Source organism: Eretmochelys imbricata, chromosome 2, assembly GCF_965152235.1.
Source record: "Eretmochelys imbricata isolate rEreImb1 chromosome 2, rEreImb1.hap1, whole genome shotgun sequence".
In the NCBI taxonomy this organism is placed as follows: domain Eukaryota; kingdom Metazoa; phylum Chordata; order Testudines; family Cheloniidae; genus Eretmochelys; species Eretmochelys imbricata.
This window is the reverse complement of record NC_135573.1, coordinates 248,056,300-248,307,846: the sequence shown is the minus strand read 5'-3', so window position 1 is coordinate 248,307,846 and position 251,547 is coordinate 248,056,300. Positions and strand designations below refer to the sequence as shown.

The 251,547-nt window shown below is 40.6% G+C and overlaps 2 protein-coding genes across 11 annotated transcripts; one reads left to right on the top strand and one right to left on the bottom strand.

Moving 5' to 3' along the window:
• Positions 1-29,914: 29,914 nt before the first annotated feature.
• ESYT2 (extended synaptotagmin 2) lies at positions 29,915-158,441 on the bottom strand. 5 transcript variants are annotated; one of them, XM_077808359.1, is made up of 24 exons: positions 157,980-158,441; positions 119,028-119,069; positions 118,137-118,271; positions 109,285-109,361; positions 100,175-100,247; positions 98,650-98,739; positions 75,024-75,079; positions 67,858-67,978; positions 66,871-67,047; positions 65,947-66,029; positions 64,057-64,105; positions 63,152-63,241; positions 59,631-59,726; positions 56,498-56,599; positions 52,120-52,182; positions 49,456-49,530; positions 43,862-43,948; positions 42,848-42,997; positions 41,282-41,670; positions 40,363-40,461; positions 37,339-37,470; positions 34,391-34,496; positions 33,292-33,341; positions 29,915-33,208 (listed from the first exon to the last, which is right to left on the bottom strand). In XM_077808359.1, exons 1-24 carry the CDS (start codon positions 158,325-158,327, stop codon positions 33,163-33,165), a joined length of 2,736 nt encoding a protein of 911 aa, XP_077664485.1. In that variant the 5' UTR covers positions 158,328-158,441; the 3' UTR covers positions 29,915-33,162. The 5 variants fall into 5 exon arrangements, 4 of the variants coding, with proteins under 4 accessions (XP_077664485.1, XP_077664482.1, XP_077664484.1 ...); XM_077808356.1 differs by lacking the exons at positions 52,120-52,182; positions 56,498-56,599; XM_077808358.1 differs by lacking the exons at positions 52,120-52,182; positions 56,498-56,599; positions 157,980-158,441 and adding an exon at positions 149,228-149,419.
• A 23,265-nt stretch (positions 158,442-181,706) lies between these two features.
• DYNC2I1 (dynein 2 intermediate chain 1) lies at positions 181,707-233,906 on the top strand. Of its 6 annotated transcripts, none has more exons than XM_077808350.1 (25): positions 181,707-181,935; positions 194,462-194,515; positions 195,728-196,175; positions 196,945-197,012; positions 197,752-198,084; positions 200,400-200,461; positions 202,346-202,406; positions 206,070-206,135; positions 207,258-207,302; positions 208,735-208,939; positions 210,849-210,951; positions 213,144-213,273; positions 214,158-214,269; positions 214,590-214,684; positions 215,001-215,130; positions 216,135-216,307; positions 216,801-216,963; positions 222,850-222,963; positions 223,928-223,989; positions 226,386-226,437; positions 227,933-227,993; positions 228,381-228,480; positions 228,744-228,875; positions 231,933-232,156; positions 233,262-233,906. In XM_077808350.1, exons 1-25 carry the CDS (start codon positions 181,921-181,923, stop codon positions 233,431-233,433), a joined length of 3,180 nt encoding a protein of 1,059 aa, XP_077664476.1. In that variant the 5' UTR covers positions 181,707-181,920; the 3' UTR covers positions 233,434-233,906. The 6 variants fall into 6 exon arrangements, with proteins under 6 accessions (XP_077664476.1, XP_077664475.1, XP_077664477.1 ...); XM_077808349.1 differs by having other exon boundaries at positions 181,709-181,935; positions 200,397-200,461; XM_077808351.1 differs by lacking the exon at positions 206,070-206,135 and having other exon boundaries at positions 181,710-181,935; positions 200,397-200,461.
• Positions 233,907-251,547: the final 17,641 nt, after the last annotated feature.

Sequence of the window (251,547 nt, the reverse complement as noted above, 5' to 3'; positions counted from 1 at the left end):
TGGCGGAGTTTGCGCTTCAGCAAGGCCGCTTGGAGGCGAGCAATGTCCCTTTGGACTCAAGCAGCTCCCCGCGTTCCCCCACGCACTTTCCATCTCCGCCCCGCAGCGGGTCATGGGCACACACACCCAGGCACAGATTTCACGGCCTGACCTCGGCTCCCCATGATGTCAGGAAGCCGCCTCTGAGGCAGAGGATCCCAGCGTTCAGGCTGTTGCCGCCCAACGGCGAACTATTAAACAGTCGCTCAGCCCCAGCCCAAATCAGCTGGCAGGGCCAGCCGCTGCTGTCTGATCGCAGCATAGATGTTCCCTAAGAGTCCATCTCCTGCTGCATGTCAATAGGATGCATGCAGGAAATGCTGTGGCCTATGGGGCTCCAGCCGCAGAGCTGTGACAGCGGCAGTTTCATATCACTTGCTGAATGGGACAGGTCAATGCCCTTACACATTGGGGTTCTGTAATCTGTACAGGGGGCAGGCCTCAAAAATCACAAGATTGGCTTCAAAATCAGGAGAATTTTTTTTTACATAACAATTTTGGGGTTCTTTTAATTTACCTTGGGTTTCAGAGCCTGCTGACAGCCGAGGAGCGCTTGCATCATGGCTTTAAGCTTTTTCTTCTGCAACCACAAGGCCTTACGTTTTAAGAACAGCAGCTGCTGAGCTGTCTGGGAGTTGAGGCTTTAAGTGAAATGTCAAATATCATGAGACAAAAACATGAGAGTTGGCACTGCCTGGAGTCTTTACACGTTTGTCCTTTGCTTCTTGAAACAGAGGGGCTTCCTTACTATACATCCTCTCCAGCTGAAAATAGAGCGGCAAGTGCTGGGGGTTGCCCCTGCCTCTGGAATTAATTTATAACCTAAACCACAAAGAGGCAGTGGAGAACATGGTTTTGAATTCTCTGGAGAAGAATGTTGCTGCAGCCATCACTGATGTGCAGCCACCTCTGTAAAGGATACAGAATACAGTCCCTTGAAAGGCCATACCACAGTGATTTGCAAGTTAATATATAAGACAATGGGACAGGAGGTTTTGATTCTATTCCTGGTCTTGCCACTTGCCTAGGCAAGTCCCATTTCTCTGTGTCTCAGGCTGTTCTACACTATAAAGTTAGGTGAATGTCATCATCGGCAATCCCTCAATTCAAGGATGATCTCTACCACAGATTTACATATGGGTCCTGAGATGACTCAGGGGTCCAATCCTGGAATCACAGATCTGCCTGCAGTAGGTAGAGACATTTCCTGGTGGGTCAGCTGCCTGCTCAGAGAAAGTTCTTTTTCCTTCCTTCTCCCTCTCATTTCAGCTTTGAGGGCAAGACGCTTCTCCTCGAAGCGAGCTACTGTCTGATGGAGATGTGGCACCATTGTGGTCAATTGGTTGCTTGCTCTTGCCAGCTTGTGATGTCAATATCAGTTGTCTTGAGATACACTTTCAGTGTGTCTTTGTAGCGTTTCCTCTGACCACCATAGGATATTTGACCATGGGTGAGCTGAGAGTAGAGGACTGGTTTTCGAAGGTGAGAGTGTGGCTTCCACACAATGTCCGGCCCAGCTAAGTTGGTGCATGAGGATGATTGCTTCAATGCTGGTGACATTGGCTTCAGTGTCCTGGATGCTGGCATTAGTACAGTGATCTTTCCATTTGATGCAAAGTACCTTCCAGAGACTTCCTTGGTGGTACCTCTCCAGACTCTTGAGGTTCTGTCAATAGGTCACCCAGGTTTCGCATTCATAAAGGAGTGTAGGAATAACAGTTGCCTTCTAGACCTGCATCTTGGTATCCTGCTGTTGGTCATGGTCTGTGAAAATGCGTCAGAGCAATTTCCCAAAGGATGCACTTGCACACTGGGTCCTGTGCTGGATCTCACCGTTGATTTTTGCATTTTGAGAAAGGTGGCTACCCGGATAACAGAAGTGCTCGCTCGACTGTCTCCAAAGTCTGTCTCTTGATGGTGATTTGTGGTGAGTCATGTGCAAGACCTAAAGCAGGCTGATGGAGCACTTTAGTCTTTTCAATATTGGGAAGACATAGGTGAATGTAAACTGCCTTGAGTCGACCTAGTTGTGCATGTGTTTACACTTAAATTTGTCTCCCACTGATGTAAGTGCCCCATTATGCTGACATAGTAACACCAGCTCCCTGAGCAGCGTTGAGTCATGATCGATGTACAGAGGTTGACATAGCACAAGCTTAGACACTGCATTTACCTGTGTTGATCCTAACAGTCCTTCAGCAGCTGTCCCACACCACCTGACACTGACTGCTTTGTTCACAATTGTTAACTCCAATGCCCACGGGTCATGTAGACTGGAAGCCCCCTCCTTTAACACCCCTTCAAATTTTTAAATGCCTTTTCTTGGTTGTCCAGCTTGGTGAGCACACCTATCTGCTCTCAGTTGTAGTGCACAACTGACCAGCTGACTGTGTGGACTACACACTCCAGATGTGCTCCTGCCTGAAAGTAGACAGGAGATATTGGATCACCTGGGACTTGGGGGAGAAAAGGCTATACAGCCACAGCTCTGAACCAGCCATAGAAACCTTGACATCTATGGGAAGATTGCTCAGTGGATGCAGGAGAAGGGGTGCAAAGAGGTGTTACCCGGGATTCTTTCAACCCAAAGCTTTTGGTAACTTTGACTCTGTGCGAGGTGGTGTCAGGAAATAAATCAGGGGAGACACGGCTGTCCGACCGATAGATGGCTGGCACAAACAGGACAACACAAGAGTGCTTTCACTTAAAGATAAACTTTACTTAGTCTCAAGCACTTATACACACGTCCGCAAGAGGTTAGTAAAACACCCCCAACCCTTGATAACTACCAAAGATGAGTGTGGCTCTCAAGTGGCACAGCGGCAGCCCGTTGCCGCTGGGAAACACAAGATGCATCCAGAGAGAGAGAGAGTCCAGTCCTGAAGAGTCCCCCTACCTCAAACTTTTCCCCCTTATTTATACATGAGTAATAGAATGACATGTCCCTTAAAGCAAACTTGTTAAGTAAGCTGTTTCAATTGTCAAGCGAGAGGTTCCTTCTGATTATCGATTAACCAGTTGTGGGTTTTTCCAGAGTTTGTAGCCTTGAGGCCCCAATAGACATTCCTGGGGCACATCCTGCTCTTCTAAGATGCATGTATCAGCAACTTCAACACAATTCTTATCAGGAAGGACGTGGGGTCAAGCTGCCTTTCTGTGGCACCCAACCCCCCTGCCCCTCCCCTCCTGCCTTGGTTAAGCAAAGCCTGCTGACTTGGCTAATTTACAGCCTGCTGACTTGGCTGCTTTTAGCAATAAGCCATAGTGGTTTCAGGCACTTTACTGGTTTGCCAAAGTCTCCCCGTACAGAGGGACCAAGAGCAGTGCCACATGTCAGTCAAGGAACTGTGGCATGCATACAAGAAGGCTGTCAAGGTTCCTCCCCCACTCTGAACTCTAGGGTACAGATGTGGGGACCTGCATGAAAACCTCCTAAGCTTACTTTTACCAGCTTAGGTTAAAACTTCCCCAAGGTATAAATTAATTTTATCCTTTGTCCTTAGAATAACCACTGCCACCACCAAACTCTAACTGGGTTTACTGGGAAATGTAGTTTAGACATGTCTTTCCCCCCAAAATCCTCCCAACCCTTGCACCCCACTTCCTGGGAAAGGTTTGGTAAAAATCCTCACCAATTTCCATAGGTGACCACAGACCCAAACCCTTGGATCTGAGAACAATGAAAAAGCATTCAGTTTTCTTACAAGAAGACTTTTAATAGAAATAGAAGTAGATAGAAGTAAAGAAATCCCCTCTGTAAAATCAGGATGGTAGATACCTTACAGGGTAATTAGATTCAAAACATAGAGAATCCCTCTAGGCAAAACCTTAAGTTACAGAAAAGAAACACAGACAGAAGTAGTCATTCTATTCAGCATAATTCTTTTCTCAGCCATTTAAAGAAATCATAATCTAACGCATACCTAGCTAGATTACTTACTAAAAGTTCTAAGACTCCATTCCTGTTCTATCCCGGCAAAGCAGCATACCAACAGACACAGACCCTTTGTTTCTCTCCCTCCTCCCAGCTTTTGAAAGTATCTTGTCTCCTCATTGGTCATTTTGGTCAGGTGCCAGCGAGGTTACCTTTAGCTTCTTAACCCTTTACAGGTGAGAGGATTTTTCCTCTGGCCAGGAGGGATTTTAAAGGGGTTTACCCTTCCCTTTACATTTATGACAAAGGCCAACAACTGATCTGGTGTCAAGCTGAAGACCTACTGCTTTTGCAAAGAGCTGCATGCCATATTTGGCAGAGATCCGACCACGATCCCACACACCACTGTGGATACCTCTGAGGAACCCCAGTTATGCCCCTGCTGTGAACAGTGAGGGGGAGGAAGTGGAGGAGGATTATGGAGGATGGGTAACAGGGGGTCCAGCTGTGCAGCAAATTAAGACCTGTTTTTAACTCCATCACAGTCCAGTCCATCCCTGCAGTCAAGTACGGGGGGAAGGAAGTCAGGTAAGTGTGTAAATAAATTTCCCATTACAGCGATGGCACTCTCAATTTAGAAGGACACAGCTATTGACTTTTCACTAATTTACTCTTAGTGGAAGTGGTACAACAAAGATCTGTGCTTTTCATTCCCCTTTAGAGTTAGATTTGGGGGGCAATAGCATGTGGAGTAGTTTATTTATGTGCATAGGGATGCATAGGGATCCCTTGAATCCTCCTGAGAGATCTTAATGAAACTTCCATGAAGGTACACTGCAATCCTCTCCTGAAGATTTCTAGGAATGGCAGCCTTATTTCTTCATGGTATTTCAGTCATGGTAGGACACTTTCCCACACCCATCGGCGATAACTTTGGCAGGTACCAATGCCAAAAAGAGGCTAAGCGCACACAGGCCTGAGAGACTTTGGGACACCAGCAGCAGTTGTGCTCTCTCTGTCTTTATTACCCTCACGAATGAGATATCAGCTAAAACCACCACCACTTGTGGAAAATGGTTCCAGTCTTCAGTGCCAGTGCCCTATATTCAGTTTTATGCAACTCCCCTCTCGTTTCCCCCACCACAGAGGGTCATACTCATCCTGGCTTGAGCTGATAGTTGAACCGGGCACAAGCACTCCAAAGCAGAAGTGTCAATAAGCGTTTCTTGTTTAACACTTTAGGGGAGCAAGGAAAGGGGGAAGGGGAGTTCTGAATCTTAAGTTTCACTTTCTATTCCTACTATATTGACAATGGTGTTTTATTGCAGCCTTGAGGTATTCCCACTCTACACCAGCAGAATGACTGATCCAGATAAGGAGGAGGAAAAAGCAGAAGTGGGAGGACATGTTTTGCGAAATCCTGCAAGTCAGTGCTGTATCAAATCTTGAACATAGGGCCTGGAGGTTGAATATTACAGATTGTATGGAGAATGAAAGAGGAGGCAGGAAAAAGGCGCAGGAAAAGCAGAGGGAGTGGCACCAGGATATAATGGAGCTTCTCCGTCAGCAAATTCAAAGGCTGCAGACTCTTGTGGATCTCCAGGCTCAACAATCCTGGGCTCAAGTCCCATTGCAGTCTGTGGAGAACTGCAGCATAGCATTTCCATACACCCATCCCGCCTCAGCATGCCACGTGACCTCAGGGTCCACACGCTTACCCCTACCACTCCACACTGTGGGAAAGCGTGGACAATCACAGTTTCACATACACTGACCTGTAAGAGCCACGGTTGGTATATGTGTAGCTACAATGGACATCAGTGTTCCTTCCTCTTACTTATTTATTAAGGTTCATAAAAAAAAATAAGTAAAAATGTATTTACGTTTAAATTCTTCAGATGGGGGAGGGGCTGTTTTCATAAGTGAATAAAACTCTTGGGTTTTAAAAGTTATTCATCTTTGTTAATTTACAGCACATGGTGTATAATGCCTGCTGGCAGTGAAAATAGTGGTCTTGTACAGTCACAACCCATAGGATCAGTGCCAAACAACGTAGTTATCAAAAATGTACAGCAAGCACTCTAAGATTAATAAATGCACTCTCAGTAATATATGCACAGCAAGTACCATGCACATCCTAGCAGGCCCCCAAACTGCAGTGTCAGGTTGAACACAGTACCCTACCACACATTACTGGAGCTCGTGAAGTGCTCTTTCAAAGCGTCTCTAAGCCATATAACTGTTCATTGAACTCGCCTGATAGCCCTTGTGTCTGGCTGATCAAACTCAACTGACAGCCCCTCTACCACCACAGCAAGTTTTCCCCCTTTGCTTCACAAATATTATGCAGGACACAACAGGCAGCTATAACCATTGGTATATTTTTCACACTGAATGTGATGTCCCAGTTCTTGAACCCAGGCCTGGCAATTCCCAGGCAACTGCTGCATCCTGGCCTCCATTCAATGTCTGCTAAAATCTGGTGGGCTGAGAAACTAGGACTACAGCCTCAACCAAGGCAGCACCCATGGGAGTCCTGATTGGAGGATTGCCCGGGGGTCCCTGATTGGTCCAACCTTGCTATTTAAGCCAGAAGGAGGCTGTCAAGGTTCCTTCCCCACTCTGAACTCTAGGGTACAAATGTGGGGACCTGCATGAAAACCTCCTAAGCTTACTTTTACCAGCTTAGGTTAAAACTTCCCCAAGGTACAAACTATTTTACCTTTTGCCCTTGGACTTTCGCTGCCACCACCAAACGTCTAACCGGTATTATATTAGGAAAGAGTCCGTTTGGAAACGTCTTCCACCCCCACCCCCCCCCGCCAAATCCTCTCAAATGTTATCCCCTTTCCTGGGGAAGTTTTGATAAAAATCCTCACCAATTTGCAGAGGTGACCACAAACACAAACCGTTGGATCTTAAGAACAATGAAAAAGCATTCAGTTTCTTAAAAGAAGAATTTTAATAGAAGAAAAAGTAAAAAGAATCACCTCTGTAAAATCAGGATGGTAAATACCTTACAGGGTAATTAGATTCAAAACACAGAGAATCCCTCTAGGCAAAACCTTAAGTTACAAAAAGACACAAAAACAGGAATATCCATTCCATTCAGCACAGCTTATTTTCTCAGCCATTTAAAGAAATCAGAATCTAATGCATATCTAGCTAGATTACTTACTAAATTCTAAGACTCCATTCCTGTTCTGTCCCCGGCAAAGGCATCACACAGACAGAGAGAGAGAGAGCTTTGTTTTTCGCTCCCTCGAGCTTTTGAAAGTATCTTGTCTCCTCATTGGTCATTTTGGTCAGGTGCCAGCGAGGTTATCCTACCTTCTTAACCCTTTACAGGTGAAAGGGTTTTTCCTCTGGCCAGGAGGGATTTAAAGGTGTTTACCCTTCCCTTTATATTTATGACAGAGGCACAGAAAGTTGTCTTGAGCAACAAGGTGATTTCCTGTTGTCCCTGCTTCCTGCACCCAACCCTGTTCCTGGCTCCTGCCTTGGTGCCTGTTTCCTCCGTGCTCACTCCTTGCCTCTCCTCCAGTTCCTGCCCTTATCTTGCTTCTACCATTATTTGCCAGTCCTGGCTCCAACCCTGGCCTACAATTTCTGACTCTGACTTGACCCTTGACTCTGGCATTTGGTATCTGACCTCAGCTCCAACCCTCATAATCAATTCCAGACTTTGGTTTGACCCCTGGCTTCAGTAATTGGCAGTTTACTCTGGTGCTAACCCGAGGCTTTGTTCCCAAACCTAGATGCCTGGTCTGCCCACTAGACCTAACTCCTGCTCTGACTACTAGGCCAGATTGCCTGTATCCTGGGTCATGACACTGAGATCCAGTCTGATGAGTAAACTAAGCCAATGCCCTTTCATTCTACCAAAATCACATTCAACTGTCATTCTGCATCTGATGAGCCTGTAGTTGAATCTTTCCTTGTTGCTGTTGAGGTGGTCAGTGTACAGATTCATGAGCCGGGGATTGAGGGGAACGCTGGATCCCCCAGAATCACTGTTGGCATTTCAACATCAACAGTGGTAATCCATGGGTCAGGAAAGAAAGTCCCTGCTTATAACTCTCTGAACAGTCCTGCCTTCTTAAAGATGTAAGCATCAGGCATCTTCCTTGACCAGCCAACACTGATGTCAGTGAAGCATCCCCAGCAATCAGAAAAACATGGAAAGGGAGCCCTTTCTATTGAGGTACTCTGTGGAAAGGTAGTTTAGGGCCAAAGTAGGGTTGCGAGTGTTGTCTATTGCTGCACTACTGTTTGGGAACCCCATAGTTGCAGTGCCATCCACTATGTCCTGCACATTGGCAAGAGTCAAAGTCATGTGTATCTGCAGATGATTAATGGCCCTGCACACTTCCATGGTGGGGGCTGTTGTCATGGATTTTTCCACTCCAAAATGGCTTTCCACTGACTGGTAGCAATCCAGCATTAGAAGTTTTCACCTTGTGATCATCACTCACTTCACCACTGTCAGTGCAGCTCTCAGTTTGGTGTCCCTGCATTGGATGGCTGGGACAAGCTTTACACACAGATCTAGGAGTGTGGCCGTGTGAATACAAAAGTTCTGCAGTCACTGCTTGTCGTCCCAAACCTGCATTATGAGGTAATCCCACCACTCAATGCTCATTTCTTGGACCCAGAAACAGTACTGCTCCACTATCTGCAGCTGCTCCATGAACGCCACCAATAAGGTTGATTTGGTTCTCACTATGTCCCACAGCAAACTGACCACCAGGAAATCATTATGTTCCCTGTGGTTTTTCTTGTTGTTCTGCAGATACTGCACCCTGTGCTTGCAACACTCATGACAATAATGCAGAGCTGTGCAGGCTCCATGCTTCTGTCAGAGATGGAGGAGAGTGACAAGTCCCACATGGATTTGTGGGGAAATTGAAAATAGGCACAAAAATTGTGGACTAGAGATGGTGTTATGGGATGGAGAACATTGGATTATGGGAAGTTGACTCCTTGCTCCTAGTCACCCATGTATGATTTGTTTTTGCCCCACCATGCATTGCCAAAACTATCCAAAAAACAATGAGCTGAACATTGGCGGGTTTCACCTGGGGATACTTACTCATGGTCCATTGAACTGTGTATTGACACAAGCACTCCTGGTGAATATGTGCAGTACCAACTCAAGGAGACAAGTGTGCACATGCACAAGCAATACACTAACTGTGGTGGCTTTATGCCAATTAAATTGCGATGACACCGTGGCAAGCCTTGTAGCATAGACATGGCCTCAGTCTCCTCACTTGCAAAATGGTCACAGGTGCTTAGTGAGACTTAGTTCATTTATGTTCATAATGTAGCTTGAGATTCATGGACAGAAGGCACTACAAAAGTCCCACTGTTATTAAGCTGATACTATTCATACATGCACCTTGTCTGTAGTTAGGATGAATGTTCCCTATGTGGTAGCAAAAACAATTACTATTTACTCACAAAGCTCTCCTCAGTCCAATGTATTACAGTGGCAAACTTTTCCCTCCCAAAGGGGCCTTGTTTTTAGGCTTCTAGTGTTGGCAGCTATGGAATTAATTGTAACCAAGGTGAACAGCAGGTACACTGCACACTCTTCATCCAAAAGTGGAAGAATGGACCAGACCTTGCAAGAAGGGAGCACCTTAGAATTTATAGGAAACTGTGTGGGCCAAATACAGTTTGTTTGAAAAAAAAAATACTTTATGACTTTCAGACTACAGTAGGTGGAAATATCTACTTTTTATTTATTATTTTTATATGCAATCCAGTATCAGTGAGCAAGAGATTCTGGACCCTAGTTCTTTAAAGTAAGTTTTCAATTTCTATAGTATCCTCTTCATCATTTCTTTGAGCTCCTCCCAAAGCTAATAGTAATTAATACGTCTTTCCAAGGCTTGCTCTATAATTTTGTTCTTGTATCACCAGCAGTGCTATATTTGTTCAATTTTTCTTTTACCTATGTTGATAGCATTACTTAAGAGTGACTTGCTTGATTTAAATTATTTCCAATTTATTGTAGGAGGGCCACATGTGGCTGCTTGATCATACCAACAACAATTTTAAACTAACAGCTGTAGGAAAGTTACTAAATATGATTGAGATTTTCTGGACTTCAGCTTTTTCACTAAGGCCTGACTCAGAATAAATTTAATGAGGAATAGTGTGTAAAAATGCTTTCTTTTTAAAGCCAGGGCATTGTCTTATTCTGTAACATTGTTTTGACTGTAGTATCTTTTTATATCTCTCTGTTCTATAGTATCAAAGGGGTAGCAGTGTTAGTCTGTATCCACAAAAACAACAAGGAGTCTGGTGGCACCTTAAAGACTAACAGATTTATGCATCTAAAGAAGTGGGGTTTTTTACTCATGAAAGCTTCTGCTCAAATAAATCTGTTAGTCTTTAAAGTGCTATCGGACTCCTCATTGTTTCTGTTTTATAGACTTTTTTTTGTTTATGTTAAAAACTCAACTGGAAACATTTTCTCCCATACCTATATGCCAATTTATAGTTGCATAGAGTTTAAGCCAGAAGGAACCATTCAGTCATCTGATCTGAATTCTTGTATGTCAAAGGCCATTACATTTAACTCAGATATCCCTATACTGAGCTCAGTAACTTTAGTTGGAATAGACCAGGGGTCTCAAACACATGGCCTGCGGGGTTCTTTTGTGCGGCCCGCCAAGCTCCCCGTGCCCCCCTACCCACCTCCAGGCCAGGGGTGGGCAAACTACAGCCTGTGTGTCGGATCCAGCCTGTGGGATTGCCCCCCTTGGCACCGCGAGTCCCACGCCGCTCCCTGAAGCAGCCGGAACCATGTCCCTGTGAACCCTGGGGGTGGGGGGAGGGCAGAGGGCTCCGTGCATTGCTCTCACTTCCAGGGCCCACCCCCCGCAGCTCCCATTGGCCAGGAATAGGGAACCGTGGCCAATGGGAGCTTTGGGGGAGGTACCTAGAGGAGCAGCAAGAGCAGCACATGGAGTCCTCCCCTCCCCATCCCAGGGACATGTTTCCAGCTGCTTCCTGGAGCGGAGCGGGGCCAGGGCAGGCAGAGAGCCTGCCCTGGCCCCGATGCATGCCACTGCCACCCTGGAGCCGCTCTAGGTAGTTGGCACCAGGCCGGAGCCCGCACCCTGAACCCCTCCTGCACCCTGCACTTCCCTCCTTCCCCTTTGTTTTGTAGATATTTCCAGCAGTCATTCTGGGTGGGGATTCAGTGAAGAATGAACTTAGATTAAATCACTCCCCAGTCTTAAATAGGATTTGCATATGGCAGGAATCTTTTGTTTCCCAGTTTGACCCCAACCCCCTCCTAGTGGAAAAATACCAGCAGGCCAAGATGGTGTCCAGTACCAGGTGACATGACCATATGACCCTGTAGTGTCAAAGCAGCATCCCAGGAAGCTTCTCAGGAAGGTGGGAAATTAGCATCTTCAAAGTCCAATTGTCCTTCCTAATGGCCCATCCAGGCCGTTTGCCTACTGTCTGGTGGGTGTTCCCCTTGTGAAAACACAGTTATAATTGTTACATAGTCAATATTCCTAACTTCAGATACAGAAATTATATATGTATACAAATTGGATAATCACATTCAGTAAATCATAACCTTTCCAATGATACCTCACATGACCCATCTTGCATAAAATACATCTTAATTATGCCATATTCATCTAATAAGCATATCTCTATGAAGAATTTCAGAGTAACAGCCATGTTAGTCTGTATTCGCAAAAAGAAAAGGAGTACTTGTGGCACCTTAGAGACTAACCAATTTATTTGAGCATAAGCTTTTGTGAGCTACAGCTTATGCTCAGATAAATTGGTTAGTCTCTAAGGTGCCACAAGTACTCCTTTTCTTTCTATGAAGAATATGGGGCATAGTGTCACACCCTGCAATATCAGGGAATTGATTAGATGAGATATATCCAGATGGTCCTCGCAGGTGATTCATACCCCATGGTGCAGAGGAAGATGAAAATTCTTCCAGGTTCCTGGCAATCTGACGTGGGGAAAAATCCACTCCCGATGCCAAATGTGATCAGTTAACCATGAGCATGTGAACAGGACACACCAATCAGGTATCTAAAAAAAGAGGATTCTCTGTAGCACCTCAGATGATGCTCTCCATCTATTGCCCCATCTCCAGCTGTGGCTAGTCCCTGATGCTTCAGAAGAAGGTAAAAAGAAAACCCCGAATACATCTTGGCAATTGTGCATTATGGAAAATAATTCCTTCCTGACCCCTGCAGGTGACCGATTTGAAGTCCTGAAGCATGAGATGTGATTATAGTTATTGTCTTACTGCAGACCTGAAAGTATTGTGAACATGCTGAGGGCCATTCAGGCAGTGTTGTTCTTCCCATGGTCCATGAAAGAAAGGGATGAACAGGGTGACTCACAAAGTCAAAGATTCCAAGGTCAAAAGACACCACCATGAAATATCCAGCCCAGCCGCATTCTCCTCCCCACACACACTGTAGAATTTCTCCCAGAAGTTGAATTAGAGCATATCTTTCAGAAAGGTATCTAAGCTCATCTTAAAGACTCCAAGTCTATTCAAGTCATTGGCCCAGAAAAAGAGACTCCGAATGATTTGACAGTCCAGTGGTTAGAGTACTTATCTAGGCAGAGAGACCCAAGTTCAAGTCCCTGCTCCAATGACTATTTATTTATATAAAGTGGAACAGCTTCAATAGGAGAGACTGAGAATAACCTACACCAGAATAGTCTATGGCCATGGGGTAGGGCACTAACATAAGAATGGCCATACTGGGTCAAACCCATGGTCCATCTAGCCCAGTATCCTGTCTTCCAACAGTGGCCAATGCCAGATGCTTCAGAGGGAATGAACAGAACAGGCAGTCGAGTGACCCATCCCATCATCCACTCCCAGCTTCTCACAAACAGAGGCAAGGGACACTCAGCGAGCATGGGCTTGCACTAATAGCTATTGGTGAACCTATCCTCCATGAACTTATCTAGTTCTTTTTTGAACCCTATTATAGTTTTGTCACAACATCCCCTGGCAATGAGTTCCACAGGTTGACTGTGTGTTGTGTGAAGAAGTACTTCCTTATGTTTGTTTTAAACCTTTTGTCTGTTTGCATTCTCCTGCAATGTGGGAGATGTAAATTCAAATCCCTTCTTCACTTGAGGCAAAGTGGGAAATTGAACCCAGGTCTTCCACCCACATCCCAAGTGGTGCCTTAATCATTGGATTAGAGTTTATAAGAGGATGGCACAACCTCCTCTGCCTGTTTTGTGACTCCAGCCCAAAAAATCAACATCTTTCAATAATGTCAAAATGAGCCATTTCATTTTGACATTGCCAAAAACATTTTGATTTTCTAGTTAGGTTGAAACTATTCAGGAAACTGCACAAATTCACTAATATTTTTGGGTTGACCCAAAACTGCATTTTTTTGGCAAATAAACTGTTAACTAAAAAAATTCAGCCTGCTCTAACTTTGAGATCTGTCAATCAGCCAGTTTAATTCATTTTATAAATTCCCTGCTCATTCCATATGATGCAAGTTTTTCAACAAAAATGTCATGTTGTATTAAGTCAAATGCCCTGGAGAAATCCAAGTATACTATGCCAACTAGTTGCATTTATTAACCAGACTTGTAATCTTGTCAAAAAAAAAAGTCAGCTGGTTTGTCTGACAAGATCTACCTTCCATGAAATCATGCTACTTGGCATTATTTTATTTGTTAATAAAGTCCCAAATTAACCATTACATTATCTTGCCTGAGACTGGTGTCAGGCTAACTTGTTTATTTTTCCCTTTTACCCATTTAAAATATTGGAACTATGTTGGGAGTCCTCTGATCCTTTGGAATTTCCCCAGTTTTCCAAGATTTGTTAAAATCTAACATTAGTGGTTCAGAGAGCTCCTCAGCTAGTTCCTTTAAGACTCTTGGGTGTAAGTTATCTAGATCTATTGATATTTATGTAACCCTTCTGCCCATCAGAGTTGGCAGCAACCAGGGCTAGGTTCAGTATCTAGGGGTTCCGTTCCAATAACGCAATGCAAAACCAGCTCAAGCCCCCACCCAGTGACCTGGGACAAATATATATCACCCTCCCCGGGTGCCTCTAGTAGGCAATACTTCTCCTCTCACAAGCACAGAGTCTGAGTGTAGCAAAAGCCTTTTAATAACAGAGAGAAACAATGTGGCATTATGTTGGGGAAACACCACCAACAGGATTCATAACACAAACCATGAGCAAAAACCCACCGCAAGCAAATTGGGCCATGTCCTTTCCCTTTGGTTCTTGAGTCCAGCAACCCAAAAGTCACCCAAAGTCCCAAAAGTCCAACAACCCAAAAGTCTCTGTCCCTGGTGAGTGCAGCCCCAGAGTTCAAAAGTTTATCTGCAGAGTTTCACCTCCTAGCCTGGGTGGAAATGGGGGGGGGGCGGTTAAGGGGCACCTTACATGGTCCAAAGCCGACTGCCCCACCACTCTGTGGGGCTCCGCTCCACTCTGCTCTGCCAGCCACTCTGCTCCGCTCCACCAGCTGTCCATGAGCTACTCCAGCAGTCCCATGACCTGCTCCGCTCCACCAGCCACTCCACTCTGCTCCACCAGCCATCCCATGAGCAGCTCCAACCATCCCACAATATATCTTCTGCTCCCCCCGCCCACTACTTAACACAGTGACTTCAGCTCTTCATAATTTTAGCTCTTTAGTGATTTCAGCTTGTAGAAGGGGAGCCTCAGTGCTGGTGCACCACTGGCCTAAAGTGAATTCAGCTCAGCAACCTGTAACTAGACTCCTAATGGAATCAAAATTAGCTCTGATATTCCACAGTAAAGAGATGAAGAAGTGCAATTAGCACATAAGGCCCTTACCAGGGGGCCCATACCACCACATATTAATTCCTATCCCCAGCCTCTCTCAATTCACTGGGTTTTGGAACCCATGACCCTTGCCTAGCGAGTGCTGCGAAGTTGATGGCGAGTCCCTCCATCATAACAAAAGGCCAAGTAATGTTCCCTTGTCCTTGATTCACATAATCAGGATAACAACAGTTTATTCTTCCTGCCCCAATAACAGAGAAACTGGGGCTCCTACAGCAGCCAAAGTGACCATCTAGGCGGGGTGGGTGTGCCTATGCAAATGAGATCAGCCCCTGAAGTTCTTTTCCAGAACCTGCCACAACTCACCACCAGATGTCAGGGTAGAGCTCATCCTGACTCTGCTTACATTTAATTTTAGCAGATGTTGCTTCATATCTTCCTTTGTTACAGATGGTAAACTATCTATTCCATCCACATCATATGGTATGGATATATCATCCTGCTTCATTTCAAATGTCTGTTGAACATTTCTGCCTTTTCTGCATCACTATTTATAATTTTACTATCGCATGTAGCAATGGACCTATACCTGACCAATGGCATTTTGTTGTTTTTGTTCCTAATGATTAAAATGCCTTCTTATTGTGCTTAGCCCTATTAACCATTGATATTTCACTTACTTATTCTCCTTCTTTCATTTTTTTAAATGTTGTAACTGTATTCTTAAATTCTATAAAGGATTTCATTTAAATGGAGAACAGAATGGAAAATAAAATTTATTGTATGTTTATGATGTATAATTAATGCTATTCTGTTCCAAAAGTTTCTGAGATCATTTGAAATTAGATACGATGAGTAAAATGCTTTAAAACAAAGATAAAATGTTTAAATTCTTAAATCATTAACAGAATATATGTGTAGACTTGGAAATAATTAATTTGAAAAGAAGATAAGGATATTGCATAGCACCGAATTCACTTGGGCATCAACAGGAGAATAAATTACAAATTACTTGTAATTTAAAAATTAAGATGGTAATGAGATACAAGAATTGATAGGACAGCAAAGGGGATTAGCAGCCTAGAGGCCACTCTTCTTTTCCCACACCACCCAACAGCACCAGTCTTCTCTGTCTGTCAGTATGTACTAGCAACCCTACTTTCAAGCACCATTAGAGTCCAGTGATCTGTCACCAACACTAGCATCTCTCTTTCAGCCAAGCACACATCCACACAGAAAATATCACCAGCTTTTCTCTTCCCAGGACAACTGTCTATCTCACCTTGAACATGCCAGCTGCAAGAGCAACACAGCCCTGTCTCAACCATCTCTCCATCATCCACCTAAAGGCAACCAGTAAGAATAGTTTGACAATCACCCTGAAAAAGCCTGCTTGCACCACTGCCCCATTCCCACCCTTCAGCAGCCAGCCAGAGTTGCCCCCACCCCCGCAAAATAGCCAGGTCAACCAAAAAAACAGGGGTGGGGGTGGAATGTCTGCTGCTATAGAGGGAAGAATGTTCAGGTCAGGGAAGTCTCAGGAACCGTGGATCAGATTTTTAAAGAAGTTAGGTGCTCAGCTGAGTGCACAAAAACATTCAATAGTTTGACTAATTTGTGTGAACACTTATCATGGCTGTAAGAGTAAATAAATCAGCCTGCAAATTTGACTTTTAAATTATTTTGTATATGCTAATGTATATTCCTTTTTCATATATTAAATATTTTTGACATCTTAGACTGAACTCACGGATTTGCTTAACATGTCTCTTTTTGGATTGTACTAGAACTGAATGCGTCATTAATACCTTGATTAGTCTTGTAATTAGTTGTTATATTAGTCCTCTGGCCACTGTTCATTTAACCTGGCAGATATCCATTTAACAAGTTCATTAAAACATAGTTTTGCTTGGAATTTGTATTAGTGTTGCATAGAAACCACAGAGGGACTTTAAAAATATTATTGTAATTAAGAGTTGACACAGAAATAATAACAGACTGAATAATATCAAAAGATGGTTTTGAAGAGACACTCAGGAAAACCAGAGATATGGCATAGGATTTTGTCATTCTTAGAAGAATCACTTTTTGTACAGTAAATTAATACCTAGCCAACCACCGCATTCTCACTTTCTCCAACATTCCCTCTTTCAAGAGCTACCAAATTGTATGCTTCTTTTCTCATGTCTTTTCAAAATAATCAGTACCCTCTGATATTAATCTCACATCTATTTTCCTGTCACATCTAGTTAAGGCAATAGCAAAAAATGGCCCCTCCACACATGGTTGCTAAACAACAGCAAATACAGATTTCCTTTTGTGCTGTCGCTTCATAGAGCATGCCTTTTTTTTCCTGGTTGGTGCCCTGCGTAAGAGATCCCTGTTACAAACATCTGAACCACCGAGCAGTTCAGAATGCCTGATGCAGTTCATTTTAATTATCACAGAATCATAGGACTGGAAGGGACCTCGAGAGGTCATCTAGTCCAGTCCCCAGTACCCATGGCAGGACTAAATATTATCTAGACCATCCCTGGCAGGTATTTGTCTAATCTGCTCTTAAAAATTTCCAATGATGGAGATTCCACAACATCCCTGGACAGTTTATTCCAGTGCTGAACCACCCTGACAGTTAGGAAGTTTTTCCTAATGTCCAACTTAAACCTCCCTTACTGCAACTTAAGCCCATTGCTTCTTGTCCTATCCTCAGCAGTTAAGAAGAACATTTTTTCTCCCGTCTCCTTGTAACAACCTTTTATGTACGATTCAACATCATTATAGTTATAAAAATAAGCAAAATATTCCTTGAATGTCAAGATGCTTATTTTACAGTGTGACAGATTATACCTGTGTTCACACTCTACACACTACTGTAATAATGTTGGTACAAGGTATGCCTCATGAGATATCATTTAAAAACTCATAACTTTCTGATCAATAATGTCATGGCAAAATGCACATAGCAACATTACATGTAAAGTTATGAACATAAACAGAAATCATGACTGAAGTGTGTTTTCCAGATAAGTCTGGGGAGTGGCTAAACCAGTTCCTCAGAGACAAAGGGCAAGCTGACAGCTCAGCCAGATCTCAAACAAAGCTGATGGACCATTACCTGCTAAGAGGCCATTCTCTGGCAAGGAAGGGGCAGTGACAAAAATCTACATCTAAGCAAAGAAATAGTGTGGCGTTTCCTTTCTTCACCACACTGCCTGTTGCCTTGCTCCCAGCTGGAAATGCTTCTCACAGGCGGGGCTATAAAAAGAAGGGGCAGATAGCCCTCTCTCCCTGCCCTCCTCTCTCTCCCTGCCTGTCTCTAACATTGCACCTAAAAAGACAAAGGAAAACAGCTGTTGGACTCTGATGGGGGTGTGGAGTAGGATACTGACCTGAGAGTTTGGTCGGTAATCTGCTGGAGCATGTGGTCAGAAAGTTTGCTTTGCAACTAAGATAATTTCTTAAGTAGTAAATGCTTTATTTTTTCTTGTAACCATTTCTGACTTATGTGTCATTACTTATACTCACTTAAAATCTCTCTCGTTGTAGTGAATAAACTTGTTTTACTGTTTTATTTAGTTGTGTTTAAATTGGAGTGTCTGGGTACTCTATGTAAAATTATGAGCTGGCATATTATTCACTGAAAGGAATAACAGACTTAATAGTGTATGTTTGTACTATTCAGGAGAGGGCTGGGCAGCACATGACACACATTTCTGGGGAAAGAGCTGGGACTGGGAGTGTGTCAGGGTAACCCTACATCATAACTCAGGCTGGCAAGAGCCAAGATCTGACTGCACACACAGATGTGGTTAGGCGTGACTTACATGATGGAGGCTGTGAGCAGTCCAGGTTGGAGGCTACAGCAGCAAGGCATTGCAAAGGGCACCCCAGGTTACAGGGCAGGGGTGACACATTTACTCATTATTCTGGATTATGCCCTACGATGTCACAAACAGCTAGAATCTTTGCTTCTGTCATATTTACAATGTTACATTACAACTTTATTTTCAATAAGTGATTTCTATTGGGATTATGCTACACATATCACTTCACTATCCATAGTTACCCCTATTTCTTTCTATTTGAAATATGAAATACATTGCTACAATTAGAGCATTAGGCACAAACTCTCCTAGTTCTCAGAGGTAGCATTTTAGTATTTTCACTTGTAATATATGTGTATTACATTTTTAATATTTCCAGCATCACACACTGATAAACAAGCTGGGGCATGTTGGGTGAGGTGGAGCCTTGCACCACTCCAGCTTCCCAAAGCTCTCCAATGTGCAGTGGGGAAGTGTGCCAACTGTGCCACCTTATATGAGGGTGCAGCTTGAGCTACCCTCTGCAGCTGGCCAGCTCCATGGGCTGGTGTGGTGGTGCCATGGCATCACTTCCTTGTTTCACTTGCCAAACTTTCTGAGGTGGGTTACAACCCAGTGAATATTAACGAGTGACAACCCTTGAGCTTGAGAGATTCTAAATCCATATACAAGGAAAACTCCCATTTAATACAAAAGGCAGAATTGGACCCTTTATATCCTCAGTGTGCACAATGCAGAAATTGGTCAGACTGGCCTCTCCCCTGAGCAGCCCTCCATATGGAACTTCACTGGTGCCAAAGTATATCTCACAGCCAGGGCCATTCACACTAGGGTACATTTCAGTCATAAAGAACTAATTTAACTTGTTGCTGTTGTTGTTACTGATGGCAACTCTCCTTCCTCACAGGCAGAGTTACAAATCACAGTAATTTTACTCCAGTAACTATAAATGCTTCAAAAACCAAAAAGGGGCTTTGCAAGTTAATGTGAAATTATTACAAATAGCATTTATCATAAAATGAAACAATATTTGCCTGGTTAAATTATTAATTTCATTCTGTTGTAAATATAATCTGTGCAAACTTGTCTCATATTTAAAAAATCTTCATGAGATTTTCTAAGCACTGGGTAGCTTTTAGTGTCACTATAGCTAGAGCAGGCATTTTACAAGCAACATGTAAAGTACTGAATATCTTCCAGGGGCATCATGTAGTGGTGAGGAAACTTGTAACTCTAGCCTGCAAACAATGTTCTTTTTGAACTTGTAAAAGACAACATAAATGCACACCCATATTTAGATTCACTTAAGTTCATATTAAAGATTAACATAATGTGAAATATCTTTTAATGCATTTCTAGTGAAATATTGTAAATAGTGTAGCGTATGCCTTAAATGGTAAAATTAAAATGTACTAGTTGACAAGTCCAGTTGTACAAAGCCATTGTTTGTTTCATTTTGAGTATAGCTTGTTGTACATAACATAAAATTAACTTTAGCCTTTAAAAATCAAGAATCAGCTCAGGTTACAGTGAATCTTCTCTGGAATCACTAAGTAGGGAGAGACCTGACTGGGATGTGAGTCCTACCCACCCTCCCAATTTTTTTATGCTCTAAATGGTGGAGGAAGGAGTAATGTTTATGTAAAAGAAAGTAGATCGTATTGTTATTAGTTTGTTTTGCAAAAGCACCTAGAGGCCTTATTATATTAGATACTGAACAACTATATATGACACAAAGTTCTTTGGAACAGGGACACAATGCACAAATGAGAGGGGAAACAGATGTAGAAAGATGGTTGATACATGTTTCATTATTTATTTTATTTTGTGTTTGGGGAGGGTGGGTTATTTATATGGAAGGAGATGGAACTGTGATAGCTAAGATTTAATTATGCTGAATGAATAGAATTTAAAGCGGGCAACAGAGACAAACTAGCTAGAGAGGTCTGTCTGAATGGACCAATGGTAACACTTGTACATTTAACTATTTTAGTTTAATTGTAGCCTTCCATAATATACCAAATATGTATTTGTCCTCTTCTCTGGTTAATGTTAATTTTCCTGGTCTACAGACTGAACAGTCTTTGGGTCCAAGCGATACCCAGTGAAAACAGGATTAAACAAATGTTTACAGCTAATGCCTCTAGAAAAAACCTAATGTGCTGTTGGGTAAAATAATATATCCACTCTCATTTTTTTCACTTTTTAAAAATTATTCTCCTAATTTGGTTATTGTGTTACACCATGACCATATTTCGGTACTAAAAAGCAATGTGAACTAGGGCCTCATTCTGTAAGTGCTTATTATTAACGATTATTATTATTATTAGTAGTAAATATTTATATTATAGTGTAGCCCAAAGGCCCCCGTTGGAATTGGGGCTCCATTGTACTGGGTACTATACAACCATAGAAAAGAGGCAACATTTGCCTCAGAGTCACTCAGGTGAGTAACTTTCCTCAGGTGAGTATATACTTCTACTGACTGGTCTTAACTTTTTGCACTTTACAACCTTATTTAGCGCACTCAGAGCCTTATGCCTCCATCCCAAAGAGATGTATATTATCAATTCCTTTATAGATGAGGTAACTGAGGTACAAAGGGGCTGACTTGTCCAAAGTCACATAGGAAGTTTCCTTGGAATAGAATCTTCATTTCTGCTGTGGAAGTCTGATGTCTTATCAATCAAATCATAGTACCTCTGAGGCATGTGGCTTTAAATCCCCTGCCTCAGGTAACCCTATCTGGAAAATGATACACATTTTTGTAAAGCACTTTGAGATCTAGAAAGGCAACGCACTAAGGCGGTATAAAGGATTACTATTAACCTAATTATAAATTCTTTCAAGAAACTTGTGTTAGTTGAGCTTCAGAGCAAAGGGGTCAGGGCATGGTGGGTTGGAGAACTTACCACTGTGTTGATTTTCCCTGTCTTGTGCCACATTTAGTTATATCTAGTTATATCCAGTGAATGGTCTAGTTATTACGTAGTTCTTCCTTGAGTGCAGGGGACTGGACTAGATGATGTCTCAAGGTCTCTTCCAGTCCTGCACTTCTATGAGGGAGAGGGAGGGGACGAGGGAGAAAAGACTGCAGGAGGCTCCAAGTTACTCCATGGCCACTTACTACATCAGCCCAGTGCCTGGCCTGGCTACTCAGACTGGCTGCTAGACTGAAGATTTTAACCTTAGTAATTACTAGGTAAACTGTAGAGCAGCGTCTTCTCATTTTCACATAGTACAGCAACACCCAATCAATACTGCTTTCCAGATGTTTCAGTGTCTATTGGTTACATTAGCCATTCAATAAGTCTAACGCAAACAGATATTTATGACCTCGGATATTTCCCAACAGGTCTACAGCACCATCTAGTGGGATTTAAGTGTCATCATTAGAGAAGGGAAAACAATCCACTGGAGAACATTAATCTAACCATTTACCAGAGAATAAAATATTTGAGTCTGCATGGAAGACAAGAAAGTCAAAACAAAAATTATAATACATAATAAATGTATGTAAAGCAAAATATTAAGAAATCATTATTTTGAAAGTCTAGATCCTAAGAGATTTGTGTTTCCACAACCTTTTCTATAATCTTAACGAGGAAAGGGAAATGAAATTCAATGTGACAACTGTTTTCTTAGAACAAAAGTATCTTAAACTGCCATGCAATTATATTCACAAAATTCCTTTAAGCATGTTACAATCCTCATACCTATAAACAAGGTATTTTACATGCTATTTAATTAACAGATTGATCTGTGTAATTTTGCCTATGCTTTGTATGAAAAGCATTAATATAATTGCAGTCCCATCAGATATCCAGGACCATTTTTTCAGAAATGACGTGTATGAATGATAAATTCTTGGGACAAACGTGACATTTCCATTTTGATTGATGCAGTTGGCATAGTTGACATTTATTAACCTGGGTTTTGTGCTGAACTTTATCATGTGGATTATGCTCAGTGATTATCACAGTTACTGTAGCTCACATAGCATTGCATGTATCAATAAGAACCAGAAATAGGGTCTTATTAATTTTAAGTCAGATGACATCCTAATATCTTAACATTAACTAAAAGTCCAGATAGTAGCAGAAAATATGCATGACTCTCCAGGTGTTTAAGCATATCTCTGGTAGCACTTTGCAAGTATGAAATCCACTGCAGAGCTGTAGGAAGGTCCTGCCAAAGGTTAATATGTTAATGAAATGACTAATATTTGTGAAATACTAGGCCAGGTCAAATGGTCAGTCTTTCAAAGTTTTCAGACTGAATAAATGAGTTTGAAATTCTTAATAAAAAATAAAACTGAGATCTAAAATTCACAGTATTCAATTTTTGTTTGTTTACACCAACTTATGTTCCCTTTAATTTTTTTCCCTTTAAATGTTCCCTTTAAATTTGTGAGTAGAACAAATGGTGACTCAAGCTTAAGTTTATTTCAAACCTGTGAACGCAGTCCATCCAACTCCCATTCCTTCCTCTCCTCCCTCATTCAGTCTAACCTGTCATTCACTCCTTCCTTTTCCTTCCTCATTCCATTCTCAACATTCATTATTACTTCCTCTCCACTACTCTCACTCTCCTGCACTCTCCCTTTCACTTTCCCTCCTCTCTTCTCCCACTTCCTCCCCCAGTGCCACACGATCTGTCCTTCCAGTGTGTGCTGTGTGTGTGTGTAGATGGACAAAAGTCAGAAGGGAAAAAAGAAGGAAGGGAGGGAGAGCTCTGGGGGATCTTTTCTCACCCCCCCCATCCTAGATGAGTAGAAGCATTCAAAGGAAGGGAGATCCCTTGACCTTCTTTATCTCCCACCCAGTGCTAGGGCCCTTGCCTCTCTTCTTCTTTCTTGCCCAGCTGATGCCATCAGAAGCAGCAGAGGGAAGGGGGGAAATGAAAAGCCCAAGTAGGAAAGAGAGAATGAAAGACATAGAAGAGGGTGGTGGGAGAGAAAGGAGAGCTGTAGGACAGGATAGTGGAAGGATCTTGACAAATTTATTTACCATTTATTTACATTTCTTCTGCTGATTACATCCCTCTTCTCCCATTCTACTGGAAGAATCAGAATTCAATAAAAGTAGCAAGTAGTATCTCCAGCAAGGAGGCAAGCATATTCAAGAGGTGTCTTGGAGTACCTTGCACTAGAAATCTGTCTCTGTGGAGGCCTTGAGCTGTACTAGATAATAGTTGATGAATGTGTGAGGTTAAGACCATCTGGTGACCTGCAGACTGTGAGGGTTATGGCCTCTGTCCTGCAGTAGGAAATCTTCTGGTGCAGTGTCCTGTTACCAATACTGGTGTTAAGTCATATTCATACTGGTCAATATTCAACATATTCAACTAGCCAGTTGCTTAAGGTGGTCTTAGAGACCACAACTATCTTTGAACCATAGAAGTAAAAAGTCTCAGTTGTGAGGGAAATAGCCTAAATGAGAGCTGGCTTGGTATAAACTAACTTTATCTTACATGGAATTTATTTTAACAAGATCTAAAACAACTCCCTTCAAGCTTAAAAGTTGCTATCAATAAGACATAGGCACAGACACTTAAAAAGTATTTAGGTGTTGATCCACTTCGCATTGCCAAGTGTAACCCCTAGAAGCCCTAATACCCAGAGGAATTTTCAGCCCCCAAGCTAGGTGCCCAGACTCCCCATATGAGACATGGGGAGAGTCAGGTGCCTCAGGAAGGTATTTTCAGAAGCTGGTCCTCTGGGTGGAGAGCTGCCAGGAGTCAATGCTGAGGAGATGAAGGGCTTAGGTGCTCAAGCAGTTTGACCTGGTGAACTTGACTGATGGCCAGCGATCACCCTCTGCTTGGGATCCTCAGGTGTGAACCTTCGCCTGGAATTAGGCACCTAAGCCAGGTCAGCTGCTTAGGTAGCCCACACCCTAGCAGCTGAAACCATCTCTCTCTCTCTGTAACCCCAGAACTAAACTAAACTAAACCACAGCCATTTTGGGTGCATTTAGCCACCATTGATTAAAAGCAGAACACCCGATAGCTAGGAATAATTGTCAGGGTTCTCATAGGCCAGGCCAAATTGCTGTGGTTGCAGCTTTGCTAATCAGAATGAGAGGAGGGGAAAAGAGTTAACAGACCATAAGAATAGAAGAGAGTAAGTGGATAGCGATGTTGGATTTGGGGATCCTTACATATAAATTTATTATGACTAGAAATACTTGGAATGTTTTGTTGAGAAGAGATAATGAGTAATTTGTTGACGCTAGGAGAATCGGTGACCCAGTAGGGGTTAATATGGTAACTCCCTGGGGGTTACTATGAGTTATATGTTTTGTGAGAGCTGGTTATAAAAGATGAAGTAAGAGTAAACACCTTAGAGCAGTCCAAGGGAGCTTTTCTTTGGGCAAGGAGCTGACACCTAAACTCCTCATCAGGGGGAGAGGAGGGCCCCTGGAAGCCTGGCTGGTGATCACTGTTCAAAGGGGAACGGGCCATCTCTGCGCCACTGATTGGACTAGGAGGTCAAAGAAATAAGGTGTCTAAAGCACATCCACCTTATTTGATGTGAACCTACAAAGAATCTTGGGTAACAGAGGAATAATGAAGATGGAAAACAGATATCTAAACTCCTTCCCTCAATCCAGGAAATGCTCAGAGTCAAGGAAGTGCAGGCAAAGTGTGAGGGCCTGAGTGTCCCTGAAGGTGAACCAGGCCATTCTGCAAACATGAGATGAAGGGGAACAATTACTAGTGAAAACTTCTCTTTCCCCTCGGGTTATGGGGTACCAAATAAAGCAATCCTTCTCATGTTTACTTCTTGAGACAAATGACCATAAAGTGGCTCAAGAACATAGGCATCACCATGAATTCTAAGTTGCCCCTGTTGGTTGATGTATGCCATTGCAATTACTGTAGGTTGTTGTGGTGGACCATCATAGGTCACAAGGCTTGTCTGATAGTCGTGACTGTCAGTAAAACAAAGACTGTCCCATGCGCTGCAGAGCTCCCAAAGACCTTGATTGGGATATTGTCTAAAACATGTTTACCATATATTCATATATGGTATATTACCAAGCAAAAGGGAGACTCTGAGCAAACACTTGTCTGTGATCTAATAGACTTCTTACCATTAAGCTATCCCCACATCCTCTAAACAGTGGATGGAGTTCTCTCTTTCCAGGTGGATCTCTACACTTTTTTCTCAGGCTACCAGAATTACTGTAGATAACATGTTCAACATCGAAAGAAAATGTAAGATACTATATATGCCTTTTAGACAGTGTTTCCTTTTACCAATAAGCCCATCACTGGACCTAAGTATGAGCTCACTTACTTCACTTCCAAAGACACGCCTTTTTAAAACAAATATCTCTGCTTTATTATTGAGATGACAGCTTCCATTGATAGAGAGAGCAGAGAATGAAGATGAAAAATATTGCTAAAAATGTTTGTATGTCTTATTTTTAGAAAAGGATTATTTAGCTATCTACAATATTAAAACTAATCATTGACATCTTCATTTAAGAACAGTCCTAAATGAAACTAGAGAACTATTTTCTAATGTGCTGGCTTTGTTTGTGGCTTCTAGTTACCAAGAGTTACATGAACATATTTAAAACACCATATAAAACTTCAAGTACTTGTTTAAAGTTTACTATAGTGCTGCAAACTTCTACAAAACATGATATAAGAAAAATTACATTTAAAATTATACAACTGCAAAACTGTAAACCTCAACAATAGCTCAGTCTCATCTATTTTTATTGTTAGAAAATGTTGCATATCTCCCATTTATCTGAGTGTTTTTATTATTGCTTAATCTACAAAAGACTAATCTCAACAGTTAATCAAGAAACACTGACCTAGGAGAAAATAATTTCTTCAACTTGTGATATTACCACAGTCTTCCCAGCTTGGATCAATAAAAGATAGTTAACCAGTTATAGAAAAAAGAACTGGCACAATAAACTGTAAGGTTATCACTTATCATCACTGTAAAATAGAATGCTAGTGGTTGCTAGGCATTTAGTTTAGATCTTCAACCCATCATAGACTACAGCTGACAGCTTTGATATCCATGATTGATTGATCTACTTGATTGACGTAATTGAATGTGACAGAGTGCTGCATTTTATAATGTCTTAAGTTTTTAAATGGAGCACTGAATTATATACCTTACATTTAGCAACAGTATTTCAACCAACTTAATAACCAGTGTTCACAATAGCATTTGAAAATACAGCCCAACTCTACTGCTCTATTATCTGCAACTCAGTGGTAAAATCCTTTGGAAACCATTTATCTATTATTCCCTTCTTCTCTGGAAGACAATTTTCTGCACAGTAAATGCTAGCTAAGCGCTGAGACTTTGGTAAAAGAAACCTTTTTACTTGTGACAGCCACAAGCAAGTCTCCAGTTGAACTTCAGTGCACCCCCCACTTTCTCTCTCCCTGAGCAACACCACAGCAAAACCTGACATCACATTAGCAATATAATAGAGAAATAATATACATGGCACCAATTCATACAACTGCATTCTCTGCAGAGATTAGGCCAGCTGGATGGGATAGTGCGAATGGTCAGATATCTCTGTCACCTACAGATCACCAAGGATTGCTAATCACCATTTATTTCTACATCTGCATGTCTGACATGGACTGGCATCATCACAGCACAACCATAGGGGAGTATAGATGGATTAGGGCTGAAACAAAGTGATTTTTTTCCATCAGTCTTTACCACAGTGGATGTTGGGTAGATATCTCACCCAGACCTGCTCTTTTCTGGTAATAAAGAGGAGCTACTATCAGAGATCGAGGTGTCAGAAGAAGAGGTACTGGACCAAAAACGATAACTTAAAAAGCAATAAACTACCAGATGCAGATAGTACATCCAAGAATTATGAAGGAGCTAAGGTGTAAAGTGGAGAGCACCTAATCAAAATTGGCAATCTCATTAAATACTGTTTCCAGAGGATTGGAGGAGAGCAAGTGATGTACCTATTCTTGAGAGAGGACCTAGGGGTGATCCAAGTAATTGTAGACCTGTGACTCTTATATCTGTACCCAGCAAATTGTAGAAACAGTAACAAAACACCTGGAAGATCATGATATGATAGGGTCTTACCAGCACAATTTCTGCAAAGGAACATTGTGTCTCATCTCAGAAACCTCAATGAAGTAGTGGATAAGGAGAACCATTTGACAATTTTTTCTTAAGACTTTCAAAATGTCTTTGACAAGGTCCCTCATAAGAGACTACTACAGAAGTTTAATAGTCATGGTGGGAGAAGCAAAGGAGTGTCATGAATCAGAAAACAAAGAGTAGGATTACATGGTCAATATTCATCATGGCAAAAGTTTAACAGTGAGGTGCCTCAACATTCTGTACCAGTGTTATTTAATATTAATAATCTGAAAAGGGGAACGAGTAGTGAAATAGTGAAATTTGCCAATCGCACAATTATTTAGGTTAGTCAAGACCAAAAAACGTCTGTGAGGAACTTCAGAGAAACTTATGTAAGTTAACATTAACACAACATGATGACAAATTATTTTTAATGCTGATAAAAACAAAGTGATGCACACTGGAAAGAAAAGTTTAAACTACCCCTACACCTTACAGGTTCCTAAATTAACTGTCAGTTCAAGAAAGGAACCAGGCAGCATCATAGGCTGCTCAATGAAAACCTCTTTTCAATGTTCAGGTGCAGTCAAAAAAGCAAATAAGATGGCAGGATGCATAAAGAATGAGAGAATAATATGGAAAATACTATAATACCATTACATAAATCAATGGCGTGTCATCTGGAATACTTTGTGCAGTACTGGTCACCCTATCTCAAAAGAGCTATTGCAGAACTAGATGAGATTCAGAGAAGGGTGACAGAAATGATCAAAGGCTTGGGAAAAATCTTGTATTATGAAAGATTGGGATTGTCTGTCTTAGAAAGGAGGCAACTGAGAGGGCACAAGTATGTACAACAGTGAACGGCAGCTTCCGTTTTCCTAATTTCATAATATAAGAACTTGGTGACATTCAGTGAAATTAACTGGGAAATTCAAAAGTGATAAAAGGAAATACTTTTTCACACAACACATAATTAGACCACAGAACTCACTTCCACAGTAAGTTGTTCAAGCCAAGAACTTAGCAAGATTAATAAAAGGGACTGGAGATTTATATGGATGACACTATCATCCTGGGTTATCATAATTAATGATAAAATGTTGTAAGGAATATTAAATCTCATGATTCAGGGCTTAAGCCGTTCTCTAACCATTAGAGATCAAGATAAAACAATGTGTGGGCATGTTATCCTATATTTGCCTACTTTGAGGTTCTTACACCTTCCTCTGAAGCAGCTGGTACTGACCATTATCAGACAGGATACTGGACTAGATGGACCTTGGGTCTATTGCAATATGTCAGCACCAGTGTTCCTAACTATTGGTATTTAAACCTAGCCTAACTGTCCCATGCTAACCTGGTGAGAAATATTGTTATGTTATTGCTGTGATGTCATTCTCAGAGATACTGCTTTTGGAGTTGTACTTCCAGGCAGCAATGTAGCTAGACATTTGTAGACACATTTGTTCATGTGTTGTTGCCTCTCTTCAGTATACTCACAACCTCCCATAGATTACATGTCATCACAAACCATATGGTCTGTAGCACACAATGAGTCAGGGACATCCAACATTGTGTAGTGGGGTGGGGAAGAGGTGGACGCCTTCAAAACAGGATTTAAGGGGGGCTTACGTATTGCATGCACCTGCTATGTGCCCTGTGAACAGTGTATGGCATTTCATTCATAGAGAGGAAATTATACCTCTAAAGTAGGAGTGGCATTAATACATTCATCAAGATGAGAACAGATTCTGGCAGGTTTGCAAAAAAGCCAGGAGAATATTTTTGGTATGTGGTTAAAAAGACATCTTCATCTTGTCCAATCCTTTTTTAAAACCTCTTCTCAGCAGTGTGCGTCTCCACTCACAGCATCTTTCCAGAAAGTGAAGACTAACTGAAACATAAAATGTGTTTGAATTTTGACAACTTCTCTCCTTCAGCAAATAGTTTTGCGAGTCAGCATGAATTGAGGGGACTGAAAATGCAGGATCTAGAACCTACAAACTCCTGCACGCTAATCCCAGTTCTTCACTAACAAACTGCGTGGCTTTGGGCATATCATGTAACCTCTCTCCTTCAATTTTCCAAGTAAAACTGGATACTTCTTACCCCTCTCCATCCCTCCTGGGAGTGCTGTGTTGATTACAGTAGCCAATGTATATACATCACACAACTCTGAAAATGGAAAGCATAGTATTTTCAGGTCTGCAAGATGCTATAGTTAGTCTCCTTGCAAGGGCCTGCAGGAACGGGAACTGCAACACACTGACTTCCATATGAATTGTTTATTGAATAAATACATGCATCATAATGTAGAATTACATGAGCAAAAAAGGCAATCTGTACAAAATAGATCACACTTTGTTCTCATTTCAACTCTCATCAATTGCCCCATCTCTGCTAAAGAAGGATTCCAAACAAAAGATTCATCTCTTTTAATCCAAGTGACACACTGTGATTTGTGTTTGGATTATGCCAGCTCTGAATTTAAGAGTGCAGGTCTTCTTCCCAATGAAGCGCAGCATTTCTAAAAAACGTTTCCATACCATAGAACATAAATGTTGGTAAATACAGCTAACAAAGCTCATTTTTGTTTTAAAACATATTTTAAACACCTTTATATGTTCATATGCTAAGGCACGGGATAAACAAACAAACCACATGGAAAGCTAATGAGCTGACATTCAAACCTTGACTTACTAACGAGACAGGTTTTTTTGGACCAAAAGGAAAAATAAACATCCTCGCTTTTTTCTTTTCCCAAACAAAAGAACAAGCCAGGACTAACAGTTACTATGACACACAGATTTTTTTACGCACTACCTAGGGCAGAAAAAGACTCTCTTACTTGGACCGAATTGTTCTGATCCATTTTTTACGCAACACCAGATTTTCGTAAAGCACCCAGCAGTGAGTACTGAGAACAAACAGGAGCTGTTGGGTGCTCAATTATTTTGAAAATGTGGCCTCTTCATTTTAGGTACCTAAGTGGAGCTGGGCTATCTCGAAAATCTAGGCCCGATGGTGAGTGCTGAACTATTTTGAAAATTGGTACTATAAATTCTACATTTACTTTCTCCTCCATTTTGTGTTACTACCACTTGTCTTGACCACAAACACCGCATTTTCCCCCTACGGACTAAAGAAGGAAAAACATGCAGTTATTTGTGATCCAGCACAAAATCTAACTTCTTCCTCAAGTTAGCATTTAGAGCTGAACCATAGTGGGGCTGAAAATTTAGCCTTTAGATAGGGATTGAACTCCTTGATGTCACTGGTCATGGTGTAAACCACAGCTGTCAACTACATTTACACCAAAAATCCTTCCTCCTAGAAGCTGAACTGAGGCCAAAGGCAATGCCACTGAGCTACAACTCCCTTACTTACATCAGCTCTTACTTTCTGCACCTTCATTTGCATCTACATCAATTCTCTCTCTGTTCCTCCTCCCTACAGTGTAAAGGGATAAATGATTATTCCACAAGAAAAGTTATATTTCGTAATATATTCCATTGTGTGTGTAGATAATGAATGTGTGTACATATTTATACATACCCATTAATATAGAGTGGAACCTTTAGTGAACTTGAACAAGAGGCAGACTTGTTATATGAAGTGGGGAATTCTCCAGTTTTCTTATGGTTATAGGGCTCTCTGTACAGCTCAGTCCTGCAGTCTAAATGCTTTCAAAACTCCCAGTGAGAGTTTTGTCTGCTGACGTTGTTCTGTGAAATAAAATGACCTCACTATAAAAGAGTTCCACTGTATATATAAATATGTGTGTAATAGATAAATTGTGTGAAAACACATACTGATATCAAACTAAAATGGGCTGATGCTTAATTTTGATGGAAACTACAGGCTACGTCTACGATAGGCACTTTGGTATATTTAGTAACGTAGGTATATTCTACATCTAGAATTAAGGTTCTGTCAGTAATTATATTATAAAGCTATTTTTTCAGGAGTTTATTCTGCCTTAAAAATTCTCTCTTGGCTAAGACTCAATTCCAGACTCTTAACTAAATACTACACTTCTGTTGTCTAATTGCATATTTACCCAAGATTATGAGGCTAATGGCTCTGAAAGAGCTGCACTGGTCTCTTGCGTTCATAATGCACATTTTATAACAGTCTGAGAAAGCTTTCAAAAAGGAAAACAAATTGGATACAAAAACAGTCCTCCTGTGATTCATAGCAGGAAGGTTGTAGTGGCTTGTCCTCAACTCTCAATTGTCTACTTTCTTGCTGGTGTGTGTTATCTACATTGTTGTGGGTCCTGGTAGAAGAATACAGCAATGTTTCAAAAGAACCTACCTGGCACATGGTAGCAGTAGGGGTGCATTTTGCCTCATGTACTAGGTACATTAGGCAGCAATGAAGCAATTACGGAAAGAGTGTCAACTCTGGATTTCATGAGTTTTTTTTCCAGTTTGTGCTCCACTTTAATATTATACATATTCTGTATAATAAAAAGACTACTGTGTCTATTTGATGAGCCTGAATTATAAGATGCTTCATATACCTTATTTGTCAGTGTAATGACAATGCAATTGTTAGGACAGTCCACGAGTAGTTATTTATGAGACCTGGTTTCTAATATGGAAGTTGACTGTCCTCACCATTCTTTCAGAAGATCATAGGTACAGTGCTATAAATTATGGGGAATAAATTACACCAATAAGAAATAATAAGTCAATCTTCATAATAAAATATTGTACTGTTTATATGTCTTCATTCCTGCATCAAATGAAACCCCAGATTTATATGCGTAGATTCATGGACCATGACAATCCTTTCTTCATACGTTTCTAGAATTCTCAACTCTAAAACACATTTATTATATTCTCTAGAATGACTTTCCAATAATACATTTCTATATAAATATTAAAATATTAATGTTGTGTATGTTTTCTTTTACTAGCCTTACAGGGCCAGAATCACACTGTTAAATCTTAATAATGTCTTTCAATTAAAAAAAAAAATCCACAAAATTAATCATTTTAAGACCATTTTGCTGCAAGGGCAAAACTAGATTTGTCCAAAGAATTTAACATGCATTTAGAAGAAAATATCTATATCCTTGATCTGTTTTCTTCTGACTTCAAACCAGGATGGAAAAATTATATAAAAAAAATAGTATATATTTACATGGTACAGTGTACCTCGTGATATATAAAACAAGGCAGGAAAACAGCAGAACAGCATCTTTTCACTTTCTAATAGGTACAACTGCCATAAAGTTCAATTTAAACACAAGAGGTTACTCTACCATACCATTGCACATTACAGTAACATCATGAAAAGTAGTTCAGCAAATTAAAATACAAAGTTTAACAATAAGATTGGCTAAATCTACATATCATGTCCAAGTATTATAAAACTATTGGGGTGTGTCTAATAAGTAAATAAATGAAGCTATAAAAATAATATTGATACATCTGTGAGAACAATGCTTTTAAAATATATAAAGGTTAGCAAAAGTATGCTAGGGGGAACTCCTGGTGTCTAATGGTGCCTAGGTTACAACATGTGGCTTTGTACCATCTTCTGTTAAGTCATACCTAAAAAGGGACAGAGCAAAAGGAATTATTATTTAAAGTAGAGTTATGTTATTGAAAACCCACCAAAACGTTACCATACTCACCACTGGGTCCAGCCTTTGGTGAGTTCTTCAGATGCCAGAGGTATCAATAACTGTGAGAGGGATGTTAAATAGACAATCAATGCACTGGGTGCATATTTAAGTCTAAACTTCTCTTTAAATGGTCAGAATTTGACACTGGGCTACACTGAAAGCAATATTGCCAGCAGAGGGCATTTTACACACATGCTGGCATACGTATTTGATACCGGTTGATTTCTAGAGGAGGTTTAAGTTGTTGATTTTGATCTATAAGTAGTTTGGGTCCAGGCCACTTGAAAGATCAACACTCGCTCCTGTGATATCATGGCAGCTCTGAGTGGCTGATGTGCTCATGCTAAAAGCCCCCTAGTTTAAATGGGAGGAAGCTGGCAGCAGACAATTCATTGTGAAAGGTATGAAAGGTCCTCAGGTCTGGAATCCCTTACTCAGTCAATCAGAGCCCAGATCTGGTGACTTCCAGGACTGCAAGTCTTGCCTGTTTTTCCCCAAAACCTTTCCTGGGCATTGTGGAGATTAAATAGGTCTTGCAGGATGGTGACTGGGTTGACAGATTAACTTGTTCAGGGGCACAGAAGGTCTTTGACAGAGGTTCTCTTCATGTCTTTGTACATTTTGTTATTTTAATTACTGTGTGTGAATTTCTTGTGTGTACTTTGAAAAGTTCAGTTCCACACCAAGTAAACGTGCCTTACAATGGCCCTACAATTACTTGCAGGAATAATAATTTAAAGTAAATCAAGTGGCTCAGATCCCATTTTCAGGATCTGCAATTCTGGGAGACCATTTTCTGGAATTTCATCCATGTTCTATTACCCCTTATCTGTCTGTACCATCACTAAGTTAGGCATTTAGAACACTTGTGTACATTTCTGCAGGAGTGTATTATCCTCCCACTTTCTGCCATCTCCTGGTCTGCCATTCTTCCCACCCCTTGTCATTTGTTCCTGTCCTCACTGAGGCTTGAGGTATAGAATGCCACTGATTTTGAAAAACAATAGATCTGAACCAGGCACTCACTCAATCAGGCTTAGGCCCAAGGGTTTTAGTCTTTATAGCTGTGACTTGCTACATGACATTTTTCAGCATGTTTTCAACTTACCTTGCCAAGCAGCCCTTTGTCTTTGGACAAGAAACCACCACTGTTCTTCACTGCTACATCTAGTGTCCTCTTCTGCACGTCAGGTAGAGAAACACTGAAATCAAAGCTAACATGGAAAAAATATTGTTTTAGTGAGGATTTCATGCCTGAAACATGTAATATGCTTTGAACTGTGCTAGTTTTGTTGCTGCTGCTAAACACCACAATTCTCATTGACCCATTTCTAGAGCATTTCTTTTACACCACAAAATAAAAGCATACAACAAATAAGGCATGGACTATAGAGGGAGAAAAAGAAGGAAGAGAGGAGGATAATCCCACTGTCCTGTCCAACATTTCCCTTCAATAAAGTGTTCAAGGCTTAAATCAAATGTTCAGAGCTATAGGGTTTGATCCTGTTCCTAGCACCTAGTGCTAATCAATGGGCTGATGATTGGTTATCTGGGGGAAATAGGAGGAGGAATCCTACTCTCCAGGCTGTAGTGCTGCTTCTCATTTTATAATCAAGATTCAAGGCTGCATCAGACTCCATGGCTCAATGTCCCCATTCTCCAGGGGGAAACAGCTGGTGGGTCTGTACAGCAGCAGAGCCACTGGCCCTCATGCCCTTCTGTCAGAGTCCCTTCCCAATTCTTCCCCACAACAGCACACAAGGAACCAAGCAGACTCTGAAATCCTCCCCACTCACAGAGTGGAATGCATTTTGTTCCTTTACATCTGGGACCTCTGCACTTCTGGAGAGTGAGGGAAGCCTCTCTACCATAATGACTCCAGCTGAGCATTCACATCTATTGTCACCTGACCCACTGCTCTGTAAAGCACTTTGTTTTGTCAAACAAAGAAACTCAAATCTGTCACATGGATGGGGGAGGATGGAGATGTAGTCTTCGGGAAGCCTCCGTGGATTTTAACAACCGTCTTGTTTTTCTTGTCTATTTTTAAAGATCTAAAAACCAGGGCTCTGGTAGCAAAATGGACTGATGCTACTCCAACATTTGACTGACTGAAGGTAGTCCCCTCCTTCCATTATACAAAAGACCAGATGTGCTGGTCTACTGACCTGGCTACAGGTAAACGCCAAGCACCCTAGCATTCCCTGCTACAGTCCCAAATCTTTGTAAGGACTGAGCAAGGGTTACTGTCAGAAGCTCATCCGTGTGGAGGGTGCACTTGGGACTGAGACACTTTGGCCATTCTACAAAGGGAAGATCTTGTTTCCAGACTGGCTTTGTAAGGGAGAAATCTTGCAAGGCAGGCTAGGAAATAATCCTCACAGGAAACATGCCACTTTGAAAGGCCCTCTTCTGCCTCAGTATTGGCATGCTGGCAAATAGGCCTAGTTCCAGGCAGAATGATCACATAGAGGCAGGAAAAAGAGCCACTATTTAAAATCCTCAGCCTATGACTGCCCCATGTTGCTCAGGAGACTGGGAGTAACCTCAGCTTTCTTTTGTATTTTTAGGCTTTGATTTATTATTTTTGTGCCTTGATTTTCTGTTTACAGATTTAATATATACATATGTTCCATCATTTATAATGTTGCTCTTTCTGTGGTGCCAAACGCCACCTGTGGATTACTATTTTTTGCCAGTAAACCTTGGTTTCTACAATACCACAGGTCAAGCTAGTGCAGTGCACATACCCAATATCACACCTTGAATATGAAACGTGTTCTAGAAAACCAAATTCTGATCTTATTCCATAGCTTATTTTCAAAGCTCTGAAATACTGATTTAAACAGCAGAATTCTCTCTGATGTAGCCTAAATCTCTTATCTACATTGCAGATCCGTGCTATGTATTCTTCACGTACAATGTCCATCAATGTCAGTGTGGACTGAAGAGGAAAATTTTGCCCCAAGTCTTCCCTAGTCCCTGAAGCAGAAGCAAATCCATGTATTTTTTTAATTCATGAAACCAATCAACATGGAAAGCAGACTATTTATAATGCAATATATGGAAACAGAGACAACTCTGGCTTTTTAAACCTATCTTATGTTCACAAGAGATATATGTAAGTTTTAAACTTTTAATCATTTTTAACACAAAAACCAATAAAAGTTAACTTGGTTATTTGTTGGTTCTCAAGAGTTAGAACACAGAGTGAAACTGTTGGTTACAATGAAGCTGTATACGAAATTTAATGTTTGAAAGCCTTACAAATTCATATAAAAATCTAATTTCACTCATACCAACATCATATTTACAAAGGGCATGGATGTTGCCCTGATACCTTTGTAAATTGGTCTTGATCTGAATCAGCCTCAAAATACAAACAATACTTTTAGGTCCTACCTACATTAGGCAAATTTTTTCAGAAGTTTCCCACTGCTACTAACACCTGTTTGTCTCTAAAGATATTACGAATGGTGAGAGCCATAATGTAGACACCTCACTAGTTGCTAACACGACTTGAATAAATGTGTTAATTAGAACTTCTCTGAGCAAGATTAGATGACATAGAGCTTAAAATGCCAGACAGCTACCCATCTAGGGCTCTCAATGTTCCTAATATCAGTGGAGTCAAATCAGTTAGCAGCAGTGAGACACGTCTGAAAACTTTCAGCTCTGAAGAAATGTCTTTAGGCTGTGTTTGCACTAGCAAAAGTGGGACTTCTAATTCATCACCAGTGCTAACAACAGTGGAAGCTCTATAACAGATCAAGCTCAAGGATTAAATTATATGGCGATAAAGACAAGTGCCCTGTCTACACTACTGTTTCCACCAATTCCCATTGGTAGAAGAGACTGGTGCCAAATTTTTGTCAGACTAGACAAGGCCTTAATGAACTCAGTGGGAACAGAGAGTAAAACACAAAAACCTGACTAAGAATCTAAGGATGACTCTTTGTTTGAAAATTTCCAGCCTACCTCTAGTTCATGCAATAGAAGTTTAACAGCTTTGCCTATTACATAATGTAAAACTAGTAAACTGAAAATGCAACATACGTTTGATCGAACACTGGGTTTAATGTCTTCTTTGATACATGTGTTTTTCTTCTTCCTGATCTTCTCTTGTCAGGTAATAAATACATTCGGACATACGGGTCAGATCCCTCCTCTGAAAAGGCGATTAAATTTCTGTGATTAAAGAACCCAAAGAGAATCCCCACCCAAAGAGAAAAACAGGTTAGAAAATAGTTAGAGCTTGTTAAATACAACAAGGAGAAATGTGCTTGCTTCCTATTTGGCTGCACTTTTTTAGTCGACTTACACTTTCATCCTTTGTTAAATTAAGAAACTGCTGATGATTGTTTGGCCAAACAGTGACTAAGTGGGGACATGAAGTGAACTACAAGTATTTGAGTCATGTAGACATTGCAGAGGGAGAAGAATTGCTTAGGGAGAACTAAAGGTGGTAGACACCTGGGAAGGATGTGATGAATTGAACAGAACAATACCTGGAAAAAATTCCTAACAATTGAATACTTAACACTGTGGGAAAGTCTTCTAAAATAAGTGGAGAAAGCCCAAGTACCTGCAAGATTTCAAACTAGGTTGGACAAAAAACTAACAAAACATACTCTAGGGAAAAATCCTGCCTTGCAAGCGAGATTGACTACATGGCTTAACAGTAAGGCTAAGATTTTGTCATGCATATTTTTAGTAAGAGTCATGGACAGGTCACAAAAAGAAAAGGAGTATTTGTGGCACCTTGGAGACTAACAGGTCACAGGCAATGAAGAAAAATTCACAGAAGCCCATGACCTGTCCATGACTTTTACTAAAAATATGCGTGACAAAATGGGGAGCTGCAAGGTCACCATACTGCCCACACAGGCCCCGGCTTGGAGCTGCAGGATACCCCCCCCACACACACACCTACTGTGGCCAGAAGCTGTGGGGCACCCATGCTCCCAGTCATTGCAGGTGGTGGCGGGACCCCGCAGCTCCCAGCTTCCGTGGGCTGAAGTCACACAGGTCTCCGGAAGTCACGGATTCCGTGACAAAGTCATAGCCTTACTTAACAGCAATTTTCCACTTCTCTAACTTCTATAAAATTGTCACTGTAATTTAGAAGGTTCAGAGCATTCATTTAATCTCCTATATGTGTATCTGTTATGTTTAATATATGAAAACCTGCTGTGCTTTGAGCACCAAGCCAAGTGGAAATAAGCCTTTTGAAATACATTACGTTCTTTGACAGGTGAGTGTGAAGACAATAGTCAACTTTTTTGAGCTGTTTACTACCAGCATTGCATTTCTGCAGTGTTGGATGTTGTTACACTAGCAATAATTGCTTATTAGTGGGTACTATTAATTGTAATGCAGTAGTTCCCAGCAGCACCAATTGAGATCAGAGCCCTGTTGTGATAGGTGCTATATTAATACCTAGTAAGAGATAGTCCTGTTGTATTAATTTGGATAGATTATGTGGTCTAAAAGTATTACACATGACCCAGTCCAACATTACACAGTATTAAACAAGGTTTGGCATTTGGTATACAGAGACCTCAGCCTGCTTAGTACCATGGCAAACACAGCATTAAAATCCTTTTAGCATTTTATTAGAGAAACAGAAAAAGGAAAAACAGTTAAAGCATTTGAGATACAAAGTATTAAATAAGGTTTTCATTTTAACAACATCCCTTTTTCCCCTTCCCTTTAGCTGAAGAAAACCTCCCTTTAACAGTCTCTTAGATGGTATCGAAGATGGTAATAACTGTTCTTTTGAGGAAAAGAGAAGAAGTTAGTTGAGCAGGGATAGTGCTGTTGTTGCGGCTGTTATTAAAGTCCGATTGTGTTGTCTAAGAAGACAAGACAAACGGAGAAAAAAGAACAGCAAAGATAGAAAATGCAGCTTCTGTCTCTGATGCTGACTTGCACTTGCAATCTCACTGCTGGAAAAACACAGGCACAACAGATGGTCTTGTCAGCTACTCTGAGACCTGCCAAACTTGTACAAGCATCAGGCTGTTTAGGGCATTGCTTTTAGCTGATTCTCTAGTCACAGGCTTTGAGCAGTGTTGCAAAATATGTATTCTTGGGCAGCTAAGCTAGACTCTCATTAGACAGAAGGAAACAAGAGAAAGATAGTAAAGAGACAAAATAAGATAGGAAAGGAAAAGGACACATGGAGGAGGAGAAGAAACAACAAAGTTTCATATCCCAGGTGGTGATTGGGATTTAGCTGAAGGTGGTGGAAGTGGCAATTTCATCTGGGTCCCTCTCTCTGGCCTGGCTTGGTCAGGACATTTCTCAGGATTAAGAAGGTGACCTGTGGCCACAAGAGATGGTGGGGAGCTGTTGAGGCTCACTTCAGTTGAAATTTTTTCTCTTACTTTCTTTAAGAACCCCAAAAGGGAATGAATGCTGGATGGAATAGCCCATCCCCACACTATTTTGTCCACCAATTAGGCCTAGTTTTCAACACATCCATTTTGGTTCACTGATTTCTGGTTCCACAATTCTCTTGTTCAACATGCATGATCTTAACAAATTTGTAGGCCCAATTATCACAACAGTCCCTGCTACATATAGTTTACATTGCAGTATGAACAGATAAGACAGACAGGATGGGAAGGGAAAGGGGGGCACAGAGAGGTGAAGTAACTTGCCCAAGGTCAGAGACCAGATGAGTGCTGGGTACACAGCCCATGCCTTGACTCTCAGTCCATACCCCTATCCGCTAGACAATGCTGCCTCTCCAAATTGCACTGGGGTTTTGAATATCTTCTCACAGAGTGACAGCAGCTCCTACATGTGGCTTTCAGTTCCTGCTGATATAATCTGGATGTCACTGTTGAGAACTATCATCTAATGGCAGTAGTGGCGATTTTGTGACTTAGTCTGTCTACCACTGATGAGTACAACAGTATATGATTTTGGCATTTGCATATCATCATACTCTAACATGTGGCGTTAAAAGAGCTCCAGCCAACCAGACCAGTCTAAGGATGGAAGAAGAGACTGGACATTGGTAGATATGCCAAGCGTCATGCAAAAATATACAGTCTGATATGCTGGCTTTACCTGCAGGAATGCACCACCACAATAAGTTTGTTTCTTTGTGAGCTGTGACGAATTGTCAACTGAATTTGCCCTAATGGAGACTGTCCCAGCGTTGTTCCACTGTGAAAAGAAATAGAACATTACACGCTATATAAATGGCATATAAAAGAACAGATCAGTTGAATTATATATGCAGAGTAGAATAGTGGTTGTGCTTTTCCACACTATCTTTAGTGAGAAGCATGAAGATCCTTTGAGAACTCCAAATACAGAAGAAAAATAAAAGGAAATTTAAACAGCACTGAGGACTATTTGCTGCAATCCTCATTAGTCTAATAGAAACAGTGTGGTTATTAAACATACTAGATTTCACATTAAGTCCTTTAGCAGTCAACCCTGCTTTCACCTACTCAAAGACCAGACTCAACATAACTAACTGACTTTGTTACATTAATATTAGTAGGATCCCATGGAAAAGTGGGCTGCAATTCACTAGTCCATAATGAACTAATATTATATGGGCATTCTTTAAAGTGTGGTTATGGTGTGAAAGATAAATGTAAAAATGGTACCTTCTTATTTGACCTATCTGCTTATTGTAGGTCTTCTCATTTGCATTCTTGCTTACTTTATTGACAAAAATAATGATTTCATTCCTCTTTGCACTGCACAGCCAATATCGCTATGGAGCGTAAGCTGGAATTTATTCTACCTTGTACATTAACAAATTTAACAACTAAATTCTAATTGCAGAATCTTTCTTTCTGGGGAGTTAGGAAGCAGAAAGATCAGAGACTGATTTTCAAACACCAAGCTGACTGCAGTCCTGGCAGTTAGAAAAATCAAAATGAGTAGGCTCTTCCCTTTTGGTAGTGGTACTGACAGTGCTTTACAAGAGCAACTTAAGTGTATTGCAATAAACAAGTATTAAACACTCTACTTTTCAAGTTGTCGCAGTCTCTGACGTAGCTCCTGTGTGGCGATGGGCAGCGATATGTCTGAGGCTATACTTGGAGTTGGTTCTTTGACTGAGAGGTGGCTGGGAGAATAGGTGACGTTGGAGGCAAGGAGACTGGAGGAGCTTCGGTTGAGATCTGTTGGCCACTGGGGACTGGCATTAGGAGGATGACTTTTTTCAGCTATATCAGTCTTTTTATCGCTCTCGGTCACTGGGGAAGCTGGAACAGGTTTGTGTGAATCAGCTGGTGGTGAAACAGGGACCTGAGGCTTAAAAGAAGCTTTTCTTGAGTCTTTGGAAACAGACGGCCTCTTTACTTGAGCTGAGTGTTGATGATCTGGAGACCGCTCTGGCTTTTCAAGAGACAGTACCTAGAGGCAGTAAAAACATTAGTGGTCTGCATGATAATACATATTTATTTCTACCAGACTTTTGGTAAGGTAACACATTTTTGGCATGCTTTTGTGCCTTCATTTACCATTAGTCTAACTTTTATTCATGCTTGCTGTAATGGGAATACTTCCGCACTGCAAAGCACAACACCTGGTTCTCTGTACGGAAATTGCATATTAAAATTAATGAACTATTAAAACTACTCACTATTTTCCTCACTCATCTGGCATTTTCATCCTCATTATTCCTTCCCACAATATGGCGACTGCTGGTGCAAGAATCGTCTATTGTGCAGCTCTTGCCATCTGGAAAGCCTTCAAGTAGCTTTCTGCCTCATCTCTTTTCAAATTTCATCTTACATCAGATTTTTTTTTCCTTTTTGTCCATATCCCTTAATTTCACTCTCTTTAGATGTGCATTTCATGTATTCATCAATGTACAGTATATTTGCTCCAGAATAGTCTAATTTATCCCCAATTTTTTATATTTAACTCTGCAAAGTATTTTGGGGATACAATCTGTGTAAGAGATACTACCCAAAATAAAGTTGGATTTGAATGTATTGCAGCCTACTGTTAGTTATGCAATGTGCGGGGACAGTGCTTCCAATTCATCAGGACTCAAAACAGGGAGATCACCAATGTCCAACACAATGCACATCTACCCAGCTGTCTGCAACTTTATTTTGAAGTCACTTTTCTATGCCATTGACAGGCTGAGGACAACTCAGCACTGGACTAATGTTACAGAATACGCTTTTTGTAATTCTCAGTCTACATCATCAACAACGTTAATCTCCACCCTTCCACAACTGAGAACAGCACACAGTACAATATGTTGTCCTTCCCTTAAAGCCAGAAAATGCAGGCTACATGCTATCTCAACTCAAACATATCCTCGGTAAAAACTAGTGCTGCTATATATAAAGTGTAAAAAAGCTGAAAATGGCTGAGAACTTTAAAAACTGGGCTATTACAGACTGCAAATCCCAGTGATGATTCAACCCAGAGATATGTAAAACAAAAGCAGCTCTCGACATGGTTGTAGTTGTTTCCATCACTTCACACTGACTCAGACATTCTAGGTTTCAGACGGACACACAGAAAGTCCTGGAATCTTATTATATACATGAATTAAAGAAGACCCTTATAATACCCTGAGTGCCATCTTCATGTTTATGGTGCTGTTTGGACCAGAATTGTTAAGCTGGAACCGCTGATGCATAGTTAGATCTTCACTTGCCAGCAGTTGGCTCAGAGGAAGCTTGAAATTTCCCAAAGAACACTGATGTTGTTCATCCTTGACCTAGAGCAATACAGAAGATAACATGCTCAGCTTTATGAAAACACTCAGAAAAAGAAAATAAAGTTATAATTTTAATGACAAGTTTTCATCATGTTCAGATATAGTTTGCCCTTAACCCAGATTTGGTGGGTCCTATATTTATAGGTGTGTCACTGCGGCAGGAAATATCAAAGAACCTTATGTGTTCAATATCCATTCACTCTCATCTTTACCTTCATTAGAAAGAAAACAGTCTAGCCTGAGCACTGATGCAAATAAGACAGAAGACCAATGATAATAGTTGTGTCCAGTTGGGCTGAAGACTAAATTTATAAAGCTAGAGTTTTCTGACAGTCAACTATATCAGACAAAAGTGAACTCAACAGTTAAGGAACAGCATTAACTCAACATTCCTCATCTTCTCTAGATCCCTGCAGCTGTCCACATGAGGCCTCAAAAGCATGAAGGGGTGTAATAGTTGGCCAAAGTAGGGAAGATCTCATGGAGAGAGCAACATGAAGGACCTGGGCATGATAAATAGAATAATATTGCTTCTGTAAATTAGTGTGTTATTGAAAGAGCTGCTTGTTACGACTCAAGCACCCATCACAGGATGATTAATTTAGTACATAAAAATGTGAGACATCACATTTGGTATATAGTTGGCAAGGGGAGTTTAGTTATAATTATTTTTTCTCCCTTTAACAAGCAAGCTCTCACAAAAGGTCATCTTTATGCTAGTTCTTAAATATTGTTAAAGTTTAAATTGTAGCGTTTGTTACAATATCTCCATGATGTCTGGCTCGTTAAGAGCTTGTGAACTATGGCTGCTAATCTGCAATGCTTTAGCAAAAAAGAATAAATGAGGACAAAGAGATACCACACCTCAACTTCAAGGTCCTGCCGTTTGGGATTGTGAATGAAGAAAGTGAAGTGTTCCTCCCATACAGGTTCATTGGTCTTATAGCGAATCTGAAGGGGAAAAAAACCACGTTACATGTGGAGCATTTCTCTCAAACAAAGCTGGTGTTGAAGATGTCCTCTGTTTATACAACAATCATGTTATGAACTTGATCTACCCATAGGGGTGGCAAATGGGGTTAGCTCAAAGCACATATAGTTCAGTATATGTGCATATAGTCTATTTAATAAAACTTATTCTTAGGGCTTCTCTTTTTTGGGGTTTGTTAAATTTTTTAAAATATTTTTGGTTTTTAGGTAGATGTCCAAAAATCGGGGAGGAGGGTGTTGAGGCTTGTATATACTTTGTATATGCCGTACTGAGTTATGTACGAAGTCATGTATAATTATGCATATTATGTAAATGTAGAAACGTTAGAGTAGTACATACTGTAATGACTAATCTCTTTATAATGTTCCTAGTGCACTTTAACGTAGTACTGTTTCAAACAGCATTAAAGTGCACTAGGGAACCTTTAGTGCGCATCAGCAGGGTCTACAAAGACCAATTAATGAGCAACACATTACTGCATTTTAAAAATCACACCCCTGAAGTTTGCATTACTGCTCAGTGTAGACAAGCCCTTATATACAATTAACATTTCTGGTGTTTTTTGACTCAACATTGATTTTTATTTATTTACTTATTATTGGGGATGTTTTATCCATGTATATCACTTAAGACCTAAAATCAGAAGCCCTACTTATTTTGTAAGTTACATGGACTGAGAGTTCCACATTATTTCAATGTACTATATTGTGCAAAGTGTAATTCCAGTTGATGAACCTCCACCCTAGGTGGTGTTGGTCTGTGAACAAAGTAACTTCACCATAAGGTTCCAACTTATCTTCAGACTGGTGATTGTTCTTTCCCAGTCTTCCTCAGTGTCAGTGGGTGCACCAAGACTGGATGACACAACAAAACCGAATATCACTACTTCCAGTGACTGGTGAAAACTGCCATGTGATTTCCAGAAAGCAGCATTTTTTTGGAAAGACTGACATTAAAAAGGGCTGTTATGTGGAGTTCAGGTTAACAATGTACCCGTAATCTGTTTGTTAATATTCTCCTCCAGTTCTGAAATCAGTATCTATATGAACGTTGCATGTACAACATGCTGTCGGTCTTCTGATAAAATTTTCAATAAGATATGTGAACATCGATATAAAAAGGCAACCACCACTGGTAATGTGATCTCCAGTTTGGCCCATTGCATCTTTTGCTTAAAAATAGTCAGTTCGTTGTATTTATCTCACTGCTGTGTTGCTAATATTTGTCATTAATTTATTTGTTTTTATTTAAAGAAATTTTAGCGCTTGGTCAATATTTGCGGAGACTGAAGTCCTATTTATCTATAGAACTAGTTTAGCACATCTTTACAATGCAAGCTTCTATACTTAGTTTTACCAATGTGCTCTAACCCCAACCTGGAGAGAACACTGTTAGTGACAAGAGAAGGTTACTCACCCTGTGCAGTAACTGAAGTTCTTCAAGATGTGTGATCCTGTGCGTGCTCCAGTTCAGGTGTTGGTGCATCCCTGCATCATTGATAGGAGAATTTCAGCAGCAGTGCCCTTCCGGGTATTGTGCTGTCCCCGTCTTTCGGCATCATTGACACCTTATCCAGCACGCATGACCTGACCCCTCACAGTTTCTTCTCTACCACAGAGTCCATAAATTGAACTCCGAAGTAGAAGGGCGGAAGGTGGGCAGTGGAGCACCCACAGGGACACACATCTCCAAGAACCTCAGTTACTGCACAGGGTGAGTAACCTTCTATTCTTTTCTGAGTGCTGTCCCTATGGGTGTTCCACTTCAGAGGACTGTAGAACAGTGCCTCACATTGAATAGAAGGGGCTTCGGAGTTGTCTGCATAATTGAAGAAAGCACTGTTAGACCTAGAAGTGTCACTGAGCCTGTGCTCTGGGCGATTGTGTAGTGTTTTATGAACCTATGTTCAGAGGCCCAGATGGCAGATCTACACATGTCTATGAGTGGTATATTGTTCAAAAAGGCTACTGAGGTTGCTATAGATCTGGTAGAATGAGTTCTGATCCCCGATAGGAGTTGTAAGTTGTTTTGCTGGTAACAGAGGTGAATGCACCCTGAGATCCATTTTGATAGCCTTTCTGGCAGATCCTTTAGAACATTCCATGATGGAAAGGAAAAGCCTTGGAGATTTTCTGAAAGGCTTAGTTCTGTCAAAGTAGAACGCTAGTGCGCGTCTGATGTCTAGACTATGTAGTAGAGTGTTTTCTGCACTCTCGTGAGATTTGGGAAAGAAAGCAGGGAAATGGATTGGATGGTTTATGTGGAAAGAGGATAATATTTTGGATGTGGTCTCAAGGTGACCATGTCCTTATTGAATATGGTATACAGCGGACATGCCACAAGAACCCCATATCTCACAGACATGACAGGCTGATGTAATAGCGACTAAGAATGCTATGTTCATTGATAGGTGTGTCAGTGAACATGTTGGTAAGGGTTCAAATGGAGACCCGCTGAGGCATCATAATATCAGATTCAAGTCCCAAGGTGGTGTGGGAGCGCATACTTCAGTGTAAACATTCTGAATGCCCATAAGGAAGCATTTGGTGATTGGATGTGCAAATAGTGATGCCTTGTCAATCTTATGATGCTGCAAGATGTACTTTGATCGAGCTAATAGATAACCCCGAGGGTTTTAGCTCCACGATATAGACCAGTATCAAGGGGAGAGATGTGGTAATTGTTGTAACATATTTGCCCTGACCCCACCATATGGAAAATCTCTTCCACTTCTGAAGGTAAGTCTTGCATATGGTTGTCCTCCTACTGTTTAGTAACACATGCTTAACCTGTTCCGAGCAGGCTAATTCACCATGATCGAACCATGTAGGAGCCTTGTCTTCAGCTGAAGTCTCTCCAGGTTTTGGTGGTGAACCTGTCCAGTGTCTTGTGAGACGACTGCATCTGAAGTGGTAGAGTGCATGATGCACATACTGCCATCTGCAGCAGGTAAGAGTACCAAGTCTGTCTTGGTCATGTTGGGGCTAAAAGTATGACCTTTGTTTTGTTGGTACATTTTTTGAGTATCACCCTTGATAGACCTATCAGTGGAAATGTGTAAAGAAGTGGTGCTTCCCATTTGAGGAGGAAGACATCCCCTAGCAATCAGGGTCCCAGACAGGCTCTTGAGCAAAATTGTGGGCATTTGAAATTTTGTGATGTCACAAAGAGGTTGATGGATGGGTGGCCCCAAAGTTGAAATATATTTTGGAGAACTACTTTGTTCAGTTCCCATTCATCATCGTGGGAGAATTCTCTGCTCAATATGGCTGCTATAGTGTTCTGACAGCCTGGAAGGTAGGAGGCTGGGATGCTGATATTGTGTTGAATGCACCTATTCCACAGTTTCATGGCCTCGATTCATAGGTACTGGGGGGCCTGCTGCAATGCCTTCTGTAGGTAGCCCAGGGGTCCCAGTGAGGCCATTACATGAGGAATGGCATGGTTGGGCCATCCATGTGTGCCCATACCATGGCTGCATGTCCTGCCTATATTGAGGCCTCAATCTTAGGGTATGTCTATACTACCCGCTGGATCGGCAGGCAGCGATCGATCCAGCGGGGGTTGATTTATCGCATCTAGTCTAGATGAGATAAATCAACCCCAAAGCGCTCTCCCGTCGACTCTGCTATTCCACCAGGGCGAGAGGCGCAGGCGGAGTCGACAGGGCTACGGAGTTGACTGCAGTGAGTAGATCTAAGTACGTCAACTTCAGCTATGTTATTCATGTAGCTGAAGTTGCATAACTTAGATTGTTCCCCTCCCCAATGTAGACCAGGCCTTAGAGGTCCAGAGGTTGGCGTTTGTCGTTTGTGAGGAATGTTGCCAAGAAAAAAACACCCTCTTCCTCATTATCTTCCTCCTCACTGGAGAATGGAGGTGCTATTGGTGATATAGGCTATTCTGGTACTGTGCGCACCAGAGAGCTGTCAGTGCCAAAAAGTGGTGATTCTGGCATGGAGGATACTAACATGTCCTTCTGATGGAGAAGGTGACGCAGTACTGGTGGTTTTGGCGCCGAAGTGGTTGATGCTGGTGGATTCAGCAGTGCAGTTGACAGTGCTGATGGATTTGGCGGCAATTTGGTCAGTGCCGATGGCATCACTATTGTCGCGGTGCTCGAAGCTGATGGGGCAGATGATGGTGGCATAGCCCATGTTGGCAGTTTCGTCTCCTTAAGTGGTGTTGCTGCTGCTGCTACGGAGGATATAGGCTTACTCCTGCCTCTTGTCTCCAGGCCTGGGTACTGGCGATTAGCAGAGACCACAGTGCAGGTGGTGCTGGAGGATCCCGGTGCCTGATAGGTGTTTACCTGTGGTGTGTTCAGTACTGAGGAGAGGGATCTGGCTGGATACTGCTTATTTTTGATAGGCTCCCTCGGAGGAGAAGTTGTTGCTCGTTTCCACATTGATTTTTTAGAGGAGTGAGTCTTCCTCTGAGCAAAAGGTGAGGTCTCCAGGGATCTTTGTCCGGAGAGGGTCTGCTGCCCAGGGTCGGGGGCCAGGCGCAAAGATGACCCCATAAAGAAGAGTTTGAGGCGCATATCCCTGTCCCTCCTAGCTTGAGCCTTCAGTGAGTGCATTTCTGAGGGATATGTGACTCACCCAAGTAGCGGAAGCTGCATAAGTGTTCGTCTGATATGGGCATGGCATCCCGGCATGACAGACAGCGCTTAAAACCTGGTAAACGAGGCATAACTGAAAAAGTGACGGTTTGTTCCAGGTATAGACACTAAAACAGTCTATGAAAAAGAAAACATTTTTTTTAAACTGAAGCAGAAGAGAAGAAAGGAGGAAAGTAACTGACTATTAACTATTTTAACACTAAAACAAGCTAATGTTGTGACACTGCTGGGAGCTCCGTCTCTGCCTGAAGACAGTTGAGAAGGAACTGAGGGATTCAGGTCGTGTGTGCTTGATGAGGTGCCAATGGTGCCACGAGACGGGAACAGTGCATATGTGACCCAGATGGCACTGCTGTTGGAATTCTCTAATCAACAGCGCAGGGATGCACCAACACCTGAAGTGGAGCACCCAGAGGGACATCACTTGAAAAAGAACAGGTAGTTCTGATGATTATTATTTATTTATATTACCACAGCGCTGAGGAGCCCTAGTCATGGACTAGGACTCCACTGCATTAGGTGCTGTACAAACACAGACCAAAAAGGCAATCTCTGCGACAAAGAGATTATAACCTATGTTCATGCTCATTCAGTCTCTGGCCTCTCTCTGAGAATGCCAGTAAGGATGCTAATTAGTGCCAATTGTGGGGGTGGTTTTTGGTTAGTTGGATAACTGGACATTAGACTGAGTCCACCAGCTCATTTCAGATAGATAAGACTTGAAATTGATTTTTGGTTACAACTTGCACTAGGGGCTAAAGGCTTGGTAGTCCACTGCCAAGCACATATAGTTAAGGACCCAAATGTCTCTGAAAGAGCTAAGTGTTGAGGACAGTAGCTTACCTTACTTTCCTGTGCCTTGTGTCCAACTGACAATAAGACAAGAGGGTTGGGGTTGCTGTTTATCTTCTTTCCTGACTGATAAAGAGAAGAAAGTGTAAACTTCATCTTAAGAAAATGCTATTACATTTCCCTCTACTTCAATTTCACTCCAGTATTTAATACCCCTCAGCCTTTGAACCCAATCTGTTTTTTTTAAATATCAAAATTGTATGCACTCTGCCATAAGCATTTTTACTATCCTCAGTATTTAACAGAAAGCATGATCTGCACACATTTACATGGTTGGTGGCTTCTTAGCTGCTTAACATACAGCAACAATACAGACTCACCCATCCATAGTAGACTAGTTTAAGAACAGTGCTACAAGCAAGTTGGGGTTTCAGAGTCCTTCCAACTATTGTTCTCTCGCTACCCTTTGAATGAAACTGTTTGGAAAAGGGCAACCTCCCAACCTTGTAATGAGCATTACAACTGACAGAGTGTCATCAGAACAACAAAATGAACGTTGCGGTTTGCATGCTGATGGAAGATATGGAGAAAGTGCCAACTCAGGAAGCTTACTTTATGTACAATGCTATTGTATAATTAAACTGGATTTAACACCAGGTCATCAACATTTCTCCTTTTTAGGTGGGAAGAATGAAGGTGCACTGTAATGTACCTGATAGGTATTTCTATAGTTTACCAAATACTCTTTATTAGAGAATCAATCAACTCCCATCTCTGAGCCTAGCTCACAGCTGCATAGTATTAGCTCAAACTGTAAAAATAAACATTAATTTAGAATCAAACTATATAAAATAGAAATATTTCTAACCATGTATTTCCATAACACATTTTAGATTGGCCTATCAAATAAAAATTTAAGCCAGAGAGAAAAGTTAGACATAAAAGATAATCATCTCAAGAGATTGTTAATGCAATTTAAGAAAACAGTATACAAGGTTAATTTATTTTAGATTTTACCCAAAAGAGATTAATGAGATTAGACATAAATTAAACAGAAAAGTTAGTTGAACCCTACTTAAAACATGTAAGGTCACAAAAATGTACTTTATGATTGAATCATTACTCTTGTTTTGAACTTAAGTATTAAGAATCAGTTCATGTCTCATATTAATCTTCTACATCTCATACTTCCTATGATATGACATGATTCTTATCAGATACATTTTGCTTATTGTCAGAATTTCCTTTAAAGCACAATGTTAAAGGAGTATTCCTTTCATGGACAAATGCTCAATTTCTGTTTTTAAACTTTAAATATTTAGTCCCACCCAAAATAGTTGGAATGTAAGTGTTCAGGGAATACAATGAAAACAAGATTAAAATCCATCAACATAGTTAAAGAATGCTATCTGCAGACTTAAATAAGGAAGATTTATTTTGATTTTTTTTTTGTTTCACAAAATGTTGCCTAAAAATGTATTTTCTTTGTAGAAAGATGTAAACAACAATAGCGGCATTAGCAAAAATTCTTATAACTAATACTGACTACACAGTGGCTTTACGTAATCATTTTAGTCCTAATGAAATAAATGATATTGTGGGCATGCGTGCGCGCACCACCCTCCCACTTGCCTCCATAATAGATATCTTTGGCAGGTTGAATTTACTGTTCACAGGAATGTCAGCATCTAAACTTGCAAACTGCTATTTCAACAAGTTTTTCCAATTTCCACCTTATATTCATTCTGTTCTCAAATTATTCTCTAAATCTAATCTCTGGACTTTACATGCAATATGTCTGGACATAATATAATCTATGTGTGTTTATGTATTTATGACCCAAAGAATTTTTATAAAAATCAAATCAAGGAAAAGAACATTTTAAACGCATTATTTTTTAAACTTTCTTTCATGTAAGAAACAAATAAAATATAATGCAAGACAAGGATACATTCAGAATGTATTTAAGGTGTATTGACACGACATTAATTCAAAATTGACATGCAACTCCTCAATAGAGAAAATTAGTATTTAAAGTTCTCTATTTTTTAGAGCAGTCACTAAAGCAGAGATTCTTAAAGATTTCAGAAATTAACAATAGAGAGACTGTACTTTTCATATCATGGTGTCAATGAACACAGTTTTTAAGAACTTGTATATATAAGTCTTAAAATGAGGTGGAGCTCAGTTTCTGATACATCTCCTTAAGGCTTTGATTCTCCAATCAGAATACTCATATGCTTACAGTTAAGCAAGTACTTTGTTGGGTTGGGACAAGAGTGCTCAACATCTTGCAGGACTGAGCCCTGAATGGAAACTGACAGCTTCTAGGAAAAACATCCAACTGAAAACGTACCTTAGAAATCCAACAGGACTAAAATATTGTGTTTATTACCTATTTCTGAATGAGTAACCAAGTCTTATTCGGCATGTGGGAGGTGTCAGCTTTGTTGATGAAGTATTACTTTAAATCAGAATTCTAAAGCCAACTGTGCATCATTTAGTTGATTTAGAGCCAAATTCTCACAGACCAAAATACTCTGTTTATGTCTTGACCATGTCATTTACTTCTTGGTGCTAGGAATTAAATATTCTGGCATTAAATGCATTGCTGACAATAGAACTTCCATCCACTTTTGGCAGAGACATGTTGCAGACATTTGTGCGTTTTCAATTAACTTTGTGACCTTAAATGGAAAACTGTATTAGTTTTACCTTTAGGGCTTTCTGAACAGCAGCCTTCTTCAAGCCATCAGGGTTAAAGTTTAATGGATTATTCTTTTAAGTCAGAAGAGAATATATGAAGGGTTAATAAGTTGTGCAATGAAGCGATTACACTAGGTTAATTAATTAATGACATGACACAAATAAAAAAAATTCCCCCCAAAACAATGAAGCAAGAATAACCAAGTAGAAGTTACTTCAAAATAGCTCAATAAAGTCTTTTGTTCTTCTTTCCTCTTCTACTACAAGTAGTCTGCTTTTAAAATACACTCATTTTCTTTCTATCCTTTTATATTCTCCTGTATCATTTCTGTTAATATGCAAAAAGGCACCCAGGTTTACTAAAAGGATTATATGAAGTGCTGCTTTTCCCAAAAGCCCTTTTATACATTGCTCTTTCCTATTATGAGAAAATATGTTTTTTGAAATACCACAACACAGAAGCTGACACAAAGAAAGATAAAATCAAATGGGGATGCGAGAGAGAGTGCTTTTATGGGAAAATAAATATATAATTATTCCAAATATTAATAAGGCTTAGTTCATTGTAAATGTAAGCATTTTCATCTTCTTTTCTCGTTCTTCTTTTTCTTTGCCAATAGACCAATGCAAATATCTTACATGCTACTGGGAATGCAACATATTTTACTAGTTTGAACTGAGGATGTGCAAATCTATCAGCAATAGAAATCTGAGCAGATTTAAGGAATGACAATTCAGCCCTCTGACCATTTTCCACGAACTAAACAAGGTTTCTCATTTTACTTCATTAATAGTCATATTATCCTTGAAGTAATGCAAGCAAACTGTAAAACATAAAGGGAAATTTGCATTGCCACCAACTCAGGAGGGGGTAATTTTAGGAATTAAGTAAAGGGTTTTTAAATAAAGGAAACAAAAGCCTTCCAAGGTTTTGTACCATCCTATTCCTATTTTGTACCTATCCTATTCAAGCACAATATCCCACTGATTGCAATGGGGAGTTCTGCTTAAAAAGCTGAAGCATGTGGCAGCCCAAGAATTAGCACTAGCAGCTTTTCAAACATGCCACACTTAAGACAGGACGCAGTGCTACCAGTAATTTGCCAAGGGAAAATCCGTCTAAAATTCAAATGCACTGCTGACTAAAATTAAGTGTCAGTTCTTTCTGAAAAGAAGAAAAAACAAATTCTTTAATATTCTTGTTGTGAAGTCATTGGCCATATCCTGGCTTAGGAGAGCATGTACTATAGTATTCCTGGCATTGAGTTTAGATGTTTGTGTTTCAGTATGAATAGAAAGGATCAAGGAAATGACCAGAGATCAATAAATCATGATAAAAAGAAAAGAAGAATTGTGGTACTCTATAAAGACAAGATACTATATTCTTACTTAGTGGGATGATATTAAAGAATATCCAACTGTTTATGTGTAGATGTACTTCTCTGAAAATATTATACTTCATAGATCCTCAATTCTGACTTTTGGACACATCTGTTATTTTTAGCAGCTCATGTAACTTGGCTTTCAGTGAAACAGTGAATATTTTCCTCTCCAACACTGTTCTGGGCAACAATGTAACAACTTTCTCATATATAGCTACACTGTAAATTATAAAGAGTGTGTGAGACAGAGAGGACTACTAATTGAGATGCCAACCTTGATCTGAGACTTGTAGGGATGTTTATGAAAAAAAATTAGGGAGGCATTTGGGTGCTTGGACATCTCTCTCCCGCTCCCCTCCCTGCAGAAACTGGGACATCTCTCTCCTCCCTTCCTCTCTCCTCAGAGAAACCAGGACCTCTCTCCCTCCTCTTCCCTCTGGCAAAGGAGAGTGGACAAAGGACCCAGGCTTACCCCTGACCTCCATCCCAAAACAGGGAGAAGGGAGGATTGGCCCTAGGAAAGCTGCAGTCCTGTGCCACCTAGGGCCCGGACCTCCTTCCCAGGTTGGTCCTTCCTCCTCTTCCACCTTCTCTATTACATTCCCTCTCTTTTTAATCACTTCCTCCTCCACTGAAGACTATGCAGTGAGGGTTCATGGCAATCATCAGTGGTGCTTGGGGCACTGGATTCACTGCCCAAGCCACAGGCTGTGTGCTGAGCTCTAATTGACCCTCGTGGACCCTGCTGGCATACTCTAGGTACCTAGAACATGTTAATGTAGTCCAGCAGGGTCCACACAGGGCAGTGAAGAGTGCAATATGCAGCCTGTGGCTTGGGTGGTGAATCCACCCATTCCAAATCACTATGACTTGCCTACTATCAGACCCTCGCTGTGTAGTCTCCCTCACCCTAGCTGGAGGTCAACTAATCCCTTGAAGCATAACGACTAATTACTTCTGTATCTCATAAATCCTTCCTGTGGTCTCAAGTGTGGTTCCAGAAACTTCTGAAGCTCTGAGAGCATCCTTTGGTGATCTATGGAAAATACTGACCTTGGCAACAGTTGTATTGAACTCGGGGTGTGACCTGTACATGACCTGTACAAAATCAAAATCCAAAGGCAGACACATTTGCAACCCAGTACTCTGAGCGAAAAAGGACACTGCCATGTCAATACTAATGAAAATTTTACCCACTAAGTGACTTATAAGCTGAGTCCCATTTTTGTAAGTGTCTTGGGCACCTAAGGCACTTTTGAAAAGGGATTTAGGCTCGTTAGTCACCTAGCTGCTTTTGTAGATTTTATCCAGTGACTAAAAGGGAGATATACCTGGAAGAGATGTCCTATGTGAAGTCACACACTAAAATCTAAAAAGAAGCAACAAAAATAGAAGCTTTCAACCAAAATTTAACATTAATATTTCCTTTACATCTTGTTTTCAGGTAGTAGAATAATTTTTATTGAAGAAAACACCAATTACCTTGAAATTTTAGTACCAAGAAAATATACTATAGTATATGTTTTTATGCTTAGGCCTTTTTATTTGTAAATTTAGATATTTAATTGTATTATAGATTTTATTAGATGAAGTGTAAATATTTATGTACAGTTCATATGATTTGGTATTTGAACCTTAAACAGAAGGATATTAATTGAAAGGACCAGGCAAACAGCTGTCTTTTGGTCCATCACCATTGTGTTTGGCTTAGATCAAATAAGAGACGACCAGCAATACTTTAATCTGCACATCCTCCTAGGCTTATTCAGCTCTCTCTGGCTCAGGAACTCTGAACCTGAATACACACATGGCTTCCAATCTCTAGTTGTTTATAGCAGTGTGTGTATTTAAAGAGTGTGTGTAGTGTAGCTATAGCCGTGTCCATCCCAGAATATTAGAGAGACAAAGTGGGTGAGTGATCTTCTTCAAAAGAAGTTGATCCAATAAAAGATATTACCTCACCCACCTTGTCCGTTTAAAGATTCTGTCAAAATACAAGACTATTCAAATGCAAAGGCAGCCATCAGTTTTCCGTGAACCCTACAGCGTTCAATGCAATCACAAAGTACTTCTGTCTATACTACCACCTATCTCAGTATAAGTTATCTCACTCAGGGGTGTGACTAAGCCACCCCTCTGAAGGACATAAGTTACACTAACCTAAGCGCCGGTGTGGACAGCTCTATGTCAATGGGAGAGCTTCTCCTGCCGACATAGCTGCCGTCGCTTGTTGAGGGTGGATTAATTAAGTCAATGGGAGAGCCCTCTCCTGTTGATTTAGAGTGGCTCCACTAGAGAGCTTACAATGGCACAGCTGCATCGGTGCAGTTGTGCTGCTATAAGCGCTCTAATGTAGCCATAGCCTTAGGAAGTGAGGGTCCCCACTAAATGGGGCCATTGCTGGCTAACAAAGACTATTTGAAATAGAGAAAAGGAATTGGAATTGGCATAACAAAAAACATAATGGTGTGAAATAGAATTTACAATCGTCTTTGGACTTTGGGGAGCACAAAGAGCTACAAAGAACTTTTTATCAAAACCTGAACCAGGTGAGGGGAGATTGCAAGTTCTCATAAATACTGCTATATCTCATTTTAAGACTGTGACAAAGGAGGTTGGCTGTGGATGGTTTATCATCGTTTCATTTCTCTGGTACTAAAAGTCAACATTTCGTCCACAGTATGCTGATACAGTATGTATTTTATTACTCCATGAATCTAACAATCTAAGTAAAAGCTCTTACTAGTTAATAACCTACACATCTTGGATTTCTTATCATAGAACATAATTTACTTACCAGATATGTTATAATAATAAATGAAATTTTAAATGTCTAAAATGCAATAAAAAGGTCGCACAAAAACAAACGCACACTGGTTGAAACCATGCAGCAAAACAAATTGCATGCTCTGTCATTCCACTATAGAGTCAGTGGCTTTAGTAGAACTAATCCACACTCTGGCAAGTAAACAAAATAAACATATATATAACACCAGAGAACTCACAAATAGTGCTCTATAGAGTGAGGTAGTGTTTTCACAAAAGACTAGTCCCGATGCTCTCCTTTCTTTTAAGTATCCACACCCAAAGTTTCCCTCGTAGATACTCTTAGGAAGATGGAAATGGAAGGAGAAAGAGAGTGATGGGATTGTGGCAGAATGAATGCACAAGCAGCTTTACTATATAGGAAAGTTAAGGAAAACAGTCAAAAGATTCCAGAATAACTGCAAGATGTAACATATAAGTAAATGTTTCCCATCATATATTTTTTCATCAAGTAATTCCACTTCTTTAGCACTGCAAGGCAGGTGTTTTCAAAGTTATTTGTGTATTTAAACTATATCAATACATTGTACTCGTACAGTACAGTAACCATGAGAGGATCCCTCAGTGATCTTCAAACATTCTCCTGGCTTACCCTGGATATTCCACATTTATGTTTTAACATGACAAGTCCTACTAAGTACGTGAAGAATGACAAGCCCTCTTCTATGCCATTTCCAGTGTAAGATAGAACACATCTAACATCAGTCTTTGTGGAGTCTGAAAAGTTTAAGATCTTTTCCCTCAAATGCAATGCTTTGTAATTCACAACGGGAAGGCAATACCATTAACAAGCCATCTTTGAATGCAAAGCGACATTTCTTTATAGAGATAGCTATGGCTAGGGATTGAAAAAAATATTGTTAATGGAAAGCCTTCTGACTAAAACTAAATGCCTCTGACTGGGATTACCTACAAAAACATGTGGGTCTGACACCAATGCCTTAGATCTGAAATGTACTACTGATCAAGGATGGTATAAGTAAACTTTCCTTGTTCTGCATCACTAACAGCTGTCAATGCTGAAGAGATTCAGTTTCCAACTAACAATTACACAAAATTATTCCATTGAAAAATATTTGCACATTGAGAAGAGTCGGACGCCTTTCATGTTTTGTCTTGTAAATATTATTTCATACCAGAATTAGGGTGGACACATAGAAGACAATTTGCCACCTTTGGACAATTCCAGAGCAGAAAGACACTCTTGTTCTTTGCCTCTTCCTCATATAAGAAATATTCCTGCTAGAACTTTCAAGATTGTTATTATAGCAGACTAATTTGGCATCTATAACAATCTTTTCAGTCTCTCTTTAATGGAGGTCTTTCCATATCACTAATAATATTTTTCACCCATCTGTGAATTTTTTCAATTTTTGTTGTATCATTTTTGCGATAGGGTATCCAGGACTGAACATAGCACTGTAAAGGAGAGCGTAACATTGATTTATATAATGGCATTTTTAATATATTCAATTCTATTTTCTATTCCACTCCTTATGATCCTAAAATTTTGTTTGCTTTTTTGGCAACACTGCAGAACAAGCTGAGGTTATCGCTGAACTGTTGGCAGCAACACTCAGGTCTTTTTCCTGAGTGGATAGCACTCCTCAAACTGCAATGCAGAAAGGGCAGTCATATGCTCTGGACAGGCAGTATATAGACAGTATCAGCCAGGGCCTATTTTCCTCATTAATGGAGTTAACTAAAGAGAAGGCAATCATGTTTGTACTTGGGACAAAAATTCACATTATTCTAGTACTGAGGAATCAGTGTTCCCTATCAGATTATGCCTTGAGGTTTTACTACCATATAAAGATGAATGCTACAAACTCCTACACTCTGAGCTAAAAATATTGTCTCAAAGAGCAGGCAAATCTCAAATTTATTCTGAGACATAATTTTTTTTAAAGACTCAATTCTAATCTGACCTTTTTGAGGGAAATAAGACTAAATTAGATGAAGCTATTGGATGTTTACAGGAAGCAGGAATATGAAGAAGTCAGAGTCAGAGTTGAGGCAGATTCCCCAACAAGTGCCTGGCTACCTGCTGGGGAAGCTGCACTAGTATGGAGAAGCAGAGCTTTAAGGAAAGGGGAAATAGAGAAGTAACAGATTTTGTTGTGTTTTACAATATTTTCTATACATACACACACTCAAAACTTGGCTCTAATTTGAGTAAAACCCAGTAGTTGAATAATTATTCACAATAGACAGTAGGGTACTATTTCTCAAAGACAAAAGTAGATGGTAGACAAATACTTTCCTAAGTGCTGGAGTACTATACAATAAAATTAAACTATATAGACAGATTCCAGAGACTTCCTGTTGAGTAACGGGTAAATTCTATGTGGATTTATGCCCCATTCATTTCTAATGAAGTAACAAGGTAGCCTCAGGGTGCAAATCCACACATGAAGTTTCCCTTTATAGTTTATACAAACTATCAACACAATTTCCAACCAATTGTTACTTTATAAAAAAATACAACCTATGCCAGAGTATATATGAACTGACTTGTGAAATGATGTTTGAGGAAGATAGAAATGGGGACGACTTGTTCAGCATGTTTAGAGTTATATTTTCCATCTTTCCATTTAAGCCATATTTTAAGTGACACTAATTAAAAAAAAGTATTACTTGTATAAATTTTCACACTTTTATCATACTTCCTTTTCTTGGTTTGAAAACCTTATGGGGTTAATGTTTTAGCCAACATCATAGCTACCAGTTCAACTGGAGGGAAAACCCAATGGTATCCTTCACACTCCAACTTAAGATATCGTTCATTCTGTTCCTGTTATCATTTATAAGTATGAAAACCACTTCAGTAATCTGTGGCCAACTACAAGATAACCAGCCCTTCCTACCCTTGGGCACCTTTATATATACAAGTATAATTGAAACTAATGCTCACAAATTTATTCTTCACTATGGAACAGCTCCTAAGCCCAAACACATATAAGTCGGCTTGAACTCAAGGTAATGGGAGCTGCCCTCTTCTCTTTTATAGGCTGGTCCATACTATTTTCTTTAGAAAAATATTACATAATAAAATATTATGCCAAATCCATCAAAGGAGCATTCTTATACAAATTACCTTGATTAAACAGCAGACTTTATGAAATACAGTTAACTACATTGTACTAATTTCTGAGAGACATGGACCATTACATTGTACACGGGAAAACATGAGCAAGAGTGGAAAACATGGCATGTGGGTTAGTGAAGCAGTGCGGCATACTATTAAGCAAGAAGTGCTAGAAGGAAGTAACAGCCATCTAAGGCGTGGACTACTATCAGAATATGACTTACTGGTAGATTTCTTGCTGAATCCAAATAGAGAATAAGCAATGCAGAAGAAAGCCCATCATTGGCTTGGTCTTTATCAGCTTTAATGCTTGACAGCACCTAAAATTAAAGAATATATACTAAGCATGTTTCTATACATGCAAATAGTAATACATCCCTGATTAATTTTTTTCTTATGCACAAATACATCAAAACACTTGCTTATAAATAATAGTATTCATAATTAGCAAATCAAATAAAAATGTATATAGTGATAAAAGTTGTAATAAACAATATAGCTGATTTATAAGACAAATTACATCAGGTGTAAGATTAAATAGGAGTTCCATCTTCTTGAAGGTCTTCAGATGATTTTATAGTATTGCACACATTACTTATGAACTTCAAGCACTGCTTTTCCCATACGTTTTCTCTGATGTCTAATATAGCTCCTAATTAAATGCAATTAAATAAAACAAATAGCCAGCAATTTTTGCTAAACGTATCCTATTTCTTAATACTCTATATAAGCAATACACTGATAGTGAAACTGTCTCCACCGACAGGAGTTAGGAACTCATTTGTTTCTTACTTCCACATCAGAAGATGCACAAGTTCCTGCTGTTACCTTGGGAGGTAATTTTACATTTTGGCAGGTAGTTCTTTTAGTATGTTGTTAAACACTCAAAAGCTAAATTGAATGGATTTCATGCAGTTATACCAAACTAATTTCCTAGCATAGGCCTGAGTGCAATGTATTGGCAGTATTCCCATGATCATGCCTCTTTTACAGCAAACACAAGACACTTCGTATTAAGGATCCTGAAAAACAGAATTTTTGTGGATTCCCAACTCATGGGGCATGTGACAATGGAGATAAATTTATAGCTTCATTAGTAAAGACTTTAGCCTTGAGTCTAAACCACCTATTGTTCATTGTTAGTAATCATTCGGTACAAACGCCACATTAACTACTTGTTTGCAATGTTGTTGTAGCCATGTTGGTTCCAGGATATTAGAGAAAAAAGGTGGCTGAGATAATATCTTTTTAGACCAACTTCTATTGGTGAAACAGACAAGCTTCTGAGCCTCACAGAAGATGAGCTCTGTGTAGTTCAAAAGCTTGTCTCTTTCACCAACAGAACTTGGTCCAGTAAAAGATATTATCTCACCCACCTTGTCACATTAACTACTTAACTGTCTGTTATCAACCTAGTCCATTAACCTCCTAAATAGAAGAGCAATTCCTCCCTTAACAGAGGAAAGTTGATATGTGTTGATCCAGACAAAATACTATCTTCAGAGAATGCTATTTTTAGATAAATAAACCTATCTTCTCTAAAGATTTTCTATAGATCCCGAAGTCTTTTCTTAATTTTGGGGGGATAAATTCTAAGCCTAAAATGATCTCGATTTTAAACCTGATTTGAGATCAGCTAATCAGCTCTCACTGTCAGTTTCAAGCATAAACACTAAGGAAAGTAGCCGAGAATTCTCAGTGGAGAGCACTACCTATTATTTTTTCCTTCTTTTGGAGGTCCAGCAGAATTTGGTAAGTAGAAAGGTATAGTTTATTAAGATTAATTTTGTTTAGCATTTGGTTGACAATTTAGTATTGTTTTAGCTTTTGTTCCTTATGTAGTTTTATAATTATCATGGTTTTCTGGGGATTAACATTTGGCACAAGGTGAGACTGAACATAGTGGCTGTATGAAGGTTGGTCAATTGTATTTTAAAGCTTTTTGTATTCAATGTGCCTTGCTGCCATGGCAATAGACTCTACAGATAACATTTTCAAAAACACATTTAGACACCCATTTCCCATTGAAAGTCAGTGAAACTGAGGCACCTTTGAATATTTTACTCTGGATTAAATTAATAAACAAACATGAAAGTAAAAAGATGGCAGGAATGGTGAAAGCCAATCATAAGAAAGCTTGTCTACAGACCAAAAGGTAGATAACAGCTAACAGCTCTGCCAACAGGCTGGTCTTCCATAAACAAAAAAGATTTGAACATGATGTTGAAGATTCAAGTTAATGGGCATGATGCTCATCTTTACTTTGCAGTCAGTAGGGACCAAGACAAGTTGTTTACTAGCTAATCATGATTAAACCACAAGGTTGTGGTGAGAATCAATTAACTCAATTCTTTGCAACCATGCTAATAAATGATAACATACTGTAGTAATATGATCCCAACAAAACTCAGCTTAATCTACAGCAGTCTTGTGTCTCCGCAACTCCAGTCCAGGCTGCCTCCTGATAAGAGACTGTCAGTTTTAAGATTTTTTTACGCTGTTTGGAGCCAGAAGTAATGTATTTCCCCAGTGATTTTCTCCTTCTCTAGATGCAGATGTACCATTTCCCCCCTTTCTTTCTCATGTAGTAATAACAGACATTTTTATTTTTCTCTGTGCACCAGCATCAATGCCAAATTTGGCAGGAGTCTGTGAATAGCTTTCAATAATATTGGTTGTAGTAATTCATTCCAGAAAGTAGTCATTGCTCAAACTTTTTTTAAAATTTAATTTAATCTAATTTAATTTTAGTGTGTCACAAAGTTCTGGCTCTTTTCTGGTGACGAATGGTAGATTAAAAAAAGTTACATACAGGACAGTCTTCATCATTTTTTAAGTATTTTAGTAATATCAGTTTATTCGCCTGAATAGATTGTTAGTGTTTCTTTAATAATTACATAGGTAAAAATAGAAAAACAAATAAAAAGTGACTTGTTAACTCTAAGTGTATATGATAATTTATTAAAGTATGCCAATGCAACCACAGATGGTTACATGAAACAGTGCAGGATATACAACACATCTGGAGACTTTGCCTTCAAGCTAGGCTCATTATTAACCAAGCTATGCCCATATGCTATGTAATTTAGGAACCGAGCACCATTAAGCATATTTATTGCATCTGTTAAGAATATTCACTGTGTCTAATATATCAGGATACTGAGCACTCAAAATCCATAAATGTCTTTACATACTATATGCAGGGATACTGGTGCAATCTTTTTATCTGTTTTTAAAGATATGCTCTTTAAAAAAGCTGAATGTTCAGCCTTTAAGGATTATTAGGATCTTTGAAGCTGTTACTATGGGTAGCTCTTTTAAAACTGAATTCCATCAGTGAGAAGTTTCTAACTAGCAATGTGTATTTAAAGATGATCTCATATTTCCACAAAGCTTCAAAATATTTTTAATTCACAAAAAATAGTATAATTGCTACGTAAAAATAAATCCATAAAGAACTAAATTAGTTGCCTGGTGCTACAAGACAACTAAATCTCACAAAGCCATAGTTTTCCTTTAACCATTGTCCCATGATCTTCAGTAATTCTGCTACAATGTCACAGATGCAGCTTGGGTCACAGACAAATCGGACTTGTCTGAAAGGTTCTAAAGCTGTATCTACAGGAGTAACACTACACGTCTCCCCAATCTTATTATATTTAGAGGACTGGCTCATTTAAAATTTTAACACAGAAAGAAAAGGCAGTGAAATTAGGATAAAGGACCTTGCTTCCGACTTTAATACCTTGTCAAGATTCTCAGCCGTTGGCATCAATGTAAGCCATTCCAGTTTTAAGTGCAATTTTCCTTTGGAGACCTCATCCAGAGTGAACCACTGCAAACAAAGCAAATTAAGCAAAATGATAATAAATAGCTAAGAGTTCACCATTTGATGAACAGCTATCATTACAATTGGCTAATTGACTTCTTTTTAATTGTAAACTAGAATAAATCAAGAAGAGCTCTAATCTGCAGAGTCTGAAAGGTGAAAGGATTCAGAGATGTTATGTGCTCCATTACATAAATGACTAAAGATATAACAACACAACTGGTCAGCTCCATAACATAAATTAGCCAGTCATGCAGTCCCAATTTCTTGCAGCACCAAATGCTGTAAATCATTGGGATAATTCTTAAAAAAAAAATTTAAAAGGTGTCTGGGAATTACAAACACAATACAATGTTACAGTAAATCCATAAGACTGCTGCTGTATGGCACAAAATTCCACTCCACGATCAAAACTGTGTAACAGGTGTTACTTTAATTAGTTTGACAGGTCTAATAGTACTTCATCTACGCAAAAGAAACTATTCTACTGAGCTTTTGCTTTTTACAAAGACCAAATCACAAAAAACACATCAATCCTTCTGATGCTTAATCCCTGCTTGCATATGCTGGCATCCCTAGGCATGGTGTGACAAAAGTTGAAGGCCCTCTTCCTGCAACCTTCACTGATCCAAATCTCTCACTCCTTTGACTAATCCCAATGAAGTCTTTAACAACTATAATCCATGGGACAAGACCATGGGACATGCCACTAGAGTTCACTCATGTGTAAGGACTGCAAGACTGATTGCCATGGGGGAAAAAAAGGGGCAAACAAGTGAGTACACAGCAAGAGTTTTCTTATCAAACAGTGATAGACTTACCTCATCTAGGAGGCGTTCCTTCTCAACTTCAGTTAGATCTATCATTAGACTAGAAGAACAAAAACACTTTAGAGGGGAATCACAAAGCCTAGCATAGGACTTGAAAAACCCATTTATCCTGGCAAGTATAATTTTGCAGCAGCATAGGCGCCGATTCTGTGGGTGTTCTAGAACTGGAGCACCCATGGAAAGAAATAGTGGGTGCTCAGCACCACCAGCCACCTGCCGATCAGCTGTTCGGCGGTGTGTGGGAGGCACTTGGGGGAAGGGGAGGAGTGGGGGCAGGAAGAGGCGGAGTGAGGGTGGGGCTTTGGGGGAAGGGGCGTAATGGAGGTGGGGGTGGGTCTTGGAGCAGAGCAGGTGTGGAGCACCCACCGAGAAAAATGAAAGTCATCACCCGTGTGCAGCAGGTTCCTTCTCAAGAGAGGAGCTGGGAGAAAAGTAGCAGAATGGTCAAGCACTACTACTCCTTTAACATGGCAAAGGGAAGTCAGGGAGCCAAGTGGCTGGAACAAGATCAGAGGGGATGACAAGGGAACAGCATGACTGAGCTGCTGCTCTTTTTACAATATGGCGTGGGGAAAGTGAGCCGAGAAGCCTTTGAGCTGCTGCTTCTTTAAAAGTGCCAGGGGAAAGCAAGGAGTGTTGGCCCAGTTGTAGAGAAGGAACTAGAGGGAGGGAGGGTACGGCAAGGAATTCATGTACATTGAAGAGACCAGCAGAGGCAGCACAGAAGCCTTGTAAGAGGTAAGATGGCAGAATTATTTGAAGGAGGAGGGATGGAATCTATTGTGGGACAAAAATGTTTTTTTCATGGGGAGCTGCAGTGGATGAGCATTTTGTTGGGGAAGATGTGGCAGTTCAGGTATTTTTCACACAGTCTATCAGGGTTAGTTCTTGGACAAGTAAAGTGTCAAGGTTTCTTTTCAAACTCTGCTTAGAACGAAAAAAAGTGCAGTTATTTGGTTATTTGAAGCTATCTTTACTTTGTCTGCAAGGAAATATTTATATATTTATACACACACACACACCCCCATAGGTTTGACTTTGCAATGATATCTATTTCCATCAAGCATTTAATTTTTTCAGTCCAGAGTTAGACATTTTTAGAAAGAATATTCTGAAAACATGATTTTGGCAATCAATTGATCTTTAAATATTTACGGTAAATAGGCCCAATGGCCTGCGATGGGATGTTAGATGGCGTGGGATCTGAGTTACTACAGAAAATTCTTTCCTGGGTATCTGGCTGGTGAATCTTGCCCATGTGCTCAGGGTTTAGCTGATCGCCATATTTGGGGTCGGGAAGAAATTTTCCTCCAGGGCAGATTGGAAGAGGCCCTGGAGGTTTTTCGCCTTCTTCTGTAGCATGGGGCACGGGTCAGTTACTGGAGGACTCTCTGCTCCTTGAAGTCTTTAAACCACGATTTGAGGACTTGAATAGCTCAGACATAGGTGAGAGGTTTTTCGCAGGAGTGGGTGGGTGAGATTCTGTGGCCTACACTGTGCAGGAGGTCAGACTAGATGATCATAATGGTCCTTTCTGACCTTAATATCTATGAATCTATGAATAAACTTGTACAAAATGTTAGATTGCTTAAGAATTAATTCACTTCTTTTAAAGTGTTTTCATATGCAAATAGAGGTCAATTTTATCTATAGAATGGTACTCAATAGTCACATATATGTTTAGGATTCCAGAATACATATCCAGGGGATTAGGGAATTCTTATATTTGCTTATTTACAATTTTTTAAAAAGATAAACGTTATTTTTAAATTTTATTTTACAGCAAACCTCAATATATGCAAGAAATTCCAACTCTGTATTTCAGAACATTTCATTTCTTTGGTCGTATTTAACAATAGATATTCCTGTTGTATTATTTACCTTCCCAGAAAGTCATCTTTGTCTGGATCTTCATCAAAGAGCTCAATCTCCAGCTCCTGTCCGGGATTTTCATACACTAAGGCCTAGGAGTATAGTAGTTATTAGCAGATAGACGGATGAGATTACCTAGTCATTATTACTATAGCAAAACAATAGTGAAACATTATGAATCATAGAATATCAGGGTTGGAAGGGACCTCAGGAGGTCATCTAGTCCAACCCCCTGCTCAAAGCAGGACCAATCCCCAATTAAATAAATGAACCACTGTGCATTTGTCACCACACAAAGCAATGATAATACATAAATAATAAATATTTAATCTGAATTTGGGGACCAAGTCAACTATTTTAAAGTGATTTTAGCATTCAAATGCTGAAAACTAGATGCATTATAATGTATCAGTAGCATTATCTAGAGTTAACAGACTAGGATGAAGTTTTAGACTTAACACAGCACTTCCTGGCTTTAGAAAGACTCACTTATTTTAATTAACTGTATATCCATGTTTCTGTAGGTGGAAATATGTATGCTACTGCACTGTGATTTGATTTAATATTCTATTTTTCTGTTAAATGTGATAAAAATCTCTTGATTTATGTGTGATGATGGCAAAATTTAATGACAGATCTTCCCTGAAAAGAATGGGATGGATCTAGCCCACTCTGACATTCATACTACACATGTTAATGTTTTGATAGCATGTCTAGAATTTATCTTCAGAAATACTGGGATTAATCCCAGACTAAAGAAGGCTACACCTTAAATCAATAGACCTTTATGTATCAGTAACTGGGATTTTAGCAGGAGACACATTCAGAAGTTTATCTGCGAAATCTCCCTAATATTTTCCACTGACCAGAACAAAGTGACTCATATTGGAAAACTATTTTAAACTGTGCAACGCAAACTCTGGCAGATTGTACCTCATACACTTCATTCCACTTTGGATTGAGATTTTCTTTGATGACCTTGCTTTGGAAGATTTGGTTGCCAACACGAATGATTCCATAAGGGTCTGACTTTCCCTTGACCATTCCCTTTAGGTAAGTATCTTTCCCTTCCAGATCCTGAGCTTCAATAAAGTGTATCCTTAGAACACCCTGAGAAAATGAAGAAGTGTTTACTTAGTGATCTAGAAATATATATCATTAACAGTCTCAAAACCAGTTTCTGTAAATCCTTTAAAAACATTCCATCACTATTTTGAGACTATATTTGTATTTAATGTTGAGTACTACTAGTTTGTATTTCCAAACATTTTTATAGTAATAACTTTAATCTACAGTATCTGACTTCCTTCAGTTGAGGTCTTCAGAGACAAGGTAATTAAAATGCTAATGGCACTTTTTGTAAACACAGGTGTCACAGAGTTGCTGGCTCCTTTAAGGGGAAGAGGTGACCAAATCTATCTGTGATGGGCCTTTTTAAGGAGAACCCTCAGAAGGGAGGGAGGGGGCTGGAGGCGGAGTGGCTGTTCAATTAATTAAAACTGTGCTAAACTTAGTGACAACCTGTTGGGGGAAATTAAGGCAGAGCGTCCCTGCAGCACCACACCTGTCCACAAATGCTAACATCTAAAATTAAATAGTTAATTTTAATTTTTTAAATAAAAATACCCATCTGGGGCTTTGGTCTAAACCACTAACCATACTCTTTGGTTAGTGGAGGAAAAGGTTCTGCCAATGCAGACGGTAATGGATTTGGGGTCACACTTACAGCTATCATTTATAAACACTTTATAAACTACTAATAAATGGAACGTCAATATAAACAATATGGCTGCATTCAGAGTAAGTTGTAATGTTGTATACACACACACACACACATATATGTATATTTTGAAAAACATCAATACTATACTCAATTGATATATTAATACCAATTTACTTTATACTACAAAAAGTGCTTACCTTTGGTACAGGGAACCGCAATTGTGCAATCTGTACTTCACTCACAAGAGGAACTGTGATTCGATTTGGAAGCACCAAGTAGTTGGATATTATATCCAATATTATGGTATCCGATAAACCACTGTTGGATAAAAAATATCAATTAATTAACAAGATAAAAGATCTTAAGGACATGTTCATGAGACATTAACGTACTGTAGTTGCTTGAGCATGACACCTTGCAATCTTCTTCATAATAGAAGTTCTTAGCAGATCTAGAATTATCCTTAAAGTACTAACATACTACAGGACAATAAGCAAAAATGCTGTAGTAAGACTACTTTAAGCCAGTAGGTTTTGAGTCATTACTGAAGTTTTCACGTATATGGGCAAAATCCTCAGTGAGAAGGGAGTGGGCTTTACATCTTACAGCATAGAAATAACATGTCTGCGTATTCTGTGCAGAGGAGATAAGGACAGAGAGGTGTGGTTTTTCCTCTTTCTTGCATGGCACTGTACAGAAACTTTGTACCAATCAACATTTTGTTTACATTGTTCACCAATTAAGCTGCATGTGTACGTGCCAATTTTTTTTGGCTACAAGGCACATTTTCTTCTGTGGAAATTGAAGATTTTTTTCCCTCTAATTTATTTGGATTTTAAGTAGGGCTTCATGTCTGTCACGGAGGTTGTAGAAGTCATGGATTCCATGACTTTCCACAACCTCTGTGACTCCTGCAGGGGTCAGTGTGGCTGACCCCAGGGCTACCCAAGCAGCTGACTCTGGGACGAGCTACTCAGGTGAACCCTGGGGACAGCCACACCAGCCGCAGCTCCAGTGGCCCCCAGCAGTGGTCCTGGGACAGCCGGCACAGCCGTGGTCCGTGGCTCCTGGCTGCAGACCCTGGGGGGCAGCCAGCGGAAGCAGCTGCGATCAGCAGCCCTGGCAGCTGTGGTCCATTGGCCCCTGCAGCGGTCCCCAGGCAACTGGTCAGACCAGCCGTGGACCAGTTACTGGTACTGCTGGCCCTGGGCACCTCCCCCTCCCTAGAAGTGCCCCCCCCCCCGATTTAATCACAGGTATTTTTAATATAAGTCATGGACAGGTCTTAGCCATGAATTTTTGTTTATTGCCTGTGACCTGTCCATGACTTTTACTAAAAATACCCGTTACTAAATTGTAGCCTTAATTTTAAGCCATCCAGCATTTTCACCCCAAAAGGCCACCAGGTGGAAGCAGCAGATGTAAAATAATGGAAAGGCCTAGAATTCTCTTGCTGTACATTCTGCTTTTCCCTCAACAAGTGTAATTAATCCAGGGGTATGGAATGGCTTCCGTATGAGGAGAGATTAATAAGACTGGGACTTTTCAGCTTGGAAAAGAGATGGCTAAGGGGAGATATAATTGAGGTCCATAAAATCATGACTGCTATAGAGAAAGTAGATAAGGAAGTGTTGTTTACTACTTCTCATAACACAAGAACTAGGGGTCACCAAATGAAATTAATAAGCAGCAGGTTTAAAACAAATAAAAGGAAGTATTTCTTCACACAATGCACCTGTGGAACTCCTTAGAGGATGTTGTAAAGGCCAAGGCCATAACAGGGTTCAAAAAAGAACCAGATAAATTCATGGAGGATAAGTCCATCAATGGTGTCCCTAGCCTCTGTTTGCTAGAAGCTGGGAATGAGCGACTGGGGATGGATCACTTGATGATTACCTGTTCTGTTCATTCCCTCTGGAGCACCTGGCACTGGCCACTATCGGAAGACAGGATACTGAGCTAGATGGACCTTTGGTCTGACCCAGTAGGGCCTCTCACCATCATCATTCAGAAAAAAAGGCTACTGAATAAAGTATAAGGTCTGTTACCTCCATTATATATTGATGAAGCAGATGTTCACTGTTATGCATTTTAGTTTTTAAATGTAATTATTTTAATCATTCATCTATGCTTTGGAAAGCTAGGCTGTGTTGTATTGTTACAAAACAAGCTATCTTTTTGCATGCATTCAAAGAAATTAGGAGGGTTTAAATTAAAAACAAAATGCACAAAGAAAAAACGTGTGCGGTGAGAGTGAAGTATAGCCTGCAGCGAACAGAGAATTAGTGTCACACTATGAAGAGGAGGACACTAAAATCATACTCGTTAGGAATCATTAACAAAATCTTATTTCTCCTGAGCAATGCCAATGAGAAAAATATTAAGATAGGGTCTAAACTGAGCTCTGAAACATTAGCACTTTTCTAGAGAAACAACACTGTCTGGCTGTATTGTCTGCACTTGTAAAAATTGGACAGGTATTTCACTACTGGTACCGTGTGAGTGGTAGCAGCACCGTAGGGAGGTTTAGGAGTTAGTAACCACAGTTAGATAACATAGTGAAACATACCTGAGCCCTCTCTAAAGAACAGCTTCAATTATTGCTAAAGCTGGTTCAGCTGTGCCAGTGGTGAACTGCGGGTTTGATTTTGCCAGTGAAGCCACACATTTTAAAGGTGCTATTTTGAAATTTCAGTGTAGACAAGACTTAGGATAATAAATAACAGCAAATGTTCTGGACTACTCACAACAGGACATACAACATGGACAATTTATTTAAGCTCTTTTCTGCACGCAGGTGTAACCTTGATTCAGCAATTGGTATAGCGGAACAAGTGCTGACTGCTAAGTGTCGACAAGGGCAAGCCAGCGTTTGCACTGATTGAACTAACTAATAGGTGAATTCTTGGTTCCCCCCTTGTCAGCACAAGAAGAGTACAGCCCAGACCCCACCAACTGCTGAACTGGGGCTACTCTCAAGTGTTGACAAGGCCCTAATCACAAGATATATTTTGTGCCCCAATTTGGGTCTCTACTAAAATATGCACCTTGCTGTAATAAAACAGCACTCACCTACTGCTCTCTGGATGCACACATACTACAGTGGTCAGCTTGGTCACCACTATCTTACATTGTTCTTGACATCCTTCACTAGCACAAAACACACCTACTCCTACACATATATCCCTCAGAACTGCCCAGAGTTTTGACGACACATTCAAATCCAAATGCAAGTTGCACTGTCAGAAAGTTTTATTTTATCAGAAGAGAGAAAACAGTACCTAGGTGTAACACCGATGACACTTGTTGGCGGGTGGGATAGAACCTGGGACCTCTGGAGCTAAATGCATGAGTTTCTACTGCATGAGCTAAAACCCACGTGCCTCTTAGCTACGGCTGTTTAATCTTTAAGCAGTCTCAGTGCCACTAAATGGGACACAGCAACACACCCGAGAGGTGTGTGGGTTACAAAGGCACTACAGTTCCTGGATATTTAAACTCCTTTTCATATTATTGTCTTTTCTTTGATTTTTGTTTGTTTGTCTGTTTTTTGTTTAAAACTGACTAAACCAGTTTTGAGTTAGCTGAAAGTTTAAAATGTTTTTAGGCAGTAAACCAACATTTTTAACACATGAATAAACACTTATGTAAAGAAACACGTAGGATGGAAATGTTGCATCAAAGCATATTAAAGTTTCATTTTGGGGAGAGTATTTGCTGGTATGTGATAAATCTCTGAAAACAGAGGCTGATAACAGAATCAACAAGTTACCTGTAGTTTGACCACTGGATAACTAAAATAGGCATTGAACATGAATGCTACAAATTTGCTTTGAAGGCCTCCTCCTCCTGACTCCCATGCATCTCTGAACAAGCATGTTAGCTGAGGGAAACATGCAACTGTCAGAAGGCACCACTCCCAAACCTTCCCTGAAACTCCACTTCCAAGCCCTAGAAGTTGGTCACTTAATGAAACTGGTAGTGTCAAATTTTTCTCACCAAAATACTCAGCTGATATTTTTGGGTCTTCAAAATGTTTTTATCTTTAGTGGGTGCATGGAGTCAAATAGAGGAATCAAAATATGGCAAGTAAAAAGCCTAAAACTAGATATTTGTGACACATTAGCCAATAATGATAGGTTTTACAGCTCAAGTGAAAACCAGCAAAATAAACATATAATGAGACAGCAGCAGGGGCCTGTGGTTACAAAGCTTATTGGAATGGGTGGAGCTTTACCAGTTAACCTCAAATATTTACCATCCTGAGTTTGGGACTGCTGGACTGTGACAAAACTGGAATTGCTACATTTTTTCACTCCAAGACGAGCTGTGTCTAGTAAAGCGAAAATGCTACCAAGTCTTCTCTCAAGAAAGAACTATTTTCTTCTAAATGTTATATTGCTGCAGACTATAGAGAAAATACCACTGGTTTACTAAAACATTTTCAACTTTGTACAGAAGGCTGATGTACAGTAGTTGCTACTAAGTCAGTTATTTGTTAGCAGTCGGACACCACACACCATTTATATCTGTAATTCCTCAGTTTCCTCCTACACCTCAAATAAGAAATAACTCTGGTAACTATGGCACCTGTTAGAAAACAACTGACTTCTTAATGGCAAGCACTGCTATAGGAACATAAGAATTGAAAAATTGCATCAGACCAGTGATCCATCCAGCTCCCTACCAGATGCTTCAGGGTGGTGCAAGAAAACACATACTGGACAATTATGGAATATTTTGCCCAAAAGTGAAGTGTTCTCCTAATCCGGGCCAGTTAAATGGTTCACTAGTGCCCTGAAGTATAAATGTTTATGTCACATTACGAAGTTCTTACGATCCTATCTAACATAACTGTGGGTATTCTGTACCCATGTAAACATTGAATTCTACTAAGCTCATGGCTTCTGTGAGGTCTTGTGACAATTTTTATCATAAGTTAATTATATTCTGTAAAATCCGATATTTTTTTTTATCCGTTTCAAATAAGTTTCCTTCCAGTTTCAAATAATACAAGTTTCCCCTGAAATTCAAGGAACTCTCAAGTAATGCACCCCTTACGTATTGCAGGAGAGGAGCATCAAAGTTAGTCCTAATCCCTGCTAGCATGTGACAAAAAATGTTGGGGCAATTTAGGGATAAAAATCTAAAGTTATTACTTAAGACAAACACTTCAAATATTGTCTCAAAATAAAATTATTTTCTCTTCATTTAAACAAAAACGCTAAACAGCTGCTATAACTGCCAGAGCCACAAGCACGAATTAGATGATCAATGGGAGATTTTATGTCCTTCCTTGCAAGCAGCAACATCTTATTTACCACTGGTTACAATAGCTAAAATAGATCTGTTTTGAACGTCCATCTTCCCAAATCAAAGAAAATAAATGCCAATACAGCACTAAAGTGTTACCGGTGAAAGTAAACACAAGTCAAATCAGTTTTAGTTTCCACAGCAACTACACCTCGCCCACGTTGCACACATTATGTAGATGAGTGGACAAATTGAGGGTGCTATGGTAACTGTTACTGAGTTTTTGACTTTGGCAAACTTACACAGCTTTATTTACATTTACATCCAAGCAAACAATATATATCTAGAGAGAGATAAGAATCTCTAAAGTCTAGTGAGCCTAAATGTTGCTGATATCTTAATCAGTTTTATTAGCTGACAACCGCAAAAGATTACTCAAAGGCTATATTCTAGAAGTACATAATTTTCTCTTTCACCAAGAGGACTTCTTTCCTCAAAGAGAGGTTTCAGAGTAGCAGCCGTGTTAGTCTGTATTCGCAAAAAGAAAAGGAGTACTTGTGGCACCTTAGAGACTAACAAATTTATTTGAGCATAAGCTTTTGTGAGCTATAGCTCACTTCATCGTAGCTCACGAAAGCTTACGCTCAAATAAATTTGTTAGTCTCTAAGGTGCCACAAGTACTCCTTTTCTTTTTCCTCGAAGAGTCAGTCTTAAGTGGGCTATACACAAAAGCAGTTAGGCAACCATTATCCTAATTTATTAATGCAATTCTAATTTCAATTTATTCAGTTGGGATTTCACACAACAACTTCAAATATCTTTAAGTGACGTTTTAGTCATACATTTTGAGTAATAAAGGATTTTCATCTCATTCCTTCATCCAAGGTTACCAAAACGACTCTGGAATCAAGTAACACTTGAGAGTTTAAGCATCTTATTTTCAGGTATCAGACTGAAGTTTGATAATTTTGGCTTTTGTGATTGGCCTGCCAGTCTTCTAATTTGATCCCAAATGTCTGAGTCAAACTCATTCTTCTCATTAGTCTTTGCTCCAATATTACAACAGTTTAAAGCGCTGACTAAATATGGATAACTTTAATGTGAAGGAATTCATGGTATTATCCTAGTTAGTATCAAAGCCTTTATATCACAGCATTTTCCCCCCTCTACCAATTCTTTATTTCATGAAGAATTTTTATCCATTAATATCACAAAGAGTCATGAAACCCAGGTCAACGTGTTTCTTCTGTTTTCAAATATAAAGAAATATTCCATCATCACTTCATTTCGTCAGGGTCCCAAGAAAGTTTTGAAAGGAAGGAAATTGAACACTTCAAATTGAGGAAAAAATAATCATGAACACCTTTGAAACTAACTGCTATGAGAATACCCTTTCCCCCCATATTACTGAATTTTAAACAGGCAGACCATAATCATGGATTATTTTAAACCTCAGTAACTGAAATTCATATAAATACTTTTTCTTTATTTTTTTTTTTAAATTCTTTCTCCCACTGAAGTGAATGGGAGGTTTCAAGCCTTTGAAGGCATATTGCTGTTTCACACATATACACACAATAGTAGTAGCTTACTAGACACGAGAGCTTATAAGAAACAGAATTTTCCATTCTGCAAAAATTTTCAATCACAATTTTTCATAGGAAGGAAAGGCAAGAAAAATTCAATTTCAGGAATACCAAAATGGATTTTTTCAGTTTGCCAGCTGCCCTGGTTCCTGCCTCCTGGATCAGCTGCCCAGCTTCCCAGCAGCATTCCATGTGGGCAGTTCGGGATCCCAGTCCTGTGAATAAAGTGACTGAAAACTGTTTTGCTGGAAAATTTTCAACCAGCTATTCTAGACACGATCCTTTCTTATACTACTATTTTTTTTATCATTAAATCCTCATTGTTATATAATTTCTAAACACTCTAAATGGAATATTAAGTGGCAATGGGCCATAAGACATTTAACCTACACATTTAGCTGGTTTCAGATCTAACCAGGATATTTTAGATTTTCTAACTTTCTGCCCCTTCCACACACACTCTTTTTTTTTGAAGAGATGGACAAGGAGACAAAACAGACATGATGACTTTTATTATGCTTACTTCAGTCCTGGAACATCCAGAAGATTGGTCAGTCCTGTCCAATTAATTTCCAGAAGCTGTAAACAGGAGAAAAAAAATAAAAAGTTGTTCCCAGTGCTGAAGAAACAAAGCTGACAATCCAGCATTTTGATGGGTGGAAAGCTGATGGCTAGCTTCCAGGAAGCTATTGTTTTTAAACTAAAAAACACACTGATCCTATCATTAATCTCTAAATATCAACTGTACACATACAGTATCAGGAGGGTTCTAGACATGCCAAACGAACAACGTATTACTATAACCCAGGGTGCCCAACCTGCAGCCCACCAGAGCATTCCATAAGGCCCATGGCCCGCTTCAACACATTATAACAGCCAATTCATTAGCATTTTGTCGTCATGTTTACATCATTTTAGTGTACGCTTGTGTAAATAGACAACATTATACATAGGTTGCTTCTATCTAAATACATACAAAACAAGCTGAACTTAAAATATAAATCAATGCAGGTGACTTTAAATCTTATTAAAGTATGTAGAATCTGTTTGGCCCACATAAGGTTGTGCTTAGATTTCTGTGGCCCTCCTGTGAAATAAGGTTGGTCCTATAATCAGTGGTTTTCTCCTTTGGTCAAATATTCATACGTTCACTCTGCACATACTTCTTAACAAAGTGACTAATGAAAGACAACAGTATTGTGTCTACAAATAAAACAAGTTTCCTCAGTGGACTCAATATCAACTATAACCTATTACTGGAGTCAGGCGTCATTTTTTTATTTACCTCTAGATAATAAAAACCTACCCTTTATATTTTTACTTTACAGTAGAACCTCAGAGTTACGAATAACTAAACAACTCGGGAAGGGAGTTGTTCGTAACTCTGAACAAAACTTATGGGTCATTCAAAAGTTTACAACTGAACACTGACTTAATACAGCTTTGAAACTTTACTATGCAGAAGAAAAATGCTGCTTTCCCTTTTTTTTTAGTAGTTTAAGTTTAACACAATACTGTACTGTCTTTGCTTCCCCCCACCTCCTCTCTGCTGCTGCCTGATTGTGTATTTCTGGTTCCAAATGAGGTGTGTGGTCGACTGGTCAGTTCTTAACTCTGGTCTTTGTAACTCTGAGATTCTACTGTAATCCACTGGACATTACGAAAAAATCTCTCATAAACCTGAGGTTCTTGAAAACTATGTTCAGAAAGTGAATTCCACATCTCTTCAGGCTTTCTGCTCTACTTGTTAGTATCTCTCCTTCTCAGTTGGCTAGTGACATACTTGAACAATGTTTGTAAATGCACCACCTCAATTTACAAGGTGAACCTCTGTGATGGAGTTTGCAGATTGCATACTAAACCCGAGCACAGCACAGAACAGTACTGGGCTAGGGAGGAGGGAGGGATAATTAAAAGGACCCTGGTGCTCTAAATTGAGTGGGTAACAGCACCAGAAAGTGAGACTGTGAAGCTGTGAAAGGAGCCTGGAGCTGTGAAAGGACTGGCTGCAGCATTCACAAAGCTACTCTGGACGTGATGATCCAGATTCAGCTCTCTCTTCTTTGGGAGTTGTAAACTGAGTAGACTGTCTTGTCCCACTGACAGACTAACCTGATATTCCTGAGCCCATGACAATGCCCCAGAGGAGCCACAGCCTGGTAGGAAGTGACCGGGCGGGGAAGGCGGAGAGTATAACTTGGGGTGGACCAGCAAGTGGTCCAAACACTGTAATGCCCCTATAGGGCCCTAGGTTGGGAGGGACCCAGTAGAGCTTACTTCCTTACCCTGCAAAAAGAAAAGGAGGACTTGTGGCAACTTAGAGACTAACAAATTTTTTTGAGCATAAGCTTTTGTGAGCTACAGCTCACTTCATCGGATGCATTCAGTGGAAAATACAGTGGGGAGATTTATATACACAGAGAACATGAAACAATGGGTGTTACCATACACACTGTAATGAGAGTGATCAGGTAAGGTGAGTTATTACCAGCAGGAGAGTGGGGGGAAAAAACCTTTTGTAGTGATAATCAAGGTGGGCCATTTCCAGCGGTTGACAAGAACCTCTGAGGAACAGCGGAGGTGGGGGTGGAGGAATAAACATGGGGAAATAACCAGTTGGAGAACACTTCAATCTCTTTGGTTACTCGATTACAGACCTAAAAGTGGCAATATTACAACAAAAAAACTTCAAAAACAGACTCCAACAAGAGACTGCTGAACTGGAATTAATTTGCAAACTGGATACAATTGACTTAGGCTTGAATAAAGACTGGGAGTGGATGGGTCATTTCACAAAGTAAAACTATTTCCCCATGTTTATTCCCTCCACCACCACCCCCGCTGTTCCTCAGACGTTCTTGTCAACTACTGGAAACGGCCCACCTTGATTAACACTACAAAAGGCTTCCCCCACCCCTCCCTCTCCTGCTGGTACTAGCTCACCTTTCCTGATCACTCTCGTTACAGTGTATGGTAACACCCATTGTTTCATGTTCTCTGTGTATATAAATCTCCCTACTGTATTTTCCACTGAACGCATCCGATGAAATGAGCTGTAGCTCACGAAAGCTTATGCTCAAAAAAATTTGTTCGTCTCTAAGGTGCCACAAGTCCTGCTTTTCTTTTTGCAGATACAGACTAACACGGCCGCTACTCTGAAACCTACCTTACTCTGCTGTACCTCTATTGTGACAGAACCCTAAGGGGAATAGAAGAACTACTCAGAAGGAACTGAGGCCTGCCACACACGAATCAGCCAGAGCCCTGTCTAGAATGACCAGACCAGAAAGAACTGTGGAGCCACTGCCTGACCACTAGGCCAGGGACTCTCAAACTGGGGGTCGTGACCCCTTAAGAGGTCACAAGGTTATTACATGGGGTCGCAGCTGTCAGGCTCCACCCCAAACCCCCTTTTACCTCCAGCATTTATAACAGTGTTAAATATTAAAAAAGTGTTTTTTAATTTCTAAGTGGGGGGGTCACACTCAGAGGTTTGTTGTGTGAAAGGGGTCACCAATACAAAAGTTTGAGAACCACTGCACTAGGCCAACTGGCTATCAGGCTGACCTGCTACCCCCCCATGCATGGACCTCTTTGTGGCATGCATTACCCCCATGGGAGAAGTTCTTCCCTAGATCTAGCTTGAGATTTACATGCCTTTTTATTTTTTACTATATAAATGTAGATGTTCTTATTGTTTATTTAAATACTTAACTCCTTTTGTGAATCTTACTAGGATCCTGACCTCAATGACATTATGTGGCAGTGAGTTTAGGATTAATTGTGCCTTGTGTCAAAATATAATAATGGAAAGTAGTTATCTTTTCTTCTGTAGGTTCATGGGATACTGCATAAGTACATACTCTTGTAAAACTCTTGCTTATATGAACCTAAAAATGCAAAGAGCTAAGCAGATGAGTAAAGGAATTCTTGTATGCCAAGACGAAAAGAAAAATTTATAATGAATAATTGTAATTTTATATGTGGGAAAAACTAGGCAGAGAGATTACATGACTTGTGCTGTGTTAAGTCTATGACAAGACAAATTAAGTCTATGACAAGACAAATAACTAGAGCATATCCTGATTCCCACTCCTGTACTTTAACCACTAGAGTGTGCTTGCTATAGAAAGATATGGTAACTAAAATGAATAGTAGCCACAAGACTACAGTACAGTTATTCATCAATTACTACAGTGAGACTTTTTTCTCCAGTGCCTTATTATGACCATTACATGCACTTAGGTCACAATCCTGCAAACATGCACACAGGTGAGTAAATTTATGCACAAGTGGCCCCATAAAGTTCAGTGGGATTACTGGTCTGTGTAAAGCTACTCTGTTGTAAATATTTGCAGGACTGGGGCCTAATTCTAAACATATTTTTCATTCAAATATCGTTCACTATCAAATAAGCTCTGAATGTAATAAATATAGAATCAAAATCATGCTTAGGAGACTACTAGTATAACACTAATGGTTACTAAATTTTTGTAGGTCATATTTTGAATCTATTAAATACAGCACGACTAAGACTAATACAGTGTACAATTGCTGCATCTTAATGTTTAATATTAAAAGTCCACTTTATTACATGACTGTCATTCCTTAATTTTTAAAAGAATTAACCAATGGGTGGATTGCACTGGGACTAAACCCCAGAAAAATCTGAAAAAGGCAAGAGTCACTTACCCTAAGAAAAAATGTTCATAATGGCATCACACATTTAATAGAGGTTATAGGTCAAATGTTTATGCTAAATGATTTTAAAAGATTTTATTTTTATGCCATTTGGTGCTTTCTGTAGTGCTTATTTTCTATCCATATGAACTATGCCTTTTCTCCTACATATAATACTCCTCCTGGGGGAATTCTGCACCATTGCAGGCTGCAGAATTCAATGTTCCCTGCAGATTTCTTTGCTTCCCCGCAGAAAAATAACTTTTTGACAGGGAAGCAAAGGGAAGCTGCAAGATCAGTCACGTGCCCCTCCCCAGCAGTGCAGGCACACCTTTTTGGGTGCCCGAAGCAGCTGTTGGAGAGGTAAATCACTGCAGCTTAGGGGGTCGGGGCTGGGGATGCCCCAGCCAGTGCTGGGTCAGACCCATCCCCCTGCATCCGGACCTGCCCCTTCACCACCACCTCACCAAGCCCCACCCCCCAGCCTCTCCCTGCTGCATCTGAACCCCCATCCCTGCACCAAGACCAAACCCTACCCCCCGCACTTGAACCCCCAACCTGATGAGCCCCAACCCCTATGCACCTGGACCATCCTGACAAGCCACCTGCATCTGGATCCCCACCCCACCAAGCCCTACTCACCCAGCACCTGGATCCCGCCGCTGAGTCCCCCACACCCAGACGCCCCCTCTCCTGCTGAGTTACAGACCCCCCACACCCAGACTCCCCCTGCTGAGACCCAACCACCTTCACCTGGACCCCCCTGCATAGTCCCATTGCCCCTGCACACAGAACCCAGCTGGGATGATTTAGTTGGGGATTGGTCCTGCTTTGAGCAGGGGGTTGGACTAGATGACCTCCTGAGGTCCCTTCCAACCCTGATATGCTATGATTCTATGAACCCCGCAAAATGAGCCACTGTGCATCCAGATCCCCAACCCAACACCTGAACCCCCACTAAGCTGCCTGCACCCAGATTGCCCCACACAGTACCTTCTCACCCACACTTGGATCCCCCCATACTAAGCCCCTCCACACTTGGGTCCTGCCAGGCTGAACCTGCTTGCCCACACCTGGTGCGCCTGGCATAGAGGGGCAAGGCCCCAGGGTGTTTCTGGGGCAGGCCCAGCCCTTGCACTGTGTCAGGGTAGGGTGCAGCCTCACCACTGAGTCCGTGTCCTGGGGTGGGGTGGGGAGGGGGGAGCTGCAGGGTGATCTCCCACCTCTAGGCAGCCAGTGGCCTGTGCTCCCCACTGCCACGCTGGAGCCTCCACATATATTTATTGACAAATTTTGCAGAATTTTAAAATATTGTGCACAGAATTTTTAACTTTTTAGTACAGAATTCCCTCAGGAATACCCATTCATGATTTTATAGACCTCTATCATATCTCCCTTTAGCCATCTCTTTTCTAAGATGAACAATCCCAGTCTTCTTAATTTCTCCTCATATGGAAGCTGCTCCATACTCCTAATAATTTTTGTTGCCCTTCTCTGCACTTTTCCCAATTCTAATATATCTTTTTGAGGTGAGGGCATAGCATGGATTTATATAGTGGCAATATGATCTTTTCTGTCTTATTATCTATCCCTTTCCTAATGGATGCTAACATTCTGTTAGTTTTTTTGACTGCTGCTGCACTTTAAGCAGATGTTTTCAGAGAACTATCCATGATGATTCCACAACCTCTTTCTTACATGGTAGCAGCTAATTTAAACCCCATCATTTTGTGTGTATCGTCAGTATTATCTTTTCCAACCTGCATTACTTTGCACTTATAAATACAGAATTTCATTTGCCATTTTGTTGCCCAGTCACCCAGTTATGTGAGATCCCTTTCTAGCTCTTCGCAGCCAGCTTTGGATTTAATTATCTTGAGTAATTTTGTATTGTCTGCAAACTTTTCCACCTCATTGTCTACCATTTTCCAGGTAATTTATGAATATATTTAACAGCACTGGTCCCACTACAGATCCTTTGGGAACCTCACTGTTTACCACTCTCTACTGTAAAAACTGACCATTTATTCCTACCAGTTACTGATCCATGAGAGGACCCTCCTTCTTATCCCATGGCTGCCTACTTTGCTTAAGAGCCTTTGGTGAGGGACCTTGTCAAAGGGTTTCTGGAAGTCCATGTACATTATATCCACTGGATCACACTCGTCCACATGTTTGTTGACCCTCTCATAGAAATCTAATATTTTGGTGAAGCAGGATTTCCCTTTACAAAGGCCATGTTGACTCATCCACAACATAACCTGTTCATCTACGTGTCTGATAATTCTGTTGTTTACTATAGTCAACCAATTTGCCAGATATTGAAGTTAGGTTTACTGGCCTGTGATTGCCAGGAGCGCCTCTGGATGCTTTTAAAACAATCAACATTACTTTAGCTATCCAACAGTCACCTAGCACAGAGGCTGATTTAAGCAATAGGTTACATATCACAGTTAATAGTTTTGCAGTTTCATATTTGAGTTCCTTCAGAACTCTTGCGTGAATACCATCTGGTCCTGGTGACTTATTACTGTTTAATTTATCAATTAGTTCCAAAACCTTCTCTTTTGACATCTCAGTCTGGGACTGTTCCTCAGATTTTTCACCTAAAAAGAATGGTTCAGTGAAGATCGATGCAAAGAACTCATTTAGCTTCTCCACAACAGCCATGTCTTTCTTGAATGCTCCTTTAGCACCTTGATTGTCCACTGGCCCCACTGATTGTTTGGCAGGCTTGCTGCTTCTGTTGTACTTTAAAAAAAAAAATTGCTGTCAGTTTCAGTATCTTTTGCTAGCTGCTCTTCAAATCCTTTTTTGGGCTGCCTAATTATATTTTTACACTTGACTTGCGAGATTCTATTTTCCTCTGTAGGATGTGACTTTGAATTTTTAAAAGATATCTTTTTGTCTCTAACCACCTCTTTTATTCTGTTGTTTAGCCATGGTGGCATGATTTTTGGTCCTCTTACTGGTTTGTTTGTTTTTAATTTGGGATATTCATATAGTTTGAACCCCTATTATGGTGTTTTTAAAAAGTTTCCATGCATCTTGCAGGCTTTTCATTCTTGTGACTGTTCCTTTTAGTTTCCATTTAACTATCCTCTTTATTTTTACTCCTTTTTTAAGTGACATGCTACTGTGGTGGGTTTCTTTTGGTATTTTCCTCTATAAATTTCTCAAACTCAGGCACTCTTTAATGGAAAATGTAAGTATCAAAAGGACTCATTCTTTTAGTAGTCATGCCAAAAAATAATAAAGTACTGAATTTAGGAGATACCATTTTTAACCAACCAGCGTGGTGGGTCTAAAATTAGAAAGTATACAGTATCTTCAAATTGCTCAGCAATGTAATTTCCTTCTCTGTCATCAGTTTATAAGACACACACAATTCCCTCTTTGTTTAGCTGAACATAAGGAATACAAGCTGTTTCTCTGCAGCTAACATGACACTGAAAGGATCTTGTTCAGAATTTGTCACTCAGTGAAATGTTGCCAACAGCTGGAAGAAGGATGTAGCCTATCCACAACCCATTGCAACTGAGACAGGTGATACACTTTGCAAACAAAAATTGGTACTCAGTCAATTTGCTGGCCTGCACAAGAATATTTCAGACATTGTAATAATTAGCTAGTGCACACTGCCACATTACATGTATTCCTATTTCAAACTCCCCGACCCTGCTGAAAAACCGATTTAACAATTTTTCCTTGAAAATAAATCAGATGTGAAATTTTACCTATATTCTGTAATGAAGGATAGCAAATAAAACATTAACTTACTCTAAAATGTAGTGAAAAAGCTTCATATAGCAAGATTTTTGAATGACCACTGACTTGCCCCTTGGTTAACATTTTAATACAAGTATAGGAAAAATAGTTATCTGGAAACTTAAGAAGTCAGGGACTGTTCTAGAGGATGTGTAGCGATGGACAAACTGTAAAGTATCTGAATCACATACTATACAAACTTTTTGCTACAATAGATAACTAGTACACACAATAGAACAGGTTTAGTTATAAAATAAATTTAAAATGGATATACACTGATGGGATCTAGCAACAGAGGCAATTCCACAGTGTTTGGGGGATCATGTTACAAGACAACAGCGCCTGGAACACATTACTCAGTTTGATCTTGTGCTCATAGACATGAGCATATAGTGTTATATTACAGAAGAGGTCTAGGGTGAAATCCTGCTCCCAAAGTCAATAGGCATTTTGCCATTTACTTTAATGGGGAAAGGATTTCACTCCTGGGCTGTAATGTGATTCTGTAACATGTTTCTAATACCATTTAGTCTGCCTGCAAAAGAAATACCAAACCATCTTACAACACATTTAGGACACTACGATGTCATAACAATTCCCCACCATAGTAGGTTTGTCTTGGGAGACATGAGACAATACATATTATGGGTAAAAAAAAATTAAAAAGTGCTTAAATGATTCAGGAGCCTAAGTCCCTTTGACTTTCAATGGAAGCAAAATTAAAACATACTTTTAGAAATCTTTCTATTAGTTAAGCAATGGAGATAGTGTTTGGGCCCCAGTTGTGACTGACAAGCTTGTTCCAGCTAGCTAGCCTTCAACTAGCAAAACCTTTACATATGAAACTTTCAATCCAACCTAGTAGTATAGTTTTTCTCCAAAGTCACCATATTCAGTTGTAGACCTATAACATTATGTGTCTCTGTTCTGATGCAAGACCTTCAGATATCCTTGGGTCAACACCAACTGTGAACTTTACCAAGTGATTAGCAGCTAAGAGATTAATCTTCATGTTTTAAATATTATTTCTAAATGAGTACAGCAGTCTAATAGTAAACAGAAGACCACCGCTGTGCCCCTTGGCTTATTGTGTAAAAGTAAAAGATAAGGCAAAGTACACTGTGCTGTTAAAACTTTATAGTTCATTTTGTTTCTATTATTCACTCTAAATGAGAAAATCCATAGTTTTCCTCCCAGGGTTCTACTTCATTTGTCACCTTAAATATTTGATATTTCTTATACTTATAGTATTCAGGTGTTGAAAAAACATACTTTTAAAAACCTGTATTTTGAACTTCAACTACTTAACATAGTGTGCCCTTTAAAGTCAGCCTAGCAAAATCATCATGGAAGTTGGCAAAGTTCCCAAGTTTTCTTCAGCCAAAGAGGTAGCCTTCAGAAAATGGAAATTATGTAGAGAAAGCTCCCAGTTTCCACATATACCTGGCATGATAGTATTAAACATATTTATCTATTATCTGAAAAAAGAGGTGCACAGATGAAGCAGAAAATTTGCAAATGATCAACCCAAATTTTCTCTTAAGAGAATGATTTTGATGAAAGTATGATGCATGTAGAAAAGTGAGGTGAATGGGTAGGGTGTTGACAGATGAAATTCACATATCTATTCAGGGGACACCATCATAGGGCCTAATCACATTAGCCACACTATCAGAGGCTCATTCACCTGCACATCTACCAATGTGATATATGCCATCATGTGCCAGCAATGCCCCTCTGCCATGTACATTGGTCAAACTGGACAGTCTCTACGTAAAAGAATAAATGGACACAAATCAGACGTCAAGAATTATAACATTCAAAAACCAGTTGGAGAACACTTCAATCTCTCTGGTCACTCGATTACAGACCTAAAAGTTGCAATTCTTCAACAAAAAGACTTCAAAAACAGACTCCAGTGAGAGACTGTTGAATTGGAATTAATTTGCAAACTGGATACAATTAACTTAGGCTTGAATAGAGACTGGGAGTGGATGGGTCATTACACAAAGTAAACTATTTCCCCATATTTATTCCACACCCCACACCATTCCTCAGACGTTCTTGTCAACTGCTGGAAATGGCCCACCTTGATTATCACTACAAAAGGTCTCTCTCTCCTCCCCACCCCGCTGGTAATAGCTTCACCTTTCCTGATCCCTCTCGTTACAGTGTGTCTGGTAACACCCATTGTTTCATGTTCTCTATGTATATAAATCTCCCCATTGTATTTTCCACTGAATGCATCTGATGAAGTGAGCTGTAGCTCACGAAAGCTTATGCTCAAATAAATTTGTTAGTCTCTAAGGTGCCACAAGTACTCCTTTTTTTTTTATGAAATTCAGTGTAACAAATTAAAGATATTGTACATTGGAAGTAATTTAAGTAGTCACACACACTGCTGGATTCTAAATTAACTGTAACCATGCGGGGAGGGGGTGGGGGGAATAAAAAAAAGACATAGGTGCCACTGCAGATAGCTCCAGGAACACTTCTGCTCTATCAAGTGCCACAGGTATGAATGGAGTATAAGACCTTGAATCGATCAGCATGTGCAACAGCAAAGAAAAAAAAGCACATAGAAGGTTACAATATATACTGAGCACAACAGTAAGTAATTTTGAAGAGAAGTATAATGTTGTTATATCCGGGAGGAGTTGAAGGACCTATCTAGTGGGGACCCACAGGGGTCAGCCTTGGTGGGACAGATATGGCAATTTCCTGTAGTAACTTTGTAAAACCTTACTGAATTAAGTTTAAATATCTTGAGGCTGTTATGAACTTATAACCACAGAAAAACTCTTGGATGGTGTCTGAAGGACTGTCTCCTATCATATCGGGGAGGGGTGACCTCCAATAGGCTTATTAGCATGCCTGTAGGTTCATCTACTGTTCTAGAACGCTTCCACATTAAGAATAAATGTTCTTGCTTATAAAGAGCTGTGTGGGAACTTATAACTGCTGGCAACTACATTTGTTCATCGCCTCCAAAGAGAAAGCAAAGCACAGATGTTTGCTTATTTAGGCTTTCTGGCTTGCTGGGAATAGGCAGGGAACTGCAGCCTGGAAAACTCCCCATCAGTAGGGAGAGAGACAAGGGTCTCCACCAAAGAGAGATGATGACTGAGGAGCTGGATCCTAGAGCGGGTACCCTTGAGGGACCGGAGAAGGGGGAATACAGGTGCAGTTGCCGTAAACATCTGAGTCTGGTATTATTCAATATTTTAATGACTTGATGGAGTTGAAATAGGATTATAAAACCTGAGGATGACACCAAGCTGGCAGGGGTTGCAACCACTTTGGAGGACTGGATTAGAATTTAGAAGGACCTTGATAAATTGAAGAACTGGTCTGAAACTAACAAGATGAAATTCAGCAAAGACAAGTGCAAGGTACTACATTTAGGAAGGAAAAATCAAAAGCACAAATACAAAATGGGAAATAATTGGCTAAGCAATAGTACTGCAGAACATGATCTGCGGATTACAGCAGACCACAAACTGAATATGAAGCACAATCTGATGCAGCTGCGAAAAAGGCAAGTATAATACTGGAGTATATTAATGGGAGTGTTGTAAATTGTTCCACTCCACTTGGCATAGGTGAAGCCTCAGCTGGAGTAGCATATCCAGTTTCAGCACGACACTTTAAGAAAGAAGTGGACAAACTGGAAAGAGTCCAGAGGAAAGCAATAAAAACTATAAAAAATGTTAAAAAAATGAAGGTTACTTACCTGTAACCGAGCTTCATTAACATCGACTCTGCATATTCTCACTCATGGGATGCTCCAGCGGGTGCACCCTGAACCATAAAATTTCAGTTAGCAGCAGCCATTGGAGTGCTCATGCGCCTCCTTTACCCCTCCCTTCAATGAACATTGAGTGTTCCAGAGCAAGGGTTTAAAAGGGGTGTGGGGCTCCAGCCATCTCAGTTCCTTCACCCACAACCCCAAGCCCTTTAGCACGTAGGACTCCAAGGTAGTGGGAAAGGCAGGCGGGGAGTGTGAATATGCAGAGTCCATCTCAAAGAACCTCCGTTACAGGTAAGTAACATTCATTTCTTCTTCAACAGTCCTCTACGTATTCCAACTCATGGGATAAATTAATAAGCAGTACTCTGACTCAGGATAGTGGGACCATGGAGTCCCAATTAAATAAGGACGGCAGGACTGTCTTGTCAAATTTTGAATCAGATCTAGATTCTAAATTGAAAGAACAGTGTTTAGTAAAGGTGTGAACAGAACTCTGTGTTGCTGCTCCATATATCTCTGTTAGAGAAAAGTGTCCAGAAGAAGAAGCCACAGAGGCTGCCTTTGATCTAGTAGAATTGTTCTAAATTCTTGAGGAAGGGGTAACCTTTTCAATTTATAAGCTTCAATAATACATAATATAGCCCATCCTGAAAACATTTGCACAGAAATAGCTTTTCCCTTGTTCTTCCTTTCATAAGCCATAAATAATTTTGGGACTGTCTAAATTGTTTTGTCTGGTCTAAATGAAAGGCTAAAGTGCTTCTAAAATCCAGAGTATGTAATTTAGCTCCACCGTCCCGAGTATGATGTTTGGGGGGAAAACCCGGTAAAATTATAGACTGGTTTATGTGAAAATTGGAGGCCATTCTTGGTAATAACTAGGGTGCATACAAAGAACTAAAAACTGGGAACGGTGGATCTGCCATAATGTATGTAATTCACTCATATGTCTTGCAGAAGTGACTGCTCTAAAAAATACTGTCTTTATAAACCACTGAAATAAAGAACAACTCTCCAAAGGTTCAAAAGGGCTAAGGAAGTTTCATCAATTGTAATAGCATTAAATTAAGACCCCAAGATGGCATATGACATCTTATTGAAGGGTTCAAGTTATTATGGTCTTTTAAGAACCTCTTAATGACATCATTTGTAAAAACTGATTAGCCCTCCGCAGGTACATGGTAGGCTGATATGGTTGAGAGATGAACCTTCACTGACGACAATGAAAGAACTGCTTTCTTAAGATACAACAAATATTCTAATATATAATCAACTGGTGCTGTATACGGATATCATACACCGAAATCCACAATAAAAACCTTTTGCATTTACAACTATAACATTTCTACATAGACTTTTTCCTGGAATGTAAAACAACTTTTTTTCTAGCTGTCACAGAATCCTATTCCCCATGTTTTTAAATGAATAGACTGAAGATATGGATGATCCCAGGTTGTTGCAACAAGTCTGGTACCAGTGGCAGAGGCTCCATTAGTCCTCTAGACAGGCAAATTAATTCCAGATACCAGTGTTTTCTGGGCTATGCTGGTGCTGTTAAAACTACCTTGTCCTTGTCTGGTCTTAACTTGTTCATCACTCTCTGAATGAGGGAAAAGGGGGGAAATGCATACAGTAAGCGCTGACTAGTGTATTAAAAAGTCATCCGATATTAAGTCCCTTTCTCTGTCTGCTTTTGTGCAAAATTTCTGACACTTCCTGTTGCTACTGGATGTAAAAAGATAAATTATCAGATTCCCCATAATCTGATGAAATGTGTAACTATTTTGTCCTTCACAAACCACGCATGCATCTTTTATTTCAACCCACTCAGATAAATTGCAGGGGTGTTTTATTCCCCGGCTACATGGATTGCTATTGCACGAACATCGAGTTCTATACACTATTTCCAAAGATTATTTGCATCCATTTATAATTGTAGGGAATGAGCCTACCCTTGCTTGCTCAGATAACATAGTTCCATCTTACTGTCTGTTACCCACCCCCCCGTCTGACCTGAGGTAGAAGAGACTTAAGAGACAGTCTGATTGCTCTCAGCTGTAATATCCCGATATGTAGGTTCTTTTCTTTTGGTGACCAATAAGATTAGGCTAACAAATTATTCCTCAAATGTGCTCTCCAGTGTAGATGCATCAGAGGTATTACTGACAGCACAGGCGAACTGAAAAATGTACTCTTCATTACTTTTTGAGTACACGTTAATGATGCCAACACCTGCTGTGGGATTACTATTTTGCAATGCATGCTGTCATAAATATAAAGGGAAGGGTAACCATCTTTCTGTATACAGAACTATAAAATCCCTCCTGGCCAGAGGCAAAACCCGTTTACCTTTAAAGGGTTAAGAAGCTAAGATAACCGCGCTGGCACCTGACCAAAATGACCAATGAGGAGACAAGATACTTTCAAAGCTGGGGGGGGGGGGGGAGACGACACAAAGGGTCTGTCTGTCTGTGTGATGCTTTTGCCGGGAACAGATCAGAAATGCTCTTCAGAACTTCTGTTAAGTAATCTAGCTAGAAATGTGTTAGATTTCCTTTTGTTAAATGGCCGGTAAAATAGGTTGTGCTGAATGGAATGTATATTCCTGTTTTTGTGTCTTTTTTTGCAAAGGTGTAATGATGCCTCAACCTCTCCGGCAAAGCTCATGCAAGGCCACAGAATCGGAAATTACATTGGATTCACCAACAGGATGTTAAACTCAATGTAGTTCTCAATGTAGGCAGGGACTGTTGTACTTAACACAGCATTAGATGGTCAGGGTTAACCCATGGTAATGCCTGTACTTTGGAAGTATTCACTTAGGCCATCCCAACTTTAACCTATCAAATGCATGAATTAAAAGATGTAAGTTATACTGCTAAAACATTACAAAGACCTCTTTTACTTTTCTAAATGATATAAATTAATGTAATTCTAAAGAATACTATTTATTGCAATGATTCTCAGACCGTGGAGCTCTTCCAGATATTCCATGGAGCACCTCTGTAACCAAAGGTGACATACTGTGTCCGTAAGTAATGTTGTAGCCCAGTACAATTTAAAAAAATGTTTCCAGAGGGTTTTTGTTGACCAATTCAAACGTATCAAACAACCTACTAACCCCATCCCTCTGCATCCTGCATGAGAGTTTTATAGTCTTCTTTGTCAGACATCTCTTTGGTATGAATGTGACCCTGGATAAAATTTTCAAAAGTGCCTAAATCACTTATGTCCAGATTTCAAAGGTATTTAGGTATTGCTACATTCAGTGTTCCAACGCTTAAGTCTCTTTTTCAAAAGGATTTTAGGCACTTAAGAGCCTAAATCCCACTGGCTGTCAAAAGAGATTTAGCCTCCTAAGTGTCTAAACCCCTTTTGAAAATGAGACTTAGGCATTGCAACACTGAGTACAGCAATGTCTAAATACCTTAAAAGTGTGAGCCTTAGGAACCTGAGTCCCATTCACATAGCCAATTTTGTAAATTCCACCCAAATTCAAATTTGCCACCACTACCAAAATTGAAGTGGTAGCAGACAGGAGGACAGGACCAAACTGCAAAGTGGACTATCTCTCCTGATAGTACTTGATTTAGTAAAAATACATGTAAAGCCCGATACCCAGAGGGAGGAAATAAACAGATAAAAATGGAACGATGTTATCTATCAACTGCATCTTCTCTATTAAAAGCAAATGTATTTGTATTCGGTCTTCTTTCATTTTTTAAAAATATATATAACCTACTATTCTAGTTGCTGCAGAAAGGTGAGCGACTGGGAAAGGAATTTGAACTTAAGAAGCACGTCACTCTGTCATGAATTTACAGAATGACTATAAACAGACCTAATTAAAAAAAAATCAGGATAACTAACTGATTACACCATATTTTATTCTTCTACATTTGGTGTAGATGAGCTGAATTTAGCTTTTCAGGGAAAGGTGAAATATATAGTGTGATAGGGTCGGGCCAGATGGCTACAGAAGAGTAATAGAAGGCAGATATATTAGCCCCAGGTTAAGTAAGTCCCTTTTCCCAGGGTAAGGTAACAGGGAAGGTTCCAGAACAATCAGGAACCTTCTGGAGACAATTAAGACAGACAGGCTGATTGGCTGCAGGTGTTCTAATCAAGAAGCTGCTAGAATCAATTAAGGCAGGCTAGTCAGGCACCTGGGTTTAAAAAAAGAAAAGGAGTACTTGTGGCACCTTAGAGACTAACCAATTTATTTGAGCATAAGCTTTCATGAGCTACAGCTCACTTCATCGGATGCATACTGTGGAAAGTATAGAAGATCTTTCTAAGGTGCCACAAGTACTCCTTTTCTTTTTGTGAATACAGACTAACACGGCTGTTACTCTGAAACCTGGGTTTAAAAAAGGAGCTCACTTCAGTTTGTTGTGCGCGTATAAGGAGCTGGGAGCAAGAGGCGCTAGGAGCTGAGAGTGAGAATGCATACTGTTGGAGGACTGAGGAGTACAGCATGATCAGACACCAGGAGGAAGGTCCTATAGTGAGGATAAAGAAGGTGTTGGGAGGAGGCCATGGGGAAGTAGCCCAGGGAGTTGTAGCTGTCACACAGCTGTTCTAGGATGCACACCACAGGGCCCTGGGCTGGAACCCGGAGTAAAGGGCGGGCTCGAGTTCCCCCCAAACCTCCCAACTCCTGGTCAGACACAGGAGGAGTTGACCTAGACTGTGGGTTCACGAAAACGGCCAAACTGAGGGCTGCCTTGAAGCTCCAAGGTGAGCAAATCTGCCAATAAGCGCAAGACCCACCAAGGTAGAGGAGGAACTTTGTCACAATAGTTAAATAAGCTCATTCATGAAGTGTACATTCAGTAACTCCTCACTTAACGTCCTCCCGCTTAACGTTGTTTTGAAGTTACGTCGCTGCTCCATTAGGGAACATGCTCGTTTAAAGTTGTGCAATGCTCCCTTATAACGTTGTTTGGCTGCCTGCTCTGTCCACTGCTTGTAAGATTCTGTGGAAGAGCAGCGACTTTACAAAGGAGCACTGAACAAGTTCCTCTTCTCCGTCTCCTCCCCGACCTTAGGACTTTCTGGGAGGAAGGGGGACCTGGCATGCTCTGGAGAGGAGGTGGAGTGGGGGTGGGAAGAGGTGGGCCTGGAGTGGAGCGGAGACAGGAAGAGGCAGGCCTGGAGCATCCCCCGGCAAAGTTGGTGCCTGTTCTTCTGCGGGGAAGCTGCTGCTGCACAAGGTGCTTCCTAGTGTCCTTGCCTGCAGCAGGCTGTGCCTGTGTGGGGTAAGCCAGGGGTACCTCCCAACCACAGTACAGTACAGTATATAATGCTTTTTGTCTGCCCCCCCAAAGTTTCCTTGGAACCTAACTCCACGCATTTATATTAAATCTTATGGGAAATTTGGATTTGTTTAACATTGTTTCACTTAAAGTTGCATTTTTCAGGAACATAACTACAACATTAAGTGAGGAGTTACTGTAGTCATACAAAAAAACCCATTATGATTCCTGACTCACTTTTCTGCTCTATTACACAAGATTCCATTTTAATTTTTTGGCATTAAGGCACATCAGATTTAAAAGAAAAAGCTATGTTCAGAATATAAGAACATTTTAAAAGATTATTTTCTTTTTTAAAAGATGCATATGCAAACATATTTGAAATGCATATTAGCCTCACCAACAAATCTAGTTTTTAAAATATGTTTTATTAGAAAGTATGAAGTGGGAACTCCTTCAGCTGAAAAAACAAAAAACCCCCAAAAACTATGCATTGTTCAGGAAAGTGGTAGAAGACTCTGGCAAACTCATTAGATAAGTATGTTCAGAATTATTAATTTAGGCTGTGTTGCCTTATATAGTCATCAAGGCAGCAAAGAGATGATACAGAGTGAGTGGAACTATTGCCAGTTACTTTAGATTGGAAAATATGAGAACAAAATCCATCGCTAGTTGCCAACTAATTCCTCCTCTGCTCCCCTAACAAATAAAGTGAAGGAAAACTTTTCTTGGCTACAGCCACTCCATTTCTAAATGGTGGAAAGGATTTTGTTATAGAACTTCACTACTATACTAAAAGTTATTTTAGATTCTGCTGCAGAAGATTAACACACAAATACTGAAGAAGATACAGTGGGAAAGAAATCTTGTAATAAAACAAAAAACATTACTACTTAGCAGTAATAAACCTGCTATATAAAAGTTATTTTATGAGTCGATTGCTTTTTGGACAAGTGCTATTCAGTAGGGGTAGGACTGACTCACTGGCAGAGTCTCAAGGTATTAGTAGGATCTGACATTTTCAGGAATGTTATGGTTATTCACAGTATTTCTGATTTTCATACTCTATTCCACCTGCAGTCCTCAGTCAATTAAATCTAGACTTTAAAATAAATTTCAAAATGTAGGGGACCTGTCTAGATTTGATTTTGACAAATAGGTAGGAACTGGCTGAGAATCTGAAAGTGGAAGGCAGCTTAGGTGAAAGAGATCATGAAATGGTAGAGTTAATGATTCTAAGGAATGGTAGGAGGGAAAACAGCACAATAAAGATAATGGATTTCAAGAAGGCAGACTTTAGCAAACTCAGGGAGTTGGTAGGTAAGATCTCATTGGAAGCAAGTCTAAGGGGGAAAACAGTTCAAAAGAGTTGGCAGTTTTTCAAAGAGACATTATTAAAGGGTCCAAGAACAAACTATCCCACTGTATAGGAAAATTAGGAAGTATGGCAAGAGACCATCCTGGCTTAACCAGGAGATCTTCAATGATCTGAAACTCAAAAAAGAATCCTACAAAAAGTGGAAACTAAGTCAAATTACAAGGGATGAATATAAACAAATAACACAAGTATGAAGGGACAAAATCAGAAAGGCCAAGGCATAAAATGAGATTAAACTAGCTAGAGACATAAATGGTAACAAGAAAACATTCTACAAATACATTAGAAGCAAGAGAAAGACCAAGGACAGGATAGGTATATTACTCAATGTGGGGGGGAAATCAATAACGGAAATAGCACAAGTGTTAAATGACGTTTTTGTTTCAGTTTTTACCAAAAAGGTTCATAGAGATTGAACTTCTAACATAGTGAATGCCAGTGAAAATGACGTAGGATCAGAGGCTAAAAATTGAGGAAGAACAAGTTAAAAATTACTTAGACAAGTTAGATGTCTTCAAGTCACGAAGGCCTTATGAAATACATCCTAGAATACTCAAGGAGATGACTGAGTAGATATCTGAGCCATCAGCAATTATCTCTGAAAACTCATGGAAGATGGGAGAGATTCCAGAAGACTGGGAAAGGGCAAATATAGTGCCAATCTATAAAAAGGGAAATAAGGACAACCCATGGAATTACAAACAAGTCTGCTTAACTTCAGTATCTGGAAAGATAATGGAGCAAATAATTAAGCAATCAATCTGCAAACACCTAGAAGATAATAAGGTAATAAGTAACAGTTAGCATGGTTTTGTCAAGAACAAATCATGTCAAACCAACCTAACAGCTTTCTTTGACAGGGTAACAAGCCTTGTGGATAGGGGAAAAGCAGCAGATGTGGTAAATCTTGACTTTAGTAAGGTTTATGATACTGTCTCCCATGACCTTCTCGTAAACAAACTAGGGAAATACAACCTACATGGAACTACGATAAGGTGGGTGCATAACTGGTAGGAAAACCATTCCCAGAGAGTAGTTATCAATGGTTCACAGTCGAGCTGGAAGGGCATATCAAGTGGGACCCTGCAGGGATCAGTTCTGGGTCTGATTCTGTTCAATATTTTCATCAATGATTTAGATAATGGTATAGAATACATTTATAAAATTTGCAAATAATACCAAGCTGTGAGGGGTTGCAAGTGCTGGGAGGATAGGATTAAAATTCAAAATCATCTGGACAAAGTGGAGAAATGGTCTGAAGTATATAGGATGAAATTCAGTAAGGACAAATGCAAAAGTACTTCACTTAGGAAGAAACAATCAACTGAAAACATACATGGGAAATGACTGCCTAGGAAGGAGTACTACAGAAAGGGATCTGGGGGGTTGTTGTGGATCTCAAGCTAAATATGAGTCAACAGTGTAACACTGTTGCAAAAAAAGCAAACATCATTCTGGGACGTATTAGCGGGAGTGTTGTAAACAAGATATGAGAAGTAATTCTGCTGTACTCCATGCTGATTAGGCCTCAACTGGCATTTTGTATCTAATTTTGGGCACCACACTTCAGGAAAGATGTGGACAAATTGGAGAAAGTGCAGGGAAGAGCAACAAAAATGATTAAACATCTACAAAACATGACCTATGAGGGAAGATTGAAAACACTGGGTTTGTTTAGTCTGGAAAAGAGAAGACTGAGGGGGGACATGATAACAGTTTTCAGGTACATAAAAGGTTGCTATAAGGAGGAGGGAGAAAAACTGTTCTCCTTACCCTCTGAGGATAGAGCAAGAAGCAATGATCTTAAACTGAAGCAGGGGCAGTCTGGGTTGGACATTAGGAAAAATGTCCTAACTGTCAGAGGGGTTAAGCACTGGAATAAATTGCCTAGGGAAATTGTGGAATCTTCATCACTGGAGATTTTTAAGAGCAGGTTAGACAAACACCTGGCAGGGATGGTCTAGATAACATTCTTAATCCTGCCATGAGGGCAGCAGACTGGACTAGATGACCTCCTGAGGTCCCTTCCAGTCCTACGATTCTATGCCAGTTCTGTTTCCTATAATCAAGAGCACCATTATTCTCATTCTAGCGCATAGGTGTCCACTATCTCTAAAACACTTTAGTTCACCCCAAGTGGCAACTTTTTTTTTTTTTTTTCAAATGAGACTTCAGCTAAGGCCCAGGGGAATGCAGAACGAACTACAATCTGAAGGAGATTTGTACCAGACTGTGCCTGTTCTGAGAATAGAGTGCTTCACTGTCTATCTGGCACCTTTTACAAGAACTAAATGGGCATGTACAGACACAGAATTTGGTGGGGGGATTTAGCCATGCGAATCTCAACTGCTAGATCTTGAGACTCTAAAAGATATGTACTACTCTGGCATCATGTCACTCATAAAGTGATCTACACCTTTTAGGAAGGGATTTTAATTGGGATTTGCATCTAATTTAAAATCTTAACTCAAAGGATTTGCATTTACATCACCTGTTAGACAAGTAGCCCTGAGCTAACATGAACAAAGGCTCCCATGTGACATCCCTTGTGATAAATTGGTATATAGTCATGTAGAGCCAGAAGCAGGATATAGGCCATTCATGTCTGAACAACTCAATAACTCTTCCATTTCTATCCTCTACACTCTTACATTTTTCATGCCAAAGGATAAAAATGCTCCCAAAACCAACAGAACCCCCCTAAATCCCTACACTTTTACTCATTTTGGAGAGGGAGTTCATTGTGGGGAGAAATAGAAATAAATTTCCTGACCTCCCACAAAAAGGCAGTCAATTTCTTCCAAATACAAAACTAAAATTCTTTTAAATTCCAGTCATCCAATGTTGCCTACATGTAGCAATACTATGTGACTCCACCCCCTTATCTTATCAATTTATCCTTGAAATATTTCCTTAACATTTTTTACATATACCTCTGCAATTTTCACCCATATTCCCTTTTACTAGGCATTAATTGTTTGTCCCAGACAGATGAAACGATCTGTAAAGGATGACTTCGTAGCTATATGAGCTGTAAGTCTCCTCAAAACAGAACATCTCTAACCAATCTAGGTGTAGTAGCATCAGTTGCTCTAAGGCTTTTCCTAGAATGAAAATGTACAAATGCTATCTGATTTGCAAACTTGCCCTGGAGGATATTTTAGCGTCCTGTGAACAAAGAATTCTAGAAAATGTTTATTGAGACAACGACAAACATTCAGATTCAGAATAGGATAGAAAAAACTATATTCTATTTATGTCAAAGGAAGAAATGGTGAAAAGGATAAATGGAGAGGCAGTTCTAAGCACAATTCCCAAACCTGAGCCATTCTTTTTAGGTGACAGATCTGAGGAACTGTCCCAGATTGAGGTACCATTAGAGAGTGTTCTGACAGGTTGGATCAGAGAAACCCCCTGGGAGCTGCCACCTGATGTGCCAAAACTACTTCTGCCCCTGCTTTCCCTGCCAGCTTAGGACTCCAGCACCCTGTCTTGCCGAGCAAGACACACCATTTTGCTCCAACACAGACCCAGGGTCTGAACCACGTACCCTAAAGCTGCAGACTTAACTGAAAGCAAGTTAAGAAGTGTTCCTGCCTTTAACACTCAGATGCCCAACTTCCAGTGGGGTCCAAACTCTAAATAAATCCGTTTTACCCTGTATAAAGTTTACCTTATACAGGGTAAACTCATAAATTGTTCACCCTCTATAACACTGATAGAGAGATATGCACAGCTGTTTGCACTCCCAAGTATTATTAATTAACCCGGAGTATGTATTAAGTAAAAAAGTGATTTGATTAAATACAGAAAGTAGGATTTAAGTGGTTCCAGTAGTAACAGACAGAACAAAGTGAATTACCAAGTGAAATAAAATAAAACATGCAAGTCTAAGTCTAGTACAGTAATAAAACTGAATACAGATAAAATTCTCACCCAGTAAGTTTCCTTTTACAGACTAGTTTCCTTCTAGTCTGGGTCCAGCAATCACTCACACCACCTGTAGTTACTATGCTTTGTTCCAGTTTCTTTCAGGTATCCTTGGGGGTGGAGAGGCTCTCTCTTTAGCCAGCTGAAGACAAAATGGAGGGGTCTCCAGGGGTTTAAATAGACTTTCTCTTGTCGGTGGAGACCCCCCTCCTCTCTCCTTTGCAAAGCCCAGCTACAAAATAGAGCTTTGGAGTCACCTGGGCAAGTCACATGTCCATGCATGACTGAGTTCCTTACCAGCCAGCCACATTCCTGGGAAAGCCCAGATGTCGACTGGCGTCTCCAAGTTCATTGTTGGCTTAAGGGCTTCTTGACTGGGCACTTACTGAGAATAGTCTTTTCTCAGGAAGCTGACCAACCGCTTCACTAAAACCTACTCAGAATCAAACAAGTATGCAGCCAATATTCATAACTTTGACTACAAAAATGATACATGCATACAAATAGGATTAATAGATTCAGTAGATCATAATCTTTACAGAGATATGTTACATGGCATATGTAGCATAAAACCCATTCTAGTTATGTCAGATATACATTCATAAGTATATTTCCATAAAGCCTTATGGGGGGCACCATCACAGATGTTTTGGAACAAATTGATAAATTAAACAGCAATAAGTCACCAGGATCAGATGGTATTCACCCAAGAGTTCTGAAGAAACTCAGAAATGAAATTGCAAAACTACTAACTGTAGTTAAAGTCAGCCCTGAATGTTAACAGATTTGAAACAACAACTTTACTCAATTTAAGGAAACATACCTGCTTTTGCAAATATAGACTCCTGCTAGCTGTACATCTTTTTGATGTGTGAATACACAATATGAATTGGTTTTGGCTCAATAAAATCAAAAGAAGTGTCTATTTTCATTGTTGTTTGTATGGTACAGAGACATCTTGAATAGACAAGTGCCTGGAGAAATGGTAGATTTCTAAAATGTGATTGCACCAACAGTCTGATTTCGAATACAGAAATCAGATTTAAAAATATGTAAAAAAAAATCTGACTAACAAGAAAGATGTTATGTAAATGTTATCGTTCTAAGACCTGTGAATCTAATTTCACTATGAATATAATTCCAAGGTTAAAAAAAAAAGTCTTGCCACTAAAGGCACTGCAACTTTTGCTAGGTTGATAGTCAAACCTTCTAGATAATGTCCTGTGATAAGGTAAGTCCAGGGAATTCTTGTGATGCATAAAGAGTCCTCATGCTTCAGTCTCTTTCCATCATAAAATCAGAAGACCTCATTCATTCTTACTATTCTTATTATACACTAGGCAAAAAGCAGAGCAATGATTCATAGCTAGATTTTTTTACTTACGGGTTTCCTAAGGAAAAAAATAGATAGCGCTCCAATTAAGGGCATGTCTCCAATCAGTGGTTCCAGGATAACCCTCATAGTACCATGAATCTGAAAAAGGGGAAAAAAAAATAAAAGGATAATGTAATTCACTCCAACCAATATAGGTACTTTATGTAGATTAAGTGCACCCAGTAGAAAATACACACACAACTACGTTTTTGAAAGTCTTTCATTACGGGTGAGTTTATGCAAGTGCAGATGGCCCTATATGCGCTGAAGTCTAACTAAAGCCCTTAACAAGGGGGAGTTAAGTGGTACATAGATCTTTGTGCAAGTCCTCTGTAAATGGACGCATTCACACTAAATTGTGTTAAGTCACACTAGCATACTTTTGATTTATATACAATTGATGCTAAACATTCATGGATGCTACTTTACTACAAATAAATAATAAATGTGGAAATATGTATTTACTCATATGCCACAAAGTGCTGCAACAGACATACATGTATAGCTGTGTAGCGGGGTGACTACCTCGCTCCTGTCCTGAAGGGATTAAAGCAGCCCGGGAGAGGACTGTGAATAGGAAAAGCAGGCTGATTGGGAAAGCAGCCACAGCTGTGGCCAGCTTAATCTAAGTCCACCTGGCCCTTATAAGAGGGCTGTGGGCCAGAAATGAAGACAGATACTCTTTCTAGCTTCCTAGAGAGAGAAGGACCTGGCTGCCTGGGAAGCTAAGAAGGGTACCTAGGGTGGAGCAGTGCTGGGGAAGGGCAGAGGGAGCTGGGGAGCTCCAGCCTATCAAAGCCCCAGGCTGCAGGCCTAGTGAATGGCCTACGGAAGGGTACTGGGGCTGCAGAGGGGAGATAGGCAGAGGCAGCTGGTTCAAACCCCCTTGCCAATGATGAGTGGTTCATAGACTGCAGTCTGCCCCAGGGAGCGGGGGCTAGATGGTGACTGGCAGTGGCCACTAAGGCAAGGTGGGGGAAGAGGGTTGGGGGATCCCCTAGGTGGGAGACTTGGATTGTGGGTTACTGCTGGGAAGGAACCCTAACAAGGAGGCTACCAGGGTCCGGGAGGGACACCGGGGCCAGCGGCAGGCGAGACGCCAGCCTGCAGAGGGCACTCCTGGCTGGAAGAGCTAATTTCCAGGATGACCAACAGGAGGCACCGCACCGGTGAGTCGTCGCCCCACAACAAGCAGACACAAGTAAATGTGAATTCTTATAAATATACCTTATGAACTAATTCATTCTTAAAACTTTTATTTCTGCCCCATGCTGTTCTCAGCAGAACATACCATATGTTTAACATTTATTTCCATATTTGAAAGAATAAATTAATCAGTATGTCAAGAGTATACTAATGCAATTTAAATTATTATCTTGTGACAAAGACCAATGGTATGTAATTCAAAGGTAATAACAAAAGCAACAGAATTAGTAAATTATATTTTGTGTGTCAACTGGTAAATTGTGTCATGACAAATGTGAGAATTTTGTAAAACTGTGGTTATGGTGAAACAAGAAAAAATGAACTTCACCTGTATACTTTTTACACCAGCTCTGCAGAAGTATCTCTTGATCTCCAAATCAATTTCACAATTGCCAACAAAACTGAGGAAAAACAGAAAAACTACAGTACTGTATAAATGTTTTACATTTCTAGACTCTAAAATTGTGACACATTTAATTGCTAACCCCAACATTCTTTTCCCAATCAAACGAAAGATTTCATATGAAACAGTTCTGCTTTTCAGAAACTATTATATTCTATATAAAAATAACTATAATTTTAAAGCACTAAGACAATTCTATTCTGAAGACAGATTGTAAAATCAGATGGAAGAGGTGTACTCATCTTTAAAACTGTATGTAAAAGAGGAAAAAAGCAGAAAGTTATAGTCCTGGGAAATAATGGAAGTATTTATTATGAACACACCCTTCCTTTTAGGGGCACGTTATATGATTTTCTCATTCGTTGTATGGTGCCATAAGAAAACACTCAGACCTTGAGAAGTACCCTTGATTATTATAGGCAGAGCTAGTAGGGCCATCTCTTATTATAGTTGTCTGACACTTACAATTATAGGACCCTGTTTTCAGTTGCTTATAACTTTGCCAAATGAACTATTTGGGCTGAAGTTTTCTATGCTGTCTGAATTGTTTTGGAAAATTGTTCAGCCATTTTCATGAACAAGGTGGGGGAAGAGGGGGGCACAGTAATCTTGTTTTGCACATGTTAAATTTTTTGTGACCTTTAATTTAAAAAGCTCTAGCTCAAGAAGGATGCTGATAAATTAGAGAGGGCTCAGAGAAGAGCCACAATAATGATTAATGGATTAAAAACCATGCTTTTCATAGTGATAGACACAAGGAGCTCAATCTATGTAGCTTAACAAAAGAAGATTAATAATGGGCTCTTCAATCTAGAGGAGAAATGTGTAACATGGTTCAATGGCTGGAAGCTGAAGCTAGACAAATTCAGACTGGGAATAAGGTGCAAATTTTTAATGGTGAGAGTAATTAAGCATGGGAGCAACGTACCAAGGATCTCCATCACAGACAATTTTTAAATCCAGCTTGGATGTTTTTCTAAAAGATATGCTCTATGAATTATTTTTGGGAAGTTCTAAAGTTTGTGCTATACAGGAAGTCAGATTAGATGATCACAATGATCTCTGTGGCCTTAACATTTGACTCCCTCATAATTTGCAACAAGGTATTGGATGTTGGGAGGAGGTATCTTTCGATTTCCCCCACCCACATGAAAATCCACCCATGTATGCTTTTGATTAAAAAAAAAATCATCATTCCAGACATGCGCGGTAGAGACTTCAGGGATTTTAGCTGCTAAAATCGGTGAAGATTCTATCCCCACTGAGTTTACTCCAGCCCGGGCCTGAGGAGGACTTTCCCTGAAATTGCAGATGTTGTGGGCCATGACAAATCCTGAACTGACAGCAGGAAGCCTGTCTCTCCTGTCTTAATGACTTCTAGTAGGCACAGGCAGCACGGAGGACAAAGCTAACTGTTTCAAAAGCAGAGGGGTCAAGAACTGGATCTTGAGGGCAGGATGGATTGGGACAAGGAGCAGGTGTGAGGCAGGGGGAGAACTGAGTCTACAGCTGCAAGCCAAGGAAGGAGGCTACACCTGGGTGACAAAGAGACTAGACAGGGAGCCAGGAAAGGGGAAAAAAGCACAGGTTGGGGGGACTGGGATTCAGTGTGAGGCTGCAATTGGGTGAGCAAAGAGAATGGAACAATGATGCAGGGCGAATGCTGAGACTGGACAAGGAGCTCAGGAAGAGAGGGATGCGGGTGGACGAGAAAAGCAGACTAGATGAAGACTTAGGGGAAGGAGTATGGACTGGCTGGGGAAGGAGACTGAGATGAGAAGCCTGAGGAATGGAGACAGGGACTGGGGCAAGGAGCTGGGGGTAAGGAAGTGACGTGACTGGAACAGGGACAGGTTGGAGAGTGTCAAGGCAGAAGGGGGTTACACTTAGGGGAATGGGAAGAGGAGATTGTACCCACTAGATTACATTCCCCTCCAGAGCCAGGAATCTTGGATTCCGTTCTTGAGTCTCACCTTTCATCTTCTGTCAGCATATATCTGTGAAACCAACTGGCAAAGTATCCCATTCCTTTCTAGTGGTGGTCCACATAGAGGATGACAACTTACTTTTATTATCAATGACTCTGTTAAGTCAAGTGGAAAAGGTGGTGTGGTGGATCTAAAAGTTCCTGTATTGCCAAAGAACCATTTGAGCGCGTGCACACCCACCCCCGCCCCCCACAGTAAAGGAATGTTAAGCTTGAAAGTCAAGCAATCGAAAGTTAGGAAATGCCAGAATTAAGGTTGTATGTGCAACCTGAATTTGGCCATCTCATGCATATGCATTATAATACATTCTTTAATTACATAATCACTTATTATTTTTCCATAGAACCACTGCCTCATTCAGTGCAAAGAATGGATAGTGCTCATTTAGCTAGCTGTTCAATATTTTCTCTTCTTTGTTCAATGAAGGCCTTATTTATACTACACATTATTAAAACCTTGTTCTGAATACAGAATTATTAATTTCCTCATGGGCTTTTTGATGGCACTCCTCACTATAGTACTGGAGTGCTTCACATATTAATGAATTTATTTTCACTATACCCCTTTGAATATTACTATCCTCATTATGCAGATCAGAAGCTGAGAGACAGTAAGGTCAAAAATATCCACTAATTTTGGGTGCTCAATTTGACACACCTAGGACTTGATTTTTTACAGTACTTAGAATTATACAGCAATTTATAGTTTCAAAGCAGAGCTCCCGCTGACTTCAGTTTTAATTGTGTGTTATCAGCACTCTGAAATTAGATCTCAGAATCTGAAATCATGCATCCAGAAATGACAGAACACACAACTAGTGATCACCTGTGAAATATTTGGTTTAAGTGACTTGTCTAGCATCACATAGGAACTCTGTGGCACATCCAGGGATACCATTTCCCAGGGCTGCATTCAACTGTCTTAACCATCTCTTCCAGCAATCCCCTGACTCATTCACTACACACCTCTCAGCTACAGCAACAGATAAAGCAGGGGTCCTACAGATTACAGCTTCCTGTACTACACAACCCTGATTTATCCCTAGAGCAGGTCCAGCTTGTGCGCTGAGTGAAACAAGGGTCCTGTGGAAAAAATAGTACTGAATCACATAATTCATATAAAACATTGTATCATAATGCATATGCTAAAAAGAGACCAAATTAAGGTTGTATGGGCAACTTTAATTCAGCCTTTCCTAATTTTTCAGTGCATGACTTTGCCTTCTTAAATATGTTTTTAAATATTGTGTGTGTGTGTGTGTAATATATTAGTTTTTGTCTTTGTGTGTGTTAAGAGTTTATCAAAACAAACTGGCCACTAGAAGTAAACAGCACCAAACTGGAAAAAAATCAGTAACAACCTTTAATCTTAGAATATATTAGAGAAAACTTTGCCCTTTAACACGTTTTGCTGGGCCCATGTATATGCGACACAGTTAGGCTGTACCATCACCTACTATTTGGAGTCTCGTTTAACAAGCACAGTTTATCTAATTGAGATCATAATGGTCCTGAAATATTTAAGATTACTTTAATTTGCAGATCACTAAAGTGACAGAGACATATCATAGTCTAGTGGGGAACACTTTAATCCACAGCCTTTTGATTTCTTAGATATTCATCCTCTCGGTGTGTTCCATAAAAGTGCCTTGGGGGTTACTCATAGTATGAAAGAGGAGAATTAATAGACCATGAAGTGTACAGTTTCTTTATCTGGCAAGCCATAACAGTCATTAGTGAGTCAGTATCAGACAAACAGAAGGATTACTGACCTAACGGATTAACATCTCATTTAGATTTTTTTTTTTTTTTGTTAACTTTCTCAGTACTTAAATGGCTCTCAAAGTTTGTGAGCCTTTCAAATAAATTTTAAAAAAAACAACAATATTCTCCCTTCCACTTTCTTCTTTGCCACCAAGAAACAGATTAAGAAAATGTAGCTGGGCTTACCTGAAAATTTCACTTTTTCAAATAATAAGGGCTTGTCTACTTGGGGAAGTTAGCATGCAGCAAGAGTGTCAATTTACAGCACACTAGCTACTCTGCATTACATTTTCATATAAGAATATAAGAACTGTCATACTGGATCAGACCAAAGGTCCATCTAGCTCAGTACCCTGTCTTCCGACAGTGGCCAATGCCAGGTACCCCAGAGGAATGAACAGAACAGGTAACCATCAAGTGATCCATCCCGTTGCCCATTCCAAGATTCTAGCAAACAAAGGCTAGGGACATCATCCGTGCCCATCCTGGCTAATAGCCATTGATGGCCTATCCTCCATGAATGTATCTAGTTCTTTTTTGAACCCTGTTATAGTCTTGGCCTTCACAACATCCTCTGGCAAAATGCTCCACAGGTTGACTGTGCGTTGTGTGAAGAAATACTTCCTTTTATTTGTTTTAAACCTGCTGCCTATTAATTTAATTTGGTGACCGCTAGTTCTTGTGTTATGAGGTGTAAATAACACTTCCTTATTTACTTTCTCCACACCCATCATGATTTTTTTAGACCTCTATCATATTCCCCCTTATTCGGCTCTTTTCCAAGCTGAAAAGTACCAACCTTATTAATCTCTCCTCATACAGAAGCTGTTCCATATCCCCAATCCTTTTTGTTGCCCTTTCTGAACCATTTCCAATTCCAATATATATTTTTTGAGATGGGGTGACCACATCTGCACTAATTATTCAAGATGTGGGCATACCAGGGATTTACATAGAGGCAATATGATATTTTCTGTCTTATTATGGACTCTTACAGGCACTAAAAGTACCATTGGCCAATTTAGCTTAGTACATTTTTAGGGCTTGTTTCAAGAGCAAGTTACTGCACAGCAAGCCGGGTAAATAAAAATCAACGATAAAAAAAAAATTGGATTTTTTTAAATTTAAATTGCTTTTTTCCTCAAAGCATTTTATCAAAAAAATCTGATCTAAGAGTTTTAATTAAGATACATTACAGCTCAAAGATATCTCATCATGGAATAGGGATTACAAATTCTAATTCTATAGTAATAGACAATATATTCATGTAATGTTTAAGAGATGTTTTGTAAATGAGTTCCAATAGTTCATGGATTATGGACCCAATTTTATGGGGTTTCAGGGGCTTCTGTATAGATTTAGGTTAATCTTTCTATCTGCCCAATGGGACTCAGTGCTCAGTCTAGAAGATACCATCAGAGATGCTTAGTTTTCCAGTTCTCAAACTGTGGATTTGTGTCTCCAGAGATGACATGCTTGTTAAGAGTAAAAATGGTTTTATATAAATAATATATAGAAGTAAGAAATAACAGACCTCAACCCTATTATCCCTCTGCAAATTTGTGTACACAGAGTCAATCCCTTACCTCTCTAAAGGTACAAAGCTTCAAGAAATTAAATTAATAGAGGATGGTTGGGGGTAGAATAGATCTGGACAAGGGGAAGAAGTCTGGAGATAAACGTGAGAAGGGAGGGACAGGGAGTAGAAACAAAAGTGAAACTGTTTGAGCAGCATATTCCAGAAGTCTCAGTCTTCCTGAGTTTAGCCTCCATTGATTTGAGATTTACCATACCATTCGCTCACTAGAAGGGAAAACCTGTAACGGCAGCAGGCTGTAAGAGAGACCCAGTTTGGGAATAAGAACCATTCAAGAAATATGTTTGCTGATGATGTTTTAAAGAAAGTCACACCAGTAAACTAGTGGAAGTGACTTAAGCACTTGGATTCAGAGACTGTTGAAGTGATAATCGCACTTAACAGCAATAGTTTCTTCTGCCAGTGTAGAAAGAATATTTTCTTCCTTTGGACTAATTCATTCCAAATTGAGAAATTGTTTGGGACCTGGAAAAGCAGGAAAGCTTGTTTTTCTTTTCCAGATTATGAACAAACAGGAAAATGAAGGTGAAGACAACTGAGTTAGCTGCAGAAGCCAATATTTTTTAAGTTTCTCATATTAACCTGGCTGACATAGTCGATTTGATTTTTAATATTAATATTTCATTTAACTATTTTAGTTAAACAATTTTAACAAAAACAAACCTGATTTTAAAAAACTTGAATGTTTAACTAAATTCAAAAAATCATATGCTTGTTTTGTTAAAATATTATGTTTGCTGTTAAAGAAATAAATCCAGAATACAGAATGTTGTTGTTTTAGTTAAATAAAACAATTTAAATGTCTGTCTGATGTTCTCCGAATACAGTATGGCAAGAAAATCCTCCAAATGTTAATGATTAACCTGTTGAACTGGAGATAGTGACTTCAGAAATATCAGCTTCAGTTACCTTTGGTAAATAAAATAACCAAACAATCATTTTCTGATATACCTGTAAAACTAATCTGAAAAGTTTTCAAAATAAATCACTTTAAACAGGGCTGGCTCCAGACACCAGCGTTCCAAGCAGGTGCTTGGGGCAACAGTTAGAAAGGGGTGGCAGTGTTTCTGCGGCGGTAGCAATTTGGCCGCAACCCCTCTGTCCCGCCGGCCGCAGCAGCAATTCAGTGGCAGCTTCTCCGTCTTGCCGTCCGTGGCAGCAGTTTTTTTCACTGCTTGGGGCGGCAAAAACTGTAGAGCTGGCCCTGACTTTAAAAATGCATAGTGTGTACCTTCTAAAATGTGTACCTACGCTTCTATAATGTGTACCTACACCTATCTCTGAGTTGTGACGAATACGTATTAAGGTTATAACAAGCAACAAGAATGTACTTTTATGTAGAAATCCAAGATTAAATAGAGTCTTCCTGACTAGTGATTTAAATCAATTTGATTTAAATCAACCCACCCTGACAGCAAGCCAAGGTGTGACTCTACAGTCCCATGCAGACACTGCTACAGCACAGTGAAATCTGCAGAGCAGGGCTTAGCATGCTGCTACATCAAAATGTAATACTCCAAGCTGCACTCCAGGACTTTCATTGCATTGTACCACAGTTCATAGGGAACCTCACTGTGCAGCAAGCTGGTGTGCAAAGATTTACTTCCTGGCTTGCAATACAGTAGTTTGCTGCACAGATAAGCCCGAGAGTGAATTAAGGTAAAGGTCACAAAGGCACTTTTAGTGTGCAGTAAGAATGTCTACACAGGGAGTTAGTGGAGAGTAGCCAACGTACTGTAAATACACCCTCGCTGGTTGAGCTCTAACTTTCCAGGTAGACAAGCCCCAAAGTCCACAGATCCATTACACTGGGTACTTCAGCCTGCTTGCACCTTGAGCAGAACCAGATTTGTCAATCACTGGCAACAGAGAAGTGCCCCATCTCCTGATGCACCCTCCAGCTGAGGAAACTTCCACAGCCAGGATAATTCAAATCTACTTTCCTAAATTCGACTCTGTTAAGTACATCTTATGGAAAACATTTCTCCTATTCCAGAGCACAGTGAATTCTACATAACAACAAACTCAAACCCTTGTATGTTAATTTTCATCTTTATACGGGATCATTTGTTTGTCCCAAGGTGAGCCAGATCCTACACAAAGAAAGAAAAATTTCAGATAAGCACAGATAAATTTTCCTATTCTTCATGCTAACGTATACAGATATGTTTCCAGGATGGGAAACAGGATTATTCTTTAAATTTGGACAAACAAAATGAGGAAGATTACATATAAATCACTGCTCGCTTTGCCTGGGCACAAAGGCCTTAAGAAGACTTCTGCCAAAACAAAGGAAATTACATTGGCTAAGATTGTATGAGGAATATGCAGTATGTGTTTAACTAAAGGCCATCTATCAAATCTCAGTACAGGACACATGAATATCCTGCTCTGAGATTATTAGTGCTTGTAAAAGCCCTGGACTCTGATGCTAAACTAAAGGAGGAATATTTCTTTAAGTGAATGAATATTATGACAGTTCTGAGGACTATCAGACAGAATTTTATTGGGGAAGTTCTATGGCCTGTGTTACACAGATGATCACAATGGTCCCTTCTGGCCTTGTAATCTATGGAAGGGTTCAATCTGTGCTGTAAAGAATGAGGTTCCAACGTCATGCTGTATGACCTTGGGGCGTTGGAATAAAGTTGCTGCCCTGAAGAAGTTTTTAAAGTCAGAATTCATAAAAAACTTCCTTTACTGAACATGCTGAGAACATCAGACTACAGAGACCTGAACTTTTTGTCTGGACACTCTTACACTGCCATAATAAGGCCTCCTGGAGGAAATGAAGGCTATGTTCACTGATTTAATGTGGTAGCTAAACTATGGACTTTGCAACATCCAGTAGAATAAATTCTACTTGTTTTCTCTTTTAGGGTCCATGAGAGTAATAAACCCACTACATCTAAGTATTCATCTTAAGCCTGTTTGTTCCTGGATGAAGGAATAGTCTTGCAATAGCAGACATCCTCCGTGAGATACAGACGTCTGAAAATTCATTGCTAGGTTAATCAAGATTGAAAGCCAGAAAGACAAATAGTATCACTATGGCTCTCTCACTTCTACAAAAACACAAGAATGGCCATACTGGGTCAGACTAATGGTCCATCTAGCCCAGTATCCTGTCTTCGGAATTGGCCGATGCCAGATGCTTCAGAGGGAATTAACAGAACAGGCTATCACTTAGTGATCCATCCCCTATCATCCACTCCCAACTTCTAGCAATCAGAGACTAAGGCAATGATCCCCAAACTTTTTACCTCTCACCTACCCTTATCTTGTCTATGGCCCCAGAATCAGGACCAGGAGTGGGGCTGCGTCTCCAGGAGTGGGGGATGCGGACGGGGTAAGAGGGCTAAGGCTGGGGGCGGGGCTGGGAGTGGAGCCCCAGGCACGGTGCCGGCAGCCAGGGAATTGGGATGACTTGTCATTTTAGAAAAATTCAAGTTATTTTTGAATTGTGTATTCATAAAGCAAAAACTTACAGACTGCTTTAGGTAATGACTATATGCACAATTATATTAAGATATTACATTTGCTTAAAGAACTGAGAATGACCTAACAAATTCAGTTCTAAAAACCCCAATAACAATAATGCAGAACCAAATAAACAAATCATAAATTCTAAAATATTTTTATAATGGACGTGCATGCTCTTATATGATAATAAATAAATAGGATTACCTGATCTGAAGATCCAAAATGATCTGTCTTTTATCTACGTTTTCAGTGTACACTTTTACACCATTGATCCGAAGTGGCTGAAACAATAACAACAGGGTGTTCATTGAAAGACATTAAACTTTCTTCAAACATTTGTCATTTTTGAACCTTATCTTTAACAGAAGGATTAGTATTGATTAACATAAATAAAGTTGCAGCAGGAATTGCTTACATATTTATTATCTACATTATTTCACCAAAGCATTACTAAAAAATGCAATTTAAAACATTTGTCAATTTAACACAGTGAAGTAGGAGGGGAAATTTACTGGCCACGTATGCAGCTTAATCAAAGTGCTGCCATGCTGTATCTCGACAAACCTTGCGAGACCATTCCTGGAAACAGCATCCAGGGCATAGGTTTCAGGCTTTACCCACATATTTTATGCTAAGCCTTTGTTCCGCTTAAAAATCTCTTTCCTGCTTGACAGGGGACATCACTAATTCTCTCCCCACGCCCCCAAAAAAGAAATGTCCCATCACTTCCTTTATCAGGCTTGTTAAAACAGCAGCATTGAATGGAAGCTGACACAAATCATATGCAATTTAGAATACTACAACTCATTCATATCAACCAGTGTGGGGAAACTGTGACATAGGAGCCTCAAGAATATTTTTTTTTGCCCACAGAGTCTGCAAAGTTTTCAGCTCTTGCTGACCTCAGAAGTGAAAGAGAGATTCAAACTTTAATACCCTTGTATAGCAGAGTACTGCAATTGGGCCGGTCTACACCAGGTCTGAGAACAATTAAGAAATTAGACACACACTCTGATGAGGCTAAGCATATTGTTCTGTTTAATGTTCTTTAATGACTGTTTTTATAGATTTTTATCTTGGCTGTTTGTAAGTGAGGAAGAATCCTTCCTTAAAACTCACAGCAAACTATATCATTAGAACTAGTTCACTAACCAATGTTTCCATTTTAGATTTTTCTAAAATAACTAAAGTACATCATGAAAAGACTCATTTATGGAAGTTTAAACTTCAACTTTTTTAGTAAAAAGAAAAGGAGTACTTGTGGCACCTTAGAAATTAACCAATTTATTTGAGCATAAGCTTTCATGAGCTCAAATAAATTGGTTAGCCTCTAAGGTGCCACAAGTACTCCTTTTCTTTTTGCGAATAGAGACTAACAGCTGCTACTCTGAAACTTTTTTAGTGGAAAGGTAGGATTCCAAGACATTGAAGCTTGGGCTAATTTGAATTGATTTTATAGTTCTATATTGTATTAAAAGGATATGCTAGAATTAATTATGTAAAAATACATGTTCTGTATCTTTCTTTCTGAAGGTCTCTTACAATTCTTGAATGATACGTATTCTTATTAGAGAAGACAAAGAGCCATCTTGCTACAGCCTCTCTCGGTACAAGTAAGAATGTTAATTTTGCCCATGTGCAACTCCTGTGAGTGTGCACACTGAGGGTATGTCTACACTACAAAATTAGGTCGAATTTATAGAAGTCGGTTTTGTAGACAGCGTTTTTATACAGTCAATTGTGTGTCCTCACACAAAAGCTCTAAGTGCATGTAGTCAGCAGAGTGTGTCCACAGTACCGAGGCAACTGTCTACTTCCGGAGTGTTGCACTGTGGGTAGCTATCCCACAGTTCCCGCAGTCTCCGCCGCCCATTTGAATTCTGGGTAGAAATCCCAGTGCCTGATGGGGCTAAAACATTGTCACGGGTGGTTCTGGGTACATATAGTCAGGCCCCCCCTTCTCTCCCTCCTTCCGTGAAAGGGCAGACAATCGTTTTGCACCTTTTTTCTTGAGTTACCTGTGTAGACGCCATACCATGGCAAGCATGGAGCCCGCGCAGCTAACCATCACCGTATGTCTCCTGGATGCTGGCAGACGCGGTACTGCATTGCTACACAGCAGCAGTTTATTGCCTTTTGGCAGCAGACAGTGCAGTATGACTGGTAGCCATCGTCAACGTAGTCCTGGGTACTCTTTTAACTAACTCGATGAGGTCAGGGGCGCCTGGGCAAACATGGGAGTGACTCAGCCAGGTCATTTCCCTTTTAAGTTTTGTCTCATGGCGATTGAGTCCTACCAGCAGTGCACTGTCTTTTAATCAGCAGCCAGCAGAAGATGATGACCAGCAGTCATACTGCACCATCTTCCGCCAAGCACCCAGGAGATGACGATGGCTAGCGGTCGTACTGCACAGTCTGCTGCCAGCAAGATGTATAAAGATAGATGAAGTGGCTCAAAACAAGAAATAGACTAGATTTGTTTTGTATTCATTTTCTCCTTCCTCCCTCCGTGAAACCAATGGCCGGCTAAACCCAGTTTTGAGTTCTATCCTTGAGGGGCCATTCAGTTTCTTGAAAAGCTACCCCCTTTATTGATTTTAATTCCCTGTAAGCCAACCCTGTAAGCCATGTTGTCAGTCGCCCCTCCCTCCGTCAGGGCAATGACAGACAATTGTTCCGAGCCTTTTTTCTGTGCAGACACCATACCACAGCAAGCATGGGAGCCGCTCAGATCACTTTGACAATTAGGAGCACATTAAACACCACGTGCATTATCCAGCAGTATATGCAGCACCAGAACCCGCCAAAGCGAAACCGGGCGAGTAGGCGACGTCAGCGCGGTGACGAGAGCAATGAGGACATGGACACAGACTTCTCTCAAAGCACGGGCCCTGGCAATGTAGGCATCATGGTGCTAATGGGGCAGGTTCATGCGGTGGAACGCCAATTCTGGGCTCGGGAAACAAGCACAGACTGGTGGGACCGCATAGCATTGCAGGTCTGGGACGATTCCCAGTGGCTCCGAAACTTTTGCATGCGTAAGGGCACTTCCATGGAACTTTGACTTGCTTTCTCCTGCCCTGAGGCGCAATAACACCAAGATGAGAGCAGCCCTCACAGTTGAGAAGTGAGTGGCAACAGCCCTGTGGAAGCTTGCAATGCCAGACAGCTACCCGTCAGTCAGGAATCAATTTGGAGTGGGCAAATCTACTGTGGGGATTGCTGTGATGCAAGTAGCCAACGCAATCAAAGATCTGCTGATATGAAGGGTAGTGACCCTGGGAAATGTGCAGGTCCTAGTGGATGGCTTTGCTGCAATGGGATTCCCTAACTGTAGTGGGGCCACAGACGGAACCCATATCCCTATCTTGGCACCGGAGCACCAAGCCGGCAAGTACATAAACCGCAAGGGGTCCTTTTCAATAGTGCTGCAAGCACTGGTGGATCACAAGGCACATTTCACCAACATCAACATGGGATGGCCGGGAAAGGTACATGACGCTCGCATCTTCAGGAACTCTGGTCTGTTTCAAAAGCTGCAGGAAGGGACTTTATTCCCAGACCAGAAAATAACTGTTGGGGATGTTGAAATGCCTATAGTTATCCTTGGGGACCCAGCCTACCCCTTAATGCCATGGCTCATGAAGCCGTACACAGGTAGCCTGGACAGTAGTCAGGAGCCGTTCAACTACAGTTGAACTACAGCTGTTCAACTACAAGTGCAGAATGGTGGTAGAATGTGCATCTGGACGTTTAAAAGTGCGCTGGTGCAGTTTACTGACTCGCTTAGACCTCAGCGAAACCAATATTCCCATTGTTATTACTGCTTGCTGTGCACTCCACAATATCTGTGAGAGTAAGGGAGAGATGTTTATGATGGGGTGGGAGGTTGAGGCAAATCGCCTGGCTGCTGGTTACGCGCAGCCAGACACCAGGGCGGTTAGAAGAGCACAGGAGGGCATGGTGCGCATCAGAGAAGCTTTGAAAAACAGTTTCATGACTGGCCAGGCTACGGTGTGAAAGTTCTGTTTGTTTCTCCTTGATGAAACCCCACCCCCTTGGTTCACTCTACTTCCCTGTAAGCTAACCACCCTCCCCTCCCCCCTTCGATCACCGCTTGCAGAGGCAATAAAGTCATTGTTGCTTCACATTCATACATTCTTTATTAATTCGTCACACAAATAGGGGGATAACTACCAAGGTAGCCCAGGAGAAGTGGTGGTGGAGAGAAGCACCAGGAGGGGTGGTGGAAGAGGGAAGGACAAGGCCACACAGCACTTTAAAACTTATTGAATGCCAGCCTTCTGTTGCTTGGGCAATCCTCTGGGGTGGAGTGGCTGGGTGGCCGGAGGCCCCCCACCGCGTTCTTGGGCGTCTGGGTGAGGAGGCTATGGAACTTGGGGAGGAGGATGGTTGGTTACACAGGGGCCGTAGTGGCGGTCTGTGCTCCTGCTGCCTTTCCTGCAGCTCACCCATACACTGGAGCATATTAGTTTGATCCTCCAGCAGCCTCAGCATCGAGTCCTGCCTCCTCTCATCATACTGCCGCCACCTTTCAGCTTCAGCCCTCTCTTCAGCCCGCCACCTCTCCTCCTGGTCTTTTTGTGCTTTCCTGCACTCTGACATTGTCTGCCTCCAGGCATTTGTCTGTGCTCTGCAGTGTGTGAGGACAGCATGAGGTCAGAGAACATTTCATCGTGAGTGCGTTTTTTTCACCTTCTGATGTTCGCTAGCCTCTGGGAAGGAGAAGATCCTGTGATCCTTGAAACACATGCAGCTGGTGGAGAAATAAAAGGGACAGTGGTATTTAAAAAGACACATTTTATAGAACAATGGGTACACTCTTTTACGGTAAACCTTGCTGTTAACATTACATACATAGCACATGTGCTTTCGTTCCAAGGTCGCATTTTGCCTCCCCCCAGCGTGTGGCTAGCACCTCCCCACTCCCCGTGGCTAACAGCGAGGAACATTCCTGCTCAGCCACAGGCAAACAACCCAGCAGGAACGGGCACCTCTGAATGTCCCCTTAAGAAAAGCACCCTATTTCAACCAGGTGACCATGAATGATATCACTCTCCTGAGGATAACACAGAGAGATAAAGAACGGATGTTGTTTGAATGCCAGCAAACATACACTGCCATGCTTTGTTCTACAATGATTCCCGAGTACGTGCTACTGGCCTGGAGTGTTAAATGTCCTACCATGTTGGATGGAATAAGGCTGCCCTCCCCAGAAACCTTTAGCAAAGGCTTTGGGAGTACATCCAGGAGAGCCGCGAATGCCAGGGCAAATTAATCATTAAACATGCTTGCTTTTAAACCACGTATAGTATTTTAAAAAGGTACACTCACCCGAGGTCCCTTCCCCACCTGTCAGGTCCGGGAGGCAGGCTTGGGTGGGTTTCGGGGGTACTGGCTCCAGGTCCAGGGCAAGAAACAATTCCTGCCTGTTGGGAAAACCAGTTTCTCCACTTGCTTGCTGTGAGCTATCTACAACCTCATCATCATCTTCCTCATCCCCAAAACTTGCTTCCGTGTTGCCTCCACCTCCATTGAAGGAGTCAAACAGCACGGCTGGGGTAGTGGTGGCTGAACCCCCTAAAATGGCATGCAGCTCATCATAGAAGCGGCTTGTTTTGGGCTCTGACCCAGAGTGGCCGTTCGCCTCTCTGGTTTTCTGGTAGGCTTGCCTCAGCTTCTTAAGTTTCACGCGGCACTGCTTCAGGTCCTTGTTATGGCCTCTGTCCTTCATGCCCTGGGAGATTTTGACAAATGTTTTGGCATTTCGAAAACTGGAACGGAATTCTGATAGCACAGATTCCTCTCCCCATACAGCGATCAGATCCCGTACCTCCTGTTCGGTCCATGCTGGAGCTCTTTTGTGATTCTGGGACTCCACCATGGTCACCTCTGTTGATGAGCTCTGCATGGTCACCTCTGTTGATGAGCTCTGCATGGTCACCTGCAGCTTGCCTTGCTGGCCAAACAGGAAATTGAAATTCAAAAGTTCGCGGGCCTTTTCCTGTCTCCCTGGCCAGTGCATCTGAGTTGAGAGTGCTGTCCAGAGCGGTCAAAATGGAGCACTCTGGGATAGCTCACGGAGGCCAATGCCATCTAATTGTGTCCACAGTACCCCAAATTTGACCCAGCAAGGCCGATTTCAGCGCTAATCCCCTTGTCGGGAGTGGAGCAAGGAAATCGATTTTAAGAGCCCTTTAAGTCAAAAAAAAAGGGCTTCGTCGTGTGGATGGGTGCAGGGTTAAATCGATTTAACGCTGCTAAATTCGACCTCAACTCCTAGTTTAGACCAAGGCTGAGGGCACATATGCACAACTTAGTTGTCTGAATTGGAATTTAGCCAGAATGTAAGGGCTGACCTCCAAGATTCTTTAGATATTACAATATCAGTCTTGTCTTTATTCCATTCCTTATCAGAGCCTCAGTTTTGTGTCCCAAATGAAAGACAGCATATTCAACATCACAGGGTTCTGCTCCTGACCTTGCACCACTCACAACACCATGCTCAGACACTGATTCAGTACTGACACAGATGGAAGAGTCCCACCTATTAATTAACATCACTTCCTGGGGTTTTCCTTTCCTGGATCTCTTCAATCGAAGAGCTGACCTTGTTCAGCTTATACTTTATTATTTACTATTTATATTAGAAATGCACCTTAAGATACCAAGTGAAATCAGGGTTCACTGAGTTAGGCACTTTAAGATACCAAGTGAGATCAGGGTTCACTGTGCTGTACAAGCACACAGTAAGATTCTCTGCCTCTAACTTTACAATCTAAAAAGACAAGACAGATAAAAGTTGGAGGAAAGAAAGCATTATCATCCCCATTTAACAGATGGGGAATGAAGTCAGAGAGTCTGATCGACATCACCAGGGAGACTGTAGCAGCACTGGAAGTTGAACTCAGATCTCCTGAGTCCCAGTGGGCAGGCTGGGAGAAAAGGAGAAGCAAGCACTTTGAAATCCCCATTGGAAACCATTCTTCACATTCATGATAGCTTGGAAGAACAATGTAGGACGTTTTCACACACAAAAAGTATATTCAAGTTAATGTTTAAAGTCAAATTTACACAAGTTAAGAAGGAAGGTACTGTACATCTGGGATCAGGCTTGGGTTATGAGGGATTACAAGTGTTGGTTACAAGGTTAATAAGATATATACATAGTACATAACAGGCATAGACTCAGATTGGGGAGCAGGAGTTTTTTAAAAACGACAGTGGATAAGTGATCTCGGGTACGCCACCCATAGAATGTATTTAGACTCCAAGTCAATATTGGTGTAGTGAATAAGTACATGGGTGGGGTGCGTCCCTTGGTTTGTCAGGGAAAGAAGGAAGTGGGTTATTTCTCTGACCGGTGTTCTCAATTACTTGACCTGGTACTGACGGTGTCCAGTGATGTTCTCCGTGATACTACATCCTCAACTGCTCTACAGCTCCACTTGACACAGATGAGCATAAGCATATTGGTTGCTCTAAGCCATCTTTGTATTTCCCCAAAGGCTACTGGAGGTCATTCTAGCCTTTGTTGTAATTCAAAGCAGTCTCAGAGCAGCTCAATTTCATTTGGCTGGAACAATCCCTAAGGGCTCCACAGCTGGCGACTGCTAGAAGGCAGCATGCTCTGGCCATGCCATGCCTTCTCTGCAAGCCAGAGATTCACCCTTACCAGAGGAATACCCAGCTGACTGTTAAGGAAGCTGTACAGACCATGTGTGTCACTGACATAGTGCAAAGTGGCCAGAGCAGTGGCCAGGATCTGATCCTTTTAATTATCAGCATTGAAGTTCTAAGAAATAGAAATACAAACAAACCAAAACTATCAAAGAAGCAACAGAAGTCTTCTGAAGAGCTCCTGACAGACCAGCAGAGAGAGGAATTTTGGTGTGTTCCGCAACTTTGAGTTAAAGTGGCAATATGAATCAGGATCATATCCTTAAAGTTCAATGAATACATAAGCAAGACTTCATTCTCTCTAAATTAGACTGGAAGTATGCTGTCAAATATTTTCTCTACATTGTTAGCTCTATATCTGAGCTTCTCCTATGACTTACACTGGAGGCTGAGACCAAATTCATTCACTCATTTAAACTCATTGAAGTCAATAGAGGAATTCGAGGCATGAATTTGACTTTCAAACACTGTAGATTCATGAAAAGGGGAAGGATAATATTTGTTCAAGATAAGGGGGAAGAAAATGGTAAGCATCAATTTTTGAATGCTCAAAAAGCTTGCTACACAAGTTCTCATATATGCTTTACAATCTTTTTATTTTTTGTTTTTGCTTCACCATAGCTTCATTATACTAGCAATCAGCCACCTAACCAACCACAAGGAGACATTAATAGCCACACCATACAAGACTGGAATGAAGATTCTGCTGTGTAAGGAAACAAGGGTGAGGGTAATTCCTTCTTCAAGAACGTAACTCACAGTAGTGTAGTACTGTAGCACAACAGTAGCATTATACACACTCAACCAACGTACTAGTGCTCCCCACTGAAATCATAGGCCTCACACTAGTCTTTTTTTCCCAAAATTTGTTACCAGTGGGATCAGCAGTGATTTTTTTTAATTAACAAAGCAAACAAGATTCCTCCACCTAAAGTATCATTTAAGCCTACTGAGTTAATTTAAAAAGGTATTAGTGAGAGGCTTACATTTAATTATGTTAATATCGGAATCCTTTAAGATTAAGGATTACTGTCTTTGCCATTCTCCCACAAGTGGGATAATCTTTCCACAACGGTGATCCTAGATCAAAAGGCAGCATTAAATTTGCCTCCCAAGTCTCACACATTTGTATTTTATTATTTAATATTTATATTATATTATAGTAGCACCTAGAGGCCCTTAACAGGACCTCATTGTGCTGGGTGTTTGCACAAACACATTCAAAGACATTCCCTGCCCCCAAGAATTTACAATCAAATGTCACCAAAAGGCCTTACTTGTGTAACTTTAATGTATCATGTTAAAAAAGCAAGAGAGAGACACATTTAAAAACTCATAAGTTAAAAGAAACTGACCTGGTGACCTATATCAATCTTTGTGAAACTGAAGGTACTAAGGTGGTTGTTTGCTCCTCTCACAGCTGGTTCTATTGTTTCTCTGAAAAGTTTCTCAATAAACTGGCAAATAAAAGGCCACAAGTGTTTTACAGTCTGAGGAGAAAGAAATAAAGATTATACTGAACAGTTAAAAACATACACATTTGTATTGTTTCAACACGCATCAGTGGAGAAAGTCTTCAAGGCAAAAGATTTTTTAAAATACAGTACAACTCTTCTCTCTGCCGTTTGCCAAGAGAGCCCTCCCTTCTGCATTTCCTACCACATGGAAGAGCCTTCTTGGACTAGCGTCTTAATTCTCCATCTATTTTCATATCTTGTTTGAGAACTTTTTTGCCCATTACTATACATATTAATTTCTCTATTCTAATATTTACTATTACTAAAATATTGCTCTGGGATACAGTTTGAATGAAAGACCCTACACCTACTGAAGGTGCATTGTTCTGTGTTTTATTTTATTTTATACACATGGAACTTCAAAGTTCTGTTCATTTATAAAACAAATACAAAACCGGTTTATTTGTATATGGTACATTAGGACACGAGCCAAGACCAAGGTAAATTTATGCTTAGAATCTGCAGTTGACTGTCAATAAGTGTGACTGAAATTATTTTCATGCAGATTGAAATGGATCACTCTGTTCAAGAATGGCTGATCGTGATTTAGTACCATTACAATGGCGTCACAATTATCAACTGAAGAAAGATTGGCCCTTTGTTTACCCAAACTGTATTTAGTGTGAGGGGTAAAGATCTGTACTCTGATCAACTGCCAAGACATCAAATATAAAAAGATAATAGATATTTTATCCTCGAATCCCACAGCTATCTGGAAGAACATCGTACCTTATTTAGCCATTCTGCCCTTTCTGTATCTGGAAAATGAACCTAAGGAGAAAGGTGGGGGGAGAAAGCAATTATTACAACCACACTTAATTAATGAAAATACAATGTATATAAGAATCAATAAATTTAATATCGGGAACTGGTACAAAGAACCAATAATTATCAAGGACCTGAGATTCATAATAAGAATGTATAAACGTGGTTAAATAGTTGAAGTAAATGCCAATTAAAAAATTGTAAACCAGGTAAATATACACTCATGTATACTCCATAGTACAGGAGTGTAGAAGTATTGTTTTAGCACAGTGTAAATGATAGTGTGAGACCAATAAATACAACAGTCAAGTCCACAGCGAGATTAGTCAATACAACGTACCTCTAAGTTTTAAGGACACTGTACAAGGGTAACTTCTCTTTTGGGTATTTTGTGAGAGACACCAGAATACTATCTGATGATTTTGAAAAATGACTTGTCTGGTGGTTATTAAGACTTCAAAAAACTGAAGAGAAAAAGAATGAGGTATGCTCATCAGGAGCAAAAACAATCGTACACAAATCTCAGCTTCTACTTTTGAAAAAGAATTAAGCAACTATGGGTGTTAAATACATGCCAGTCATGCTCTGCATTGCTTCCATGAAACAAGGATGGACTGATTTTTTTTAATTTAAGTGATTTTACAGCTATTTCAAGACATTTAAATAAGATTTTTATTTATACATTGCTAGTTCTTTACTTTGTTCTCACTTTACAGTCTAAAATTGCCTCCACTCCCTGTTCTTCCCCCCAGGCCTCAGAGGTAGGGAGGCTTTGTCTGGCCAGTAGGGGAAAGAAAAGCCTTGGCCCCTTTAAGGATTCCCGCACGCACACACACACACACACACACCCACCCACCCCCCACCATCCTCGTGATGGGCGCTCAGCCTACTTGTGACGTGGAGGAGTTTTGTGACTGATTGTTTGGCTTGAAGGGTGAAGCTGTCATGCACCAAAGGGGAGGATTTATAAACCCTTTCCCCTGCCCCCACTTCCAGGTTACAGATTCCCAGGAACATCAGGGTGACCAGTAAAAATCCCCAATGGGGAGTGACTGGAAGTCACCCCAAGAAGTAGCAGAGGCAGCCAGTGTAGCAGAGCACATGGGTAAGCAGTGGCCCTGAGGTTGGGACACTTACGCACACTCAGGCCCAAAGTTTTCCCCTCTTTGTTGGGATGACATGAGCCCTGACTGGTTCTCCCTCCTTATGAGGTCCTATGGAAGGGTGTCCTGGTAGGTACCAATGTAGGATTAAGTACTGTTTATTCTGCTATAAAGTGAAGTTCAGCACTGTGGGTTCAAATTCCATGAGGAAGTTTTTCAAAGCACCTCCTGAATTTTTAAAAAGTTTGTAAGAAGCTACTGGGAGCCAGAAGAGTGAAGAAACACATGATGTTGAGTGGGGATGCCAAACACACCACACATACTACAATTAAGTGGTGGCAGAAGAGATTGCTCTGATTGCCTCTCTTTTAACTATTGTTATGTGAATGTACACGCGTGGTTTTGATACAAAAAATTATGTAGTTCTGACATTTTAAAAGTTACAAATATTGACCCCTGCATCAAAGTTTTGGGAATCCCTGTTCTCCAGAAAAAGCAATTCTTTTTTTAATGCATCACTGAAATTTGTCCAGTATAATCATTACAGTTAGCAGATATGTACCCTGGAATTACAAGTATAGGTAGATTTTTCTGCCTTTTTGTATAAAGAGGTTTGTTCTTTAAGTAAATCTCTGAACCCCCACAAGGCTTGCACTAAAAGGCTATGTGTTCAAAATAGATTTCCTACTTAAAGAGTTTAAGTGCATGAAAACTATTAATAATGAATATTTGTGTTCCTCTGTACTAGACTATAATATTTTATTAATGTAGGATTTAATAGATGGGCTAACTTAGAGGCAGACAGCTGGGAAATCAAAACTTAAATGTCTCTACAAAGTATGTAGTAGGAATATTCATTTTTGAATTTGCAACAAAACAAAATAGTACATGTGTATGTTTCATGTTTACACTGAATCAGAACTTATAATTAAACATAGAACTTTCATTCAATATTGGTCTTGTGAGGGTTCTCAAAACCTATGCTCCTTCAGAAGGGTTGAAAGGTATAAGAAAAAGAAAAAAGAAAGGAGGAAGATTTAGGAAGTGGGGGTTTAGTAACTGGTTTTTGCCTTCCTTCAAAGCACCTGCTACTGATCACTGCTGATGAAAGATATCAGATTACTGTCGATGGATAAGATAATGTACTGTATGTTGCTATCAATTATACAGTTTGTAAAAAGCTGAACAATTCTCCTTTCGACATATCTGCACTCATATTCCAGGTGCTGGAACCTTGAACTAGCAGTGCTGTGGGTGCTGCCACACGCTCTTGCTTGAAGTGGTTTCCATCATATACAGGGTTTACAGTTCGGTTCAATTGCACCCCCACTATAAAAACTGTTCCAGAACCCCGCTTCCTTCCTTCATGCTTCTATTTGTTTGAGATATTATGTGCTGTAATCTCCTGTTACAAATGCTTCCTCAAAACAAAGTTATTCTGATGTCTATCAGTAATAAACCACTGTACCAACTGTTTTATTTAATATCTAGGATTGGGGCAGGGTGTGTGTGAATAACCACACTACTATGTAGTAAATCAATTTTCTGTGTTTTGTGTTAATTGTACAGTTTGTCCATTGAGACAAGATGTGTAAAATATCCTGGACAAAATTCTGTATTTTTTTGGCTCACACATTACCTATTCAGATTCTGTAGCATCTAAGCTATATATAAAGTTTTAAAAGTTTCTAGATCTCAGGGTTGCAGCCCTCACCTCTCAAATTGATGCAATGCTATCTTCCTGAGTCTGCAGACCCACTGACACAATGGCTCCAAGAATTCTCCCATTCCCTATTAGTTTCACTGATGTGGTACCTCTAAAACCGGATGTTGACATTTTAAATGGCAGTATTAGCTACTTAAGTACTGGTCATTTGAGCGGATGGAATAAGGATGAGGGTTTTCATAGAACAGGGATTTGGAGCTTCTGCAAGTAAGGGAGAACAAAAACAATGGGGAGTGGAAGGTAGAAGACTAGAAGTAGAAAAAAGGAAGATAGGGAAGGAAGAGGAACAATTGGCAAATAAAAGTGTTCCTAAAGATGAGCATAATTTTCCCAGTGAGTGCTGCTTGATATGACAGTAAGGCAGTAACCAAATAAATAGGCTAATCTAGATATTACATACATTTCATATTCCACCGTTGATCTTTGTGGAAGCATCCCATTGACATCCATTATGGATTGAGAGGTGTATGCAATCCTAAATATATACCTTGTCCACAAACCATAATGCAAAATGGAATTTGGCCTGCTCCACATATATGTTTGACATCCAGAATTTGGAGCATAAGCTCCTTAATGCATGAACCACGCCACCTCTGTGTTTTGAACAATGCTAAGCACACAGCTGACATTCAACTAAATTTGAATTTGATATTGCATGTAGCATTTCCATCTCCTTTCCTTCCAGTCTCTCTTCGCATGCCTCTCCCACACCCACTTCCCTCCTGTGCATGTTGCTTCTGAATTATGCAGGATAGCTTTAGATAGGTGGGAAAGATAAATAGGAGGGGGGAAAAGCCAAACAGACAAAAGATTAAACTAGTTTATAAATTCTCTTAAATTAAACTAAAATGTGTCTATTAAGCCTTGCTTAACAGAGTACAAATGTGTGTTCTGGCTCAGATTGATACTTACTTGCCTTATATTCACATTCCATACACCTTTGTATATGCCTTATAAAAAAGGGTCTCATTGTTTTTAATGACAGGTTTCAGAGTAACAGCCGTGTTAGTCTGTATTCGCAGAAAGAAAAGGAGTACTTGTGGCACCTTAGAGACTAACGAATTTATTTGAGCATGAGCTTTCGTGAGCTACAGCTCACTTCATCAGATGCATACCGTGGAAACTGCAGCAGACTCTATATATACACAGAGAATATGAAACAATACCTCCTCCCACCCCACTGTCCTGCTGGTAATAGCTTATCTAAAAGCCATTTCCAGCACAAATCCAGGTTTTCTCACCCTCCACCCCCCCACACAAATTCACTCTCCTGCTGGTGATAGCCCATCCAAAGTGACAACTTGTAATACTTGTACTAACCGTATACAATGTATGGAACTATATAATCCTTTAGATGTCCCTTTACTAATCATAAGAAGACACTAAAAGTTAAGCATAAAAAAGCATGTAATTTAATTCCATACCTGCACCCTTCAAGATCCTGATCTCTCTTTATTATTCTACCCTTAAGTCCTCAGAACATAAAAAATATACTTTTGTTCAAGCAGAGTGACATATGGCATACATATGGCGCACCTTCTGAATCAACATTTTTTGCATTTTCCCCTATCCCCAGAGTATGAAGTCTATTAACTCTGAAGGGGTCCCAGCCCAAGCTGGCCAAGAGTTGACGTTTTGGTTGCATTTTAGATGCTCTGCAACTCTGTGTTGGAAGGTCTACAAACTAGACCCCATCACACTTTGACCACATCTACACTACAAACTTTGGTCAATGCAAGTTACATTGGCATAAAGCTACCATAGTTACTATATCACTTCTGCAGGTACAAGCATTGCAAGTACTCACCAGGAGTGCTTACGCTGATGCACAGTGCAATGCACCATGGATACATAACCCAGTGTGCAACTCACCATCATCAGGAACACTGTCTTTGGGGAAATTTTAGCAAAGCATGGTAGGGCAAAATGAGTCAGACAAGGGAGACTGGGAGCAAGGGGTCAAGTTCCCATCATGCAACTTCCTCCATCCCATAATGCCACCCATAATGTCCCATCATTTTTGCACCTTTTAAAAAAATCCCACACAGCACTTCTTGCTGTCTGCCATCTCTGACAGAAGATCTCAATAGTTACAGCTGCCTGTTGTGTCTTGCATAATACTTGTGAGGAAAAGAGGGAAAGTTGCCTCAAGTGTCAATGCAGAGTGGCTATTGGCTGACTTCCAACAATCAGACACAAGGGCTATTAGAAGAGCTCAATGTGGAGCTATGCCGCTGAGGGAGGCCTTGAAAGAGTGTAGATACATGCACAGCCAGGTCAACGCAAGGCAACTTACTTTGACCTAACGTTGCAGTGTAACCCAGGCTTTTATTTTTAGTTACTTTGGGGCTAAATGGCCCTGAAGCACCACTGTTCATAAATTGGTAAATAAAGACTTTGTTTGCTTGAGGCCCCTTAAAAATGAATCAGGTGGGCAGAGCTAATTTTTCCTTGATAAAAACTGCAGTGCTGTGCCCAATAAGAAGGCTTGCCCATTTTCAGTGATTATTTTCACACAGTGCCCCTTATACTGGCTATACAGAAATCCCTGTTCCATTCCACAGCCTGCATCTTTACAATACACACTAGCTCAACTTAAAACTAAGACTTTCTTTCTGCAACAGAAGAGGCACTAACACCAGCTTCTTGGACCTAGATTCTGGGTCTGGCAGCTTTGACAACACAGCATCCACAAAGCAACTCCACCAATGTTCTGTGTTGAGAGAGGGCAGCAGGTATCTGAGCCCTGCAGTTAACTCCTATTCAAAGCCTGCCTAGTCAGGCTTTGTGGATGAAGAAAGGGGATATTAAGGACTTTTAAATACAGAAACAGGAAATGTTTTCCACAATACCATTTTTTATTGAACTGTTCATGCAAGTTTGATAAGTACAGTCACATTTGCCACTTGGAGACATTTTTAATTATTAAAAAGAGAGCAAGGAATAATATATGTAGAAATACTGTGGCAAATATTACCAACACCCTAAAGACAGTGTTGAACACTAAATCAAATTCAATGTTAAAAGTTTCAAGAATGTTTTATTCAAGCATTTTGAAAAGACACATCTTAATATGGAGTTACACAGTTCTGCACTTTTCAAAATATACGTAAGTCCACATTATCATACAGATACTTGTGCTTAGCCCTGAATAACTGTTGACTGTATTTTTCATTCTCAATGTGCCCTGCACCCGAAACTGCCAGTTCCTGCCAAGTCCTGAATTTAGGATGAACTATTTTTTCTGCCATGACCAATTCAAAACTTGAAATCCCAGAGAAAGGAATGCAGCTCCCTGCTGCATATTTGCTGTTAACGTTGTCAAAGCTCACTTCACTATCACCCACAACCAGTAACCACTAGCATGTGGCAAATAACTAAGAATAATAGTCCCTCAAAAAGAGAGGGAAACATATCTCCTCTCCTTTAACAATGGAGGTTTCACAAATCTGCACACGTGTCACTAAAAGAAAGCACAAGGCAAAGAAGCTTTGCAAGCAGTGAGGTGTAGCATTCCCCTGGAAACAGTTTTGCACAACTCAGCACAAGGGAGACATCTCAGATAAACTGCTTGATTTAAAACATAAGCTGCAGTGCGGTGACTGGTTGCCTGCTGATGCTCTATGTCATAAAAAACACCTGGTGCCTTATCTTTCTACCTTTGTCATCAGCCTTATTTAAAACTGTATATTAGCCAAAACATGTAGCATTACATAATTCTCCTACTTTATAAAACCCAATTATATTTTTCAAGTAGTTTAGACACAAGTATGGTTCTCAGCTATCAGGTCTATTCCATAAAATCAAAACTACTGTAAACCAAATATTTTTCAGTGATCTACGTAACACTGCTGCTTATCACATCAAAGTAATGAAAGCATTACAAAAAAGCTACTAACATCATGGTACCATTTAACAATATTATTACAGTTAAATGAAGGAATTCTTTAAAGTCAGGATAATAAAAGGTTATAATTATGAAGCATATTCTCTTCTAGAACTTGAAAGATTTGAGAAACTATTCTACAAATTAACATAATTAAAGGCTGGACTGGTACACAAGCAGAATCTGAAAATACTTTTCTCTCTAGAAAAGCAAGGAAGTGTTTTCTACACAGAGTACTCACAGCTCAGTAAAACTAGGCGTTAGAAAATATTTATTATCATTAGTAGGGAGATCTCATCATCACATGAGATCAACTAAGTGGACCAAAACTTGAAAGGTTAGTATAGATTTCTTCAGGAAATAATGAACAGAATCAATATACATTGATGCTGATTTGTGTTAACACCCCTATTACAAAAATGCAAAAATAGAAGTTAGTTTCTCCCATTTATGCTGTTCATTTACTTTATGCTCAAAATGAAAGAAAAGAAATGAAACTAGATGGATATAATTAGTCTTTTGGTTCTCATGCACCAACACAATGCAACTGAACTTAGAATCACAATATTGCAAGGAACCGTTCTTAAACAGATTTTCAGTTCAGTTCACAAAAGTCTTTTCCTTCATATTAGATTTTGCATCTCTCCAATCCTAACCCATCCTGCTTTCTCTGAAAAACCTAAATTTTGAGATGAAACTAAGTGCTCCTTTAAACTATAACTGCCAAGCTAATTTGTTACAGTTTGCTTTAGCCCATGCAGCTTTCACTGTAAACTAATTAAGGGAACTTGAAAGGAAAATAATCCTGGTATGAATAAAAAGCTGGAAGCACAGTAAGTGGAGTTTAAATAGCAATATACCAACTGGTTACTGTAGAGCTAGCCAAAGTGGGAAGGAACGCTTTAGATTACAAGGGAAAATTCACAAGATATTTCCTGTTGCCAGGGGTGAAAGTAAGGTGGTACAGGCCGGAACGGCATACTGGTAAAAAGTGGCTGCTAGTACCGGACTGGACCCAGCTGACTTTAAAGCGCTGACCCTACTTAAAGCGCTGCCGTGACAGCGCTTTAACGTCATTGCCCCTTTTGCCCCCTCCTCCCCCCCGGGCCTCCGACCGGGGGGAGGGGGCAAAAGGAGCAACTGCCCCGGGGCTGCGCTACCACAGCAGTGGCCGGTGCCTCATTCCCTTTAAATCACCGCCGGAGCCCCAGGCAGCATGGGCCAGGCAATGCGGATGGGCTGGCTGGAGGATGCTGACCCCCAGCCCCGCCCTTTCCGCTTGAGCCCTGCCCTTTCCCGGGTAGCGGGGAAGCAGGGGAAGAGCTGGCACCTGTACCGGTAGGAGTTCAACTTTACTTTCACCCCTGCCTGTTGCCAACACTAAAACAGTATACTAGAGTGATAGGGTAAAATTGTTTTACATAATAATTAGGGCTCAAAAAAAAAAAAAATACTGCAAGGAAAATTATCCATACTGGCACCTGTTGGTAAAGTTAACATTCAACTAATTTTTCCATTACCACTTGGTTAATCTCACTATGCTTCTGTCTAGCCTCTTTTCTTCTGCATGGATTTGTCTGTACAGTAGTCCTAAACATGTCAAGTTATTAGCCTCTGCACAACCATATCCAAACTGGGTATAAAACCCCGTGTGTGTTGTTAGGGAGGGAAGTAGACTAGCTAAGAACCCTTGAGATAGCTTTACTGGGTGCAACCATAATTGTCTTGTCCTGGCATTCATCAAAGGCATTCAAAAACAAAACAAAAAAAAACCGGTACTGGCCACTTACATTGACTTTAGCAGCCCCCAAATCAGATTTAAGTCCAATACAGTTTAGAATAAGACAGCGATAGAATTAAGATACTGGAAAATGTCTAGTCTACCTATTACACTAAACTAGCTCACAGGAAGCAATGTAAATTGCTCATCAAAGGGACTAGTCCATTGTTATTCCTTCAGCATAGAAGCCACTCTACTAAGCAATACATGTATTCAGTGGCCTCTATGGAATAGTACCAAGGTATCAACAAATGATGTTCCATTTTTTAAAAGTTTGCAGCCTCTAGTCACATCAAAAGCAGCTTTCAGACACTGTCCAGGGAATTAATCATTGCACTCTCAGCAACAGGCCCACTTCATGCACCACTTCTTCCGGTTTTCCCACAATGAATGAAAAGCTCTAAGTTCTCATATTGAACTTCAGGTCTGCAATATTATAAGTATGAGGTTTGTTTTGGCTTGCATGTCTCTGTGGGTATGTCATACCAAGTTGAGGTCATCTTCAAACTTCTACATGAAAGTCCACTGTATGACCCTTCTATGAAAGCCTTTGATACAACAGATAGAACAATTTTATTGAAGTTGCTACGCCACTGTGGAATCGCTCAGAAATTTGTGATCATCATTCTGAGCTTCTATAAAAAATGTGAAATGCTTAGGAACACATAACAGTGAATTGACTAAGCCATTTAAAGATAATACTGGCCTCAGACCAAATGTGTTATGTCTCCCATTATCTTTTTATTGGTGGTGGACTGCATAATGAGAAACACCACAGAACAACCAAGGGACATACAATGGACTGTTACCCAATTGTCCTTAATATTTAGAGACAGAAGATACATGATATAAAATAATTATGCCTAAATAGAATTTCCCATATGAAGCATTAGAGACATTAAATAAAACTGTACACAAGCTTTTTATTAGAGCTGGATGGAAATCAGAACCTGCAATTTAATTTCCCCCCCCCAACTTGAAAAAAAGGAACCAAAACAAAAATGCTGAAGTTTCCAGTGAAAAAGAATTCCAGAAAAACTTAGTTTGGGGATTATCAAAATGTTATGTCCTGATTTTGACTTTTCTATATTGTGTTGTATCACATAAAATTGAAACAAAAAGTCATTTCAAAATGGAAAATCAAAGGTTGAAATATTCTTATTAGAAGGCTCAGTTCCTTTTTAAAAATGAAATTTAATCAAAAACCCATTTCCATAAAATGTTTCTTTTTCAACAAATCAGCATTTTCTGATGTAAAAACATTCCATCAGATTTTCATCAACTCTGATTTTTATGAGGAAGTCTACAGAAAAACATCATCAGATAAGAAAGAAAACAGAACTGCCCTGGAAAACAGTAAGATTGAAAATAAAAAAGTAAAATGACTTAGAGGTTGTCTATATAAGGCTGGTATCCAATTCAAGCAATTTTAGATTACTGCTTTCCAAGTCACAAAAAGTAGTCTCATATCTGGAACAGCCTCATATGAGGCTACAGTCCAAGAGAATGTATCTATCTCAGAAAGAATTCTGGAGAAGAATTCATACAATAAGTCATAGCAATAAGCATAATATAGAGTTTAACTACATTTGGCATGTTAATCCAAAACACAGTACTTTCAAAACTTAAGCCATTTAAAATATGTCTAAAGCTGTTTTTATTTTACCCATTTTCAACTCTTCTGCACAGCATTTAATTGCTGCTAACGATACAGCATCTTAAAAACACAAAATCTGAAAGAATATCTGGTCCTGTTTCCAAATGAAAGCATTGAAAAGCCGATCAATAGTTGTGACTCTCTGATCAACTATAAGCCCTATTAGTATAAAGTTCTAGTTTTATTAGGCAGTGCAAAAGTAACATGTTTCAAATTGTTTTTTTTTTCAAGCCCAAATCAGAAATTAGAGATGAGACCAACTAGCGTAAGTAATTCAACCAGTGAATAACAGAGTCCCTCTAGTCTAGTGCTTTGTCCAGTCTAACTTTAAATTATTCTACGTTCACACATGTCTCAAGTGTATCACTTTGCAGGACAAGCATACACTTAAGAAATATTGCAAAAGTATGACCTTGTCTACACTACACAGTGTACAGTGTACAGTACAGACTACGTTACTTTTGGCGGCAAAACTCTCATGTTTATCAACAAAATAAAACCACCTTGACGAGATCCATAGGATGTGTGTGCGTGTGCGAGACTGCTGTGCTGTGCAGAGCTGGGGAGGAAGGCGGAGCTGATGTCAGGGAGTATCCCCTGCCTCGGGACTGGTTACTTCCGACTGCTGTCTGAATTTAAAGAGACAACATTCCGACACACTCATTCTCCCCCAGCACACACACTGTCTCTTTCACATACACACTCCCTCCCACACACTCCCCAACACAGTCTGTCTCTCCCCCGCCCCACACACACTCCCTATCACACACTCTCTCCCCCTCCCCACACTTCAGTTGAAAAGCGGCTGGCAATCTAGTAGGATACCCATGGAACGATGGGATTGAGAAACCTGCATGATTTGGTGCTGTACCTGCCCCATGAGGCATTGCAAACCCTTCCCAAAGCTCCCTGCGGCCAGTTGCACAGTGGAATCGCTACCCACAGTGCACTGCTCTCTGTGTGGATGCGCTCTGCCAACACAAGGAGCATAGTGTGGGCATGCAACAGCGGTTTAATTGAAACAGTGGCTGTAGGTCAGCATAACTTTTGTTGACAAAACTCCGTAGTGTAGACAAGGCCTATGTCCTACTTCACCCACATGCTGTCTTACATTCTCTCCTCCTGCACTAGCTCATAACCATCAAGACTCAAAGGGTCATAGCCCCCTTGCAAATCGAGTACCAATGCAATCAATCTCTAGGTAGGTCATTAAGACAGTCTGGCTGAATGTTCAGTCTGCATGTGCGATTGGTGATCTTAGCTTTTGGCAGCCATCTGATCACCAACTGTGTAGCAGCATTCCCTGGTAACTTCCTAATTCACTGGTCTTCCATCCTAACAACAACAAGCCCATACTAAGAAGGCCAACAAAACCATACCAGTGCTGATACAGACAGTTGCTGGGTTCAGGTTTGAATATAGTCATTGCTGATCTTGTCTTGCCACTCACTATGATGCAGCTCACAACGACCATGAGAATCAAAAACGTCAATCTACTGCTTTTCAGACTTCCTCAGCATCCATGTTTCACTACTATACAACAGAGTAACTAAAAAGAAAAGGAGTACTTATGGCACCACAAGTACTCCTTTTCTTTTTGCGGATACAGACTAACACGGCTGCTACTCTGAAACAGAGTTAGTATAACTCAGGTACTTCAGACCCACAGCTCCATGGTAAGCCTGATGTCACAATGTCTCCACCCGCTGAAGGGCCTGGGATATAGCAACAGCTGCTGCCTCGATATGAATGTACACATCTTTCGAGCATCCTCCAGCACTATCTATGAATCTCCCAAACGTTTGACAGTTGCCATCTGCTCTATATTGGATCTGGATAGGTTCATACTGAGCTGTTTGTAATGTGAAGTTGTAGGCTACTTAATGGTAAGAGCCAGCGACTTAATTTCATCTGGATTAACAAACTGACTAATGCACTCAGCCGATCTAGTTGGGCAAGAAGCAATCAGCTGCAGTGATTCACCAAACTGAGCCAGCAAGACAGTACCTTTGATGTACTTGAGATCTCAAAAGCAAAATCACTAACAGCTGCTTCTTCAAGCTTATCCATCCACCCGTCCATGCCGACATTGCACAACGGTGATGGGACGCACTCTTGCCAAATTCCCATGGAAACAGGAAACCATTCCATGTATTTATCATTAACTCAAACACAGTTTTCCATTCCATTATAGAGCTCTTCTATTGATGACACTATCATGGCAGGGGCACTGAGTCATTTCATCAGATCCCACAAACTTACTCAATACAAGGCCTCATGTAAGTCTATAAAAAGTGCTGCACATTTATTAAATTCAGACATCTCCTTAAAAAACGGTTTCGAAGTAAAGATCCGGTTGATAGCAGAACAACTGAATCTAAAGCCATACTGGGTATCCTGGCTTTTGCCACACTGGTTACTAGCAGCCAAATCCATACAATGGAAAGAAAGCATGCACACAGCCAGCTATACAGGTGCTGGTCTCAGACTGCATCCTCTCCCATCTTTCCTTGCTGCCTGGGTTGACCCTGCTTCCCCTTCCAATCAGTCTGAAAAGCTGGTTAAACTCAGGCAGTAGGTAATGTGTTTCTGCTTCTCCTATGCTCAGCCCAGAATATATGCATTTATAATCAGCATCATTAAAAGTCAACTAAAATTTGCTTGCTTTGGCAGTCTCAGGAGACACTAAAAATTGAATGAACATGGGGAATAAATTATCTTCCCATTTAGCGGTAGATCACTACATAGCAAGGTTGAGGTACACTGCGTGGGGAAGGTGAGGACGCTACTACTGCCACTAACCTGCTTCATCTGTTTTGTGGAGTCAGAGAGCACTGCTCTCTGCAGGGCTGACATTCTGGTACCTTTTGCCAATACAAAATTTGTGCCACTAATACACCTGGAATTTCAGTTTAGTTACCCAGAAAGGTTGGAATTATTTCCATCAATTTTATTGCATCCTTGGTCAAAAAGGTAATAATAGTCTGTCTATTTGTAAAAGTATTTGCAAAATGGTACAATCTAGAGCAAATTTCTTCTGCTTAATGAAGAATTTGATCAGGCTACATGACACCTTCCAGAGATCTTCTGAACAGAAATAGCACTTATTTCAAACTTTATCAGATCCCTTCCATAGACTGATGTTACTCAGACAATCTTAACTCAGGAAACAGTAACAGCAATTTCCTGTTCAGTCTATTACACGGAGGAAATGAGTGGATGAACTTATTTCCCCTCCTTCCCCCACTTCACAGCATGCCAACATTTCTGTGGAGTAGCCTAGAACTTAAGTCTTTGATAATATTTTAATACTATGCCACTTTGTACACACACCCACAAACATATACACCATGTTAAAAGAACATTAAGGCGCCAAATCAACCACTCAAAAGTTAGTAAATTCCAGAATTAAAGTTGTCTGTGCAACCTTAATTAAGCCCCCTTTTCCATATACATTATGATAGTCTTTAATCACATACTATACTTCATTCAGTACACAGTATGGACAGTACTTAAAGATCAGCTATTCAATATTTTGTTTTCTCCTCATTGTTCAATGTGTGCCTGTAGGTCTTATTTACAGCACATTATTCAAATCCTGCTCTGAAGACAGAATTATTATTTCCTTATAGGCCTTTCTGTGATGCTTATCACTGTTGCATCTGAGTACTTCACAAACATTAATCTCACAACACCCCTCCAGAATAAGTGACTATCAGTATCCCCATTTTATGGATGAGGAACTGAGGCACAAAGAGATTAAAGTCAATTAATTATCCACTAATTTTAGGTGCCCAGTTTGCGACACCTAGGACTTGATTTTTCAGAGGACTAAGCACTTTATTAGTTCAAAGCATTAGCTGCCATTGACTTCAACTGCAGTTGTGAAAGCTTAGTACTTCTACAAATCAGAGTTCAAGGTCTTAAGTCAGGCACCCAGAAAATAAGGAACACACAACTAGTGACCACCTGTGAAAATTTTGGTTTAAGTGACTTGTCCAGCATCAGAGAGGAACTCTGTGGCACAGGCAGAGACAGAATCCAATTATCCAAGGCATCATTCAATAGTTTTAGCCATCAGATCCTCCTCACTCTTCCTGCAATTCCCTGCCTCATTTGCTATACATTTGTTGCAGAAGTTGGAAGGTGAAGCAACAACCTCCTTCACTACACAACCCTGATTCATCCCCAGAGCCCATCTTGTGCACTGAATGAACCAGCAATTCCTGTGAGGGCACGGGGGAGTATGTGATCATGTAACTAAAGACTATAATAATGCATATGCACAAGGGGAATGAGTTATGGTACCCTCCTCTCAATCTACTTTTACCGCTTTAGGTCCAGCTCTTCTCCCCTCTACACTTGAATCAAGCAAATTCCTCTCTCTCAAACTTGGGACCCAGCAAGGGTATATTGACAGCATAGGAGAGAGACTCCCTGCTCTTGGTTCAGGCACGCAGATACTGTACAGCCCAGGAAAAGTCCAGCTCAACTCTGGGCTTCAGCATGCCCAGTGCAAACAGAATCTTCAGGGAATTTAGCTGCTCAAATCTACATCTCTACTGAGTATGTGTGAATTATATTTTTTCAAAGGCTTATAACAGGCCAAAATTAGGCAGATTTTTACAGGGATAGCAAAAGGCACATCCTTGACACACAGGCCACCCCCACCCCCACCCACCCACCCACCTTCCAAATTTCAAGTCCTTGCTCTAAAGCCCTAGAACTTTTCAAATAAAAGGTCGATATTTTTTAAAAACCATGAACAAAACAATGTGTTTTTCCCTAGCTTCATTCTAGGAAATTGCTGAACAATTTTGGCTGAGAGTTTCCAAAAAAAAAGTAGGAAAGTATAAGCAAACTGAAAATAAGGTCACAGAATGGGAAGCGTCAGGCAAACTTAATAACAGGTAGTTATTATTAATCAAGCATTTTATTATAGTAGTGGCTAAGGACCAACCAAGAGCAGGGCCCCATTATGCCAGGCACTGTACAAATACAGACTAACAGACCAATCCTGCCCAAAAGAGCTTACAGTCTAAATAGACAAGAGTTGGGAAGGGGTATAATGCACAAGTAGAGTGCATGTGATGGCAGCAAACATCACATTAGAGTTTTGTTTATTTGTCTGTTTTTGAATGGCAGAGGGAACTTAGAAGGGAAGGGAGGTATGGGGACAGAGCAAGGAAGAAGACGATAAGAGGGGAAGGTGTGGAGCGAAGCCCAGGGGAAACGATGGAGGGAGAAGGAAGGGGAAGAGGGCTGGAGCATAGGAGCTAACAAATTCAGGGCAAAGAAAATCCAGTCAAATTTGTAGAAATTCTCACACACACACACACGATTTGTAAAGAATGAAAATGGTGTTAGTTGCCAAACAGGATATGGTCTTCACTTTGAGATCTGAAGTGATTCATTTAGTGCTAACCAGCATGAGCTCAACCTTGCCACTCAAGTCTTCTCTCTATTTTGCCAGTGCAAGTGGAAGGAGGCAAACCTGTATATACATGTATGCTATTTTTGACAGACTTGTTTATTTGGCCCTTGGATTTATAATAAAAATACCTGGTACCCATTGGGCCTTATACACTGAATTCATGGTCCGTTAACTGCTCTTTAAAAAATTCCCATGTTCACTGCCTGGTATAGTACTGATTATCCCCAAAGTATAAAAAGTGTTAATATATGGAAATGCACTTAAGCACCCAAACTCTATCCTGTGGTGACAGACTTAGGGGAAAAAAAAAAAAGATATGAAAAAGTCTAATGTATCTTTGAAAAATCAATGTAATCTAATCTGACTACAAACAGCTAGGTTAATTATAATGATATTGTTACTGCACAGAGCAGAGTTTGGGTGCCTTCCATTTCCATACCTTAATATATTTGGATTTCCTTGAGATTTGCCTTAACTCTGTGTTACCTGGATTTGTAATGTTTGGTTTTGAGATAACTGCAACATGCTTGTAATGTTTTATCTGTAATTTACAGATGTGTACTCAACCTTAATTCCAGTTTAATGTATCTTTTAATGTAGGAATTAAAACAAATTTAACTGAATGAATTTAATTTCTACTCTAATGGAATTAATATAAAATGAGAAAACAGCAGTAGTAGGAAACAAGTTTAAAAATGAAGAGTCCTGCATTGATTTGTAAATTGCAACACAACCCAAGCATGATGGATGTTTGGATAACATTTTCCTTCAAAAATAATGCCTTTTAAAAAAGCGTCCTCTAAATCAGGTTTGTGCCTAAGAGACAAGGGACTTGTCTACATTTATAGTGTGGCAAAAGTGCAGCTTCACCACTGTAATGCTTAGTGAAGATGCTACCTAAGTTGGCAGGAGATCTTCTCCTATCAGCGTAGGTACTCCACCTCCCTGAGAGGCAGTAGCTATGTCAATGGGATAAGCCTTCCAGTCAATATAGCGCTGTCTACACTGGGAGTTCGGTCCATATAACCGAGTTGGTCAAGGGTGTGGATTTTGAATGACAGTTATACCAACATAAGTTTGTAGTGTAGACCAGGGCAAGATGTGTGCTGGTGGAGACACAAACTTAGTATTAAACCACACAAAAAATCCAAATACGTTCTACTAGCATTAATTTTAGTCATTATTCTATGTTACCTTCACTCTGTCAATCTAGCAAATCATAAGAGCAGCCATAAAACATCTCGCACAGATCTATACAAGGTAAATGCACATTTTTGATCCAGAAAAACGAATGTGCTATTGTTTCATGCCTACACGAGCAACCTGCGTCAAAGTCAGTGCAAGCACTGGTGAAAGATCATGCTCTGAAATGTGTTCAGTAATTGGTCAACTCCATTTGACATTTTCTTAAGCTTGATATTTGGCTGCAACAGCTTTTGAAATTAGATCTATCCCTCTTTCCCCCTATCAGAAATGGACAACAGGTCTGAAGGCCTTGAAGTGAGTTTTAGCCCACGAAAGCTTACGCCCAAATAAATTTGTTAGTCTCTAAGGTGCCACAAGTACTCGTCGTTGTTTTTACTAAATTACTTAGGCACTTTTGAAAATCCCACCTTCTATTTTTGTCTACTGTGCTAAGGTGAGGAAAAAAACCTCATGCTTTTAACACCATAAAAGGATAAGTTAATGGTGGCACTGGAACTAGTCTCCAAGTTTAGACAATAAGAAAGAGCCCAAGGATATGTATAAAAGAACAAGACAAACAAAACTTAAATGAATTCCAATTTCACTGCTATTCTTTTCCCTAAAATATGTGGTTTCACTCTATTCCCTAGTGATCTTGCAGATCGTGTAACTCCAAGTCAGTCAGTTTTAAAAAAGGTTGACTTGTTTGCTAGAGTAATCAAACCAAAGAAGTCTGAACCACAAAAAATGTTTAGAAGAGTCGTTTTAAAATGCTTATAATTCAAATTTACAGATTTACTTCAAAGTCTATTCTGCATTCTTGAAGAGTGAGCACTGTAAAATTGTGGAAGGATACACTACACTCTTTATACTTAAGATATTTAGGCCCTGCTTTAAGAAGATCTCAACTCAACCTTCACTAATAATAGCAAAGGCGTCTCCAGCATACATTGTTCTCACTGAAGAGTCACATCTTAAAACTTTCAGAAAGATACAAGAGAGTTTTCACCAATCATATAGTGACCCTTAATTTTTTAATTTAGAGATTTGCGGTTTTTTCACACTGATGGTACAAATCCAAGCAATTTGTTGAGAGGTACATTTTTTGCAATATAAAATTCTCATTTAAATAAAATTGGGGTAGAGGGCTTTTTGCCCACTCCCAAAAGGAAGACACATTTGTTTTAGATTTTTGTTACAGTATTGAGACAAGGTGCCCTTAAGACAAGACAACAACTACTGGAAAAAACAGTTTGGCCATTAACAGTCCCTACTTTTCCTGGGCTTGCAGCCAAGCAAGGACTGAGCCAGGCAGGCCAGGAAATGGTTTAGGTTTGTGGTGTATGTGGAGTCACAGCCAATCACTCTTTTGCATAAAGTGGTACCATTACTAGCCTTATGCCAAGCATACGCTGCTTACTCAAGATAACACACCTAGATCTATGGAGAACAAGAAGAGCTCTGCTGAGTCTTGGTCCACAGGGAGATAAGGAGACTTTGGTTGGCAAGAACAGTCCTGCCATAGGCTAGCACTCTATGATATGGCCCAGGGGTCAGCACAGAAGTTGCATTTCCTAGGAGCTAGCCATGAAAGTCAGAACTAATGATAGTCCTAGAAATCAGGCATGAAGAAAAGCAGAAAGCCATCATTTTCTCTACCAATGTAAAACAGTTTCAAAACTATTTAACATTAATCCCATGATGGCACTCATGTACATCCTAAGAGTTGTATTAAACCTTCATATTTTTATTGGTCAAATAGGTGAGAACTGGATTAGAATTCTCTTTTCTTATACCCCGTAAATCAACACTTTCCCCCTTTCAAGTAAAAAGCAAAGCATGCAATAGTATAAAGTTAATCAGAAAATTCCATGTGGTTGCAATGTTCCCAAAGCATTATCTCCAGGGAAGGGAATGATTAGCAGCTGCACAGAGATGGAGTGTAGTCTCCAACTCAATGACCCTAAGAACTGAAGGAAGTTCTAGTCCCAACCATACAATTTCAATATATCCATGCTCATCTATAACCTTGACAATCCTACGTAATGAGCTGGGTTGCCTTTGGAGACCTAGCAAGTCACTACTCTAACTATCATAACTTCCAGCAGAGATTCTGCCAGAAAAAAAAACTCTACCAGTTAGCAGCTGCCCCTCACTTCACTACCACAGACTAGCCTCAGTGATTTCTTCCAAAGTCTGAAATCCAACCGCAATAGTAATAGGGTACTATACAGAGTAGCCTGTGCCATACCTGGATTAATCCCCTACCAAACAGAAACAAACTATGATTGATTCTTTTTGAAACTAGACAAAGTCACAGGCCTTCTATTTCTCTAGGGAATTTCATAGGAATAGATTTTAGAAGTACTCATGAGTTCATTGGATGTAGTAATTCTAGAATGAAATAAAACATCAATATACACAGTACATTGGAGTTTTATGGCATTACAAGCCACTGGAATCTCACACTCATCTTCCTGCTATTGGCAGACCTGCCAAAATCCAAAACTATGATTACTCCATCTGGAGCCTGTCAAGAGAGTAAAAATGCACTAAGCTTAATCAGTCCTGTGGGTTTACAGGGAGTGGAAGATTCTGAATTTAAAAGTATTTTAAGTCAGCATTGTTCATCCAGATCTGGAAGTAAAGGCAAAAGATTCATTATTCTTTTAAGTGGTCAGTTACATCAGAAATTGTGTCAGGCATTTTTGAACTGAGCAACCTCGGAATTCAAATCTGTCATTTAAAATCTTTACCACCACCATGCACAGCTGATGAAAAGTGAGTAGACTAGGTTAAAAAACTCAACAACAATAATGGATATATTCCATGTCACCTCAAGGATCACCTGCAAAGCTCTACTCAGTATGGCATAATAATTGCAGTTTTTTGGCTACGAGTTTTGTATCCAACCTCTGACATACAGGTAAAGCAAGAATTTTTGTTACTCATTTCTAATACCTGTATCAGATTATGAGCACATTCAGCAGAGGGCAAGGGGAGTGTGGGAAGAGAAACGTGTAGCATGGCATATAGGTAACAAAAATTGGAATTAATACCTATAGAACTACAGGCTACGTGTCACAGTAGATTAATGAGCATGTGTTAGTCATCTTTGGCTCATCTTCTTATCTAGTGCATCCAAAGTAAAATAGTGAATTGTGTGGTGTCTCAGTAGTTTATGCTGATCTACTTCTAGATCCTCCACAACTTGGCAACTAAAAGGAAAGCTACAGAACTTGAATACCAAGACTGTTGTTAATCAACAACACAGCACACTCTAGCTTTGATATTTGTCAAATACCTATTACTATGGTATCTCAACACTGAAAATACACTGGCAGAGCTGGTTACATGAGGGAACTGGCAAAGCACTTAAAAGCAGCACGATAACCACTTGGTCTTTACTGTCATAGTCAATTGTCATTTCATTTTTCAAATAAAATCTTAAAACCTCTAAGTAGTCTGTCAGTTCCTGGCTCTTAGATGAGATTTATACAGGAATTAATTCAAAACAAACCACAAAAAACACCTTACAGAAATTCAAAGTAAGTTCTGTAAATTTGATTTTGTTATATTTGTAGAAGCCTTCCTGGATCTGTAGAACACAGATAAAAATTTTACTATTCATATTGCCCAAGAAAACATGCTTGACTTGTGAGAAGACAAGTTCATGCTTTGAGAATAGACAGAAGATAGAGGAGGATGCAGTGGCAAAAAAGGAGTGATTGTTTAGCATGCATATTTTAGTTCCACATTTTTTTTTTCTTTTCTAGAAGGAGTCAGAGTTGCGTGTGGCCTTTTTTCCCCCCCTGTTCCTGAATGTGTACAAATATAGGAATCTGCCGTGTAAAAAACAACACACAGAACAATCTGGCTGTTTCAGTTCTTGTATTCAGATTGAATACAATTATGCAAGTCTGCACAACCATGTTTTTTGCCTGAACCAGATTAACAGTGCAGTTCTACAGTTTCACATGTTTACTCTGAGTGCTGTGCACTTCATCTGATATAAATCCAGATGTATTGTAACCATCTTAAAAGGATGTAGTCAGTGAATTTAGAGCTAATATTTGTGTTACAATATTTTACAAGACATACCAAAAACATTTTAATGAACTTTGGTTTAGTTCCTCTGAAACTTTTATGGAAACACTCTATGGTGTTGACAGCCCAGCAACATGGGTCTAACATATGAGATCCAGAAAGTAATACTGAGTAGTCTATCATCATTCCTTGGGAGGAAACAATGCACAAATAGTAAACCAACCAAAATAAACAATCGAAAGTGATATTTGGAACTCAGGTATGGATTATTTTCAATTTAATATTTTAATCTGCAAGGGTCACCATAAGTGAGACAGCAAAAGAAAAAAAGAAAAAAAAATGCTATAGCATATCATAAAGGCACTGTCCGTATGTATTACATCAAGAAAAACAATTCCAAGAATTTTATTGCACAAAAGCAAGTAAAGCACTGGTGCAGCCTACAGACAATTTACACCAATGCAGTGTGAAATTGTGTTTACATAATGGATAGGCATTGGTACAGCTACAGAGGTAGCTAAAAACAGTGTCAATGAGGTCTTAGTATTTAAACTGAGCCAAAGGTGTGTTATACCCTTCACAGACATTCAAGAAGACTGGTTATTGTGCCAAAAAATAATAGGAAAACAGGCCTGGGGGAAAAGATATAAAAGAAGGCAATTTCTCTTACCTACCATCTCTATTTTGTGTTCTTAAAACATCTTACCTATATGGCTTACTTTGCGGTTTTAACTTTTTTACCCTTAGTACCTTACGAAAGTAAACAGGAATCATTGGAACACAATTTCCTTTTAAGTTAAACCTTCTTATTACATCTTCTGTGGACCAGAACACTGACAAAACTAAAGACACAAAATTTAATTATGATGGAATATACGGTGCAGTAGCCAAGCGCTAGGGAAACCTTGAGATGTTACAACAGAATAATCCATTGGAAACTGAGGTCAGTTCCAAACACCCTTATGCCCACTTCCCCAAAATTGGATACCCTAGAAGATACTGCTGCCAGTTTGGTTATCAAATCAAGCAGGTATATTGCAACTCATCATTGCTTGAAGAATAATCGGAGGAAGAGAACATCAAGGATCAAAAACTCAGTCCACGCAAATTCCAGTGCAATATTACTGGAGAAAAGGAAGGGTGATCATTGGGCCATTCAAGATATCTATGGCCAAACAATGGAGTTGAACAGCAAGACAGTATTTCCGCAACTCTAATGACCAGCCTTAAGAGTGGCCTACCAAGCAGTTTATATGTTGGTTTAATGTCGTATTTTGCGTATAAGATTTTTTTAAACATCTCATTGCTATTTCTAACATTAAAGCCCGTTTTTTATGCTCTTCATAAGCATATAAGAATGGCTATACTGGGTCAGACCAAAGGTCCATCTAGCCCACCATCCTGTCTTCTGACAGTGGCCAATGCCAGGTGCTCCAGAGGGAATGAACAGAACAGCTAATCATCAAGTGATCCGTCCCGTCGTCCATTCCCAGCTTCTGGCAAACAGAGGCTAGGGACACCATCCTTGCCCATCCTGGCTAATAGTCATTGATGGACCTATTCTCCATGAACTTATCTAGTTCTTTTTTGAACCCTGTTATAGACTTGGCCTTCACAACATCCTCTGGCAAGGAGTTCCACAGGTTGACTGTGCGTTGTGTGAAAAAATACTTCCTTTTGTTGGTTTTAAATCTGCTGCCTATTAATTTCATTTGGTGACCCCTAATTCTTGTAATAAGAAGGAGTAAATAACACTTTCTTATTTACTTTCTCCACACCAGTCATGATTTTATAGATCTCTATCATATCCCCCCCAATCATCTCTTTTCCAAGCTGAAAAGTTGCAGTCTTATTAATCTCTCCTCATATGGCAGCCGTGCCATACATATAATCATTTTTGTTGCCCTTTTCCGAAACTTTTCCAATTCCAAGATATCTTTTTAGAGATGGAGTGACCACATCTGCATGCAGTATTCAAGATGTGGGCATACTATAGATTTATATAGAGGCAATATGATATTTTCTGTCTTATTATCTATCCCTATTTTTGACTGCTGCCGCACATTGAGTGGATGTTTTCAGAGAACTATTCACAATGACTCCAAGATCTCTTTCTTGAGTGATAACGGCCAATTTTAGACCCCATCATTTTGTATGTATAGTTAGGATTATGTTTTCCAATGTGCATTACTTTGAATAGGTCAACATTCAACTTTGATTCCTGTTTTCTGAGACAATAATTAGTAGGTCTGAAATTGACATTCATCTCCACTCAGTAAGGGACTGCTTATTTTCTAACCATAACAAGCCCTTGGTTTGTTGCAACAAACAAGTGTTTGTTTTGTGACCAAGCCCCTGTTACATTGAATAGACGGATCAGGAAGACCATTCTTTTCCCTAAGTAACTAATAAAACAGAAGCTTGGTCACAGAACAAACACTTGCTCCTTGTAACAAACCAAGGACTTGCTATGTTTAGAAAATAAGAAGTCATTTTACATTCTATAACACAATATGCTGAAGATCGTGGTCATGTCTGTACACCTCACACATTTACGGTGCTGAACTCACTACCTATATTTGCCATGTCAGAAAATAAGTTTTTAACATACGAACACTCTCTTGCGTCTTATTCTTAGTATTTTAGAAACATAAAACATAAAACACATTCAAGTTCCACAGACATACTGAGAAACATTGCTTCAGCCCAGACACATTACCTCATTACTATCTCTTCTCCTGGCTACTGGCTGAGAAGTTTTAAAAGTATCTTCTGATGATCTTGCAAATAATCAACTCTGTTATGACTTCCAGAAAGCATTTGCTGATAGATGGCTGTTGATATTATAAGATACAGCAATTTAAGAGTTCAGAGAGAATCTCTCAGTGACATAAAATCTTCATTTGGGACACCATGAAGTAAAAACACCTCAAGACCCTTATTAGGGGAAAAGGAAAGCCTACCATGACGGTTTCAAAAGCAGATGTTCCATTTCTTGCAAGACACCTCTTTCAGGTCTTTAAGGTCAGTACAGTACACCTCAAAATATGCCTAATGGTGGAAGCTTTGCCTATTTAGACTAAAAATATCTCTACAGAGAAGCCTCGTGACATCCCTCCCATATATTTAGTGCCATAAATGGACACTAGGAATGCTAAATACTGAAAACAAGATTACAGAATTGTGTGTTTGTTAGAGAAACTAATCCAGTTTTCATCAAAACAAAGATCATTTGCATTTTCAGGACTCAGCAAGTAACAGAAATCTTGACACACCTCCCTGCAATGTTTTAGTCTGATGATCATTTAACAAACTAAACACCCCTACTAATCATAGTGGCTTTATTCATTTAGAAGCAAGCCCAGCCATATCTCTTCCAAAACAAGAATGGGACCATTCATTTAGAAGCTATCTTTCTATGGAGGAAAACCAACTAACTCAGGTTCAGTCACTATTAACCTGTTATATATACACTTTTGAATAAATATTATTTAAAACCACTGAACCAGTGTCAGACATAGACCAGTCAACAACAGCTCATGATATAATCCAAAGAATAATTTGATACCATCTTCTGGCAGACATTCATTTATGTGAAGTGGACATTTTGATATTGCTGAACTTTAATGTTTTACAATTAAATTAATTCTAGAGAAAATATTGTTGCTTTCTTTTTCTTCTGTCCAACAAACGGACATTTCACAATGCCATACCAAGGTAGGCATCATATCTACACAATGCATGTCAGACCTCTAATTCTGTACTAGCGCTGTTGGCTGGTCCAATTAAAAGAAGCACATAGAACATCTTTCCCCAATTCACATGCAAAAGAAAGTTTATAGGAAGCCAAGGCAGATTTCCATAAAGTATTAAGGAGATACACTAGGAAAGAATTTATCCCACTGAATTTATTACCTTTTATGGAGTTACATTTGGCTTGTTTTGAAGTCTGACTGATATATAATGAGAAAACGTCCTTCAACTCAAGCAAGTTGCCTACAACTTATTTGCCCCATTTCACTTCTTCCAGCGAAAACGATAGAGGCAAAGAATTTAGAATTTAAAGCACTGCTCCATCTACAGTTCCTTCCCATGTCTGTTTCACTACACAGCACCACTGTACCTTGAAGCTGTTTTTCTCAACTTGGAAATTTAAATGCTAACAAAATAACAACAGGGGTGGGGGTGGGGGGTGTCAGTGTCCACTATTGTACTTGCAAGTTCAGTTTTATCTGAAGTATTGTCACAGTGCTACTGGTAACAAAGGCTTACACCTGTTGGAGATTTAAAATAAAATATATAGTACTTTCTAGCTGCAGCAGATAGCTTCATAATAAATTGCTATTATCCAATGGAGAGACTGGAACGGAACTGAACTAGATGACCTCCTGAGGTCCCTTCCAACCCTGATATTCTATGATTCTATGAACACTGGATTGCCAATTTAGAGGAATGCTTTTGCAGTCCCTCATCTTTCACTCAGCAAAATTCTATTTCTTATTCTTCTAAAAATAGCTGCTAACCAACTGAATTGGGGAACAAATTCCCAAACCTCCGTATTGATTTTCTCAAGCTCAATTACTAAAAAAACATTAGCAATCAATTGCTTAAATGAAACAGGAGAAAAGAGTGCCTCATGTATGAAGTGAAGAATATATAATAATGTTATTATTCTTTAATATGCTTCAGAGAGGTCATGTGAGATCAGGGTAGATTAATTTAAATCACCAATTTCAATCATGATTTAAATCAACAAGCAGGAAACCTTGATTTAAATAATTAACTTTCATCATATTTGGCCTTTGTACTTTTTAGTTAATTTCCTTAAGAAAGGTTGATTCTCATTAGTTGGTAACTTAAAACACATTGATTTGCAACTAGAGATAGATTTTACACTAAATTGGGTGCTTCTTTTTGCTATACAGGAAGGATACACTATATTTATACACATTTATTTAAGCAATTTATATAGCTTAACTTATATTTATTCAAATTCTTATAATTTAAATGTTTTATTGTGTTAGAAAATGGTGAATGATTAATTTCTTATTTAGTAGATTAATTTTTACTTGTCATTTGTTAAGCTCAATTTGGATGGAAAGTCAAATTCACTTAAAAATGTAAAAAAAACTTTTGGATTGCTTTTATTAAGTAAAACTCTAATATACTGGATATAGATAAGGTTTATCAAAAAGTTTATCAAAACATATTTTGCATTAAAACTTAAAAAGAAAAGGGGTACATGTGGCACCTGAGCGACTAACCAATTTATTAGAGCATAAGCTTTCGTGAGCTGCAGCTCACTTCATTGGATGCATACAGTGGAATGGAACCGATGAAGTGAGCTGTAGCTCACAAAGGCTTATGCACCAATAAAGTAGTTAGTCTCTAAGGTGCCACAAGTACTCCTTTTCTTTTTATGGATACAGACTAACACAGCTGCTACTCTGAAACCTGTCATTAAAACTTAAGTAACATTTATTAAACACAAGGTATTTTCTTTACTTAGTTAATTGAACTGTTTCTGGTCACCATGTGTTCAAAATTTTAGAACTAGTAGACCTCATGCTCTCACACCTAGCTTTTATTAACAGATTGGAAGCAGAAAAAACAGGCTTTCCTGCTTTTTCAACTCCCAATTCATTTCTTAATGTCCAATGAACTAGTCAATAATCTGAACTAGTTGAATAAACTGTAATGAAGAAAATATTCTCTCTGTCCCTGCAGAAGAGGCTACTGCTATCAAAAGTAATTTAACAAACTTTGGTTCCAGGTGTTTGGTCCATGATTTCCACCAGTTCAGTGGCCTGACTTTGTTTAAAACTTGGCAGCAAACATGTACTACTTGTTTTTTGTATTTTAATAGATAAGTTTAGGCCTTAACTTAATTTTAAAATAAACCTGTATTTAAACATAATATCCAAATTAAATTTTAAAAATCCATTTTTTATTTTTTTTAAATAGTCAATTTTTATCCACCCTTTGAAAGACAGGATACAAATTTGAAAGGACACAGAAACTTCACAACAGACTACATTTTCAATGATGCTTAGATACAAAAGAGTACCAGTTGAAGGGCTTTATTTCCTCAAGTTTTCCTGTGTTATTTTATATCTAGAATGTTAGACATACAGATGTAGTACAGCTACTGAATCACCATCTGCAATTAAACAGTAATGAACTAAAAATTTACTCAGCTCCTTCAATTTTGTCAAAGAACTAAAGTAAACTCCTAACAGTTACGGGCCCAGCTGATTAAGGCAGTAATAGAAAAGAAGCCCCTTGACTTTAATGAACAGTAGCAGTTTTGATAGGATTATATTAGTATATAACTATATTATATATATATAGTTTTATATTAACATGGTATCAACTTTGCACAAATTACGTAGTCTCTAGAAAAAGGGCAAAACAGAAACCAAAGAAGATGAATTATTTTTAGAGTTTATTTAAATGTTTATTTTAAAGGAGAGATTGTCAAGGGTAGTCAGAGGCTTGGATGGATGCTGCTCTCTGTTTTAGTTATATTGTAACTCAAAGTAAAAAAATCACCAAGTAGTGTCCCTTATAGCACATATGGTTCAATGATACACAGATCCACATGTATACAATACTACGTTATAGCTCCTGGTTGTCTGTGACATTTAAATGGGGGTGTTGTCTTTCAAGTTAAAGTATATAAAAGGGAAAAACACTGGGTGAGGATTATTATATGAGAGGTGAGTAACATATTGTAAATATCTCAACATACATCATTCAATAATTAATTAAACAAGGCTTATTAAAGAATTCCTTTAGCATCATGTAAAAGAAAATCTGGTGCTTTAAATATATTTGTTAGTACAATACAGAACAAAACAGATCTTTAGACATCAGAACAAAAAGGGGTTTAGCATACATTTGTTCAGAAAGCAGATACATATATTGTGAACTAAAGAGGAAATGTTCATGTTCAGAAAGGAAAAAAACTCCCTTCTTCACATAATAGGTTCCTATAGCCGTTATAAATAATGTCAGTCTGCTTGAAGTTTGGGGGCAGAATTAGACCTGTTCGCCACCAGCAGGCGTGGAGAGTATCTCTTGCCACTCCCTATGAGCCTGCCAGTTGAGACAGCTTCTACAACCACAGTAAATTTGACTACAGGGATACAATAGTAAAATATTTCATATTTCACATTTTGTCCACAGCAGGATGTGGCAAGAATTCTTGAAAAGTTTTTGCATACCAATTTGTATCCCTGTTTGACCACAGACCCAAACCATCTTGGGCAAAGGATCTGTAGATCTTATCACTTAAAGAAAGGAAATTCCGATAAGTATGGATACATTATTAGTCTTAGTACTGAGATATGCAGATATGATGAGATTTTAACAAGTGAAAGAATTTGTGTGTGATAAAGTAAAACGTGGATGTGATGAGAACCTTCCTTCAAATCCAAGTATGAGAAGTACCACCTATGCTGAAGTCTGCTAACTTGGATGTAAGCATTTCCATCTTGAACGGCTGTTTCTTCAGGAAACTATTCTGTTTCAGATTGAGTACTGCTACACTTCTTTAGATCTTTGACACTAAAAACAAGATGGATTATAACCCTTAACATGCTCCCTGGGCAGTGTGTGACTCCTATATTTGGGGAGGCTGGGCATGAGCACCAGAAGCTCCCTAGAAGGGGTGCGGGTGCCCAGACTGTGGCCCCATCCCCTGCTTCACCCTGAGCCTGCTCTTGCTTGGCCTTCTACACCCGAGGCCCTGCTCCTGCTCCACCCCCACTCCATCCCAAGCCCCCTCACTCACTGCTCGCACCTCTTTGCCAAGGCCCCTCCCACCCTTCATGGAACTTTGAGCAAGTACAAAAACTTGGGGAGCATTTGCTGCTCTCAGACACTCCTAATTGCCACCTGCTGCTTACCAGAACACTCCGAAGGGCTCTGGGCCAGGTGGAGGTGGCAGGGGATACTCCTGTCCTGGCCATTGCAGTTGGTATTGCTCAACCATCTGGCTTAACTGGCACCTGCCTCCAAGAGGAAGGCGGGGTGGGGAGGACCTTGGTGGAAGAGGTGGAGTGGGGTCGGGATGAAGTGGAGCAAAGGCAGGACATTGGGGGAAGAGTAGGATGCAGGAACAGGGCCTTGGGGCGGAGCATGGGCAGGGCTATGGCTCAGGTGCCCTTTCGGAGGCGACACTCCAAAGGCAGCAGGCCAGCGGCGCACCTCCAAAGGGAGGTGTACCATAGCCTGTTTGGGGAGGCTGAGCCTCCCCTGGCCTCTTATACCCACCACCCATAACGTGCTCTCTTGGCACAGGACTGGTTCAATCACTCCCATCGGAAACATGTTTTACAGTTTCCTTCATGCACCACAGAAAGGAGTACCTGTGGCACCTTAGAGACTAACAAATTTATTAGAGCATAAGCTTTCGTGAGCTACAGCTCACTTCATCGGATGCATACAGTGAAAAATATAGTGGGGAGATTTTATATACACAGAGAACATGAAACAATGGGTGTTACCATACAGGTAACCACAAGGTGCCACAAGTACTCCTTTTCTTTTTGCGAATAAAGACTAACACGGCTGTTACTCTGAAACCATACAGACTGTAACAAGAGTGATCAGGAAAGCTATTTCGTGAGCTATTATCAGCAGGAGAGCGGGGGTGTAGGGGACAGGGACCTTTTGTAGTGATAATCAAGGTGGGCCATTTCCAGCAGTTTACAAGAACAGCAGGAGGGGAAATAAACAAGGGGCCACAAGTACTCTTTTTCTTTTTACGGATACAGACTAACACAGCTGCTACTCTGAAACCTGTCTTCATGCACCAGTGTTTCTTTGGGTTGTTTTAAATTGGAAGTGGGATGAATCTGCATCTTGACAGAAATGTATCTGCTTTTTCTTTTAAAGACAGACACTTAGTGGACAGAGGGAAAGCAGCAGATACATTCAGAATTAAATGAAGCATTTGGTGCTATGTCTTACAAAATCTTAATTCAAATAGACTTCAGTAGGAACATTCATATAGACTGACAACTGGCTGAAGAAATGTAAACAAAGGTTATGAAAACAATAGTGTAATGAGATATTGCAGAGATGTGCATTCGGTCCTACCTTAGTTAATATCTTCATTAAGAAATATTAAATGTATGATGTAAACTGTATCAATAATCTGATTAAGATTTATGTTCTATTAGAAAGATATTTGATAAAATTATTTCTATTAATATAAAAAGAGGCTGTCTTTGAACTAACGGAAACATAAGCCATGCTGCTACATGATAAGGACAGCCAAATGACAACATAATACTCATCACGTGATAGTTATTTTCAGCCAGAGTAAAACTACACTCACATTTCTAGTAACAACTTCATGGCACATCATTCGAGACTGCTTCAGCTAATCGTGAACCTCTAACCCATTTTTCAAATCTTTGTTTAACTGTGGATGAGAATTTCAGTCATAGCAGCATACAGTGGAAAAACAATGCACTGACTCATTGTCGGGGAACGCTATTCTTCCGAATTCTCCTAAAGGTTATTTACGTGAGAAGGGTTCTATTAGATAAACTATGTTTTAACAGTTTGCTGCACAGAATTTTAATACTATATTTTTTGGCTGATAGGCACATATACAATTTTTTTTTTTAAATTAGCCCCAGTACCTCCCACAAGTGATCTCTCCAAAATAAGCAGCCATCATTTATTCAATGTCTTCACTAGTGCATTTAAAGAACTAAGTAAATATTAAAAAATGTTACGCAAATTAAGTTTGTTATCTTTTATAGGCCAGTTTTTAATAACAGAAAGCTAAATTTAAAGATGGCTTGTGAACAGCCTAATTTTCAATGTTTTCTGAATGTTTTTTTGCAATGAAGTAGGTTAACAGGTCATCTGAAATGATGGAACACGAGAGACTGGATGGACAGATTTGACAGCATAAAATTACAAGTTTAATTGTAAAGTTAACAGATCCCCTTCATACTCACAAACTGACATCTCAATGGGGCATTTGCTCACTCCATTCCAATAGTTTCTCTTCTTCACTAAGAAACTGTCATGTATGAAATATCTTTTCAAACACTAAATGGACGAGCTAGTAGCACCTAATAACAATGCCTGCCGCTTCCCATTATAGGGTCCTCTTTTCACTTGCTTATAACTTTGCCAAACAAATTATTTGGGCTGAAGACATGCCAGGTGTCTGCCTTAGGCTAAATATTTTGGAAAACTTCTTCAGCCAGACCAGTTCAGCCATTCTGGAGAACAAAAGTAGGCAAAAAACCTTACTTTACCCTCTGTTAAAACATCTGGGCAACCTCTTCTTTGACAGGCTCTAACATCCTCATCCTTTAGAACACACCTACCACATCGGGGCCCCTCAGGTGAGTTCACACAAAACAGATGTGGGGAGAGAGAAGGAAGGAGAACCTTCCTCACAACTTTTAGCCCAGTGGTTAGGGTACTCACCTGGGATGTGGGAGACCCTGATTCATGTCCCCCTTCTCCCTTGTGAGAAGAGATTATTTTAAAAACAGGAATCTGCCACCTCTCAAATGAGTGCCCTAGCCATTGGGCTATGGCATATTCTGATGTGGGACTCCCTCAGTCTCTCCCATTGAAGCAGTTCCACTATGGATAAATAATTAAAGAATCATTGGACCCGAGAAAGAGCGTGCACACAAGCATGAGAATGACTCTATAGCAGCGGTTCTCAACCAGCAGTCAGTGGACTGCACGCAGCCCAATTACCACAAAGCTGCAGCCCAGCATGGCGGGGGTCTGGGGTCGGCACGGCGGGCTGGCCCCCCGGCATCAGGGGCCCGGGGCTTCCAGCTGGCCCCGCAGTGTCCGGGGCTGCCACCTGACCAGCAAGCTCCAGGGCTTCCAGCCAGCCCCGGGGGGTCCGGGGCTGCCACCTGGCCCAGCAAGCTCCAGGGCTTCCAGCCGGCCAGTCCAACAAACTTTGGGCTCCTGGTTGGCCCCACAAGCTCTGGGGGCCGAGGCAGCTGCGTGTCAAAGGTCCAGGGCGGGCAGCTGGCCGGCCCCACACAGCGGGAGTCTGGCCTGCCACTGCTCTGCCACCCATTCTCTGTGGCCCAGATAACACAGTATGAGCCAAATAAGTTGAAAACCACTGCTCTATAACCTGGTGGTTAGAGATTTTGAGAGACCCAGTTTGCCTGCTCCAATGGCTTAAAAAAAAAAAAAAAAAAAAGTATTTATCCACAGTGCAACAGTTTCAACAGGAGAAACTGAGGGAGCCCCACATCAGAATATCCCATAGCCCAACAGTTACAGCACTCTCACCTGAAAGGCAGCAAAACACCATGTTCAAATCTCTTCTCCTCATCAGGTTGAGGGCAGGGACTTGAACTGGGGTCTCCCACCTCCTAGGTGAGTACCCTAACCACTGGAATAAAAGTTATGAGGGATATATCCTCCTCCTCCTCCCCAGGCTTCTTGCAAAAATATCTTTGACTTCTAACTCCAAAGTGAGTTTACAGCTGAGATTCCCCAGCAGAGATAGGTGCTTAAATCCAGGCTGCAGCCTATCTTCCTGAGGCTTTGGCTAGACTAGCCTTTTTCTGGCAATTTTGTGTGTCAGTCAGGGGGAGAAAAAAATACCCCCTGACCAATATAAGTTTCACTGACAAAAGCGCCAGTGTGGACAGCACAATGTCAGCGGGCGTGGTTTAATTATGCCGGCAGCAGAGCTCTCTTCCACTGGCACAGAGCAGCTACACAGGAGACCTTACAGCGGTGCAGCTGCAGCGGTACAGTTGTAATGCTATAAGGCCCGTAGTGTAGACATAGCCTTAAAAGTGCAGGTCTAGCATGTACCCCTCCTGTTCGCATCTCCCAATGACTAGCTTAAGAAGCTCCTCGCCTAGCATGCTGCCTTTATGAATTGTAGTCTAAGGCTCCCATCTCTCCCCATTCATTGTATAAGAGCCCAGGCAGTTAATTCAGACTTCGTGGATTGCAGTGTGTTTCTGTGATTTTCTATGCACCTAAAAGTTAGGTGTTGTGATGCAGATGTCATGATGCCTAAGTATCTTCATGAATTGAGGCCTAAAATAAGAAAGGAAGCAAACAATGGGTGAGATATTATTTAGCACTGGCGTCAATATACCTTTGTTACATTGCCTCTTTAAACAACTACACTCAAGCTGAACTAGAGCTTTATTAAAGCTAGTGCAGGTAAAATTTATTGTGTGGCTTCTCTCCTGTTTAAAAATGTAATAGAAGCTGGAATTTAGCTCAAAAGTCAGCTCTGAAGGGGGTGGGGGGGGACCAAAATATGTTGGCTAGAAGAAAACAAGTTAACTCTTAATTCTCTATTAATTCCCTTAACTTGCTACTCTGTTCTTGCTACTCTTTCATACTTCCCAGATGTAAACTTGATGTCTAGATAATTGTCTGCAATACTAGTCATACCAACTGATTAGCTGTAGCTAATTATTAGGCCAACCATAACTTCGTAGGCAAGTTCAATTTAATATGCTCACATTTTATACTTAGGTCTGACCAAAGAAACATACCATGACATTTATGACTCAGCCTCCAACTTTGAGTATTAGCATTTTAGAGTAAGTCTCCTGGACCTGCTATACCTTAGATAACAGCAACATCAAGCAGCCCTCTGTTTTCTGTCTTTTTATGTTGCTGGGTATAGGAAAATTTAACTGAAGTCTCTTTATACTCTGAAAAGTGACAAAAATGGCACTGTGGGGTTCCATTTTTGTGTTTAACTTGTGTACGAGATTCATTGCATTCATAAGTAGAAAAGTGGTTTGTTCTGAGCTGACAGCCTTAAAAGTGAACCTAAGATTCAGCTGGTAAGTTTGGTTCTTTTTAGTTCACATTTCATCACCAGTCAAAGATTCTGCAAGACAAATTCACGCAGGTTGCATCTCTGTCACCTCAGTCGTCAAATTCTATACTCTATAGACATAAACCAGGGCAGAATTTGATCCAGTAACTCAAAATTGAGCTATTTTTCCTTTTTGATATACTGGGTCTGTAGTGTTAATAGGAGTAAAGTAAAATTGTCTAATTTGTCAGAAATCCATCATCTTCTCTGTAGAATCATACTGAAGTGTTGGACAAAAACCCCAAGATATTATGTACATTTTATTCAAAAAAAAAAAATGAAGGCTAAACACCTGTACACACCAAGAAAGTTTATGAAAATATGTGCTTTATATTTTCAGGTAGACATGCTCAGTTTATTCTTCAGCAGCATGATCCCTCACCTCCTCTTGCAAGGAACTTATGTTTATTGTTCATATATCAATATTTAAGATCAAACAAATATTTAAATATACATTCTGTGAAGTCAAGCCACACACTTTGCATCACTTCACCAATGCTTTACTGAATATAAACTAAATAAACTTTCTAAAAACATTATAGCTACACTCATTAGTTTAGGAACATCCTCGTAAAACTAATACATGTTGATAATTATATATTAGTGTCCTTTCCCTTTAACTGTTGTGGTGGCATAGTCTGATAGTAAGGCAACACTAAGTGCAGTCTCACTGAATCCTAAAAGCATCACTTTTGGCTTATTTATGCAAGAAAGCTGCATCAGTTTATTTTAACCTAATTTACTTAAACAGATGCAATCCAAACCCACTGTGTAGATACTTATTTTGGTTTAAACCAGGTCTTTAATTTTAATTAGATGAGGACACTGTTTACAGTAAACAACAATAAGCCATTCTTAAACAGAAATAAACACACAACTCCAGTTAAACTGTAAACTCTCATGTAGACAAAGACAGATTGCAAAACAGTTTCAGAAATTTGCAGTTAAGCTTTGCACGTCATTAGCTTTCCTACATAGATCCGAAACATTTAAGCTTCAAAATCATTTCAAGTTGATCAGCTGAAAACACCGATAAAGTATTTGTGACTTAAATGTTTTCATGCTGAAATGGTTAATAATGCTAAAATTTCTTCATGTGCTTTTCTGTTGACTGCTACCAGAGACTGCATGGCTGCAATGCCTCTCTTCCCAGGCCACAAATGCTATTAATTTGGGAAAAATTTCTTAGACAAAGTCATCCTGTTTCACTACTACGTCCTGAAGAAAGCAGCAAAGTTTCACTCATCCACAAAATTCAGCCAAATGCCTGCATACGTGTCCCTAATGAAATCAGGGAGATAGTCACCTTAAAAAAAAGATGAAACTTGGAATCACGTAAGGGTTTTTTTGTTTGCTTGTTTGGTTTTTGTAGGATGGTAGAAGGTAAAGGTTTTACTTCTAAGAGTCTGAAATCCTGTCAACCTGATTGACAGTACAAAGCCCAGTGGGACATTGGTCTTTTAAAACAAACTGGAGGAAAGTCCCACTTTCCATCTCTAAAGTGAAATTCTTCAACTGCTGCTTTTCTTTGTATTGAAGTTTGTAAACCCTTTCACAATGCTGGGTGAGAAGTGTTGTCCTTGCTTGTAAGAGCACTTTGAGGCCCAATCCTACTCCTATTGAAAACCAACAGCAGAACTAGTGACTTGGAAACAGTCACTTTATATGTGAATCACTGCCAACTTCCCAATAAAAACACATACCAAAGCTTTACCTTGATTTTAGTGTGTTTATTACTGTAGTGGAGCCTACTCTTTTTAAAGAAGTTATTCTATACTCCATTTCAGATTGTGTTCACAATGAGAATGCTGATGCACAAAAAAGTCATGCAAAACAATGAAAAAACGTGGTGCCCAAATATCGAAGGACAATAAAAAAAATAGTATCAAAGAGTTTCTTTTAACAGTGTACATTTTTATTTAAAAATGGATCAGGGCTGCTTTGTCAAGTTATGCAACTCCTGATAATCTTCAATGAACTTATTTTTGTGTATTTAAAAAAAATGTATTCTCTCTGCCTGACCACCTGGTTACAGAAACAAAGTGAACTTTTACAATCACAAGATAGTATTAGTTGACCTTATCTAGAAAAGGTTTATTTCAGCAGAAGAGTAGCATTACTTTCAAATCACAGTTGACATAGCAGTTAATATCCTTGGCATACAACTGGAACTGCTTGCTTAAATTAACACAAAAAACTGTTACATTCCCTCAACACATAGTGCTAAAGCAGTATTCTTACTCAAGATTTAAATTTTAATTTTGCAGTGGTGTATACTAAAAATAGAACAAATGGAACTAAAGAAATGATTCAGATGTAGGATTATAAGTTATTTTTAATAGAAAGCGTATTCTATGCTCTCCCCGACTCTCATTTTCTGTCCCATAATAGTAGTAACCCTCAAATATTAAGAAAACATCCTCTCTCATTATTCCAGTGACCTGCAGACAGTGCAATGCCCTGCAGTACCTGATTCTGATTGAGTAGCAACTCCTTTGGATAGTTATACTGCAATGGATTCAGTGTCTTGTCCAAGTGTCCTCGTTTTGGAATTGCAGCTGCAATCAATGACCCTCAAAAGGTAAGTCTGTAAAGTGCAGAGAGAGATGAGGGAAAGAAAATCTTCTGGGATACATTACTTGAGGGAGGAAAAGACAGAATAAGAACTTCCATAAAGCTCATTTTTATTGACTGTGGCAGCAAGTGCTTTTGTCCATTTAAGGAACAGCTCTGACTTTAAAAATGTGGTCGCTGAACTCTCAGCAGGCCTTCTGTCTTCATAGATCAAATGTATCGTAATTACATCTATCCGGAATACAGAACACTAAAAGGTGAAAGAGGACCAAGATTTTTTACATTCAGGCCAGCCATCTGATTAGACAGGAAGAACAAATGCAGGTTTACTATTAAATATACTTCCCAAGGAAAAGGTCATGTTGGAGATATCTGTCAGATAGGAAAGCTGCTTTCTCATTGCACTGTAACATACTATGGAGAAGCTAACCAACAGGAGCATGCTATGCAGTAACTACTTGTATTAGCACTAGGAAAATTTGAGCACCATATAGGTATTCTTTCAGCTGGTCTTGCTGACAAAGCTCCCTGAAGTAGATATTCATGTACTGCATTAATACAGGCTGAAAGTCTTGGGTAATCAATCACTACAAAAGATAAGGGCTAAAAACAAGCCACTGATTTGCAATTAGGATGAAGAGTTCTATTTGATAATGAAAATTTTTATTTGAGAAAAAAATACTGCATTAAATCTAACAGTGTTCCTAATTCTATTTTTTCCAACATTAGCTGAGCTTCTGATGTCCACTAGAATTTCATCTCTCCAACAGCCTACAAAGTATAGTTTCAAACCTCTAAAGGACAGACATTATGTAGGCACATTTCCAAAGCTTTAGGTCTTTGGTCTACACACACGGGGAAATAAATGCCATTTTCTCTAATGTCTATACAAACCACGTCATAATGCAAAAATTGAAATACAAAACATTAATCTTGGCTACAGAGGACTTACTGTCTGTATGTAATGCATCTTCCTATGCAGAATCCAGATATCAAATTAGATTATGGAGATGAACCAGCCATGCTATGAAGTTAAAATTGAAACTTGCTTCTTGTAATTAACCAAGCTTCCAAATGCACACACCCCAAATTCAAAATCAGTTTACTGCTACCATTTAATCCTAAACTAGACTGTATAAAAAGTTTGGTGCAAGTCACACGGTTACAGTTATAGAGATTTAAAAATGTCCAACACTTGCCACCCTCCCCTCTAACTAGTCTTTTCTAAAACACCTACAAAATTCACTTCTACTTGAGTGTTTAACAAGTAGAAAGGTCTTTTACTAATTCTGAACAGATCAGATAGCAATTAGATTATTTAAAGATTTGAGCAAGTGAAAGCAAAAAACACTACAGATGTATATTTTAAGCTTATCCTCACACAACACTTGATTCACTCATTGCAATGTATGCATGGCTCAAATGTGGATGTCTGAGAGAGGGATGGAGAGAAGAGTAGTTATCAGAGGAATCACACAGAAGTAGATTTAATCTTTCCAGCCCAGAGGTGTGATGTGGAGACCGTGAAGACAGAAGTTAGGTGTAGAGAAGGCATCCAGGAAGGAATGGGGATCTATCTCTGAGGGACTTGGAAGGTTCCTTGACATTGTTATGTGGCTTGCAGGTAGTCTAAGCAATTCTTAAAATAATTAAGATTTAAAGGAATTACTAGACACAAACCTTAGTCAAGCTAAGGTTTGAAAGAATGTTACCTTCTGATAACAGCTATAGTTCTCAAAGTGCTCAAAAGGCTGCAAATTCCAAATTAAAGCTTCACTTACAAAAACACTAAAAGATCTTTTTTAAATAAATCAGTAAATACACTAAGGTCACCCAAACAGCCTTAGGTCAGTCCTCATGGCAGACTCTCAGAACAGAGCCAGAAACAGAACCTCATCCAGTATTCAAGGTTCATTAAGAATCACTGGTAAAATTAAGCTGTGGGGGTGGTGTTGAAGTTTCATACTCCGGTTTTTAGAAAACGTACACTTGCAGGATTTGTCTGAAACATGAGATTTATACTTTAAAGATTGTTTATTTCCTCTGAGCTAATGTAAGAGGCTAAGATGCCTACACCAGTGTAGCCAGCTAAAACGCTGAGCTAAATTTTTTCTTTGCGAGAAACCCCAGCCAGGAAAGGTTCAAACCCTACTCGTAAATGTAAATTACGAGTCAGCAGAAGGCAGTGACTGCTTCATGCTCAGCGCAGGTATTAACTGGATGGGGCATTAGTGTCCGAGAACTGACGCTAATAAAAAAGGTAGGCAGAGCAGGGGCTGCTCACACGGCACGCTGGGTGGGTGGGTGAGTGGGGGCCAGACAGCGAGTAGGCGGCGAAGGGGAAGAGCCAAGAGGTGCTATCGCCCGGCCTGGGGATGTGAGAGAAGCAGCACCCCTCCACCCGAAATGGGTGGAGTCGCGGATATTGGAGGAAGCGCTAGGGCAGGCACCCCAGGGGCGCTGGCAGGTGATGCGTGGCTCTGGCTCCTCACGCAAAAGAGCCCCAAGGAGCTCGGACTCCCCAGCGAAGGTCCTGGCCTGGCCTGTCTCTCTTCCCCCGGGGAAGGTGCCAGATCCCAGCCCAGGGTGCATGTCACAGCCCCAGGCGGTCAGGTCCTGAGGCTGGCGACAGGCCCCGGCGCGGGGCGTCACTCACCCATGCAGGCAGCTCGGCCGAAGAGACGCTGAGCCGCACCACCCGCTCCTCGTCCTGCAGGAAGGCGAGGGCCCGACCCAGGCGGGAGCTCTTGCCGCCGCGGTGCCTGCGCAGCCAGAAGAGCCCGAGCAGGGCTATGAGGATCCAGCTGAAGCTCAGCCCCAGGTAGCCCAACACGTACACGGGGAAGATCAGCGCGAAGCTCCGCGCGAACTGCGACACCAGCCCCGACACGTCGACGCTCAGCATCGGGGGAGGCTCCGGCACCGGCTCCCCGGCCGCAGCCTTCCCCGCCGCGGCGGGGTCCGACCCCGCGCCGGGGGGCTGCTGGGCCCCGGACCCGCTCATGCTCTGCTGGCGGCGGCGGCTCCTCGGGCGCTGGCTCCGGGCGGGCAGTGGGCGGCGGCGCCTCGCATCCTGCGCTCAGCCCCGCTCGCAGTGCCACACACCAACGGCCGCCCGCCCGCCCGCTTCCGGGTGCCGAGCCGCGGCCCAGCCCGCCGAGGGAGGGGCGCAGCGCGCGGAGCTGCCCAACCGCGAACCCCGCCCCTGCCCCGCAGCAGCCGCCCTGTGTCGCCGTGCGCTCAGCCTCCTGCGTCAGTGGGCGCCGCGCTCCGGGTCAGGGAACCCGAGCGGCCCCCCCCGAGGCGGGCCCCGCGCGCCCGCCGCCGCCGCGCCAGGCTCGTCCCCAGGGAGCCCCCGTGAACAGCAATACAAGCCCCCTCCCCACCCCCGCCCGACACGCCGCACGTGGGACCCTTCGCGCCCTGCAGGGCCCCAGGACCAGGGCTGCCTCCCCTGGGTCTTCTGCACAGGGGCCCCACCCTGGGCAACTAGGCGGGGGCAGCTGCACCGTTCCTGAAGCTGGCTCTGGGCCAGCCCGGCGTGCAGAGAAAGCCAAACAGTGCGCCTCTCTCTGCCCCCTCCTCCCCCCGCTTCCTAGGTGGGAGCCAGGGGGCTGTCCAACTCCGGCCCCGCCCGCAATAACAGCATCCCAGCTTCCCTCTGTTGGTCCCAGTGTACTAATCACAGGATCAAAGCCTAACTGTGCATGGAAAAGGGGACTGGGACATGAGATGGAGACAGGGGGAAATATAGGATGGCTGGTCAAAATCAGGGAGTAGGACCATGGATGGGAGACGTGAGACAAACCCACTTTTTAGGGCCATAGAATTAAGGGCTCCCCAAGTACAGATGTACATTGTATTCTCCACACACACCATCTCCTTACCCTACCCTACCCTCTTCTACCCTAATCCCATGTGACTGCTTTCCCCCTTCCCACTTTGTACTAGTCATGCTAGTAGTTGGCAAGAGGCTGCTACCTGTTACAGCCCAGGTAGGAAGCTGCTTTCCACATACTTTGCACCCATAACTAGCAGCAACAAGGGATAACCCAGAACAAACTGTTAAGAAGTGAGTAGCTTCAAAGGAGCCACCAGCTGCTTCCCCTACTTCTCAGCTACAGCAGGTTTACCTGTAGTTTTTCCCACCTCGTCTCTACTATTGCTGTCTTTGACAGCCTAATGTTATAGTACACTATATGTTATAGTACACTATATGTCCACTAGAATTTCATCTCTCCAACAGCCTACAAAGTATAGTTTCAAACCTCTAAAGGACAGACATTATGTAGGCACATTTCCAAAGCTTATGCCTAACGGCTCCATTCAAGATCAGGGCTCCTTTGTGTTAAGTGCTATACAGATACATATTTAGCCCTGGTCTACACTTGAAACTAACATCGGTATAGCTAGGGCCCTACCAAATTCAGGGTCCATTTTGGTCAATTTCACAGTCATAGGATTTTAAAAATAATAATTTTCATGATTTCAGCTATTTAAATCTGAAATTTCACGGTGTTGTAAATTGTAGGGGTCCTGACCCAAAAAGGAGTTGTGAGGGGGTTGTGCTACTGCTACCCTGACTTCTGTGCTGGTGCTGCTGGCAGCAGCGCTGCCTTCAGAACTGGGCAGCTGGAGAACAGCTGCTGCTGGCCAGGAGGCTAACTCTGAAGGCAGAGCCATTGCCAGCAGCAGCACAGAAGTAAGGATGGCATGGTATGGTATTGACAGCCTTACTTCTGCACTGATACCTGCAGAGCTAGGCCCTCAGTCAGCAGCTGCCACTCTCCAGCCGCTCAGCTCTGAAGGCAGCAGCACAGAAGTAAGGGTGGCATGGTATGGTATTGCCACTCTTTACTTCTGCACTGCTGCTGATGGTGCACTGCCTTCAGAGCTGGGCGCCTGGCCAACAGACGCTGCTCTCCGGCCGCCCAGCTCTGAAGGCAGCACAGAAGTGAGGGGGGCAATACTGCGACCCCTCTAAAATAACATTGTGACCTCCCCTGCAACTCCCATTTGGGCCAGGAACCCCAATTTGAGAAACACTGTTCTCCCTCATGAAATCTTTATAGTATAGGGTAAAAGCACAGAAAAGACCAGATTTCACGGTGGAGACCAGATATCACAGTCTATGATGTGCTTTTTGTGATCGTGAATTTGGTAGGGCCCTAGGTATAGCTATGTCTCTCAGGCCAGGTCTACACTACAGACTAGCTTTGATATTACCACATCGCTCAGGGGTGTGAAAAATCCATATCCTGAGTGACGTAGTTATACTGACCTAGGGTCCCATGTAGAAAACACTATGTCAGCAGGAGAGCTTCTCCTGCTGACATAGCTACCACCTCTCACAAAAGTGGAGTTATTAAGCTGACAGGATGGTTCTGTCCTGCTGGCTTAGGCCTGATCGACATGACAGAGTTAGGTCAACACAAGGTGACTTAATTATGTCCGTGTGATGTGTCTATACTAGAATGCTGCTTCTGCCAAAGTAAGTCCTGTACTATGCTGACATAACTCCACCTCCATGAGAAGCATAGCACTTATGTCAATGTAGTTAGGGCGACACAGTGTCCATGTAGACACTGCATTACTTACATTGCCTGTTGGCTATCAGCCCCATGCTGACAGGGCCCTCCCCCAGCCCTCTGACTGCCGCTCCAGGGCTCCAGCTGTCAGTATCCCACAATGCTCCACTTCAGTCAACGGAAGCAGGCCTGGTGAGGATGTACACCACCAACAGAAGGAGCAAGTATGGATGTGAACCACTGCTTTAATTACTGCGGTGGCTGAGCATCAACTTAAGTTGACTTAATTTTGTAGTGTAGACAAGCCCTTAGTGTTTTCACCAGAAGCACGATAGCTACACTACAGTTTGTAGTTTAGACCTGCCCTCATGTGTGTGGAAAATCCACACCCCTGAGAGATGAGCTAATTCCCAGTGTGGACAGTGCTAGGTGGATGGAAGAATTCTCCTCTGATGGGAGCTGCAGGGGCGGTGTCTGCGGATGCAGCAGTGTGCAGAACGCCTGGCTGCACCTCCATGGAGGAGCCAAACGAGGGACTTGCTTCCGGGAGCCGCTTGAGGTAAGCGCCGCTCGGAGCCTGCACCCCTCAGCCTCTTCCCACGCCCTAACCCCCTGCCCCAGCCCTGATCCCCCTTCCGCTCTCGAAACCCTTCGATCCCAGCCCAGATCACCCTCCTGTACCCCAAATCTCTCATCCCCAGCCCCACCTCAGAGCTCGCACCCCCAGCCGGAACCTGGACCCCTTCCCACACCCCTGCCCCAGCCCTCCAAACCCCTCAGTCCCTGCCCAGAGCACCCTCCTACACCTCAAACTCCTCATCCCCAGCCCCACCCAAGAGCCCACCCCCATCCCACACCCCAACCCCAATTTTGTGAGCTTTCATGGCCTGCCATACAATTTCTATTCCCAGATGTGGCCCTCGGGCCAAAAAGTTTGTCCACCCCTGATCTAAGTAGTCAAGACCATTGGTACAGAGAAAGGAAAGCTGCAGCAGGGAAACTGTACTCCAGGTTAGAATGTGCTCAGGTGGTCTGCTAAATTTCACTCCCCCCCTCCCACCTCGTAATGTCTGTTAAGTTTCACCATTTCTGACCAATGGAAGATGCCAATGGCTGCAAGTTATTTCCAGACCATCTCAGAGCATGGTTTTATTCCAAGAAATGGCTGTGTAAAAATGGCAACTTGTTGGTGAACAGATCTGTCTGTCCTTCGGGTGTAATCAGAGACCTGATTACTAATGTTGGTAACAAACAAGTTTTTACTGTTTTTATTCTTGTTAGTCCTGAATAGCCAAAACTGCTATGAGAGGCAGCTGGATTCCACTCCTTAAGCAATGGCATTGTTCATTAACTTCCCCTCAGTTATACCTGTTTCAACCTTTGAAGACAATAAGGTTTACTCAGATGTCATTGATGTCCAGATTATGCCCTTGGCATCTTTATACATACGCTGGTGCAAAAGGAGGAAAGGATCTACTTTGACAGTCATAGACAGGTTTGAGCTTGTAGACTGACAGATAGAAAAACACATAACAAAATATCTGTATACTTGTTAACTGATCACATTTGTTTTAGAATTTGTCACAATAAATAAGGAACTCCAGAACGCTACTTTTGCAGAGTATTTGGGCACAGTACTACACTTTAATATCCTTAAAGTTCCAAATAATTTGTTTATACTCTTACCTATATCGGGGTCTCTAGCTGACAAACAGAAAACCCCTGTTACTGTTACAGCAGTATAGCTGGGGTGATAAAGGGCTGAATGCACAAAAGGCTTTAGGCATTGTGACACTGAGAATCACAAAGGCTACATTTTAGGCTTCTGGAAAAATCACTGAGATTAGCAAAGCTTGAGATAAGCACCTAGACTCCTATACAGTGACTGTGATTTATAAAATGTGACTTACAAAATCACAGAATGTTATTTACAAAAGTCAGCAGGTTAGGCAGGGAGCCACCTAAGCTAACCAATGGGAGGTGCCAACCAGAGGGATTGTGTGCTAAATTCCAGTCCCCTCTCAGAAGTAGGCACCCACATCCAGGCTGCAGGGAGGCACCTATCTTGGCTAGCAATTTTCAGCTGTAAATCTGCTGTGGAGTTAGGTGCCTAAGATTTTTTGCTAGAAGGCTGTGTGGGTGGAGGATCTCCCTTATAACTTTTATCCCAGTGAATAAGGTGCTCACATGGGAGATGAATGGGTGGCCTGTGAACTCCTTGTTCGGGGAGGCTAGCCCTTTGCTCTGCTCTTCTGCCTGAGGCCCCACCATTACCCTGCCCCTTCCACCCAAGACCTTTCCCTGCCCCCCACTCTTACCCCCTGGGGCCAGAGGAGCCTCAAGCCCCCCACTGTGGCCAGAAGAGCCTCTGTCGGCCTGCCTGAGCAGCCCCGAGCCCCAGTCCACCTGCCTGAGCCACCTTGGCCCGCCCGCCCAAGATGCCCCCTGAGCCCTGCCGCAGCCTGGTCCAGGGGCAGGGAGCATTAGCAGAGGTTTGAGCCCCCAGCTTCCATTATGTGCTGCCCATGGGGAGATGGGTTACCCCTGGTTCAAGTCCCCTACCACCACCACCTATGAGAGAGAACAGATTTTAACAGGGATCTGCTACCTCTCATGTAAATGCTGTAACCACTGGGCTATGGAATATTCTGATGTAGGGTGTCCCTCAGTCTCTCCCGATGAAGCTGTTGCACTGCAACTATATAATAAAGACTCAGTGGAGCAGGCAGGGGGACTGGGTCCTGGGTCTCCCACATCCTGGGTCTCCCACATCCTGGGTGAGTGTTCCAGCCACCAAGCTATAGTCATTCTCATGTTTGTTTGTTTTTCCTCTCTCTCTCTCTAGCACAAGCATGAGAATGACGCAATAGCCTGGCAATTACATCATTCAGCTGAGTGATAGCAGATTCCTTTTCAAATCCACTTAGGTGGCGGTGGGATTTGAACTCGGGGATCTACTTACCCACTAGGCTGAAAGGCTCCGCAGCTGTTTTGTGTAAGCTTGCCAATGGGATCCCAATCCAGTAGGCAGCCTCTGAGCATACCTACTGGATATGGCTCCTCAGGTGAGTAAGGCAGCTTAAACACTCTGGGACTTAGAGGTAGATAGGCATCTGGATGCCCACAAGGAGGCAACAATTGCATGCTCAGTGGAAGAAACACAGGGGACTTTTACTGCAAAAACATAGGCACCTACAGGGTTTCAGTGGGAGTTTTGTGCATTGCTGTGGTCCCAAAACTGGGCCTCAGGTGCCTAAAATGGAGACTTAAGCACTAAATGCTTTTTGAGAATTCAGACCCAAGTCCCCAACATCCTAGCCACTATGGATGTAGAAGCCCTCTACACCAACATTCCACACAAAGATGGACTACAAGCCGTCAGGAACAGTATCCCCAATTATGTCATGGCAAACCTGGTGGCTGAACTTTGTCCTCACCCATAACTATTTCACATTTGGGGACAATATATACCTTCAAATCAGCGGCACTGCTATGGGTACCCGCATTGCCCCACAGGATGCCAACATTTTTATGGCTGACTTAGAAAAACGCTTCTTCAGCTCTCGTCCCCTAATGCCCCTACTCTACTTGCGCTGCACTGATGACATCTTCATCACCTGGACCCATGGAAAAGAAGCCCTTGAGGAATTCCACCATGATTTCAACGATTTCCATCCCACCCCCACCTTCAGCCTGGACCAGTCCACACAAGAGATCCACTTCCTGGACACTACGGTGCTAATAAGCGATGGTCACATAAACACCACCCTATACCAGAAACCTGCTGACCGCTATACTTCCCTGCATGCCTCTAGCTTTCATCCAGACCACACCACACGATCCACTATCTACAGCCAAGCTCTACGATACAACTGCATTTGCTCCAAACCCTCAGAGACAAACACCTACAAGATCTCTATCAAGCGTTCTTACAACTACAATACCCACCTGCTGAAGTGAAGAAACAGATTGACAGAGCCAGAAGAGTACCCAGAAGTCACCTACTACAGGACAGGCCCAACAAAGAAAATAACAGAACACCACTAGCCATCACCTTCAGCCCCCAACTAAAACCTCTCCAACGCATCATCAAGGATCTACAACCTATCCTGAAGGATGACCCATCACTCTCACAGATCTTGGGAGACAGGCCAGTCCTTGCTTACAGACAGCCCCCCAACCTGAAGCAAATACTCACCAGCAACCACACACCACACACCAAAAACAGTAACTCAGGAACTATCCTTGCAACAAAGCCCGTTGCCAACTGTGTTCACATATCTATTCAGGGGACACCATCATAGGGCCTAATCACATCAGCCACACTATCAGAGGCTCATTCACCTGTGCATCTACCAATGTGATATATGCCATTATTTGCCAGCAATGCCCCTCTGCCATGTACATTGGCCAAACTGGACAGTCTCTAATTAAAAGAATAAATGGACATAAATCAGACATCAAGAATTATAACATTCAAAAACCAGTCTGAGAACACTTCAATCTCTTTGGTCACTCGATTGCAGACATAAAAGTGGCAATATTACAACAAAAAAACTTCAATAACAGACTCCAATGAGAGAATGCTGAATTGGAATTAATTTGCAAACTGGAATCAATTAATTTAGGCTTGAATAAAGACTGGGAGTGGATGTGTCATTACACAAAGTAAAACGATTTCCCCATGTTTAGTTCCCCCCCCCCCCAACCTTACTGTTCCTCACAGGTTCTTGTCAACTGCTGGAAATGGCCCACCTTGATTATCACTACAAAAGGTTCCCCTCTGCCCCCCTGGCTGTCCTGCTGATAATAGCTCATCTTTCCTGATCACTCTTGTTATAGTCTGTATGGTAACACCCATTGTTTCATGTTCTCTGTGTATATAAAATCTCCACACTATATTTTCCACTGTATGCATCCGATGAAGTGAGCTGTAGCTCACGAAAGCTTATGTTCTAATACGTTTGTTAGTCTCTAAGGAGCCACAAGTACTCCTTTTCTTTTTGTGGATACAGACTAACATGGTTGCTACTCTGAAACAAGTCCCTGAAGATCTACTTCAGACAGCCTGAACCATACCCTTTTATTAGGGCTGACAAGATGAGGACCCTATATTTGACTCAGGGTGCATGCAAATTGAGATGGGTTTATTAAAAAAGTGGAAGGCGATAGAGGATGTTGGGTAAAAATTCATTTTATGTGGATAAAGAAGAAACAGCTAAGGTGCTTTTAACCCCTTTGGGCTTCACACAAGTAAATCGTGTTTTGTGAGCATTTTTGAATTTTGTTTAATTCCTGCCTGCAGCCCTTGTGAATTTTTACTATTAAGTTACTTCTCTAAAGAATAAGATTTGATTTATGTTTTCTCCTTCCCCATATCACCCTTCCATACTGCATCTCGCTCACTTACCTGTTCACGGTGTCAAATCCTTTTAAAGCTACTGCCAGCCTGGAACAGAAACCTTCAGTCATCTAGCTGGGTAGGGCCGTCCTTACCTATAAGCAAAGTATGCAGCTGCTTAGGGCACAAGGAAATTTGGGGCACCAAATTTCCTGGTGCCCTGTGCAGCTGCATGCTGCTCCAGCTCTTCCCTGCCCTGCTCTGGTTCCTCCCCCACTCCCCTGAGGACTGAAGCAGGGCCGGGCCTGTGCTCACTGCTGCTGGTGAGTGCTGGGGGGGTGGTTCCTCCCTACCCCCCAAGCCAGCCCCTCCCCTCCCCTCTTCGCGGAGGCCTGGGGCCTGCCCCCTCCTGTAGAGGCCTGGGCCCCCACCCACCCCCTCCCTGCCGGGGGGATGCATAGGGCCCCAGAATAGCTAGGGGCGGCCCTGTAGCTGGGGCTGCTCACTACACATGAACATTTTTACTAATACCTAGAACTATTACTAGAAGCATCTAGAAAATGTATTTCATGTGCAGCCAACTCGTTTTAAAATCATTTTTAGTTATGTCTACACTACAAGCGCTACAGCAGCGCAGCTGCAGCTATGCCACTGTAGTGTAGACGCTTACTACATGGAAGACAATAAAATCCACCCCCAATTTTGGGGATTAGATCAATTTAACTATGTCATACAGGGTGCTAAGTGCTGAGCAATATAGTTAGCTGGACTAAGTCTTACTACAAGTACTGAGGCCAGGTATAGTTTACACCTGGCCTCAGTACTTGTAGTAAGACTTAGTACTTGTGCTGCTTTTCTCAAAGGACTAAAAAAATTTTAAGACAGGAATCTTCTCTGACATGTTTAATATAATCTGATAGATATGGCATAAACAAGGGTATTTCCTCTTAATTTGGAAAGGACAAAGCCTGCCATGAAACACACTGTACAACCCATATTGGCTTAGATATGAATGTACAGCATGAAAATTGGTTCAGGATTTGGGTGCTCATGTGTTTGTTCTTAGATGATTTAGTTGGGGATTGGTCCTGCTTTGAGAAGGGGGTTGGACTAGATGACCTCCTGAGGTCCCTTCCTACCCTGATATTCTATGATTCTATGATACACAGAAACATCACAATACTTTTCATTATATGTTATTTTATATATAGCACGTTCATGCAGGGAATCAAATGAGTATTCAGTTCAGGTTCGTGTTGAGTTGCATTCAGCATGTTTGGGTTCAGTTCCAGTTCAAGCCACCAAAAAAAAAAAAAGGACGGTTCAAATAAAATCACAGTCTTAGTGGAAGTAAATTTAAAAAAGAGGGTTGAAACTTAAGATTGAAACTATTTTGATTTTTGACCATTTATTCTTTAACTTTAATTTTGCATGATTTATCCTAGTGATTTTGTGTTGTCAAATAAACACGTTTTTAAGAACAATTTGTTTGACCAAACTAAAACTAGATATTTTAATATTTGCTCTGTCATATTGGACTACTGTGGTGAAAGGATAAACCTCAGGCATGAAAATGTTCTTTCAACACTCACTTGTGTTGCTAGAACTGCCAGTACAATTTTTGCAAGTTGATACAGCTTGGTCATGACATTTTTATAACATTCCCAGTAGTTTAATATGTTTTCTTTCTTATTGAGATGTGGCTTATCTGCAAATAAATCAAGAATAGGTCCAGTCATTTTTTGGGGCTCTTCTTCAGCCAGATCTCTTTTCCCTTTTTAGAGATCTCACAAGCTTTAAGAAGTTCTACTTCATCATCTGATCTTTCAGGTACAGACATATCTGACATTGATTCTAGGACATCACTATTTTCAACTTCTGACTAAAGCATTTCCATTTTTGTCCACATTTTGCTCAAATGAAAATTTGTCTTGACTTTGTCCTCTTCTGACAGTAGGAGTTGATATCTAGCATCAAGGTTTATACATGAGAGAAAGATATCATTTTCAAACAGATTTTGTTCTCATTTTTTCATTGAAGCCAGTAAGGATTCAGTAAAAGAAGAAGAGACTTTTTGTGTTTCCAGCACCATAAAAATCATCCATACTCAGTTCATATTGAAGAATCTTTGTTGTCACTTTAACAGGTTTCAGTGCAATTGTGATGCCTTCAATGGCACTCTATTCTGCTTTTATCAGGTGAAGCTTATGATCTGAGGTGGTCATGCCCTGGCAGAAATCCATGAGCTTCAAGAGGCACTCAAGCATGTCATAAATTGAGTGCCATCTGGTAAGACAATCTAAGATTGTACTTTCCGTCAATGAGTCTTCAACGGCAAGCTGCCGTGGATGGGCAGAACAGTGAACTCCCTTCAATATTACACCCTTGGCCTCAGCACATAAACTAAGCCCAGCTTCTTCAACCAAATCATTCTGATCTTGGTCTACATCTTCTTGAGCATCTTCGCTGAAGAGTAAATTCTTTGTTTCCCCTTCATTCTGAATTTGTTGTTCTGCTTCTTCAGTTTCCTGATCCTCAATCATTAACTTTACTGCTTTCACCATTTTTGTGGCATTATCTGTTATACTACTAAATATATGCCTTGGCGTGATACCATACATATCAATAACTAAGAATAATATATTTTAAATATTCAGAGGTGTATCTTTCCTTGACCTCTTTCAGTGCTAGAATCTGAAGAGCAATTTTCCCTGCAACAATATACTGAATGTTAATTCCTAAAAGGGATCGGTCAAATCATGTGACGCAACACTTCTCCCCCTTAGCCGGGCCTCCTCCCACCCACCCCCAACTCCCAAGGCAGCTCCTCTCTCCAACTGCCCAGCTTGAGGCAGGGCCGCAAACTCACTTCTCTGCTGCAGCAAGCCTCAGGACCCATTACAAATCCCCCACCTTCTGGGGGCATAGGCATCCACTCAGGACCCACTCCCTACCCACCACCACACCACCCCCAGAGCAGTTCTTTTTCTTCACCCATCTGGCTAGGGTTGCAAACTGTCTAATCGCACAAACCCAAACACCCTTGCCCTGCCCCACCCCTTCCCAAGGCCACACTTCTGCCCTGTCCCTTCTCCTAAGCCTCGCCCCTGCTCACTCCATCCCCCCTCCCTCCATCGCTCACTCTCCCCCTCCTCACTCACTTTCACCGGGCTGGGCTAGGGAGTTGGGGTGCGGGAAGGAGTGCAGGCTCTGGGTTGGGGCCAAGGGGTTCGGAGTGTGGGAGGGGCTCCAGCCAATGGAGCTGTGGAGTCGGTGTTCGAGGTGGGGCAGCACACAGAGACCCCCCCCAGCCACCCTTGAGCCTTGGAGCTACAGGGACATCCTGGCTGCTTCCCGGGAGCCCTGCGAAGACAGGGTAGGTAGGGAGCCAGCCAGCCTGCCTGCCCCATTGTGCTGCCCACCAGACTTTTAGGGGCCTAAAATCTCCCTGATTGGCTTCAGTAGCCACCGGGAGATCGAGGCCCATTCCAGGAGACTCCTGGCCAATCTGGGAGGGCTGGCAATCCTACATTTGGCTACGGCAGGCTCCAATTAGAACCAAGTTCCAGGCAGGCTGGCCTGCAGCAGAGTATTTCCTTCCCAGACTGGTGGTGCTGCTGGCCCAGCCCTGCTGCCTCAGTAAGCACTGAGTGGCAGTAGCCTGGACCATAGCCTAGTGAGAGAGACAGCATGGGAGAGGGAGAGAGACCGGAGATGGTCTGTGCTAGTCCACAACACTTGAAATACCTGACTGGCCCCTGGGTTGGAAAAGGTTGGGAACTACTGTTCTAGAGCGTGGCCCATATCCACCCACTGTGGAAAACAGAAACAAAACACAGCTCAGACTCCTGACCCCATGTACCGTATATTATTCCAGTTTTTGTACAAAAGGAGAATTATAACTTTTTAAGTAAGATGTTTAGGGACATCATGTTCCCCATGTGGGCTTGTCTATGCAGGGAAATTTACTGTCATAATTATACCAATATAACTTCCCATGTGGACACTCATTTCAGTCAGGTCTACACTATAAACTTACATCAGTATAACGTTGCTCAGGGTACGAAAAATCCGCACCCCTGAGTAATGCAGTTGTACCAACCTAATCCCTGGTGAAGACAGTGCTGTCGACAGGAGGGCTTCTCCTGTTGACATATCTACCGCCTCTTGTGGAGGTGGATTAACTACGCCTATGGGAGAAGCTCTTTCACTGGCGTAGTAGAGTCTTCACTAAAACGCTGCAGCTGCATTGCTGCAGCGATTTAAGTGTAGACCTGTCCTGAGTATAACAGATCCTTTATCTGGTTTAATTTATGCTGCTTCCAAAGCATCTACGTGTCTCCAATACAGTCTTTGGTGTTGGTAGCACTATTTCTCTGACACCATCACAAAACTCCACTCCTGCAGCATTAATTTTGACCTTTCCTCTGTTCTCTTACATGCTCCATATTGGCAGATTGTGTTTCAAGTATGGATCAAAGGCAGTACTGTTTGTCTAAGCTTGTGGCATTAGCGGAAGATCAGGAGACAGCAAAGAGCACATTGCTACTGAATGCAAAAAGCTTAGCTATTTTATATTCTTGTTCATGTGGAGAAGAGCAGAGAGGGCCAAAGAAAGCCATGAAGACATAGGGACTCAAATCTTGTTAACAGTCCCGAGGCTACTGATGGCCCTGCTGCTACTACCTTTTCTTCCTAGGAGAATCTGGGCTATTCTTCTATACCCCCAAATTCTGAATGATAGTTCTTTGTATTCCATTGCCTATATGGAAAATGTTCTCAAGTATGTTCTAGTGTTCATCATTTTATAGTAAATAATAACATATTAAATTCTTTGCCCCCATTAGGCAGGTAAAAAACTAGCACAGTTTATTTTTAATTGTGGCTAAAATGTAAAGGTTACAAAGAATTTTCAGTTCCACTAGATTTTAGTTCTACTATAAGTGGAAGCTTCAGACATGTATTCTGACTTATCAGTGACTTATCCTGATTAATTATCATGAGCCCTAGCTTTAGGTTTGGAACGGTCCTATGCTAAACTCCAAGAAGATGTCTCCTCACACCCGCAATTTCTCTCACATGCTGCTTTTTGCCTGCTTGAGGCTGCCATTGATTGGTACAGTGTACTGCTGTTACCTGTGGCTTTTTTCAAAGCTGAAGTATACTTGAGAGCTGTAATAGGTTAAGTATACATGCTTATTCTAAGTACAAAACTCTGTCTGATCACGAAACTGAGATACTTAAAAGTTAATATATTCTGTTTAAATTTTGGGTACTGGTGCTACCTACACACTTGCTATTTTAAAGTTGCATGTATTTGATACATTGGTGAATTGTTTAAAATAGATATTTAAAATAGGCTATGATGGAAGAAGGACAGAAGGCACTGAATGTGGTTTTAATTAGGCCACAACTTTATTCTTAAATATCTGAGTGTTCCCATCATATAAAATTGTACAGTGCAGGTAATTCCATACTCCTTTCCATATACTTGGGGAGCTGCCATCAGCCCTCCCCCACATCCCAATCCCAGACAACCCACTGCTGGGACTTTGCCACCCTTCCCCACTCAGATGAGAGTTAAGGGGAGCGATAAAGGAGAGGGGTTGTCTTCCCATCATACCAGTCATAGCCTCAAGCCCTTTCTCTGCTTCTTTAGAGAATGCCTCCTTTAAATCCTTTACCAGTCCATTTTATCTGAACCATATTTCATGCTGTCTGGAGTGCCTCCCACCTCTGAGTGCCTACCTCAGGGCAGACTGTCGGAAAACAGGGCAGACGCCCTAAAACTAGTGTCTATATTCTATAATTAGATTTCACCAAACCAGTAACAAATGTGAACTCCTGGGATCACTATACCAGTCTTACCATTGAGTCACAGACAGTCCCCTCAGACTCTCCAGTCTGTCTTACCACCCAGACAAATTGGACTTTGTGATAAAAGGTCACTTATACCCAACATCACATCAGGTTGCACCCACTCCCAAGAGGCTAGCCACTTACCCCAGATTAACTGGTACTATAGATCTTACGCCAAAGACAACGCTAGCAGCCAATTCTATAGTAAACTAATGGTTTGTTAGCTAAGAAAAGGAGAGTTATTGAAAGGTTAAAACAGGTAAAATATATATATACACGAGTCACAGTCTATAATTCTCAATGGTTGCAGAGACGTAGTAATCTGCCAGTTTCCCAAAAGTCTCTCAGGGCTACCCAGAGTAACTGTGGGGATCTCCATCTTCTCATTGAGTTGTTCTGCACTATTAGAATCCAAACAGTCCAAAGATGAAGGCTCTTTTCTTGAATCAATTCTTATAGCTTCTTCTCACTGAAAACAAGCTGACAGTGTCACTACCCATGTGGGCTTTTCCTCTGATGGACAGCGAGGAATGCATTTAGTCTTTGACCTCCGATCATCAAACACAATGACCACTTGCTTTGAAATTAGCAGTTTTCTGTTAAAGTTCTTTATTTTCATTTCACAAAGCTTCTTTCTTCCGCATTGGAGTGTTGCTCTTTTAAGACTTCTGAAAGCATGCTCTACCCCTCATCCCTCTCAGATTTTGGAAGGCACTTAGAATCTTAACACTTGGGCTGAGTGCTGCAGCTATCTTTAGAAATCTCACATTGGTACTTTCTTTGCATTTTGTCTACTCTGCAGTGAAAGTATTCTTTAAACGAACAACATGTGCTGGGTCATCATCCGAGACTGCTAGAACATAAAATATATGGCAGAATGCGGGAAAACAGAGCAGGAGACATACAATTCTCCCCCAAAGAGTTCAGTCACAAATTTAATTAATGCTTTTTTTTTAAATCAGCATGGAAACATGTCCTCTGGAATGGTGGCCAAAGCATGAAGGGGCATATGAATGTTTAGCATATCTGGCACATAAATACTTTGCAATGCCAGCTACAAAAGTGCCATGTGAAAAGCCGGCTACAAAAGCGCCTGTTCTCACTTTCAGGTGACATTGTAAATAAGCAATGAGCAGCATTCTCTCCCCATAAATGTAAACAAACTTGTTTCTCTTAGTGATTGGCTGAACAAGGAGTAGGACTGAGTGGACTTGTAGGCTCTGAAGTTTTACATTATTTTGTTTTTGAGTGCAGTTATGTAACAAAAACAATCTACATTTGTAAGTTGCACTTTCACAGTAAAGAGATTGCACTACAGAACTTGTGTGAGGTGAATTGAAAAATACTATCTTTTGTTTATCATTTTTACGGTGCAAATATTTGTAATAAAAAATAATATTTTGTACCACTGTACACTTTGTATTCTGGGTTGTAATTGAAATCAACATATTTTATAATGTAGAAAAATATCCACAAATATTTACTACATTTCAATTGATATTCTATTGTTTAACAGCACGATTAAAACTGCTTTGAAGTTAGCACTCTTCTTCATTTGTATTTCCCCAAGGCTTCATCTGCATTTAATGTGTTATTTAATTACAAGGATATACATAATAGATAAGTGAAAACAATACAAGTCACATTCCATTAGTTTTCATGAAGTTTTAACACCTGACAACAATCTTATATTAACACTCCTTTGATCTAGGGCTATTTAATTACCGGGTATACATAACATAGAAGTAATGTAATAGCAAACTACAGGATACAGGCAGATGAAATCACAATCAACATCTCCTTTGATCTTTATTAGCATAAAAGCGAATTAGTTTGAATGCATGCTAACACTTAACCCTTACCCGCATGGCCCCACAATATGCCAACATTTTTATCGTTGACTTAGAACAACGCTTCCTCAGCTCTCGTCCCCTAATGCCCCTACTCTACTTGTGCTACACTGATGACATCTTCATCATCTGGACCCATGGAAAAGAAGCCCTTGAGGAATTCCACCATGATTTCAACAATTTCCATTTCACCATCAACCTCAGCCTGGACCAGTCCACACAAGAGACCCATTTCCTGGACACTACAGTGCTAATAAGCGATGGTCACATAAACACCACCCTATACCAGAAACCTACTGACCACTATACTTCTCTACATGCCTCCAGCTTTCATCCAGACCACACCACATGATCCATTGTCTACAGCCAAGCTCTACGATACAACCGCATTTGCTCCAACCCCTCAGACAGAGACAAACACCTACAAGATCTCTATCAAGCGTTCTTACAACTACAGTACCCACCCGCTGAAGTGAAGAATCAGATTGACAGAGCCAGAAGAGTACCCAGAAGTCACCTACTACAGGACACGCCCAACAAAGAAAATAACAGAACACCACTAGCCATCACCTTCAGCCCCCAACCTCTCCAACGCATCATCAAGGATCTACAACCTATCCTGAAGGATGACCCATCACTCTCACAGATCTTGGGACACAGGCCAGTCCTTGCTTACAGACAGCCCCCCAACCTGAAGCAAATACTCACCAGCAACCACACAATAGAACCACTAACCCATGAACCTATCCTTGCAACAAGGCCCGTTGCTAACTGTGTCCACATATCTATTCAGGGGACACCATCATAGGGCCTAATCACATCAGCCACACTATCAGAAGCTCGTTCACCTGCACATCTACCAATGTGATATATGCCATCATGTGCCAGCAATGCCCCTCTGCCATGTACATTGGCCAAACTGGACAGTCTCTACCTAAAAGAATAAATGGACACAAATCAGTCAAGAATTATAACATTCAGAAACCAGTTGGAGAACACTTAAGTTCTCTGGTCACTCGATTACAGACCTAAAAGTGGCAATATTACAACAAAAAAACTTCAAAAACAGACTCCAACGAGAGACTGCTGAACTGGAATTAATTTGCAAACTGGACACCATTAAATTAGGCTTGAATAGAGACTGGGAGCGGATGTGTCATTACACAAAGTAAAACTATTTCCCCGTGTTTATTTTTTCCCCCCTACTGTTCCTCACATGTTCTTGTCAACTGCTGGAAATGGCCCATCTTGATTATCACTACAAAAGGTTTTTTTTCTCTCCTGCTGGTAATAGCTCACCGTAACTGATTACTCTCGTTATAGTGTGCATGGTAACACTCATTGTTTCATGTTCTCTGTGTATATAAAATCGTCCTACTGTATTTTCCGCTGCATGCATCCGATGAAGTGGGCCGTAGCCCACGAAAGCTTATGCTCAAATAAATTTGTTAGTCTCTAAGGTGCCACAAGTACTCCTCTTCTTTTTGCGGATACAGACTAACACGGCGGCTACTCTGAAACCTAACACTTCTTTGATATTCACATACAAATGAATTGTCCTGAGACTCTGCCATGCCATTGGCACCAGGACTGTCAACTTCAGAGCTCTGAAAACAGCTGCCTTCATTAAATGCCCAGCAAATGTCATTAAAAGTTTTAGACCTCTGCCAGTCTTGCTGCAGAATGAACAGGCCACTGTCATTGTGAATGTTGGATCCTTGTGGTGTCATCCACTCTAATCACACCTTATGATGCAGTATGTCCCACCGAATTCTGCTCTGTGTTGCAGCTCTCAACTGAAACAGATCGTCATAATTAAACCAAGCAATGCCCCCAACCTGATTATAGCCATATATTTTAATAATGCTGGACTTCTATCTGGATATGCCTCTGCAATAGCACCCATATAGATAAGAAGACGGCTTCCCAATTTTACCACATTCTAGCCACCTTTGCCTCTTGGGTATTTCATTGCCTGGCTTGCCCTGTCCCGGCTTACTCTCTGTCAATATGTCCCTATGGAACAGTAATAATATGTCTATATATTAAACTCTCAAAATCTTATCTTTAGTAGTACGAAGAAGATGAACTCCCACTGAGTCAGCAACCCCAGCATAACCATACTCCTGACTAATGACTATGGAACCCTCAGTACCCTGCTGCTCAGTACCCAGATGCCCTGAATCTGTGATTCTACCCCACACATTTACATTGCCTATTGCAAGGCAATTTGGAGGTTGCTCAGCCATCTCCCCCATATTAAGGATTCCTACACCATGATAGGCGTCTGCCCCACCAGACTACCACCTGTATCCCAAACTCAAGCCCATACTGGATGCCTGGGATTACAACCTCTGGGGTCCCCAACAATGGAAGCACCCAGCTTCTGCAACAACTGGAGATTAGCCTGCAACAGCTGTGTAATGCCATTTGGCTCTGTGGTGGGTGGGCCTACTAGCCCAGTCATCCCAGAGCCAGCTCCTGGGACACCAGTTCCTTCCCTTAGCTTAACTTCTAGGTCTGATGCCCCACTTGCATCGGTATCCCCCACCTTTCCCAGGGAGGAGAGAAAAGAGGAGCTCTGGGTAAGTGGCTACCAGGATGGTTAGTTCCCTTGAATGAAGAAGTGGGTAAGGTCCCTGAACCTCACTGCAGTCCTCCATAGTGTCACCAACTGCTGCATTGGAGGGGAGGGGAGGGGATCTCTTTCACAGTCATGTGCCTTTCCTGCCCCATTATTCTTTCTACAGATCGATGCTTCCCTAAGCCATGCACAATACACCTCTCCCTTGAATCCTGCTGTCCTGCAACCACCACCTGGTGCTGATCACACGCAGCCCTGTCAGCAGTGCCTATCAGAGACACTGTTTACTTGTTCCTGAGTCCTGCAAATAACTTGTTCAAGCGTCCTAGCCACAGGTATTGACTTTCCAATGTGCCGGGGGGCAGGTGCTTGATCCCCAGCTCTCCCCCAGGCCCTGCCCCCACTCCACCCCTTCCCCCAAGAGCCCACCCCACCTTCCCCACCCTGCCTATTGCTGCCCTATTCTGCCCCATCCCCACTCCTCTCCCCTTTCCCCCAGCAACACCTCACACCACAAAACAGCTGATTAAGGCAGGTGGGACTGGGAGGCACGGCGAGGAGATGATTGGCGAGGCCGCCAGCAGGCAGAAGATCCTGCGGGGGGAGGAAGGAGCTGATGGGGGGTGCCAGCTGGTGCTCAGCAACCACCATTTTTTCCCCATGGGTGCTCCAGGGCTGGAGCACCCACAGAGTCAGTACCTATGTTCCTAGCTCTGTGCAGCTGACAGCACTGAGTCGTTTCTCAAATATAACCACTGTGGCCACATTTTTCTTGTGGCCACAGCCTCCTGGGCAGTGATGGGGGTGGAGGGGAGAGTAAGAAGTGGCCCCTCCCCCAAGGCCCCCAGAAGGGATTGGGCCCTGCCCCCCTCTGGAGCCACAACCGCTGGAGGAGCGGCAGTCGGCGTGAGTTCCCCACCTTTCTGGGGGCGGTGGGGCTTGGGCTTCCGGCTTCAGCCCTGGGGTGGTGGGTGGCTCCAGCTGGGCGGCAGCAGCTCCATCCCCCGGCTGCAGGGCTTCGGGCTTTGGCCCTGTGCTCACCCCCACCCATTGTCCCCACTGCCTTCCTACCACCTCCCCATCCAGGGCTTAATTTGTCCTCCCGCTTGCCAGGGCTGAGTAAGTCTCTCAGCTAGCAAATAAGTGTGCTGCTGTGAAAAGTGATATTAATAAACATCCAGATATCACTTTTCACAGAAGGAGACTTATTAGGTAGCAAGTCTTAAAAAAAAAAAAAAAAAAAAAAAAAAAGGCAACTAGAAAAAGCAAAACAACCAAACCAAAAAAACCCCATGAACATGCAAAGCACCTTATTTGTTTTTCTATTCTGTTTAGGTCCAGGAAAAAATAGAGACAACTGTACAACTGTGCAAAAAACCAAATCATAAATAAATTACAAAGATTTGGATGTGTATATGTGCATATTTATCAAATATGGTATTCTCTGCACAGATGCCAGAGAGAGGGTTTGGATTATTCCAAGAGCTGGAGATGCCCTCACTGCATTTTAAGCAGTGCGGCCTTTGTCTGGCTTAATGGAGAAAGTGAGTTGCCACAAGCGGTCCAGCAGGCTGACAGGTAAAGCTCAGGGGGGGCTTTAAAGTGGCAACAAATGACCCTTTTCCTATCAGCCTGCTGGACTAATCAGGCTTGTGGCAACTCACTTTCTCCATTAAGCCAGACAAAGGCCGCACTGCTTAATATGCAGTGAGGGCATCTCCAGCTCTTGGAACACTCCAAAATATTTTTCCTCTCTCTGGCATCTGTGCAGAGAATACCATATTTGATAAATATACTCTATAGCAGAACAGAAACACAAACATAAAAATCTACTGTTTAGGATAGTCAACAAATTGTCACTGCCCTTGACTCAGAAGTTCAGCAAGTTAATACAGGATTGCTTGTAAACAGCTTTTTATTTGCCTGGGTAGATTGCACAGAGTATCTGTGGATTCTAAATTTTAAAATCTCTTGCAAAAAAGAGCAAGACTGAATTATTCATAAACTTGTTTATTTATAAAGAGATCATTTAGCACCAAAAGCAAATACTTCTCAGAGGACAGAATTTAGCTTTATAGATGTATGAATGTTCCTTATAAAACTCAGTTTTACTGCATTACTTATTCAGTTTTCCATTTGGGTTACTGCTGAATGATAAAAAGACACTCCATATTCCAGACACTGAGTCCAGTTTCTGTAGTACTTTTAATTTATGCTAAAACGAGGGAATGAGACACAGGTTGGGGATGGGAAAATCAGCCATTAATTATCACAGTGCATTGGCATTCATTTTTTGTATCAAGTTAGAGACTGGTCATCTGACTTCCGCAGATTAAACCATGAGGGCTAGATCCTACTTCACTGAGGACAACTGCAGAACACCCAATGGCTTTACAGAAAGCAGAACTGAATGTGACAACTCCCTACACCATCATTCCCTTTTATTGGTCAGTTCTCTAATAATGAGAAATAATGTGTTCACTGTTATTGAGCATTAGCACAAACATTTAATTCTCATCATGACCCAGTGAAGTATTCTCAGTTTTACTCATAGTGGGGGTGGAGGGGAAAAGAAAGATAGTAATATGCCCTGAAGTTCCACACCCAATCCAACAGGCTGTTCAGCATGCTAGTATCCTGGAAGTAGAACAGGAGTACTCGTGGCACCTTAGAGACTAAAATTTATTTGAGCATAAGCTTTCATGGGCTACAGCCCACTTCATTGGATGTTCCATTCTATGCATCCGATGAAGTGGGCTGTAGCCCACGAAAATTTATGCTCAAATAAATTTGTTAGTCTCTAAGGTGCCACAAGTACTCCTGTTCTTTTTGCAGATACAGACTAACACGGCTGCTACTCTGAAACCTATCCTGGAAGTGTTGAACATGAGTAAGGCACACTCCTTTCCTTTAGGATAGGATCACTCACTTCTGCAATTAAGAGTGTTTCACCGATGTATCTGGTTAGCTGCTACATTTTCTTATGCTAACTCTGATAGTTGATATGATAAAATCACTAGCATTTTTATTTTTTCTCCATTTTTATAACATCTGGGCACATGCTAGATGAGCTGCAGCTAGAGATTAAATCAATCTGTCCACAATAAACTGTATAAACTATCCTTCTCTGCCTTAGTATTTTTTACTTACTACCTCATGATATAGATTTTCCTTTTATTAAAGAAAAGGATCAGTTACTAGAATGTGAAAATATCACTGTAAAAACAGAGTATAGCTGTTGTGGGTTTGAATAGGTTTTAAACTCTCTGCTTAAAACTGGGGGCCTAATTCTTCACTATTTTGCAGAGACTGCATTGCATTATGATGTATAGCCTTTTACACCTGTGCAAAACAATTCTGAGATGCTACCAAATCAGAATTTGTTCCTACCCACTTTGCACAGGTGTAAATGACTATGCTGGCCAGCAGGTAGTGGAGGTTAAACAAACAATGGTTATGACCAACTATTTAAGCAGAATTTGAAGCATCAGAGAAAGGATGCAAACAGCAGAACATCCAAGCCAATGTCTTTTTACAAATGTCTTCTACGAAGCAAGTGTTGGGGTGGTTACACACACTCTTTTTGAAGTGCCACTGCTATGTTGTCTCCTGTTTCCCCAGACATAGTTTCCAAGTTTTGGATGGTTTGATGGATGTGTGCTTCCTGGGGCTCAGCAAGAGGTGATGTGGGGTGCCATGCTGAAGTTCACCATAGTGGCACTGAATGACACTGAATCTTAAGTTTCAGAGTAGCAGCCATGTTAGTCTGTATTCGCAAAAAGAAAAGGAGTACTTGTGGCACCTTAGAGACTAACAAATTTATCTGGGCATAAGCTTTCGTGAGCTATAGCTCACTTCATCGGATGCACCTTAAAGCAGCCATGGCAAGTCTCTCCAGGCATTCAGTGAACTTTCCCAGGGCTGAGTGCCAGGCAGTGGGATGCAGTATTACCCACCTCAAGAGATCAAAAATCATGAGTTGGATCCCCCCAAAAACATGATTAGCCCCATACACTGGGAGATTTTGAAAACATCAAACCATGTTATTTTTGTGTGTCTTTTGACTTTTTAACTGCCTTTTACTGTTCTTCCAATGTGCCTGATAATTTCAGGTTGAAAAGTCAACCTTTAATGCACACAAAAATGCATGCCTCTTTCTAGCTGCTCAGATGGGAACGCCACTTACCTTCTTGCCACCCCTAAGATAAGCGAACTGCCATCTACTTCCCATCACTGTCTTGATTCTCTCTCCTCCCAGCCTCACTGCATCCGATGAAGTGAGCTGTAGCTCACAAAAGCTTATGCTCAAATAAATTTGTTAGCCTCTAAAGTTCCACAAGTACTCCTTTTCTTTTTGCTCCCTAAAGTGTCTCTCCTCATCTGGACCTGGCAGCACAGTCTCCCTGACTCGTCCCAGAGGCAGAAAAGCATCAGGCTCCTTGGATCCAGCAGCAGTTCTTCCCCACCTCCTCACTCCACTGCCTGTCCCAGGACCCTCTCTCTGCTATAAGGCTTCCCTTCCCCACCAGGCTGGGGGAGCTGCCATTCTATCCCCTCCAGCTCCCACCCCACATCACCAGGTGCAGCCCTACCCATTTTGCCAACCAGGGTGGAAAACATTTTCAGCACCCACCCAGCAGCCAAACGCCCCCCACCCCCAAGAGGCGCACATGGGGTTTGGCACTTCCTGAAAGTTGGTGTCCAGCCCCTAGAACCTGCCCTGCCCACATCACTCCCGTCAGTCGCCCCCTTCCCCACCCCGGCAACCTCTCACTTGCCCTCCTGCTCCCCGAGTCCCTCCCGCCCCCATTCTCCTTTCACGGCATCTCTGCGGCTCACCACAGTCCCTGACTACCCAGGTCACCGCTTCAGTCTCACTGAAGCCAGCGCGAGCTGGCAGCCCATTTTAGTAAGGGCAGCCTCACCGCTCCCTGCCGCTAGACTATAGGAAAATGGCGGCCACCACGCCAGCTTCAGCCCCTCCACAGTTACAGGGGACGGCGGCCATTTTGAGTAAGGGACAATCTCAGCGCCCTCAGCGTTCAGCGGCTCTCCCGAGACAGGGAACAACCCCCCGTTCGAGTCGCCGTAAAAGCGCCCGCGGGCAGTAACGGGCAGAATGCTGGACACGCGCGGGGGCACGGAACCCGCCACGGTCTCCCCGGCCCGCTGCCCCTCGGCCGCCGGGGAGAAGCTTGGGTCCCCACGCCCCACAGGCGCCCGTGGTCTCCAGTCTGCCACACCTCGCCCGCCGCCACCTCCCTCTGGCTGGGGCTGGGATCGGCCGATCGGCCGCCTGCCCTTCGCTGCCTGCCTGTTGCTAGGCAGAACTCCACGCAGTTGCCTTGGTTTCTTCGGCCCCGCCTTCCGCCCGGGGTCGGGAAACAGCGGCAGGGACCTGGAGAGCCCTCGGTGCAGCCCGTTGCCGTTCCGCCATGGAGCCCGAGAAGGTGAGGCGGGGGCGGGTCGGAGGTGGGGGAAGGCTGGTTGCACCCCGCGGCGTATCCATAGCGCCGACTGGGCGTTAGCGTGTGCGCCGGAGGCGCGCCGCCGCCTACCTACGTGGCCTACGGAGGGTTCCTCTGCTGCCGTGACCGTTGGCCTGTCCCCCCGCTTACTGTCATGCTTTGCTTTACCCCCCGAGCACCCCCCACTGCTGTGCCTCATCACCCCTACGGCCCACCCTCCGCAGTAGCCCCCACGGATTCGTTCCCCCCCCGCACCCGTCCCCTCTGAATGCGCCGTACTGCTGTGACTCATGTCCCCCGAGTACCCTCACTACTGTGACCCATCCTCCCACGGCCCATCCCCTCTTAGTGCCCCCCCGTTGTGACCCTGCCCCCCTCAACCCATCCCCCCCCTGCTGTGACCTGTCTCCCCACGGCCCATCCCCCACTGCTGTGACCTGTCCCCCCCCCCCCGTACTCCATGCTGCTGTGCCCCCTACACTGAAGTGCCACAGCCTTGCTGCTGTGCCGCTGCAGCATTTTAAGTGTAGATAAGCCCTCAGAGTAGCACAGCTTACACGGTGGACCATATTGGTTAGCATAAGTAGTTAACACATATTTCAAGTTTCAGAGTAACAGCCGTGTTAGTCTGTATTCGCAAAAAGAAAAGGAGTACTTGTGGCACCTTAGAGACTAACCAATTTATTTGAGCATGAGCTTTCGTGAGCTACAGCTCACTTCATCGGATGCATACCGTGGAAACTGCAGCAGACTTTATATACACACAGAGAATATGAAACAATACCTCCTCCCACCCCACTGTCCTGCTGGTAATAGCTTATCTAAAGTGATCATCAAGTTGGGCCATTTCCAGCACAAATCCAGGTTTTCTCACCCTCCGCCCCCCCACTCACACAAACTCACTCTCCTGCTGGTAATAGCCCATCCAAAGTGACCACTCTCTTCACAATGTGTATGATAATCAAGGTGGGCCATTCATGGTGAAGTAGCTCGTTAGCACTATTTCACACATCATGTGAGCAGTTGCTGCACACCAGTGGTCACCTATCCCAACTTAATTATGGGGAAAAACATGATTCTTAAGTTGGTGCCCCTTTAGTAGAAGACTGAGACCACATACAGTATAAAATTTATTGGGGAAAAATATTGCGATTTATTAAAATGTTGTAACCTTTTTCTGTCTTTGTAGATGTAGTATATTATAGTTAATATTTTCTATTTCACAACTACTGTTTACTGTTTATATTTCCGTAGGAGACTTTTCATTAGGTCTATGCTATTGTAAAATTTGGAATTGTGTTATTTAATAAAGAACCAGAGTGGAAATGCTTATTGGCATCTGCTATAACAAGCTCCCACTGCTACATATTATATGGTGCCAAAAGTGTCAAGTCATTTTGCCTTAATCTGTACTATCATACTTTGTGAATCTAGGTCTTTCAGTTAGTTTAACTATAGACAGGTTGCTTTAAATAGCATATGTAATGGCTAGGCTTGACAATCCTGTTACTCCTGGGGAAAGTCTGTACTACTGTGCACATGTAGAAGTCATGTCCCCTAAGGATTTCTTTGCTTCCTTGCAGAAGAATGATTTTCTGATGGGGAAGCAAAGGGAAGCTGCAAGAGCAGTCATGCACTCCCTCCCCAGCAGCATGGGCATGTCGTTTCAGGCGCCCAGCAAAGTTGGTGGAGAAGCATTGGTGCAAGTAGAAATTATTTCTTGCAGGTACTGCATGCATGGGAGGGACACAAGTGGGGGCATGTGACCACTGCACGTGACCCTCCATGTGACTCCTCCCCACCCAGCCCGGGGCCCCTGCCTTCTGCCAAGTGAAGGGACATCTGTTCTCACTGTGAACACCCCCACCCATATTCTAGTTAGAATATTCATAGGAAAAGTCCATTAAGTGTAGACAGGTGTTTTCCAGGGTCCATTGTGAGATAAGGGTTCCTTAATGGGCCATTCAACTTGACTTGTCCCTTCATGTGCTGGCTAAATACCTTGTGGGTGTTACCACAGGAACAACCATGTAAACATAGCTAATATTTGTAACTTCAGATAGAAATAGCATAATCATATGAACCAGCTATTTCACATACATGACTATTCCCAAAAGAGATTCTGAAAAATCACAGCACGTACCTGAGACCCTATGTGCCAGCACCATGCCCCACTGGGGTTTTGTAACCTGTTATGTAACAGCAGAGATAGAGTGACATGACTCTGTTCAGCCTAAAAGGGCAAGGTTAATTTTTAGCTGTTCAGGTGTGACTGCACCTTTGAGCCTAGTCAGTGAGGGTATACTGGCACACATTCAGTTTAATGCTTAAACACACTGAGGCCAGCTGTAAAATGCAACTGATTTTTCATCTGTTGGATCTTTTTCAAATCTCATTCTATTTCCACTATAAAAGGGGATATAATGCTTCCATATACAAAGAATAAAGCATACATTTTTTTCAACCTCAAATGGGTTTTATTTTTGACAAAGGAAAACAACAAAAAGAAAATCTTCATGAGAGAACAAAGTCTGTGTATGTCTCTTGGTTTATGAGCACTGAGCAACTCTGGGAACAAAACAGGCAACAAGCTTTGCAGATGTGAAAAATTCCTAGAAATTGAAAGATACAGTACACACAAAATATAAAACCATAAAATCTACCACACACAAGGATACAGAAAAGGGAAGGAGCAGAGAGGGAAGGAAGATATGAATGGGGAAAAGGAGAGGAAATGTAAAGAGGAAAGAATCTTCCTTGATCTTTGAGTTCTCTCTTTCAGCCAGATATAGTGCACTGTTCCTAGACAAAAAGAAAAGGAGTACTTGTGGCACCTTAGAGACTAACCAATTTATTTGAGCATGGGCTTTCGTGAGCTACAGCTCACTTCATCGGATGCATACTGTGGAAACTGCAGAAGACATTATATACACAGAGACCATGAAACAATACCTCCTCCCACCCCGCTCTCCTGCTGGTAATAGCTTATCTAAAGTGATCATCAAGTTGGGCCATTTCCAGCACAAATCCAGGTTTTCTCACCCTCCGCCCCGCCCCCCCCCCCCCCAAACTCACTCTCCTGCAGGTAATAGCCCATCCAAAGTGACCACTCTCTTTAAAATGTGTATGATAATCAAGGTGGGCCATTTCCAGCACAAATCCAGGTTTTCTCACCCCCCCACCCCCCTCCAAAAACCACACACACAAACTATTTACCAGCAGGAGAGTGAGTTTGTGTGTGGGGGGGTGGAGGGTGAGAAAACCTGGATTTGTGCTGGAAATGGCCCAACTTGATGATCACTTTAGATAAGCTATTACCAGCAGGAGAGTGGGGTGGGAGGAGGTATTGTTTCATGGTCTCTGTGTATATAATATCTTCTGCAGTTTCCACAGTATGCATCCGATGAAGTGAGCTGTAGCTCACGAAAGCTCATGCTCAAATAAATTGGTTAGTCTCTAAGGTGTCACAAGTACTCCTTTTCTTTTTGCGAATACAGACTAACACGGCTGTTACTCTGAAACCTGTTCCTAGACAGTGGCTTATATACAATAATAATTCCGCCAGTGTTTCAGTCCTGTATTCACTACTGATTAGCTGAGTTTTCTTGTTGCATAATTAGATTGAACTCCCTTGTATATTATTCTAGACAAAGACCTACATCTTTTTCCTGTTTTATTGTTTGGTATTAGAGTTGTCTTGTAATGCCAGGTTCGTCATCAGACATTTTTCCAGAACATGAAGGTCACTTCTGGAAACAATAGCAGCAGAGGTGACAGATGCAGAATAGAAAACAATAAAACCCAATGGCATGTAGCCAGATATGGAGGGACAGAGGCTGCTCAGCCTGCAAAACTGCAAGAGCTGCTGCCCAAAAGTGCATCTTTCATTTATCCAGTCAACCAGGTCACTTAGGTCCCTTAGTTCTGTGCCCATACAGATTTCAATCAGCTTCTTCATAGCATCGTTTGTGGGTGGAGGACACTAACCACCAACTCCTGTGCCTTTGATTTGATCCTGACCAACATAAAACAACATAAAACAAAGCCTTTGTTTAAGTTTGTTAGCATAGGTATTGTGCTGTTAAGAATCATAGAATATCAGGGTTGGAAGGGACCTCAGGAGGTCATCTAGTCCAATCCCCTGCTCAAAGCAGGACCAATCCCCAATTAAATCATCCCAGCCAGGGCTTTGTCAAGCCTGACCTTAAAAACTTCTAAGGAAGGAGATTCTGCCACCTCCTTAGGTAACGCATTCCAGTGTTTCACCACCCTCCTAGTGTTAGCCGATGGCCAAGGATGTTTGGTGAGGTGCCAGCTATGCCCGTTTATACCATCCGTGACTTTAACTGCTAGGACGCACTGTCCCTTCGCGGCGGGCAACCCGGGCTAGGCTGACGGATGCCCCAAGATCCTAAACACCCGTGACTTTAACTGCTAGAGCTCAGAGCTCCTTCGCAGTGGGCAGTCAACACTGACTGACAGGTGCCCCAATGGCAGCACTAAGAGCCTCTCCGCACCCATGACTTTAACTGCTAGAGCTCAGAGCTCCTTCGCAGTGGGCAGTCAGGATTGACTGACAGGCGCCCCAAGAGTTTGCCCCGTGGAGGCGGCACAACTCAACGCTAGGCTCTTAGTACTCTCACCTAATGGCCAGGCTTTATAGCCAAAACGGCTGAGGTTCTTTAATTGTGTTGGCTGCTTTACAGTAAACCAGAGAAACAAGTCAGGCTTATGCACAAATGGTTACCAAAATTTATTAAACTAGATTCTAATCATGTGGTTACAAAATTGCTAGTGCCTACTTATTTAAATGTAGAGATGTTACACACACAAACAAGTTACAAAACTGAAGCCACAATCCCAAAGAAAGAAAACAAAGTATAGAGCTCTATTTCAAAATATGTGCACACTAAAGATAGGAGATCAGGTGTGGGTGCTTCTTACCCTCCTTGCATCTCGATTCCAGCGGTGCCAAGCCAGGATCGATCACTCAATTCCGCGGAAAGACGAATAAGGGACAAGGCTTAGGGACCCTCTTAGCTGCAGAAGCCTTGGGAGGCTGTCACTTATCTGACCAGCAGATAGATAGTGAAAAGCACTCAAAAATCATGGTGCTGTAGGTCCCATACTTATACCTCTGTATTCCTTTATTCTCTTTCTCCTTTCTTATGCCAAATTGGGGCTGGTCTGTCTGGGTGACGCCAGCTCTCGCAAGAGTAGTTTACACTTGCAAGGGAGAGAAACAATAAGTTTCGACTACTGGACATTCCTTTTATTAGGGTAAATATTTTCCCACCTAGGATGTTGGGGTGTGTGCATCACGCTATTTAGTAGGGGCTAAGAGCCATGTCTGTCACAGCTTCTCTGTCTGCTGTGAGCCTAATCGTTGTATATGTTCCCAGAGGCACATTGTAGCAGCACACCTGTGCTTCTCACAGCTTCAAAGGCTGTGCTGGAATTGATGTTAAGTGCCCTGTTGTTTTGGCTCCCTTGTGTTCCCAGCAATGCTGGTCTGAGAGGGGGGGCTGGCTGTCTGGCTACACCTAGTGAAAAAGTTTTTCCTAATATCCAACCTAAACCTCCCCCACTGCAATTTGAGACTATTACTTTTTGTCCTGTCCTCCTCTACCACTGAGAATAGTCTAGAACCATCCTCTCTGGAACCACCTCTCAGGTAGTTGAAAGCAGCTATCAAATCCCTCCTCATTCTTCTCTTCTGCAGACTAAACAATCCCAGTTCCCTCAGCCTCTCCTCATAAGTCATGTGTTCCAGACCCCTAATCATTTTTGTTGCCCTTTGCTGGACTCTCTCCAATTTATCCACATCCTTCTTGTAGTGTGGGGCCCAAAACTGGACACAGTACTCCAGATGATGTCTCACCAACGTCGAATAGAGGGGAACGATCACGTCCCTCGATCTGCTCGCTGTGCCCCTACTTATACATCCCAAAATGCCATTGGCCTTCTTGGCAACATATCTGACTCATATCCAGCTTCTCGTCCACTGTCACCCCTAGGTCCTTTTCTGCAGAACTGCTGCCTAGCCATTCGGTCCCTAGTCTGTAGCGGTGCATTGGATTCTTCCGTCCTAAGTGCAGGACCCTGCACTTATCCTTATTGAACCTCATCAAATTTCTTTTGGCCCAATCCTCCAATTTGTCTAGGTCCCTCTGTATCCTATCCCTGCCCTCCAGTGTATCTACCACTCCTCCCAGTTTAGTATCATCCGCAAATTTGCTGAGAGTGCAATCCACACCATCCTCCAGATCATTTATGAAGATATTAAACAAAACCGGCCCCAGGACCGACCCCTGGGGCACTCCACTTGACACCGGCTGCCAACTAGACATGGAGCCATTGATCAATACCCGTTGAGCCCGACAATCTAGCCAACTTTCTACCCACCTTATGGTGCATTCATCCAGCCCATACTTCCTTAACTTGCTGACAAGAATACCGTCAGAGAGGATGTCAAAAGCTTTGCTAAAGTCAAGAAACAATACATCCATTGCTTTCCCTTCATCCACAGAACCAGTAACCTCTTCATAGAAGGCGATTAGATTAGTCAGGCATGACCTTCCCTTGGTGAATCCATGCTGACTGTTCCTGATCACTTTCCTCTCATGTAAGTGCTTCAGGATTGATTCCTTGAGGACCTGCTCCATTATTTTTCCGGGGACTGAGGTGAGGCTGACTGGCCTGTAGTTCCCAGGATCCTCCTCCTTCCCTTTTTTAAAGATTGGCACTACATTAGCCTTTTTCCAGTCATCCGGGACTTCCCCCGTTCGCCACGAGTTTTCAAAGATAATGGCCAATGGTTCTGCAATCATAGCCGCCAATTCCTTTAGCACTCTCGGATGCAACTCGTCCGGCCCCATGGACTTGTGCACATCCAGCTTTCCTAATAGTCCCTAACCACCTCTTTCTCCACAGAGGGCTGGCTATCTACTCCCCATGTTGTGATGCCCAGCGCAGCAGTCTGGGAGCTGTCCTTGTTCGTGAAGAGGCAAAAAAAGCATTGAGCACATTAGCTTTTTCCACATCCTCTGTCACTAGGTTGCCTCCCTCATTCAGTAAGGGGCCCACACTTTCCTTGGCTTTCTTCTTGTTGCCAACATAGCTGAAGAAACTCTTCTTGTTACTCTTGACATCTCTTGCTAGCTGCAGCTCCAGGTGCGATTTGGCCCTCCTGATTTCATTCCTACATGCCCGAGCAATATTTTTATTCTCTTCCCTGGTCATATGTCCAACCTGCCACTTCTTGTGAGCTTCTTTTTTATGTTTAAGATCCGCTAGGATTTCACCGTTAAGCCAAGCTGGTCGCCTGCCATATTTACTATTCTTTCGACTCATCGGGATGGTTTGTCCCTGTAACCTCAACAGGGATTCCTTGAAATACAGCCAGCTCTCCTGGACTCCTTTCCCCTTCATGTTAGTCCCCCAGGGGATCCTAGCCATCCGTTCCCTGAGGGAGTCGAAGTCTGCTTTCCTGAAGTCCAGGGTCCATATCCTGCTGCTTACCTTTCTTCCCTGTGTCGGGATCCTGAACTCAACCAACTCATGGTCACTGCCTCCCAGATTCCCGTCCACTTTTGCTTCCCCCACTAATTCTTCCCTGTTTGTGAGCAGCAGGTCAAGAAAAGCTCCCCCCCAGTTGGCTCGTCTAGCACTTGCACCAGGAAATTGTCCCCTACGCTTTCCAAAAACTTCCTGGATTGTGTATGCACCGCTGTATTGCTCTCCCAGCAGATATCAGGAAAATTAAAGTCACCCATGAGAACCAGGGCATGCGATCTAGTAGCTTCTGCGAGTTGCCAGAAGAAAGCCTCATCCACCTCATCCCCCTGGTCCGGTGGTCTATAGCAGACTCCCACCACTACATCACTCTTGTTGCTCACACTTCTAAACTTAATCCAGAGACTCTCAGGTTTTTCTGCAGTTTCGTACCGGAGCTCTGAGCAGTCATACTGCTCCCTTACATACAGTGCTACTCCCCCACCTTTTCTGCCCTGCCTGTCCTTCCTGAACAGTTTATAACCATCCATGACAGTACTCCAGTCATGTGAGTTATCCCACCAAGTCTCTGTTATTCCAATCACGTCATAATTCCTTGACATCACCAGGACCTCCAGTTCTCCCTGCTTGTTTCCAAGGCTTTGTGCATTCGTATATAAGCACTTGAGATAACCTGCTGATCGCCCCTCATTCTCAGTATGAGGCAGGAGCCCTCCCCTCACAGATGTTCCTGCCTGTGCTTCCTCCCGGTATCCCGCTTTCCCACTTACCTCAGGGCTTTGGTCTCCTTCCCCTGGTGAACCTAGTTTAAAGCCCTCCTCACTAGGTTAGCCAGCCTGCTCGCAAAGATGCTCTTCCCTCTCTTCGCAAGATGGAGCCCGTCTCTGCCCAGCACTCCTCCTTCATGGAACACCATCCCATGGTCAAAGAATCCAAAGCCTTCTCTCCGACACCACCTGCGTAGCCATTCGTTGACTTCCACGAGTCGACGGTCCCTACCCAGGCCTTTTTCTTCCACGGGGAGGATGGACGAGAACACCACTTGCGCCTCAAACTCCTTTATCCTTCTTCCCAGAGCCACATAGTCCGCAGTGATCTGCTCAAGGTCATTCTTGGCAGTATCATTGGTGCCCACGTGGAGAAGCAGGAAGGGGTAGTGATCCGAGGGCTTGATGAGTCTCGGCAGTCTCTCCGTCACCTCGCGAATCTTAGCCCCTGGCAAGCAGCAGACTTCTCAGTTTTCCCGGTCAGGGCGGCAGATAGATGACTCAGTCCCGCAGGAGAGAGTCCCCGACCACCACCACCCGCCTCCTTCTCTTGGGAGTGGTGGTCGTGGAACCCCCCATCTCAGGACAGTGCATCTCATGCCTTCCAACCAGCGGAGTCTCCTTCTGCTTTCTCCTCCCAGACATATCATCTGGTCCACTCTCCGCAAAGGTACCTGCGGAGAGAACATGAAAGCGGTTAGTTACTTGTGTCCGCGTTGCTGGAACCCAGACATTCCCCCTTCTTCTTCTGGAGGTCACATGTTGCCAAGCTTCTTCACTGGCCTCTTCGCTGTGCAAGAATGAATGCCCTAGCCAGGTTCTGCTCCTTTCCCCACTGTGGCAGAGGAAAAGGACCAGAGTGCAGCCCCACCCTCTCAGCCGTGTCCTCCAGCAGGGCTACGCAGCTCCGTGTGGGTGGGGAGAGGGAGCGGAGCTGCTGGAGTGGGGCTGTCCGGCAGCCCCACGTCTTTCCGGTACCCTGTACCAGCTAGAAATCTCTATGGGTACCGCCATACTTGCACTCCTGCAGAGAGGTAAATCACTGGGGGGGGGGCTGGGGATGCCCCAGCCAGTGGCTTCTACCCTGCGCCAGGCTCACCTGCTAGTCCTGGCTGGGCTGAGGGCAGGGGAGGACGAGACTTGCTCGTCCCATGCAAGGAGCAGCCAGGGCGGGTCAGGCCCACCCCCAGAAATCTCCCCTGTCTGCAGGAGGTTCCGCACGCCCCCCACTGCTTCCTGCCCCCATTGCTCCTCAGCCGTTGGGGGTGGGGTCACTGTACAAGTAGCTGCTCCCCCATCCGCCCAACCTCTGTGCGTCTGGACCTCCCCATACCCAGTCACCCCCCGCTGACCCTCACCCCCCTAAACCCAGAAACCACACCAAGCCCCCCACACCCGATCCCCTCCCTGCTAAGCCTCACCCCTTGCATTCAGAGGCCCCGCACACCCAGACCCCCCGCTGAGCTTGCCCCACCCAGATCCCCCCCGATGAGCCCCACCTTCACCCAGGCCAAAACCCCAATGAGCCCCAACCAGCTGCACCCAGACCCCCATCCCACTAAACCCCAGTCCCCCCCAGCACCCAGACCCCCCTGCTGAGTCTCCCACACCCAGACCCTGCAATCTGCAAATGGGGGAAAAAAAATTGTCTTGTTTCTTTTTGGGCATTGTTACGTTCTGCTCAGGAAACTCAAAACTGTCAGTGTGTCAGGCCTGATATGAGTTACAGTATAGTGAGCCCTCTGCCAGGTGGCATTAAGGGACTCCTAGGGTCACGGGTATATCTATGCTGAAAGTGTAATTTCCAGTTCAAATAGACATACCTGTACTAGCTCTAATTGAGCTAGTGTACTAATAATAGTATAGCTGTGGTGCATGAGCAGCAAGACAGACCTCCTTGCCAGAGGGTGTTGTGAAGGCCAATACTATAATGGGGTTCAAAAGGGAGCTAGATAGATTCGTGGAAGTTAGGTCCATCAATGGCTATTAGCCAGGATGGGCAGGAATGGTGTCCCTAGCCTCTGTTTGCCAGAACCTGGGATTGGGTGACAGGGCATAGATCATTTGTCTGTTCATTCCCTTTGGGGCACCTGCCATTGACCACTGTCAGAGGACAGGATACTGGGCTTGATGGACCTTTGGTCTGACCCAGTGTGGCCATTCTTATGTTCTTAGCCAGCAAAGTGCAGTCCCATCTGATACTCTGGGTAGGTACTCGGGCAGCTAGACTGTCCTGCTGCTTACACCGCCATGGCTTCACTTCTGTTTTTAACATATTTGATCACAGCTAACATGAGTATGTTTACTTGAGCTGGAAATTATACTGTCCCGCTCCAGTGTAGACATTTGATCGATCTCTCTCTTGCCTGAAAGTTATAGGTTTCAGAGTAACAGCCATGTTAGTCTGTATTCGCAAAAAGAAAAGGAGTACTTGTGGCACCTTAGAGACTAACCAATTTATTTGAGCATAAGCTTTTGTGAGCTACAGCTCACTTCATCGGATGCATACTGTGGAAACTGCAGAAGACATTATATACACAGAGACCATGAAACAATACCTCCTCCCACCCCACTCTCCTGCTGGTAATAGCTTATCTAAAGTGATCACTCTCCTTACAATGTGTATGATAATCAAGTTGGGCCATTTCCAGCACAAATCCAGGTTTTCTCACCAGCAGGAGAGTGAGTTTGTGGGGGCGGAGGGTGAGAAAACCTGGATTTGTGCTGGAAATGGCCCAACTTGATTATCGTACACAGTGTAAGGAGAGTGATCACTTTAGATAAGCTATTACCAGCAGGAGAGTGGGGTGGGAGGAGGTATTGTTTCATGGTTTCTGTGTATATAATGTCTTCTGCAGTTTCCACAGTATGCATCCGATGAAGTGAGCTGTAGCTTACGAAAGCTTATGCTCAAATAAATTGGTTAGTTTCTAAGGTGCCACAAGTACTCCTTTTCTTTCTGAAAGTTATAGTTATTTTCTTTGAATTTTTTCTGCCTTTTTTAACTTTAGAAATGTTAGGAATTTCAATTCATGTTGTCCCTGTTTTTCCTAGCAGCCTCCTTGGAGGATCCAAAGTAGATTGGGATCTTTCTAGGCATATTGTTTAAGGGCTCGGTGTGTTGAATTATAACAAAATCATCTTTTTGTTAAAATTAGTTGATAGAACTAAAGAAAACAAAAACCTAAGTCTTAAAAATCACTTCCCCTCTCAGTTAACCAGGTTTAACTTCCTTGGTACATGTGATATCATCCTGCAGGTCACCAGTTCATAAAGTACTCTAGGAAAAATATTGGCTAGGTAAGACGTGAATTTCTACTGTAAAAAAAAAGGAAGAAAAAAAGAAGCAGAAAAACACTTTTAAAAATAATAACTCTTTCAAGGCTTGTTTGTACATAATATTTTTTTCTGTGCAGGTGACTATGAAAATATATAAATGGAAACATTTCTGTTGGACTTAGTGTTTATAACTTTTACAAAACCTAAATTTGAAACCAGACTTGTCCTGATATATCCCTTTAAATGAAAATGGCACCCATTTTAAGTTGAGAAAATGCTTAATAAGATAAACTTTCTTATATTCTGCAGTGCTATGTAGTAAGTGATGCCACAGACTGAGATTTAATTTGTATGCAGCTTTCCAGTTAAGGAAAATAACTTTGAGAGCTATGACAAAAGGAATGTTGCTATCCTACTAAGAAAGGAGACCAGAGGAAGCCTGAATTTATACTGTGATTGTCTTTATACTCCTTTTTCACTTCAGTGCCAAATGCCAGTATTTCATATAACAGTCAATTGACATATATAACGTCAATTCCCATTATACCTTATGCAGTAGTAGGGATAGGAGAATATTGTCAGCACCTTATGGAACATAATTACTTAACAAGAAGATTTCTTAGTCAGTTTAATTGGAGTATGCAGTAACTTATCTTTAATTTTGTTGTACTCCAGTGCTCAGAAATAAAACAAAAAGGACCCACTGCTGTGTGGAAAATCAACTTTCCCTTCTGGTGGTGGAAATAGTGGACTTGAGCTACTTTGAAATACCTAGGCACACTTAAGCAAGTTAATGGTGATGTAATTAAAATTTAATGGTACATACATATTTATAAATGGCTTAATTCCTCAGTTTAAAAATGTCCATTGATAATATGCAAAGTGGCTATTCTGCACCTGAACTCAATTATTCCATCTTTAGCATGTCTTTGTCATTCCTTTTCTAGAGAAGAACCAAAGAAGATACTTGGAAATCAGATGAACTTAAGAAACATCTTAGGGTAAACATCTTCTGTAAATTTATAGAATCAATTTAGCCATTTTCTGGACTGCTTTCTTTAGTAAAATTAATGTGACTAATGTTATATTTTAGGATGCAAAGACACTCCAGTCCTCCCAGCTCAGATTTAATTGGATTTGTGGGAGAATTTCAACATCGAGTTTAAGAAAGGCAATCTTCTGATACTCAGGAAACAGTTAATGCATATTTTATTTAGTTATACAGAAACTATGCTGCAGGTCACATGTACAATACATGGGCCAGATCATTGATAATAACTGCTTTTCTGTTCAGAGCCTGAATCTTCATTTTTCATGAATGTGCAGAGTGTTAAAACTGATTAGTTCTGTTACACCAATGGAAGTGAATGATAGCTCTGCAGTGGGGATGGCTTAGTGGTCTGTGTACTAGACTTGAAAGGTTTTGATGTTAGCAGGAGTGACTGAGCCCTTTATCCCTATTAGGTAGATATATTAAGTTTTATTCAGTTTACTGTATGAATGCAACTTAAAAAGAAGTTCTTGTCTGCTCTGTGTAAATATGAAAGGTCTAGGCTGAAATCCTGACCCCACTGAAATCAATGGGAGTTTTGCTATGGGCATCAGTGGGACCAGGATTTCATCCCTCGTGATTTTTTAAAAATAGGACTTTAGGTTTTCCCTAAGTTCTTGGCCAAATTGTTTCTTTCCCAGCTCTCGTTATATGGTATGTTCTATGCCTGTTGTCAACTAACTGCCAATCTTCTGCCATAAAGGTGGCTGCATGATGCCCACATATATGTTGTTATAATTTATTATTTAATAATATTATTATTTATTATTGGTGGTGTGTGATACATTTTCTAAACGAAGAAGGCATGATCACAACGTAAAGATATAGGGCTAAATTTTCAGACTAGCACAAAAAAGTATGCATATTTACATGTGTAATTTGTACACATGAACACCAAGTTGTGCAAGCAGTTCTGTTAAAGTATATGGAAATGATGAGTCATGCATCTGAGTTGCCCTTTGTATATCAATTTATTATGACAATTGCAAGCTTAATTGTAGTAACTGTATGCACAATCCAGGCATGTATACACGTGGACATTTTCACAAATTTCTGGAAACTGGGTTCCATAAATCACTTATGGATTTTTGGGATAAAAATACTATATGAAAATAAATTAGTGAATTTTAATTGTGCATCAGTTTATTTTTACTCTTTTTAGGTATCACAGTCAGATAGTCAATCTGAAGATAAGAAACAGAAGGAAAAGAAACTGCAAAGAGCTATAGAGACTCATGACATGGTTGATTACAAAGGATACATACACAAGGATCAAGACAAGGACAGAGGAAAGGCAAAAGAAAGGACAGGTGAACGAGAGAGATTTAAATCTAGTGAAAGAGACAGGGATAAGCTAAAAGAAAGAGAAAGGGGAAAAGATCATCACAGAGAACAAGAGAGAGAGAAATTTAAGGACAAGGACCAAGGAAAAGATGCAGAGAAGGAAAAACACATTAAAAGAAAAGATAAAGAGAAGGAGAGTGATAAAGAAAGAGACAGAAAATATAGGAGGGATGAGCTGAAGCAAATGCTTATACAGAATAACCTGAAAGCATATGGAGGAAGTGATAAAGAACAACGCAGAAGAAGAGAAAGCAAGGATCAATTGGGTAGGCTGGTTTGCTTTGCTGTGCATATTTTGAAGTATTTCACTTTATAGGTAGAAATGGACTGAAACCAAACTCCTGTCCTTGCAGGGAGCGTAATGTCAATGGGCACTGGGTGCCTAGCTGCCATGTGTGCATTTGAAAATCGTACTCAATAACCCAGTTTCATTTTCAAGCTCCCAGGTTCTCAGCTGCCTCTTTTCCTTCCCAGTGAGTTACTGAGTATAGTAGTTTTTGGTGATTAATTAATTCTAACATAGTGGGTGACTTATAAGTCCCTGTGTGAATACAGAGCTTCTCCTTTGGGTAATTCTGCTATCAGATGCCTGAACTCTGCATGAAATTGCAATGTAATTATAGATGAGCGATAGCAGGCGGTATCGTAGTTCCTACCATCATGCAAGAGGGAATGGAGTCTCTCTCAAGGGCTTCTCTTTAGGCAAAACCCCAGATACAGCCAATCTTGGGGGGGAAATTTAGGCTCAAGTTTATACTGTTTTATTATTTGTTACCAATAAATCTCTCCCACTCCTCCCCCCCCCCAAAAAAGGTGGTATGTTTGAATTTTATACAATGTGTGTATATATTCCATTGAGAGAAGGGTGGCAACTCTGTCTATTTGCATTAACATTGCTGGATTCAGGGTCCCTGTCACTGAAATGTGGAGTACGTGCCACATACTATCGGTGTAATGTCTCATGTACTACACTGGGGGTTTTTAGTGTAATAAAAAAAAATGTCGTCAGTAATTTTATATATATAATTTTTTTAGAGCAAGCAAACATAAGGGATGAAGTGAAAGAGAGAAGACATACAGAAAGAAAAGTAAAGGAAGGAAAAGTAAGGAAATGTTTCATAATAGCATAAGATAAGGTGAAATGTAATGCATAAATTTGATAAAACTCCAGTGCCTGAGTAATCCCAAGAAGTGTATTTATAGCAAGCTTGCATGTAAATTGTTACAAAAAACCAAACAGTATTTGAACATAGTTCTTTAATTGTAATTTAATCTTATTAAAAGGGAAATGTGATCTAACTTTCAACATGAAAACATTTAAATGTTATTTGTTTTTAACATTTCCATTAATAGTCTTTAAGGAGATATGTTGTTCTTGTTTAAACATATAGCTATCATTTATTTTTGTACAGCATCATCAAACAAATGTATTGCAAAATGTTTAACCTATTATTTATTAATGTACTTATTACTAATTTATTTATTTGGCATTGTAAGTGTACATGGTGCTTTACCACAGATTATGTGTTAAAAAACAAAGAGCTACATCTCTGCTTGAAGAGTTCATACTCTAAAGGGGAGTATACCATTACAATGAGGTGTATAGTCTCCCAGAGGAAGTATTGGAAGCCCCATTGCCCCATTAGAAACTTCAGTAGACACAACACGTGACAATATATTGTATGGAGAAATCCTATACTGGCAAGGAGATGGACTAGATGACCTAATATGAGTATCCATTCCTGATTTCTAGAATCATAGAATTCTGTTACTTCTAACATTTTAATTAAAAATCTTTGGAGAAGTCTCTAACTTTTTTTGTATTATTTTTCCTTGTTCCAGAAAAGTGAGAGCAAAAATAGTCTTGGCGAGTTTTTAACAAAAAAAGATGAAGAAGGTGGACATAGACACAAGTCACACAGAGATCAAGAACTGAATAAAGACAGAGGGAGGAGTCACAGGGATAAAAGAGAACATGAACATTCAGTTAGGGGAGGAAAAGAGAGACCTTCAAAAGAAAGAAGCCATGAATTGTTTGTAAAGGATGGGGAAGAAAAATATGTGTTAAGGAGACCTAAAGAAGGATCTTCCATTGAAGACGGAGAAAGACAACTGAGCAAGAATAATGAAAAAAGACAGAGGGAAGAAAATGAAAGAAAGAAAAGAGACCTTAAGGTTAGTTTTTGTAAAACTTAAAAGTTGTAGTTAACATTTTTCGGATACCTTCTTATTTCATCTAACACCCAGTCTGTCTTGAAAATGCTTTGTTAAAACATAATAAACAAATACTGATTTCTGGTGAAGTGAACATCCAGAGATATGGACTTGGAAGGCAAATATTGAATGAAGCTTTTCCTGAGGGGACAATAAATTTTGATATTTCCTGAAATGTACATACACACACATGCATTCTGATTGTCTTCTTCACAAATGCAGTCTTGCAGTTTCTTCATTGGGACCCTGAATTTCTTGTTAAAATGCTGAAGAGGAGATTGTTAGACGTCCAGAAAAACAAATTGGCTGGGATTTCCAAAAGAGCCCAAAGGAGTTAGGTACCCAACTCCCATTTAATTTCACTGTTTTTTGGGCACCTAAACTCCCTTAGGCTTCTTTGTAAATCCCACCTATTATTAACATGTTATGAGACTTTTGTTGCCTCCAGAGCTGTGATTGTCTTGTGGTGCCATGGGCAGTGGTTGGGGGAGCCCAGGCCCTCTTTCTCTCTGTGTCTGCTCAGGATTTGGGGGAGCTTCTGTCCCAAATGGTGCCTCTGGAATTGGGAATGGGGTAACTGGGCTACTGGTGCCAAGTGCTGGATTCCAAGGGTTATGGGGAGAGTACAGCCCAGTTCCCCAACCTCAGCCCTTCACTACTACTGCTCTAACATCTCTCCGGTGTTTCCAGTGTAGTATGTGATGCTGCTGCTGTTTTGACAGAAATGCAAGCCTAATGTTGGAGTGTTCTGTGATTTTGGCATGCTGCCAACATTTTTCTGCATGAGTGAAAGAAAATGGCAATTTTTAATCTGATTGGAATGTCATGGGTCAAAAAATCACTTCTGTAGTACAAGGGGATTCCTCCTGCCGAATATCAAAGGCCTGCTGCAAACAGAAGGTGTGAAAGCTTCTCAAAATAAGTTGGAAAACTCCTTGGTAAAGGAGAATGTAAGCAACCTTAATATAGGAATTGCTACCAGCTCCCCGTGTAATTCCGTGTCTTTATTAGTGACATAAGTCAGATGACTGACTATCAGCAAATTTTTCAGGGTTTGTCTAGACTTGGAGATTTGCTGAAATACCTATTTCAGAATATATAAGCTCTTATGTGGACACTCTTGAGCTATTTCGGTAAATTTGCAAGTGTAGACAAGCCCTTTGTGTACAGAAATTAAGTGATAAATTCCACCCTGGCAGGTGCAGCATGGGAAGCAGAGAGAGTAGCAGAGCCTCTGCTCCAGGGATCCTAAAGTGGTTAGGACAGGATTCCTCAAGAAGAGCCAGAGGCACATCAGTGTGTACTTTGCTGCTGCTCTGAACAAGAGGACTGTAAGCTTCCATCAAGTATGTACTGATGAAAGCAACATAGGTGCTAACCCATAGCCCGAGTAAGTCAGCCAGATTCCCCTCAGGTTCTTGAGCATTATGAGGTAATTCAGTCCTGCTGGTTGCACAAATGAAAGTTGTTCACAATCCCCTCTCCTCCCTTTGTGCACAAACACAGCATAGTGCAGGATGTTGCCCTTAAGGATCACTTGCAAATGTTCAGCATTTTCAAGAGAAGTTCTCTGTACATGTTCGGCATTTCTTTAATTGATGTTTCAGCTATCTATTTTCTTAGCTTAACATAATTACTTTCTCTTTGAGAGGCCTCATGCAGAGCTTCCTACAAGTAATGGAGCATAGAAATGGATAGCACATGATGACCCATGATTTGTTAATGGAATATAACTGTTTCTCAGCAACCTCTTATATTGCTGCTAATACTTTATTACAAGGTCATATACATTATTTCTCAGAAGATTTCTGACAATGTGAATACTATGAATTAATATGCAAACTCATTAACTTGAGTTTGAATAGAGACTGGGAGTGGCTGGGTCATTACACATATTGAATCTATTTCCCTAAGTTAAGTATCCTCACACCTTCTTGTCAACTGTCAAAATGGGCCATCTTGATTATCAGTACAAAAGTTTTTTTTCTCCTGATGATAATAGCTCATCTTAACTAATTAGCCTCTCACAGTTTGTATGGCAACTTCCAACTTCTCTGTATGTGTGTGTATATATATATATATCTTCTTACTATATGTTCCATTCTATGCATCCGATGAAGTGGGCTGTAGCCCACAAAAGCTTATGCTCTAATAAATTTGTTAGTCTCTAAGGTGCCACAAGTACTCATGTTCTTTTTGCCGATACAGACTAACACGGCTGCTACTCTGAAACCTGTCACTATGAATTATGCTAGTCTTTCAATTTTTTACAGAAGACTGAACACAAAAAACAAGGAAAGAGCTTAAGAGAAGAAGAAACCAGCCATCATCATGAAAGGTACACTCATATATTTAACGTTATTATATACTGTACGATATATGTTGTTTGTATGAAAGTCACAAAGGAAAGGTACAGTTCACTACCCAAATATTGTTAAGCGCATTGTTGTCACTCAATAATAAATATGTTTTTACTACAGATAATTTACAGTGTGCATCACAATCTTTTGGGAGGCAGTTTGTACATTAAAATTATTACAAAACCTACATATTCTGCCCTAAAAAAGATGATTTGTTAAAAAGCATATTCAGGCTTTCCTTCCTGTTGAATTCTTTTGATTTTTGGTTCAGAGCGGTGAGATGCAAAATATAGGTTAATTTGTTCCTTATACTTAAATTGTGAGACAGTCCAGGAACCTTCAGAGCCAGACATCTGTTTGTCTGTCATCTGACAGTTTATCATATAGTCATATGGATACTCGGTAAACTGTGAAGCGCACCTTTTATTTTTTCTTTGAATTGTAGATGTCCTTCTTAGCTGCAAGTCTGGCATGGCATTTAAATGATTAATTAGATAGCAATTTCAGGGCTACACATACAGATTTCCAAGGAAAAGGGTCTTGACAAGGAGGGATAAAAGATCTGGGTGATATGCATAAATTATTTCCTTCAGTGATCATGGAGTTTACACTTACATACTAAAGATAGAATATAGTTCTTGTATTCTTTAGTGAATCAGCCATGTCAAATCTCTATACAGCCTTCTGGAATATAACTCTAGACATACTGGCAGGCAGAATTCTCATTGCTGAGTTTTAGCTTACCTCTTTAGTGAAAGACTGGTAGGATTTCCTGACTTCTGAGGGTAGTGAGGTAGTGCATGAGCCTTCACCTGACATCCCTGCAAGGTATAAATGTGGTGCCTAAACATTCTAGTCAGTTTATCTTGATCTTGGCCAGTTTATCATCCTGGGAGTTTTGCCACCTGTACATCAAAGTTAATGACTGTAACATTGCCAGAGCAGTATTTATATCTATCGGGGTGGCACAAGATGGCCAGCAAACAGCCTGGCTTGCTCTCTACTCTGCCACCCCTATTCTCATAGACAAAATTACTTTAAGAATTGAGGGCGTTCAACACTATAGAGTTATGATCCAGGAATGAAGAAACTTGTTAGAATGTTATTTTCAGAGAAGTAGAATTATAGGCAAGTAATTTTTCTTTCTGACTTTAAATTCTCAAGCCTATGTAACTAAAGGGATTTCTTTCCCCAGGAATGTGGGAATCCATCTCACTTATATTTTATCTCCTCTCTTTCTTCATACCTGTAAGTCTGTTCCATAATATGTCTCAAGAACTGTCCTGTTACTTTGGCTGAAGGGGAGTGGACTTTCTTCATTTGAAATCCATAAACTGTGCATCCAGAATAATTGGAGGGACAGTTAAAGAGCAGCACAAATTATTGCTTTTCTTTCCTTCTTTAGGGGCTGACTGTGGTGCCTCCTCACTTCTATCCCCAAAATGAAGGACCAAGTTTGAATGTAAATCTCTTACCTCCAAAGAACATTGTCAGGCTTGGCCCATTTTTGATTTACTGACAATGATGTCAGTAATACTCGGTAAATGTACAGGACTAACTCTTTCTTCTTAACTTTTTCTATAATTACCACTCAAGGATAGCAATAGGACATGTCAGGCAGTATATCTGGGCAGTGTGTGTGCAATTGTTTGCTGATTAATCACTTGGCTCTTGGCTCACATCATCACGGAGGCCTGCAGAAAGAAACTCAGAATACAATGGCTGTTAGGTTTTGTTTGCTGAAGTATTGAAGTTTATTGGAAGGCTTCAGTACTTTTTAATATAAAATAACTGTTTTCCCCCAACACAATATTTTCCTCTGACTTAATGCAGATTCATAGTGATATTCCGTTTATTTCTAGGAGTGCAACAGATAAAGGAAAGAGCATTGAAAGGGAAAAAAAAGAGGACACGAGCCAAAGGGTAAAACTATTTGTTTTGGAGTATTAGAATACAGGGATTTTGTTAGAATTAGTGATATAGTATAGTAGTTATTATATGTAATGCAACTAAAAATTATCACAACACAATGACATGATTAAAGTAGATATGGTAATTTGTATATATATTAAAGATTTCTTAAATAACTTTGATGTTTCAGGATGAAGTATAGGAAAATTGATTTATTCTTTATGAGTGTGCCCCTCTTACAGAGATAGGTGCCTAAGTGCAGGCCGCAGGGAGGTGCTTATTTCTGCTAGTGATACACAACCAGGAATTTGTTTCCTGGAGTTTGTTGGCTTAGGCACCTAAGGTGTTTCTTGTAAGAATGTCAGACAGGTTCCTAACTGAACACAAAGCAGCTGGAGGAGGAGAAGGTGAAATTTATCTTATAACATTTAGGTCAGAGGTTAGAGCACTCACCTGGGAGGACCCAGGCTCAATTCCCCCCTCTTCCTGAGGGGGAGAAAGGATTTGAACAGGGATCTCCCACCTTTTAGGAGAGTGCGCTAACCATTGAGCTGTTGGGTAGTCTGATATGGTGCACCCTCAATTTCTCCTGTTGAAGCTACTCCACTGTGGATAAATAATTAAAGAATAAGTGGAGCAGGGGGCTGGACCCTTGGTCTATCACAGCTCAGGTGGGTGTCCTAACCATCAGGCTACAGAGTAATTCTTCCCCTCCCACCCCCTGCCACCTAATGATATGCCCAGAGGCAGAAATTTCGGTGTCAAGGGAACTTTTACCCTCAAAATTTAGGCACCTGCAGAGTTTGGTAGGCACTTTATGGATTGCAGTGGAGCCTAAAATGGGGACTTAAGTACCTATTCCCCAGGCCTAGCTGCTAAACTCTGGGGTGTAGGTTTCTAAGTGTCTTTGTGAATCCCACCTTTACTCAAAATTTTTTCAAAATCTTACACATTTGGGGAAAAAATCCCCCCAAAGGTGGGAGAAGTTTCTAACCATACATTACAAGAAAAACCCATTTACTTATACACAATATAAAAATTCCACTCTTCCTCTAAGCGGTTGTTATAAGCAGAGAAAATGTGATTTTAGCTAAATAGAAAGAAATTAACATCTTATTCTATCTGTCATGAGACCCTCAATGTAATTCATAACTATCCAGTAAAATAGTTGCCACAGGGATGATAAAAAAAAATGAAAGCATGCAAAGAATAGGATCAGGGCTCATGTGGATCAAAATAAATTAGAGGAATTTTCCAGAACGGATACCATAACAGTTATTTACTTATTTTGTTCAAGTTTGTGTACCAGTAACTCACCAAGACAGAACTTAACTATTGAGACATTTTTAGCATATTTCAAACAGCAAGATTACAGAGGATAGAATTCTGTAATGTTGAGATTATATCTCGGAAGCATCCAATAAATCTAAAATTCTGTTTTGGAATACTGTGCTGGCATCTACATATGTAGAATTATGGTCCCTACTTTTTGGCAAGTAGATCCTGTTCCAACACCTACTGAAGTCAATGGATAGACTTCCATTGATGAAAGTGTATCTGGTTCAGGCCAGAAGTAAAGAATGATGGTCAAGGATGTATTGTAAACTGATTAAAAAAGAAACATTTATGAACCAGAGCCATTTGTAAGTAATCTACATAATTTTAGTAAGTGGATTTTAATAGAATATTGAATGCAAACCTTTTTTTAATGCAACATTAAGATTACACTGTTTATTTTTTTAAAAGTCAGGTCATAAAACATTGAGGAAAGTATAAAGCTAAAGGTTCCTTCAGAAGTGTAAATGTTCTCACCTGGCACTTATGTAATATTTTGTGAGATACACTTGACAAACAATAGAAATAGAACATATGTACCGTGTAGACAAGCCAATGTTGCTGTAGGTACTGTGGCCTTGAAGCTTGGATCTGATCAAACTGTGCTTGGTGCAGGATCTCTGGTCTCCTCCAATACTGGCTCCATGATGCCTGACTTGGTTCCAGATGTAACTTAGTGTGGCCTCATGGTTGCATTAAGCTACACCAGTTGGTAATAAAGCCCAAGAGGCCAGGCAGGAATAGGAACTTTTTTGAGTATGTATCAGTGTAGAGCTCACTCTAGGTGCATATGTGCTTCATGTATACCAGATCAGAGTCTTTTGAATAGCAGTGTTAGTCAGGGCTCTGGATGTGCCCTGTGTCTCCTCATGCTCCTATGCAAAGGCATAGAGGGTGGAGTGAACGCAGCCCTCCCACAGTTCCCTCTTGCCATCTGTGGCAGTGAGGTGGAACCTGGCAAGTACCTGACCCACTGGTCTGTACCTCTGGCTGGAATTTTGAGTCCTCAGAAACTTGGGCTTCGAATTGTGAGGGAACTGAGGGAAGGTTGTGGCCACCTGCCCTTTATCCCACCATATGAAAGCATGACAAGGCACAGGGCATGAGCATGGCCCCAACAGACACTGCTATTCACAAGACTCCAATCTCACATACAGTAGGCATACGTGCCCCTAAAGTGGAATCCATGCCGACTGCAACATTTAGAAGAACCACATATACTGTAGGGTAAGTAATTTATTTTTCTGGTCTTTTCCTTTGCCTCATGGAAAAGCAAGACATTACATACACAAAAATTGTGTTACTGTGCAGTCTTAACTTTACAGTAAGTACTCAGCAGTGAAAGATTAAGGCTGTAGTGTTAAGCTTAACACTGCCCCCTTGTGTGAGTGCATTATTACAGTTTTTAAATTTGTGATCACATACCTTTTGTCATTTTCTTTCAAGCTTTGTTTTCATAAACATTTTTATTTTTAGTTACTCCAAGCTAGGTTGTACCCTTAGACACAGCTTTGTGGGAGGAGAGGTGCATAATATACACTGCCTTAGGAACAGTCTTGGGAGGAATTTTGACTTAGCATCATGATTCCCCCCAAATTCTTCTTAGGCTTGGTCTAGAGCTTACTTCAGTATAATGTAAGTCACTCTGGGGTATGAATAATCCACACCCCTGAGTGACGTAAATTATACCGACCTAAGCACCAGTATAGACAGCACTATGTTGGCAGGAAAGCTTCTCTTGCTGACATAGCTACCACCTCTTGCAGAGGTGGATTTTTTATGAGAATGGCAGAGCTCTCTCCTGTTGGCATAGAGAGTCTTCACCAGACACGCTACTGCGGCTCAGCTGCATCAGGGCAGCTGTGCCACTGTAGCACTTCTAGTGTAGACTAGCCGTTACTCTGTGTGTGTGTGTGTGTGTGTAAGGTAATTATTAGCAGCTCTTAAATGAGTGTATCTTTCTTTCCTTCATTTTCCGAGCCAGTACCATTGGACAGTGTGAGTGTGTTCCCACACCTGTTTGCTCTCTGGAGAAGCAGCTGGTGTGCAGCCCCCTACTGCACAGATGTATCGGACCCAAAATCCAGACATCTTTAACAAAGCTGTAAAGGGGGCGGGGTTGGAATCTTACTACCCCTTATTACTCTGGATGGCTGTATTAGGTTTGACTCAGCCAGCCTTTCATGTCTATAAAATACACTGAAGATTGCAAGCATGATATAATGCTCAATGTTAAGAATTATTAATACTAATATATTTACAATCGGTTCTTTCAGTTACTTAGTTCAGGGCCACATTTCATTTCTTTTCTCTTATTGTTTTTATATTTTGATTCATTAGCAACACCAAGGTGAACATGTGTCAGCATGGAAACCTATGCAGAGGCAAAAAAGTGAGGAAGAACTTGTAAGCACAATTGATATTTTTTATTTTCTCTTGATTTCTTGAGAGCATGGAAATATCAAATAGCCTTCCTTGTGAGTTAAATTCCATTTGTTGTTGTTTTTTTCAATACAATTCTGCATAGTATTTTTATGCAGTTTAATTAGTATGAGATTTTCAAAAACTGGCACAGCTATAGAGAGACCTAGGTTTTTGTTGCACTAAAAATACCTGATCCTGCCCACTAACTTGTAGGCCACTGATGTGAATTATCAAAAGTGCTGGTGTTGTACATTTTTTCATAAATGCACAATTTTATTGTTTTGAAATCTTTTAAAATCCCTTTCATTCTGATAGTAAAAGTTATGAATAAATAAAACAGAATAGCAAGGGGGGGAGCATAGCTATAAAAATTAATAAATTGGTCGCTCATTGCTTTTTTTAAAAGCAGACACGGGTATTTAGAGAATTGGTGGCTTTTGGAGGGCAATGGGTTAAGGACAGCAGGCACAGCTACTTCTTGTCAGTCATTTTAGTAAGAATAAACTATTCTCTCAGTAAATTCAGTATTGCTTTTAGCTGATATTGTAATGTTGTTAGATTAAGTTATTATCAAATGAAGATTTGTTGTTTGCCCACTAATCTGTGGCTCTCTTTTTCCTAGTTCAAATTTACAATTGGATTACTTTATTACTAATCAGCTTTGAACCCCATTATAATTAACATAGTGTATAAGGAATGTTCCGGTCTAGTTCTCTGAGAAATAAGGCAGTTTTATTCTGTTGTTATACCAATATAAAAGCTACAGTAACTTTGTGTGGGACTTTGTTGAAACCAGCACATTTAATCTCCCCCCAAAAAATCATAAGAAAAGAAGCTGTTATTCATAGAATGTGATTCGGTTGTGGTTTGTTTGTGTTGTTGTTATTATATATCAGTCATCACCGCCTGTTACTACATATTTCTGTAATTCCATTTATGATCTGACTTTGTAGTAATTAGTTTTATAAATATATTTTTCAATTTTATTAGAGAACATAACAATTAAGCCATTCACTATTTATGTTCTGGCAAATAAAAGATCAGTGTATTGTAAAGTTTTATATAATGGCTTAATTTATTATACTGTTATATTTCCCCTTCTAGGAAACCAGTGATAACTATTTGACAAATTATGAAGATGATTTTGAAGTATGTATAAGTTTATTCCTTTTGTAATCATTCATAAGTGTAACTTGTTGTTTGCTGTAATAACAAATATAACATGGTTTGTGTTTTATGCTTTTACTTTTTTGGTAACGTTGTGGCCCTTTCAGACTTCTTGCCAGGCTTTTATCTTAATCAAGTCAAATTTCTGAGTCTGGGGGTAGGGAGAAAACAGGAGGGGCAACTTTGACTTTCCATTCAGAGTCTTCAAAGGATCATCATTCTGTCTTACTAGATTTCAGGTATTCAAACCTTTTTGAGTAAAAGTCTTGAATTTTGGCCTACTCACTTGTTACGGACTGCTGATTATAAGAAAAACTTAAATTCGACATGTATGTCTGACATGTCAGTAGGTCACCAAAATGTGTTCAGTGTAGCAATTTACAAAAATTATAGTAATTTTTTTTATTGGACTTGCAGTTTGGTTTGAAGAATAAAATAAGGTTACCAGCTCTATTTACCAGAATTTAGCCAAGAGAGTTGTGTAAAGTAAAAAAGTGTGCCTCAAGGACCTTTATTACTAGCCATGTCCAACCAAATTGTGGACTGTGGTCATCTAGGGTCTGTGTGTGAAATCTTGGCCCCATTGATTTCAGTCAAAACCACAGTTTCAAGTTGTGTGTATATATGGTATATCTCCTTTGATTTCAGTGGGACAACTCTTGTGCTTAAAGTTAAATATGGGCCTAAGTCTTTGCAGGTTTGGGAATCTAGATTATTTTTTTTAAATGATGGCTGTTAGAAAGTGTTTAAAAAGTTTGGATTATCACAGTCCTAGCATATATAGATTAGTGGGAAAAGAGAAGATGAGGTGAAAGATGCAAAATAAGTACATTTTATTCATTGGTTGCAGAAATAGATATATTTATTCCATCATTAATATGACCATTTTATGCCATATTGTTATAGACTACATAATGGTGTGTGCTGGTATAAAGGTTTTATTGGCACGAGTTGGGGATGACTACTCATAGGTGCAAAGCCACAAAGAGTTATGCATCTCAGCTTAAACAAATGTCCATAAAACAGTTACAGCACCACACACCAGCACATACAGTGTTATGATACGCACTTTAAAAGATTTAAAAAAAAAAAAAAGGTACTGTTTTTCTGTTCCAAGACACTGGGTATGGCTAATCCAGATAAGCTTATCACAGCATTTAAGAGAACGTAATTTATTTAAATCAAAGAATTATTTTTTAAAATTACTCCTGATCAGAGGATTTATGGCCATTTTCATGCATCATTGCTCTTGAACTCTTTTTGCTCTTCATTGTATTGAGCTATAGGATTTTTTTTTTAAATGCATCTTTAAAAAAAGACAAAAAGTATTTTGACACAGGCACCAGTAGTATGATTTAAATTTTTTGATTTCATTTCTGTTTAACATTTATTAAAAGTAGTGTTATTTTTAAAGGATTATGTAGATGATTTTGATGACGATGATGATGAAGACAATGATAGTGAGGCTAGAGACTCAGAAGAAAGACTAAGAGAGATCCCTGTTTCCAAAAAATCAGAAATAGAAGAAATTCAAAGAGCAATTAATGCAGAAAATGAGAGGATTGGTACCTTACTACCAAAGCAAATTCAAAAAGAACATGAAAAGGAACCAAACATGGGTATGTGATTGAGCTCATCTTCTAAGTGTTGTTATTAAATGCATTGCAGCTTTTGTGCAAACAAGATACTTCTGCTTGCTCTAAAGATCTCCATTAATGGCAAAAAACTAGTGTTCTGAGTAAATCACTTAGCTTTGTGGCTAAGCAGCATAACTTTAAAATAGCTAACCAAAACTTCAGAGATATTACTAATGAATTCAAATATGAAGTATAAAGGCCGAGACTTAATAACCTTAATAACCCATTTGGAGGGCTGGGAGAGCTGCAGATCATGTTTCAGCTTCCTATGGTGTCGCCCTCCCAGTCTTTCAAAGGTCTTAACAACGTCCTCCAACAGAAGGAGAGAAGTCAGGACCTGATATTTTTTATGTTAAAAACAAGAGGAAAAAAAAAAAACATTTTACTGGTGGAAAAAATAACCAAAATATAAAAGAACACAAACATGATTTTTTATTTTTGGTTTATAATTCATCTTTAAAGTATAGTTTTGCTGTGAAAAGTGACTATGTAAAATGACAACCTCTTCCTCGACAGATCTGCTTAGTTTATTGACTATGTCCGCCATAAGGCCCCGATTCACCTTCACACAGTCTAACCATGCAGATCACAATGCTGGATTGGGTCTATAAGAAGCGCTTTTATTATTTTTTACTCCTCTTGGTACTTCAGGGCAAATACAGCTATGGAAGAGTGACTGAGTTTCTCTCTAGATAATGCAACATCAACTGCATTTTTAACTAAAATCTGATTACAGAATCTTTGTCAGAACTCAGTTTGACTTTGATTCCAGGTTGAGTAAGTAGTAATTTGGCAGTTAGAAAAATCATCTTCTTACTTGTAAACTGAGCAGATTTGATCTAATTATTAAAAGGCAATAAATGTGGAAATATGGGTCCTAATTTTTAGTGCAGACACAGCTTAAAAGAGGGCAGGTTTTGTGAGAGCCTTCTGTATAAGAGTCAGTATATTGCAGTGCAGATTTCCTATATTTCTTGCAGAAGCTCACCATTCCTGCGTCAGCTTTTAATGTATGCTCTTGTATAGATCAGATTTGTAAGTTCCCTTATAATACTTGCTGCACAAATTTTGATTTATTGTAAATTGTACAGTATTCTATGTATTTTGACAAATCATTCTGATTTAATGTAAACTACAGATCACTATAGCAGTGATACTTAGCACTCCTATAGCATCTTACATTTTAAAAGCACTATACAAACATTATCTAACAAATCTTAGCAATCTTCTTCTAAGATAGCTAAATATTGTCGACTCTGACATTGATTCAGACACGGAAGTCAATTGACTTTTCAAAGCCCACATAGTGAGTGACTGGCAGAGCTGGAACTAAAATTTAAGAGTTCATGGATTCTAGCTCTTTAGTTGGTTCATTGACTAGACTGGCTTTAGAGCAGCAGGTTTCAGCTTGTGCCTTATGTCCCCAAAGGGCTACAATGTCTCCTCTCAACCAGTGATTCCGCCTCAGCTGTAGAGGCCAACCTCCTATTGGGAAGTGGTTTATACCACCTTCTGCCAGCTTGGGTGAATCTGACCTAATAATCACTATTTGAACAGGGCCATCTTAAAGGCAGAGTATTGTCGCTGATCCTTGAACTCTTAATGTACATTGGGGAATTCTTCATGGTGAAAAGAAGGGACAGTTTTAAGAGAAATGAAAATCTGAATAGTAAAGGACCAGCAGTAAAGGAAAAAAGATTAGTTGCTTTATATTTGATAAAGTTTTGATACCCAGTGCACCACTCCTTTTCCTGCAAATATATCCTTACCTGCATAATTAATCTTTAGCATCTGCACATCATAACACATTTTGTTGATTGCTATAACTCCAGTTATCTGACATTTTAATGTTTTATTAGTTTCACTCACAAAATTTTGTAATATCATACAGAAAGGCAAGATTCTCCTGCCAGAGGCTCTCTTTGTGGAATGTTCATGGATTTTGAAACAGCAAACCAGCGGCAAAGTAACCGAAATATGGCCAGTAAACAGAAGTAAGCAGCATTAAAAATTCACTGCATGTAGCTGTTTAGGCAGCTCACCATCTAAAATGTAAATTCTTTTCATAATGTTTGAAATACTCTTAGTAATATTTTATATGCAACAGGGTTGATTTGATTTAAATCATGATTTAAATCACTAGTCCGGAAGACTCAATTTAATTATGGCTTTCTACATAAAAGTGCATTCTTGTTGGTTGTTATAAACATATTCTTCACAACTCAGAGATAGATGTAGGTTTCATTTTTAGTAGGTATACCCTATACATTTGTAAACAATTCTTTATTTTGAAAACTTTTCAGATTAGTTTTACAGCTATATCAGAAAATGAATGATTGGTTATTTCATTTACCAAAGGTAATTGAAGCAGATATTTATGAAGTCATTGGGAGGTGAACTATCTCCAATTCAACAGGTTAATCATTAATATTTGGAGGATTTTCTTGCCATGCTGTATTAGGAGGAGAACATCACCAGAGAGACATTTAAATTGTTTTATTTAACTAAAACAACGACGTTAAGTATTCTGGATTTTTTTCTTCAACAGCAAACATATAATATTTTAACAAAACAAGCATATGTCCCTCTCTTCTCACATTTATCTCCAGCCTTATTCTCCTTGTCCAGATCTATTCCACCCCCAACAATCTTCTATTCATTGTACTTCTTGAAACTTTGCACTTTTAGAGAGAGGTAAGGGATTGACTCTGTGTACACAAATTTGCAGAGGTACTATAGAGTTGAGGTCTCTTATTTCTCACCTCTCTATATATTATTTATTTATTTATTTATTTTAAAACATTTTTGCTGTTAACAATCATGTTACCTCTGGAGATGCAAATCCACAGTTTAAGAACTGCAAAACTAAGCATCTCTGATGGTGTCGTCTAGACTGAGAACTGATTCCCATTGTGTATATAGAAAGATTAACCTAAATAATCTATACCGAAGCCTGTGGAACCCCATGAGATTGGGTGCCTAATCCATAAACTATTGGAACTCATTTACAAAACTTTTCTTAAACATTACATGAATATATTGTCTCATGCTATAGAATTAGAATTTATAATCCCTATTCCTTGATGAGATATCTTTGAGCTATAATGTATCTTAATTAAAACTATCTTTAGATAGGCTTTTCCTCAAAAATCTTTAGATAGGGTTTTCCTGATTTTATCATAAAAATCTGATTTAAATTAAAAAAATCCGATTTTTAATTGAAAAAAAACATTGATTTTTATCCATCCTGATATATAATTACTTTATATATAAATAATATTTTATATAATATTTTATTTTACATGTGATGGATTGCTTTATCAACTTCAGTTATTTGGTTTAAATTAAATCCCTTTTGTACGCTTTGTTTTAAATTAAAGAAATATTAAAATAATTTCTTTGAGTAAGTGTAACAAAGAACAATCAATTCTGTTCTATAGAATCTAAATAGTGTGGGTTTGTCTATACAGTCCGCAGCAGAGAGCTTCTCAGACAGGGTCAACAAATTTGGAATTGCACTGCTGCACTAAATATACCTGTGTGGACGTTGCGGGTCAGGATGGAACTCAGGCTCTGAAGCATAGGGAGGGGCATGGGCTTCAGAGCCTAAGCGCTAGCCAGGCTGGGAGTCTTGCTGTCACAGCTTGTGTAGATTACCCTGTGTGTACACAAAAAAAATTGTGAATATCATTAACATATTTGGCATGGCTTTAGGAGTACTTCCCACCATCCTAACTATTTGAAGAATGTAAAGTGCATCTGTTATATCACAGGAAGCGTAGTTTTTCATAGCTTTTCAGTAAGGTCTATAACTTAACTTGTCACTTTGAATAGTTGGACACAAACACTCCCTAGGCTATAAAAAGCTTGGGTTGTATACCTCTAATTAGTAGTATAAGTTTCCCTAGATTTGCAGTCAGGTCTTGGAAGTCATATATGATCTTTACCTTAATGTCACAATAAACTAGATTCCTAATATTGCCATTCCTTGTATGAGTATCTACACGGATAAACATTTTAATATCAATGGGCATTGATCTGGGACTCCATGCATTTGTTTGGAGGGGTGAATAGATTGCTAGATCTGTAGTACATTATTGTGTAATGCCATTTTCCTCTAAATTGCCATGGGTTCATATAGATTTTGCATCTTAACTCTTTTTCTGTTTTGTAATTCATTGTAAAGGAAGCGCAGTTCAGAACTGCTCCGACTAATTGACCTGGATTTCTCAGTCAGTTTTTCTCTACTGGATTTGCCTCCAGTGAATGAATATGACATGTACATCAGGAACTTTGGAAAAACAAACACTAAACAGGCAAGTACCTGACTTTTAAGACTATATAAATCCTGAAAACTGAGATTCTTATCCTGAAAAACTATTTTCCTTCCATTGGTTACATTAGCTAGGAGGGTGGTAAATGTCAACACTTTAATTACTTTTGACAAGAGAAAAACCATGTCAGGAATGAGCCTAAACAGTCAGTAGCGCTGTAGTTTTTAGAGGAATTTGTATATGAAGTGGGAGGATAGTGGGAAAAAAAGTACAATGGCAACAGGAAGCAAGGCAATACATAATACATTCATAAACATTTTTAGATGACTAGTGCTTATTAACATAAAGGACAGCTGCAAAACCACAGGAGTCCTCAGAATATTTGCAAGAGATTCAATATTTATCCTGAACTAAGTGTGTCAAAGCATTAAAATAGTTTGTCTGTTCTGTGTCTTCCGGAATGTTGTTGGTAGATGTGTTCAAAGATTTGATTTTAAACATGAATAATTAAAAATACATTAAAAGGAAAGGAGTACTAGTGGAACCTTAGAGACTAACCAATTTATTTGAGCATAAGCTTTCGTGAGCTACAGCTCACTTCATCGGATGCATTCCATGTATCTCACGAAAGCTTATGCTCAAATAAATTGGTTAGTCTCTAAGGTGCCACAAGTACTCCTTTTCTTTTTGCGAATACAGACTAACATGGCTGCTACTCTGAAACCTAAAAATACATTTACTCTCAATTTAATATGTAGCACATTATGTGTATGTATTTAGAAACTAACTGACAAACAGAAGACAGTAATATTGAATTTAATAGTTTTTAAAAATTACTGTTCATGTTAAGTTTTAGCTATTTGGTGGCAGCAAGAAAGTGCTCAGAGTTGGCATCGTCATGTTCATAATTTTAACTTCGTATTTAGGCATATGTTCAGAGCAATGAGGATAATCTTGAGAGAGACGTTCAAACAGATGAAATAGAGACTCTAGAAAAATGGACACAACATCCAGGAGACAGTATCCTTGTATCTGGAGGTGAGTAACCCTTTGCTTCTGTTTATTTAGGGCCTTAAATGCTTAAACTTCCTCTCCTTCTTTTTCAGTGCTGCTGTTAGATCATGAAATGAGACAGACTGCTTTATTTATTTATGTATTGATTGATTGATTGATCCCTGCTTCTGCTGGAAAGAGAAGTATTCCCCCAGCAGCGTCTCCAAACTCAGCATTGTTGCTGCTGAAGAGAAGTTGGCTGCTATCATCCCTTCTCTTTCTCAAATGTTTCATAGAACATGGAACTTCCTTGGTAGCTGATTTTGTATGTTGGTGCCTGTTTGTAACCTCATGTCTTTTTACAGGTCCCAGAAACAGCAATGATGTGTCTATAGATATTGCTGTAACACCTAAGATTGATTCACAGAGATTAACAAACTTCCTCCGGTCTGCTTGTCAGGTACGTTTCTACCTCAGTGAATGTGCATATATAAAATGTGGGAGAGATGGATCACTTAAAACGCCTGTCCTTTCTAGGTACCCTTGAATAATATTAATTACGGGTGAGATTCAACCCTGTGCAGAGGGTTAGAAAAAAGCCTGTGTAAAACATAACTCTCTATTAAACCATGTTTTGCAAAGCTGTGAAGTTACCAAGAGAGTTGATCAACAGCTATTAAACTCATCAAAATAGTTTTGAAAGTTGCCGATAGCAAAGTTGAAATAGAAGAATGGTCTTTTTTATTTCTATAAATGTAATTAATTATGTTTGAAAGGTGATTGCTGTTTTGCTTGAGGAAGATCGAGTTGCAACACAACCCAGGTGGAACCTAAGATCTCGACAAACCAGTCTGTCTATTAGTGATAGCTGCTTCCAGTTAAATACTAATCTACCTTTTCTCCATGGTAAGAGAACTTTATTGCACACCTTTTAGTGGACAAATAGAACTCCTCTTCTTTACATGAAGTGCCAGCATTTGTGCTTGATTGATCTGTGGAGAGCACATGTCAGGATGTAAAGGTGCGGTAAAGCTCACTTTTGCATTCCTCTGATCCTGCTGTAATTCTATGTAGAGCAGTTCCCTATATGCTTGTTTAGAGGACTGCCGCTACAAATGACCACAAGAGGCCAAAAATGCAGCCAAGAGTCACACCTTCTTTTCTTTAATATACTGGCTTTCTGTCTCTGAAAGATCACCCTTGCATGGAGTGATCCTCCTCAGGTTAGTTATGTTGGGGTTAGAGCTCAATTAACTTTGACTACGTGGGGCAAAATAACCATGTTGCACTGCTAAAATATGGCTTGATATGTTTAGAACACAACACACATGGAAGACAGTGTATTACCCTAAAGCTGTGTCTTTCTCCATGCAAACTACAAAAATTTAAATGAAAAAACTAAAACTGTCATAACTGGGTGAAGGAAAGACCTACTGCAACATGAAATGTTGCATTTTCTAACAGATATGCCAGAAAAATGAATCTTGTTCTGACAAATGCCTACGTTTCTACATCCTGCACCCTCCCCTCTATTGCCCATTCTCTGGTTGAGATGTTAGTGTCTCTTCCACCATGTACCATAGTCATTTAATGAGAATGCCAGGGCTTGGTTGTGCTCAAAATAATAGTTCTGCAGATTCTTTGCCTCCAGGCAGCTGAGCAGAGCAGTGGCTCAGTTTTCTCTCCATTCCTGTTCACTTTCCTCATTTAAAGCCAGTTTTGGGACAGGAGAGAACAGTTTTCTTTCCCTCTCCCTATGCCCTCTTCTTTCATGCTCTGGCAGAAAATGCACTCTGCCAGCAATATTAAAATTTTCTTTGAAATTACTTGTTAATTTCTTAGGTTGTGGCTGTGGCAACTAATTATTCTCTCTCATGTTCAACAAGTTTTCCTTTTTTATTTTGACTTAGGCCGAAAGGTATCCTGTTTGCACGTCTCTCAGGTTCAGAGGCAGACATTGCTTTCTGTTCACGGGTTACCTGAAAAGCCAGGTGCTATTCAATTGGACAGGAAGTACATCGTATGTGTATGGAATGTCTGGCAGCCTTCCAGTCCTCAGAAAGTTTTAGTTTGTGAAGCAGAGGTACAGTTCTTAGTCATTACACAATTGCCTATTGAATGAATGATTTTTGGATGCATATTGTGCTGTTCTGTCCTGGTACAGTGTATAAAATTTCTTTATAAATCACGTACAGTTGAATCCAGTGAGTGAGACAATAACCACACCACTCCACACTCTGATATTGGAGAGCTGAGAGAGGGTCTACGTTCACCCTGACTGCATTTTACAGATTTCTTCTTTTTTAATCTGGGCCAGAGGTTTCAAGGAGCCATCTGTCTCCCCAGCCATTACTATGAAATGGAATTATACCTATCAACTTTGCAGCTGTGGGTAGGGACAATACAGCAATGCTCTGGAGAGGAGATAGTCTGCAGAAAACCTCCTATGTTGGCATGCCATGGAGCCAGCATCTCTAGCTTTTATGTGGGTTGGAAGAACACAGATATATTGAGCTGGATCAAGCTTTTAGCTCCCTTTCAATTATAAACCTAGTATATTTGTTCCTACCTTATAGGTGTCATGCTGCTGCTTTAGTCCCAGTAAGGCAACTTTAGTATTTGCCGGAACAATGGATGGTTCATTGGTAGTGTGGGATCTCCGAGAAGACTCAAGGATGCATCACTGTATAAAGTTAAATGAAACTGACTGGATTTTTAGAGCTCCAACATTTTCTACTGGTTAGTATGATATGTATCTTGAACCATCTTTTCATATTCAATGAAGGTATCATAAATTAAGAAACGTTAAGTTCTTGCTAACCTAGTTCAGCCAGATCAGAGGTGATATATAAGATGGTAAAAGTTCCACGTCAGTAATGGGTGTAAAGGAATGTCAGTTTCTGTAATTTACACACTAGAGGATTGGAATAGAGAGGTGTATCAGGAGAGCAACTGAGCATATATCTACACTGTAGCTGGGTGCATGCATATCAGCATGGGTAGACAAACATGCACTAGCTCTGCTCTAGCTAGCACACTAGAAATAGCAGTGTGGCCACAGGCAGTGGTTTGGGCTAGCCACCCGAATATAATCATACTCAACCACCTGGGCACATACTTGGGTGGCTAGCCCAAGCCTCCACAGCCAAAGTGCTATTTTTAGTGTGTTAGAGCGTCTGTCTACCTGCTCTGGGAAGCACACTCCAGCTACAGCGTAGACATGCCTAATGGGGGAGTGTCAGTTAAAATAGGGTACTTCCCTGTTACTTTAAGTTGCATAACGAAGGACCAGCTGAGGTCATTAGCTAAATCAATTTAGCCTCCCTTACACTCACTTTGACTCCCTCATATACCTTATCATACACTTAGATTTCTCTTATACCTATTTATAACCCCACTTTATTGACATGAGCAGGATTTTCAGGAGCACCTAAGTGACATAAGAACATAAGTCCCACTGACTCTCTGTGAGACTTGTGCTTCTAATACTTCTGAAAATCCCACCTATGTAACTTATATCACCTCAGAATTTTATCTGATTACTGTAATATTTGTGGTGGGATTATCTCCTCCATGATCATTTATTGCCCATGTATCTATCAGGCATTGTAGCAACACAAAGTCTTAGGGAATCGTAGTAAACTTCCACATAAGCCTGCATTGCTCATGTCTGTGAGTTTAGCACTGTTCAAAATTTGAGTGTGACTTTTGACATGGGTTGATTGTCAGGTCGGGCTTTTTATGATAGCATCGATTCAAGGTAAATGCACAGCAAGGATCACATCACTGAAAAAAATATGTGTTTCTTAGGATCATCACTCCCACACCAGTGTCTTGGAGACACAGGCCCAAAGTCAGAGGTGCTGTGTAAGATGGAGTAAGGGGGACTCAGTTATATTCCTTTAGACTTACTTGTAGTCATTTGCTGATGTGTGATAGAGTCAAAGCTGGTGTTACTTACACATTGAGAAGCTAGAGGAAGGTGTAAGTTCAAGAGTGTGTGGGTGTGACCTACTTTGCTTAGATCTCCTTACCACCTTCTGTAGTGGGTTTTCTTCCTGTGTCCCCTCTTCCAACCCCTTGGCATGTGATTAAAAAAACTTAGATTTTCTTAGGCTTCCTTAAATGCAGTGGGCCAAATTCAGAGATTATAAAAGTTTTATATAAGGCATGTAAGTTACATATTGGTAAGCAGGTGTGGGGTCTAAGGATCAGCAATTGGATCAGCAGGGCCAGATCCTTACACTCGTATAAAGCCCAACTGAAGTCAGTGGGATTCCACACAAATGAAGAGTTTACTTGTGCAGATTTAATTTCAGGATCAGGTAGGTAAGTAACCATAGAGTGATTTTAAACTAGTATAGTTTATATGTTGAAAGTATATATTCTATCAATATTACCTGAGCCTCACATGAAAATTGGCCTACTTAGAATCATAGAATCATAGAATATCAGGGTGGAAGGGACCTCAGGAGGTCATCTAGTCCAACCCCCTGCTCAAAAGCAGGACCAATCCCCAATTAAATCATCCCAGCCAGGGCTTTGTCAAGCCTGACCTTAAAAGCTTCTAAGGAAGGAGATTCCACCACCTCCCTAGGCAACGCATTCCAGTGTTTCACCACCCTCCTAGTGAAAAAGTTTTTCCTAATATCCAACCTAAACCTCCCCCACTGCAACTTGAGACCATTACTCCTTGTCCTGTCCTCTTCTACCACTGAGAATAGTCTAGAACCATCCTCTTTGGAACCACCTCTCAGGTAGTTGAAAGTAGCTATCAAATCCCCCCTCATTCTTCTCTTCTGCAGACTAAACAATCCCAGTTCCCTCAGCCTCTCCTCATAAGTCATGTGTTCCAGACCCCTAATCATTTTTGTTGCCCTTCGCTGGACTCTTGTAGTGTGGGGCCCAAAACTGGACACAGTACTCCAGATGAGGCCTCACCAATGTCGAATAGAGGGGGACGATCACGTCCCTCGATCTGCTCGCTATGCCCCTACTTATACATCCCAAAATGCCATTGGCCTTCTTGGCAACGAGGGCACACTGCTGGCAACACTGCTTGGCAACAAGGGCACACTGCTGACTCATATCCCAGCTTCTCGTCCACTGTCACCCCTAGGTCCTTTTCCGCAGAAAAGGAATCTTTATCTAGAGGTACAGTGCACCACAAAATGGGAGTCAGTCCAAAGTAACAGCCCACCTTTAATCTACTTAGGGCCTCTAATCATATTGCAAAGGGAGTCCCGCTACTATTTTTTTTAATGTAGGATTCATTTTTAAAAATTAGATGATTGTTAATGTTTCATACCCAACAGTAATAATCATGCTAGGGTATACATTATTTGGCTGTTGATGGGATTGTTAAGTGATTGAAGATCTTTGGTGTTGTGCTACACAATGCCCCAGTAGCCAAGTGTGTACATCCTGTTGTGGCTTATTGCTTTCATCAACACAGGGATTTTAGTACTGCATACTTATTGGAGCCAGATCCCTTTAATGTTAAAGGAAGACAATTTCGTTTTCAGCAGCAAATCTTTGGAAATCATAATCTCTGACAATGGGGTACATAATGAAATGACTCCTCTAAATATGTATTTGCTTCTAAAAGCTTATGAAATGGAAAATATTTTCTAATTAAAAATTATTCTTTTTGGTGTACTGCTGTCTTTTTCATAAACAAACTTGACCTATCTAGAAGAATTATTTTTCTACCAGTTTTGTCTTTCCCAATTAAAAAATTTCCTCCTCTGTTGATGCTGATGGGGCTTGCAATTATTATAGCTGTTTACTTTTTTTTTTTTTTTTTTTTTTTTTGAGTATCAGCAGCTTTAATAATGTCACCATTGTACAAAAAATAAGTGGAAGCCTGTGTGCCTGATACCGTTCTGGGAACAATGTGTATTACCTGCTGCTGTAGAGTTAACAAGGAAGTAATGTAAGTGCCAGGTTTTTGTTTTACTATGTTTTTGTAAAGTTTAAATTTTATTTTAAAGGGTTTTAAATCCAAATGGTTATAACATTTTAGAAACTTTACAAAATCAATAGTGTAATAAAAATGGCACTTCTACATGACCCTTCTGGAGGCCTGTATGGTCTGTATCAAGGACACCCACAGCTCTGGAGTCATTTTGTTTTAGATCTGATTCAAAACAAATAAATAAATGTTCCAACATGGTTGATGTATCACTATCAGCACAGCACAATCTAGAGCAAAACCTGGAATGAGGTTCAGTAAGCCTGGGCATCAAAAAGACAAAAGGCAAAGGTAAGTTTTAGTTAACCATATGCTGACTGCCCCTCTGTCTCTAGTTACTATTTGGGTCATTTACCATTAAACTTTAAGGCTGGTGGATTTTTTAAAAAAATAATTTTATTATTCAAACTTACATAAAATAAGATGAAAATAAATTTAAACATTCTTACATTATTTCCATTTTACGTTAATCAGTGTGATATTTTCTATTACAAAATGTTATATGGTCAGTCATAGCTAATTTACTCTTCCTTCACGTTGCTAGATGTTGTTTTGGTTATATTCCTGGGATACAGTCTTAGTCCATTGTCTTGTTGCTTTTTCAAAAGAGAGTTCTCATGTATATCTCAACACTGTTGATGGTCCTTTTCACTGGAGATTTTCATAGTCAACATTATGTTTAATTCTGAAAAAAAAACCTGAACTGTTTTGGGTTTACAGCTGGTGGAATATATCATATCTGAAGATTTAATAAAAGGAAGGCGTCTAAAGGCACTTTTATTTCAGAAGGCAGAGAAAGCTACTAGGGGGAGGCTGTTCTAGATTAGATTTTGACAAATAGGGAGGAACTGGTTGAGAATTTGAAAGTGGAAGGTAGCTTGGGTGAAAGTGATCATGAAATGATAGAGTTCATGATTCTAAGGAATGTTAGGAGGGAGAACAGCAAAATAAAGACAATGGATTTCAAGAAGGCAGACTTTAGCAAACTCAGGGCATTGGTAAGTAAGATCCCATGGCAAGCAAGTCTAAGGGGAAAAACAATTGAAGACAGTTGGCAGTTTTTCAAAGAGACATTATTAAGGGCACAAGAGCAAACTATCCTTCTTATAAACACACTAGGGAAATGCAACTTAGATGGAGTTACTATAAGGTGGGTGCATAACTGGTTGGAAAACTGTTCCCAGAGAGGAGTTATAAGTGGTTCACAGTCATTCTGGAAGGGCATAATGAGTAGGGTCCTGCAGGGATCAGTTCTGGGTCCAGCTCTGTTCAATATCTTCATCAGTGATTTAGATAATGGCATAGAGAGTACATTTATAAAGTTTGTGGATGAAACCAAGCTGGGAGGGGTTGCAAGTGCTTTGGAGAATAGGATTATAATTCAAAATGATCTGGACAATCTGAAGAAATGGTTGGAAGTAAATAGGATGAAATTCAATAAGGACAAATGCAAAGTACTCCGTTAGGAAGAAACAATCAGTTGCACACATACAAAATGGGAAATGACTGCGGAAAGGGGTCTGGGAGCCATAGTGGACCACAAGCTAAATATGAGTCAACAGTGTAACCCTATTGCAAAAAAAGCAAACAGCATTCTGGGACGTATTAGTAAGAGTGTGCAAGCAAGACATGAGAAGTAATTCTTCCGCTCTACTCCGTGTATGGTTAAGCACTGGAATAAATTGCCTAGGGAAGTTGTGGAATCTCCATCACTGGAGATTTTTAAAAGCGAGTTAGACAAACACCTGTCAGGGATGGTCTAGATCAGTGCTACTCAAAGTGGTGGTCAGCGGACCTGTGCCAGACCACGAGCCATCGGCTGCCGGTCTGTGCGCACATTGGAAAAAAAAATGCCGGTCCCCCACATCAGATAGCTTGAAAAGCACTGGTCTAGATGAGTGCAAGGGACTGGACTAGATGAACTCTCGAGGTCCCTTCCAGTCCTGTGATTCTAAAGCCACAAAAACCATAAAATGTTCTAGATATTTATTTAGTTTTTGCTTTCCTCGTTGAGACTGTAACTTGTATGGATCCTTCTAGCTGTATGTATTCATTCCACGGGGACCTGTGTGCTCCCTTCAACCTTTTCTGCCACTGCTCAGATTAGATTAAGAACCATGTTGTAAGGTTTTTCAGCTTCTGCTTTATGTTGGGGTTGTCTGCAGCCCCCTGTTCTGCAGGATGCATGATCAAGGTCTAGCTACTAAACAACCAGCACTAAAAACACCTTAAAATGAAGCTCATCTTCTTTTTTGTCATGTAACTGCATAAATACGCAAACAGATTTTCTTCATATTTTTTCCATAAACTTTCATCCTCGACTGAGATCTACGTAAACTTTAACAGCAGAGTTACAAACCTGTGGAAGAGCAGGTTTTTATTAATGAAATGGCTGAAGGTGTGGTGCAAATGATGCTGCAACATTTTGTATTGTGAAAAATAAAAACAAGTAATAGAAGACAATTTACCACTACTATTTTGTTGACTTAAGAACTACATTTTGCAGAGTTGTGTTTTGAATTTTTGATGAAGTTCATTATTTGTCATTCCTGCTTAGTAATCACTAAATCCTAAAACAATAATCTGAAAATGTGTAGGGTTTATTGTTGTTGTTGAAAATAGTACAGTGATTGTTAATTTCTTAACTACAGATGGTGTTCTCTCCTCGTTAAACCACACATATCCTGTACTGGCAATAGAACCTGTCTCAACATCTGTCTATAAGGAACAGAATTATGGGCTCTCACACCTATCTTCTCAAGGAGGTATGTGAACTGCTCTCCAAAGGATCAATAAATCTGATATTTTCTTTAAGTAAATATCTGTTATATTAGGCATTTTACAAGGATATTAATCCCTAATCCTAGCCAAATTCCAATTCATAGCTGCCTTCTGCCTTCTTAAAGTCCTCTGTATTCCATTTGGATACAGCATTATTCTTCATGTTCTGCCCTAAACTATTATGGATTGTTAATGTATGCGCTTTAGCCACAAATGTGAGTGCATTTCTATCATGCTCCCTATATGCAGGGCAGTATTGTATCTTCCCATGGTAAAATGCACAAGATGGGGAAAGATGGCCCAAGAAACTCCATAAGGTAAATCTTATGGCGTTTCTACCAAATATTCTCCCTCAGGTAAGAGGTGAGACAATCTGAATCTGTGGAAAGGTTTGTTTCTGATACCACATGCAATGTGCCACTGATCCGGGCATCTCTTTCTGTACCGGTCCCCTAAATTGCCTAATGACCCACCTCCCCTAGAAACACTGCTACCTCAGGAAACATGCTACTTTTGGTGCTGCCCCAAACTCCACCAGGGTGTGTAGTAGAAGACATAGGTGGACTAAATGCAAATTATTATTCTAAAATAATAACAGGAGTCCAGAGAAGAGCATCTGCACAGTCCAGCTGTTATCTAATTTGGCCTAGTCCCAATTCTCGTTCTGCCCCCAAATCCCTGCAGAACCCAAACGTGTAGAGAGGTGCAGAAGGGCAGCTTGGACCTGGTGGTGAAAGAGAGAGTATCCAGATTGGCTCCCCTTCTTTCCTTTAATAGGATTAGGGCACTTTCCTCTCTGTTATGCAGCACACAGAAGAGCCGCATAGGGCCCATAGTTAATATAGCAGTTTGGTAAATATTTAAACACTTTGGTATCATTCAGGATGAAGGTACTATATAAATGTAAGTTGTTATTGATACTGTATTATTATACTTTTCCCCCCGTAGAAATGTCAGGCCTGTCATTCCAGATAGCTTCAATGGATGAAAATGGGACTCTCAATCTGTGGGTGAGTAAATAAATATGTATGAAAAGCAGGAATATTGCACTTTTGAAATGAGAAATGTTTTCTTTAAAAATGCAGCATCCTTCGCATTTCCAAGATATCAGGTAAGAGTTTCTTTTGAAAATTGTGGCAACATTAGCCATTTTATTGTCATACTTCCAGAAGTGCTATGACTTGGCTCCCTAAACACCACAAAGTTCCAATTAGGCAGAACTATGTGGTCAAATCAATCAGCAGTGCTGCCTTATGGGAACGTTGCTCACATTTATCTGTTTCTTGGGAAATCTCTGTTGAAGCACATTTGTCTACCCGCTTCATTCACTTTAGATCACTATGGGTGTGACAGTCAGTCACTGAAACTGAGGTGGGAAGCCACACTCATAACATGTTGGAGGCATCTTCAATCTTTTCGAAAATATTTTTCACACAAAGAATAGCCAAGGTGTGGTAAAGAATTGATTAACTAGTCAGAAAATATTATAGGCAGGTTAGTAACCCCACTTTGTGGATGATACGTATATTTGTCTTTCTGTTATCTTCTAATTAACGTGCTCTCTTTCTTGTCAATTTTTAAGCCTAATTCTGATAAACTAGAAATATTTCTACTTTATCCTAAGTATCAGCCTAATCCTATTGTTTGCTAGTTCCTGTTGTTGCAATCAGATTAATTTTGGGAAACAGGTGGATTAATAAGGGGACATACAGCGTTTCATCTCCGTATAACCAATTCAAACCCAGCAAAACTCCTACTAATTTCATGGGGAACAGGATTGGGCCCAACAAGAGGAAAAAATATATAGGGCTAAATTATCTGCTACATCCAGTTTACCTTGGGCACAACATGGGATTGAGGGGTAGGGTAGGGGCCATCCCTGATTCTCTGCCCACACATACCAGCTATAGGCCAGAGCAGCCCAAGGACTGCTCTAACTTGTCCAGCTGACAACTGTCTCCATCTATCAGCTGGGGATTGTTGGAACATATCACGCTCCAGCGTCTCTTCCTCCTTGTCCTGACATGCTCCCTGTGCCAAGGTCTCTGGGGTGCATAGTATAGGAACTGGCTCTGCTAGCTACCTTCCCAGTGGTGACTGCCTCACACCAGGGAATCCCCAGAAGAGGACTTGAAGCCTCTCTTCTACCCTCCATTTTTCTGTATGAGCAGTGCAGGGCAGAAAATCTGCATAGTGTCATTGTAATGTTAGGCTCAGTTCTGATATAGCTACTGTAACGCAGCCTGCAGTGACTCAAGTGCATGAATACCAACCTCAGTACAGACTATTAAAATCCAGGGCACAAACCCCAAATTGGTTGTGAGATCTATACTTAGAACCAATTATCAAATGTAAACTCTTGAGGCACTATAACAGCCTTAACATAGAGTCATAGACAGTCCCCTTGGTACTCGGGTCTGTCTTACTAATAAGGTGAGCTTACCTTTCTGACAGATGATCCCTTCTACGAAGAATCACAGCAATATTCAGATTTTTCTCCCAGTCCCAAAGGACCAGTCACTTTCCCCAGGTCACTTGCACCTTACATCTCAGACCAAAGACCATACTATATAAAGATGTATTAAATAGCAAAAGGAAACAAGGGAGTTATTTACAAGGTTAAAACAGGTAAACATATATACACGAGTTACAATCTTAAGTTTCAAAAGGTAATAGAAGCGTCTACAATCAGCAAGCTCCTTATGTCCTTTAGAGCTAACCCAGACTAAGCAGCTGAGGGTCTCTTGCTTATCCCAAGAAACACTTCCCCTCCCGCCCCCTCTCCCCAAGTCCAAACAGCATAGAAGTATCTTGTTCCTTTTGTTCGGGGTTTTTTAATCCCCCCCCTGCCAAGTGCTCTGAGCTGCAAATTGAGTTGATGCAAGGAATCAGCTTGCATAATTCATCTTCATGGGCAGGGTGGGAGGGAGCAGAACAACAAATATCTTTTGTCCTCTTTAACATCCCACAATAGTCTGTCTGATACTGATGGACCTTTCCTGTTGGAAAGGATTTAACACCTTCTGTTGAAGAGCAGCCCTTCGCACTAATTAATGTCTCTCCCACGTCTGGTGATTTACACAGTCACAGATGCTCACAATACAACCACTCAACTATTGGCTTACAGTATGGAATACAGATGTTATAAGTGAGATGAATGCATGCAGCAATTCACAAGTATTCAATAAAGTCTAAACATGTTCTTATAGTTCTATTACCTATACTAAGCCAGACTGATTCCAGTTACATATTTGACAGTGTTCAATTGAGACTGTCTCACGAGTTAGTACTAGGTCGACCAGCCTCAAGGATGCTCACATAGAGCAGTGACAGAGAACCTAGAATGTCAGTGTAGGTTTTGTTAATATTCAATATTTGCTTATTTTGAATCATTGTCCTTTTTTAGGTAGCAGTTGAATTACAAAAAGTGGATTTGGCTGGTTCACAAAGTGATTTAGGTAAGTACAGTACATGAGAGGAACAATTAATAAAGCAATCCGTTTTTGAGTGGAAGGGAGAAAGAGGTCATTGGGAGGGCAGTGCAGTCAGTGAGGGAACACTCCGGGAATTTGTAGGAAGATGAAAGTGCAACTGCCATTTTGCATTTATGGAGAATCTGATCTGAATTTGGGTCTATATATTGTGTTTTGGGAGCTTTCTCATCACTGCTATCGGAATATCCCCTTACTGCTCTGCCAGCTCTTCCCTTCAGGGGCACCTCATTTTTTACACCTTTCACAAGCTCTCTGGCAGTTCTTCCTTCATCATCACTGGAATAGATACCCTTATCAATACACCCATGCTGTCTTTAGCTTTAGTCAAAGTTGTAACTTCCCTTCCAAAGCAGCCCCCATTTGCATCCTTATAACTGTCTCAAAAACTCTCCTTTTGGGCTGTAACTTACCATATTTAGTTTCAGAACAAAGATCACATTTTCCTCCCAGAATTGAATGAGATACATTCAGCCATTTTCAGGTTATCTGAAAACACACTTTCTTCACTTCGAACAAATTAGGACTTATGTTTGTCGATCACTTTAAAAAGGCTGAATTTTTAAAACTGCATCATTCAAATGTCTCTTGTACTCAGTAAGGACTAATCATCAAACTAATCAACCTGTTTCAAAACACCACATTTAAAAATAAATTTATAACCTTTATAATAATAAAACTGTGCTTCTGCACATCTGCAGTAAAAACGTGGATGAAATTTTTAGTTTCTTAAGCTCCTGTAGCACTGCGGATCCGCGTAATTTGCTAAATCTGAATATTTTGTGTATCTGTAGATATGTGCAGTTTAAAAGCTATGGAGTTTTGTCAGACACACTTGTGCTAGTTCAGCACGCTGGCCCCAGCATTTATTTTCCCTCTTCAGAATGTTCCTTTACAATAAGAAAAATTCAGTTGCTGGTACAGTTCTCTTTTTGAATTAATACAGTATGGTAGCAGTGTTCTTGGTAATATTATTACACGTTATCTTTTTACTGTGTACGGTGTATTTTATTACCGGGGGTCCCAATGATATCAATGTGTCATTTCTATCATTAGTCTTTGTATAGTAATATTATGCGATAGTGCATATTATCAAAGAGAGAAGACCTGTAGAACTAATACAGATGGTAATTCAGTTGAAGTTCTAGAGGTTATAATTTTAGAATTAAAATGTCCATTTCTCCCTTTTCCCTTCTTCCTCCCACTTCCAACAATAATTACAACTTTTTAGGATTTGAATTCTATAGCCAATAATTTTTCTAAACAACACATTTTAGCTTGTCTCATCTTTAAGGACAGTGTTTTAACTGTGAATTTCCCTGTGTTTATTAATTGGGATCTTAATTCTATTTTAACATAGTTATTTTTATACTTTCTATTTAATTAAACAATGATATGTGATTCTTGATATTTTATTGACATTTGAGTCCCTGGTTTAAAGAATAATTATTTATCATTTCAGGTTTAATTCCTGGGGGGAAAGTAAAGTTAGTACATAGCTCTACTGTTCAGTTGAATAGCAGGTAAGAAAACACTATTTATCCATTAAATTGTGTATTTTTAATTCATTGAGATAATTCTCCCCTAGAACAGGTCATATTATTGTTATCTAATATATTTTGATCAGGATTTTCAATAGTTCATTACTGTTGAAAATATACACTTTTGCCAGACATGTCCATTAACATGTTAAATTTGGGAGACCTTCCAGTTTAAAATTTTTACATTCTGCCTCTTCCTGTGCATAGACAGATGAATGTGGCCCAGTGTTTCAAACAAATATTTAACACTCAGAACCAACAACATCTTCTAGTTATTGTTGTAGTCACAGGATGCAGTATATACTTGCATTGATTTGGGAGAACAGGTCCTGGTTATTTATATTATCTTTTTCATTTGCATTTCCCCAGCCTTTTCCCAAAAGATATCCTATGGCTGAGGACACCTCAAACACTGAATATTAAGTTTCTCCCTTCTAATCCTAATCATTTCATTGTTGGAACAGACATTGTGAGTAACGTTCTAAATTTCATTGCATTGTTCTCATCTCTCCTATTACTGTAATTATAAAAGCTGTCTATTTTCTTTGGAATTATATGGGCACTACATATGTAAATATTTACTGTTGGATATTATTAAAAATAGTTTTATTCTAATTAGTACTGATCTTTAAGTGCAGCAGCTCGCTGTAAATTGCTATACATAGGTTTTTATTTAATATAAATGCTGATGATACAGATGATTTGTTTTTGTTTTGTTTATTTTATTAACAGGGTGTGGTAAGTCATGGTGCAAGACATGATTTAAGAGTACCTCCAAAGCTGTTCAAACCCCAGCAGGGTGGACCAAGACCAATAAGAGCTAATGCAGTTGATTTCTCCCCTTTTGGAAAGCCAATATTTTTGGTATGGAAGGCTTTTTCCTAACATTAGTTTAATTTCAAATTATTTGGGGTGGGGGATTTCTAAGAGTTCTAACTCAACACATGTAATAACACTCAATTTACATTCCCAATTCAGAACCCTCTTGAGAGGTGGCAAACAAGTATTGTATATTAGTGATTGAACTCATCATATGCTGAGAGATGAAGCAGCTGGCTTGCAGAAACAGACTGACAATTCCAGTACAGCTGATTATCCTTAGAATGTATTGCCCACTCTCATTACAACGAGGACCATTTTTAGCTTGTAGTTGTATCATGAACTAGGTAACCCGTAACTCTTATCTTACTCTTATCTTATCGCATACCTCAGTCTGGGTTGTTTTCCTTTTGTAGATAGCATGGACACACGCACAAAAATTATCTGTCTCTCTTGTACAAGCTTACTGAACACTAGTTGAAAATGATTACAATAGGATTTAATTTCTATTTATCCAGATACTTAGTTATGTTTGAACTATTCTATGATAATGTCATATCTGCCCCAATTTACATCACTTCAGTGGGATTGCACAGATTGTAAATCAGGCTGATGTTTGGCCAGCAAACATACACATTCTGTACTGCCTCTACCCAGAACCAGAACTGACGTTCTTACTCTGTGGTATCTTCCACCTTTTTCTGGGATAAATTTGGTCAGATTCAGACTGTATTATCCAAATCTATAAATATAGAGTAATTTTGGATGAAAGCAAATGCAAAATGAAGCCTGCTTTAATTTTAGCCCATTTAGCTCATTGTGGTACTGGAAGTACTATGTGATCTTTAGCCTGTAACTTGTTGGATGGACCTGTGGCTAGTAAAAGCACATATAGGAGTGGGGAGAAAAAGGGTTTGGATCTTTATTGGGAGATATTAATATTACTTCCATAAAAAAGCAGTTAATCCTTTTTTTTTTAGAAACCATTTCATGGACAATTACCATTCCATACCTAACCTTCCTTGTTTGGCAAAGGTTATTGTGGCCGTTGTGGCAAAGCAGCTGGAGTCGCTTCCTTCACACCGTTCAGACCAACATTAGGCTTGTATGTGGTCTGAGGACTATGCTGGATGCACTGGTCCATCTCATAAGAGTGGACAAGGATGGACACGCTGATTCTTTTTGATTTGTCAGTAACTTTAAATATACTGACCTGAGGTTCTCATGGACACTAGCAAGAACAGAGTTATATTTTATGATACCTGTTTCTCCCTGTTGGAGAAAACCCACAGTGAGAATCATCTGCTCTAAGGGCTATATCCTCCAGAATACTGCACATTTCTATTCTTTCTCCCCTCTTCTACAATGTGTATGTGAGGAAATGAGGAAGATAGTAGATGGCTTGGGAGCATCAGACCTTATGAACCCAATTCATGCACATCTTCAGTAATGAGACAGATATCCCTCTCATCACTTCCTTCAGATACTTTGATCTATCCATCAGCGTTACCATTGTCTTGTCTAGAATAAGCTTTAGCCAATTTGCTATAATCCAGACAACTAAGAAAGCGAAGGCATCAAATTACTCATGTTTAATGACAGCAACAGAGCTGAATGTCACCCACGTATTTATGGTAAGACAGTCAGAGAAATCAATGGCCAAGCTCCTGTTGACTTCAGTGGTGCAGGATCAAGGCCTTAGTGAGATGTACAATCTGGGGGTCCATTTGAATCCTTGGCTACTCCTGTGGCTTAGTAGAAGTAGCCAGGAGAGTTATTTTGTCTGTATCTCTCTAGTAGGTTGCAGATTTTCCTATTGATGTAGATTTCATCCCAGTTAGTCTTTGTGACCTCCAGATTTGAGTTATTGCAGTATGCTTTGTATGGGGTTACCACTGAAACTTGAAACCATACCAAAAATTAAAAATTGGGAAATTCCTGATATCCACACACTGAAGTATAATAGTGACGCATAAATCAGATAACTGTGCTTTTATTAAAAAAGGAGTACTTGTGGCACCTTACAGACTAACAAATTTATTTGAAAATAAGCTTTCGTGAGCTACAGCTCACTTCATCGGATGCATGCAGTGGAAAATACAGTGGGGAGATTTTATATACACAGAGAACATGAAACAATGGGTGTTCGCCGACTGGTTTTTGAATGTTATAATTCTTGACGTCTGATTTGTGTCCATTTATTCTTTTACGTAGAGACTGTCCGGTTTGGCCAATGTACCTGGCAGAGGGGCATTGGTGACACATGATGGCATATATCACATTGGTAGATATATATATTGTGACATATGCCATCATGTGCCAGCAATGCCCCTCTGCCAGGTACATTGGCCAAACCGGACAGTCTCTACGTAAAAGAATAAATGGACACAAATCAGACGTCAAGAATTATAACATTCAGAAACCAGTCGGAGAACACTTCAGCCACTCTAGTCACTCAATTACAGACCTAAAAGTTGCAATTCTTCAACCAAAAAAACTTCAAGAACAGACTCCAACGAGAGACTGCTGAATTGGAATTAATTTGCAAACTGGACACCATTACATTAGGCTTGAATAAAGACTGGGAGTGGATGTGTCATTACACAAAGTGAAACCATTTCCCCATGTTTATTTCCCCCCCGCCACTGTTCCTCACATGTTCTTGTCAACTGCTGGAAATGGCCCACCTTGATTATCGCTACAAAAGGTTTTTTTTCTCTTCTGCTGGTAATAGCTCACCTTACCTGATCACTCTCATTACAGTGTATATGGTAACACCCATTGTTTCATGTTCTCTGTGTATATAAAATCTCCCCACTGTATTTTCCACTGCATGCATCCGATGAAGTGAGCTGTAGCTCACGTAAACTTATGCTCAAATAAATTTGTTGTCTCTAAGGCGCCACAAGTACTCCTTTTCTTTTTGCGGATACAGACTAACACGGCTGCTACTCTGAAACCTGTGCTTTTATTGTAAAGACCAAAGCCAAATACAGTATAGTTGAATAACATAACTGATCTTTTCATCAATAGGTTTGTAACTTTAATTTTAATTAGTTTGTTTCTTTCCCAGTTAAGATTTTTCTTTGTGTTGCTGTACAGGTTGGCTGTTCAGATGGAAGTATTAGATTGCACCAAATGACTTCAGAGCATCCCCTCATACAGTGGAATGACAGCACAAATGGCCAGCCAGTTATTGCCCTCCAGTGGGCTCTTACAAGACCTGCTGTGTTTTTTGTCCTGGATGCATCATCTTGTGTTTACATTTGGGATCTACTGGAAAACGACTTGTGTCCTGTAGCCAAACAAATTATCCAATCAGATAAGTAAGTAAATTAAATGACTTTTGCTTTTTCTTGCTGTTAGAAGATGGCAAATTTGCACTGAATCTGCCTTTTTGTTAGTTTTTTTCTTTTTTTTTTTTGCTTAACTTTACACCTCCATTAGAGCATGAATTTGTGATTGCTGTCAGCAAGAAACTTGCATTATGCCTGATTTTTATTTACACAAACATTTTTTTTACCTGTTCTGGCAGTGTAAAGAGGCCTTACAGTGAGCGACTCCTTACAGTGGAGTGACCACTCCAAGGTCCTTTAACACTGTCAGAGAAGAGTAAAATGTTCTTAGTGTAAATCACAGCAAAGCACAGTGTCATCTGTGGGAGTTCTGTGCATGGGGCCGCTGCAGCATCAAGCTGTTACAGATGGTCAAATTCTGTTCCCATTTAAATCAACTGGATTACTCATATGCTTAAAATTAAGCATATGCTTAAATGTTTTGCTGACTCAGGTCCAGAACAGTCAGCAGGATCAATCCCCAAGATGACAGGGAAAATATGAAGAGTTGAAGAGAGGGATACTATTAAAATGCATACATATATATATGCTTAAAATATATATAGAAATAAATTATGATTATTTTTCCTGAGTGGGAACAGGAAACTTTTATTTCTCTGTCCTTACTTTTAAATATTTACTTTGTACAGAGTAACCCAGCCTGATAAGAGTCTGGCTAGGATCGCTGGCTCATGTAAGATTTTGGGGAAAATCAGTATAAAATAAACATAATTTTTAAAAGCTGCTACAATTATTTTTTAAGTTTTGTACAGTAATAGCTGTTTTACTTGAACTAATGTTTAAAGCATGATTAGACATTTGATCACATGGAGGCTGTGTACCAAGATAAAAATTTCCCCCTCAAATATATGTATGTGCATTATTGCAGCTGATTGGTCATTTTCTTGTTGCTTGTCATAGCATAATATGTTTCTCTGTATTTCCATTTCTGGCATTTTACCTGTTTTTTTGGCAGATAATTCAGTTAATTATAATTTCCTATTAGCAAGCTTTTGAAGTGCTCAGTACACATTGGGGGTTTCCATTTTCATTCATTTTGTCTCCATTTAAAAAACACCTCCTCTTTTGCTTTCAGGGTTATGACTATGGTTGTATTGGGTGAACCGGAAAAAACAAATGGTCTGTTGGGGATCGCATTGGCCAAACAATCTGGAATAATTGACATTCAGTATGTAAAGAAGAGGTGGGCATTACCTCAGTCAGAAGAGTCAGAAAAACTACTGTTGCTCTTGCAACAATCCTTATAAAGCAGAGAAATGGTCTTTTTCTGCGTGTACAAATATGGCTGGCTATATTTAGAATTTTTCATTTGATTACTGTAGTTAAAATTTATTATTTAAGAGCTTTTTCATTTGTATATATATTGTATATATTTTACAAGAATGTCAATACAGTATTTCAACAGAAGATAAAATATTTTTGTTAATTATAAAAATGACAGAACAAAGCTTGGTAATATTGTACCTGAAGGAAGATAAATTGTGGATTTAAATGTAAATATATTTTACTGAAAAGTATCTATAAATGTTCACAATTCCAGATTGTGAATATTTATAGATACTTTTCAGTAAAAAAGTGAAATCATATTCCTATAAAATGTGATATGTTGCTTCTCAATATTGCGCTTTGAAGCAAACTATATCCTATGTGTAAAGCTAAATGTATGCTTTTCTGTAACATAAAAGGCTGTAACCATGTTCAGGTTACCTTTGGAACTTTCTCAGCGTCTCCACAGCTGTCATTTGTGCATAGGCTAGATCATATCCCGATTATAAATACTTGTGTAAAGACCAGAAAACCACACAGGGTTACCTTTGTTGAGTGTCCTCTGCATTCTCTCATTCTGGATGGGGTTTGTCCTTAGCAGAAGAAATGAGGCATCCTTCCCTCAAACCCTGTGGAACCCCAATATCTGCTGGGTTTGCAAGATTATCCACAAGGAGGCCCTGTGCCTCTGCACTGATTCTGGGCATCCTTCATCTCTGTTCATACTCTCTGCCAGCGTGACTTTGTCAGGGACTCCTCAAGTGGCATGGGACCTTTGGATCCCTTGTTATAGATGTCCCAGCATGCATGGGGCTCTGCAGAAGAACTAATTCAGCCGCAGGTTGTATTAACTTGCCTATGGAATGTCTTCTGGGAGATATGGTCCTTCCCCAATCCATCCCCTCTCATTCCCACCTCCTCCTTATTGGTGGATCCTTACGTCTGCATTGAGCCCTCCAAGAGATCCAGAATGGGGAGACTGCAACCATGGAGACATGGGGATTAAACAAGATGACCCTTGTGGTCCCTTCTAGTCCTTTCATTCTACGTCCATTTACACCAACTTAGAATCCTGTATACATCACTAAGTAGGTCTGAGGGAGTCAGAGAGTAAAATAATCTGATTTAAACTATCTCATCCATCTCTTCTGACTTTGACCCTAAGAATTTGCAAAAATAATTGCTAGTCATTAAATAGGTCCCTTAGCTAAGAGCCACACATGCATATGCTTAGGACGTGCTGACTTTATGTTTTCTGGTTTTTCCAAACTTTGCAAATAATCTGCTTATTCCATTTACAAAAAATCCAAATGTTCTTTGGACTAATGGAATATTCAAGGTTTTCCATCGTAAACTAAATGATATTTACCTGTTTATTACTGCATTTAAATAATTATAAAATAATTACCAAATTCTCTATGTAGAGAGGAGGATAGATTTGTCTTTAATAGCTGTTTTTATTGTCCTATTCTAATTTTGGGCTGGAGTTGCTGAACTTTTGGGGTGAGACTCGCTGTGGAAACCTTGAACGCAAAAGTAATATGTTTGGAAAAGTTATAAGCTACTGAAAAAATGAGGTTCGGATGGAAATTGTACCTCACTGTTGCTCAGAACTAATTGTCCCTACTTTTAAAATAATAGTAACACCTAGTCCTTATATAATGCTTTTCATCAGTAGATCTCAAAGCACTTAATATTTAATGTATTATCCTCATAACACCACTGTGAAGTAGGGAAGTGCTTTTATCTCCATTTTTACAGATGGAAAACTGAAGCACAAAGAGGCAAAGTGACTTGCCCAAGGTCATGCAGGATAGCTGTGGCAGAGCAGAGAATTGAACGCTGGTCTCTCAAGTCCTAGGCGAGTGCCCTAACCACTTATCTTATCTAATAGTAAGAATCCAGTACAGATTTTTAGTGTCTCCTTCTAACAGAGGCTGAAATAGTTTTTAGGTTCTAACTCATTTTTTATGGTTCACAAGAGTGAAAAAAAAAAGTGTTTATAATATCTTGTCACTTTAAATGAGTAACTCAGACTGGCCACGGGGTGGTGCCAAACCCTCATCAGTAAAAATGGGTATAAATGATACACAGTGGTATGAGAACAGATTTGTTTCTAGGCATCTAGATTTAATTAAATGTTTCACTTTCCTTGAAAATAGCAGCTGAAACCCAGAAAGACTGAAGAAATGCTGGAGTGCCATACTCATTAGAAAAATCATTGACACTTTGGTTCCCTGGTCAGTCACCTGTTCTCATCTGTTCTCATTTCCCACAATGGGGAAATTGGAAACCACGAGGTTTTCTTCTCTCCTGATCCACCCCTGGATTTCTCTCTACCATTTGAAAACAAAAATTGCATTAACAATATACGTGTTTCTGAGAAAAATGACATTAAAATGACATTCCTGATACCTGTGAGTAAAAACAGTGGTGAGGATCAAGAAATAGTTTATTTGCACTCTTGTTTGGATAGTGCCTTCTTGTAAACCTAACTGTCATGGTTGAAGCATGCAGCTCCACCTGTGGCACTTTGAAAGTTCTGACATTTTTGGAAGCAATCTTGAGAGTCTGAGAAATCCTGCAAAATCCCAAGTTTCGGCCAAAAATCTGATGTTGGACAGGTACGTCTGTCCTGCTAGATACAGTAGCTCTGAAGATCAGTGACTGAAATCTTTTAACATCACCTTTCTCTAGTTTCAGGAATCAGGACAAAGAACAAATGATAGATGCTCCTTGTGTTGAGGTAGGAAACCATGACTTTCGAGTTGCAAGGCAAAAGAAATCACCTAAAGCCAAATTTTTCTACTGTAGGTGCCTAAATTCATATTTAAGCGCCTAAATAGAAACACCCTGATTTTTAGAGGAGCTGAACACTTTAATCCCTCAGTAACTTCTCCTACACCTGAGATCCCCCCTGGCCACTGCAAAACTACCACGTTTAAGCTTACTTGTGAAAAAATTGCCGTGGCTCAACAGTATTGCATGATTATTTTTCCCCATGTATGAACAGAATAATACATGTTAGGAAAACTGGGTATTAAGGTGTGTGGATACCAACACTGCCAACCATTGTTGTTAACATCAAGCAAGAAGAAAAATGCGTCACCACCATATTTCACAAATGTCCTTACTCTGTGGTGTTTAAAACTCTATCATGGTCATATTGCTCCGTATTTCAATTGTGGTAGGCCCAACCACGACAGCAAGGGTCAGGGGCACAAAGTGCTGTACAGACATGTTGCAGAACGTGATCCCTGCCACAAAGAGTTTACATTCTAAGGCCTTGATCCTGCACCAGTGCAATCACTGGAAGTTTGGCCATTGGCTTCAGTGGCAGCAGGGGCAGCCTTTATTGTAAGATAATAAAAAGTGAATTTGGGAAGCTGAAGGTAATAGTGACAAAATCACGTTGTGATGTATGCCAGTTATGTCACAACTGGATTATTCTGAAAAATAAAACTATCACAATCTCCACTGGCCCTCTCCTTAGTCATTATCAGTTGATGACTCCCAGTAAACATAACAGTAGAACAAGGTCTTGAGAAGGGATATGAACAGAAGAGCATGAAGTATCTTAATGGTCTAATTCAGGGAGGGGTGTTCCATGCATAAGAACCTGCCGTGCTATAGCAAACCAAAGGTCAATCTAATCCACCATCATGCTTCCAATGATTGTCAAAGGAGTTTTGTCATGGGCATCAGTGGAGCCAGGAGCTCACCCAGGATGTTCTAGAGGAAAGCAACAGTGCACCTGGCCATCTGTGAAATGCTGTATCTTGAGGGAAAGACTCCTTACCCCTTTCATTCTTTAATCAGATATTTCATGTCTCTTCTTATTTTTACTTGCTCCTTTAACAGATCTTGTGTACATATGGTCTTTACTCAAAAGCTAAAAATTGCTATTGTGCAACCTTTAAAACAGCCCAAGATGTATATTATTATATGTATGTTATTAATTTCACACTTGGGGAATTTTGTATCTTATTTTATATATGATTAATATCCTCTGTGATTAAAATAAATAAATTGCTTCATCTTTACTTAGTAGAAAACTATCATTTAAAAATGGTATCAAAGTCTGAACGCTATTCATCCATGTAAAACTTTCATAAAATGTTACATTCTACTTTCAAACAAGCAACTCCCAGCCAGCATATATGAAAATAAAAATATGCTAAATTTCCACAGATAGAGACAGAATTTATATTTTTGGACAGGGCCTCTGCTTTTATTTTTCTCGCTGATAACACACTTAAAAGGCTCTCTATATAACATAAACATTGATATTATTTCCATTGTATTATCTCATCCTAGAGATGGGAAACTGAAAGGGAGTTTTCAGAAGCTGGGATAATAAGCTGATAAGAGGAAGAATAACTCTAAAATCGTTCCAGATCTCTGGATGGTTCATGGCAGGTTTCTGAAAAATAGTTTGGAAACAGTTTTGTCAGTTTATCATACTGTTTTTGGAGAAAGGATTGGGAGAACAAGAAAAGAATGGTACTCTCATTTTTATGTTGGAATAGAATACTGGGGTAAAGGTGACCCTCCTACCCTACTGTAAACTGCGTTTTCAGTGTAATTTATACATAGTTACTTCCAATATATATGTTTTAAATGGATTTTAAGTCTTTATGTAAAGTGATAATTAGTAATGATAACTATCATAAAGATAAAACATGTTTAAAATTGTAGTGTTTTGTCTCTTCTGTAGCAATGAAGTAATTGTCTACTAATTAGCTAGTATCTGTTTATCAGAATAACTGTATTTAACATTTCTTTCTGAAGACTGATGATCTCTTTTTTGAGATGGGTCAAGGAAGAAGAGTTTGTATCCAGGTTAGGTTTAGGGACTGGCTGAAATGTGGTCCTTTGACGTTGATTGAGGAAGAATTGTTCAAATCTGGAGCGGGACTAGGCTAGGGTTTATGTTAGAATATGGCCCTTAGTGATTATATTGCGTGCAATGGCATACTTTTTGGGGGAGATTATGAAAATACTGCAGTTGGGAGCAGTGGAGTAGCTTGTGTGCATACACATTTCTGATTGCTCGATCCACTCCTGGATTAGGCACATTGAAACATTATGCATAAACCAATTTGTTTTTTATTGGCCTTTGTGGGCATACCCAACTCAAGACATGGACCAGAACAACCCCATTTATAGCCCATTTTGAAAAAACAAGTATTTCCCCTTGTACCATTGGTTTCTGAAGTGTGCAGAGATGACACAGACACAGCAATGAGCATTCTGTCCCCAACTTCCGAATGTAGGCATTTTAGTAGGCTCTTAATTTAGGATGCAGGTGCACAGGTGCTGATTTTATACATTAAGCGGTGGTTTAGGGGACCTCAGTGTAACATTTGTGTGCCCTGTTCAGGCACCTCTGTGTGAAAACTGAGCTGCATGTGAAGTTCAAATTGTTTCGTTCCCTTCATCGTGTTATGATGGGTGAAATAGCTCACGGGGGCCATTTAAATCTGGATACTTTTCCCATTTATGGTGGTTTATCAGTTCTTGGAGATCCCTGTGCCTCTCAACAGAGCGGCAGGTTTTTCTTTCTACCACTCATTCTCTTGTTGAATGTAATCCCAGAAGTTAGAGACGGAAGAGTGGAGGACTCCTCAAGGAAGGTAAGGTGAATTTGCCCACCCTGTTCTGAGACAAGAAATATGAGCTCTACTTGTCACTGTAAATTGGCTCTGAGATCACCTTTACAATGTCACCAACCCCCTCTTGGGAAAGGAAAAAGAAAATGGTTATTAGGTAGTTTGTGTCTCTTAGTGCGGCATTGTTCCCTTTGCTATATTCTTCCATGTTTTGTATTATTTGGCATTCTTTACATAGTTACAACCAAAGTTGTGCTGTTCACACAGAATAATAATGATACTAATATCCCACAGGACGTTACTTATAGTAATGATAGTGACAATAAACACAATCAAGCAAAAACCCCAACTGTATAAATTATGGAAATTGTACTTCTGATTACCTTTTCAGAGAGCTGTGCCTGTGGGCAAGTGTCTACAAAAGCGCCGCAGTAATGAGAATAATCAAATAGTCCTTAAATAGATGCACAATATTAACTATTTGCTAAATAAATCAGGACAGAGTATTCATACACAAATACAGATGGGCTATGGCTGTGGGAGGGATGCTAGCTTGCCCAAGTTTTCCGTAAGCTTTCCCAGGCTGGGAATGGCAACCAATAGTGGGACACATACGATGCCTACCTTTTCTTCGTACTGCTAGCCTTCCTACCCACCCTGTAGTAGTAAGTAGGTGACATCTTTAGCTAATCAAATCACCTGGAATCTTGAACTATTTTAAGTGTTTTGATTGCTGGTACTGGAACGTGACGTTCTCTGTTTATCTTCAGAACAGGTACTGCATGGGCAGGGGCAATGCAAGATGCCAAACACCATCTTACCCATATATGATTGTAAATATACAAAGACATCTCAGTCCACAATGAAAACATCAGTACCTATCTCAGGGCCTGATGCAAACCTCACTGAAGTCAATGGAAGATTTTTCCATTATCTTCCATAGACTTAGGCATAGAACACAAATAGAAAATCATCTCTGCCTCAGCCGTTTGTTCCGATTCCCGCACTGTCTCTCACTTCCATAAACTATATTATTTTTTTCTGGGCTAGCCAAGATGCATGCCTGGCTGATGCCAGCAATTTTAACTCACATGGGATATAAAAGCACTCATTCCATTTTCAATCATTTAAGGCATTTTTGAACAGGAAAAAATTCCCATATTCGTGCTGAAGCAAATAATTTATAACCTAGTGAAAATACTCTAGATTCATTGAATTATACAAAATGAAATGTTAATCAGAGCACTCTTTTACACTCTGTGTAAAAGCAACTTCTAGCTGATGACAACAATGAACATCTGCCTTTTTGGCTCAGTCATCCAGGGTTCTGTGTATGGGTCATTAACGGCCCTCATTCTGAGGCTGCAGGCAGCGGTGTTCTTTTCTGGAGCTAGGAACCCAGCACGTGCCCATGAAGAAAAGTTGGTCTTATGGTTAGGTTAAGGCACTGGACTGTGGCCCAGATGATCTAGATTAAATTTCCAGATCTGCCACAGACTTCATGTGTGATCTTGGGCAAGTATTTCCTCTTAATGTCTCTGTACTTCAGTCCCCCATCTGTACATTGGGGATATTTCCTTTCACTCTTTTTGGCTGACTGATCTATTTAGATGGCAAACTCTTTGGACTAGGGGTCATCCTTTACTATGTCTTTGTAGAGTGCCTAGCCTAGATCAGCTCCAGGGTCAACATTATATTTATGAAAGATCAAAGGGCCATGATCAGTGGTTTGAGGTAGATTCTAAGCCTTGTTCCATTTCCTGTGCACTTTTCAGTGAAGCACAAAGGGCATGAAAACCATCTGCAATTCCGCTGCTGAGGATTCTCCAGCAGACGTGGCTGTGACATCACTGGCTCCTATACCTCCCTCCCTACGGCCCCTGGTACAAGAAGCATGTTGGCAGGTTATGGCAGGAGCAGATTGTGCTCTGGCTATCCCCAGCTGACATATGGCTTCCAGGGAATGGTTGCCAGATAGGACAGATTAGAGCAGGTCAGGGCAAACCTGGAGGAGAGAACTGTAACAGGTTATTGGTTTTTCCTTTTCACCTCTGCTGGGCTGCCCTTGGAGGCTGTATGAGGGATGGGAGCCATCCTTTGCTAGGAACTTCCCTTGGCTCAGGAGCCAGTCAAGCTCCTATCCTGCCCTCCCTGGGGTTTCCTTAGACCAGCAGGGAAACAGGGAACGGAGCAGCCAGAGCTACTCTCTCCTGCTTTCCACACAATGTGGCTAAGCAGCTGTGGCAGGGAGGGGCAGGTGAAGAGCACTCCCAGGTCCCATCAGAGCTGCTTCAGGACTGCAGGGGAACTGTGGGACACAGTTGGGAAGGCATCTTCCTGCTCCTGCAGGGGACACATTTTCAATTCATAATGAGATACACATTTTCCTTTTAACACAAGGGCATTTTAGGGGTATCCGCAGGTTGGATACCAGTGAATCAGCACAATGGGGCCCAGATCTTGATTGGGGCCTTTAGATGTTAATACAATGCAAATAAATAACATTATATATCAGTTTGAGATTTTGGCTTCTCTAAGAGGGTGGGAAATTTTTTTAAGTGTGAGATAGAATTACCTGTTTCAGATCAAGCACATGTTTGTTTGATCTAGGGAAGGATTATGCAGAGGTAAAACGTACAATATATGACTTCTATAACACTGAGTGGCTTTTCTCTAGAGATGAAACCAGATATACACCTACATCTCCAATTTGACAGTGCATGCAGTGTCCATTAGAGAGTGTGAAAAAAGAGAAGCCTTATGGCATATGAGCCCCTGACACTTCAATACATTTAAAGACATCTGTTATTTTTGCACAGATGTGATTTGGTCTTTGTCCTACTTTTTCTTAGGAACATATGTACTGCCTCTATTTGCAAGCTTTGTTTTCTGGCCATGCAGTGACAATTTCCTGTCCAAGGGAATCATTGCAAAAAAGTTGCGCCTGCTTCACTGCTATGTGCAGAGATGAAGGAAGGAGGAGACACACACCAGGGCCCTAATTAAGCCCTAGGTGATTGCCACTTTCCACCACCCAATACAGATGTAATGAGGTTGAGTGGTGCCCGTACAAGAGATATTAAAACGACTAATTATTCCTCAAAAAATGGTTTTTATTGATTTTTCAGCTATGAAGGCAACACAGACAAAATAAGAAAAGAAAGATTAAAGACCAGCTCTGAATAAGGATTAATATAAATGGCAAGTTATACTGAAGACAAGCACAAGTACATGTAAAGCTATCACACACCAGTCACTTACCACTGGTTCTACACTACGGTATCGATACAACTAAAATCAAATCAGCTCGAGCAACCAGACTTCTTTACTCCATAATCTTACCCTACATTTGCCTGAAAATACGTTACCCTTCAGTCGGTCGTTTTTCCACACTGGCCAGGTACGTACAGTCGAGAAGTGCACATCCTTTTGGTGCAGGGGGTGTGGATCAGATATCTCTTATGACCAACAGCACACACTGGTTCTGTGTCTTCATAATTTTTTTCTGGTCTGTCGGCCGTGTTTTAAAACAGACCAACCAGTCAGGGTGGACCACATTATTAATGCGGTTAGTGTGGTCACCTTAATCATATAATTGATGCATACTTATCTCCTTGTAGCCAATTGTCAGTTAATCATATAATTTAGGCCTATTTATCTCCTGTAGCCAATTGGGTCTTAAATGTGGTTAATGCGGGTTTGATAAGTACATAGGAGTCAGCACAAAATGTTATCTGGTTGCAGCGCATCCTGACCACAAGTTTAAACTTAATTTTGTAAGGCTTGCTTTTTGAAGCATCCAGAAGTTTGAGGCCTAACGTTGGTAATACCTTTGTTCATTGCAAGCTTGACATTACTTTAATCACATCCCCTCCGAGGCCTAAACTTCTGGCTTAGCAAAAACAACATTTATTTGTGTATATCCCGTTATAACAGGGGGCAAATAGCGAATGCAGGCAAACATTAAGGCTCCAGCAATAACTATGGTAAAACAGATTAACAATCCCAGAAGAAAGTGTGGGCCTGGGAATGTTAGGTCTGGGACCTTGACTGAGGATAACAGCACTTTATATCCAAGCATAACAATTCTTTTCCAGTCTGTTGTTGTAGTTTGGCCCTTGTGGTACTGCAGATAGCAACCTACTTTTATTAGGGCAATTACAGTAACCATTTATATTATGATTAGTAACTGCTAGCTTCTCTGTTCCATGGATTGCATTGCCCTGAGATACACCAGTAGTTGACGTAGATCCAGTTTTTATGGATGTTGTTTTTCAGAAAACCTACTGAATGGACAGTAACCAATTTCTCAAATATTGCTGTGTCAGGATTAGTATTGGTACCCAGACACTGAACAAAATTGATAGGGAAGACACTGAACATGTTGTTTTGAATAACATGTGCCTTAGTTAGGATGCAGTGTTAGTAACCCAAATTATGACTGGTCCTAACAGGGAATTTGTTTACCCAATTTGTAGTTGCTGTGTAACTTAACTTCTTTACTAATTTGTTTTTTCCCTGCCTTCATGTTGTTTGCTGCCATTCATTTGTTGTAAACAGTTTAGCAAGGTTATGCACATTGTAAATGTTGTACAGCAATGATACAGTTGTTTTTACAGAGTAACCAAGTTGTCTGGTTCAGGTAGTGGTTTTTAGCTGATTGTTATTTGACCAGTCTCTTATTTATAAAGCACTTCATTTTTCTTTTCTTGATGTTCGGGGTTTTTTTTCACTGTATACCGGTATCATTTGGTATTTTTGTGGTGTGATATCTTTTGGTGTCTTTAGTCTGTGGGATGCAACTTAAACAGCTAGTTAGTTAACATAATAAAGATGGGATTTTGTTTGTTGTTTTTTACATTTCTTTTGGTTTTAGTAATCCAAATGTAATACACAGATTAATTTAGTGTGTTTACAATGTAATAGGGAGCAAGTTTTTTATAACAGAAGCTATACTTTTTGCAATTGTTGTATAGGCATTCATTTTCATTTGAGATGCATACTAATATTTTATACTAAATGTAATGCTTAACAGCTAAAATAAATGCTCATAATCTTCCATGAGAAGGTGTATTGCTTTCCCTTGCTGAACACTTTGTTTCAGCAAAAGAGTTAGTAACATAATATTAACAAGCTTTTTAGAGTTAATTTGCTTGTGATACCAAATTCACTCTTGTTAACTGTTTCGAAGCACAAACTTTAACAACCATTGCTTCCCATTAACATAACATAACAAAAGAAAAGCGTATAAAATTAAATCAACTATAAATTAAACCAAAATAAATTTTAAAGACAGGTCCATGCAAATACTTTGAGGGTATTAAACTTTCATGATGCTTTGCTATGTTTGGGAGCCCAAGGTGGAAACCTGTTGAAAATATGGAAACCTGTTGAAATTATTTGGTTAGCTTTATGCATAAATTGGTATTTTTAAACATTTTTGCTATCACATTCTTATAGCTATATTCAAAAGTGAAAATAAGTTTATAAAAAGCCCACACAATAAATTGACATTTTGTTAATACTATCTTTACCTTAATGTTGAGATTGCTTACATTTTTTCTTTGAATAACAAATAAAAAAAATTAAAAAACAAAACAAAACTGTGATAGGTAAAAGAGAATTCTTTTGTTTGCAGTTGCGTTATTTGTTGAGGCAGATATATATGTACATATATTTGTAACTGAAACCTTTTTGATCTTTGCACAAAAATTGGTGCTAATAATACTATGATTATACCCCAACCATGATCTTAAAATAGTGTGGTACCATATATACATATATTTTAAAAGGGTATAAAATTGACTTTTGTTGCAACAAAATAAAAATAATAAAAAATAGTCATGTGACACACACAATATACAACACACATGACGTACAGGACAACTTACAATTAAAAACAAATGGCACCAGAATTCTATTTATAACTATACAAAATAAGGCAAACAAAAATACAAAATAAACAAAAGGGTTAAACATTTAAATAAGCAAGTTATTACCTTGTTATTTAAAACTTTTAATAAAAATTGATAAAATTCATATAATTACTTGCAAAATTTGTTGTATTAATTTAGTAACTTAAGGCATTTTCCATTACTTCATATTTAACATTATTTTAAAACTTTGCTAAATGGAAATAAGAAAAGAGTGTGCATTGTTGCTGGTTGGCAAGCATATCTTTAAGTAAGTTATGAATAATTCCAGCTGTTGCATTCCTGAAGGGTTAAAATAATTAATTTATTGGATTTATGTAAAGTTTTTACCTTGTTTTCTCTTTGTTTGTTGTTTTGTTCTGTTTTCAATTGCTTTATCCTTTGGAGGTTTCTGTAAAAACTATAACTTTTCACTTTTAAAACAAAGAGAGAGAGCTAAAGTGAGGAGAGGTGGGGAAAATGTGGGGTGAAGAGCAACCTAGGAAGGTAGCGAGACCTGAGCCAAGAGAGATTAACTCTATCAAGGTGTATGAAAGTACAGGCAGCAGCAGCGAGTTTAGTAAACTGAGAAAGCATATAAAGGACAAAACTTAACCAGTATGTAAAAAGGTTATATTTTTAGATATGAGCACGGAGTGTGTTTCCATGGGTCAAAGCAGTTGGGAACTGCGCCCCCTGGTTTTTATCCTGTCTTTGAGAGGAAAGTGGGGGTAGTTACCTGCTCTTGTAAAACCTGAATTTGTTCCCCCAGTGTCTGTTGCTTTTGTGTGCATGCCAAATGGATGGCGAGAGTGCTCCTTTTTGCTGTAGTTAACTGTTTTTGGGCAACTCCATGTCTTAATGCATCAATTTTAGGTATTAACCTGCTTAATTTTGGTTTTTTACTTTGAAATTATTTTTTATTCATTCCCCTGCGATCGAATCGCAGCTCCTGTATCCTAGTGTGCTCTGTGAACTGTTCCATTTTTTCCTTCATTTGATTTACCAATTCAGGGAAAGTATTGTGTGCTACTTTTTTCATTTGTGCACTTACTTGTCCCGTTCTGACAGGCACCAGTCTAGGTCTCAGTTTAAGTTTAACCAGAACCTGGCTTTTATTATAAGGTGGTGATTGCAATGCAGTGGACCCAGTTTCATCTTTTCATTTTGCTAGGGCCACCTTTTTCCATTTCTGTCCCCATTCTTCAGGCACAGGGTAGCTACCTGAAGCCTGCTGTTCACCAAAAATATTTATAAGGGACAGCACATGTATTTTTTGTAGGTTCCTTGCAGCTGTTTCCAATGTTTTATTCTGTTCCTGTGCTGGCTGTCTTTGGGCTGCTTGCCACCCTGCAAGAGGGGTGAGAGCATTCCAGGGCTGTGTAGCTTCTTTTGATTTTTTTAACTCCTTCCTTGTTACTGTAACTTGCCCTACCAATTTTGTGGCATGTTGTCTTAACCATTTAGCAGCCGTGGTTATAGTTTGCAATATTTTACATTTTAAGGCTACAGTCTCTGCCCCGCCTTACAAATTTCATCCCATTACATTTCTTTAAACTCTGTGGGGATTTGCAGGGAGGAGTTAAGGGGGTTCCCTAGCTCATGGTTTTCTGTCAAATTAGATCGCTATTCCTACAGTGGACAGCTTGCTTACTCAACCGATCAGTGGTCGGGGTGACCAGTGTTGTCAGATGCCACCGGTGTGGTGCTCTGCTCTATCCAGTGTTGATAACAGTTGGCTGCGTGTAGGTGCTCCCTCTGTGTGCTTCCCCGGCTCTGCGCAGATAGCTGACACAGCAGACGCTGAGAGAACCCCCAAAGACCACAGACTCTGATAAGGTATGAAGGCACCTGGGCAGGTTTATTGTCAAACGAAATACAGTCTCTCGCTCCCCAGATCAGATGTCTACAGTTCTGCTATTATCTATGTGATTACACTGGCAGATGTAACCACGCGTCTGGAAACATTAACCGCAGAGTCTATGCGTGCCTTCAGTTTGCCATCTGTTTTAGCTGTAGATATGCCTCTGTATCTTGCACAGCTCTTTGGCTGTCAGGCTGAGTTTTAAGACTCAGACAGAGTCACTGATCGAAACAGAAAAATTACGCCGGAGAGTCTTTTGGAACTAAGTTCCAAGGCTGATTTTTAAGAATCAGACTCCGTCCCTTAAACCACAAATATACCATGCCGCAGAGTCTTTAGAGGCTTATGGGTTTCAGGGCAGAGAGGTTAAAGTGTCTGACTGCATCCCCTCATCCCAGTTTTTATCCGGAAACCCTGCCAACTACGCCATGCAGAGATGAAGGAAGAAGGAGACACGCATCAGGGCCCTAATTAAGCCTTGGGTGATCACTACTTCCCACCACCCAACACAGATGTAATGAGGTTGAGTGGTGCCCGTACAAGAGATATTAAAACTACTAATTATTCCGCAAAAAAAGGTTTTTATTGATTTTTCAGCTATGAAGGCAACACAGACAAAATAAGAAAAGAAAGATTAAAGACCAGCTCTGAATAAGGATTAATAGAAACGGCAAGTTATACTGAAGACAAGCACAAGTACATGTAAAACTATCACACACCAGTCACTTACCACTGGTTTTACACTACAGTATCGATACAACTAAAATCAAATCAGCTCGAGCAACCAGACTTCTTTACTCCATAATCTTACCCTACATTTGCCCGAAAATACGTTATCCTTCGGTCGATCGTTTTTCCACACGGGCCAGGTACAGACAGTCGAGAAGTGCACATCCCTTTGGTTCGGGGGTGTGGATCAGATATCTCTTATGACCAACAACACACACTGGTTCTGTGTCTTCGTAATTTTTTTCTGGTCTGTCAGCCGTGTTTTAAAACAGATTGACCAATCAGGGTGGACCACATTGTTAATGCAGTTAGTGTGGTCGCCCTAATCATATAATTGTTACATACTTATCTCCTTGTAGCCAATTGTCAGTTAATCGTATAATTTAGGCCTATTTATCTCCTGTAACCAATTGGGTCTTAAATGTGGTTAATGCGGGTTTGATAAGTACATAGGAGTCAGCACAAAATGTTATCTGGTTGCAGCGCATCCTGACCACAAGTTTAAACTTAATTTTGCAAGGCTTGCTTTTTGAAGCATCCAGAAATTTGAGGCCTAACGTTGGTAATACCTTTGTTCATTGCAAGCTTGACCTGAATTTAATCACACTATATTACTCCAGTTTTATGTTGCGTAACTGCATGGAAGTCAATGGATTTACACTGGTGTAAAACTGGAGTATCTTTGAGGTGAATCAGAACCATAGTGAGGAAATGCACAGAATTGTTCCTGCAGAGTCATAATGAGAACAAGTGTTGTAATACTAGCAAACTAAGAATGCTGTACACTCTTTTTAGAAGACTGCACGCTTTATAGGTAGGTCAATCAATGCCATACTGCTCTTGCCCATATAAACTTTATTTCTCAAAGAATGGAATTATTTTTGGTACTTGTGAAACAGCTTAACTGCATTTCAGCTCTAAGTAAATCATTTCAGAGAGCTGATTCATGACTGAATTATTCCAATTTTACTCTGCTGTAACTCCACTGAAATCAGTGATGCTACACCAGTCTAAAACGGGAATAATGCAGTGCTGAATTTGGCCCAAGATGCCAAGTGGTCTTTGCTACCTTTCTGATTAATCAATTTTCACCTCTGGCTGAACTTCTGTTGGATTCACTAAATCTTTTAACAGATTTTGTGCATCTTTTCCCAACTGTCCTGAGATTGCTGTTTCCAGGAGTCTAACATACAATAGCTTCACTGGAACCTGAACCCACACTTGGATCTGACATCTGTGCCTTCTTTCCTCCAAAAGTATTCTACTACTGCTACAGGAATAAATCTAGTACTGTACATTATGTATCAGTAGAGCGTGTTCTTCATGGCAGGCATGGATATGGCCACAGAGGACTTTAAAGAGGTCTTTCCTCTTGGCCAGTAGTTTATGCTTCATTGGCTAACAACTGCACTGTTTTTTTTGTTTTGTTTTGTTGTATGTCATCTTCACTGTAGTTAGGCAAAATCATTCAACTCCATCTAAACCACATGTATTTGCATCATATATTTCGTAATGTGCCTGCAACCTCAATTTGCTACGTTTTTCCTCTCAGCTATAGCAAAAACATCACAGCAATGCCACTTAGTTAGAAGCATATTTTAAAAACAGTGTGTGAACACTAAAAAATAAAAGCAATATATTTTATGACCCTCACAAAGGAATGTACACTTGTTAGAAAGGAGCCAGAGCATGGGTAGTTTGTAACCAGATGAATTTTCTCTGTGGTGTTTAAATAGGAGAGCCAAACAGTGAACATGTACTCTGAGTTATTTGAAGGTTTGGATTAGCTCTGATGGTTACTCCACAGAAGTTCAACTACCCGTATATTTAAATGGATTTAAAAATGGCTAAAAATGGCCCTTAAAAGGAAAGCTCGAGTGTACTATTATTGTTATTTAAAGTCAGTGGTGCAAGTAGGGCGGTATGCTGGACCAGTAAGATATTTATAGCTGGTACGATGTACCAGAAAGACACAGGAGGAGCCTGCCCCAGCCCCGCCCCCAGCTCTTTCATGCCGCAGCTGTGTCTCCTGCATCCTCCTGCCTGGGATCTGTACAACAGCCCTGCCAAAGGACAGGGCTGGGGGCAGTAAAGCTGCAAGAGCTCTCCCGGGAACTGCAGAGGTGAAAGGAGCAGCGTGGGGCTGCCAGGCAGCCCCACATGCTGGCAGCTCCTCTGGTGGGGCTGCTATACAGACCCCAGCCCCAGCCCCTGTCCTCTGACGGGGCTGCTGTACAGACCTCAGGCAGAAGGACTCAGGAGACACAGCTGTGTGGAAGGGCTGGGGGTGGTAGAGCAGCCGCCCCGGAGGAGCTGCACATTCTGCTCCTTTCACTGGTGCAGTTCCTGGGATAGCCCTGTGGGTCAGGGCACTCCCAGGAACCACAGTGTTGAAAGAAGCAGAACGTGGGGACACTGGGCAGCCCCATGCTAGCAGCTCCTCTGGCATGGCTTTACTGCCCCCAGCCCTTCCATGCAGCTGCATCTCCTGAGTCCTCCTGCCTGGGGTCTGTGCAGCGGGAGGAGGACAGAGCCCTCCCCCAGGTAATGTCAGATGGATGTGGATCATGGGGAGGGGACGGGGAGAGTGCGGGGGCCCTGGGCTGGGAATGGGGTGGGGAGGAGTCACGTGGGGAGGTCACATGCCGCCCCCCCCTTTGTGCCTCTTCCATGAGTGCAGCCTACTGGCAAGAAATGATTTCTGCTTGCAACACTGTTTAAAGTATGATACCTCCCAGGAATCAGGGTCCCATTGTTCTGGACAGACAAGTAACAGGATACAGTTATTGCCCTAGAGAGCTCACAGTCTAAGTGGAAGATATATTTCTCTAATCACTGCGTTTAATTACAAAGGCGAGTGTGGGAATTTTCATTAAATCCTGTAGGGCTGAGCCCAGTGTCACCAAAATGCAAACTGACTGACATCAGCAAAGTATACTGAAGTTAGAGATATAATGGAACTGAAATATTTGCAAAACGCATTTCTGATATTCACCCGCCTTTGAAATAAGAAGCTAATGATTAGTTAGGATACTCCAGATAACTAAGTAGATATTTATTATATTAGAAGGAAGTCAAGACTGGTTTCATAGCCAGGCTAAGTGGGCCAGAAGATGGTGTATGTTGCATTTAATGTAATGTGACATTCCTGCATGGGTTGTTGTTGGCGACTGAATCCAGAACCTAGCTACTTGAGGGTGACAAAGAGCCTCTGTGAGTGCGGCTTACTTTAGGTTAACTTTGACTCACCTCCGAATTTGACCTGTTGTTTTCAGTATGCTTGGTAAATCTCTCTCTCTATAATCACACACACATTAGGCCAACATCAGCCATGGTACAATGCCATTGACTTCAGTAGATTTGTTGGCATCTACATCAGGATTGAATTTGGCCTACCTTGTATGTGGTAAACATACTGTGATGTAGATATTTTGTAAAGAGAATTAAGTATTGCTTTCCTGGTGTTACGGGGATTTAATTGAAAAACACCTTTTGTGTATTTTTTTTTAATGAGCACCAAATGTTTAAATTGGGTTTAAGGTAAGGTCTATCGCTGCTCCATATTAAAAAATAACAGAGCTTCCTTAAATGATGGTTATATTACTCCATGTTTAGACTCTTTACAACTTGAAAAATGTATGGACCAGTTTATGTAAATCAGCTTAGCTCTACTGAAGTCAATGGAGCTGAGGATTTGATCTTTCATATTTGGTCTCCATTTTGTAAGGTGATTTTCTACTCTATTTAGCCTTCTGTTTAGTGGCATTTACCTTAACCATTAATCAGTCGTGTGGAACTTTGTCAAACACTTTTTGAAAAAAAAAAATCTAAGCAAAGTATATGACATCCACTGTATTTCACGTAGCTATTGCTCAGAAAAACTTCAAAAGACTCCAGCAAATCACTTAAGCATAGTCTCCACTGCCTGAATCCAGACTTGCTATCATTAATCAAACTTTGTTTTTTCTGGTCTTCTCC

Bases quoted from the DNA above. Each gene is read 5' to 3' on its own strand.
- ESYT2 (XM_077808359.1), bottom strand. From the start codon at position 158,327: ATGAGCGGGTCCGGGGCCCAGCAGCCCCCCGGCGCGGGGTCGGACCCC. The intron at 100,248-109,284 runs GTAATCCTATTT...GTTTTTCCTCAG, and splicing joins ATTTTGGATCTTCAGATCAG to TTTTGTTGGCAATTGTGAAA. The intron at 59,727-63,151 runs GTATTAAAGTCG...CTTTAATTTTAG, and splicing joins CGGCTGAGAATCTTGACAAG to GTGCTGTCAAGCATTAAAGC.
- DYNC2I1 (XM_077808349.1), top strand. The intron at 196,176-196,944 runs GTAGGCTGGTTT...TAATTTTTTTAG, and splicing joins AGAAAGCAAGGATCAATTGG to AGCAAGCAAACATAAGGGAT. The intron at 227,994-228,380 runs GTAAGAAAACAC...GCATTTCCCCAG, and splicing joins ACTGTTCAGTTGAATAGCAG to CCTTTTCCCAAAAGATATCC.